This window comes from Giraffa tippelskirchi, chromosome 1 (assembly GCF_054371585.1).
Source record: "Giraffa tippelskirchi isolate mGirTip1 chromosome 1, T2T-mGirTip1v1.2.pri, whole genome shotgun sequence".
Lineage (NCBI taxonomy): Eukaryota > Metazoa > Chordata > Mammalia > Artiodactyla > Giraffidae > Giraffa > Giraffa tippelskirchi.
Window position 1 is genome coordinate 52,846,551 of NC_137275.1, and position 252,348 is coordinate 53,098,898.

Here is a 252,348-nt window from a genome sequence, read left to right on the forward strand (position 1 = left end):
TGAACGAGGAGGTGGGAAAAGATGAATACACAGTAGCACAGCTGTTGTTTACCCTTTCCACCGTTCAAATGAAGTTGATGTAAATAACTTAAAAAACAGAGACAATGGCCAAAAGTAAAGAAATCATTAGGAAATGATGTGTTGAGTGTTTGTTACTTCATTTTAAATGGAATTTACTGAATTGTAAGTTCATGTCATGTGATTTCCCTGGTGGCTTCCCTGGTGGCTCAGACAGGAAAGAATCTGCCTACAGTGCAGGAGGCCCAGGTTCGATCCCTGGATCAGGAAGATCCCTTGGAAGGGGAAATGGCCACCCACTCCAGTCTTCTTGCCTGGAGAATGCCATGGACAGAGGAGCCTGGCAGGCTACAGTCCATGGGGTCACAAAGAGTCAGACATGACTGAATGACTATCCTAGCACATAAAGCTGTCATGTAATTTTAATAGTGACTGTTAAACAACTTGTTGTTGTTTGGTCACTCCGTCGTGTCCAGCTCTTTGCGACCTCATGGACAGTATCCCACCAGGCTCCTCTGTTCATGGGATTTCCCAGGCAAGAATACTGGACTGGGCTGCCATTTCCCTCTCCAGGGGCTCTTCCTGACCCAGGGATCGAACTCATGGCTCCTGCCACATATCCTGCATTGCAGGCAGATTCTTTACCACTGAGCCACCAGGGAAGCCCTTGAAAGTTTAACAACTGGCTCAGCAGCTGTGAGAACCAGGACAAGGCAACTCCAGCACTGCTGATCATGTGGCCCCAGGCACAGAAGAACTCATAAGCCTGTTACTTCAAAACGAAGCCCACACGTTGTCGTCCAGGCTTCTATTTTCTCATTCTGTGAGAACAGTCCTTCTAGAATGTCTTGCCTTGCTTTACTCACCTACCGAACAGACAGAAGACCATCCCTATTGCTGTTATAGTCTGCGGATTATCTAATTCAAGCCTCTGGTTTACCTGGCTTCCCAGGTGGCTCAGTGGTAAAGAATCTGCCTGCAAAGTAAGACATGTAGGTTCAATCCCTGGGCTGGGAAGATCCCCTGGAAAAGGAAATGGTGACCTACTCCGGTATTCTTGCCTGGGAAATCCCACGGACAGAGGAGCCTGGTGGGCTACAGTCCGTGGGATTGCAGAAGAGTCAGAAACAACTTAGCAACTAAACAACAGTTTTACCAAAGAGGAAAATAAGTCTCAGAAGAGTCAAATAATAGTAATAATAATAGCTGACATTGATTAAACTCCTACTATAGGCCAGCTGCTGTGGCTGTGCTAAGAGTGTCATGATTCAATAAAAAGCAGCTCCTCCTTTTTTTTTTTTGTCCTTGCTGAGCAGTTTGTGGGATCTTAGTTCCCCAACCAGGGGTTGAACCTGGGCCCTTGGCATGAGAATACAGAGTCTTAACCACTGGATCTCTAGGGAATTCCCAGCTCCTTCTCTTGACTTTGTGTTTTCATCAGCCAAGCTGCCTCCCAGTTATTCTTTGAGAATGAAAACTATGGCTTTATTATTTTTATATACCCTGACATAACTTGCATAGAACCTTAAATATAATAGGTGACAATAAATGTTTGCTGAGTTATACTAAGATGCTTAGGTTCCAGACTCAAATATGCTTCTTGTAGTCTTGGAAAACACTGCCCCACTATTGTCTGTCACTGCCAAAAGGTCTTCAAAACCTTTTTGGGGAGTAAAATATACATATTATAAAATGTACCATTTTAACCATTATAAAATGTATCATTTTAAAATGTACAATTCAGTGGCATCAGGTTGGGTTTTAGTTTAGTCACTCAGTCGTGTTCAACTCTTATGACTCCATGGGCTGTAGCCTGCCAAGTTCCTTTGTTCATGGAAGTTTCTAGGCAAGAATACTGGAGTGGGTTGCCATTTCCTTCTCCAGGGGATCTTCCCAGCACAGGGATCGAACCCCAGTCTCTTGCATTGCAGGCGTATTCTTTATCAATTGACCTACCAGGGAAGCCCATTTATAACACTGTGCAACCATTCAGTTCAGTTCAGTAACTCAGTCGTATACGACTTTTTGCAATCCCATGGATTGCAGGACACCAGGCCTCCCTGTCTATCACCAACTCCAGGAGCTTGCTCAAACTCATGTCTCTGTAGGGATAATAGTAGTACCTACCTCCAGGGTTATTGTAAGGATTAATGCATTCATATGTATAAAGTGCATAAAGGAAGTGTACTATCCACTTCCTGTGAATAACACTCTGGGATTATTATCTTTCTGGAGACCTTAGTGCATACATGAGTGATATTTGAGTGTGTGCGTGTCACAGGCAGTGTGAAAGCGCTGAAGGATGAGGGATGGGTGAGGCAGCAGCAGATCCTGGGAAAACCGTATGGAAAGCTGAAGATTGGTGATCTTCTGGTGTTGCTGACACGCTTTGGGGCCTTTAGGCGTTACCTCTCTGAGCCTTTGTTTTCTCACCTGTGAAATGAGAACATTTGACCAGATGAAATCTAAGGTCTGCTTCACATTTAACATTCTATATCTGTCTCTAACAGGTTTGAAAGGTGCCAGGACTTTTTAAGGGAACTGAAGAAATCAAATTAGCAGGTAGGGAGGAGGGTTCCTCAGACAGACATTGATACTTGAGTGGAAACAAGACTCTTAGGTCAACCGTGCCACCTGCTTGAGTCATCTGGTTTCCCACATCCTCTTCTGAAGGAGCTATGCACCATTCCTCTGCACTAAGGTTCAATTTCAAGTTCACATGGTCCAGTTCTAAAAGGCCAGAGAGATTCTTTGTTGGCCTTGATGACTCATAGAGACAGTTTGCCACCTATTTTACTGATGACAGTCCAGGATTACAGCACTGAGAGATTACTGAGTCTTTTGCTTGTTTTTTTTAAAGGTAAAATTTACCAGCTGGTGATCTCTAGTTATTTTCTGATCTGCTTGGCCAGATGGCACTTTCAGTGATAAAACTGCACAACGCAAAGAGGTTTCACTTTGCTCTGTATCTTCTCTGCACCATTTCTCAAATAACATGTCTACCCAGCAGACTTTTTTTCTGAACCCAGAAGCTTAGGCATTCAGTGATGAAACCTGATGAGGGAAGCTCTTAGAGTTTGATTAACTTGGAGACATCATCTAGTTGCTGTTTGATTAGACATTCAAATAAAACCATACGCATTCCTATTGGATACTCACTTTGATTACGAACATTTAAAAATTCACTGATATTATTGTTGTTACTACTGCATTATCATTGTTGTATTGATAATGAATATTGTGTAGAATACTTCTACACCACTGACTCACTGGAAAAGACATTGATGCTGGGAAAGATTGAGGGCCAGAGGAAAAGAGGGTGACAGAGGATGAGATGGTTGGATGACATCATTGACTCAATGATGAGTTTGCTCTCAAGTTTGAGCAAACTCTGAGAGAGAGTGAAGGACAGGGAAGCCTGGCATGCTGCAGTCCATGGGGTCACAAAGAGTTGGACAGGACTGAGTGACTGAACAACAACAAGAATACTTCCACATTGCCATTCACAAAGTATCTTTCAAAATAGTAATTTATTTGATATATGTTATTGTCCTTCGGGGAAGTGTAGGACTGTAGATGAGAGAATAAGCTTCAGAGTTTTACCAAACTGGGTCAGAATCCCAGCTCTGCCCTTAGATTCGGTTAGTCTCAATGTCCTTATCTATAAAATGGCAATAATAATGCCCAATTTATACAGTTTTGGGTGGATTTGGAGACATAATACAAAGAGCCTAGTTCAGTGCTTGGCACATAAACCATTCAGTAAATAGTAGCTATTACTACTATTGTTATCATTATTCTCCTTTTCTACATGAGGAAAATTGAGGCTCAAAGAAATAGAGATTTATTCAGAGTTGTTTAAGCCATAAGTGATAAAGCTATGATTCAAATGTAAGGCTTTGGATTCAAAACTTGTGTTCTTTCCACAGTGTGACATTGCCACTCAAAGACCTGCTTTAGTATACTAAAAGTGCCTAGCTTTGTTATTAAACTCATTAAAAATGTACTTGTTGTTTTTTATTTGTTATTTTACTTTTTTCCTCTTTATTTCTTTTTTTCCCCCTTGTTTTTGGCCATGGGGCTTCTGGGATCTTAGTTCCCCAACCAGGGATTGAACCCTGGCCCTCAGCAGTTAAAGCACAAAGTCCTAAACACTGGGTTGCTAGGAACTCCTCCCTTTACCTCTTCATAGTTCTCCTCCCCTTCTCTCTCCCCTCTATTTCTCTGTCTCTCCCTCCCTCCTCCTCTCTCTCTCTCATTTAGTAGAACCCAAATTAGGAAATTTGAAGTAAAGAGCAATAAAAATAGTCCCTGGATTTGTTTCTGACTCATAGCCAAATACCTCCAAATTACACTCAGGTGCCTACCATCTTTCAGCATCTCCAAATGTTCCCTTAGATCTTTGGAGCTAGAAGCTCTCTTCCATGTCATCTAGCGCAGCTCCTTGATGAAAGCAGAGAAAAGTCAGTTAGCACAGGAAGTTTAAACCAGCGAAGGAGCCAGAGCTAGAACCCACAGGTCCAGGATCCCAGTCCACATTTCTTTCTTCTTCTCTTTGCTCTTCAATGAGTATTATCTCTCCTCTACTCTTTTACTAAAACTAATGTACATTATCTTCATAATCCTAGGTACTTGGTTTGATGATCATTTAAAATATCAGCTGGTTACACAGTTGTGACACTCGAGACATCACAGTCATAAGGCCAGCACAGCTTCTTTGGAAATCATGCTGTCAGGACGGGAGTCTCCTCCCAGCACTTTTGTTCTGGTCTTAGGGTGGTAACAAGAGGCTTTCTCGTGACTTACCTAAGCCTTCCTGCTTTGGGCAGAATTGAAAGTAGGGCAGTACTTGCCAATCCTGTGTTATTTCAGTGTCTCCCTATGGTCATAACCAACATTAGGAAGTATGAAAATTTAAATTCTATGCTTGCAGCCTCTCTCTCTCTTTCTCCCTCCCTTCCTCTCTCCCTCCCCTCCTTTTTCCCTTCCTTCCTTCCTACCCAAGCCAAATACATTGCTAAACCCAAATTTGGAGATGTTCCAGGAGTGAGGCCTCTTTAAACTTGATCCTCTAAAAGATCATTTCCTCCTTATTTCTCCCACATTCATAGTGCCTACCTCACAGGGCACCCAAAGGCAGTGAATGAATAAATGCACAGAGGAGGAAAAAACATGTGCCCAGTTTTGAATTTTGAGTCCTGAGCACATCACCTAAATCAAACAGTGATGGTCATCTTGTGTTTTGAACTTGGTTTGAATTCTTTTCAAACTCATCTTGTCACTTGAACCTAAATTTTATCCCTTACCCCTTGGGTGAGTCATTTGACCTCTCTAGGATTCTATTTTTTTTTCCATCTGTTTATGGCTGTGATAATAGCTCTAAGGGCCAGTAGAAGAAATAAATAAGTGCTACTTGTCTGGCTTCCCTGGTTGCTCAGCAGTAAGGAATCCACCTGCAACGTGGGAGACTCCAGTTCGATCCCTGGGTTGGAAAGATACCATGGAGAAGGAAATGGCAACTCACTCCAGTATTCTTGCCTGGGAAATCCCATAGACAGAGGAGCCTGGCGGGCTACAGTCGATGGGGCCACAAAGAGTCGGACACGACTGAGCTACTGAACAGTAAACAAAACTTGCCTGGCATATAACAGCCCTTAAATAATGCTCATATTCTTTCTTCCCTTGCCTCCTCAGTGCCTCTACTGCCCCTCTTCAAATCCTCCTTGGTTCTCTCCTGATTTCCACTAGCAACATGGTAGAACTTGGGGTCATTTTCCTGTGCCAACTCCCATTTCTTACACTTCAAGCTGCTTAGTTCATTTCCATTTCTACTCAGCAGGGAAGACCAACTTTCCTTCTCATGGATCTGGAATTTGTATTCCTCTTTGTTTGTCTGAAGTTGAACACTGTGGGGTATCAGCCTGCACCTTCGATCTAATCCCTGTTAGTCCAGAGGGACAGGTCTTCCTTGGCAGTGAGATTTTAAAATAACACTGCAGGCCAAGCATTGCTGAAATTCAGCTGAAACCAGCCTTCCCTAAAGACCAGCTGCCTGCTCAATCAAAAGTCTTGGATTCCTCTGCAAGATTGCATCTTCTGGGCTATTTACTCAGCCCACAGCTTACTACAAAGCTGGTTTTCACCCTATGGTAAAAACTACAAAGATAGCCTCTTTCTTAAAGATGGATGGCATCTTTGAGTTGCCTCAGGCTTATCTGCAGCCATTTTCTTGTAGCCATTCCAGCAGCCCTCAGTTCTCTGCTCACTGGTTTTTCACACCTTTGGAATTTATTCCATGGATTCCTAATGACTGGGTAAGTCTGCTTGGCGACTTGCCCTGAACTGAAAGGACTCTATTACTTTTATTATTATTATTTTTGCAATAAGATCACAATCAGAGTCAGTCCCACAAGTAGGGCAAGGAAAGGTTTCCTAACCACCTGTCAAGATGTGGAAGAATTCCTCTTGGTCCAGAAGTGCAGTGTCTGGATCATGGCTTTCAGCTTCTTCCTGTGTACCTGGGAATTATAGCCAGGAAACCATGGCAGAAGGCTCACGTATTCTTCCATCAAATACGTATTGGGCATCTACTCCATACCAGGCACTCAGGCTTGAGTTGACAAGATGAGTACGTCATAGTCCCTGGTGAGCAAAGGCAGATACACCTAAATGTAGTCACTGCCATGTGTTACACACTGTAAGAGAAGTCTGTATAATGGGCCAAATATCTCAGGGCAAGGAGGCCCTCACACTGGATGGTGGAGTGTGGTAGATGAAAAGGGCATCACAGAGGTGATTGTCTGACAGAACTTCAAGAATGAGGAGCTCAACTGACTGGAGACATGTGGCATAAGGGCCAAAGTGGAGAAGAAAGGAGAGATTGTTTGGTTTGGATCCCTGCAGAAGTAGGTTCAGAGACAGTGACTTAAATGCAACAGTTAGTTTGGGAGATGACCCCAGGAAACAGCTGTAGGAGAAAGGGGAATGCAACCGGAGTGGAAGGGAGGGTGTGTTACCGAGACAGTTACCATTGTGGGTAATTGGAGCTCAACTCCTTTGGGCAGCCATGGGAGTCAGTGTAACATAACGTGTGGCTCAGAATTATTTCAACTAAAGAGCAAAGAAGCTGGAATAGGAGGAGCTGCTTTCAGGGACACTTCTACTTCTGGCTTGCCCTGCCTAGGGTGCTCCCACAGCCAAAGAAGAGCCACAGAACTAGAGGTACAGGTGTATGCAGCAATTTTCAGTGTGGACAGGTACTTGTACCCTGAGACATGAAAGGCACTGAGACATGAAAAGTCTCAGTGGTCCATGAATTATGGACCATTAGTGAAGGAGCAAGAGGTAGAGTTGAAAAAGAAAATGGGAGTCAGGACTTCCTTGGTGGTCCAGTGGTTAAGAATCCGCCTGCAAGCCCTAGAGCCTATGCACCCTAGGGCCCACACTCCACAACAAGAGTAGCCACTGCAATGGGAAGCCCCTGCCCTACAACTAGAGTGGAGCCCCCAGTCACTGTATCTAGAGAAAAGCCCATGCAGTGTCGAAGAGCCTATGTACCACAATGGAGACCAAGAGCAATCAAAAAGAAAGAAAGAAGAAAAGAAAGAGAATGCCTTGCTAAGGGATTGGATCCTTACCCAACGGGATGGGTGTCACTGAGGGATCTGGGGAGCCAAGCACTATGGTCAGATGAGCCAAGTGCCACAGAAGCAGGAGAGGTTGTGAGATGGGAAGGCAAAGCAGCGCCCAGATCCTGGACTTGCCATCATACCAGATGGACAAGTCGGCAGCACTTACAGGGTCGAATTCATTGTTCCTTCTTCTGAACTAAGGCAAAGCAGGGCCCTTGTGCTATTATAATAATTGTGCATGCTTACTTAACCAGACCATCCATCTATGGTCTCTGATTTCATGCACCATGCTGAGGCCAATACCTAGTGCAGGGTCCGGCACATGGCATGTACTCAGGAAATGATTGATGGATGGAGGGTAGATTGGTTTATACTCATAGCTCTACCCAGAGCTATTAACTGCACTTATAGCAGGATTATCCTTGATTCCAAAGGGCACTAGATTATTTTGTGTATGCATGTTGAAACTAGACTGCAAAGGTGGTGTTGGCAGGACGCTCTGAAGTATTTGGGGTCTCCTCTAAAAGCCCAAAGCAGGTCACAGAAGATGCCCCCTCCCCCTGGGCTGCTCTAGCAAGGCCTTGGTGGAACTTTGCTTAATCGTCACTTGCATGGAGACATTTGCCACAGTCTTTATGTCATCACCAGGGGCTGGACTTTCCCTCTGGCCTTGGCCAACTAAGTGTCCTAACCCTTTCTTTCTCCCTAAATCAGACAGCAGTTGCTTCTGGTTGCCAACCAGAGAAAGAGGCTATCATTGTCATTCAACAAGAGGATGGTTTTCTGAGGTGGCTGTGTGACCTTTTTAGAAAATCCCCATGGAAAGGGGAAATATTCTGATGGTAAACAAGAGGAAAATAGAAACAATTCAGTAGCTAAATTGTTTCTGGAAGGGGCTCCATGCCCAGTAATTCTGACGCAGATCTCAAAGAAGAGGAGAGTTAATAGAATCCCACCACTCAGAATCCCAAGAGAACCTCTAGAGGTTATGCAATCCATGGCTCTGCCAAGGACACAACCAAACTGAACCTATTAAACAGTGATACTTCAAACATTTTAGGAAGGAGATTCTTTATCCTTTTCCATTAGAGATCAAGAAATTTTATGGTTAAGAAGCCCCTCAAGGAAATAACAGAACTTATGACCTGGAAACTCATTTCATAGCTGAGGAAACTAAAGCCAAGCTTCAGTTCAAGCCAGTATTAAAACACTGTCCCTTGACCTCCTGTTTAGAAACTTCCTTCCATCACTCATTAAGCATTCCTTGAGTGCCCACCATGTGGACCTCTAGTTGGAATGGGGGAAAACATAGCTCAATAAGATAGTTTCTGCACTCGCAGGACGGGCTCATAAGCCAGTTGAGCAGAGATATTTGCATTTAATTAACTATAACCAAATGTCACCAATGCTACAATAAAGGCATATTCAAATGTGTCTTGAAATCTTACCAAGGGTCTTTTTTGTTTTTTAAAAAATAGGTGCTAATATTTACAACAGATTGCAAATGTTTCTACTTCTACCTCCTCCTCCAATCCTCATGTCCATTAACAAATGTACACATATCATTAGGTATATACTTAATGACAACTTTGTAAATACCAGAATTTTGTTATAAAATCAGAAAGCACATGCTCCCATCTCAAGTTGCAGTGTCAGGTTATTATTTGTCCAAAGAGTTAAGGAAGCTGAACTGAGGTTTGTTTACCTTCCTACTGCCTACAACCTTAGGAACATGGTCACTGTGCTGATAATAAATGGAATCAGATGCTAAAAAAAAAAGTAAATAAGAATAAAGAAAAAGGAACTCTTACTACTTGTCCAGGTTTACTATAATCTCCACAATGAAATACAATATCTTATTTTTCATTTTTTTCCCACACTTTAAACTTTTTATTTTGTATTGGGATATAGCCAGTTAACAATGTTGTGGTAGTTTCAGGTGAACAGCAAAGGGACTCAGCCATACATATACATGTATCCATTCTCCTCCTAAACCCCTATCTGATCCAGGCTGGCATATAACATTGAGTAGAGTTCCATGTGCTATAAAGTAAGTCCTTGTTGGTCATCCGTTTTGTGAAACACAATATTTTTGAGAGGAGGAGTCATATGACGAGTCACTAGCCCATGGACAGGTTGTCATCATGAAAGCAACAGGCTGAAGTTAAAATGTCATTTTATTTGAACAACACTGTGTCACTTAGGGCCTGAAAGAAACATGCTGCTAGACTAGCATCTTATTCTAAAAAGAAAAAAATGCACTATTGTTACCAAAGTTAAGAAAGGAGATACTACCAGAATGATAGCTTTTGTAATAGTAAGATATGAGGGGGAAAATGTCCCTGGGAACAGACAGGTAAATGTGTATAAATTTCACTAACTCTGCCATTGTTATTTCATTTGACTCTTCATTCAATAATTGAACTGGAAAGTGTAAGTCAGTGATGTATCACAATAAAAACTTACGTTCTGAAACCAAATCTCCTTCTGCTTCCCTATTAGTCAGTAATGACCTAGCTTCAATTGCCTGCCCCACAGCTGGATGCTGCAGAGAACTTGTTCCTGACAACTCATTAGATGCCCCACTCTCCTATCCACAAGTCTCCAGTTCTCTCTGTGAATCCCTATTTTGATGGATGGCCACAAGAAGCTAGAAACCTTGGAAGCAGTTGCCTCCTCTCTTTTTCTCACTGCCACCCCCGTCCTTCTTCCTTACTGCCTTCAGTTGACATCAAATTCTCTCGATTCTATTTATTCAACAAATCAGGAAGTGTTCAACTGCAGTAAATAGAAATCATTCTCGCTGGTAGCCATTCCCTTCTCCAAGGTATTTTCCTGACCCAGGGATGGAACCTGGGTCTCCTGCATTGCAGGCAGATTTTTACTGTCTAAGCCACCAGAGAGGCCCTCTAATATATGCAATCAAGTCCTTATACAGTGATTGGAAGAGCAGGCATTCCACTGGACCTGGAGGCCAGCCTTCCACAGTAACACTGCAGAACCAGCCTGTCAGGGGAGCTGCTGCATTGCCACAATCAGGAAGGTGAAGAGTCAGAACACCACCACTGGAACTACTGAGTTCTGGGACACACCGCTTTCTGGGATCAGAAAGCTAGTACCGCCATGTTCACAACAAAGGCTGCTAGATCCACACCAGCAAAAAAGAGTGCCTGTGCCCTGTGCTCTGTGCTCTACCCACAAGCCTAGAAGCCCATGGGGTGATGCCACAGAAACATGTGTTTATGACTGTGGTGGCTGGACTAAACAGCAGAAGCAGCCAGAAACCTACCCCCTTCCTCACTTTTAACAAATCTTGCACAAAATGGATGTTTGTCAGAACTCACATTGCATTTGGAACTTTAACCGAAGGAGTCTGGGAAATGGGGGTTTTAGCTTCTCAGCCTTTCAAGAAGGTACACTGGAAGGAGAGCGGAATGAGATAATTCACAGTATTCACCACATGCATCATCTCTTAAACTGCCACTGCCCTATGGACCTTGTCATCTCTTACCTGAACCATTGCAATATCTTCATTCCTAGTTTCTCTACTCCCAAGTTCTTCCCTCTTCAATCCATCCTCTGTGTTATGCTTAAAACACACCTGTAATCATGTCATTTTCCTGCTCAATATCTTGGCACCCATAAGCATAAGGACCATTTTTCCATTCAAGTCTCTGAACCATCTGGCCCCAACTCACCTTACCGTCTGCAGATCTTGCTACTTCACCACCCCTTAGGCTTTGGTCACACGGGGAGTTAATTGCTTTCACCACCTCTCCCCCATCTTGCTGTTGTTTTTGACCTTCTCCTGACTACAATGCCTACTACCCTTCATTTTCTTATTTTTAATCCCACCTCTGAGAAGTTTCCTTCACTTTCCCCCTCTTTCCACACAGGCAGAATTAATGGGTTTCTCCTGGCATTTTGCATCTCTCTCTATTGCCTTCCTCACTTTGTATTATATATAGTTATATATGTGTCTGTCTTTCCAGTGAGGAAATGGACTGTTTGTTCTATTCATCTGTGTATACCCAGTGCTTAATTCCTGGCATGCTACAGTCCATGGGGTCGCAAAGAGTCGGACACAACTAAGCAACTGAACAACAACAAGTTCTTGGTACTCAATAAATACTTGTTGAACAAATGAATGAATTAATGACTTGTCCTGTGTGTCTAGGATACCCAGTTCCATCTGACTAGTTTTTTTCTTCAGCTTATAGACATTTCGAGGCCTTTCTCCTCTCAAAAAGCAAGTTTTCCTTTGATCCTCTGGCTATTATCCTACCACTGTTCTTCATTTCAAGACCAGTTATCTGAGAGGGTTATCCACACCTGCTATCTACACTCCTTCACCACCCAGCTTTACCACTCCACCGAAAGCACCCTTGTCAAGGTCACCAGTTATCTCCTGGTTGCTAAACAAAATGATCGTTTTCCATCTTTATTTCATTTAACCCTTGCCTCACTTGACTTCATGAACATGCCTTCTTTCTTGGATCTCATTCTTTCCTGGGCAAATACTTTCTTTGTAGCCTTCTCCATGGACTCTTCTCCCTTGATTGGGACAGAGATCCTGTCTCTTGTCCTCTTCTTGTCCTCCCAACACTATGGGAGGTCTCATGGCCCCATTAGACTCCTACCTCATTTCCTATCATTTTCTCCTTCCATCTCTCCATTCTAGCTGTACCAGCCCTCCAGATGTTCTCGAATTGATCCACAACATTCTGGCTCAGTTGGTAAAGAATCCATCTGCAATGCAGGAGACCCAGCTTTGATCCTTGGGTAGGAAGGTCCCCTGGAGAAGGAAATGACAACCCACTCAGTATTCTTGCCTGGAAAATCCCATGGTCAGAGGAGCCTGGAGGACTACAGTCCATGGGGTCACAAAGAGTCGGAGGTGACTGAGTGACTAAACCACCACCAGCTCTTGCTCTGCCTGGAGTACACTGCCTCTGGGCATTGAGTTGCGCTGTCCCTCACCATCTTCATCCCTCTCAATGTCACCTTTTTCAGAGAGTCCTTCTCTGACCACCTTTGAAATATTGCAACCTACCTCAGCTTTATATTCCTTTCCTGCTTTACTCCTCCTTTCCCTACTTTCCTGCTTTATTTTTCTTCGTAGTACTTATCATCATTAAACCTGCTGTATATTTTTATTTATTTGCACATTTATTTTTGTCTGTCTTTCCCAGTCAGAATGTAAACTCCATGAGGACAATATTTGGTGGTGCCTGCTTTGTTCACTGCTATTTTCCCAAGTTCTAGAACAGTGCTTGGCACACGGTGTTCAACAAATGTTTATGGAATGAGTGATTGTCTCTACTCCAAACCTTTTTGTATCTATTTCACCCTCAATATCTGATCAGTCACTAAGCCCCATGACTCTTATCTTCTAAATATATCCTTAATCCCCTCTTCTCCATCTACTTTGCCTCTACTATATCCTCTCACAGGTTTGCCAATCTGATCTCTGCACCCCCTATTCAAAGCCCTTCTGAAACTCCTTAGCATAACAGATGATTCTCATGAACTGGTCTGTCTCTCAATTTCATTTTACATTACTGCCATCTAACCCTCTAGCTATAGAGAGCTCCTTGTCTCACACTCCTGAATCCACCATCTCTCTTGTCCGGTTAAAAATAAATACATCTTTCCACCTGGCCAGCTCTTAAGCAAACTTCAGACTTCTCAATTCTGACATCATCTCTCCTAGGTGGACTCCTTAAGCTTAAGTTAAACTGCCATGAACTTCTTGGGCTCATACACTGTAAGGCCATTGGATGTCTCGTCTGTTGCCATAGAACCTACATCCCTTGAAAATAGGGACTGTATCTCATTTATTTTTCTATATTCAGCATGATGTACAGACACATGATCTACCTGACACATGGTAGATGCTCGATAAATATTGGTGCAGTTCAGTTCAGTTTAGTTGCTCAGTCGTGTCCGACTCTTTGCGACCCCATGGATTGCAGCACGCTAGGCCTCCTTGTCCATCACCAACTCCCAGAGATCACTCAAACTCATGTCCACTGAGTCTGTGATGCCATCCAACCATCTTATCCTCTGTCAAGCCCTTCTCCTCCCACCTTCAGTCTTTCCCAGCATCAGGGTCTTTTCCAATGAGTCAGCTCTTTGCATCAGGTGGCCAAAGTATTGGAGTTTTCAGCCTCAACAGGCCCTCCAATGAAAACCCAGGACCGATCTCCTTTAGGATGGACTCGTTGGATCTCCTTGCAATCCAAGGGACTCTCAAGAGTCTTCTCCAACACCACACTTCAAAAGCATCAATTCTTCGGCGCTCAGCTTTCTTTATAGTCCAACTCTCATATCCATACATGACTACTGGAAAAAGCATAGCTTTGACTAGATGGACCTTTGTTGGTAAAGTAATGTCTCTGCTTTGTAATATGCTGTCTAGATTGGTCATAGCTTATCTTCCAAGGAGCAAGCATCTTTTAATTTCATGACTGCAGTCACCATCTGCAGTGATTTTGGAGCCCCCCAAAATAAAGTCTCTCACTGTTTCCATTGTTTTCCCATCTATTTGTCATAAAGTGATGGGACCGGATGCCATGATCTTAGTTTTCTGAATGTTGAGTGTTAAGCCAACTTTTTCACTCTCCTGTTTCACTTTCATCAAGAGGCTCTTTAGTTCTTCTTCGCTTTCTGCCATAGGGTGGTGTCATCTGCATATCTGAGGTTATTGATATTTCTCCTGGCAATCTTGATTCCAGCTTGTGCTTCATCCAGCCCAGCATTTCACATGATGTACTCTGCATATAAATTAAATAGGCAGGGTGACGATATGCAGCCCTAATGTACTCCTTTCCTGATTTTGAACCAGTCTGTTGTTCCATGTCCAGTTCTAACTGTTGCTTCTTGACATGCATACAGATTTCTGAGGAGGCAGTTCAGGTGGTCTGGTATTCTCATCTCTTTCAGAATTTTCCAATTGTTGTGATCCACACAGTCAAAGGCTTTGGCGTAGTCAATAAAGCAAAAGTAGATGTTTTTCTGGAACTCTCTTGCTTTTTCAATGATCCAGCAGATGTTGCCAGTTTGATCTCTGGGTTCCTCTGCCTTTTCTAAATCCAATTTGAACATCTGGAAGTTCACGGTTCACGTATTGTTGAAGCCTGGCTTGGAGAATTTTGAGCATTATTTTACTAGCATGTGAGATGAGTGCAATTGTGCGGTAGTTTGAACATTCTTTGGCATTGCCTTTGTTTGGGATTGGAATGAAAACTGATCATTTCCAGTCCTGTGGCCACTGATGCATTTTCCAGATTTGCTGGCATATTGAGTGCAGCACTTTCACAGCATCATCTTTTAGGATTTGAAGTAACTCAACTGGAATTCCATCACCTCCACTCGCTTTGTTCGTAGTGATTCTTCCTAAGGCCCACTTGACTTCACATTCCAGGATGTCTGGCTCTAGGTGAGTGATCACACCATTGTGGTTATCTGGATCATGAAGATCTTTTTTATGTAGTTCTTCTGTGTATTCTTGCCACCTCTTCTTAATATCTTCTGCTTCTGTTAGGTCCATACCATTTCTGTCCTTTATTGAGTCCATCTTTGCATGAAATGTTCCCTTGGTATCTCTAATTTTCTTGAAGAGATCTCTAGTCTTTCCCATTCTACTGTTTTCCTCTATTTCTTTGCACTGATTGCTGAGGAAGGCTTTCTTATCTTTCCTTGCTATTCTTTGGAACTCTGCATTCAAATGGGTATGTCTTTTCTTTTCTCCTTTGCTTTTAGCTTCTCTTCTTTTCTCAGCTGTTTGTAAGGCCTCCTCAGACAACCATTTTGCCTTTTTGCATTTCTTTTTGTTAAGGATAGTCTTGATCACTACCTCCTGTACAATGTCACGAACCTCCGTCCATAGTTCTTCAGGCACTCTATCAGATCTAATCCCTTGAATCTATTTCTCACTTCCACTGTATAATTGTAAGGGATTTGATTTAGGTCATACCTGAATGGTCTAGTGGTTTTCCCTATTTTCTTCAATTTAAGTCTGGATTTGGCAATGATCTGATCTGATCTCAGTTCATGATCTGAGCCACAGTTAGCTCTCAGTCTAGTTTTTGCTGACTGTATAGAGCTTCTCCATCTTTGGCTTCAAAGAATATAATCAGTCTGATTTCTGTGTTGACCATTTGGTGATATCCAGTGTAGAGTTGTCTCTTGTGTTGTTGGAAGAGGGTGTTTGCTATGACCAGTGCGTTCTCTTGGCAAAACTCTGTTAGCCTTTGACTTGCTTCATTTTGTACTCCAAGGCCAAATTTACCTGTTAGTCCAGGTAGCTCTTGACTTTCTACTTTTGCATTGCAGTCACCTGTAATGAAGAGGACATCTTTTTTGGGTGTTAGTTCTAGGTCTTGTAGGTCTTCATAGAACCATTCAACTTCAGTTTCTTCAGCATTACTGGTCGGGGCTTGGATTACTGTGATATTGAATGGTTTGCCTTGGAAACGAACAGAGATCATCGTGTCATTTTTGAGACTGCATCCAAGTACTGCATTTTTAAAACAAAAAGTAGACAGTTGGATGATGAATCCTAACAGGAAATACTTACATTGGGCTTATAATGTTCTGGTACTCTTCCCAGGACCCTACTTGTAGTAGCACATGGAAAATTCCCAATAATCCTAATGCTGAGGGTACTAGTAAGATGCCTAAAGGCCCTAGATGGTTATTTGACCACAGTCATACAGTTGGTAAGCAGGAGAGACAAGATTCAGACTTAGGTATCTGGCTCCACATATTGGTAACTACTATGTTTAAACTAGTAATGGATGGATGGAAGGTGTATACAAGGATATACTAAGTAGAGAAACCACAGAAGCAAAGCACATATTATTTTATGTGGTTTTTATGATCAATAAATTTGACTAAACCTGAAATGAATTCTGTCTTGTAAATTAGTCATCTTGTAAAATGTGTCAAGTTAAAACTTTATTTTGTGTTCAATCTCCAATGTGACTCTAAAGCTCAGATCCTAGCTGAGCTAAACCATATCTTCCTTGACACCCACTTCTACAAATTGATATCACAATATTCAAATGTATATCCACATTCACTTATTCATTTAACAAACATTTTCTGAGTGCCTACTGTGTTCCAGGCCCTGTCTTTACACTGGTACTACTGCTACTAGATACATACACTTAATATATAATGTAATTGTAGACAATACAGAATCTTTTTTGAGGCCGTAGAGTATAGTGGTTAGGATCATAGGCTCAGGAGCCAGACCACCTGGGTTAAAAATCAGTTCTGCTGCTTTCTAGTTGTGGGACCTCAGCATTGTCAGCTGTCCAGTGCATTGGTCTCTTCAACTATAAAACAGGTATAACAACATTCTATCCTATCTCCTGGGGTTGTTGTGAGGATTAAATAGTTAATATGTGTGATGTGTTTAACACAGCATCTAGCAAAAACTCTAGGAAGCACTTAATAAATGTTAGTAATTTTATGTTGGCAATCATTTTTAATTAGTTATTGTTGAACAATTGAGCTTCTTATGTGAGGTTGTTTTCCACTATAAAATAAAAATAAATCTGGAGACCTTCTCTGGGAATAAGCCTTAAAGGGATATAAAGGAATTAACAGCATTTGTTGCTCTAACAAAACCATGTTTTGGTCTTGAGTGGGCCTTTAAGGGCCTGTAATTTCCATCATGCCTCCTTCCATCCCAGCAGGTGGGTGAGTCGGGGAAAGCCTGCAGTCTAAGCAGGCAGGCTTTGGCAGAGCTATTTGTGCAGGAACTACGGAGGTCAAGGGACTCCTTGTATTGAAGGCCTTTCTCAAAATGAAGGATTTGGCTTCCGAGATTAATGTTCGAAGTGAACCCCTGCTATACTTAATTCCCTTTTCTGTGAACTCAGTACATTTTTAAAATTCAGTTAGGGGCCCTCCTATGGTGTGGCATGGAAACCACAAACCCAGACGCCCTTCTGACGGAGTTCATACTGCCCTCCCTCATCCCTTGACCCAATGGACTGCTGACTGCATTCTAGGATTAATCACTGCACTGAATTCTTTGGGTTAAAGTGTGCCCAGAAATAACATGTCTTAAATTTGCACACATTAGGTCCAGTGGGGATTTAATATAAACATTTAAAAATAAAAGATTCATTAAAAAGGGCTTCTATGAGTAGCTAGGGCTTCCCTGGTGGCTCAGACGGTAAAGAATCCGCCTGTAATGCAAGAGACCTCGGTTTGATCTCTGAGTTGGAAAGATCCCCTGGAGAAGGGCATGGCAACCCACTCCAGTATTCTTGCCTGGAGAATCCCCATGGACAGAGGAGCCTGGCAGGCTGCAATCCCAGGGGTCACAAAGAGTTGGACACAACTGAGTAGCTAGTGGCCACCATATGAGGAAATGAGAAACTGGAAAGTGGGGATGAGAGGTCTCTCTGGGTTGAGTTTCATGTTCTAAGTTACCAGAGGGTTGATAATTTAGAATCCTCCTGCATTGCATGCGGATTCTTTACTAACTGATCTATGAGAGAAGCCACATCAGAGGGTTACTTTTTTGAATAATTTCTGTTGGGCAAAATATCCATAGCCTCAACAGTAAGCTTGATTGGTGATTTTATCCCATCTACTAATAAATTTTCTGTTTCAGGTAAAATTAGGTGGAACGAGGGAAACTGGCAGAAAGTAAATCCATTGAGAAGATATTTGCCTTTTTCACTTTATGATCTCAGCTCCCATAAGAAATAAACATTAGAGGCTCCCTCCCCATAAAAGTCAACTGCTTGAGGACTTCTCTGGTGGTCCAGTGACTGAGACTCCAATGTCTGGTTGGGGAACTAGATTGCACATGCCTCAACTAAGACCTGGTGCAACAGAAAAAAAAAAAAAATATATATATATATATATATATGTAGTCAACTGCTTATCATATAACCACTGTTACAAGGAGTTGTTATATAGGGAAGCAATTATAACAGTAATAACAGCAAACAGTTATATAGCAATCACTGGGCATCATTCTAAGCTCTTTGCATTTATTACATGCCTAATTGAGGCCTAACATGTACCATTTTAGTGCATGGTCTTTGGTCTTTAAAAAAGAACAACTAATGTGTTGAAAACTTAGACTGTGTCCAGCACTATGCTTTTTTTTTTTTTTTGGCCACATTTCATGGCATGTGGGCTCTTAGTTCCCTGACCAGGAATCGAGCCTGCACCCTCTTCAGTGGAAGTTCAGAGTTATAACCCTGGACTACTAGGGAAGTCCCGAGCACTGTGTTTTTATGTTTAACTTACCTCTTTTAATCCTCATGATGACTCCACAGTTAGGTGTTGCCATCAACCATAAACTGAGGCTCAGAGAGTTAGGTAACTTGCTCCCCACAATTGCCAAGATGAAAAGTTTGGTCTTATCGACCTCAAGCCCGAGCTCTTTATCTTGCTGCTCTTCTATCTGTCATAGAATTGGAAGCGTACTGCATAGATTCAGCATGCCTCACTCTCATAGGGGTCTTTGATGGGGTTCTTTGTGGGTTTCCATGCCTCCAAGGTGAGAAGTGTCTCAAAACTCTGGCTAGAATTTCCTGGATTTCTCCCCACAAGTGGGAGATAAAATAATTGTTTGGAACTCCTTGATCTTGTTCCTTAACTGGATATACAAATAGAGTAATCATAGTTCTAGCTATAGGAAATAGTGAAAAGAAGTTTTAAAAAGAAACCCAAAACAAAAAACCTTGACTCTGCTACTTACTAGCACCTGGAGCAACTCTTGATGACCTCAGTTCTAATATGAGCAATGGAGTGATGCAAATGATTTGTGCTTTACTCATGCATACCTTATACAGTTTTGATGACCAAAGATGACATCACTGTTGGAAAGTCTATGTTAGGTGCGTTGTTACTATTATACTGTGATTTAAAAAAAAAAAATCATTTATTTATTTTTGGTTGTGCTGGGTCTTCCTTGCTGTTTGGGCTTTCTCTAATTGCAGCTAGCAGGGGCTTCTGTTTGTTGTGAGAAGGTGAGGCTACTCAGGCTTCTCATTGCAGTGGCCCTCGTTGCAGAGCAAAAGCTCTAGGCATATGGGCTTCAGTAGTTGCAGCTCGCAGGTTTAGTTGCTCCGAGGCAAATGGAATCTTCCTGGACCACGGATGGAACCTGTGTCCCCTGCATTGGCAGGTGGATTCCTATCCACTGTACCACCAGGGAAATCCTATACTGTGGTTCTTTGCAAATGTTGGAGGATTGCTCCTATTAATGAGGGTGTCTTGGGAATAGTGTTATTTGATCTTAAACATATGAAAGACAATTCTTTGTGAGCCGTGGAGTAGGTTTTTTCCAAGTACCAAAGGCAATACCACTTCTGGAGTACCTACTATGTGCCAGTAATCATAATGAGACTTCACCTCTCATTTAGCTCTTATACAAATCCAGAGAGGGAGGTGTTATTATTTTGTAAATGAAGTAACTGAAGCTCTCCATGGGGTTGCAAAGAGTCAGACATGACTTAGTGACTGAACAACCACCACAAACTGAAGCTCAAGAGCACCTAAGCAATTTACTCAGCAGCACATAACTAAGAGGTAAAATTGAGATTCAAACTTAGAACTATAGGGAAACAATTCCTATGCTATTGGCATTCATTCTAGCCCTCTGCCTTTTAGGCAGAAGGGAAAGAAGAAAACAAAAGCAAAAGGTGAGGGTCTGCAGAACTCAAGTGCTCCAGGATCATTGGGTTTGCCTGAGAATTAAAATAATCATGATGATAATGATAATAATAGTAAAGACGAAGAACAGACATCAAGGTCAACCACAAAGAAGTACTAACAAACATTTATATTTATTTTGCCATAGACTGTCACTTAAAAAATGTTTTATTTTCTCTATGTTCCTAGGGACAGCAGTGGGAAGTAGTTAGGAATAAGAATGATATCCACTTAATAGGTGGCAGTGTACAAAACTGAGAAAGAAGGAGCAGTGCCAGGCATCATTTGAGAGAAAGTGAACCACTGAGGACTGCCATAAGGACTTGCTTCCAGGGAGTTGGGCTTCCTCAAGGGCCATCTTCCCTGATTCCAGCTCCAGTTCACCTGCAGTCACTGACCTCCATGCTTTCAAACTTATTTGCTTATTCCTAGCCATTATTCCCCAGGTTTGGCCCATTGCTTCCTATGGAAAAGCCTGGAAAAATAGGTGGGAAAATCTGTGAGCCTGAGAATGTCCCCTCTTGAATTCTTTAACTCAGAACGTCCCTGACACTGTGAGGCTCTCAAGGTAACAATCCTGATACTTACGGAAAAGAAAAGAAAAATCTGAGCTATGTGGAGTCAGAGTTTTTAAGTTGTCTTGAGGCTGTGGAATGCTTGTCTGTGCCTGGCATCTTAGATATGGTGAGAGAACCTTGAAGGGGTCACAGTGCCGGATCTTCATGGCTTATATAGTAACAAGGAATGAATCTAAAACTCAGAAAACATTTAATTGATCTGTTAAGTCTTGCACCATAGAGAAGATAAAAAATCAAAGAGACTTAAAATGTTTCAGAATTCTTGGCTGGTTTGAAGGAATCATTTTTCCAAAAGGTGGCAAACACTGCTTTTAGATTTAACTGGAGCTGAAAACTATCTCGGCCTCACCACTCACGGAAAACGTGCTCTAACTGACCTCAGTGCCTTCAATCTGCAAAACGGGAATGAAGTACTCCATAGGATAGAATTGTAGGGTAAAATGAAGTGGGTTAAAGCACACAGCAAAGTACTAAAGGCCTCATTCAGGTAAAGGGGCTACGATTTCTTTAAGAGTGAAGTTAAGTGGAGAAAAAAGGGTGTCAGCACTGCACACCTTAGCCATCAATCATTACTTTCAAATATTTATGAAGAGCTTAAAAATTATTTCCCCCAGTTTCACACTGATATTCAAATGGCAATGACCATTATTTGTCCAGCATTGGATAGGATAAGTAACTCTCTCGGTGTCAGACAGCAAATTAGGTGCCTAAATCCGAATTAGAATGAAGTACACTTCCCTGGTAGATGGCTAGATCGTGAGTTTCCTCTCTGTCAGAGAACTTCATGGAGTGTATAGGTCAATTTATTTTCATGTATCTTGTCCATCTTGTACCTTTTAAGTGAAATGGAGATCACTTAAACACTATTTTTACAGGACCTTTATTTTTCATTATAGTCAATGAATGTAAACTGCAGAAATTTCACCGTTAGAATCTTCCGGATAGGGAGGCTGGGAGAGGTTTTAAAAAAAAAGAAACTAGTTCATGACTACAGCTAGAGAGTGGCAGTGTTGGCTCAAGAGCCCACTTTTCTGATCAGGACCCCACCTCTTCAGAAAAAAGCTATAGTACAAATAATAATAATTAATTATTATTATTTGGCATTAGTGGCAACTAACACAGCGTGCCAAGCACTGTTCTAACCTTTTTGTATGTATTAACTCATTTAACCCGCAAAAAAAAAAAAAAAAAAAAGATTTGAACTATTCCTTCACTAAAGCAACCCAATGAGAAGCAGCACTTTTTTTTCCTCCCCTCAGTTGAATGACACTGCAACCCGAAATCACAACTCCGTTTTAGGTTCCTGGTGGTGCCTGCTTCCTCTTCTAGTTTGTTTAGTCACAGAATTCGATTCCTGTTGGCCGATTACGCGCCTACAAACAGGCTTAGCGCTCTATTGAAATGCGTGAGGCTCCTTAACTCTTGTATAAACAGGTAATGCGAAGGGGTGGGGCACAGATTGTGGGTTTCTTGAGGATGGGGCTGGGATGGGGGTTAGAACCGGCTCCCCAGAGGATCGGGCCGAGGTTAAGGGAGGGCTTGGCTGCTGTTTTAAAATGCAGTGTCCCCCGCCACCCCCCCGCCCCTTTCTAGAAACCAGCTGTAACTTTAGGTCAGAGCGTATTAAAATGAGCCACTTCTGAACCAGCAGCGCCCAGGCCCCAGGCCCTGCTGTGAAGGCCCCAGCAAAGGTCAGGGCTTGGTCCGCGTGACGCTCCTTCCCGTGCCCGTCCGAGCTTCTCTGCCTCAGGTAAGGACACTCTCGGGAGGTCCCCCACTTCCTCCAGGCCCGCCGCCGAGCTCGCTGTGATCCTACCTGGTTACACGACTTCTTTACCGGGGTGGGGGGCGGTGTGGAGGACGGGGGTGGGGTGTTCCGACCGGCTCGTGATTCAACAGCTGGTTCCTTATTCCTCAAACGTGGTTCTGCTTGGTTTCCCTCAACCGCCCAAAGCGGGGGGGCCAGACGTCTGATTTCGGGCAGATGTCCTCAGGTGGAGCAGGTGCCACTGCTGGGGCTATTTCTTGGCTGTCTAAAATGGATGTGACTTTTTGAGCGGGGAGCGACAAGTCTGTGTGGTGAAGTCCCCACGTCTCTTCCCCATCAAGGCAGATTTGTTTTGTTTTGTTTTGTTTTCCCCCAACCTTCAGCAAAGGTATCTGCGCTCCTAAAACAACAGGAATGTTGCACTGGCCTTCAGCCAGCGGAGGCTCAGCGAGCAGGATAAAATTTCAGAGCAGATTTACGGGAAGTTGCCGGTGTTGGGAGTAAAAATCTGGTTTGGTGAGTTTAAGGGAAGGGAGTAGACGAGAGACAACCTTGCTACTGTGAGGCGAACGGCCTCGGATGGGGGAGGGCAGAAGCGGGAGGAGGGAACAGGGAAGAGCCGGAGCTGAGGCTCGAGCGCTCCTCGCGCGCAGCGCCGGACGCACGCGGGGCTCCCGGGGCCGCAGATCTCCCCCTGGTGCGGGCCCGGCGCCGCTCTGCCCGGGGAACTCGCCGCGCTTTCGAGTTCTCGCTCCCGCCAGGAATTTAGCCCCGAGAGAACTGCCTTCTGGTTATCGCGCCGGCTTCTCACTTTGGAATGTGCAGTTTGGGACAGTGAGAAGTTGGGGCTCGGGGAGTTGTCCTCGGAGAGAGTTTCTCTCCTGCGGGTTTCCAAGGTTAAGAGATTCTGACAAACTGGAATTCCCAGAGCCTGGGAGTGAAGCCTGAAACGATCTGTGGCTTTAAGCGGCGCGGTAGGGACTCGCTGGACACTCCTTATTTTGGTTTTACATTAAAAAGAGGGAGGCCGAGAAGATGTTGTAGGTTACTTCCTAGCTGTGTCAGTCGCTGCCGCGCTCTTAATGGTGTTAATTTCAGAAGTGGCGACTGCAAATACATCGCAAAGGTAAGGTCGTTTTTGGCACTCTTTCTAACTACTGTCTCTTAATCTTACCTGTGGGTCCAAGTTTTGAAATTTTGTTTTCCTCTCTCTTTAGACCTTATCTCCCCTTATTCTACCTTCCCCCTTCCGACTCTGGCATATTTAATGGGAAAGAAATGGTTTATAATAAGATTTTAAAAGCATCAGCTTCTGGAAAAGCAGAAAATTATATACAGTCAGCCCCATCGTTTCCTCTGGTGATGAAACCTTTTCCATACAATAAATAATCCCCCGCCCCTGCCCCCTGCTCTTGAAAGCTTATGATTGGGCTGTCCAGAGGCACAGGTGACTTTTTAGACTCAGATTATTAAAGTGAGATTGAGAAAACTTTTATGACAGGCATCTCACAGTGAGTGGTAAAGAGGGGACGGTTACTGGGGGTATGTGTGTTGGGGGAGGATATGAGGGGAATATCTTCTTGGAGTCATTTACCTCCCAAGGTAACACTGACCACAGGCTTAGTTGTTTAAAGTTAAAAATTCAATCTGCATAAAAGTCTAGGGCTGATGAACTATGACAGCTGACACATCCGCCACTGGATATTTAAGAAATCAGATAAAATAAATGAAGTGGAATTTTTCAAATAGTGATTCATTTTTTATTAAGGTAAAAGTTCATCTACTCTTGGGTACTGTCCCAAGGCATTTAGGGATGTGTCTTCTTTCTTGAGGCTTATCTAAGATTGTGTCCTCAAGGTACTTTACTCATAGGCCGTGCTGATTTTTGCCGTACTGATTTGTACTGTACTGATGTAGCACATTCTAATGGCTCACCCAGTGTTCTTTAGTATGAATATAGATTAGAAATGTGTTCTTTAAAACTTGTAATGCTGGAGTCACAAGAATTTTTTAGGGCAAAGTAAAGCATAAATGTGAAGAGGTTGCCACAGATTTAAGCACAGTTGCAATTTAGACCAAGTGCATTTGAGAGTTGCAGGTGCCGATTCTAAAAGGTAAAAGATTTTCAACAGCATAAAACACAATCTCTAGACAAAGCCAAGTACCCATTCAAGGTGATGAGATAGCATTTTGCAGGATTTTGTATTGCTGTTCAGCATAGCTCAGATGGTAGAGTCTGTCTGCAATGCAGGAAACCCAGGTTCGATTCCTGGGTCAGAAAGATTCCCTAGAGAAAAGAATGGTTACCCACTTCAATATTCTTGTCTGGAGAATTCAATGGTCAGAGGAGCCTGGCGGACTATTAAACAATAATCCTTGTCAGATTGATGATCTGAAATCTTGGAGGGAAACAAAACTAACCCAGTCCAAAATGGAAACAGGAGGAAGGAAAGAAAGGAATTTGGGTTTTCATATCCTTTCTTGTCTACCTTACCCTTCACCTTGTTCTGATAAACCGTTTTGGACTCTTTGACTTAATTACAGAGGGAGAATGAGAAATCTGCCCAGTGTTATTATTTCAATATTTGTTAAAGGAAGAAATAAACTGACAAAAACCAAGCTCCTAGTCTGACTCTGTCACGCTTCTTTACCTGACAAGGCTACCCTTAAATTCATCTGCTCAAGAGTCTTTTGTGAACAGACGCCAAAAATGAATCAAGTTTTGAAGATTCGTTATGTTTTTCTTGGTTTTTGAGTTTTCAAAAGCTTGTAAGATTGAAAATTTGGCATCATCACTTTACTCCAATCTCTATAGTTTTAATTGCCAGCGTATTTTTGATTCCTCCCTGTGCTGCTGAAGACTAAATTTTGCCCAAAACAGCTGGTGACACTGAGGATGAAATCAAGATAGAAAGCGAGGGAACTATGTCCTTTGGGGGACATGTGTCCTCATACTTGCTCTGACTAGTGTTCAGGATGACTCTCATTTTTTTTCCCCCCTCACATGATAAGAGCATTCAGATTAGGCTGTTCTCTGATTTACTAGTAACAGAACCTGTTCTCAGTAATTTAAACAAAGACTAGAAGATTGAAGCCGATAAAATAATTTTCTTACAAAATGAACTTGCTTTCCAAATTCTACTCTTGATCTGACGATTAAAATCTATCACGTCCCAAATGATTGAGCTTTGACTGCTAGAGGGAAGTATTTGTCTATTTCAGACAGGTTTCCACTTCTACATTTCAAGTCCCTTCTGAGTTTTCAGCACTGGATGCAGGAGTGCAAGTTGAGGGGAGGGAGATCTCCTCAAAGTTTGCCTGAGGTTCAAGTGAAACTCTGATTTGGTTTTCCCAGAGGATGCATAATCCTAGAAAAAAACTTACTCTGAAGAGGGCTTAAGTGTGGGATTCATACGACTTAGCTAAAGGATAGATTTTGTAAGAACCCAGGGTTTGTGTGCCAAACGTTTGTGAAGTTACATTGAATACATAAATGCAGTTTAAAAAAGTGTTTGTCAGAATGATTCCAAGTTAAAGGTTATATTGGGGCGTTTCAGCTATTGGCCCGATTAAAAGATGTATTTTTCCTCTTGGGAGCAGTCTCTGTGTCTTATGATGATGTTGATTTTCTGATTTAATATTGTGAGACATTTGTGTTAGTCCAAACAACCACCTGCTCAGGGTCATTGCTTCAAAGAACAACTAGAAAAGGATTGTCAATAATGGCAATGCAGGGATGACTTGGGTTATGAGATAGAAGGCTTTTAGAAACTCCCGAGAAGAATAGTATAGCAATGATAATATGCGATTGTTCAACTGCCACCTCAAGTTGTTGGAAACCTCTCATACTGGGATTTAGGGGGAAATGGCACCCTGCCACTTGTTGTGTGTGGTCCTGAATCCTCTTGTCAGTAAAAGACTCCTGAAATAGTCTGAGCTTGCGTTCTGATGGTTTCTGCCTCTTTATAGTTGCATCTCCTTCTGCTCTGTCAGCATCTGTATGGGGAGAGGACTCAGAGGGAAAGGATATCTTTTCCTTCAAGACAGCGTACCCCCCTCTTTCCAGAACCTCTCTTTTTGCCTTGAGAAGTGGGCGAGGAAGGAATTTTCCAGCGAAAATAGAAGGGTACAGAGTGTCTGGAGGAATAAATGGCCAAGAAACAAGTGAGCTCCAAACCCCTAAAATAATGTGGGATTTAATGCCCTCCAACGATTGCAGGTGAACTGGCAACTGGAGGAATCTGAGGCTCACCCCCCACCCCCACTTTTGTAATTCAAATGCCCCTGGTGCACTGCGATAGATGGCTCATTTGAATGAGTTCAAGATGTTGTCTCTAGGTACAGCCCAAAGTAAACTGATTACAAAAGGCACAGGCCCTTCAACCACACTCCACTCTGGCTTTCATCTACTTTCTGCAGTGGTTTAAAGGACACCTGAAAAGAAAAAACAAAAACCCACAGCTTAGTTTATGTAACTTAGGTATTTAATATGAGCATTCTTTTGCACTGTGAATATGGAGATTTTGTCATCTTAGGCAGTTAGTTTATGCAGAAGTGATTTGTAGGAGTGTTTAGATATAAACAGTTTATACATCTGTAAAATGCAAAACAACAAAACTGAGACTATAGTAGAAATGCTTGACTGTAGTTTATAGTTTCTCTTTTTGGTAAACCCTACCAGGTTTTAAAGAGTGGGATCATTTTAGAAATCAAAAGAACAATCTCTACCTTTCTGAAGGCCGCTTAAGAGAGATGACACCAGAAGACAAAGTGCTGATATAACCCTGAAAACGCTTTGTGATTTTGAGGAAATATCAATCCTTTGGTCTCAGCAGATTCTCGGCAGTGCAAAATGTATGCTCATATATTACAGCCATTTACATTAGTCAAGAAAACAATCGCTGGCCTCAAATCATGGTATTTGTCTTTGGGAATACTGTATGTTTGTAGTTCTTGAGAACATAACGTCCCAGTGCCAAGACCATAGTATGTTGATGAAAGGGGATTTGCTCACAGTGTTTGCTTCCTGATTGTGCTTTGCTTTGGCTAATTGTCAATTTTGGTCATATTCCTTGAGTTTCTGTATACTGGGGAAAAAAACCAATCGGATTGTAGAAACAATGGATAATCCGCATGTGGATGAGCAAGGGTTAATTATACATACCAATGGGCAAACAGGTGGATGTACAATGAATGTGTGGCATTGTGTACCTGAAACAGAAACAAGACACCTCCACCTGACCAAGGAAATGCCAACCTGTAAAAATTATAATAAAAAGTATTTACCTTTCAGAACACTGAGTCTTCACTCAATCATTTTTGTAAAGCATTACATATCATGCCAAAAGAAAACAAAAGAAGTACTTAATAAAGTGAGGAAGATTTTTTTGAGGTGTTAATTCTCTTAGATCAATTTGATTGCCATTCTGAAAATGTGTATTTGGGCCTTTTGAGATCAGGTAAAACATTCATGTGTCCAAAAGTGGGATTCCATGTCCATGATGATGATAGCACTGTGCCTTTTGAAAAGACGGCTTAAATAATATTTCTCTTTGTTTGCTGTCATTTATTTTCAAAAATAATAACATGGTTCTCGGTACACCGAGCCCTTGCCAAGATTAGGCCCATCTTCTTAGTAGCCATCTCAAGACAAAGTTGTCTTTGTGTAACTACAACTGGGAGAATTTGGTGACACAGAAAATTCAGTGGGGCACTTCAGCTTATTATTAACAGAAAATTCAATGGCCTGATGGGTTTTTTGTTGTTATTGTTGTTGTTTTTATTCTTCTAGCTAATAATCATGATATATTTCTATGTGCAGATGATCTTACTATTTTCCCAGGGAAGAACGCAGTGGTTGAGAATTTACCTTGGAATTTCATTAGATTATAAAAGGCAAAAGCTGCAGCATGCTGATGCAGAGGAGATCTCAGCTCCGTGGGCTAGTTTGTTCTCAGAGTGTGTGCTCAGTTGCTTCAGTCGTGTCTGACTCTTTGCGACCCTATGGACCGTAGCCCGCCAGGATCCTTTGTCCATGGGATTCTCCAGGCAAGAATACTGGAGTGGGTTGCCATGCCCTCCTCCAGGGAATCTTCCCAACCCAGGGATCGAACCCAGGTCTCCCTCATTGCAGGCAGATTCTTTACCATCTGAACCAAATTTGGTCACATGTGGAGAGAAAGAAGGAGTGGTTAGCCTGCATGAAAATGACAGTCTGTGGGGAAAGGATGACCATTCACATTAAATTCAAACTCCATGGAGAAGTGGCTAAGAATACAGCCTACCTTGGTTCAAATCCTAGCTTGGCCACTTACAGACTACCTGATCTCTTCATGACTCAGTTTCCTCAGCTATAAAATGCCTATCTCACAGAGTTGTTACAAGGATTAAATAAATCAATCTATTGTATAAAGAGGGCTCAGAACAGTACCTGGCATGCAGTCAGTCTGATATGGTACATTGGTCACATGTTATATATCATTTTAGGATGCCTTTCTGTGTTTGAATTCTCATCTCACTACCCTACTCCTTTTGTGACTTATTCTGGTGATGGTGATCTAGGATTCTCTTCTTAAGATCACTCCTTTTGACCAAATGCCATTGCCGTTATAGGCAGGCATTATTTTTTGCAAGTTTCTTTTGGTCTTTGTAACTTAGTTGTAGAAGGAAACTAACTTAGAATCATTAATATGCCTTTTTCTTTCCTCTCTATATATGATCAACTGTGTGATGTTTTATTAGAAGCAAAAAGAATGATGCTATCATATCTGTTAAGTGAGAGACTGCCAAATGTTCTGCTGAAAACAGTATAGATCTGGAAATGGCTAATGCAAGTAGAAATACGCCATGTAAAAGACCTTAATACAGCAAACTTTAGTAGTTCCTATTATGACTTCTGCTGGTTAGTGTTAACTGGTCATATTCATAATCAGAGTATGAAACTTTCTCAGAACTGCCAGTGTCTTATCCGTACACTTCTCATGGCATTTTATATCATTTGATACTTTTTGTACATATATACTTTTTCTTTTCCCCTGCCAAATAGACATTAAGTTCCTTGGAGGCAGGATTTGTGTCTAAATAATATTTGCATCCCTCATTGTCCCTAGTTTATAGTTAAGTGCTCAATAAATAAGAATTTCTTTGCCCAAATTCATTACCATCTAAAAGGACAGCTTTTTTTTTTTTTTTTTCCATTTCATGGGCATGTATTATGAATCATATTTATTTGGATGACCTCTATTTTTCCAAAAACATTTTAGCAAAAATTGTTGGATAGAGGAAATATGATGGAGAAGTAGTGAACTCAGAAAGCAACGAGAATGGAAGATTTATCCACAGCCAAGCTTCTGAAAGCATGTCTGGATGGGGAAGGGAGGGGCTGAATTGTTGCAGTGCTTAGGTGCCCATCACACTGGCAAAGATTTAAATGTTTATACCTCTTTTTTCTGCACTTTAACAGCCTTTAGAAGGCCCAAACTTATTACTAGGTAACAATGAGAAGGAGAAAATGTATTTTCTCAAATTAGAAGGAATTTATTAGATAATTATCAGGGAAAAGTGCATTTTCTCAAAATTAGGGAGAGTGAACAGAGATCCACTGAGGAAGAACAATATCAAGGGAGTGCACAGCTCTGTGGGCCACAGTGGTTGCTGTTTCTGGTATGGCTGTTGGTGTACTCTCAGCTAAGAGGAAGGAGGGCAAGTGGTGAAGACTTGTGTTCAGAGAATCGCCTCCGGTGAAATCCTATTTGCAGGGCAAAGGGAATCCAATAACAAGCTAGCTAGTGCAAACAATAGTTTGTCCCAGGTACCTCCTTTGCTCTTTGCCCTATATTGTGGGTTCCAGGATCCACCTCAAGTTATTTGTAGATTTGCCAGTGAGTAAGCAGAAACTACTACTTACTACTAGTGAGCCCTAGAATTTGTGCCTTGTATCTGCAGTGGCTCCATATTCACAGTCACTCCCAGTGGCTGAGACCAACCCTGGGAAGGCAGGAAGCTTCGAATATTTGCACAGCACTCTTCCCAGAGTGGGACCTAGGAGTCACTCCCCCAGTGGGAAGTGTATGAGCCATACAGACCCTGAATCAAATGGTGATACCCGTGTTCTCACACATCCTACTCAGGTGTGAAGGGTCTTGTCCTTTCCCCATTGGCTAATCAGTGAAATTGTCAGTGGAATGGCAGAATCTGCTTTTCTCTTCTCCCTGCTTCCACCTTTGCCCTGATCCCATACGCTTGGTGTTTGACACAGTATCCAGAGTGACTCATAAAACAGTCAGATCATGTTATTTCCCTGCTGAAAACTTTCCAGAGCTTCTCCATCTCCCTCAAAAGCCAACGAGGCACTGTATTTCTAGTCCCATTACCTCTTTTTCTTTTGGCCACACCACAGAGCATGTGGGGTCTTCTTTCCCTGACCAGGGACTGAACCCGTGCCCCTTACATTGGAAGCATGGAGTCTTAACCACTGGAATGCCAGGAAAGTGCGCATTACCTCTTAAATCTCATCTCCTATCAGTCATCCCATTACCGCTTTGCTCTAGCCACAGCTTCATGCTTCCATGGCCTTTGCACTCACTACTCTCTCTCCCTGAACTGTCTTCCCCAAATACGTCCAAGCTCCACTTTTCCACCTCCTCCAAGTCTTTATTCTTCCTCCCTTTGTGTAAGACAGCAATTCCTCCTTCCTGTTGGCACTCTCTCTCCCTACCCTGCTCTATTTTTAATACTGTACTTTTTAGCCTATTTTATGATTGTGTGGCTTACTGTCTGTCTGTTCCCTACTAGAAAATCTGCGTCATTTATTGATGTTTGTCAAACATCTTAGAGCAGAGTCTGCCACAGAGTGCGTGCATGCTCAGTTGCACCCGACTCTTTGCAACCCCATGGACTGTAGCCTGCCAGGTTCCTTTGGCCATGGGAGTATCCAGGCAAGAATACTAGAGTGAGTTGCCATTTTCTCCTCCAGGAGATCTTCCTGACCCAGGGATTGAACCCTTGTCTCCTGCATCTCCTGCACTGGCAGGTGGATTCTTTGCCACTGAGCCACCTGGGAAGCCCCTGCCGCAGAGTAGGTAATCCATAAATATTTGTCAAATAAGTGAATAAAACACAAACTCTTACATAGCACAAGTACAACTGAAAGTGTAGTACTTACTTGTGTGTTTTACTCAAAATATAACTACAAGCACGTCTTTCTGAGTAAGCATGATTTTTTTCCCTAGACCTCTCCTATTAAGCTACCATATTTTCACTGGTTTCTCTGGTTTCATTATTTTCTGTGCCACCACGAGCCCTTGATGGAGGCCAGTGACTAAGTAACAAACAAGACAGAGCTAAGTGTGGCAATGGTGCAATCATTTCAGCACTTCTGTTTCCAAATCAAAGCCTAGTCTTTGGCAATCTTTTTGTGATTTCCATCTAAATCATACAGCTCTGTTTTGAACCAGTCTTGTGAATTGCGTGCCCTACAGATAATCACACTTAACTAACTCATGTTATTGTATTGTTTATCACTTTTTCTATTGTCATTTAATTATAATTAATGATTGCTCTGAAAGTAACTGTCAAAACAACTTGCACTTTTTTTTTTTAACTGTCTCTTCAGACCTTGAGATTTTGCCAAATGCCAACTGTGGCTACAGGATTCCATCTCAATTCTTGTCTCAATCGCAGAGCTCAGTTAAGTATTTCCCCTTGACCTGGCATGAAATGAGTGCTAGTGTCAATGTCTAAGTTGTTCATATCTCTCCAGAACCTTTTACAAAACTCTGGTCTTGAGTTTACTGAGTGGTACAACCACTCTCCGATCTGTCATACTGGTTTGCTAATCTCTGTCTTATTCCCTCCCTCTGCATGATTTTCCTTGGCTAAATAAAACTGCATTTCTTGGTGCTTGGAGGTGCAGCTTCCTCTCTGTGCGTCCTCCTGTTAGTTTTAGATCTATCACTCTGTAAAAGACTTCCCCGATGGCTGGTGGGATCCTGTGGCTACTGGGTTTGGGGACTCTAGAAGGAATTTTGTTGTTGTGTCACGCAGCATGTGGAGCTTAGTTTCTTGATCAAGAATTGAACCCATGTCCCCTGAATTGGAAGCTCAGAGTCTTATCTGCTGGATCACCAGGTTAAGTCGCTAGAAGTGGTCTTGAAGGTGAGTGTACACTCCAGGAAGGTTCTTTGCAGTTAAAAAACAGGAATTCCTTGGTGGTCTAGTGGTTAGGGGACCCGTGCTTCCACTGCAGGGGGCCTGGGTTCCATCCCTGATCAGGGAACTAAGATCCCACAAGCTGCGTGGCACAACCAAATACAAAAAAAAAACAATAGTATATAAATTCTGCTGAAAATACATGAAGATCGTGGGTTTAGTTATTTTTAACTGTTGTTGATCAAGGCATGTGGCTGATTTACAATTATCTGGATATTTTTCATTTCTAAGTTGATTTGGAAACTGTCATCATAATTGATAGTAAAATGGACTATTCTTTAAAAACCCTGAATATACCTAATAATCAGCTAATATTTCTAGTACTTTCTGCAAATCATTGTATTACTTATCATATGTACCGAATGCGGGAGAAGGTAATGGCACCCCACTCCAGTAAGAGTCAGACATGACTGAGTGACTTCACTTTCAATTTTCCCTTTCATGCATTGGAGAAGGAAATGGCAACCCACTCCAGTGTTCTTGCCTGGAGAATCCCAGGGACGGCGGAGCCTGGTGGGCTGCCGTCTTTGGGGTCACACAGAGTCGGACACGACTGAAACGACTTAGCAGCAGCAGCAGTACCGAATGGGCATTAAGAATGAGCAGCATGTAAATGTTCAGTTAGATCTCTGTTTAACAATATACTGGGCCTCCCTGGTGGCTCAGTGATAAAGAATCTGCCTGCAATGCAGGAGACCTCGGTTTGATCCCTGGGTTGAGAAGATCCCCTGGAGAAAGGGAATGACTACCCTCTCCAGTATTCTTGCCTCGAGAAATCCATGGACAGAGGAGCCTGGCAGGTCACAGTCCATGGGGTCACAAAGAGCTGGACACTACTGAGCAACTTTTTTTTTTTTTTAAACAATATACTATGTAGGTGGAGCTAGTGGTAATTCTTTATGAATTAGAGAAATTTATCAAAATATAGACCTAGTTAATAGGTGTACTTGAAAAAAAAAGATGAATATGGAATACTTGGCAGGTGGATTCTTTACCACTGAGCCATCAGGGCAGCTGAATGTGGATTAAACGGGTTTAAAGCAGACTTTGAAAAAATCTATTTTTCTTATGTAGACACAGACTCAGCTGTTATTTACTGAGTAGCAGCTATGTGCCAGATGCTGAGTACTAGGTGTGCAGCGGAGAACAAAAGTTCTCTGTTCTCATGGGGCTTTCTTTAGGGGTGGAGATGAGATTCAGTACTCTGAAGGAACTGAGAGGTAGTGGACAATAGAAAATGGGACTCTTAGGCGGAGTGGCCTGAGAAGGCTCTCCCTGGGATGTGATGTGGTTCTGAAGGTATAGCATTTATGCAGTTCCTAAGGCTGGAAGAAGCTGGGCATGCTGAAGGACTTAAAGGAGGCCACTGTTGCCCCAGTGCTGGGAGCATGGAGCAGGGAGGCACAAGATTAGGTCATGGGGGTAACTGACTTCTAGAGCATGTAGGCCCTTCAACCACAGAATAGTTTGTTACCCCCATTTCAATGGAAAGGCTTGAAAAAATGATTTACTTGTTAAATTATAACTCTTAGGTAAAGACTGAATTGGAGGGAGGATGTCATGGCAGACAAATAAGATTCCATTTTTTGAAGGTGGCAGTGAAAGTGGAGTCATGCTGGTCAACTGGGTGCCATTTCTTCTGTGCTCTCTCCTGCCTTTTTTACAGCCTCAGTTCAGCTGTGGTAGGGGTTTCGCCAGTGACTTGAAGAAATAGCAAGACTTAGTGATGGCCTGGATGTAGGGGTGAGGGAAAGAATGAGGATTCTAGCTAAAGTTACTGGGTTCGATGTGAGGGACTGAAGGAGAACAGGTTCAAGGGGAGCTGGGGAAACCACGAGCTCAGTTTGGGGAATGTTTACTGAGATGCCTGTTAAACACTCCAAGGAGATGTTCCCTTTTGTATCCAGCACTTCAAGCAAGAGTGAGAGGCATTTATTTTAGACACCTATTTTGGATTTCATTATTTCTTTTTATCACTGTGTCCAAATTAGCAAATATAGATAAAGTGTGTAACCTTTGTATCACACATGACTGAACAGTATTCTAACAATAAATGAGCAATCCACAGTGTATAAGACACTGTAACATGGGGATGGGTTAGGGTGGGTTAATGTTGAAAATGTTTAAGTATAGTTTCAGCCATTAAGAATTGTCTAATTCAAATTAATCCTATATATATTTAATATATCGGTATTATATGTTTGATATTTGCATTATATATTTAACATATTGATATGCTGCTACTGCTGCTGCTACTGCTAAGTCACTTCAGTTGTGTCCAACTCTGTGCAACCCTATGGACAGCAGCCCACCAGGCTCCTCTGTCCACAGGACAAGAATTCTCTAGGCAAGAATACTGGAGTGGGTTGCCATTTCCTCCTCCAATTGATATGCTACTATATTATAAATATGTATATGCTAAGAATTAAATATTATATTTAATATATTTAGTGTAGAAGATATATTTAATATATATTGAATTTATATTAAATAGCATATTTAATATTGAAAAGTAAATGTAGATCATGCATGAACAAAGACTCATTCCATATTATAAAAGATGAAAATATTACAACATGAAGTACAGTGGATCTCATCGTGAGGTACAACTACTTTTAGAGGCATGCAAATTCATGCTGTAAATATTGGCACATACAAATGGATCCATTTAGGACATGCAAATATATTTCTTGTCTCTTCCTTACCTAACTTGACAAAGGGTCTTGTAGCACTTCTGCCTAGTAAGTGAGTGGAAACTGGAAGCCAACACGGACATACTTTAAACTACATTGTGAAAGGCCGATTTGTATCTCTAGCAAATCCATTTTTTGAGCTTCTAGAGCAAGTGCTTGGGAATCTGATGACAAATAAGACATGAGGCTTTGGAGCTTGGAGGGCTGGAAGCTATATCTGTACCACCACTGCAAGCACTCCTCCCCCACCAGTGGTTATTCTAAAAGTAAGAAGATTGAGCTTGTATTTCCAAATTTGTAGGAATAAAACACTATATTATCTGAAGCAATAAAAAACTCTAGTCCAAAAAAGTAATGTTTTAGAAAGTCACAAACCATTACATTTGGGTGGAGGTAGGAGAGGAGGTTACAATGGATAACGTTTTGCAATCACGGCTATAGAAACTGTCAACGGCTGCCGCTTTTCATTCTGGTTTGTCAACACCAGTGGTGCCCATGAGGTGTAATAAAATTTATTGTTGCTTAATTGGGCCAAATGGTGTGGGTTTTGGTTTTGCATAAGATGGCTCACTGCTCAAAAGGATATGTAGTATCTGAAGATTTCACATGTATTTCAATTTTGTTTTTAATAAGGAAAATACTTTGGAGACAAATTATATATGTGTGTACCTACAGTAATCAATGATAGAAGAGGAGAGTCTTGTGCTTGAGTAATTGCTTAACAGCTATCTGTAACTAAATATTTGAAGTTGAAAGTTAAAAACAGAAAATAATAATGGCTAACAATAATAGCTGACATTAAGGAGTGCCTACTGTAATGCCAGGCTTGACTTTATTTAATCAGCAGAATCAACTGTAAGAATTAGGTCCTACTATTATCCTCATCTGGGCTTCCTTGGTGGCTCAGATGGTAAAGAATCTACCTGCAGTGTGGGAGATCCAGGTTCAATCCCTGGGTTGGGAAGATTCCCTGGAGGAGGGCACGGCAACCCACTCCAGTATTCTTGTCTGGAGAATCCCATGGACAGAGGAGCCTGGTAAGCTACAGTCCATGGGGTCACAAAGAGTTGGCTGTGACTGCGTGACTAAGCACACATACATTATCCTCATCTAGAAGATACGGAAATGAAGGACTAACAGATCAAGCAGTTTGCTCAAGGTAAATAGTGGTCAGGATTTAGATTCTCGTAAGGCTTCCTGAAGGAGGTTGGGTTTGGGAAAAATCCCTGGACCAGGACCAGTCTTCTTACCAACATCTGTCCTTGGTTTAACAGACTAGGGACTTTGGACACGGCATTTTATTTTATTGGCTTTCAACTTCCTTGCCTTTAAAATTGGATAGAAGGCAGGGGAGATTTGGGGCTAGACATGTTTTGCACAGCCCCAAATTTCTTTAAGTCTTTTTACTTTCATGGTTCAAATCTATAAAAGGTTGCTATTCATAAGATTTCTAAAGAGAAGATCAAGATGGTGAGAGTAAATGAGATGGGGGGTAGGGATGGTTTAGAAGGGCCGTCATCCTGACATTAAATCACAGAAAGAAAACAGCTAGGTTATATGGCCTGTACAACAAATCTTACAAAGTTCTTACAGGTTTGATTCTCCATTTCTGAATCCCATTTGAGGGAGTGAATATTACTGATATATTTCCCAGTAGCTCAGCTGGTAAAGAATCCACCTGCAATGCAGGAGACTCTGGTTCGATTCCTGGGTCGGGAAGATCCTCTGGAGAAGGGATAGGCTACCTACTCCAGTATTCTTGGGCTCCTGGTGGTTCAGACGGTAAAGAATCCGCTTGTAATGCAGGAGAGCTGGGTTCGATCCCTGTGTTGGGAAGATCCTCTGGAGGAGGGCATGGCAACCCAATCCAGTATTCTTGCCTGGAGAATCCCCATGGACAGAGGAGCCTGGCAGTCTACAGTCCATAGGGTCACAAAGAGTCAGACACGACTGAGCGACTAAGTGTGCAAGGTGGTTCTAGACCAGTGGTTCTCCACTGCAGGAGACTGTTGTCCAGGGGACATTTGACAAATGTCTGGAGACATTATTGGTTGTCACAGTCTGGGAAGGGTGGAATGCTACTGGCATCTCTGGAAGAGGCCAAGGATGCTTCTAAACATCCTAAAGCGCACAGGAGAGCCCCTTACAATAAAGAATTATCTGACCCAAAAGTCAGTAGTGCCAAAATCTGGAAACCCTGTTCTAGGTGAGTCTTTCCTCTCCACAACCACTACAGTCTGTACAACAAATAGTGTTCTTGCCTTTATTATTATTGTTTTAAATTTTTATGTATTTATATTTATGGCTATGCTGGGTCTATGTTGCTGTGCAAGGGCTTTCTCTAGGTATGGCTGGTGAGGGCTACTCTAGTTGCAGTGTGCTGGGTTCTCCACGCAGTGGCTTCTCTTGCTGCAGAGCACAGGCTCTAGGCTTGCAGGCTTCAGTAGTTGTGGCTCTCAGGCTCCAGAGCCTGGTGCCAGTAGTTGTGGTGCATGAGTCGCCCCGAGGCATGTGGGATTCTCTCAGACCAGGGATCAAACCTGTGCCCCCTGTGTTGGCAGGCGGATTCTTTACCATTGGACCACCAGGGAAGTTCCTTCATGTGTTTTGCTGACATTTTCCTCTGAAGAAACTTTTTGGTCAGTATGTGATGTCCTATAGATTTAGGGGAAAAGGATAAATGCATTTAGGTTTACAGTTGTTCCTGGCCGAAGGAAGCTTAGTTTTTAACTAGTTACCATAAGAAATTAATTACAATCAAAGAATACCTTTTTGTGTTATGCTAGGTCAGGTCATTTAAGGTCCCAAAAGCTCTACAAATACCCTGTTAGATCAGGGCCTTTGTTCCTGCCTCTAGCAGACTTCGTAGGATATATTTTGTATAGTGTAATTCATGAATTTCTAGCTACACTCTTTGAATGTCAGATTCAAACCCTAGATACCGTTATCCAATACTCCACATATTATGGATTCATGATCAGTGAATTCTCTCAAATTCCAGGGACCTTATCTCCATTTCCCTCCTTTTACCCTTAAGATCAACTGGTTCAACCATTCCCTTCTCCAGGGGATCTTCCTGACCCAGGGATCAAACCTAGGTCTCCTGTATTGCAGGCAGATTCTTTACCATCTGAGCTACCAGGGAAGCCCCTACAATTTACTATGTCGTGTTAAAGAAGTGCTTACTTTTCTTCCCTCTAAAGCTAACTTTCAGGCTTCTCAAGGTAGCGGATTTACGTGCACGTGGCTATCTTGACCCTTCGTGCTTTTGACATGAGTCCTTTTCTTTTCCAGTCTTCATCTTTCTGTTCTGAAGAGGCTTGTGTCCTATCAGTTCAGTTCAGTTCAGTTCAGTCGCTCAGTCGTGTCCAACTCTTTACGACCCCATGGACTGCAGCATGCCAGGCCTCCCTGTCCATCACCAACTCCTGTAGTTTATTCAAACTCATGTCCATTGAGTCAGTGATGCCATCCAACTATCTCATCCTCTGTCGTCCCCTTCTCCTCCTGCCTTCAATCTTTCTCAGCATCAGGGTCCTTTCAAATGAGTCAGTTCTTCGAATCAGGTGGCCAAAGTATTGGAGCATCAGCTTCAGCATAGGTCCTTCCAACGAACACCCAGGACTGATCTCCTTTAGGATGGACTGGTTGGATCTCCTTGCAGTCCAAGGGACTCTCAAGAGTCTTTTCCAACACCACAGTTCAAAAGCATCAATTCTTCGGCGCTCAGCTTTCTTTATAGTCCAACTCTTACATCCATACATGACTACTGGAAAAACCATAGCTTTCACTAGATAGACCTTTGTTGGTAAAGTAATATCTCTGCTTTTTAATATGCTCTCTAGGTTGGTCATAACTTTTCTTCCAAGGAACAAGCGTCTTTTAATTTCATGGCTGCAGTCACCATCTGCAGTGAGTTTGGAGCCCCCCAAAATAAAGTCTCTCACTGTTTCCATTGTTTCGCCATCTATTTGCCATGAAGTGATGTGACTGGATGCCATGATCTTATTTTTCTGAATGCTTGATTATTTTCATTGTTCCTCTCATGGCACTGGAGATGTGGATATATACATCTATGATATTTTTGTTATGATGGAAAGTTGTCCCAGTTAACCTAAGATGATCTGTGATTTTGCCCAAGAATCAAATAACGCTTTCAAGTTTGCTTCCAAAACTCTTTTTCAAAATTCTGTATGATTTGTTGGCCTTTCTGGTAGTAATAACTTCAGCCATTTATTCATGGAGTAAAAGGTTCTATGTCAGGCATTAGAGATACAAAATGGATAAGAAATACTCTCAATACTCTCAGTTCTTTTATTATTACTCATTTGGTTGTGCTGGATCTTAGTTGCTGCATTTGGAATCTTCAGTCTTCATTGTGGTGTGCAGGATCTTTTAGCTGCAGCATGTGGGATCTAGTTCCCTGACCAGGGATAGAACCTGGTTCCCCCACTTTTGTGATAGAGGTATTTATTTATTCATCCATTGATTCACTGAAAACCATTTATTTTGTCTACATTTATTGCGTCTATTACATTTGTGTCAAATACATTTATCTTCTAGAAATAAAAACAGATACGATTTAAAGGAGCTCGTAGGCTAGTACAGACAGACTGACAACATTGAAAATGAGTGCTGTGAAATCTTCTAGATGCTGTTAGGGATCAGTAGCATCAGTTTAACCTGAGGAGGCGTTTGTGGGGAAGAGGGAACCTTAGGAAACTCCTCATAAAGATGAGACCTTTAATATACTTAACATTTACATAGCATGTGTTAAGTGCCTGGTCCTATCCTTAGCACTTTACAAAGATGAACTCATTTAATTCACATAAAAACACTATGAGGTACATAAAATTATTATCTCCATTTTACAGACTGGAAGACTGAGCTTCAGAGAGATCCAGTAACGTGGCTAGGGTTACATTGCTTGGTTAGGGCAGAACCAGATTTCAAAGCCAGGCAGTTGAGCTCTGGAATTAGCTGTGATTCCTTTGTTTTGTTTTAGTTTATTTATTTTTAATTGAAGAATAATTGCTTTACAATATTGTGTTGGCATCTGCCATATGTCAACATGAGTCAGCCATAGGTATACATATGTCCGCTCCCTCTAGAACTTTCCTCCAGCTTCCCACCCCATCCCACCCCTAAAGGGGGATATGATTCTGATTCTTGAGTCTTGAAAGAGACTCAGAGATATGAAAAACAGGTAGTTGCCAGTTAGAGGGGGAATCCCTAACCCCAGAAAGAGATGAGGTGGGAAGAAACTTTAGAAATAGAACTTTATCTCATAGGCAAAACATGTGATTTATAGAAAGTAAATAAAAGTGGAAACTGAAAAAAGAAGGGAAACATCACCTGGGTTCCTGTTTGTTAAATTTTTTGTACCTTTGAATAATGTGTTTGTACTTTTTCACATAGTTGTCCTTGAACCCTAAATGAAAGTCTGTATTACTTTCCTTCATGTTAGCTCACTTAATCCTTGTACTGTCCCTGAAATATTTGGGGTCTCCATTTTACAGAGGTGGACACTGAGGCTCACATGGAACCCACAGTCTAACTCGGGCCTTCTAAATTGATGTTCTGATTTTTTTTTTTTCTATTTCACACCTACCTTCTGAAACAAAGGTGGGTATAAGAAGAGGTATAGAAATGTATCCAAACACTGCAGATAACTCACATGTTTCATGTCATCTTGTTTTTCCAAATCAGTGATGACAGCAGGATTAGCAGACTAACTTTAAGGAATGTTCATGTAAGACACTCTACTTCATTCACCAGTGCCCTGCTTGCAGGATTTCTGCTACTTGTGTTTACTTCATAACATGCATTCACCCGGAGTGTGGCTTCCTTGCCAGGATTTTAGAATTGTACCTGCTTTACTAACAACGGCTTTGGCAGGTCAGTGATTATCAGAGCAGAGATTGTCATTGCTCCAACAATCTCTAAGTTCAGGATTTGCATGTTTGCTGGGCACAAACAAGCCTAGTTGACAGGAGAGAAAAAGAAATCCAAGTCTAAGCTTGTTTCAATCTCGATGGCAAAAGAAAGGGCTTTTTATGCTGTTTTGTACACAGTCTTAATACTCAACAGGGGTTGGGCCCCCGCGTGGGGGCATAAGATCTTTGGTCACTGGGTTGGTACTTTAGAGCCTGGACACTTGGGGACATTAAGTATTCTCCGAGTCTGCCCTTCCCGCAAATGGTAAGATTCTACTTACTCTATCAGCAGGCATGGACTGGAGCAACTAGTGGGTACTGGTCATTCTGATAAATTCTGAGGAGTTGTAGATGAACCACCTACCCTCCCTGCCTTTCAGGTTGCTTACACTCCAGTGGGGCGGCTGACGTCTCTCAGTTCAGTTCAGTCGCTCAGTTGTGTCTGACTCTTTGCAACCCCATGGATTGCAGCACACCAGGCCTCCCTGTCCATCACCAACTCCCAGAGCTTGCTCAAACTCATGTCCATTGAGTCGGTGATGCCATCCAGCCATCTCATCCTCTGTGGTCTCCTTCTCCTCCTGCCTTCAGTCTTTCCTAGCATCAGGGTCTTTCCCAAGACCTCTCCCAACTTACTATAATACAACAGGGCACACGGTCTGGACAAGAGCCCCAGAGGAGGGGGTGCTCAGGAAGGAACAGGGTCTTTTACCTGGATTTTTAAAAAAATATTTTCTTTTTATTTATTTATTTGGCTGCACCGGGTCTTAGCTGCAGCAAGTGGGATCTTTAGTTGTGGCATGCAAACTCCCAGTTGTGGCATATGGGATCTAGTTCCCCAATCATGGATGGAACCCAGGCCCCATTGGGAATCTTAGCCACTGAACCACCAGGCAATACCTCAGCTGAATTTTGTAGTTGTTTTTGGAGCTATGATTCACATACCATAAATGTCACCATTTTTTTTTAAAGATTTTTTTTTAACACAGACCATTTTGAAAGTCTATTGAATTTGTCACAACATTGCTTTTTTTTTTTTTTTTTTTTTTTTACTATTTTGGGCTTTTGGCCATGATGCCTGTAAAATCTTAGCTCCCCACCCAGGATCAAACCTATACCCCCTGTACTGGAAGGCAAAGTCTCTACCATTGGACGGCCAGGGAAGTCCCTAAATGTCACCATTTTTAAAGTGTTAGATTCAGTGGTTTTTAGTATTTTTCACAAAGTTGTGCAATCTAATCCCACCATCTAATTCTAGAACATTCTCATTATCCTAAAAAGAAACCCTGTGCCTCTCAAGTAGTCACTCCTCATTTCCCTTCCCCCCACACGCTGTCAACCACTAATCTACTTTCTGTCTCCACGTTTTTGCCTGTTCTGGACATTTCATATAAACAGAATCATATAATACGTGACCTTTGTGTCTGGCTTGTTTCTCTTAGCCTGTATGTTTTCAAGGTTCATCTATGTTGTAGCATATATCAATGTTTCATTCCTTTTTATAACTGAAAATATTCCATTGTATGGATATACAATATTTTGTTTATCCATTCATCAGTTGATGGACATTTGGTTTCAGCTAGAGTTTGAATAAATGGACAAGTGTTTGCAAGGCATAGAAAGGAGGGTGTATTTTATGGCAGATAAAACCCATCATATAAATTAACACATATGTATGTGCTGTAGTACCTGTTGAATGCCAGGCACATTTCACGTCCTCATTACAACCCAGTGAGATGATAAATAAAGCAGAAAGACAATTTGCCCAGGTTACCAGCCTGCTACCAGCCAGGTTACCAGGTGGAGAGCTGGGGACCAAATCCAGGCAGTCAGGGTTCAGAGTTCACTACTCAACCACCTAGATATGCTGTGAAGCCAGGGTTGTGAGACAAGACAAGCCTGTTCTGAAGAACTGTCTATGGCAAGAGGGATGCAGGAGAGTGTGATAAATGAGGCCAGAGACTGAGTTACCTTGTACTCAACAATTGTCTTTGTGAAAGACACATCTGACTGCATCATTCCCCTATTTTAAAACTGCCCCTACTTCTCCATCTTTCTATGTTAGTTTCCCAATGCCAGTCATTTCTTACTGCCTTTATAATTTTTCCCAAATGTTTTACCTATATAAGTGTTTAATTTTTTGTTTAAATCAACTCAATTTTGTTTTGCTTATGCACATTTATTTAAAGTGGAACTTTTATCTCCCTACATTAACCAGAAAACTAGTATTTTTCTAATGCACGTTTAAATTCGCCAAACCATTAAATTGAAGTGCCTTCACTTATTACCGCCTAAAAGCAGCTTGCACACCAGTAGGATGTGTCATATTTATTGAGAAATTGAGGTTTGCAGGGTAAGGTTTGGACACTGTATAGGCCCTTCAAAACCCTACTCCAGTCCATGCTCCAGCCCCATATGTGGCTTGTTACAACAGTACCCCATGGAGTTGTCACATCAAACATGCCTCCCTTCTCCTTGGACTCATGCTTTTTCATTACAATATGTTGTTCTTTTGACTGTCTTTCCTCTTCTCTCTCCATTCTTTCTTAATCACCAGCTCATAAAATTCCTCCTTTCTTAAGTCTTCTCAGATCCTCTGGGTTCTCCAGAACTTGGCTCTAAGACGTCTCACTTTGCTGTTACTTGTTTAGTGTGTCCCTATCAGATTTGAGGTGCCTCAAGGCTGGGAACTTTACTTGTTGAATGAGTAAATGATTCATGAGGGCCAAAGAGGAAAGACCTTGATCGTGACAGTGTTATGAATGGCATTTCCAAATCATAGAATGTTTTGAAACAAACATGATTGATTCTGTTTTTAACAAAACTAAGTGGGGTTTGTTGTATGAGATCAAATGGAAGAGTAAGATCCTAGAAGCGGGGAGAGGAGATATAAAATAAGCACTGATTAAAATGCCAGGTGCCTAAAAGAGGACCCACTAAACCTGAAAGTATACATACTTTATGAGCCAGCAGTTTCACTCCCAGGTATGTTCCCAACAGAAATCTGTTACATATGTTCACCAAAAGGTAAGTTTCACAATGCCCTTAGAAGCATCATTAAAAATATCCCCAAACTGGAAGCAACCCAGACATCCATCAATAGTGGAATGAATTTAAAAGCTATGGTATATTCATTCAATAGAATACTATATACAATGAGAATGAACAGCTGTTACTGCACGTAAAAATGTGTTCACAGTTCACAAACCTAATTTTTAGTGAAAGAAGCCTGGCTAATAAAATATATGAATCCCTTTTACCTAAAGTTCAAAAAGAGACAAATCTATGGAATTAGAAGTCAGGAGAGCTGTCAACCTTGGCTGGATGATGACTAGAAGGGGACCTAAGAGGGACCTCTAGACTGCTGGTGACACATGTGTTTGGTTTCTGAAATTCATTGAGAAATACTCTTTTAATCTGTGCATTTTCTGTACAGATGAAATGCTTCAATGAAGTTTATATTTTAAAAAATATGAAGAAAATAAAAGCAATTAACAAAAAGGATTTTTAATTTTTTAAATAACTTTATTTATTTTTGGCTGTGCTAGCTTTTCGTTGATGCGCGGGCTTTTCTCTAGTTGTGGAGAGTGGGGACTACTCTTCCTTGCAGTGTGCGAGCTTATTGCAGTGGCTTCTCTTGTTGCAGAGCACAGGCTCTACCATGCGGGCTTCAGTAGCTGGGGTGTGTGGGCTCAGTAGTTGTGGCTCTAGAACACAGGCTCAGTAGTTGTGGTGCACAGGCTTAGTTGCTCTGAGACATGTGGGATCTTCCCAGACCAGGGATGGAACTCGTGTCTCCTGCATTGGCAGGCTGATTCTTTATCACTGAGCTACTAAGGAAGCCCCCTAAAAGAATTTTTTAAATTAAAACGTCTTGTTCCAGAAAGAAACAAACAGCAAACTATGAAAACTAAGACGAGAAACTAATGGTGAAGCTAAGATCCTGAGCTGCTTCTCTCAGTTTTCATTTGGCTTCATTGTCTTGGAATTTATTATCTGCCATGATCTTGCTGTAAAAGTAATAACTACTTAGAAAAAGGCATTTTGTTTTACAACATATGAACCATATGGAGTCATTATTCTATTTCAACTTTAGAACATCTCTATGAGGGTTCATTATTAACCCCCATTCTCCAGATGAGGAAGCTGAGGCCCAGAGAGATTTCTTAATGTGCCCCAAGTCACAGGACTAGTAAGTGCCTGAACTGACACTGTTCCTCTAGTCCTTTCCATGACTCAGGGCCATCGGGGAATGGCAGTTGTACTTGAACTTTCAATCTCCAGGAACAGAGAGGAACAGAGGAAGCTCGCACTAAGGGAGGGAGAATGGTACGCCATCTGCATCATAAATTCACAATGGAGCTTTGTAACTCTTTGTGTCAAGTCAACCAACAAGTAAGGCAAAACTTTTTTGACACGTGAGTTAAATTAATTGTTCTTTTCTGCCTAAATAATTAAGGGCTTATGTACAAATTAAATGACCTCAAGTTAATAGAAAAAGAATGCCATTGACTTGATTGAGTTGTAATTGAAAATGTTTTTGGCTGCTTCCAGTTAGCTTTCAGCAAGCAAATTGTCCATGGGTGGACATCTAGCATTTTTCAGCTGGACAGGACCACAGGGGCTTTCTGGTTCGACATTCCATCCAATGTAGCAATGCTTTTGCAGCATTAGTGATAATCATGCTCTGATAACATGTGCACTGAGAGCATACAAGGGACCAGGTGCTCATTACAGCTGGCAGAGTTGCTATTGTTAATATTCCTATTTTACCGATGAGCAAGTAGACTTCAAGAGGGTAAGCAGTTTTCTCTAGAACACACAGGTAATTATAGCCAAACAGATCCAGACACAGGTCTTTCTGACTCCAAACTTGCAGGGTTTTGTTGCTGTGCTTCCTGTTTCCATCTTGGCCTTGAATTCTTACAGTGGTGGGTGCTTCATCTTGATACCTCATCCATGAGACACTTCAGGCTAGGAATGGAGAGCCCTGCTAGGAAGCCCTTATATTTAGCTGGAATCCTCCTTCTCTATGCAGGAATGGAAAACTGAAAGTGATACAATAGGATAAGAGATTAAATCAGCCTAATTATAAAAAACCCTTTGATTTATAGCCTATTTTTAAAAACTTTCATCTATATAGGGCCTAGTTTTGCTCTCAAGAGTGATACTGCTTAAGATTCCTTGTTTTGGGTGAAAGTCACCTCTCTAGAATTTTTTTTTTTAAGTTAATCAATTAATTCATTTTTACCACACTGTGCAACTTGTGGAGTCTTAGTTCCCTGACCAGTGATCAAATCTGAGCCCTAGGCAGTGAAAGTGCAGAGTTCTAACCACTGGACCACCAGAGAATTTGCTCTCCAGAAATTTTAAGTGAGGGGTTACATTAGTCTGTAGTTTTCAGAAGGATGCGAGGGCTTCAATTATCTCTTTTTTTAAATTAAAAAAAAATTTATTGAAGGATAATTATAATATTGTGTTAGTTTCTGCCATACATCAACGTGGATCAGCCGTAGGTTCAATTATCTCTTGGTGTACATTAAACTACTCTGATTTCCTAGTAGGTCAAGCAACCACCAATGAATACCTGTCATCTCTCATGATTTGGGCATTGCTCAGCAGGGAGATTCTTCATGTTGATATATACATCAAAAGGGACCTGTTGGTGATGATCAGTTTGTGGCTTGTCTGGTCCAAAAAATCCAAGATGTCTTCTCTCACATGGCTGGCACCTCGGCAGGGGTAATCTCAAACCTCTTCATAAACTCTCTCCTACAGGGTAGTTGAACTTCTTCATGTCAGCCAGGCATTCCAAGGATGAGTGTGCCCAGAGAGGACATTAGAGCTGCCAGTCTCTGCAGACCTGGGCCTGGAAGCCGGCATAGGGTCACTTTCAGGTCAAAGCAGGCACAGAGCCCACCCAAGTACAAGTGGAGAGAAACACACTCCACCATTCAGTGGGAGGAGTGTGACAAAGGCTCTGTGGTAATTTTTAATCTTCTGTACTAAGGATCAGCCAACTTAATCCCCATTTTCCTAGATTCGAGGTGGTACTTCCTGTTTGGGTTCTAAAGTCTTCCTGCTGAACTTATTGCTTTCTCTTTTGGGGGGTATCTGAACTTTAGGAGTATCTTTTTCTAATAATTATTTTAGTTATAGAACACAATCTTTATCAGTTCTAATTATTTGCTGAAGTTAAAGATGATGAACTCATTGGTATCAGAGCCCTGTAAGGATAGATTCGCCTTCTGACTGACAGACAGAAGATATGCTGATATAATACATTTGCAGGTAAAGCACAGATGAGTAGAGAACAGAAGGATGCTGGAGAGTGGGTAGAAAAAGAATATAGAAACCCTAAATCGAAGAGTGTTAATAAATAGTTTAATTTATTGCCTTATCCTATTACATCATTTTCAGCTTTTCATTCCTGCAGAGCATTTGTGATGTTTTGATTCTAAAGAATGAAAACAGCATTTTAAAAGTTCTGTAATTTTGGTCAATGATACTTGTTTTCCAGTATAAATTGGGGCAAAATTCAATGGTTATTCCGCTACTTATATTAGTAGAAGGAGTTAATTGAAATTATTTCTAATCTTTTGATCCCTGTCACACTACTCTGCTATGCAATAATACACTAAAGAATTTTCAGAAAGCAACTGTTGGGGACCTAGCATAGCTCCCTGCCTTAAAAATGTGCCATTTTGTGAAGTTGTATTAGCAATTTGTATATTAAATTGACCACGAGGTGCTGTTTTAGAAAACAGAAAGTGCTTTAGGCAGAAGTAAAATCAAGATGCTTTGGATAAGAGATGTGAATTCATTGTTGCCAGGTACCTAGTTCTTTGTGCTTGAGATCCTGAGGAAAATCTCATATAGCAGTTCAAAAATTGAAAAAAGTTTTTCATGGGTAAATGTTGTTTGTTTATTTGTTACTCATATAGTCATTAGTACAAATAGAAATGAACTGGAGCACACTCATTTTAGGTGCCTTCACTTTTACTTCTATTGAAATATTTCAGACCTACTGAAAAGTACAAGGAATGGTACTTTTCCAAATACCCCTGTGTCCTCGGGCCAACATAAGGAATAAAACATGAGAAAACTGAAGCCCCTTGCAAACTGCACCCAATCCCAATCCCCTTCCTCCCTTCACAGGAGGGATCTTGCCCAAAATGTAGGGATTATCACTCCCTGGCATGGCTTCTTGCCTTTACTATAATACATATGGTATAAACCCATATATAACCTGTTGGCTTACTTAATGGTTGGGGAAAAAAATCAAAAGAAGAATAATCTTTTGTGACACCTGAAAATCATATGAAGTTCAAATTTCAGTTCCATAAATAAAGTTTTATTGGCTTACAGTGTAAAAACATACTGTCCCTGGTTGCTTTTGTGTGACTTGGCAGCTCTGAGTAGCTGGAATGGAAACTGTATGGCCTGCAGTGCCTAAAATATTTACTATTTGATCCTTGCAAAAAAATATTTGCCGACCCCTTGTCCAGTGCACACACACACACACACACACACCTATGCATAAACACAGAGTACATAATTTGGCTAGAGAAAGATTGATATGGAGGTCTGTGTGCCTTGGCTGGGAGCAGGCAGAAGTGGACAAAAAGTTTTTTTTTAAAAAAAAAATTTATTTGCCTGCACCGGGTTTTAGTTGCAGCTTGTGGAATCCAGTTCCCTGACCAGGGCACCCTCTTAGCCCCTGGATCACCAGGGAATTCCCTCTCTGATTTCTTGACAAGAGCAGTGATTGACCATTCCCCTCCCAACCCCCCTTCCCTGGATGATTACATTTTGTTCCTCTGCTCTAAGCTTCTTTTCCTCTTATGCTTGCTTTCCCCACCCCCATGCCTACAAAACCAACAAATTCTGTTTATCCTGGGACAGAAAGAATAGCTCCAAGGATAGTCACCTCCTCCCTCCAGAAAGTTCTCGGCTTAGCAATGTGCTGTCCCTCATTTGGCACATTGAGTTCCCTTGGACTTGCCTTGTCTTCTTTCTCCTAGAGTTCTGGCTTATTGTACCCTAAGAGATTATGTCCACACCAGCTGGAGAGACAGGCGGAGGTCAGCAAAGAGTAATTGAACAAATGCCCTTTTAGGCATAAATTTATAAAAAGTTGATGAGGAATTTCAGTTCCTTTTGCAAAAATAATGATACCTCTTCCTCGTTTTTTAACAATGGATCTTTTCCTTTCCTAAGCCAGAACTAAACAGGTATTTGTTCTAGCTTGATGATTTCCTCTTCTAATAATAGGTGAATAATGGATGGTGCTGTGCACTCCAGGGGTGCCCCATGACGAGCTTCACAGACTTTGAAGCCAGGCAGCTTGTCTGTTATTGGGAAGACTCTGGAGTTCCCTTAAGATAGAAGAGGGGAATAGCCATCTGGGGTGTCTGCCACAAAAGTTAGAATACAGAGAGCAATGATACAGTCTTCAGTATGAAGGAGCTTTTAAGTAAGTGAAATAAAAACTGAACAATAGCAAATAATAAATACTACAGGGTAAATACAAAGTAGAGTATGATAAAGACTGTAAGAGAGGTATAGAAAAGTTACTGGATTGGAAGGGATGGAGAGATGATTTCCTTCTGGGGACAATCGGAAGGACTTCCTGAAGGAGGTGGCAGGGGAAAACAACAAGGATTTGGATCAATGGAATTTAGAGCAGGAATTTTCTAGGCCCTGGGGACAACATGAAGAAAGGCACTGAGGCAGAGATATTAGGTGGCAAATAGATAACAGATCAGTCTGACCTTCTACAAAGGGAAATAAGAGAGATGAGAAGGGAAAGGAGGGAGACTGTCTGGTGAGGTAAAGCTTTGAATGCCAGGCAAAGAAATTTGGTAGCCATGACATTTTATCTACTCCTGTTTGAAATAGAAATGCCTGTAGAATGATTAGAGTCTGAGCTCTGGCTTCTGTTCTAGAAGACTGCTGTACCACAAGGCCTTGACTTTTCCTGTCTTGGTCCATTGTCACTCCACGCAGATTTGCTATCTCGGTACAGAAGATGTTAAAGACACTGGAACATGCTGTTTCACAGAATGCCTCCAAAAGAGCCAATCTGAGCAGATTGCGTAAGGGCCCCCATCGCTCCATTATCATTTCAAATCAGGAGAAATATCCCTGACTATAGCGGAATTTGCTGTCCTTTGTGTTCCTCACTTTTCCACAGCTCTGGTCAGAAAAGAGGCCAGAGTGGAAATTTTCATGTTTAAAGTGGGTGGAAGAGGGGAGGAGAGAAAAATAAGAGATTTTTCTAAACTATTCCCTTGGATTGTTAGGGACATACATTTATGAGGGTTTCAGATACCTCTGAAGTGGTCTTCCAGGGGTCTCTTTCTTTTAGTATATTAGTCAGGTATAATTTAAGGTTATGTCTATGAAGGTGGTTTATTGAATACAAAAATTATATAGTGTTTTTATAATAATGTGTATCCTAAATAGTTCCCATTGATACTAAATGGGATGGGGAAGTTAGTAAACTGAATTAAGGTTCAAAATGTCATTTCAGTGAGGAGAGGAAGGGGCAATGATTCTCAGGTGTATACAGCTTGAGTCCTGGGTCAGACTCACTCTGGGTCCAAAGCCTGGGAATCTGCATTTTGATATATACCTGCAATGAAAGAGTTTTTAAAGTGTTTTTATTGTGGTAAAATATAATAATATAAAATTTATTATTTTAACCATCCATCTCTGGAAATTTTTCATCTCCCCAAACTGCAACTTATTAAACAATAATTTCCCATTTTCCCTTCCCCAACCCCTAGCAACCACAATTTCACTTTACTATGAATTTGACTAGTCAGATAACTCAAAAGTAGAATCACATGGTATTTGTCTTTTTGTGACTGGCATATTTCACCTAGTGTAGTGTCCTCAAGATCCATTTGTAACGTGTCAGAATTTCATTCCTTTTTAAGACTGAATAATATTTAATCTATGTGTAGTCCCACATTTTGTTCATCCACTCATCTTGATGAATCTTTTTATCACTATTTTGGCTGTTGTGAATAATGCTGCTATGAATACTGATGTCCAAGTACCTCTCTGAGTCTCTGCTTTTAATTCCTTTGAGACTATACCTAGGAGTAGAATTGCTGGATCCTGTAATAATTCTGTTTGATTTTCTGAGGAATCACCATGCTATTTTTAACAGTGACAATGTCATGTAACCATCATTTCTATCTACTTCCAAAACACATTTTCATCACCTCCACAGGAGACACTATATCCATTTAAGAAATCACTGTTCACCTCACCTTCCCCTACCCCTTGTGTGTGTGTTAGTCACTCAGTCAGGGGGTCTTCCCGAACAAGGGGTTGAACCTGGGTCTCCTGTACTGCAGGCAGATGCTTTACCGTCTGAGCTACTAGGGAAGCCCCTACCCCTTAGTGACCACTTATCTGCCCTCTGTCTCTATGGATTTATTTATTCTGGATATTTCATATTAATGGAATCATACACTATGTGGCTTTTTGTGTCTGGCTTTTTTCACTTGACATCATGTATTTGAGGTCCATCTATGTTGTAACATATATCAAGACTTCATTCCTTTTCAGGTTTGGATAGTATTTTATTGTATGGCTAGACCACAGTTGGTTTGCTCATCTGTTGATGGACATTTGAGTCGTTTCCACCCTTGGTTGTTGCTTTTTAAGATAGCCGCAGCTAAGTGGTGTGCATCAAGTGTGAGGCAGTGTGTCCTCAGCTTGGACACAGGGGCCCTTGCTCCAGGAGGAGGGACCTCTACCAGGACCAAATAGTAACCCTACATAAGAGGTTGCAGATGGGCAGTTCACAGGAAAATGAAGCTTCCAAGATGTGTTGTGTTTGTGTTTGTTCTTCCATGTACTGTTGTCCTGCCCAATCTTTAAACATTGAATCAGTTGCACACATTTAAACTTTAAGAGAATTTTTTCTCTCTGTCTTTATCCCTTCCTCCCCACTCAATGCACCTGGGTTTCTGTCTTGTTACAAAAACAATACAAAACAAAGCTTCATCAGTACCTGGCCTATATCCACCTAGCAACTACCAGCTAGATTTGGGTGTGGGCTTCCACCTTCTGCCCACTACCCTTTCCAGGTAGTCACAGCCTTCACCCCTCCTTAGTAAGGCCAAAGATTAGACCATTTGAGTTGCTGATTTTCCTAATTAATGGAATTAGAGGAAAGTGAAAGATGGGCTCTTGTCTCTATCAAAAGTAGAAAAAAGAAATGAAACTAGCTGCTTCCTTCGAGGCCTTGCATGCCCCCAAAGGCACTGAGGGTTCTGTCCTCTGTTTTATTGTTCATCACTTTCCTAAATACTAGAAATAAGGGGAAAAAAAGAGGTTTTATTGAGATATAATTCATACTTTGTACAGTTCAGCCATTTAAAGTGTACAATTCAGTGGATATTAATATACTCACTGATTGCAGCCATCACCACAGTCAGTTTAGAACATTTACATCACCTTGAAAAGAAACCTTTAGTTATCACCTCTATCCCTCTTACTCTCTCTCAGACCTAAGCAATCTCCCATTAAATATCAGAATTTTTTTTTTTTTGGTGTTGTGTGGGGACAGGGCTGCACCTTGGAGTTTATGGGATCACAAACCCATGCCCTCAACAATGAAAGTGTGGAGTCCTAACCACTGGACTGCTAGGGAATTCGTAAATATCAGAATTTTTAATGGCACTGCAGAAGGGGTTGAAAGGGAAGCAATGCTAGGGACTTTCCTGTGGTCCATGGGGTTGCAAAGAGTCACTGCTGAGCGACTAACACTTTCACTTTCAAGCAGTTCATCACTATAGTACTTTGGCCTCACTCAGAAGGCGTGAGGATGGAAGTGATGGAAGCTAAAATAAATCTCCCTGATCAAAGTGTAGCTACCACCACACCTGGGAAGCTTGTAGGTTCTCATCCCAGCCAGTGAATTTCTATGTGAATTTCAGAAACAAAACCATTTGTTTCAGGAAGACTTATAAATTTGTTCCTTCCTTTGCACGCTGTGGGGTGCTTTCTTTGTATGCTTTGTCCTGTCCAACTTCTGTGACCCCACGAACGGTAACCCCCCAGGCTACTCTGTCCATGGGATTCTCCAAGCAAGACTACTGGCTGCTGCTGCTAAGTCGCTTCAGTCGTGTCCGACTCTGTGCGATCCCATAGACGGCAGCCCACCAGGCTCCCCCGTCCCTGGAATGGGTTGCCATTCCCTTCTCCAGCAGATCTTCTTGACCCAGGGATTGAACCCAGATCTCCCCTATTGCAGGCAGATTCTTCACCATCTGAGCCACCAGGGAAGCCCCAATGTAACACTACTCAGCCATAAGAAAGAATGAAATTTTGCCATTTACAGTAGCATGGATGGACTTGGATGGTCTTATGGTAAATAAGTCAGAGAGAGAAAGACAAATACTTATATGTTATTACTTATATGTGGAGTCTAAAAAATACAACAGCTAGTGAATATAACAAAAAAAGACTTATTGATGTAGAGAACAAACTAAAGGTTACCAGAGGGGAAAGAGAAAAGGATAGGGGAAATACAGGGATAGGGATTAAGAGGTACAAACTGAGGTATAAAATAAGCTACCAGGGTATATTGGAATACTGTACAACACGGGGAATATAGCCAATTGTTTTATAATAACTATGAGTGGAGTATAACCTTTCAGAATTGTGAATCACTATATTGAATGCCTGTAACTGATAATATTGTATATTAATTACACTTCAATTTAGAAAACAAAAAGACACGGTTGGGTCATCTGGTGAGGAAAAGTTCAGTTGGAAGTAGACATATGTAAAGACCTCTCATGTGTTGTCATTACTCTCACTGAGGGTTCGATTGTGACATTTTGAATACTGAAGGAGAAAACACCCTGGAAATAATTACCTTATGGGAGAACCATTGAGTTTTAAATGAGGAAGCCTCAGGGATCCTGGAATGCTCCCCCTCAAAACCTGCCAGACTCACCTTGCAGGCTGTCTTATGTTCCTGTTGGCCTCAGGTTGCCTTGTTTAGCAAGTGAAGATTATTGGTTGTTTATCTGAAATTCAAATGTCGCTGGATGTTCTGTTTTATCTTGCAACCTTCTTTGTCCACAGCCCGATATGTCTCATGGCTCCATGTCTGCTCTGTATCACTGGTCCTTTGAGTTGCAGGGTCTGGGAGGGCTCTGCATACTTCTCAAAGAAGTGCAAACTCAGTGGGGCAGGCACTAGGCTGGGGTCCCCTTATCCAGGTGACGTGGCCAGACCCCTTGAACTGGCCAGGCAAAAGAGTGATTTAAAAAAAATAGATGCCAGTCATGGTGCTGTCTGGCAGCAGCCCAAATTTTAGGCCTGGCTTCATCACCTTGACCAGAAGCAAGTCACTATAATTCCTTGGAACTGCGTTTTCATCTTTTTACTTCCTTGAAATGAAAACAGTAGAAATACCAGTAACCAGCATTTGTTTAGGGCACTACCATTTACTTGTCTAGTGTAATTAGCAACCCTAATTAGTGTGGCATTCCCCTCCCTGCCCTGGGCAGCTCATTTAATTCTTACAATTATCTTTGAAGAGTGCCATTATGCCCCTTACGTAGACAAACCTCTGAAGGGTTAAGGAAAGAAAGCTGCTCAACTCTCTCCAAGATTTTATTTAGTGAAAGCAAATGAAATTCAACCCCAAAACATGCCCAAAATGGGAAAGAATTCATAGAAGTGGAAGGGAAAAGCAGTCCACTTATTGTTTTCATTCTTAGCGTCCATGTTCTCCCTGCCCCCAGCATCTAGTGCCTGGCACACAGTTTTAATATAAGTTTACTGAATGCTTAAGTGTTTGGAGGGCCTCTCAGGTAGCTCAGTGGTAAAGAATCCAATCCGCATGTGATACAGGAGACATAGGTTGGATCCCTGGATCAGGAAGATTCTCTGCAGAAGGAAATGGCAACCCACTCCAATATTCTTGCCTGGGAAATCCCATGGACAGAGGACCCTGGCGGGCTACAGTCGATGGGGTTCCAAAAGAGTCAGACACGATTTAGCAACTAAACTCACTCAAATATTTGGAACCACAGGGAAGTTTGAGGAGTCGGGGCCTCTGGTCTCTTCCTTAGTGTGACTCCCCACTTCGCCCACCAGCTCCTCGTTCAGCCCTGCTTAAGGTCCCTGCATCTGGTCCCAACCCGTTAGTGCTTTCAGTCCTCAAGGATTCCCCAGTCTAAGGCTCTGAGTCTATTTGAACTGTTCTTCCATTTGTCCCTTTCCCTCTGCTTGTCTCCCTAGATAGCTAAATCCTCTTTATCCTCCATCCCATTGCAAGTCCTGCCTCCTCCACCAGGACCTTTCCAACTATCCCAGCACACTAGAATTCTCCATTCTTGACTCTTCGAGCAGTTAGTGTGTATCACACATTTTAGCTCACAGCAGAGCAGGAAGTTCCCTTTGGTAATATTTGGTCCAAACCCCTCATTTTATGGATGAGGACACCAAAGACCTAGGAAGTCATGTGATATGCCCAAGGCCACACTGCTATCTAAAATTTGTTTCATTGCTTGTACACAACTGTTCTGAGTCTCTCCCCAACCCCCATTCACCCCATCGTGGTGCCATCTTGCATTTACCTGCTGTGTGTATATATGCACTGTCTTCTGCAAGGAAAACCCAGAAAACACCCTTAAAAAGGAACCCAGGTCTTCCAGATTGGCAATGGAAAGGGTCCCTGTGGGGAGGGATGTCTGGTCCTTCTAGCTAAGACTTGCTTCGCCGGACCACTTTCCCCTTGGACAGCTGTCACCTGTTACCACTACCACCCCCTTCCCTACCTAGCTGTTCTCAGGAGCCATTCTCCCCACATCTTGAGTCCAAGCTGGATTTAGGATACTTGAGGGGGTGGAATAGCACAGAAAGTTATGTCCAACTAGATACTCTAACAACATAAGGCTTTTCCTCCTCTAGTTGGACCTTTACTTTTAGTCTCCTTCCTTCACATTTACATGAAACGGAGGTTGCCATTAACACCCTCTAGAAGTGTGATACTCTTGCCTGGAGAATCCCATGGACAGAGGAGCCTGGTAGGCTGCAGTCAATGGGGTCGCTAAGGGTCGGACACAACTGAGCAACTTCACTTTCACTTTTCACTTTCATGCATTGGAGAAGGAAATGGCAACCCACTCCAGTGTTCTTGCCTGGAGAATCCCATGGACGGAGGAGCCTGGTGGGCTGCCGTCTATGGGGTCGCACAGAGTTGGACACGACTAAAGTGACTTAGCAGCAGCAGAAGTGTGATTCCACATCCAAGAGAAAACCCCAAACCTTAGGAGTTTCTGTTTCTGGTGGTTGAAGGCTAATCTTCCAGGTTCTTTTTCTGATGTGAGGTGCCTCTTTTCAGCATATGTAACATTAGGGAACACAATCTTTAGGGAAGCCGCCTAGCACCACCACTGCTCAACAAGATTTTTTTTTTTAACTGCAAACGTCAACAGGGTGAACCAATCAGATCACAACACAATTATCTTCACATTCAACATGTTCTGCAGAGAAGTGGAAGGTGGGGAGCTGGCCTTCATGGCATCTCCCTAACACGTTGATTCTCTGATGAGTACCCTCTGTTCTCTTATGGATTCCTGTCCTATGTCTTTTAGCCGTAGGTGCTGAGCATTTAGTGAATCTTGGTTGAACTGACCCATCGAGTGTTCTTTAGGGAGGAAGCTTAGGGTAGGGGAAAGAGGGAGAGTGGTGTGGGAAGAGAAGAATACCACCCTGCTCACCACCTTCCAGACTGCCAAAGAATGCCCACTCCACTTTTGTTCCTGAATATATTCATTCATTCATTCAACAAATATTTCTAGAGTGCCTTCCACCTGCCAAGAATTATATTTAGTGCTGGGCATCAAAATGAATAAAAAATAGCCTCTGTGCCTGCCCTAAAGAGCTATGTTCTCTGTATGGCGCTTGATGGATGACCTGTTGTGACCTCATTAGTAGCCGAAGGATCCTGGTTAACAAACCATGCTCCATCATGTGCTGAGACACCTTCATCTTCTGGAGATGCCTGGGTTTACTTTAATTTGTTGTGAAGCATGGATGCTAAGATGAGTTTTGCCCTGAGAAGCCCCAGCAATGTGGTTACTCCAGTTAACCAGCACGGCCAGTGTGAGGCAAGAAAATAATAGGTGGTTATGTAATGGATGTGCTTTTCTTTACACGAGACCTTTAAAGGTCAGTTTATTAGAGCCTAATGAAACAGTTAGAGATATATATATGGGGTGATTTAGTTGCTTCCTTACTTCTACAATAAATGTCACAGTTTTGGATGACTATAAACTAGTTCTGGTGCTCTGAAATGAAAAAAATACTAAGAATGAGGCTCAAAGGAACTTGATTTATTTTCCCCTTTTCATTTTTTATTTGGCACATGAGTTCCATTTCATACCAAATTTTCCCCCTGTGCATAGTAAAGTTTTAAAATAAACAGCAACAACTCTGTTTTCCTCGTTTAACTAACATGGAAACATCTAATCCTCTTAGTTTTTTTGATTTTGCAAACAAGGATTTGTTGGGATAAAATCTTTAAGCAGTCTAGTCACATGAACTAGGGATTCATTTAATGGCCCCAAGTACAACCTGTTGGAAAAGCAAAGTAATAAATTAATAATATTCCTCACAGTCATTTTCTCTGCCTTATTTTTCAATCACAGGATGTGCAACGTTAATGGAAGTGATGAACGCAAAGTTAATTCACCCTGTAAATTGAGAATAGTTGTTTCACATTATTAGCCAGCGTTACTTTCAGCTTTTTGACCTTTCCATTCTGAGCATGTGGGAAAAAAAAACATAATCTACAGCCGTGCTTTCTAACATAATGGCCACCAGCTACTTGTGGCCACTGAAATGTGTGTGGCTAGTGTGACTGAGCTGAATTTTAAAATTATAGTTAAATGTAAAAATGGAAGCAGTGTATTTTGTTTGTTAAACACAACTTTATTGGGAAGCTATGTTTGGAGCAACCTGGATGTGTGAGTCTACATTTTCAACTGTAAATTTTATACAATACCGATTATTTCCAATGAGAATGTAGCATCCAAATTTCAATGTGCTATCAGTGTAAAATGCACACTAGATTTTGAAGATTTCATTAAAAAAAAAGGAATGTAAAATATTTCATTTAGTAGTTACTAATTTTTATGTTGATTACATGTTGAAATGATGTTTTGGATATATTGGGTTAAAGAAAATATATTAAAATGAACGTCACCGGGTTTTGTACTTTTAAAAAGTGACCACCATAAAACTTAAAATCACATAAATGTCTCGCATGAATTAATATAGAACAGCACTCCTCTGTTGGATTGGAATGAAAGGTTCCATGTCATGGTCCACAGGGTTCTCACCAGTTTACTTTGTGAGAATATCACAATGAGTTCAGTTAAAACACAAACAGGGAATTCTGTGTCATAGCAAATCTTAACATATATTTAATGATTCTGTTTTTTGATTTTTTTAAACTTGGCAAACCCAGGTGATCTTGGATATTTTTGACTCCAAAACTGCATCACATACTTAATCCCATTTACTTTAGGAGAATCTCAATCTAAGCTTTGGAACTTTAAATAACTTTTAATTGGTTAAAAGAGCCAATCAACAGTATGGTTTAATGAATCAAATTATAGATAACTTTACAAAGCACTTAAATAATATTTTATCCTATAATCACCATAGAAATTGTGATTAGGACTTCCCTGGTGGTCCAGTGGTTAAGACTCTGCACTTCCACTGCAGGGGGCACAGTTTCCATTCCTGGTCAGGAAAGTTTCACAGGCCTCGCAGTGTGGCCAAAAAGAAAAGAAAAGAAAAAAATACCACACACACAAAAAAAATGAAATTGTGGTTAAAAACTCAAATTTTGGAGTCAGGCAGACCTGGACTTGAATTACTGATCTGCCATTTTCTAGTTGTATGACCTCAGACTAGTGTTTTAAACTTGTTAACTTGATTTCCTCATCCATGAAATGGGACAATAATAGTCCCTACCTGATAGCATTGTTATAAAGATTAAAACATGTAACCCATATAAAGTGCCTGGCATAGGAAAAGCCTCAGTTTGTTCATAATTATTGATTATGAGGTTATTATTATTGTTGTTATTATTAAGGGCCTTATAAAATATCCAACATTGTCTTTGGGGACCCAGTCTGCCACGTTGCTGTAGTTATCTGCAAGGCTTGGTCAGGGCTTCATTCATTTGCAAGTTGTATTTAATGTTAAAATTACTTGTTCTCTTTGTGTCTTATTCTTGACTTTTCTTTCTTCTCCTTTTCTCCCTCCTTGTTCTTTGCCCCATTCTGCAATTAGCCTTTGATCCTGAAGTTTCTCTTCTCTTACTCTGTACTTGACACACTCCATAACTTTCCTAACATTTCGTTTAGGAGTATGTATGAGCACTTCCTATGTGCCAGGCTCTCGGATAGGTGCTCAGAATACAAAGGTGAATATTATAACAAGGCTCCTGCCTTCAAGATGCTCACTAACCAGTTAGTCCAGGGGAAGAGTTTAAAAAAGACAATTAAATGTCCCTAAGTTGGAGGAGAGTTCAGTGTGGGCAGCGGCAGTAATGAGAAAATGGATTCTACCAGGGTGGTGATTGGACCAACTTCTTAGAGGAAGTGACAGTTGAATTGTTTTGATAAATGAACAGGTATTGAGAGTAGGACTTAAAATTGTAGAAGAAATACTTAGGGGGTCTGGTATAGACACATGATACAGCGTGGAGCCAGAATAATGTGTTCAGGAAATGTCAATAGTTTGTAAGGAATAATTGGGTCATAGTATAGAAAGATGGCATTGGGAGGAGACATCAGACAGGAGAGGGAACAGGGAACCCATCCCAGAGGGCTTGGTATGCTTTGCTAACTAATTGGTATTGAGTGACATAATCAGACACTAGTTTTGGCAACAAGGGCTTGGGTGAAACCTTGTAAACTTAAACCAAGTTGGTGACTGTGGAGATAAAAAAACAGGGGATGAGATATTGGAGATTCAAGATAACTGTGTGGTGATGGATGTTAATTAATTTTATTGTGGTCACAGTATCTACACATAGCAAATCATTGTGTTGTACTCAAACTTGAACAGTGCTGTGTGTCAGTTTTATCTCAATTGAAAAATTCATCTGTCTCCTTCTTCCCCTGCCACCAAAAAAAAAAAAGAATAGGGACCGAGAATGGACTCTGTGAGTCTCAGCAGTTGATGGGGTGAGGGCAGTGAGGAAGCAGGGGAGTCAGGCGCCGTCCAGATTCTGGCATAGTGACCTGGGGGATGCAGTCCACTTGCTAAGGTGGGCACAGAGGAGGGGAAGGAGGCTTTGGGGAAAGAGAATGTCAGAGTCGGAGGCACGGTGAGAAGGTGGGTCCAGCAAGCAGTTGCTCTATGGGGCTGGAGTTTGGAAGAGAGAGCTGGCTCGAGCTCTGCAACTGCAGAGCTGCTGTTGCTTTCTCTGCTTTTTCTTTTTCCTCCTGCAGGACTCTTGTCACACGTACTACCACTGACCCCCTCTACACATGGACACACACTGCTACCACCGCCACCACCATTATCACCGCCACACCATCACTACCACCATCACCACCACCTCTACCACCACCACTTCCATCACCACCACCACCACCTCCACCACCATCACCACCACCACTACCATCACCATCACCACCACCACCACCATTATCACCACCTCCACCACCACCTCCATCACCACCACCTTCACCACCATCACCACCACCACCACCACCACCACCACCACCATTATCACCACCACCATCACCTCCATCACCACCACCTCCACCACAACCACCATCACCACCACCACCACCACCTCCATCCATGTCCACCACCATCACCACCACCACCACCACCACCACCTCCACCTCCACCATCACCATCACCACCACAACCACCAACCCTCTTCAACCAATCACATACTTTGAATGCTCTCTAGGTTATCTTTCAAAGCGTTTTCTGTTAGTGGGTTATGAGCTTTCTTCTGAAGAAGTGCTAATTCAACCCCACTCCCCACCCCACCCCTTCTCATCCTTTCAGAAACAGATTGTACCAGGAAGAAGTCTTCTGCTAGGAAAGCAAACAAACCATCTCTGTGGGATGCTTTCAAATTCTCTATCTTCCCAAATGGTGCCCTGCAAAGCTCAGCACTCTTCAGTGGCATCTCCTTGTATTTAGAATAAAACTCAAACTCCTCACCGTGGCTTCTTCGTCACAGGACCTCTGGCCACTTCCCCAACCTCAGCTCTTTCACCTCTGCCTCCATCACCAGATTTCTGTTCCTGAATTAAAAGCGACACGAGCAAACAAACACACTTCTTCCTGGCAGACATTTGCACAGGACATTTGTACTTGTCTGTGCCCAGATTATCCTTTCCTCAGATCTCGACTAGTGCCCTTCCACTTCTTCCAGTTCTCGGCATGAGTGTCTCAGAGCCTTCTCTGATCCCCGTGAGTCTCCATCCCATTGACTAGCTTTTACTTCTGGGCAGAGCTTACTGTTGCCTGAATTTTTTCAATTTGTATACCTGGTCCTCCCTGCTAGCAGGTAAGCTCAAGGTTCCCCCCATTTCTGGCACCTAGCACAGTGCTGACATCATAGCAGGCAGTCATTAGACTTTGGTTCTAGGAGTTTGAAATCTTGGTGAAACATCCTCATATTAAGGTGTTTCCCCCCAGCCGTTTCTGCTAAGTTGTTTCGAAACAATCTAGCTCCTGGAGTGACTCTACCTTTTGGAGTGGGTTGGGAGCAGCTACATCAGTCAGATTCCCCATAGGAAACAGATATACACTCACCAGGGTAATTGAGGAGAGATTAATAAAGGGATTATCAGGGTTTAGGGAAGCCAGCAAGGATTGTGAAGTACTGCCAAGAACCCAGAGAAAACAGAGACCCTACCAGGAGCCTTTGGTAAAGAGCCGCAGCCACCCTTCTGTCACCCAGAAGGGAGGTAACCTCGAGAATAAATGCCCTGACCTTTCTCTACTCCCAGCCTCTCAGTGTAACCCTCCATAACAGCATTTCAACAGTACCCCAATGCTTGACACACAGGGATGATATATAGTTATTTTTGTGTTGTCAGGTTGCTTGTTTTAGTGTATCACTTATAGCCACAGTCAGGAAACTCCCATTTGCTTCCTAAGTCAGAAAATATTCTCTGTAGGGAAGTGAACACTTGATGAATCTTCCAGGGCACTTTCTGTATCTGGGCTGACTCCAGTCTGAGGCTGATAATATTATTAGAGGGTTAGTGATACAGCATTATCCTGTCAAGTAATATATTTTAGGAGAAGAAAAAAGTGATTAAATTTGATGGTAAAATAAAAGTTGTTCTCACATAATCTATTTTTTTTACTGTTTGTTGAAAGCTCTTGAGATAGACCGTGAGTCCCAGTGTAACAAAAATAATAGCTGACTCTTTTGTGCCTCTACTGTATACCAGGCCCTGGAGTCCTTGACATGACATCTAACAAGCTCATGGAGTTGGTATTATTGTCACAGTTATATATGAGATGGATTTAAAGTTATCAGCAAGAAAGGGTGATTCAGGATTCAAAATCACATCTGTCTGAAATTGAGGGCCAGGTTCTTGCCACATGCATAGATGCCCTTAAACAGGACTACTGAAGTCCATATTGGAAACCTGCAGTGGGGTAAGGGTGGGACTGTGAGCTGGTCAACTAGGAGGACAGGACCGAGGACATGTGTGACTCACTCTGGCTCTGCCGCGCTATGGGAGGTCAGCACTGCAGAGAAGAGTGAGGTGTGGCCGGGACCAGGGGACAGGTGACTGACGCCATTGGTGAGTGCCTGTGAACCAGCCCCCAGCTGCTTGACTCACTGGCAGATGCTGTCAACCATAATCTCAAGCCTGTTCTCCCTAAAATGTGTAGATCAACTGTCAATGTGCTCTGGTCACAGAGCCTCTGCCACATGTGGGAGGTTCCTCATTGCTTGTCCACAAGGCCCTCCTGTAATGTTCTCAGGAATTCTTGGAGCCCTGAAACCAGGAAGAGGATCTAGAGTTTCAGGTTTCAAATGAGGAACCCAAACTCATTTGTTGTGTACAGTCTGGTTATCTTCCACAACTGAGAGAAGGCACTATAAAGTTGGAGGAGGAGAATGAGGAAGAGGAAAGGAATTAAGCAGGCAGGTAAGTCACTTGGATTCTAGTTGTGTTGTTTTTTTTTTTTTTAAGTAAAAGTAAACACATTTAGAAAATGTCCATGAGGTGGAATTATTTGACTTTGCTAACTAAGCAAAGTTTAGTTGGAAAAAAGATTTCCTAGTGGAGAGAAGTCCATGGTGTTTGGCACGCTGGAGTTTAGACAGAACTAGAATTTAGGAGCACTCTAAAAAGCATTTTTGGGCTCAAAAAATTATTAGATATTGCTTAAAATTTTTTGTATCATAATGATCAGTTTGGGAGAAAATGCTTTTTATTTCTGCTGATCAGTAACTACACTAACATCCATTTTCTCAACATAGTAACTCCAAAATCTTTGGAGAGAAAGACCCACAGAGGAAAATGCTTCAGAAAATGTTCCCAGAGCTTCTTGTTCCTGTGGATTTAGCCATGCATGTGGCAGAGTTGATCTGATTTGAGCGACCCCCATAAAGTGGGCCCAGTGAATTATCTAATTCTTCCTGAAGTCAGATCTTATTTTTTGTAATTACTCTAAAATGTTATCAATGGCATTTTACCTACATAGACAGTCAGAACTAGTAGATTCTGTTTAATTTAGGGCTTTTGTTCATTGACTGGAGCTATTATGTTTTGAGCACCTACTATGCACCAGGCATTGTGCCAGGCATTTTATGGGCATTATCTTTGTCAGTCCTAAGGCTTTGAGACATTATCCTCTCCATATCCTAAGTAATATTGTCACTCAAGAGTTTAAGGTGAAAGAAAAAATATATATATTTATATGTATGTATATATAAAGTTAAGAAAACTAAAAATGAATGAAAGTAGAAAATGGAGTCAGAGGGAGACCATTTAATCAACAAGTAAGTGCTAGGGAGGAAAAAAGATCATACTTGTGCATTTGTTGGTTTCTTGAGTAGGGAATAACACAATGGTACTATATCTATCTAATCTCAAGATTTGTGCTGAAGTAGGAGAAAACCCCAGAGTTTGAAAGTGCTTGTGATAAGGCAGAGATCTGGGGCTTTTGGTTTCTGATTTGGCTGCGTTCCTGTCTCTCTGTAACTATAAAGTTATTTCGGACAATTTGTTTTAAAGCAAGAAACACCAAAAGAGAGGATCAGGGAAGGGAACACAGGATTTTTTAAACATTGGGACAGAGGAGGTGAGAGTAAATGGCAGAGAGGAACATCTTTCTTTTTTCATAAAATCTGACAGGTACCTATTATACTATCTGCACTTGTCTGGATTGTCAGACATGTGAACTATTTCCAGAACTCTCTTCGTGTAACTGTTAACTCCCTGGTCTTTCTGAGGCTGCCTGCAAGGGGTCTAGTCTGCTAATAGGGTGTTAGTCAAGGACCCTCGTGCTCAGGCATTTCTACGTTTGAGGAAGTCGCCGTGGCCTGTGTTGGACTGGGGTCACCAGCTCCCAGAGAGTGGGAGTGGGGAGGCAGTTATTGGCTAGATGGGGTTTAGCCTCTTCCCAGAACTGAAACTGGTCCCCATCCGTTTGTTGGCTCAGCACTCGAAAAAGGCTGTTTCAGGAAGCAAACCCACAAGGAACTAAGAGCAGTCATGTGTTTATGAGTGACGCACTCAGGGCGTCTGCTCCAGCACGTGGCCCTCAAGCAACCAACCGCATGGTGTGGGCTCAAAGTTTGTGATGCATTAGGGTGGGAGGGCATTTTCTCTAAGCCACTTTTCTTTCTCCTGAAATGGCTTGAGTGATAGGTAGTAGCATCCAGCATGAATTTCAGAGCCAGCCTGCCTGAATCTAATCTCCCATTACCACCAGCTCTGTGACCCTGGCAAAGTTATTTAATATTATTCTACCTCAGTGTTTTCGTCTGTAGAATGGGCATCATCATAGTAATACTTGATAGGATATTTGTTAATATTATATGAGATAACACATGCACAGTGCTTATAACAGTGCCTCTGTGTGTGTGTGTGTTAGTTGCTCAGTCGTGTCTGACTCTGCGACCCCATGGACTGTAACTTGCCAGGTTCCTCTGTCCTTGGAATTCTCCAGGCAAGAATACTGGAGTGGGTTGCCATTCCCTTTTTCAGGGGATCTTCCCAACCCAGGGATCAAACCCAGGTTTTCCACATTGTAGGCAGATTCCTTATCATCTGAGCCACCAGGGAAGCCCCATAACAGTGCCTACCATATGCTAATTGTAAATGTTTAGCAAGAAAGAGAAATAACTGTCCATTGCTAACCTCAGACAAATGATTTCTCATTGAGAGGTTAGTATGTTACATTTATTTCTATTTTCCGATTTGTGAATTGCTTTCCTATGACATTTCATGATGTCCTTTGATCAGAGAATAGACAGTAGTTAGAATGTTTCACATTTATAAGAAATAGGAGAGAGTATAATGTAGGAAAGATAAGGGGAAATGTTTCAACTCTCAAGAAATGCATTCCATTGCCTGGAGTGCTTCCCCAGGGGGAGTTTAAGAAAGGTAAACCAATGCTAATTGCATACCCTCCCTCTTAGCAAGGTATGTGGTCCTCCAGGACAGCACTGTTTCCAGGGCTCCTATCCAAAGAAGATTCTGGACCCCTGGCCTGGGTAGAGGTAGAACAATGAACTGTTGACAAGCCAGAGACCCAAGAGGCTTCATCCTTCCCACTGGGACTGATGCCAAGATAGTCTTCAGATGCAGAAAGCATCTGAAGGATCAAACCCTGTCTTTCCCTCTTGGAGCCAGATCTTAGGAGCTTGTTACATATGAGAAAAGGATCAGAGAAATCCATGAAGGAACCAGATTTTTCTCTTGTGACCAAACGGCACTGTGCTCTGGGTCAACAGAGTGGCTTTACTTCTCCTCTCAGTTCTAAAACCAGGACTGTGGCTGCTGTGCTTTGCTCAGTTGTGTCTGACTCTGTAACTCTATGGACTGTAGCCTGCCAGTCTCCTGTCCATGGGACTGTAGCCAGCCAGGCTCCTCTGTCCATGAGATTTTCCTGGCAAGAATACTGGAGTGGGTTGCCATTTCCTACTCTAGGGGATCTTCCTGACCCAGGAATCGAACCCTTGTCTCCTGGGTCTCCTGCATTGCAGGTGAATTCTTAACGGCTGAGCCATTGGGGAAGTACTGGGCAAATCCATGGGGGTTGGTTACCCTGGTACACAGTAGGCCCTGATCTAAGTGGCCTAAAGGGAGGCTGAAGACAAAGCTGTTACTCAAATTTCAGGGCCAGACACCTTGATAATGTTTTTTTTAGATAGCTACTTCCTTATAGGTAGCTATGGTAATAATACTCCATTTGTGAATTGTAATATTGGTTGAGTATTTCTATGTGGCCAATTCACACCCTGCCCCCCACTCTCTCACCCCCTCCACTGAGGTCAGGATGTCTTAACCCTGCCTGGCAAAATTGATGTTTTGGATTGTTGTGGGATGTTTTCCGGTGCGTTGTAGAATGTTTGTTTGACAGCATCAGTAGCCCCCACCCACTAGATGCTGCTTGTACCCACCACCAAAAATGTCTTATGTGCTGTGCTATGCTGTGCTTAGTCACTCAGTCGTGTCTGACTTTTTGCAGCCCTACAAACTGTAGCCCGCCAGGCTCTTCTGTCCATGCGGATTCTCCAGGCAAGAATACTGGAGTGGGTTGTCATGCCCTCCTCCAGAGGACCTTCCCAACTCAGGGATCGAACCCAGTTCTCCCACATTGCAGGCGGATTCTTTACTGTCTGAGCTACCAGGTCTTTGGCCGTTGCCTAATAACTTCTGGGTTGGGGGGCAAAAGGGCCACAGTTGAGGACCGTTGCTCTGAGGTCAATAACAGTGCCCACATTTTAGAAAATTGACCTCCTGGTCATCTTTGTAATCTATATGAGTTTCTCCTAATTTTTTTGTTCATTCTCTACAATTTTGCTCCTCTTCTTCTCTCCTCCTCCTATCATCTATGATCACATGGTTACTTACAAAATTCTAAAACATACCTACAGAACACAAGTTTGCCTAACAGACTGAAAGGGTCAATGAGTTTTCTCAAATCTGTGGAAATTCTTTCTTGTCTTAACTTCTTTTGTTTCAGTAGGGTGTCCTCTGAGGTGAACTGGAATTGAGTATATAAAAGTCTTTTAAGTTTTTTTAGAAAAGACACAATTAATTTTGATCTTACTAGGAAGCTTGTTTCTTCTCATGGTGCTAGTTTAGTCTGGGCCACTTCTGAAACAATAAAACTGTATTCTCTGTAAAAACTTTTGGAGGAACTTAAGTTCTTGGAGAAGATTTGAAATAATCTATAACGCCTACAGAGAGGCTTCAGAACTGAAAACTATTTGTGTAATCTAGATTTTTCTACCTATTCAGTCAGCCTCATTCTTTCTAATTATTTAACTGAAAAAGTATCCTAAACACCTCTTTTCAATTACTATGACAACTTTGTGACAAAAGATCATCTGATCCACCTTTTAGCATTTAACAAACGAATATTTAAATCAAAGATGTCTAATACTATTTTTATAAAGTTTTACAGACATAGAAATTCCAATTATCTTTATTAAACTGTTCCAGTTTTTAATTACCCTCTAAGTCAACATTTCTTCCTTTTCTTAAATGCTGAAGACAGCGTTTATAATATTTACTTTATTAGAATAAATTTTAATCCAATTATAAAAATAATGCAGGCCAATAAAGAAGCTAAGAACACAGAGGAGAAAATAAAAATCATCTTAAGCCCACAACCCAGAGATAATGCAGATAATGTTTTTGAAGTTATACATCTTTTAAAGATGCATATGATATATGCTTATCAGATTAAGTCTTCTCCTGTTCCATTCTCACTTCCACAATTTTGTGGCAGATTTTAATATATTGTACTTTTTGTTGTTCAGTGGCTAAGTCATGTCTCATTCTTTTCGACTCCATAGATAGCCGCACGCCTGGCTACCCTGTCCTCTGCTTTTAGTGAATAAATAAAGTGTTTCACAGGAAAATTAAATTGACAGAATGCATAATGATGAAGACACAGTACTTTTTTCATTATTAAATTAATTGTTTTGTTCAAATAAACTAGACGTGGATATCAGTTGTCTTAATTTCTTATCTATCCTTTGGGAATTTCTTTATGCTATAAATATACATATAGCATCTACTCCCCTCTTCCCTTTTTCTCAAAAGGCAGACTATTAGGTGAATTGTTTTGTAACTTGTTTTTCTTCACTTAGCAATACATTTTGGAGTTCTCAGTTTCAGTACATTGAGATTTTTCACATTGACTATTATATTTATTTTTATTATTTTGGTTTCACCAGCTCTTAATTGCGGCATCTGCCGTCTTCATTGCTGCATGTGGGATCTAGTTCCCTGACCAGGGATCAAACCCAGGCCCCCAGCATTGGGAGCCCAAGTCTTAGCCACTGGACCACCAGAGAAGTCCCTCATATTGACTTTTAAAAAACAGAGATATAGTATTTCATTGTATGGATTTACCATGATTTATTTAACTAGAATCCTATTTGATTGGTTTCTAGTCTTTTGCTGTTAAAAACAATGCTGAAAGAAATTGTCTGTACACGTCATTTTGCAAGTGTAAAATATATCTTTTGTAGGGTAAATTCTCCAAAGTACAATTGCTAGGTTAAAAAGTATATACAATAATAATTATAATAAGTACATAATATGATAGGTAAGTGTCCTTCACAGGGGTAACAATATATACTCCCATGAGAAATGTATGAGATGTCCAGTGTCCTCATAGCCTTGCCAACATAATATGTTAATATGTTACAGTAAATTTGTAACATATTTTTGGGGTTTTGCCAATCGGATACATGAGCAATGATATCTCAGTGTATTTTCAATTTGCATATTTTCATAAAGGTTAAAGTCATCTGTACTTGGTCAGCACTGTCTGTCTCCCATGTCCATTTTTCTATTGGTTTATTGATCATTTTCTTATTGCTTTGTATAAGCATTTTAGGTATTACAGAAATGAGCTCTTGGTGATACAAATTGTGAATATTTTTCCGTTGATTATTCATCTTTTGTGTTTTGTGGTTTAAATAAATTTTGTGTCTAGTTGAATTTATCAGTCTTTTATTATGGCTTTTGGCTTATGAGTCACAGTAGAAAGGTCCTTCTCATTTCAAGGTTTTAAAAGAATTCTCCCATGCTTTCTTGCAGAACTTATAGTTGATCCATTTGGAATTTATCCTGATATGAGATATAAGGTATAAATCCAACTTCTCTAGATGAAATTCTAGATGTCCCAACACCTAGACTATTTGTTGAATAGTCCCTCTCTTTGTTGGTGTGAGATGTGCCTTTCATTGTCTAATAAATTTCCATATAGACTTGGATATATTTCTGGATTTTCTATTCTGTTTCAGTCATTGCTGTGACTGCTTATGTGCCAGAATTTGATTTTTGTGTATAGGTGTCTATATTTTATCATTCCATTTTTGCCTCTATTAGTTTGGAATTCTGTTTATATTTAGTGTTCACTTTGTATGTTACTAGACAGTTTTTATTTATTTTTTTATGGCTGTGCTGAGTCTTGGTGGCTTCACGGGCTTTTTTCTAGTTGTGGCGAGCTGGAACGACTCTTTAGTTGTGGAGTGTGATTTCTAGGGCACATGGGCTTCGGTAGTTGTGGAGAACAGGCTCAATAGTTGTGGCGCAGGGGCTCAGTTGCTCCGTGGCATGTGGCGTCTTCCATGCCCAGGGATTGAACCCATGCCTCCTACATTGGCAGGTAAATTCTTTACCCCTGAGACACCAAGGAAACCACTAGACAGCTTTTAAACTCGTTTACCCACCTGCTGACTTATGTGCTACTCTTGTCATGTGTTTTAATTCTCTTTATAGTATTTTTAATTTATGAAATATTTGTTTATATTAAAACTTAATAAGACATGATCATGGTTGTTTTATGTAGTCAGTGTTCATTTAAATTTAACATTTTTATTGTTCCTCATTATATCCTGTATTCTCTGACTTTCCATCTTGGACCGTTTTCCTTCTGCTTCTAGAGCATCCTATAGTGGCAGTCTACTTGTGACAACCTCACTATTCATGTTACAGAATATGTCATTATTTTGAGCTTCAGTTTTGAAAGGTATTTTCGATAAGAATAGAATCATAAGGTTGATTTGCAGCACATTGAAGATATTATCTTACTGTTTTCTGGCTTCCATTGTTGGTGCTGAGAAGGCAGTTGTCTAACTATTAAGCCTTTTGATGATAATACTGCATTTTGCATGATAATCATAATTGTTTATAGTCTGTCTAATAATTTCAAAATTATTAATTCTAGAGTCAAACTTCAAAATAATTATTTCTAGAGTTGCATGAGTTTAGTTTTATTTCCTGTATTTCTGCTGATTCTCACACATGTTGTATTGCACCTGGTTCTCTTTGACTGGATGCTGGATCCTGTATTTGAAAATGTTTTTATAGAAGTTATTTGAGGTTTAGCATTAACTTATGTTCTTCCTGGGTCAAACTATGTCTTTATTAAAACTTTCTACTGTGTTTTGGTGTTTGATAGTGCTAGTGGCCCTTCTATCAGGATTCTCCTGGTTATGAATTTTAGGATTCACTTAACTAGTTCAAAACCGCCCCTCCCTTAAAAAAAAAAAAAATTCATTGTTACTTTTTTGGAGGTGGATATGTTAAATTTATACGTTAATACAAAATGGCATCTGATGATGTTGAGTTTTTCCATTCAAAAATATGGTAGAGACAACATTTTTTAAAAAGGAAAGTTGTTGGGGTTCTCAGGTGTTTTATTCATTTTGGGACTTTAGAAACATTCACTGAGGTCATAATAGATGTCAGTGTTAGGGTATGGTTTAATACATAGTTGTTTTAGATTGTCTTATTTATAAAGCTTGATGACTTTATCAAGGCTATTATGATATTAGACTCATGGCCTCTTGATTCTCCAGCATTAGCTTTTATTTGTATACCTCTCTCTCTCCTGAGTCCTGCCCCACCCTGAGTCATGTCAGACAACTGAAAGCTCTTTTATCTTGATTCTATTAGGCTAGCCCTAGTAGAATCAAGCCAGTTTTTGGCTTTTAGGGACGCTGGATTGCAGTCCTTTCTTCAGACGCATTTGCTGTGCTAGGGCATTGTTCATGATACCCCGCAAGCATGCTAGCACTGCTTTCACAGAATCTCAGGGTCAGAGACAACGGAGCACAATGCTTCAGAGAGCAGGATCTGGTGTCTCACCAGACTGGCTTTGAAGTGGTGGCTGGACTTCTTCCAGCTTTGTGACCTAGGTTAGATAGTTCACCTTTTGAAGACCAAGTTTCCTCCTCTGGAAAATGGATGTAATAAGGGAATCTTCATTAAAGTATTGCGAACATTAAATGAGAGAACCACATATTAAGTGGTCAATAAATGTTAGCTATAATGGGCTTCCCTCATTTTATAGAGACTTGCGCTCAGGTCCCATTATTTACATAACTTTCCTAAAATCCCTGAGATTTGAGAAAGTGGCAGAGCTTTTCATCTCTGAGTCCAGTGCTCTTTTTTTTTACAGTGCCACCAATGAATAGTATGAATAAAGAATAGCTATCAGGTAGGCTATCAGAATAGCTATCAGGTAGGGCTTCCCTGCTGGCTCAAACGGTAAAGAATCTGCCTGCAATGCAGGAGACCTGGGTTCAATCCCTCTGTCGGGAAGATCCCCTGGAGAAGGAATTGGCAACCTACTCCAGTATTCTTGCCTGGAGAATTCCATGGACAGAGGAGCCTGGCGGGCTATAGTCCATGGGATCACAGAGTCGGACACGACTGAGCAACTAACTTTCCCTTTTAGGCTATCTGGTCGGCACTTTACCTGTAGCTCAGTTTATGCTTATTAACCAGGAGGTAGATACTAAAATTATCTCCATTGTACAAATAGAGAAACTGAGATATGGAGACATTAAATCAGGTACACACAACTAGTAATGACAGAGCTAGGATTTGAATCAAGACAGTTGAATTCTAACACAAAAGTCTAATTGGTCTGTGAGTCCCTACCACTGGCAGCAGTTCTCAACAATGGGTGCCAACCCCCTCCAGGTTCCTCTTTGCTGCCTTTTTTCCCACACCTCCCATCTCTCACTCTGTCCTCTTATCCTTTTCAGTATGTCTCCTTATCATTTATCCTCCATCATTTATCCTTGTGCCTTGAGCTTGCTCTGAAGATGTATAACTTAAGGAGGTTTTAAGGAAACTAGCTTTTACTAAGTAAGCACCTACTAAAATCACACACTATATTAGTTGCTTTCATATCTATGTTTTCATCTTCATTTTGCAGTTGAGCAAACTAAGGCTCAGAGAATATAAGTAATAAGTTACCTACATTCACTCAGTTGGATGGTAACAGAACTGAGATTGGAGCCTAGGTATATTTCCAAAGCTTGTACTTTTCACCAGGGCTGGTAAACAGCTGTATGCACTTGACCCAGCTATGCTGGTTGTTAAAATAGTGCAATCTCTCTGAACCTCTTGATGGATAGCTGCCGTTCCAAGTCTCCCTTGTGTCTCTACCACCACCCGCCTGGCCTGCCCAGGCGCCTCCCCGGGACGTCTAGACCTTCCCATAAGCCAACAAGTAAAAGGTGACATCCAGTCCAGCAGGGGCATCAAAGACCTTGCTCCAGCACCGAGGCTGGCTGGCAGATGTGTGTCAGTGTCTTTGCAGTCCTTCTCTTTATCACAGTGCTGTGTAGTATCAAGTATCATGCTGAGTACTGCTTAATATCACTAGGGTAGCTCAGGATGAATAAGAAAATAACTTCACAGCTCATTAATGAAACTGCCATTTGGGATCAAATCAGAAACACTGTGGAAGCTTAGTTGAATTTATTGCTTCCCTTGATGAAGTACAAGATGAGGAATGTAGCATCTGAACAAATGGATTTTGTGTTCTCACCAAGACTAAGGTTGCTAAAGAGCAAGTGTTTCTCAGCCCCTACCCAGTCTTCACTCCCACTATCCAGCCTGGCCAAGCCACCTATGCCAAGGCCCTCCTTCTACACCTCAGCCCCCGGAGCCTTTGCTTAGAAGCTCTTCTGCCCCTTTCCATGCCCCTTTCACCCACTGAGGATTTTCAGGCCTCAGAGGCCCACAAGACTGGTATTACCTTTCGAATCATTTCTATTGCACTTGGGTGAAAAAAGATTTTTGTAGGGCCTGGGGCTCTGAACATCATTTCCAACATTCTTTCTTTGAAAAAGGTATTTTGTGTTTCAAAAAGCTACTTACAAGTGAACGTTTCTAAAATCGAGATAGAATGTTTTCAAGACTTCCTTGGTGGTCCAGTGGCTGAGATTTTACGCTCCCGATGCAGGGTGCCCAGGTTTGATCCCTGATCTGGGAACTAGATCCCATATCCTCAACTAAAGATCCCACATGCTGCAATGAAGATCAGAGATCCCATGTGTGCAACTAAGACCCAGAGCAGCCAAATAGATAAATAAAAAATTTTTGAAAAAAGATAGGGATTTTTCTTGTATTCTGAAAAGAAACTAAAGTTAGTCTGGTATGTTTTCCTCTTCCCCAAATCCCACTGATTCCTTCCTGTTGTTTTGTGGTTGATGATAAACCAACAGATCTGTTACCTGGGCTGTTTATTTTTCCTACTTTAAAGCCATGCTTTTCCCAGTCTTTAGAGATTCCTTGTGTATTTGTCAGGATAAGCTAAGTAGCAGTAACGTATAGACCCCAAGATGTCAGCAGGTTGCCTGATAGAAATATAGTTCTTACAGTCCTGATGTGTGTGTAGGCTTACAGAGTATCACCTCCATGAACTTATTAGGAGATTTGGACTGAAAATGTGCTGTGCTTAGTCGCTCAGTCGTGTCTGACTCTTTGCCACCCTATGGACTATCGCCCACCAGGCTCCCTGGCCATGGGGATTCTCCAGGCAAGAATACAGGTTGCCATGTCTTCCTCCAGAGGAGTCTTCCGAACCCAGGGATTGAACTCAGGTTTCCCACATTGCAGGTGGATTCTTTGCCATCTGGACCACCAGGGAAGCTTAAGAATACTGGAGTGGGTAGCCTATCCGTTCTCTAGCGGATCTTCCCGACTCAGGAATTGAACCAGGGTCTCCTGCATTGCAGGCAGATTCTTTATCAACTGAGTTATCAAGGAAGTCCTTGAATAGTACTGAGAATAGCTTTGCCTTTTCTAGCACGTGATGTCCAGAGTTGCTTAGGCATTGCTATCCCAGTCATCCAGACAAGGAAGAAACCCAAGAGAATAGATTTTTAGGGCCAAGTCCACATCACATCATCATGGCACACATCATTTTCTTTCTGTCCATTGGCCAGAGCTAAGTCAAATGGTCACACCCCACTGCAATGTGGGAACTGTGTACTTACTCTGGTCTATAGAAAGGAATGACCTCTATACCTTGTATTTTTTGTAACTTTCAAATATACCAGGAAGAGTCCACCCAGGTCCTGCCCACTGGACATTACCATCTCTGAGGACCACCCCGCATGCCCTAGGAGAGTCCCCATTTCTGGGTGGCCAAGTAACCTAGGGCAAGTTACCTGTCTGAATCTCAGTTTTCTTATCTAAATCAACTAGTAAATATCTAAGATATTTAAATGTTTTAAGATGGCATGGTTCAGAAGAATTTGACCTCTGGGGATCCTGTAGGGTAATCACAACACAGCCACAAAGTTCAGAGAACATTTTATGGCTTTTAAAGCCATTTAGTCATGAGGGGGAAAAAAGAAAAATTAAAAAAAAGAACCACAGATCATCACAGTGTTCATTGTTTAAGTGCTGTTTATGAAGCAAAAAGGATTTATTTGGAACCAGTCTAGATGAGTGGTGAACAGTTTAGAGGCCGAGATCATACTAAAATGTACTTTAGAATGCCAATCTAATGTAGCACATGGATTCATTCACTTTGATTTTAAACTGCCAGTTTATCACTGGATTTGACCCTCTCTGGGATATTTCATTTGGAACTTCACACCCACCAACATGACTCTCAACCCTTGGAGTGAATTCCTCATTGATGTCTCTTCTAAGAATAATATTACTTCTGAGCATCCTTGTGTATTGAACCAACACTACTTAGTATGGAAAAAAATATATTATCAGTGAAACAAGTTTTTCTTTCTAGAGAGTAGTCATAGATAGAAAGGAAGCATCTTGTGGACAAATTATGTTACCCATTGCAAGGAGCAGAGCACTGTGCACATAAATTCTTCCATAAGCTTTGGCAGGCTGTTGACAAAGTATTGAGTGCTCACTTGCTCAACGCATTGGGTAAGGGCTGTGTTAATTCACTATATTACCATCAGTGTGGGCTACCTAACATTTGCTGGTCTTCTGAATATTATGTCATCTGAGATCTCAATGAGATAGGATCTAAGTTTCTGGGACTTCGTTTGGTAGCATTTGGGGCAAAGGAGTGAGGAAAAAGAGCCTTGGTTTGATCATAGAATCTGTTTACTATTATTTCTCAAAGAAGTGAAAGTTGCTCAGTTGTGTCCGACCATTTGCGACCCCATGTACTATACAGTCCATGGAATTCTCCAGGCAAGAATACTGGAGTGAGTACCTTTTCCCTTCTCCAGGAGATCTTCCCAACCCAGGGATCAAACCCAGGTCTCTCACATTACAGGTGGATTCTTTACCAGCTGAGCCACAAGGGAAACCCAAGAATACTGGAGTGGGTAGCCTATCCCTTCTCCAGCAGATCTTCCCAACCCAGGAATCGAACCAGGGTCTCCTGAATTGTGGGCAGATTCCTTAACAACTGAGCTATCAGGAAAGCCCATATTTCTCAAAGCAGTTTTTAAATACTCTGACTCCTCAGTCTTTTTTTTTTTTTAATGTGGACCGTTTTTAAAAGTCTTTATTGAATATTGCCTCTGTCTTTTGTTTTGTTTTTGGCCAAGAGGCATGTGGGATCTTAGCTCTCCAACCAGGAATGTAGCCTGACCCCCAGGATTGGAAAGCAAAGCCTTGACCGTTGCACTACAGGGAAGTTGGTCCCCAGTGTATCACATTGCTAAATATACTGCCTCTGAGCCCACACCCACAATAGGTTAAATGAATCACCAAAGGACTGTAGTTGAAAAAGTTCCTTAATGAATAGAATTACCAGGACACTGTTTAAGATGAGAGATTTCCAAACCTTTGCTTTGGTGTTGCTGATGCAGAAAGTCCAAGGCAAAGTCAGGAGTCTGATTTTTAACAACCTCTCCAGGTAATTGGACCAGCTTGAGAAACTGCTCCAGGGCAGTGGTCCTCCACCTTTCAGAAGATGGTTGCTCTGAGGGGCGTCATGGGGATGAGAATGCTCCTGCTCCAAGGCCAGGGCAGAAGATCTAGAGGGACACCTAGCATGGTGATGGCTTGCAGCATGCCCCCCATAAATATTTATTGACTATTGGAAATAAGATTACTTTGAGAAAATGAGCACATTCTGTCTCAACCTTGAGTGGATAAGGAGAAGCAAATTATTTTGGAAGACTACTGGGTGAGCATGGAATTAGAGCTGAGAAGAAGAGGGACCTGAAATCTCACTGCAGCCTCTTCCTTGGCCTGGTGCAACCCCAGCCTGTTTCACAGTAGGGTGAGCTTGTTGTGTTGGCAGCTGAAAACCTTCTGAAGTCCAGTGACTTCAGAAGTTCCAGTGGGCACCGTTAATTTTTTTCTGTCCAGCTTTTCCTGGGCTTCCCAGTGGGGCCCACCTCTTCTTTTGATAGTTATTAATACATTTTTGCTTTATTCATTTTTATCTTATAGTCTTGGAGCCCAGTAGACCAATAGTCTGTTTCTATTGATTTTGCATATCTTTAACTCTAGTGAATCTGGAAGATTCTCCTCTTAAGGGGCTTGTTCCCTGATTTGTAATCTGACTGTACAGATTGTAATACATGTAATTGATTTAAATGATAGCTTAAATATACAGATTGGTTATTTGGGAGATGTTAAAATGTAAAACTTGGTGTATTGTTTCTAGTTACTGAGCAGACACCATGCACTGTGGACCTCTGATGACTGTTACTGACAGAGATTTCCTATCTCCTAGCGGAAGAATCTATTATTTTAGGATAAGGAATAATATTAATACCAGAAAGACCAAAGTTTAAGCCTCAGCCTACTTCTTTTTTTCCCCCCCAGTCTACTTCATAGAAGCTTTTTCTTTTTTTTAAACGAGACACTCTCCAAGCCTCAGTTTCCTTCACTGAAAGTAGGCTTACCAGTTCCCACATGGCTTGGTTGTTGGAGAATTAAAACCAGACACATGTTCTGTTTTAATGCAGTTTCTGGCATATAGCCAGCGTTAAACACATGCCCCCTCTCAAAAAATAAGAAAAAAGGATGAAAGAAAAGAGAACAGCATCAACTTAAAAAAATCAATTAATCAATTAATTTGGCTGCGCTGGGACTTAGTTGTGGCACTTAGGATCTTCGATCTTTGTTGCAGCATGCGGGATCTTTAGCTGTGATGTGTGAACCCTTAGATGCGGCATGTTGGATCTAGTTCCCTGGTCAGGGATCAAACCCAGGGACGCACCATTGGGAGTTCAGAGTCTCAGCCACAGGATTACCAGGGAAGTCCTAACAGCATCAACTTTTGACTTGTTATGGTGGTCAGCTGTCAAAAAGGACATAGATCAACACAATGTAGAGAATATGTTGAAAACTGAGATGCAGGAGGATGCAGGGAAAGGGCAGGCAGAGCCACCTCCTGGCTGCTCAGCCTTTAAGTGACACACGGGCCACTCTGGGAGGAACAAGGTGAGCCAGGTCATCTGTCATCCCCCCAGGGAACTGGTTATATTGGGAGCTCTGATTAGATTTTTTTAAAATGGAACCTAGCAAGAATGCTTTTAGTTTTGTGGGTCATCTGGGGGTGGGAAGAAAGTGCCAGGCCGTGCAGAATCTCAGTTCTAAAGCACCTGTGCCTCGGGAAAGTAGAGATAAGCATAACTCAGAAATGTATGCCTTTAAATTTTAAAGGCTGACCTTAGTGAGTGCTTAAAGCATTTGGGGGATTTTCTGCAATTTTCACAAAGTGGATTCATATTCTGCAGGTGATGTTGGTGAAACCATTAACTGTCAGTGACCCTAACCATGTTAGGAAATGCCCCCAAATTGTGAAAATTCTGAGTGGTTTGGCTGTGTTTGGACAACTGCGTTTTAGCTGATGAGTTTGGTTTTTCACTGTTTTGCTTCTGTGAGGATCGGAGCAGAAAATGAGTATAAGGTAATACTCAAAATTGAGTGCTTGGCTAGAGATGAGTGATTCACAGGCCCATTTGTTAATCCATCTAACATCTATCATAAGCAATTAGACTAAAAAAAAACCATTTAAAACTGCTTGAAATATAGATTTGAAGGCACACGGAGTTATCTATTTCATTTGTGGTTTGTTGTGCTAGAGAGTCAGGGCTAGGGCATATTTTGTGCTGCCGGCAGAAATGAGGAATTGAGAAATAAGGAACAAGTGTTCTTTCTACCCTATAAAAAAGGACCTGACTTAGCAAAATAACAAAAAATCCTGCTTTTGCACCACTGAGAGTTTTCCTGAGCTGGGTGGGACCTGAAGGATGGTGGAAGGGATATTTCATGAAACTGAAAAGAATTCTGCTGAATTAAGATGTTCTCTGCCCTTGTGCGAGTCCCTCACATAAGCAAAGTTAGAACCATATTTTGTATTTAAACAACACTCAAGTCTTCCTGGGCTCTCTTGATTTATTTAAAAAGATTTTTAAAGAAACTCTTCTAACCTTGGGGGCTTCAATATTCAGTAGTATTACCTGCAAAAATACCTGTTTTGAGCACTAAATAAAGCAACCATTTAGAAAGAGTGCCAGTGAGGGAGCTTTGAGGACTTCAAGGCAGTATAGCTTACACTTGATGTGCTTCTAAATCTAGTTGTGGAGATAAGATCTAAACCGGCTAAAAGTTAAATAAGAGTAATAAAGTGAAGAGATAACCTAAAACTGTAGAGATAACATGTCACTGGGCGATGAATTGCCAAATAGAATTGCACAGGCAATAAGGCTTTCGCAATTCAGAGGTGGGAGCAGACCTTGTGTGTGTCTGCTGGTGAAGTGCTGACCACCTCCTGCGTGTCTGTTGTAATATTCAGGACTCCTTCATTCTTTCAGCGAATATGTATTTGTGTCAGGTGCTGTACTGCACACTGGGCATACAGATGTGAGCAAACCGAAAAGGGTCCTGCCCTCATGGAGATTACATTTTGGTGTGGGCAACTGGCAGTGAGCAAATAGTAGTTCATCACACATCATGATGAATGCTACAAGGGAAAGCTTACACCAAGAAGAGAAATGGGGGAAACAATCTAGGGCTGCTGAAGGGGAAAGCTACCCTGAAGAAGTAACATTTGAAATGAGATCTGAAGAAGAGAGTTTACCTCAAGTACTTCGTGAAGTGAGAACACTGCTGGACCCAATTAAGTAGCATCTTTTATTTCCACAAAGAATTAGTTTAGAGGATAGTGCTTTCCTTAGTCACTCAGTCGTGTCCGACTCTTTGCAACCCCATAGACAGTAACCCACCAGGTTCCTCTGCCCATGGAATTTTCCAGGCAAGAATACTGGAGTGGGGTGCCATTTCCTACTCCAGGGGCCAAACCCACGTCTCTCGTGTCTTCTGCATTGGTGGGCAGATTCTGTACCACTAGCAAAAAGGCAAAACACAATTTATAATTGTTGAAATTTTGCAGTGAGCATATGCTTCCGTGCATGTACACACACCTCACACCCTTTCTTTTTACACATTGTCCTGCTCACACCCCACCGACAGCTCTCCTACCCAGCTTGGTAAAGTAATTTTGCAAACAAATTTGGAAAAGATCATTCCAGATTCCTAGCAGATCTGTCTCAACGTTTCCCAGAAGCTCTTGCGGAGGCCTTCAGGGAGGTGAAATTTTGATTGCCAAAAGCTTTGTGTACCGTCTTCCCAGGTGGCGCTAGTGGTAAAGAATCCACCTGCCAGTACAGGAGACGTAAGAGACAACGGTTTCCATCTCTGGGTCCCCTGGAGGAGGGCATGACAATCCACTCCAGGGTTCTTGCCTGGAGAATCCCATGGACAGAAGAGCCTGGCGGGCTATATAGTCCATGGGGTTGTAAAGTGTTGGACATGACTGAAGTGACTTAGCATGCACGCATGCACCCTCTTCCCAACTGTGGCCATGACTTCCCAGGAGGTCCACTGTGCTTGGATTACTGTCCCTAAACCCTCATTTAGCTGGCATCTCGCTGGTCCCAATCAGTCTTCATGGATGACGACATAAGTCTTCCCCCGCTGTTCACCTTTCTGAATCCTGTTTCCTGGAGCCACGTTAGAAAAATACTGGAGGCAGTAATTGCTTTTCAGATCATACTGACATCATCAATTAGAGAGGCAGGATAACGTGGGGGCCCCAAGCACAGCCTGCAGAATTAGACTGTCTGGATTGGAATCTCAGCCTCCCTGCGTGACTGTGAGCAGGTTTCTTCTCCATGTTAATGTCAATCTGAGACATCCTCACCTGAAACCAACTGGGTCAGATGCGTTTGGGAATCCAGACTATTTCAGATTTTAGATATTAATAGTGTCTTACACATAGTCTACATTGCTTAACATCACTAGCTGAGCTAGGTCTGGGGCAACGTCCCATAATCAAACACATCACTGTTTCTTCAGCAGAGCTTGTGGATGCTTGTATACTAGAAGAAAGGAAATCTGCAGAGTCTTGTTAGAGACTAGAGAGTCTAGATTTGACTGCTAAATGACCTAAAAAATACTTGGTTTTTCAGAGTTTAATGTCTCCCTTACAGGTGAGATGGATGTCTTAGAAGGATCAATGAGAAGATATATGTAAGTGCTAAAGACAGAAGACACCATAAAAGTGTGAGCTGTTAGTTTAAAGTATTTGTTATTACAAAGCCACATTGGGCTTCCCAGGTGGCTCAGTGGTAAAGAATCTGCCAGTACAGAGAGAATCCACCAATCTGCCAATACAGGAGACTCAGGACATGTGGGTTCAATCCATGGGTCAGAAAGATACCCTGGAGGAGGAAATGATAACCCACTCCAGTATTCTTGCCTGCAGAATCCCCATGGACAGAAGAGCCTGGTGGGCTGGAGTCCAGGGGGTTGCAGAGTCAGACATGACTGAGCACCCACTGAACAGTATGAAAAGGCAAAAAGATAGGACTCTGAAAAATGAACTCCCCAGGTCGGTAGGTGCCCAGTGTGCTACTGGAGATCAGTGGAGAAACAACTTCAGAAAGAATGAAGGGATGGACCCAAAGCAAAAACAATACCCCGTTGTGGATGTGACGGGATAGAAGCAAGGTCCAATGCTGTAAAGAGCAATATTGCATAGGAACCCGGAATGTTAGGTCCATGAATCAAGGTAAATTGGAAGTGGTCAAACAGGACATGGAAAGAGTGAACGTCGACATTCTAGGAATCAGTGAACTAAAGTGTACTGGAGTGGGTGAATTTAACTCAGATGACCATTATATCTACTACTGTGGACAGGAATCCCTTAGAAGAAATGGAGTAGCCATCATAGTCAACAAGAGTCTGAAATGCAGTACTTGGATGCAATCTCAAAAATGACAGAATGATCTCTGTTTGTTTCCAAGGCAAACCATTCAGTATCACAGTAATCCACGTCTATGCCCCGACTAGTAATGCAGAAGAAGCTGAAGTTGAACGGTTCTATGAAGATCTACAAGACCTTTTAGAACTAACACCCAAAAAAGATGTCCTTTTCATTATAGGGGACTGGAATGCAAAAGTAGGAAGTCAAGAAACACCTGGAGTAACAGGCAAATTTGGCCTTGGAGTACAGAATGAAGCAGGGCAAAGGCTAATAGAGTTCTGCCAAGAGAACACACTGGTCATAGCAAACACCCTCTTCCAACAACACAAGAGAAGACTCTACACATGGACATCACCAGATGGTGAACACCAAAATCAGACTGATTATATTCTTTGCAGCCAAAGATGGAGAAGCTCTATACAGTCAGCAAAAACAAGACCAGGAGCTGACTGTGGCTCAGATCATGAACTCTTTATTGCCAAATTCAGACTTAAATTGAAAGTGGGGAGAACCACTAGAACATTCAAGTATGACCTAAATCAAATCCCTTATGATTACACAGTGGAAACGAGAAATAGATTTAAGGGACTAGACCTGATAGACAGAGTGCCTGATGAACTATGGACGGAGGTTCATGACATTGTACAGGAGACAGGGATCAAGACCATCTCCAAGAAAAAGAAATGCAAAAAAGCAAAATGGCTGTCTGAGGAGGCCTTACAAATAGCTGTGAAAAGAAGAGAAGCGAAAAGCAAAGGAGAAAAGGAAAGATATACTCATTTGAATGCAGAGTTCCAAAGAATAGCAAGGAGAGATAAGAAAGCCTTCCTCAGTGATCAGTGCAAAGAAATAGAGGAAAACCATAGAATGAGAAAGACTAGAGATCTCTTCAAGAAAATGAGAGATACCAAGGGAACATTTCATGCAAAGATGGCTCAATAAAGGACAGAAATGATATGGACATGACAGAACCAGAAGATATTAAGAAGAAGTGGCAAGAATACACAGAAGAATTGTACAGAAAAGATCTTCATGACCCAGAAAATGATGATGGTGTGATCACTCACCTAGAGCCAGAAATCCTGGAATGTGAAGGCAAGTGGGCCTTAGGAAGCATCAATACGAACAAAGCTAGTGGAGGTGATGGAATTCCAGTTGAGGTATTTAAAATCCTAAAAGATGATGCTGTGAAAGTGCTGCACTCAATATGTCAGCAAATTTGGAAAACTCATCAGTGGCCACAGGACTGGAAAAGGTCAGTTTTCGTTCCAATCCCAAAGAAAGGCAATGCCAAAGAGTGTTTAAACTACTGCACAATTGCACTCATCTCACACACTAGTAAAATAATGCTCAAAATTCTCCAAACCAGGCTTCAGCAATACGTGAACCATGAACTTCCAGATGTTCAAGCTGGTTTTAGAAAAGGCAGAGGAACCAGAGATCAAATTGCCAACATCTGCCAGATCATCGAAAAAGCAAGAGAGTTCCAGAAAAACATCTACTTCTGCTTCATTGACTATGCCAACGCCTTTGACTGTATGGATCACAATAAACTGTGGAAAATTCTGAAAGAGATGGGAATACCAGACCACCTGACCTGCCTCTTGAGAAACTTGTATGCAGGTCAGGAAGCAACAGTTAGAACTGGACATGGAACAACAGACTGGTTCCAAATAGGAAAAGGAGTCCGTCAAGGCTGTATATTGTCACCCTGCTTGTTTAACTTATATGCAGAGTACATCATGAGAAACGCTGGGTTGGATGAAGCACAAGCTGGAATCAAGATTGCCGGGAGAAATATCAATAACCTCAGATATGCAGATGATACCACCCTTTTGGCAGAAAGTGAAGAGGAACTAAAGAGCCTCTTGATGAAAGTGAAAGAGGAGAGTGAAAAAGTTGGCTGAAAGCTCAATATTCAGAAAACTAAGATCATGGCATCTGGTCCCATCACTTCATGGGAAATAGATGGGGAAACAGTGGAAACAGTGGCTGACTTTATTTTTTTGGGCTCCAAAATCACTGCAGATGGTGACTGCAGCCATGATATTAAAAGACGGTTACTCCTTGGAAGGAAAGTTATGACCAACCTAGATAGCATATTAAAAAGCAGAGACATTGCTTTGTCAACAAAGGTCCATCGAGTCAAGGCTATGGTTTTTCCAGTAGTCATGTATGGATGTGACAGTTGGAGTATAAAGAAAGCTGAGCACTGCAGAATTGATGCTTTTGAACTGTGGTGTTGGAGAAGACTCTTGAGAGTCCCTTGGACTGCAAGGAGATCCAACCAGTCCATCCTAAAGGAGATCAGTCCTGGGTGTTCATTGGAAGGGATGATGTTGAAGCTGAAACTCCAATACTTTGACCACCTGATGCGAAAAGCTGGCTCATTTGAAAAGACCCTGATGCTGGGAAAGATTGAGGGCAGGAGGAGAAGGGGACGACAGAGGATGAGATGGTTGGATAGCGTCACTGACTCAACGAACATGAGTTTGAGTAGGCTCCACGAGTTGGTAATGGACAGGGAGGCCTGGCGTGCTGCAGTTCATGGGGTCACAAAGAGTCGGAGATGACTGAGCTACTGAACTGAACTGAACTGAGCACCCACATACACAGACTGAGAGTAAGCTGAATCTGCAGTGTTTTTTCCTTGTCTTCTTCCTTGCAACAAATAGGCTTTGATTATGTGCCAGGCACACTGCTAGGAGCTAAGGAAAACAAGTATGGACCATACAGGCCTCCTGACTTGCATTAAAGCCACAGCACCCATAGTTGGAGACACCGCTAGCTTTTTGAGTGACCCCTGCCCACCGACCTCCTTTTTTTTTTCTTTGCCTATTCTACTTTTCCTAGGTATTTTCCATGCTAGACAATTTTAATTCTGTGAGAATCAAATCAGCCCCCAGATAGACAATTGTGGCATCTGGTATGTTGTCATACATATACAGAGAGGACAGGAAATGATGACACATGACTCAAGTGACTGGAAACCATTCTCAGATAGGAAGTTATAGGTGGGACAGTGATGACAGGAAGGAAGTCAATTCAGTTGAATGAGCACTTAAGAGTAGAAGTAGGGACACTTGTTCCTTGGGCACACTTCTTGGTGGCAGGCATTGTGTTGGCTGCTGGGACTATAGGAATGAATAAGGTGAGCACTCTGTGCCCTTGACGTGATGTGGTGTTTGCTGATATTCACTGTTTATGTGTGAGCCTAGAGAAACCAGTCAGCCTCTCTGAGCCTGTGTCCTTATCTTCAAAACTGAAGTCAGTTGTAACTAAAGGCTCTATTTTATCTTCAAAAGTCTGTGGTCCTAAAGAATTATTTAACAGCTTGCTGGTCAACCCCTGTCCATCACTCTAGGATTCAAATAAAGGATAGTAGGGGCTTTTAAATATATATATGTATATATAATGTATTTATTTATTTGACTTTCTTAGTTGCAGCACTTGGGGTCTTCAATCTTTGTTGTGGCACGTGGGATATTTTCCTTGCAGCAAGTGGGATCTAGTTCCCTGACCAGGGATCAAACCCTGGGTCCCTGCATTGGGAGTGTAGCGTCTTAACCACTGGACCACCAGGGCAGTCCAGAATATTTGCTTTTGTTGCAATAAGAGAGACTTGAGGTAGGTCTAAGGAAGAACTTGTTGGTGATAGTGTTGAAACATAGCACATTAGGGTTTATTATCTCTGACTGACAAGTGTCAGGCTGTTTCAGGAGAGAAAGCCCCTTCTCTCAGGGAGCTCACATTTCACTGCGGCAGAGAGATAACAAAAAGTGATAAAAATGAATATACAGTGTAATTTCAGATAACAAAAAGTGCATCAAAGAAAAATAAAGAACTTCCTAAAGAAGTGGAAATTCCTGTATCTTGAAAAGAAGAGAGAGACTACAGGGTTGGTAATTGGAGAGCTATTTTCACAGATTGGTCTGGGAAGACTGCTTGGAGGAGGTGAGTCCAATTGGGGGGAGAGCCAGACAAGGAAGGCTGGGAAAGGAAATTCCAGGTGGGGTCTGAGGCAGGGAACTGAGAAAGCTAGCACATTGGAGCGAGGAAGTGGTAGAGAGGCAGCGAAGGAAGTAGAGAGTCAAGAAGGCTCAAGAAAACTTGCTGTACTAGAATATGGATTTAGCAGTCATTCTTCGGGAGTGACTGTAACCCTGGTGTAGGTTAACTTAGTCCAGCCTGATATTACTGGATCTAAACTAGGTGCATTTTTAACATCTCAACAGTTGAAATACAGCATCTATTTCCATCTATATCTTTGTCTTTTCTCCATGTATTTCTTTGACAAAAGGTCTTGTATGAAGGTGTGTCACTTTCTAAAGAGAAAATATTATCTTTTGAGTTAATGCTTATGCTGTCTTTTCTTTTTTTAGTGTAACTTTCGAAAAACTATGCTACTTGCTCCTCCCTCTCTTCCTAATTTTTTTAAACAAACACTGAATGTTTCATAAGACACTTAGATTCCTTGCCTGCCTGCCTGCTAAGTTGCTTCAGTCTCGTCCGATTCTTTGTGACCCTATCGATTAGGCCGCCAGTCTCCTCTGTCCTGGGATTCTCCAGGCAAGAATATTGGAGTGGGTTGCCATGCCCTCCTCCAGGGGAATCTTCCCGACCCAGGGATCGTACCAGCGTCTCTTATGTCTCTTTCATTGGCAGGCAGGTTCTTTACCACTTGGCGCCGCTTGGGATGCACGCCAGTGTTAATAAAGACCAGTGTTTGGGTGGTATTTGCTGGCTTGTTGTTATTTTCTTTCTTCATGCAAACATTATCTTGGGAATATTGAGAAGTATTCACAGATGGTGGAAATGAAACTTTCAGTTCTGTTTTCTTTGCACTCACCTTGAGACAGATATTTGCTTCTGATATGCTGATAACAGTATTACGAAAATGAAATTTAAATTCAGTTAAAATGTCTCTTGAATTTGTTAGCCTCAAAAATATGTATTTTGTGGAAACCCTATTTTCTTAGTTATTTAAAGGTCAGCTATTACACAAGCCCAGGATGGCCCGTGTACCTCTTGTATGCAAGCAGCCAGCATACCCACTCCCAGTCATTGAGGAGTATTTACAGCTAGGCTGGGCTTGCTACCCGAATAACTTAGTAACTGCCCACTTTTTTGCTTGGGAAATATTTGTCAGAGCCACAAGAGGGCAGCTTGTCCAGTGAATCTAGGGGTGAAAAGTTCTGTTCTTTAGACAGAGGATAAAGTGCTGAATTTCTCAAAATGTTTCTTGCATAAGGAAGAGTTTTTACATTCTTAGCCAGCTTCATCCATTCTAAGAGACAATGTTTTTGGAAATTAAATGTTTTAAGGCGAGTTCTTTCTCTCATATCTATTTTCCCTTTTCTTTGAAATATGAGTATCCATTTCCCCTTGAGTCCCCAGTTCCCCCATCTTCCAGCCCTTTTATCCTTATTCAGTCTCTATTGAACTATAATTTGCATATAATAACATTTACGCAGGTTTTAGTGCCATGCGGAATGCATGCAGGGATGGAACCACTGCCCCAGTCAAGATATAGGAACTTTCATCTCTCTAGGAAGTTCTCTAGTGCCTCTTTGCAATGGTCCCTTTGCAGGTCCCACATCCCTTTGGATCATTAATCTTATATATAAATATGTATATATATATATATATTTTATACCTGAGACAAAGCATTTTATAAATTGAAGGTAATGATCGTTCACTTTAGTGTCCTTTCTGAAAGGCCGTGTGAGAGCTCTGGAGAGATTAAGGAAATCGGAGGCAGTGCCTTTTCAAGGCAATTATATAAGTTTTTACTCTTTGTGGTTGTAGGTGGTGGTTTTAATCTGGTTCGTATTCACTGAGTGGGAGGATTATCCTTAACTGCACAGTCAATAATTACCCATTTGTCCTTTAAAGTTTATTTCTGCTCTCATAATAGTTGATTTAATAATAATGCATTTCTGGCACTTTACTTACATGTATTAATGAGCTCAAGGAATCCTCTCTGTGAAGGAGATACCATTATTACCCATATTTAGATGAGGACACTGAGGTACAGTCACATGTGACTTTGACAGATAAAAAGGAGTAGAGTTAGTTTCTTGGTGTGAAATATAAGATAAATGAAATTAAAAGCTTCCTAGGAAATGTGTGTTCTCATCAATCAAAGTAGTACCCTTAAAAAATTAGTGCTTCCCTTGATGCACGTAATGTTCTTGGACAGTGTCACCTGTGGCCACGGTTGAACGCCATGAGAGTTTCAGTTCCGCATCCCTGACCTGACCGCCCAGCATCCCTATGTCTGTTTCCATGGTTCCTGCCTTCATCTTCTTCTTTGGGTCACCCTGCCTTTAGTCCCCTGCATTGTGGTCAGGGTGATCTTTCCAACAAGCAGTCCTGGTCATGCCACCTTCCTGATTAAAATTCTCCAGTGGTTCACTGTGCAATAAAATGTGAGCTCCTCGCCTTGTTCAGCCGAGAATCCTGCTGCTCCCTCCACTGCCCACCCTCAGTCCATCTAGTCTTCGTTCTCCAAAGAGCCTGTGCTTTCTCGTGTCCCGCACACAGGAACTGACTGTTCCTTCTGTCTGGAAAATGTGCTCTCTTTATCTGTCATCCTGTCTAACAGTTCACTTCAGTTCAGTTGCTCAGTCGTGTCCAACTCTTTACAACCCCATGAACTGCAGCACACCAGGCCTCCCTGTCATCATCAACTCCCAGAGTCCACCCAAACCCATGCTCATTGAGTCGGTGATGCCATCCAGTCATCTCATCCTCTGTCATCCCCTTCTTCTCCTGCCCTCAATCTTTCCCAGCATCAGGGTCTTTTCAAATGAGTCAGTTCTTTGCATCAGGTGGCCAAAGTATTGGAGTTTCAGCTTTAACAACAGTCCTTCCAATGAACACTCAGGACAGATCTCCTTTAGGATGGACTGATTGGATCTCCTTGCAGTCCAAGGGACTCGCAAGAGTCTTCTCCAACACCACAGTTCAAAAGCATCAATTCTTTGGTGCTCAGCTTTCTTTATAGTCCAACTCTTACATCCATACATGACTACTGGAAAAACCATAGCCTGTGGAAAATTCTAAAAGAGATGGGAATACCAGACCACCTGACCTGCCTCTTGGGAAATCCATATGCAGGTCAGGAAGAAACAGTTAGAACTGAACATGGAACAACAGACTGGTTCCAAATAGGAAAAGGAGTCCGTCAAGGCTGTATAGTGTCACCCTGCTTGTTTAACTTATATGCAGAGTACGTCATGAGAAACGCTGGGCTGGAGGAAGCACAAGCTGGAATCAAGATTGCTGGGAGAAATATCAATAACCTCAGATATGCAGATGACACCACCCTTATGGCAGAAAGTGAAGAAGAACTAAAGAGCCTCTTGATGAAAGTGAAAGAGAAGAGTGAAAAAGTTGGCTGAAAGCTCAACATTGAAAAAACTAAGATCATGGCATCTGGTCCCATCACTTCATGGGAAATAGATGGGGAAACAGTGGAAACAATGGCTGACTTTATTTTGGGGGGCTCTAAAATCACTGCAGATGGTGACTGCAGTCATGAAATTAAAAGATGCTTACTCCTTGGAAGGAAAGTTATGACCAACCTAGAGAGCATATTAAAAAGCAGAGACATTACTTTGCCAACAGAGGTCCATCTAGTCAAGGCTATGGTTTTTCCAGTAGTCATGTATGGATGTGACAGTTGGACTATAAAGAAAGCTGAGCACCAAAGAATTGATGCTTTTGAACTGTGGTGTGGAGAAGACTCTTGAGAGTCCCTTGGACTGCAAGGAGATCCAACCAGTCTATCCTAAAGGAGATCAGTCCTGAGAGTTCATTGGAAGCTGATGTTGAAGCTGAAACTCCAATACTTTGGCCACCTGATGCGAAGAACGGACTCATTTGAAAAGACCCTGATGCTGGGAAAGATTGAGGGCAGGAGGAGAAGGGGACGACAGAGGATGAGATGGTTGGATGGCATCACCGACTCAATGGAGATGAGTTTGAGTAGACTCTGGGAGTTGGTGATGGACAGGGAGGCCTGGAGTGCTGTGGTCCATGGGGTTGTGAAGAGTCGGACACAACTGAGCGATTGAATTGAACTGACTAGACGGACTTCTCAAGAGGCAGGTCAGGTGGTCTGGTATTCCCATCTCTTTCAGAATTTTCCACAGTTTATTGTGATCCATACAGTCAAAGGTGTTGGCATAGTCAATAAAGCAGAAATAGATGTTTTTCTGGAACTCTCTTGCTTTTTCGATGATCTGGCAGATGTTGGCAATTTGATCTCTGGTTCCTCGCCTTTTCTAAATCCAGCTTGAACATCTGGAAGTTGATGGTTCACATACTGTTGAAGCCTGGCTTGGAGAATTTTGAGCATTACTTTACTTATGTGTGAGATGAGTGCAATTGTACAGTAGTTTGAACACTCTTTGGCATTGCCTTTCTTTGGGATTGGAATGAAAACTGACCTTTTCCAGTCCTGTGGCCACTGATGAGTTTTCCAAATTTGCTGGCATATTAAGTGCAGCACTTTCACAGCATCATCTTTTAGGATTTGAAATACCTCAACTGGAATTCCATCACCTCCACTAGCTTTGTTTGTAGTGATGCTTCCTAAGGCCCACTTGACTTCACATTCCAGGATGTCTGGCTCTAGGTGAGTGATCACACCATTGTGATTACCTGGTTCATGAAGATCTTTTTTGTAAAGTTCTTCTGTTTATTTTTGCCACCTCTTCTTAATATCTTCTGCTTCTGTTAGGTCCATACCATTTCTGTCCTTTATTGAGTCCATCTTTGCATGAAATGTTCCCTTGGTATCTCTCATTTTCTTGAAGAGATCTCTAGTCTTTCTCATTCTATGGTTTTCCTCTATTTCTTTGCACTGATCACTGAGGAAGGCTTTCTTATCTCTCCTTGCTATTCTTTGGAACTCTGCATTCAAATGGGTTTATCTTTCCTTTTCTCCTTTGCCTTTAGCATCTCTTCTTTTCACAGCTATTTGTAAGGCCTCCTCAGACAGCCATTTTGCTTTGTCAGACTGCCTGTCTGACAAGCAGACTGTTATTCATCCTCCAGAGCTTGGCTCCTGTCTTCCTGGGTCAACTCTGACAGACATGCAGTCATCTTTTCACTTTCCATTGCCCCTTGTGTCGTGCAGCCAGTGTGCCATTGTTTTATGACTGTCTTGTTCCGTGTCTGTGGTTTGCTAATCTGCGGCTCCCTGGAAGGCAGCAACTTTGTCTTTTCAGCTTGGCATTTCTTGCCTAGCTCAGTACCTGGGCTCCCTATCCCAGACCACTGCATACCATGCAAACAAAGACGACACCTTATATTAGTCACCACTGATATTCCCAGTGCCTGGCATAAGATCTATCCTGTAGTAGGTGTAGTTAATATTTGGTGCAAGATGAATAGTGGGCGCTTTTAAGTATCTGATTGCATGATGTAACCCAGTTACATCAGATGATGATGCCAGATGAAAGGCCCCTTTCATGAAAGGCCCCTTTCAGATGATGCCACTGAAAGGCCCCTGACATAGTCAATCCGTGGACATATTTTGTGTGGCCACCCAGTATTTTTAAAAGTTTTAAAATTTGACACCTCTCCTGTTATTTTGCTCTTGGTCAACTTCCTCATTTGTTATCTGCCTGGTCCTGGGAGATATAGTTGGGGCTACAGAGAGGTGGGTAGTGGTTTAGATCACTGCTGCTGCTGCTGGTAAGTCGCTTCAGTTGTGTCTGACTCTGTACGATCCCATAGACGGCAGCCCACCAGGCTCCCCCATCCCTGGGATTCTCCAGGCAAGAACACTGGAGTGGGTTGCCATTTCCTTCTCCAATGCATGAAAGGGCTACAATAAAATAATACCATAGACTGGGCTTAAACAAGAGGAATTTATTTTCTCTCAGTTCTGGAAGCTGGAAGTCCAGGATCAAGTTGTTGGCAGGTTTGGTTTCTGTTGAGGCTTATGTCCTTGGCTTGCAGATGACCACCTTCTGGTTGTGTCCTCACATAGTCCCCTTGGTCTGAATGTGAATGTGTCCTAATCTCTTGTAAGGACACCAGTCATACTGGGTTGTGTGTGTGTTAGTGGCTCAGTCGTGTCCGACTCTGTATGACCCCATGGACTGTAGTCCCCCAGGCTCCTCTGTCCGTGGGATGCTCCAGGCAAAAATACTGGAGAGGGTTGCCATGCCCTCCTCTAGGGGATCTTTCCGACCCAGGGATCAAACCCTATGTCTCTTGTGTCTCCTGCATTGGCATGCAGGTTCTTTACCACTAGCACCACCTAAGAAGCCCTAAATAGAAACTAAGAATGATTCTAGGCACTATACTATAACTATAATACTATAGCATGGCTCAGTCTACTCTTTGCGACACCATAAACTGTAGCCTGCTGGGCTCCTCTGTCCATGGGATTTTTCAGGCAAGAATACTGGAGTGGCTTGCCACTTCTACTCCAGGGTAGCTTCCTGACTCAGGGATCAAACCCACATCTCCTTTGTCTCTTGCACTGAGCCATTGAGCAACTTTAGGGCCTACCCATATGACCTCTTTTAACCTTAATTACCTTCTCGAAAGACATCTCCAAACACTGTCACATTCTGAGGTGTGAGGCGGGGATGATGTCAGCACTTCAACATATGAATTTGGGAAGGACACTATTTATCTTACAATAGGCAAGAATGTGAACGTTCAGGTGCTATGGTTTCTTCCTTGTGGCTGATGGGTGTTGTAGAACTCCGGAGCCTTCAGAGAGAGCAGTTTGCTCACTGAGGCAGAATCTGGATAGACAGAGCATGCACCTGCCCTAACACCTAATCTCTGCTCTGATCACTGTCATCTGAGGATCATATTCATGTTTCTTAAACAACTGACATTTAGGTAAAGTGCCAGGTAGAACTTAGGAGGTGCTTTTCAGTTTGGTAATACACACCTTTTCATTCTGTTCACTCCAAAAGCCGACGTGCAGGCTGCAAACTGTCTTTGCCAAGGGTTGGGTGGACAGTTGGGAAAAGCTCTGTAATGACATGGCACCACCTCCGTTTGCTGTAAGCAAACAGCCAGGTCCTTTATTACCCTTGAAACCTGCACTCGTGACACAAGTTGGGCTCAGAAGCGAGTCAGATGCCAGCTTTCTGGGTCAAAGTTCCTTCAAGCACTGTATGTTAATCAAAAGCTCAACCTTGGTTAATGAGGCCATTGAGTTGGGAAGAACTTTGAAACAAATGATTACCTATTTCAACTAAAGGAGTTAGCAGAACTCAGTATTTTGTTTCCCAGAGGTAGGTTGCAGACTTACGATCTTTCTTGGAAAGGGAGGGAGTGAGAGTCCTGTGCGGTTTTATTAATTCTTGGTGGACCAGTAGCATGATGAAGTCTGCTGTACAGAGCCTAGTTAATCAAATGTGTTTACGTAAAGATGAAGCTGAATACTTAAGGAATATTGTTCATATGGGCAGAAATGCCAGCTGCAAAGGGCTTCCAAAGGTAAAGAAATATATTAAAACGCTAACAGCTCACAGACTTCAAACCATTTTGAGTGTTTGGTGATTTACCCTAGAAGACCACAACTTAATGTGCCCTTGCAGAAAGAAATTGAAAGGAATATAATAATCATAGCTGCCCTCCATTGAATGTTTTCTCTCACGGGGCCCTAAGGGCTTCATAGCCCTTCATAGCCCTGTTGTCTTGTTCGTTGTCACAGTGTCCCTAACAGGTGGATATCGGGCTCATATTGGATGAGAAAAAGAAGGATCAGAGAGGTTGAGTAAAATGTCCAAAGTCACCGAGCTAGCAAGCAGTAGAGCAGAGTTGGAACGCCTAGGGAAATCCACGAGCTCCCCCTCGCAGTTACACCACCTCTTTATGTTTTCCTCTTCTCTCCTTGTCAGAGTTGAGATTTTTTTCCCTTGAATATCCTTTGTGCAGACATGTGTGTCGCTTCAGTCATGTCCGCCTCTTTGCGACCCCATGGACAGTAACCTGCCAGGCTCCTCTGTCCATGGGATTCTCTAGACAAGAATACTGGAATGGGTTGCCCTGCCCTCCTCCAGGGGATCTTCCCAACCCAGGGATCGAAACTACATCTCTTGTGTCTCCTGTATTGGCAGGCAGGTTCCTTACCACTGCGCCACCTGGGAAGCCCTGAATATACTTTAGTTAATATCAACCTGAATAGCCTTGTGGAACTGGCAAAAGGACATGACCTATTTTCTCCATGTATGTGAGCCAGTGCACATCTCTTGTACTGACTGGTTATGTAGCTTTCCCCGTAATCAATGCACACACAAAGGTGTGCCGTAATCAAAGCACTTTATTTCTTCTTTTTCCCGCCTCCCCTCCGTCCACTTAGCCGTCATTAACCGCACGCTCCTCGTTAGCCATCTCTGGGTTAATAGTGTTACCTTTTCCATTTCAGAGTTCGGGTAACAGAGGCATCAGGACACCTTGTGTCGGGTCCCCTAGCAGTGAGCAGCCACTCCTGGGCTCACTGAGGAGGTTTGGTAAGTCATCTGACTCCGTCTTCCCTTCAAACAAACATCATTGAGAGTTGGAGAAAAGTAGGTGAACATTACATGGTGATGCCAAATGTTAATCCTCTCTCTCTATCATTATTTATTTATTTTAAAAGTTATTTAATTCATTTTTGGCTGCCCTGGGTCTTCGTTGCTGGGTGGGCTTTCTCTAGTTGTGGTGAGCCAGGGCTACTCTCTAGCTGGGGTTTGTGGGTTTCTCATCACAGTTGCTTCTCTTGTTGCAGGTCATGAGCTCTAGGGTGAGCGGGCTCTGTAGTTGCGGCACCTGGGCTCTAGAGCACAGGCTCGGTAGTTGTGGCACATGGGCTTAGTTGCTCTGTGGCACGTGGGATTTTCCTGGATCAGGGATTGAACCCACATCTCCTGCATTGACAGGTGGATTCTTTACCACTGAGCCACTAGGGAAGCCCTTCTCTCTCATTTTTTAACCAACACATATTGTTTTTGCTTCTGGACATTTGCTTAATTTACTAGGCCAGAGTGTCCTATATGTTTATAAGTACCTTCGTTGGCTCCAGAGGACTCCCACAGTAAAAAAATGACCAAGGCTATATGTGAATAACTTTGCTTGAAGTCTTTTAATACTGAGTTTTTCCTGTAGTTCACTGCATTTCATAACTCTAAAAATACATTTCCCCTCATAATTTAACGTGTCTAAAGTGGGGATGCATGTTATGGAGATTCTGATTTGGTGAAATACAGCATTCTTCTAATAACCCCCAAATGACTAGCATTAAGTGTTCTCTGTGTCCTATTTTTCACAAAGCGCAAATGCCCTTAGAAACTAGTATCTTTGTTACTCCATCTGATGAGACAAGTAGCCTGTGGACCTCCTTAGCAGTGGTGCTGGCATTCAGAACAGCCCATGTGACCTCATGGAGCAGTCAATTAGATAGCAGATCCTAGAAGCCAGATACTCTCTTATCCAACACCTGCTTCCTCTCCAGTGCTTGGCACTGTGGCGTTTACAAGTAAGATGCTCTATTTTAGACTATTTCACCCCAGAATGATTTGTCAGGATGATTTATGTGTGCATGAGTGCTTGTGCTAAGTCACTTCAGTTGTGTCCGAATCTTTGCAACCCTATGGACTGTAGCCCGCCAGGCTCCTCTGTCCATAGGGATTCTCCAGGCAGGACTACTGGAGTGGGTTGCCATTTCCTTCTCCAGATTTATGTGTGAATGAGTCCAAATTCGCATTCATGTTAAATGCATGGGTAGATAAAATAGCATCTTTGTAGAGTATAATGTCACAGTATGGACTGGATTCTCCAGATCACATGGATCTGATTTATATTAGGCTTTAATATTTTCAGAACCTCTGAATTATATAGGGAACCACACTTGATAGTACATTAACCCTAAAGTCAGTAGATGAATCAGTTAACCAAGGTTTTCCCTAGCATAGTGCCAGGCTCTGTGCTAGATGCTGGGTAATTAAGACAGAAAAGATTGGTTTTCTGCCCCCAGGAACCTGGTCTAGTAGTCAAAAAGAAAGTGAAAGTGAAAGTCGAGTCCGATTCTCCAGGCCAGAATACTGGAGTGGGTAGCCATTCCCTTCTTTAGGGGATCTTCCCAACCTAGGGATCGAACCCAGGTCTCCCACATTGCAGGCAGATTCTTTACCGTCTGAGCCATCAGGGCTAGTCAAGGCAGACATTAAATAATGAAAGAGTTGTGAGTGGACTGAAGAAGAATTATAAGGAATTAAGAGAGGACCTACTCTGAACGTTAGTGAAAGGAGTGACCATCAGGGAAGGTTTCTTGGAATTTCAGTGCTGTTTTAACCAAGACCCGAAGAAGAAGAAATGGTTTACTAGGCATGGGAGACTGGGGGCAGGCAGTAGCGACTTGTCAAATGAGGAGTATCTGGAGAGTTTCAAAATGGGCCAGTGAGGATCAGATTCAAGGAATAAGCATGAACCTAGTGGGGAAAGAGGAAAAGGAGAGTGGCTTCAGATGAACAGGTGTCAAATTCTGGAAGAATCTTTTGACTTAGTCAAATGTCTGTACGAATCTTTAAAAGACCTTTAAGAGACTTTTTAGGTTTTGTGGTTCAACATATAGTCTTCCTTTCCTATTAGCATTATTTCCTAGAGCTGGATTCCAAGTTCTATTTTCCTACCAATCTTTTGAATTCTTCTCAAATCTGTGTTCTTAATTTCCCTCATCTACCCCTCACAGAAGGGTGATCAGCTTCTAGTGAGGGATTGTTTTCATGAACAAATGTGTCCACTTTTCTTTTTCTCTGTTTATTTAATGGCATCAGGGAGGGGTGATTACTGGCAATGGAATATATAATTCCTCCATCCAAAAGCCAGATTTAAGAAAAAACAAAAAGACAGAGGACTTCCCTGGTGGTCCAGTGGTTAAGACTCTATGCTCCCACTGCAGCAGGGGGCAGGTTTGATCCTGGATTGGGATCCCACATGTTGTGTGACATGGCCAAAAAAAAAAAAAAATACATACATACATACATACATATATATATGGTTTAACTAGAATGGACACAGGTCAGCTACTGACCCTACTTCCATTTTGGACCATTATGAGATTCTCAGATATCAAATCTTTATGCTGTATGTTGACATTTTCTATCCAGAGTACTGTTGAGCAACTGAGTAACTTAATTGACAGATTCAGAAATTCACACCTGTGCGTTTAGACATGTGCACATACCACACACAACATGGAACCCCAGTTCCATTAAATTGACCAAACTTGCTGGTTTCTTAGTCATGAATGAATTTGATGTCATTTTTGAGTGATCTGTTGAGTGTAGGAGCTGACCAAGGCTAGATATATCTTTTTAACAGAACTTCTAATTTTATTTTTCAAGATTTTTCTACATCAGTTTGAGATAAGATTGATCTGTTTTCCCCATTCAGAAGGAAAGGGAATCACTGGCCATGATTGATATATAGAAATTTGAACTTTTAGTATTAACTTTTGGTGACCTCTTTGGCCAGTCCTCTTAAAAAGTTAACATCTAGGTCATTATCTGATTTTTCTCAAGTCACAGGAAGTCTGTGTACCTCCATCAAGATAGGACATCAGGTGGTGGACATTCCTAGGAAGGGCAAAGGGGGAAAAATCACAGAATTTCTGGTGGCCTTTAAGTAAAATAGTGAAACATTTTGAGTGCTGACCTTTCCTAGTCATCATAGCCTAGATTTCCATTCCAAGTAAGTTAATAAATTCTGGAGTGGATATTGTTTAACCTGTAAGCTGAAGATGCAAGTTACTTTTGAAAAGGGGGAAAAGGTGAACAGCTTAATATACTGTTTTTTTTGATAAAATGACCTTCATGTTCCTTTACTGTAGATTTCATTTGATGAGATCACAAATTTCTCAGAAGCAATTTTCCTCAAATCCCTAAAAATTACCAGAAGGGCTACCTTCTGGAAAATGATCTTGCCATCATTTTGTTTTAAGAAGGCATGCTTTAACTCAAGTAGGACTTGGGCTCCTTACAGTCACCTAACTCATGTGGTGCACATGAAGGAAACTTGCTAAAGAACAGGTACACAAAAGATCAAGCAAGTGAGTTGAAACAAATTCTCTTTCATTTGCTCAACTACAAATGGGGACCTTCACAGAATTACCCCAGGCTGCTGAAGTCAATCTCCAAAGGCAGGTTCTAATTGTGACTTTTATGCTTCTTCTGAAAATAGATGTTTTTTTTCCATCACATGTTACTTCTTAGTATTTACTTTGTGCCATATAACTTATTAGTGCAGAGAGGGGAAAAAAAGGCCCATAATTTAATTTGATTCAGGTTAATAAACTTAAAAGTACTCCATAATGAAAGATGCTGGGGCAGGAGTGTGAGGAATACAAAGATGGTTCAGACATGATCCTTGCCCCAGAAGAATTTCAGGATGAAAGCTAAGCCATTTAGTTATGCTGTGCTGTGCTGCCCTGTGCTGTGCGTAGTTGCACAGTCACATCCGACTCTTTGCAACTCCAGGGACTGTAGCCCGCCAGGCTCCTCTGTCAATAGGGATTCTCCAGGCAGAAATAGTGGAGTGGGTTGCCGTGCCCTCCTCCAGGGGATCTTCCCAATCCAGGGATTGAACCCAGGTCTCACACATTACAGGCAGATTCTTTACCATCTGAGCCATCAGGGAAGCCCAAGAATATTGGAGTGGGTAGCCTATCCCTTCTTCAAGAGATCTTCCCAACCAAGGAATCAAACAGGGGTCTCCTGCATTGCAGACAGATTCTTTACCAGCTGAGCTACCAGGGAAGACCATTTAGTTATGAGAAAATGTTAATAAAGCAGTAATGAATCAAGTAACAAGCAACGTCATAACTCATATATTTAATGTATTCTTGAAAATGCAGTAGAAGTTAATGAGTCTCTTTTCTCATCTATATCCAGATTTACCAGAGAACAAATTTACCACTTTCTTGTCTAGACCTCCTGTCTCCTTTTGTTTTGTCTGATATCTGATCCAGTTTAATAAAAGTGCTAATTCAGGTATGGGGCTGGCTGGTGTTGAGAACTTATGCAAAAAGTAACTTTTTGTGTAGCCAAAGTCCTTTGCTATTTATAAAGACCAATGGTAATATATGCCAAAGAAATTTCCAAGACTTGGTATCAAAGTAGTTACGCCCAACTCACACTTAGCTTGTTGTGGATATAATCAACCAGTGACTTCATGACATGTCATTCCTATAACTAAGATGATCCTGAGGTGTGTTTTCTGGACCCAAATCAACATACGTTAGGAAAAACTGGCTTTCTTAAAGAAAAACTGGGTTTCATGGGGAGTTTGTGGCTAATCCCAAACTGATAATTTCTCTTATTAAAATTATTTCATCACCTGGACAAAAGTTTCACAGAGCCAGTAGTTTCTTTGGCAACCTGCTTGATGACTTGCTATTTGCAAAACAAGGTAACCCATTTTCAAAAATGAAAAGGTGGCGAGGTGGATGTAGGCCATGACTCAATCAATAACATCATGGCGGATATTTGCCTACAAAAGGAGGACTGTCTTCCTAAAAGGAAGAGGTTTGTTCCCATCATGGACAAAGAATAAGAAAGCTATGGGCATCAACAGGATGTGTGTCTTTTGGCAGAATGATGATCGATGATGGCATTATGCTCTGTAGGAGGGTATTGGTATGGTAGAAAGCAAAGAGAACACTTCACGGTTATGAGGCTGACATCTGTGGCTAATGTCAGCATTGGGCCTTTAGGCAAATTTCATGGGCAACACTCAAATGTCAGCCCCGAAGTTTCCAAGAACAACGTCTTCATACCAGTCATTAGACAAGCATCAGAATTATGCTGGGGCGGGGGTGGTGGTGGTGGGGGGTGGCGACGTTCAGGCAGTTTGCCCCCAGGTGTTAGCAGTTGGTGCAGCAGGGACAGATGGAGGCAGAAGATCTGACATTCACTTCAGCCAGGTTCACAGGTGTCTGTGCTGCCCAGAAATAACAGTACCAGAAGAACTACATTGCTTTCATCAAGAATGACCCACGTTCTGTGCCTGCAAAATAAGTGACATCATTTTGAAACTAAAACCAGCATCTGCAACATATAAGGGACAGCTTAAGCAAAGAATGAAGTCGTTATTGAAGAGTCAGGCTGGGATGAAGGGAGCTGAATCCAGTCTGGGCCTTTATTTAAATCTTAACTTGTTAGTACCTGCTAATTGTTGGCAATCTCCTTCTGTGCAGTCAGTCACCAGCGACTCTTAGAATCATAAAATATTGGCATTAGAAGGAACCCAGAGGTGATGATGAAAATAAATGATAAATAATGGCAATAATGATAATATTTATTGAGTGCTTACTCTGTGCCAGGCACCAAAGAAGTCTTTTAATGGTATTATATCTTTTACCTGTATGAAAGTGAAAACGTTAGTCACTCAGTTGTGTCTGACTCTTTGTGACCCCATGGACACATATCCTGCTAGGCTCCTCTGTCCGTGGAGTTTTCCAGGCAAGAATACTGGGGTGGGCTGCCATTCCCTTCTCCAGGGGATCTTCCTGACCCAGGGATTGAACCCGGGTCCCCTACATTGCAGGCAGATTCTTTACCATCTGAGCTACCAGGGAAGCCTTTTACCTATATGGCCTCATTTAATTTCTACAATAATCCCATAAAGGCATTAAGATTTCTATTTGGCAGCTAAGGAAACTGAGGTATGAAACAGAGTGTGTAACTTACACAAGGTCACAGAGTTTTAGTGAGTGCACAGCAAAGCTGGCACGCGCACCGAGGTCCATCTGAGGCCAGTGTCTACACTGCTTAACTAGTAGCCCCTCAGAAGGCAAGGGATCCTCAGAGAAAGGCATGTTTCATTGGCCAGAGTCCACTGACTAGCTGCAGTCCCCAGGAGTTCAGTCACACTTGGTTCAGTGAAAATGATGAACGTGTATATTGAAAATGACAGATCGTATACTCTGAAAATAGAAGCTATGTATAGTTTAATATGCAAATTAAAAAGTGTCGTGGTGGGTTCTCTTTTGGCCTCTAGTTCCTCTTCACTAAGGAACTGGCTGCATCTTTTCACCAGCGTGGCTAAGAACACATTCAGGTCTGGATCACTCGCTGCCCCCAGACCCCTTGAACTGTTCTAGCCCCGGGATATCTGCCAATGCTTCAGACTTGCGTCATCTTGAGAACTTAAAAAAAACCAAAAAAACCAATGCATAGGCCCTGCTTACTGAGACCCTGATATCATTGGTCTGAGGAGGAACCCAACCATCAATATTTTTTGAAAACTCCAGGATTGAGTCTCGTATAGGTCCCATGTGGAGAACCACTGGTTTACACTTTTGCTTATTAACCTGGTGAAGGACTTTTTCTGGAAAGCATAATTTGTGTTCTCTAGCAGCTGTTTTTGTTTTTTTGTTTTTTTTCCTGTGGTCTATGAAGATGGTTTGGGCCTTAAAAACCTTTGGGTCTTTAGGAAGACGCTGTCACTGCTTGGTGGCGTGCTGTCTGAGACTGGATCCCTTGTTTACACCCCATGACATGTCCCGGGAACCACATCTACACATCCTCCCTACAACACTGCTGAGAATATACACGTTAATTACTTTACACCTAAAATCTTACAGATTACAATGGACTCTATGCTATTGACAGCGTAATGATCAAGGAAACTTTATTGTCTTGACAACTCCTGCTATCTATATGTGTGTTCACTAAAATGCACAGAGCTGCTGCTGCTGCTGCTAAGTCACTTCAGTCGTTTCTGACTCTGGGCAACCCCATAGACGGCAGCCCACCAGGCTCCCCCGTCCCTGGGATTCTCCAGGCAAGAACACTGGAGTGGGTTGCCATTTCCTTCTCCAATGCATGAAAGTGAAAAGTGAAAGTGAAGTCACTCAGTTGTGTCCGACTCTTAGCGACCCCATGGACTGCAGCCTACCAGGCTCCTCCATCCATGGGATTTTCCAGGCAAGGGTACTGGAGTGGGTTACCATTGCCTTCTCCGAAATGCACAGAGACATGCATATAAACAGTTTAGTTCCATTTTAGGTCTAGAGAAGTTCTCAAAAATGTCATCTGTCCTTTAATTAGACACCAATAAGAAGAGATTATTTTACTCATCACTCTGCTGTCTCACTTAAAAATTCCTTTTGTACCTTTCCCTCTTTATTCACACTACCACCTTCCTAGTTCTAGTCCTAACTTTATTCCTGATTTATTCCAATAGCCAAGGAAGGGGAAAAAAAAAAACAACAGCCTAGAAGAAGCTACATCAAAATGCCAACTATGGTTGAGTGTGAAAGGTAGAGGTCTAGTTTTAATTTTTATCTATGCTTTTCAGTGATTTACTCATTTTCCTAAATAAGCAAGTGTTACTTTCCTAAAGGAAAACCAAGAACCATTAGCAGAATAGCCTTCTTTGTTGTTGTTCAGTTGCTAATTCGTGTTGGACTTTTTGCGACCCCATGGACTGCAACACACCGGGTTTCCCTGCCCTTCACTGTCTCTCATGCTGAAACTCATGTACGTTGATCCGGTAATGCCATCCAACGATCTCATTCTCTGTCACCCCCTTCTCCTCCTGCCCTCAGTCTTTCCCAGTATCTTTCCCAGTCTTTTCCAGTGAGTCGGCTCTTGGAATCCGACCAAATCGTGGCCAAAGTACTGGAGCTTCAGCTTCAGCATGCGTCCTTCCAATGAGTATTCAGGGTTGATTTCCTTTAGATTGACTAGTTTGATCTCCTTGTTGTCCAAGGGACTCACAAGAGTCTTCTCTAGTACCACATCAATTGTTATCTTACCGGTCTCTGAATGTATGTGTCCATTATACAATCCTATCTGTGGTTCACTATCAGATTGAATTCTTAAAACATGTTTTTCTCCTGTCATTATCCTGCTTAAACCTTCAGGGGCTCCCATTGCTCTTGAGAAAAAGTCTGACCTCCTGGAATCCAAAGGTCTCATTCCTCTAGTCCCACCCTCTGCATGACCCCTTATCTCCACCATACCCCTCCTTTCTGGCCAGCCCAGCATCCACCTTGTTCTGGAAACAGGGAAACTCTTATCAGTTGCTTTGCTCATGCTGTTCTCCCCATGGAGAACCCCACACACTCTGCCCCTTTCTTTGTATCTTTCTAAACTCTGCCTTTCTAAGCTTGGCCCGAGTACTTCCTTCTTCTGCTACATTTGTCACCTTCTATTTATCTCAAGGATGGCAAATAGGTTTCATTATATATTTCTCCAGGAGATTTTCCTGACCCATGGATTGAACCCTGGTCTCCCGCATTGTAGGCAGACGCTTTACCATCTGAACCACCAGGGAAGATACCATATATGCCAGATCCTAACAATTGAAAATTTGGAGAATCCTGAGAGCTCATCCCTTCTCAGAGGGAACAGGTTCTGTGAGCCACAGTGGTTTCTGCCAAAGGTGCAAGGGGGAGAAGTGACAGGATATCTGTTACATATCTTCCATCCATATCTTTAACTGCTTTTTTAGACTTGTGATGCCCAATACAGTAGCCACTAGCCACATGTGGTTATTTAATTAAAATTCTGGTGGTGGGTTAGTCGTTAAGTCTTGTCCAACTCTTAGGATTCCATGGACTGTAGCCCTCCACGTTCCTCTGTCCATGGGGATTTTCCAGGCAAGAATACTGGAGTGGTTTGCCATTTCCTTCTCCAGGGGATCATCCTGACCCAGGGATCAAACTCGGGTCTCCTGCACTGCGGGCAGACTTTACCCACTGAGCTACCAGGGAATTAAAATTAAATACCATTAAAAGTTCACTTCCTTAGTCATGAGACAGTCTGGGTCTTGGGTCCTGGGACCTTTTACTGCAGTGCTTGCTCCTGGACAAATGTCTCCTCGAGCAACAAAACACAAAGAAACTATGAGGAACTAAAAATAACTGCACATCCTCAGTTGAGGCAAATTATGAACAAAACACTAAAAGCCAAAACCAAAAAGGCCAACTGCTGCTTCTGAGGTGCTGGGAGCCAGAGCAGGGTTCTACACGTGATCCCTGCATGCAGCACCCCCAAGAGGGTGGGCTAACCACCCAAGGCACCGCTCTGGCCTGTCTTACTGCTCCGTGCCTACCCTCACCCCATTTAAGGGACCAGCTCACCCCACCTCACTTTCTTGTGCTGCAGCAGGAGTCTTAATAAAGCCTTGCCTGAATTCCTCTTCTCGCCTCTTATTAATTTTTATTGATTAAAGAATCCAAGAACTACCTACATTTTTAAAAATTTAATTTTCTTTTTGGCTGTGCTGGGTCTTTTGCTGCGCGGGCTTTTCTCTAGTTTCCGTGAGCTACTCTGCAGTTTTGGTGTGCTGGCTTCTCACTGCGGTGGCTTCTCTTGTTGTGGAGCACAGGTGCCCTAGAGCAAGGGCTTCAGTAGTTGGGGTACATGGGCTCAATGGTTGTGGCGCACGGGCTTAGTTGCTCTGCAGCATGTGGGATCTTCCCAGATCAGGGATCGAACCCGTGTCTTCCTGCATCGACCAGCGGAGCCACCAGGGAAGCCCCACTACCCACATTTTAAGTGCTCAACAGCCACATATGGCTACTGGCCACTATGTTGAACAGCAAAAACAGAGAAATGTTCTATCATCATAGGAAGCTTTATCAGTTCTGCTTTAGCCCTGCTGCTGCTGCTGCTGCTGAGTCACTTCAGTCGTGTCTGACTCTGTGCGACCCCATAGGCGGCAGCCCACCAGGCTCCCCCGTCCCTGGGATTCTCTAGGCAAGAACACTGGAGTGGGCTGCCATTTCGTTCTCCAATGCATGAAAGTGAAAAGTGAAAGTGAAGTCGCTCAGTCATGTCGGACTCTGTGCAACCCCATAGATGGCAGCCCACCAGGCTCCACTGTCCCTGGGATTCTCCAGGCAAGAATACTGGAGTGGGTTGCCATTTCCTTCTCCATTTAGCCCTGCAGTTACATAATAATGTAAGACAATATATTTGTTTCGTGTGTGTGTGTGTATGTGTGTGTGCCTTGTTTTCTCAATGAGCTCAAAAGTTTTTCTTGGGCAGGACTCTTCTCTTACACTTCTTTTGTATCCCAGAGCACAAGCCAGTGCTGGGCATATATGGAAATACTGTAAGTATTTGTTGAATTGAATTTTTAGTACCAACTTGGCAATGTGCAATGAAGTAGAGTAGTAGAAAGAGAACTAATTTGGAAATTGGGAAACCAAGTTTCTGGCCCCAGCTCTTCTGCTAGTCATTGTGTAACTTGGACTATCTCATTTAACCGAAGAAGGTTATAGTTTCCCCAGATGTAAACATTTATAGGCCGGGCTCTATCAGAGGATTTTTCCATGTTTGGAATTTTGTGATACATGTGCATGCTTCCCAGGTGGTGCAGTTGGTAAAAAATCAGCCTGCCAATGCAAGAGATGCAAGTGATGCAGGTTCGATCCCTGGGTTGGGAAGATCCCCTGCAGTAGGAAGTGGCAACCCAGTAAGAATACTCCAGTATTCTTGCCTGGAAAATCCCGTGGACAGAGGAGCCCAGCGGGCTAAAGTCCATGGGGTCACAATGGGTCAGACACAGCTGAGCACACACACAAGTATGAGGACCACGAAAGTGTGGAGTGTTCACTTTGAAGCAGAAATGCAGCCATGTACACACACACACACACACACACACAGATACACCAGAAAGAAAAATGAAAATTAGCCTGTTAAAAATATTCTAACTTATTTAAAATTCCATCCCATTTATCTAATTTTCTGACTATATAAGACTATCATTTTAAGGTTTGATTGCACCAGGTCTATAGCTAAATTCTTCTTCGAAGAGGGTCATAGCAAAGGGAAGATGACTCCACAAGTAGAGAATGTTAGACCAGGCAAGTGTGACGGAGAATTAGTAGTCTTTGTCAGCAACAAGGCAATGTAACAGCTGCCCCATGGTTTGTTTTGTTTTAATTAATTAATTTCTTTATTTTGGCTATACTGGGTCTTCCTTGCTGTGCGGGCTTTTCTCTAATTGCGGCAGGCAGGAGCTACTCTCTAGTTGTGTACACGGGCTTCTCATTGCAGTGACTTCTCACAGGCTCTAGGGGCTCTGGCTTCAGTAGCTGCGACTCCCTGCCTCATGGTTTTAACAACCAAACTGCAGGCAGAAACCCCTAGTTTATGCTGCCTTTCCTTAGCTGTGGCTCTAAGTAAGGGACCAGCAAAAAGGCCCACTCTGCTGCCAGTTTTTGTGTGTAGCTCAGAATGGTTTTTACATTTTTAAGGCTTTCTCAAAAAAAGAAAAAGAAACATATATAACCATTTGGCCTGCAGAGCTGAAAATATTTACTATGTAGCTCTACACAAACGGCTAGTAAGTGACCTTCATGTGCAGATCCAACCACTTTTCAAGCCAGATCGCTTTCTGAAATGTTGTAATGGCCTGTGGCTGAAGCACAGTGGATAAAACTCCCTGTTCTCCATGTGCCAAAGTCAGGGAAAGGCAGCGGGCTGGGGACGAAGGCTGGGCCATGGCTCCACCCACTTTCTATTGGAAGCTGGCAGGGGCCTTGACCCTGAGTACAAAGCCAGTCCTTGGATCCAGTCTGTGCTCTCTGGTCTTGATGTTGGAAATTTGATGAGTCACAGTTTCTGGCTGTGTCTTCCTTGACATTCAGCGTTCAGGAGAATAAATTCTGAAGGCCCCTTGAAGGGAAAAGCTGCACTCCACGGTCATCCAGGCTTATCTGAGGCAGGATCCGGGCTTGCATCTCAGTTTGTTATTCTTTTCCTTTTCCCTCTCCTTGCAGACACTCCTTTCAGTGCTTGAGGCATCTAGATTACATATGCAGATAGACTGCCCAGGAGACACAGGGGCTACGATGCAGGGCTAGGCCGGTATCTGAGCTGAGACAGCAGCCCTGCCATGTGGGCCAGAGACACAGGGTGAAGTTGACTGTTTTAAATTTTTTTTTTAATTACTCTTTTACGTTCCCTTCAGACACCCTATGGAAAAGGCTCTTGGATTTCTCCAAACCCTATCTCTACCTAGGCCTGCTCTCTAGGTTCTCACCAAGATTTGGTTCCTAAAATGTACTTCTTAATTATCTAACTTCCCTGGTCAGTGCAGTTTAGTTCAGTCGCTCAGTTCTGTCTGACTCTTTGTGACCCCATGGACTGCAGCACGCCAGGCCTCCCTGTCCATCACCAACTCCCAGAATTTACTCAAACTCATGTCCCTTGATTCGGTGATGCCATCCAACCATCTCATCCTCTGTCGTCCCCTTCTCCTCCCGCCTTTAATCTTTCCCAGCATCAGGGTCTTTTCAAATGAGTTAGCTCTTCGCATCAGTTGGCCAAAATATTGGAGTTTCAGCTTCAACATCAGTCCTTCCAATGAATATTCAAGGCTGATTTCCTTTAGGATGAACTGGTTGGATCTCCTTGCAGTCCAAGGGACTCGCAAGAGTCTTCTCCAACACCACTGTTCAAAAGCATCAATTCTTCGGTGCTCAGCTTCCTTTATAGTCCAACTCTCACATCCATACATGACTACTGGAAAAAACATAGCCTTGACTCGATGGACCTTTGTTGGCAAAGTAACGTCTCTGCTTTTTAATATGCTGTCTAGGTTGGTCATAACTTTCCTTCCAAGGAGTAAGCGTCTTTTAATATCATGGCTGCAGTCACCATCTGCAGTGATTCTGGAGCTCCCAAAACTAAAGTCTGACACTGTTTCCACTGTTTCCCCATCTATTTCCCATGAAGTGATGGGACCAGATGCCATGATCTTGGTTTTCTGAATGTTGAGCTTTAAGCCAACTTTTTCACTCTTCTCTTTCACTTTCATCAAGAGGCTCTTTAGTTCCTCTTCACTTTCTGCCAAAAGGGTGGTGTCATCTGCATATCTGAGGTTATTGATATTTCTTCTGGCAATCTTGATTCCAGCTTGTGCTACTTCCAGCCCAGCATTTCTCATGATGTACTCTGCATATAAGTTAAACAAGCAGGGTGACACTATACAGCCTTGATGTACTCCTTTTCCTATTTGGAACCAGTCTGTTGTTCCATGTCCAGTTCTAACTGTTGCTTCCTAACCTGCATACAGGTTTCTCAAGAGGCAGGTCAGGTGGTCTGGAATTCCCATCTCTTGAAGAATTTTCCACAGTTTATTGTGATCCACACAGTCAAAGGCTTTGGCATAGTCAGTAAAGCAGAAATAGATGTTTTTCTGGAACTCTCTTGCTTTTTCGATGATCCAGCAGATGTTGGCAATTTGATCTCTGGTTCCTCTGCCTTTTCTAAAACCAGCTTGAACATCTGGAAGTGCACGGTTCACGTATTGCTGAAGCCTGGCTTGGAGAATTTTGAGCATTACTTTACTAGCATGTGAGATGAGTGCAATTGTGTGGTAGTTTGAGCATTCTTTGCAATTGCCTTTCTTTGGGATTGGAATGAAAACTGACTTTTTCCAGTCCTGTGGCCAACTTCCCTGGTTGCTCAGTCAGTAAAGAGTTTGCCTGCAGTGTGAGAGACCCTGGGAGGGGAAGATCCCCTGGAGAAGGGAATGGCAACCCCTCCAGTATTGCCCGGAAAATCTTTCAGATCTACACTTTTTTTTTTCTCCTCCCTTTGTCCCATTCTCTCCTCCAGGCTAATTTTCTAAGTTCTATCACCCTTGGCTTCTGTATACACAACCTCCTTTAGTGTAATCTGATGTGCCTCACATCTAATAAAAATCCAAATTTACAAAACAAAGGATCAGAAAGGTAAATCTTCCCTTTGTTAAAGAAATTTTCCTGTCTGAGAGACTAGTATCTCTCTCTATCTCTCCCTACCTCCCTTGCATGTTTCTCACTTTTTATACTTCATTATGCATAGTAGTAGTTAGTTAGTTACTCAGTGATGTTGCATTCTTTGCAACCCTATGGACTGTAGCTTACCAGGTGAATATTGCTGTCCTCATTGTATAGGCAGCCTGGATAAGTAAATACAAACACAAGGATTAAGCCTGGTTCTTTTCGGTGCCTTGGGGTCCTTCCCCTTGCCATGCAGTCTAGACTTGTGTAGCCCCTCCTCCCTGTCTAGCTGATGGGGCGACACACTCTTGAAACTGGAGGAGAAGAAAGGTGACGAGGGCATCCATGCTAAGTCACTAGGTCGTGTCTGACTCTTTTTCGACTCCATGGACTGCAGCCTGCCAGGTTCCTCTGTCCATGGGGATTCTCCAGCCAAGAATACTGGAGTGGGTTGCCATGTCCTACTCCAGGGGTTCTTCCCGACCCAGGGATTGAACCCACATCTCTTACATAGGCAGGCGGTTCTTTACCATGGCGCCCCCTGGGAAGCCCCTTGGTGATTGGGGGAAGGTCGGAGTTGCCTGCAAGCAAATTCATTTTTGTATTTGCAGATCTTGAGGTGCAGTGAGTATATACCCTTGCTGCCATGCTGTATCATAAAAAAAATTCACTTTCCCTAGTTTGTTTACTGTCAAACCTTAGCTCATTAAATATATCCAGTGGCCTGGGTCATGGTCATACGAAAAATAGGACCTTGGCTCACTTAAAACAATAGTTGCATTTGCTTCAGTTGGTACAGATTCATTTGGAGAAATTACCAATTCTCAAGGATGATTCCAGTCCAGCACCAAGCTCCCAGCAGCTTCCAATTAATAGTAAGGAGCAGTGGCCGTGCACCACCGCTCCTTCTGAAATTCCCAGCCCGGAAAAAGGCACTTGTCATGCCCAGGGAAGCATCCATTAGGAAAGTTTGCTCTGAGTCAAATACTCACAGCCAGTTCTGGATAGAATTGCCTGACATACAGCCTTGGCTTCCATCATTACTGATAGAAGAATGTATACACAGCTGTGAGACAGAGAAAAAAAGAAATCGATTTGCTAAAATTTGGAGATGCAAATATGCAGAAAAACCCGTCATCTTTAGGATTCTCCATTAGATTTCAATGTAAGCCTAATGGTTACAAGTTGAGATTTTGGTATCTGAGTGAGTGGGTTCCAGTCTTGCCTTCCACCAATAACTAGTTTTACTTAACTAGGGATCTCAATAATACTTGCCACATAGGATTTTGGAGATGATTGAAGAGGTAGTATTTGTCAAGAATTTAGTGCTGGGTCTGGTACACAGTGGGTGTTACATACATGTTAATGTGTTAGCACATGTGTGCGGGGCATGGTCTACTGAAGCTTTTCTCAAACTTTCTGGGTTCAGCACATCTTAACAGGCAAATAAAATAAAGGACACTCAGATATAAACTTCAGATAAACAATAAAGTAATTTTTTTTAGTATAAATATGTCCCAAATGTTGCATGGATACTTAAACTAAAATATTATTTGTTGTTTCTCTGAAATTCAAATTTAACTAACACAACAGTGTTAATCAACTATACTTCAATATAAAATAAAAATTAACAGAAATTAACTAGGATCTGCATTTTTGTTTGCTGAATCTGGCAACCCTGTCTTTACATTCTTAAGAATTATTGAGGAACCCAGACTGCTCTTGTTTATGTGGGTTGTATCTGTAAATATTTCAGTTCAGTTCAGTCGCTCAGTCATGTCCGACTCTTTGCGACCCCATGAATTGCAGCATGCCAGGCCTCTCTGTCCATCACCAACTCCCGGAGTCTACCCAAACCCGTGTCCATCGAGTCGGTGATGCCATCCAACCATCTCATCCTCTGTCGTCCCTTTCTCCTCCCTCCCCCAATCCTACACAGCATTAGGGTCTTTTCCAGTGAGTCAACCCTTCGCATGAGGTGGCCAAAGTATTGGAGTTTCAGCTTCAACATCAGACCTTCCAATGAACACCCAGGATTGATCTCTTTTAGGATGGATTGATTGGATCTCCTTGCAGTCCAAGGGACTCTCAAGAGTCTTCTCCAACACCACAGTTCAAAAGCATCAATTCTGTGGCACTCAGCTTTCTTCACCGTCCAACTCTCACATCCATACATGACCACTGGAAAAACCATAGCCTTGACTAGACGGACTTTTGTTGGCAAAGTAATGTCTCTGCTTTTAAATATGCTATCTAGGTTGGCCATAACCTTCCTTCCAAGGAGTAAGCGTCTTTTAATTTCATGGCTGCAGTCACCATCAGCAGTGATTCTGGAGCCCAAAAAAATAAAGTCTGACACTGTTTCCACTGTTTCCCCATCTATTTCCCATGAAGTGATGGGACCAGATGCCATGATCTTAGTTTTCTGAACGTTGAGCTTTAAGCCAACTTTTTCACTCTCCTCTTTCACCTTCATCAAGAGGCTCTTTAGTTCTTCTTCACTTTCTGCCATAAGGGTGGTGTCATCCGCATATCTGAGGTTATTGATATTTCTCCCGGCAATCTTGATTCCAGCTTGTGTTTCTTCCAGCCCAGCGTTTCTCATGATGTACTCTGCATATAAGTTACATAAGCAGGGTGACAATATACAGCCTTGACGGACTCCTTTTCCTATTTGGAACCAGTCTGTTGTTCTATGTCCAGTTCTAACTGTTGCTTCCTAACCTGCATACAGGTTTCTCAAGAGGCAGGTCAGGTGGTCTGGAATTCCCATCTCTTGAAGAATTTTCCACAGTTTATTGTGATCCACACAGTCAAAGGTTTTGGCATAGTCAATAAAGCAGAAAGAGATGTTTTTCTGGAACTCTCTTGCTTTTTCGATGATCCAGCGGATATTGGCAATTTGATCTCTGGTTCCTCTGCCTTCTCTAAAACCAGCTTGAACATCTGGAAGTTCACGGTTCACGTATTGTTGAAGCCTGGCTTGGAGAATTTTGAGCATTACTTTACTAGCATGTGAGATGAGTGCAATTGTGCGGTAGTTTGAGCATTCTTTGGCATTGCCTTTCTTTGGGATTGGAATGAAAACTGACCTTTTCCAGTCCTGTGGCCCCTGCTGAGTTTTCCAAATTTGCTGACATATCGAGTGCAGCACTTTCACAGCATCACCTTTGAGGATTTGAAATAGCTCAACTGGAATTCCATCACCTCCACTAGCTTTGTTCGTAGTGATGCTTTCTAAGGCCCACTTGACTTCACATTCCAGGATGTCTGGCTCTAGGTGAGTGATCACACCATCGTGATTATCTAGGTCGTGAAAATCTTTTTTGTACAGTTCTTCTGTGTAACTACCACATTAGAAATTCAAACTAAGAAATTAAAAATATTTATTAAGTACTTCAAAAATAATTGGAATTTCTTATGTTAACATAAATAACATTTTATAAAAAACTGTATTTCAAAAAAAATAGATGATAGAAAGCACATTGTATTTTTGCAAATCTCTTTAATTACTGGCTTGAGAGAAGTCAACTATATTCTTATATCTGCTTCTGCCTTCAATCTGGTGAAATATGTTATTTTTATCGAAGTAAAGAATACTCAGCTTCACAAAGATTTGTAGTTGGGAAAGAGAGGGATATTTTGATACACCTTTCAGATAGTTGAGAACATTCTTCTCTGCTATTAAAGCCAAACTCTATAAGAGATAATTTCTTAAAGATTAGTTTGTAGTATGGAATCTGAAACCATATCAGTGAAGTTTTTTACTCATGTTAAAATCCACTGGTTTACTTGTACTATGAATGGATCTTTTACTATGTGTGATTCTGTAACATTATGAATTGGTCATTTGGAAAATACTGGTTTACTGAGTTGTGAAGATCATTGAAATATTGACATATTTCATTATATAATATTTTTAAAAATCACATTTACTAATATCACAGCTAATTTCATCAGAAAAGCATTTAGTATGGCAAGCTGTTAAGCTCATGGTGGTGAATGTAAGTTCTTCAAAAATTTAACTTTTGCTTGAAAGCTCCAATTTTTTCATTGGAGACAAATACTATTAGTTGTGTTCTTTCAAGTGACAGGCACATTTCATTTGTTTTTCCAGAAAGTATCTACCAAATACCCAGTATCTGGATAACCATAGTTTAGCTGTCAAGTCATTCTTTCAAGAAAATAGTGTTCTGTGACAGAAGCAGCTGTAGTTCACCCTGTAACTGTCACACATGTGACTTTTCTTGAGCCTATGGTCATGGTTAAGTATGCAGCAAGAGTGTTTTGTGCATGCTTCCCATTTCATCGCACAGAATATTTAAAAAGATATATGCTCAAGAGTCAAGATGTATTAAATAACAGAATCAATATTTTCCTGCTTCAAGTACATTCAAAAAAGTAATAAAGACAACTTCTAGTGCCTGCTAATAGAAAAATGCTGTGATTACTAGTGCAAACTGGTTGCCACTATCTTCTTTTGTGCTGGGGTACCAGCAGTTTTTCCCTCTGCTGCCTTTTCATCATTGGTGCAAATGTCAACACCGTGGAAAAATACAGAAATATTAGTGTTATTAAGAAAATTGTTTTGACTTTGCAGACCTTTGAAAGGGTCTCCCAGGGGATCCAGGGACCTCACTTTGAGACCCTTCTGGTCCCAGTGAAACTGTTCATGTCCCAGTGAAAGACAGTGATGGACTGTGTGTTGATTCATCACGTGTTCCCCTCATCTGTTCCAACATCTCCTTCCTTAAGCAGTTTGGAAAACCAGGGACTGTTCGGACTTTTCTTAGGGTTTGATTTAGGCTGGGCTGGGTGACCAGAAGTGTCTGAGGCTGCCTTCAGGATGCTCTTGGACGCCCTCTCCAGAAAACTGAAGGGGCTTGAATGAGTCAGAGGAGTAAAGACCTCTCCAGGATTCTGCAAGACTTACTTGCTCCAAATAAAACATTCTCCTCTTGCTGCTTCCTCCTTCTTATCACTAGTGTCTGAGAGACCTCAAAACCCCTTTCAGAATCTGGAACCATCTTGCAGACCAAATACATGCTAGATTCAGATATATCTAAGCTAGAGGTGGGCCTCTGGAACAACAGACGCTCTGGTGAAAGAGCAGAGAGAGGTTGATTTTTCTGCCCTAACAGAACTCAGCAGTTAGAAGTACCAGGGGGACACCCGCATGCTGGCATACCCAAGACAATAGCACAAAACCCAACTTAGAATTGCATGGCTGGAAGTGGGAAAATGCTATTATCAAACATTTATATTGCCTGGAAGGCACAGTTCTTTCTCAGGGACAAAGAATTTATCCTCTGAGCAGCATGAGATGAAATATTTGAATACAATAGAACACCAAGGACTATATTTGACACAGGGAATTTTAACACAGCCCACAGTGTTTAAAGTCAAATATCGAATTTGTGGCCATAGAGGAAAAATGAACATAAACTTGAAGTGGGGAAATCCATACTATCCATATCTCAGTTTTTGTGGTCGACTGAGATCCTTGATAGTAGAGTCTGTCAATAGATTTCAAAGTGAGCAGGACAGATTGTCTTGGGGTGAAAAGGTGAAAAGAAGGATTGGGGAACCCAAGGAAAAGGAGTAGAAGAACAGGGCCAAATGTGTTCTTGTAGAGCCTACAAAGCATGCACAGGTGACTGTGGATTTGAGCAACAGATCCTCTTTGGAGCCAGGGTCCCTGTGGCAGGAGAGAGTGGCTTAGATGAAGAGCAATGACTGGATTGAATCTGCTCTGATTCTCAGCTCTGCCCTTATCAGCAAAGAGCATGCCCTGGGGCAGGTTCTCTGAACCTATCTCCTCCTCCTCTTAGATTAAATTAAATGAGATTGTAGATCTGTTCAGTTCGGTTCAGTCACTCAGTCCTGTCCAACCCTTGGTGATCCCATGGAGTGCAGCATGCCAGGCTTCCCTGTCGATCACCAGGATTGTTTATCAGGTAACCGGTAATTGTTGTTCAGTCGCGAATTCGTGTCCAACTCGTTGAGACCCCGTGGACTGCAGCATGCCAGGCTTCCCTGTCTGGCATTTAATCGTTGGTTCTGGTTTCATGGCATGATTTGATGGTTAATTTATTTGCCTCCTTGTTTTTATAATCCACTTTTCTCATCCTCTTTGAATACAGAACAAAACACAGCTACTACATCAAAACCCTAAATTCTCAAGTCATACCTGGAGTCATACTCCATTAGGCACTAGTTTGGATTCTGATACTGTCTTCACACTTTTTTTTCTTCAGAATTCAAATATGTTCCTTAACCGTAAGCACTGGACAGCATGCTAAGGATGCAGAGGGGGCTACCCTTACAGTCTAGAAAGTGGTTGACATGTACGTGGATATGTGGTACAATGTGGCTTGGGTACCCAAGAGAGGTACTCATGAAGAGAAAGACTCCTATGAAGTGAATAATTTGCCAGTTGTGTGGGTTTGTCACTTTGGAGATTTGTTCCTCTTTGGTTTGCTAAAAGAAGGGGAGGTGGGCTGTGGGTGTCAAGTGAGATAGACCCCCCTTCCCCCCAAATAGGATAAGAATTTGATGAGCCCAGAGGGAGGAAGATGAGAGTATGCCAGAATTAGCAGGGAGACTCAGTCATACCATGTGGAGAATTTGAGGTTCTGAGAAGAGGCATATCTGAGGAGAGGACATTGGGTGGTCCTGGCTGTGAAGGAGGGAAACCCTGGCCTGTCAGGAAAGTCCAGCTTCAGCCTTGTGACCTAGAGCCGGCTGTTGAATCTTTCTGGATCTCTCTTCAGTAGAATCTGGATGATAACACATCTGTTTCACTCCCTCACCAGCTTGTTTATCACATAAAATAAAAGAAGAAAGAGGGTGATAGGAATAATTGATGTCCACATACACATTATCTCTCTGTCAAGGAGCTGGGCAAAAAAGGAAGGATAGAAAGGGGGATGGGAAAGAGAAAATGAGAAAAAAAATAAGAGAGAGAAGGAAAGGGAAAGGGAGGCAAGCATGCAGGTATCTGTGTTAGAGGGCAAGATGAATTCAAGAGGAGAAATGTTGTGAAAGCACAGGCACTGGCAGCCTGGGCTGGAGATCGGGGAGGTACGCTCACCACGCCCCTGGGAGGCAGATAGCCTTTAGGATACCCACCCAAGGTGGATTAGTCACAGCACTAACCTGAGGCATCTGTAATACTGAGGAAACTGAAAACAAGATAGGACCTATAGAGGTAAGGGGTGGGGGGCGGAAATGGACAACTACCTTGAAAATGCTTTGAAAATGTGTACATGCCATTTTCTACGCTCTCAGATTAAGAGGGCTGTCAGTTCTCTGGGTAAATCTTTCCTGGTTTTAGACATTTTTTTTTTTTAATAGATGAGGAAAACAGACTCAGAGAGGTTAAGTGATTTGCTCAAGGTCACACAGCTCGTGTGCCCAAAAGCCTGGATCGCAATTCCCTGTTCAGTTTTCTTTCTCCCCCACTGGATATCCTAAAGGTACGAAACAAAGAATTCTAGGTATTCCTGGGGACTCCGATGGGGGTGGGGACTAGAAAATGGGTTTTCTTATTTGCCTAACCTGGCTGTGTGTGAGATTCCAAAGCCAAAGTCAATTCCTTCTCTCTACAGCCTTGGTCTCTTGTTATGGAGTTGTCTGGACGGTCATGGGATAATTCTTTTTTCTCATTTCTCAGCTCCAAGAGCAGGTAGGTGCGAGCTGCCCACAAGAGCTCCAGACTCCATCGATGTTCATGTGTGCTGCAGATGATCCCTGGGCTCTCTCTCTTTATCTTGTTAACCCTAGTGGTACCAAGAGGCACCTGACTTTTGGGTATGCTAATAATTCAGTGCCAGCCAGTTTCTGTTATCCTCCAGTTGTAATTGTTAACTTGAATGGAATGCAAAACTTCTGGTTTGGAGCACAGTTGGTTTTTAACTGTGAATTACTTGAAGGGTATGGAAAATGGGAAGTACGTTGTTTTTTTTTTTTTGTGGAAGATGGTTTCTGTAAAGCTTTTCTGGCATCCGCTTTGCTCTGAAAAATAGAAATACAAGGTACATGTTTAGATGTGGCGGTCTCTACAGATTCACTCGTGACCTCTACCCTTTATTAACTCCTGCCTTTGACACTTTTTCATTTTAACAAGCCAAGACTTGCTTGGGGATTAAAACAATGAGCTTATCATAATGAGGCTTAAAAAAAAAAACCACACACACGCACACACAAAACTCCAAGTTTGTATCTTCGAGCCCTTCTTGCTAGCCCTTCCTGCTAGCCCACCCACCCCTTGGAAGTTTGGGATTTTCTTTTCCCCCTTAAGGGGAAGTGTGGAAATAGAGCCCGCCTGTTCATTTGCATTACTGCACATCACATCACACGATATCTTTTCGACCATTATATTGTGTTCTCTCAATGGTGTTTGCTCTGAGGGTGGGACACAAGGCTGTTTAGTGTCTCGTAAAACATTTACCAAAAGCACTGAGCCACGGTTTTGAAGGGCATTCCGTTGCCAGAGTGTGGGAGGAGAGAGCCAGCAGGGGAAAGGGAGCTCCAGGTGTTTGGCAGGTACTCGTTTCATACTTTAGTTTTTATACATGTTTAAAATGTTAGATTACATACGCGTTCCTTCTGCTGAAGGGGCAGGAACGGTGAGGAAGGGGGCCAAAGAATTGCTTTGCAAACTGTATTTTTCTGTGGATCGGAGTCCCTGGATAATTGTAATCTTCAGTTTCAGTTGAATGTTGTTTTCGGTTTTAGTCCAGGGACGTGTGTGTCACAGAGAAGGAGGTTAAATCTACCTGTGCTTGAGGTTTCCCCCTGGCCTGAATCAGAACTTAGCATTTGCTTTAGCAAAGAATTCGGAACCAGGTGCAGTGTTCCTAGGAGGAAACGTGTAACCTTGTGATTTGCGTTTCATTATACCCCGTGACTCACTCCCTGAATAGCTTTTGCTAAATGGTGGCTTGGGTTTCGTGAAAATACTCTTAAACTTTCTCTTTTCCCCACTCCTTGCCCCGATGAAAGGTCAGCTTGAATGACTCTTCTTATCCTCAAATTTTTGTTTTTGGAACACAGTTGCTAGGAATAACTTTATATCCTGGTCATACATAGTTTCAGAGAAACAAATGACTCAATGCTTCTTGGGAATGCTAAGTATTCTTTTTTTTTTCCTTTTGTAGAAAACATGAGCATCTACGATAAAACTAAAGCCATAATTAAATGTTTACATTTCATCAAGTGTAATAATGATATCGTGGACACAGATACTTGGAACTGTGTTATTAGTGATTAAAACTCAAACAGTAAGTAGGAAAATCTAGAAAAAGGGTAACTCCAGAAGGTGACTGTAATGGCCAGTTCCTGGGAAAAGAAGTTGCCGGATGGTATTTGCAATGTAACAAGCATGTGGAATCTTTTGTCTGTTTTTATTTTATGGCAGGAAACCTAATCATAAAGACGGTACTAAAGTTAGGATTAAGCTGAAAGCATGTTGTTGTTCAGTTGCTCAGTCATGTCTGAATCTTTGCGACCCCATGGACTGTAGCACGGATTAGGAAGGAACATTATTAGAGTACTCTTTTCACCGGTGACGCTAGCAGTCAGAAGCTGAGAGTCTTTCTTCTGACAAGTTCCCAGTCATTGCAAAATGGTTGAAATAAATGATGGTTTCAAAATTAGAGGAAACTTCCTTCATGGGAAAAAGTTCACTGTGGCTTTGTGTATTTAGGCAAATAGGACTAAATCTACAATTTCGAAGGGCCTCAGTTCACCTGAGGGATAGCAGATTTGATTGTTTTTGTATGCGTATCAGAATACTGAATTTTACGTTGAGTCATTTCACTACCCTGACCACTGTAAGTTTATGTAACTTGCCACAAGTGGATTACCCTTTTCTTATCTCTCTTTTAAAATTTTGAAACAGAGGTAGGAATACTTGCTGTTTACGTCTCTGTCCCATAGACGCACCTTGATTGCTTAAGAGTCTGTCAAACTTTTAACCTTCAATGTTATTAATACTGCAGAAATCCAAAATAGATCCTGACCAGTGAAGAAACTCATGCATTAATTCCACTGTCTCTCAGGTAGATGGATAGAGTTTTATGTCTGAAATTTCATCAGAGGAACAGGAAGACTGGAAAAAAGTCTAAAAATAAATCATTTCCAGATATTTGCCATTCCCTGTTTCCCATTATTTCATTGGGAAAATCCTACCTGGTGCAGTTCCTTTGTTTGCTTATTTAAAATCAGAAGTCCCAAAGGTCTGTATGGAATTGTAAGAAACTAAGATCAACAAAGTCTACATTTCCATCTCTCTTTAGGAGTTCTTGCAGTTACTGGGCAGTTTGTTAATGGATCCACTCAGATGTCAAATTAAACTCTGGATACATTGGCCCCTATCTCTGGCATTTAAAACTTTGCTGCTATTCCATGTGATATGTTAATAGTACCAGGCAGGCTTTATCAGGCATATGTGTGTTAGTCGCTCAGTTGTGTCCGACTCTTTGCAAACCCACAGAATGTAGCCTGCCAGGCTCCTCTGTCCATGGGATTCTCCAGGCAAGAATACTGGAGTGGATTGACATTCCCTTCACCAGAGGATCTTCCTGACCCAGGGATCAAACCCTGGTCTCCTGCATTGCAGGCAGATTCCTTACCATTTGGGAAGTTCTTATCAGGCATATATTTGGGTAAAGTCTCTCCACAAAGATTTTGTCATCTGCTCCTTCTGTCCTTTAGAGAGAAAGCTCTTGGTTTGTAATATGTCATGAAGGTAAAATCTCTAGGGACAGTAATTGGCCCCCAAATTAGGTGGCGGTTTGCAACGTGCAGGAATACCCAAGGAGTCAGGGTTGTTTCGGCTTGCTTGGACAGAGCTGTCACGAAAAGGTGTGGGTGAGTAACACCCACCTTTCAAGATTTTTGGGTGACCATGCCAGGAAAGTCACAGTCAAGGGAACTTGGGATCAGAACTATCAGGCAGACTAGGGGAATCATCATAAAGACATGGGCTATTTGGGGCTGGTTTTGTGTTGGTAAAAACTGAATTTGTATAGGTTAGTCAAGCAATGATTAAAAATCCTTCACTTGGGACTTTCTTGGCAGTTCAGTGGTTAAGATTTCTGCTGACTGGGACACAGGTTCAATCCCTGATCGCAGAACTAAGATCCCTTGTGCCCACAGTGGGGCCAAAAAAAAGAGGAAAAAAAAAAAATCCTTGTCTAGTAATACAAGGTCTTAAGTAAGGCAAAGAACAGTCCTCACAGCATTCAAAAAAATTCAAGCCATTAAGTCCATCAGGGCCTCACTCTGTGCCTACTCGCTCTTGGTTTATAATTCCTGTTTTCTTAATGCACAATGAATCAGAACTCTTCTTTGTTGGCTAATGATCAATCATCCATTGATTCAACAAATGCTTAATAAGGTCTCATTCTAGGCTAGGTTCTTACCTCTCAGTTCTTAAATGTCACTTCTTCAAGGTAACCTTCCCAAACCCCTTAAATTAGGTCCTATCCTCCTATCCCTTTAAGATAGTCATCGCACTAGTTTTATACTTACCTCCTCTGCCAAAGAATAAGTTCCCCTTACGTCATGAATTGTGACTGTCTTATCCACCACTCTATGTTCAGTGCTTAGCACATATTAGGCATTCTAAAAACAGGTACCAAATAAATGAATGAATGAAAGCAGAGGATAAGGACCAGGATGGTTAGAGGCAGGCACAGAACAATGAAAAATAGCCCCTGATAACAGGGAAAGGGCAAAAATTACTGTTACCCAGTTTGGAAGCAATGACCCCTGAAGCCATCCTTTCATTTCAGCCCAGCTCAACCATGTAAACGTCTAAGGATAGCCTTGGTTCACCAAGAAAAATATGCTCAGTAACATTTGTTTAAGATGACACTGAGGACCACAAATCATTTTATAAAGAATTTTCTTCCAAGAAAGTTTTCTAACTTAAGTGGATATATTCAATCATTTGGAAACTTTAATATATGAGTAATTCTTTATTCCTACAATTATTTCCTACCAGTGAAAAAGTTGAGCACACAAAATGCAAAAAGAGCCTAGAACAATGCGATAAGGGAGAAACTTCAATATAATGAGATTAAGTCAAATAAGTGCTTTGAAAAATATTTTAAATATTATTTATTGAAGTGTAACATAAAGGCAGTCAAATGAACAACTCTTAAGTATACAGCTTGAGTTTTTACGTATACCTGTGTAACCACCAATCTTAGTTCAAAGTATGGGACATTTTCAGTGTCTCAGAAAGCTCCCTGTGCTTCTCCTCCCTGTCACCCACCCACCCTGCTCCAGGTAACCGTTATTCTGACTTCTATCACCACACATTACCTGTTTTTTTTAAAATAATTTTTTTTATCTATTTATGGCTGTGCTGGGCCTTTGTTGCTGCGAGGGCTTTTTTCTAGTCACGGCGAGTGTGGAGCTACTCTCTAGTTGCGGTGCACAGGCTTCGCATTGCTATGGCTTCTCATTGCGGAGCACAGGCTCAATAGTTGTGGCGCATGGGCTTAGTTGCTCCATGACATGTGGGATCTTCTGGGATGAGGGATCAAACCCATGTCTCCTTCATTGGCAGGCAGATTCTTTACCACTGAGCCACCAGGGAAGCCCCTACATTAGCTGTTCTTGCACTTCATAAAAGTGGAATCATATATCTGTGCTCTTCTGTGTCTGGCTTCTTTCACTCAACATTGATTTGTGTAGCTGTAATGTATTCCTTCACTGATGCATAATATTTCTTTGTAAGAATACACCACAGTTTAATAAATTGGGCATGGGGAGATTAAAAACATGACTCTGTGAGCTGAAAATTATTCCATGTGTGCCAGCCGTTTAAAGTTGCATGATCTCATAAAAGGTGGGTTGGAAATGTTATCACTTGAAAAGGTGGAAAAAGAGAAGAAGTCCTTCTGGGAGTGGATTTATTAAGTATTCTGCATGGGCTGTTCATTTAACTGAAACCATTGCCCTAGGAGGTGACAGCCGTTGTTTGCAGATGAGGAAAGTGAGCCTGAGAAGTTTCCTAACTGCACAATCGATCTTAACACCCAAGTTGTTGGTTACAGCAGCGAGCAATATTGCCCTGGCAATGACCACGCCAGGTGGCTTTTGAGGCTGTGCTACCTCGTTAATGAAGACTCTGCATTTATACAGTAGCACAGAACTATCTCTGATCAGAAAGCTGGCAATTGACCTGGCTTTTCTTAAGTCAATTTCTCTGTCTTTCCCTTCAGAGTTTTTCTTGTTTTGAAAAGAAGTCTCCCTTGTATATTTTTCATTCTGACTTTTGTTTATGAATAAATTTTTGTGGCTTATGATTTTTTTCAGAGGCATATCTGAATCTAAAATCTATTCAGCAAACTATTGAGGTTTTGGTTTTTTTTTCTTTTTTTAAATAAAGATCAGGTTATTGTCTTTCTTTTTTTCTAAATTTTGGCCATGCCACCCCCAGGCCACAGTAGTGAAAGCACTGAATCCTAACCACTAGTTCAGTTCAGTTCAGTCGCTCAGTCATGTCTGACTCTTTCTGACCCCATGGACTGCAGCATGCCAGGCTTCCCTGTCCATCACCAACTTCTGGAATTTACTCAAATTCATGTCCATTGACCACTAGATCACCAGGGAATTCCGTAAGATCATGTTTCAACATCTGTGCATAAAGAAATGTTCAATCACTGTAAGAAAGGTAGATGAATTTCAAGTCAGAATTGCCAAGAAATTTCCTGGGAGGCAAAAGTCACATCTTTCATTGTGGGGTTTGAAGTGCTTTAAATTCTAACTCCCAGAAGGGTCTATATGTCAAAGTTTCTGACTCAATTGATCATGTTGGAATGAACAAAATTTCTAAATTTCCTCTTCCTTAGTAGCTTTCTTGATTTTCACCCTACAAGTATAAGCATTCACAATCCCACTCTTCAAAAGTTACCAGAAACTTGCTCAGAATGCCATTCAGTCAGAATAACAAAAGGGAGAATATACCTTTTAGATTTTTTTCTAGTTGGGAATGAAAGAGGTTATGCTTTTAATTTTGCATTAATATTGGAAGGCATGTATCAGTGTGATCAGGTCACCATTTCAGTGAGGCCGCAGGTAAGCAGTCCTGTATGCCCAGTGACAGACAGGAGAATACCCTGAGTGTCACAGTCAAACGTTTTGAGTCACTTCTAGAAAAAGCAAGAGATGCCCAGATTTTTTGCTTCAAAGGCATCATTATTTTCACAGTAGAAAACTCCTTCCATATGGGATGCTTGAACATCAAAGATTTGATTTGATTCTTTTTAATTTTATGAACAATCACAGGACCAATATCTTGTGTTTTATACTTAAGAAAATACTTTCCCAAATAATTTTTATAGTTACCTTTAAAAAAAATTTCTGAGATGTAACATCTACACGTTTTGTTTATGAGGAAGCTGAAATAGAGAATCTGTCACATGCCTAGTTAGTGAAAGAGGTGACATTCAAATTTTCTTCTTCCATGGTGCCAGCTCTTCCCACTGCCCACATGTTCACCCAGGCAGTGTTTGGTGAACTGTATAAGCCATTAATATCTGCTCTCTTTTAAGACATTCTTTGGTCTGTGATGACTGCTCAAGTCATACCATTTGATTATAAACTTACTATGTGCCAAGCATTGCTCTGGTTGCTGTATGTATATCATCCCCAATTCTTGAAATTCCAAACTGGGAATCATTAACTCCTTTTGCAAGTGGGGGAACTGAGTCACTGAGCTGAAGAACCTTGAATAAAGCCACATTTTTAGTAAATGCTGAAATCTGCCTTAACACTCAGATTAGTTTGACCCCAAGTCCATTCAGTTTCATCATGCCATCCTGACTCTCATCAGAAAAAAGAATGTCTTTCATCTTCTCAGTTACAATGTAGTGAGGCAAGTGCAAGAGTCCTAAAACTGTTGACAAGTCTTAACTCATCTCAATATACCTTCCTGACAAGTGGACATTTTCTTTAGAACTAAACAAAGCCATGTACTGGGTTGGATTCAGTTTTTTAAAAGGTTGTTTTGTTTTTGTTTGTTAATTCTTGGAGCTGTAAGAAAACTAGATTAGGTTGCCATGCAATCAAGTTTTGTGTGCAGAGTGTCCTCTCTTCATCAGTGAGATTGGGAAACCCCTGATGGGGAAGCTGGAAGAAACGTTAGTTCTTTGGAATGGAGATTGGTCCACGTGATTCTCAAGATCTCGCTAACTCTCAAGATTATCATGTTCTAAACAACAATTCCATGACGGAAAATTGGAAAAAAGTGTTCAAAGCCACAGCTTATTTCTCTCCACCAAAGTTATTGTTTACTTTCACCAAAGAGAATCATGTGGTTTCCAGCACCTAAGACAACTATAGTGTGCTAGCAGGTAGAATGGTCTCAAAGACACTGAGTCAGCCAGAAAGATACCTTGGATGCCAGTTGGGTACAAAAAACACCGTCATGAGGTTGACCTCCTACAGATGTTATCCTACGTGATAAAATAAGAGCCAGCCAGCTTCCCTAGCGGCTCAGATGGTAAAGAATCCACCTGCAGTTTTCACTTTCATGTATTGGAGAAGGAAATGGCAACACACTCCGGTGTTCTTGCCTGGAGAATCCCAGGGACGAGGGAGCCTGGTGGGCTGCCATCTATGGGGTCGCACAGAGTTGGACACGACTGAAATGACTTAGCAGCAGCAGCAGCAGTGCGGGAGACTTGGGTTCGATCTCTGAGTTGGGAAGAGCCCCTGGAGGAGGTCATGGCAACCCACTCCAGTATTCTTGCTTGGAGAATCCCCATGGACAGAGGACAAACAGGCTACAGTCTGTGGGGTCGCAAAGAGTCGGACACAACTGAGGGGCCAAGCGCAGCCAGTAGCTGAGTGCTCTGCTTTTCCCAGTGCACTGGCTTTCTCTGTGCGGCATTTTTACTTTTTTAGCAAATTTACCAACCTCTAGCAGTTACTGTTAGGATTAATTGAGATAACATGAAGTCTGTAAAAGTATCTGGCACATCACGGGGGATCTTAGTTTGCTTTCCTCTCAAACAGGATTCCCTGGAAGGAAGTTGGCACACATGAATAGAACTGGACTCTTAGTTAATAGTGAATTCAATGGGTTGAACATTGTCACATGTGACATTTTTCCCCCTTAAGGATTGTGAAACCTCCCCATTTAAATTTGCCGTTGTTGAAGTAAGCTTGATCTCTGTGTCAATCACAAATGCAAACTTTGGGTAGAAACGAAACAAAGGCTTTTATTCTACTCTAATTAAATGGCTTCTTGTAAGAAAGCTGTAAGATATGCCTACTCTTTCATTTTTTAATAAAGGATATTAGAGTAGTTCACAGGCACAGAACCTGCTGTTGTTTGAATAGATATGTTAGGGAAAGTAAGATCATATTATGAAGGTGTTAATAAACACATGGGCATCTGCACCCATTGAAAATGATTGAATATAATCCCATTCATATATGATCCCTGGGTGGTAAAAATCTCCTGGAGAAGGAAATGGAAACCGTATTCTTGTATCACGGTATTCTTGCCTGAAAAATCCAGTATTCTTGCCTGGAAAATCCCATGGACAGAGGAGCCTGGTGGGCTACAGTCCATGGTGTCACAAAGAGTTGGACATGACTGAACATCTGAGCATGGAGAGCATAATATGATAAGGGCTGTATTTGCTACACAGAAGAATAGATGTTTTCATTGGAATTTTAAAATGGTCTATTTTGTAGAAAATTTCAGGTTCTGGGGAAGTGAGGTGGTATGGAAAGAACACTGACCCGGAATCATGGAATTGATTTATTCCTGGGCCTTCTTCCATTTAGTCTGTGACTTCGAGAAACTTCCCCATGCTCCTGCTATCTCATCTGTGGTGCTGTCACACATTGTATGCTTCCCAGGAGCATTCTGCTGTTCGTGTGCAGTGAAAAGCTTTGTTTTGCTTTTAATTCTAGGAAATAGCACTGATTTGGATATATTATACTGTTATTCTGTAGAAAAATATCAGAGGATCCTGGTTTATGAAGTTTAGTCCAACTGTTTTTCATCTTTGCCGTAATAAAAATTAAGGACTCTTCTTATTCTGAAAAATAAAAAGACAACAGATGACCTTTTTCATTTTTGTAATTTGCCTTCAGAAGTTAACAGTCCTTTGCCTTTCCTAAGCTCTTTTTTGGTAAAGAACCTGCCATTTACAGATATTTCACAAGTGGGCTATTTCTGGGTCACATAAAAGTAGTGACCAAAATAAGAAATGTGAGTGGAATGTGGACAAATTAAGTTAATGATGATAATTTTGGGTGGGGAAGGATTTTCAACACAGAGAAGTAATTCAGTATAATTTTATTAATTCATTATTCTATTCACAAGGCCTTATCATGGAATCTGAGAAGTCAGACAACAGAAAAAAGGAATAGAGTAGTGCTGGTATATACCATAAGGAAGAAAATCAGTCTCACAAATAACCTGCAAATTAAAACAGTGACGTACCATTTTCCTTCCATGAAAGGAAGCTTCCAGCTTACTTAGGCATGTCTAGTGGCCACACAAAGACACATATTTGGTATGACCTCATAGGAAAACCGGAGAAGGAAATGGCAACCCACTCCAGTACTCTTGCCTGGAGAATCCCATGGACAGAGGAGCCTGGTAGGCTGCAGTCCATGGGGTCGCTAAGGGTCGGACACGACTGAGCGACTTCACTTTCACTTTTCACTTTCATGCATTGGAGAAGGAAATGGCAACACACTCCAGTGTTCTTGACTGGAGAATCCCAGGGACGGGGGAGCCTGGTGGGCTGCCATCTAATGGGGTTGCACAGAGTCGGACACGACTGAAGTGACTTAGCAGCATAGGAAAACAGTTTGGCAGTATGTATCAGGAAGCTTAGAAATGCTTAATCTAGTTATGCTTAATCTAGAAATGCTTAATCTAATTCCATGGATGGTATTCTGTTTGAAAAAAATAATGTAGAGGAATAGAGAAGGATAATACTGAAGAATCCAAATTCCCACTCACGATGGATTTACAATTTTACATTTAATTATCCATATTTCCAACTCATATCCTCATTCTTCCCTATGGCTTTTAATAAGAAATTATCCATCCCAGACTGTGAGTATGTGTGTGTGGGGGGGGTGGCGGGGGGTTTCTGTGTTTTCCATGGTGAACACTGAATTTTTTGTGTACTCAGAAGCAGCATTTGAAAATATTGTTTCTAAGAATCACTGAAATTCAAAGTCTCCTGCTATCAGAGCCACAAGTCAAAGATAGGAAACACAGTCCAAGGTGAAGGGAGCAGAAAGCAGTGAGCATGGGAAGAAGGTTTTTGACTTTCCAGTTATACACTGCTAGTAAGACTTTCAAACTCTTGAACCCTCTGAGGCTTTTTGGAATGTTCAGGACTGGTGTTACTTATGCCCAAAGCTCTCCTCTGCTACTTCCTCCCCTAAAGTCCAGCCTGCAATTCACTTTTCATGAACCATCTGCCTCCATGATCTGGAGGAAGCCTTCTCCTTCCAATTCCTGTCACCCATTGCTGGCCACCAGCAGCCACCAAACACCTCTGCAGAGCTCACCTCTCAGCAGCCTCCTCCCTCCCTGCCCAGTGCACTCATCGTACTTCGGTTACATTTGTTCTTCCCTCTGAGATTTTGACTCTGATTTCAAGGCTTTGTAGTTCTTATTTCAAAGACAAGGAGTGAAAAAAACCAGGGGAGATATGAAGCATGGACTTTAGTCACCAGTTCTGTGATGCAACACTGCCCTAGGTCTGTTCAGGCTTACCAAATTCAACTGTTTTCAAGTTCTGTATCTGGAGAAGGCAATGGCAACCCACTCCAGTACTCTTGCCTGGAAAATCCCATGGACGGAGGAGCCTGGTAGGCTGCAGTCCATGGGGTGGCGAAGAGTCGGACACGACTGAGCGACTTCACTTTCATGCATTGGAGAAGGAAATGGCAACCCACTCCAGTGTTCTTGCCTGGAGAATCCCAGGGGCAGCGGAGCCTGGTGGGCTGCCGTCTGTGGGGTCACACAGAGTTGGACACGACTGATGTGACTTAACAGCAGCAGCAAGTTCTATAACATTGAACAGTGACTGGTTCACACACACTCGTTAACCTTGCTCCCCGCCTTTTCTCCCCCGCCTCCGCATCAGAGAGATGGGAAAAACATGGGCTTAGCCAGGTCATTCATTTCATTTCTCAACAACACTTGGAGCATCCAAATCCACTTCCTCATTCATACTTGACTTCTCAATTCAGACCAGGCTCATTCATCGAATGAAGTGCTGTACTCTTTTCTGAACAAAATAACAAGGATCAATCTAAAAAATATCCTGTGGAAAATAACGTCAACATGATTACAATACACCAGGCAATTTGTCCAACTTGACAGACCCACCCAAACCATCAACTTCAAGTTTAGATTATGCTCAAATTAAGACTATAAGTGTTTCCCTGTTTTTATTTTACTCGTCATCATAAATGAAACCATCGTCTGATCTCCTTTGCACATTTGGACTCCAAATTAAACCTTCAAGTCACCTATACCTCTTGTTTTATATGGCTGCTATTTTAAAAATTTATTTATATTGTTTTTGACTGTGCTGAGTCTTCGTTGCTGTGAGAGCTTTTCTCTAGTTGCGGCGAGTGTGGTCTCCTCTCTAGTTGCGATTTGCGGGCTTCTCATTGCCGTGGCTTCTTTTGTTTCAGAGAACAGGCTCTAGGGCACTGGGGCTTCAGTTGCAGCTCGTGGGCTCTAGAGCATGGGCTTAGTTGCTCCGCAGTATGTGAGATCTTCCCAGATCGAGATTGAACCTCTGTTTTCTGTTTGTGAGTCTTTCTATTTTGTAAATAAGTTCATTTGTATCATTTTTATAGATTCTGTATATAAGTGATATCACTGGGGCAGCTGTGTAACCCCATTAGCAGTGGATGGTGTGTACTGTACCCCTGAGCCAGGGACTGCATGGCCGCAGGGCTGGTGGTTTTGGCCCTCAGACCCTAGAGGGGACTCTGGGTCTGGTCTCACCATTGAAGAGGTGAATTAGAAGCCCTTCCCCAAGAGTGCTCATGTTTTTCTTTTTTAAGTCTAAAAGTAGAGATTAGAGATAAACGAATACTGCTATCTTTTGTCAATTTCCCTTCCTTGTAATACTAAAAGTAAATAAACTCAAATAATTCAAAAAATTATGTTCACTAGTTGTCTTGATAATTTCTTTTTACAGTTGATTTCTTCATTAAGGCTTTGAACAGGGCCCTCAGAGAATGCTTGTTTTAAGTCTCTTTTTTTAAACCAACATTTTATTATTTTATTTTTATAATTTCAAACATACGGCACATTTGGATCTTACAGTGAACACCTGTATACCCAAAACTTAAATTCTGCCATTAGCGTTTACTGTACTTGTTTTGTCATTATCTACCCCTCAATCCCTTCCTCCATCCATATATTGTAGTTTTTTGACGGTCTTCAAAAATAAAGTGCTAAACATCAGGATACTTAACCCGAGTCACTTCATTAACTAAAATTCAATAGTTGTTTTCAGTTTTTTAAGATAAAACTTGCATATAATGAAATACAACAGTCTTAGGTGTATATTTACTGAGCTTTAACAAAAGCATACCCTGGTATAACCCAAACCCCCATCATGATAAAGATATGCCATCACCCCAGAAAGTGCTCTTCATGCCCCCTCCAAGTTGCTGGCCCTACCCCTACCACCCAGAGTCAACCACTGATGTGATTTTTTTCCTACCATATATTAGTTTTGCCTATTTTAGAATTTCATATAAATAGAATTTACTTGACATGTATTCTGTGTAAGACTCTCTTTAAACAGCATGTTTTATGCTAATGATCTATGCTTATGAGCTAGTGAACCATGTTGTTGCAAGTATCGGATGTAACTGAGCAGTATTCCATTATATGACTATATCACAGTTTATTCTCTTATTGATAAGTAACAGACATTTTAGGCTATTTTAAATGACACTGCTATAAGCATACTTGTACAAGACTTTGTGGACATACATTGTTATTTCTCTTGGATAAATACCTCAGACTGCCGAATAATACTAAATAGTAGTAATAATAAAATTTGTAGCAGGATATTAACATATAGCACAATTTATTATTAATCTTCATTATTATGATGTTAAGGACTTCACCTAAGTAGAAAAACTCACAGTGTTCAATTGTGAAGAGCATTCCCACGAAAACAGTGTTTTGCCAGTAAATTGGAGCTTTGAAGGGATGTGGTTGTAAGGACACTAGTGAGCTTTTGAGCTAAAGGGAAATAAGTATCACAGTGCCACTTGAGTTGTGAGTTGATTTTACATGAACTTTGGGTTAGGAGAAAGGAAATCTGACCTTTAGTCCTAGCCTTACCACTAACTAGTAGTTGCTTTGTCACTTTGAAAAATAATCCAGTCACCAAGAGGAAATGAAGGGTTGAGCTAGATGTTCTGTAAGGTGTGGTTCAAGTCATTCAACATTTCTCAAATATGTGCTAAGCTTCGAGGGCACAGTTAGGAATAAGACATATCTTTTGGACTTCAAGCTGTTCACAATATAGGAGCACTAGATGGTGTTCTCTAGCTGGAAAGTGTCTGTGGTATCACTGATGAATTGTGTACCTCCTCTTGGGCAAAGCACAATATAGTCAATGGATGAATGAATGAGTGAATAGAAGCAAAACCCCCAACGTTAAGAACATTGTAATGTTGCAAAAATTGCTATGGTTATCTCTGTGTCTACAACCAGCTGTAATATAAAGCAGAATATGCTGTCTGCTGTAATAAAGACTCAGTGTTCTTGGAGAACAGTGGAGGAATGACTAATAAGATGTGATTCTGAAGTAGTAACTGCTTCCTCATAGAGGTTTTTTTTTTTTTTTTTAATTCATTTGGTTATATTGGGCCTGCAGACTCCAAAGTGCTCGGGCTCAGTAGTTGTGGCACACAGGCTCAGTTGTCCCTTGACGCATGGGATCTTAGTTTCCCAACCAGGGATGGAACCTGCAATCCTCTGAAATGCAAGGTGAATTCTTAACCATTGGACCACCAGGGAAGTCCCCCTCATAGAGTCTTTAGGAAAAAGAGAGTTTAAACAGCAGAGTCACATTTCTGATTTAGGAAAACTTCTCTGTCTATTTCCATGTATCTGAAAATGTAAATAAATGATACATTTTGGAATCTAAAAGCCCTCTTGGTAGTGTATAAGATCCATATGCTGTGGATCTTGGCCTTCCCTGGTGTCTCAGATGGTAAAGAATCTGCCTGCAAAGCGGGCAACCTGGGTTCGATCCCTGGATTGGGGAGATGCCCTGGAGGAGGACATGGCAACCTACTCCAGTATTCTTGCCTGGAGAATCCCCATGGACAGAGGAGCCTGGCGGGCTACAGCCATGGGGTCGCAAAGAGTCAGACACGACTGAGCGACTAAGCGCAGCACAGCTATGGATCTTCAATTTCACTCTTTTTGATTTATTTTTGAATGAATGTGTGGGGTTTTGTTTTTCTGTTTGAGGTAGCCTTTCTCCCTGGATTTTGCATTTCAGTCCTCCCCTCCCCGTTTATGTATTCATTCAAAACAAGTATTTATTGAGTACCTATTATTAACATGAGATATGAGGTAGTCATGCCATAGAGAGGTAACTGAACAGCACTTATCTGAAGCTGACTGTTAAGATCTGCTCCAGTTTGTAAAGGTACCAAATTGCAGTCACATTTATATGTTGTGTTAGAAATGAAAACCGCTGTGTGTGTGTGTGTGTGTGCCTTATGTTTTCTAGCAATTAGAAGCTATTATGTCAACAGTTTTAATAGAATACTATGCTATAGTTTGCTTTCCAAGGATCCCTAAGGGGAATTTCCAGATTTACCAGTAATTTAAGCATTTTTCAGGAAAAGGAATTTAAAGAAGCATCAATTTTAGGTAACTATGATTTTAGGGATATGTGTTACTAGAAGGTTTGCTACTGATATATGGCCCAAATCAATTGTACATTCACCAAACTAAGCAAAACCAGCTTGCTCAACAAAGTTGGTTCACATTGCAAATGGACATTAGACTTCAGAAGGTAGGCTGGTAACAGATCTTGACATTTGTCTCTTTCTAGAATCAGAGAATTTTTTTCTTTTTAAATATTTTTTCTATGGCTGCACTGGGTCTTCGTTGCAGTGCACAAGCTCTTTGTTGCAGCACGTGGGGCTTTCTCTAGTTGTGGCAAAAAGGAGCTACTCTCTAGTTTCGGTGAGCCGGCTTCTCATTGCAGTGGCCTTTCTTATTGCTGAGCACGGGCTCTAGAGCATATGGGCTTCAGTAGCAGCTGCACAAGGACTTAGTTGCCCTCAGCATGTTCGATCTTATTTCCCAGACCAGGGATCGAATCCGTGTCCCCTGCATTGGCATGTGGATTATTAACCACTGGACCACCAGAGGTGTCCCTATCTATCTGTCATCTATCTATTTATTTGGATGTGCCAGGTCTGAGTTGTGGCACCCAAGATCTTTAGTTAAGGCATGTGGGATCTTAGTTCCCTGGCCAGGGAGTCAGCCTGGACTCCATGCATTGGCAGGTGAATTCTTAACCACTGGATCACCAGGAAAGTCCCAAGAATTAGAGAAATTTTTACAAAAATAATAGCATTAACAGTTGATAAAATGAAGAAAACTTGTTTTGAATATATATATATATTTCAAATATATATTTCTCTGAGTTTTCACCAGTTTTTAAATAATCATGTTTGTACATGTGGTAGAATATTAGAATACCAATTTTGGATTAAAGACAAGGGGCTATCTTTATAGTGGAGAGAGGGCAAGCTTGTATTGGGGTCTCTGTGCTACTTATTTGCTGTGTAGTAAATTCCTTTACCACTATATTTATCCATTTCTTGTGCTGAAATTGGGAATGTACTGTGTACTTGCCAAGATGGTTGCAAATGTTAGAGATGACATATGTAACGTGCTGGGTACAAACTGATATGCAGTAAAGATACTAGAACTGATAGCTTTAATTATCTGCTTGTACAGAAGCATTGTTACTGGTCATTTTGGTTATAGCCCAAGCTGCCCAGCATAATTGCAATTGTTAGATAAAGAGTTTGTTTGAATGTCTGTAGAGATGAGTGGTTTTGACTTTGGCTACATATTAAAATCACCAAGAAGAGCTTTTAAAAATGACCAAGGGCTAGGACCCTCCACAAATTCTAGTTTGTTTTTTTTTTTAAGATCTCCAGCCAACGGTGTTCATCCAAGGTTGATGTGTAATAGTTTAGGCTGAATGATACTTTAGAAGCCATAGTTTCTGCTGATAGCCCTACTTTGCACTATAGATAAACAGAAACATGAGTGAGCCACTGTTTAGTCCACGCAGGTGCTGATCTGGTTCAACCCTTGTTGAAAATTCTGTTATGGATTCTCCATAGTTTGCTGTAAAAGTTACTTCCCACTAGGTTTTGTTCTTTCTTCTTATCTGTCCTTTCTGACTTTTTTTCTAAGAGGGAAGCAGAAGGAAAATAAAATAAGGAAATAGAAAATGAAGATGATTGTTTCTGTTCCCTTTTTTTTTTTTTTTGATAGATAAAAAGTAGATTTGTTGGGAGAGATACACACTCCACAGTATGGGCCATCTTGGAAGGCTAGAGGCCTGTTTCTGTTCCTTTGAGCGATTCCAGTTAACACTGCTCAGGACAGCAGGCACAGAATGGAGCCAACAGGCAACAGCGCCTTTAAGGGACTACACATCAGTAGCATTTGAGTGTAATAACTGGAAAATAATTCTCTCCAGGAATATGAGAATTTTCTATTAGGAGAGAAAGAGAAGCCTGGAGACCTGACCACTTTTCACAAAGGAAATTCCAGAAGACGCCTTCTTTATTGGAATTCAGTTCAGTTCAGTCGCTCAGTTGTGTCCAACTCTTTGCTATCCCATGAACCACAGCACGCCAGGCCTCCCTGTCCATCACCAACTCCTGGAGTTTACCCGGGAGTTGGACCGAACCCATGTCCATCGAGTCGGTGATGCCATCTAACCATCTCATCCTCTGTCGTCCCCTTCTCCTCCTGCTTTCAATCTTTCCCAGCATCAGGGTCTTTTCAAATGAGTCAGCTCTTTGCATCAGGTGGCCAAAATATTGGAGTTTCAGCTTCACTATCAGTCTTTCCAATGAACATTCAGGACTGATCTCCTTTAGGATGGACTGGTTGGATCTCCTTTCAGTCCAAGGGGCTCTCAAGAGTCTTCTGCAACACCACAGTTGAAAAGCATCAATTCTTCAGCGCTCAGCTTTCTTTATAGTCCAACTCTCACATCCATACATGACTACTGGAAAAAACATAGCCTTGACTAGACAGACCTTTGTTGGCGAAGTAATGTCTCTGCTTTTTAATATGCTCTCTAGGTTGGTCATAACTTTCCTTCCAAGGAGTAAGCGTCTTTTAATTTCATGACTGCAGTCACCATCTGCAGTGATTTTGGAGCCCAGAAAAATCAAGTCAGCCACTGTTTCCACGGTTTCCCCATCTATCTGCCATGAAGTGATGGGACCAGATGCCATGATCTTAGTTTTCTGAATGTTGAGCTTTAAGCCAACTTTTTCACTCTCCTCTTTCACTTTCATCAAGAGGCTTTTTAGTTCCTCTTCACTTTCTGCCATAAGGGTGGTGTCATCTGCATATCTGAGGTTATTGATATTTCTCCCGGCAATCTTGATTCCAGCTTGTGCCCAGCATTTCTCATGATGTACTCTGCATATAAGTTAAACAAGCAGGGTGACACTATACAGCCTTGACGTACTCCTTTTCCTATTTGGAACCAGTATGTTGTTCCATGTCCAGTTCTAACTGTTGCTTCCTGACCTGCATACAGATTTCTCAAGAGGCAGGTCAGGTGGCCTGGTATTCCCATCTCTTTCAGAATTTTCCACAGTTTATTATGATCCACACTGTCAAAGGCTTTGGCACAGTCAATAAAGCAAAAATAGATGTTTTTCTGGAACTCTCTCTCTTGCTTTTTCGATGATCCAGCGGATACTAGCAATTTGATCTCTGGTTCCTCTGCCTTTTCTAAAACCAGCTTGAACATCTGGAAGTTCACGGTTCACGTATTGCTGAAGCCTGGCTTGGAGAATTTTGAGCATTACTTTACTAGTGTGTGAGACGAGCACAGTTGTGTAGTAGTTTGAGCGTTCTTTGGCATTGCCTTTCTTTGGGATTGGAATGAAATCCTATCCTTGGTTAATTTTCTGTTTGAATGTCAGCATTTCTCTTCAAAGATACATTAGCACCATTCTTCTGTTATACAAAACAATGAAATGCCCTTTTCAATAAGAGCAAAGAGGCATAGAGTAAAATTTTACTAAAGGAATTGAAAAAGGAAAAATGAAAGTTTTTTTACAAGACCTGGAGAGTACATTTGTTGAACTGTAAAAATGAGTGAGAAGAGTGAATTGGGGTTAGGTGAGATTACTGTGTGACCTTGGTTACCCCGTCCCATAATAATACATAGTAGGGAGGAGAGCTGCAGTGAGACTCTGCCATTTAAGGATTCATTTGGTTGCAAGTGACAGAAATCCAATCCCAAATAGCTTAAGGAATCAATCAACAAATATACCAAATTAAAATCACTTAAAATTACATATATGCATATGTATTTACTTAGCTGGAAATTCTAAGGAGGTAGAACATGACTGGATCAAAAGAATCAAAAGAGGTCATCAGGATTGATTTTCCCCCGCACTCTCTCAATCTGTTGTCCTGTGTGTTGGTTTTTTAGTTTCAGCTTTCTCATATCCAAAAGGACTCCAATTCACCAGCACAATGCCACACCTGGATCTGTCCCTGAGTTCGGGGACATGGAGGGGTCTGTTACAGGAGGCGTGAAAGGGTGGATGGGCAGGAGAAAGTAGGTGTCTGTTGTACTTGTGGACTCCCTTCCCTCTATGCTGGTGCTTCACTGATTCCCACATCTTATGCCTCAGACTCCAGAGTTGAATTACACCACCTTCCTTGCACTAGTATGGATTTACTGATTATTAGGGTTGTTTATCTATGCAGCTGAAACTCTTAATAACTGCTGGAGGTTTTATCATTTCAGCAAGATTTTACTCTGAGAACGTTGAGTACTTGGCTTGTCCATATTGAGAAATTTTTATCATTTCTTTTTTTTCCCACCAAGTGAAAGCCCATTTGCAAATGTCTAGTTCTAGAAATTGGTATAAGAGTACAGATCTGATTGGGAAGGAACCAGTATTATGAACTTTATCTCTTTGCTTTGTTTCAAGAGCAAGAAAACCTCCTGAATAATCCTTTTCAAGGAATAGATACAACATGCCCTTCTATCAACATTATAATTATTAAGGATTTGTTTTCTCTTTCTTAGTCATTTGTAAGCTTGTGGTAGTTTCAATTTTATATCTCTCTTTCCTGGTACCACATAGTAGGGAATCAAAAAATACGTATTGAATGATTGAAGAGTCTGGAATTTTTGAATGATTTTCCTGAATTTGGCCAAATTAGAATTAGATTAAAATTCATAATATTATCCCCAAACGCCCACATTTATTTGTTATAACTTTGATTATTATAATAATATCTTTCTAGTTATATTTATAAGCAAGAAGAAATAAAACATTGATGCCCACCTTTCTTCAGTTAACTTAAGCTCCTGGAGAAAGAAATAGCAACCCACTCCAGTACTCTTGCCTGGGAAGTCTCATGGACAGAAGAGCCTGGCAGCCTATAGTCCAGGGGTCGCAAAAGAGTCAGACATGACTTAGTGACTAAAATAAGAACAATAACAGGCTGGAACAATGAACAGCCCTTTCCAGTTTCTTATCTCTCTTAACAAAACTTAAAATTTTTTTCTTGTACGTTCCTAGCACCCTTTGTGGAGAAAGAACTTCACACACTTTGAGCACTTGCTGTACCAAGTGTTCTGTGGACACATTGTCTAATTGAAATCCCACAGCCATAACATAAAGCCTTCCTCTTTCTCAACTCCCTTCTTCATGATGTAATCTATCATGGCATTTATCACACTGTATTGCAATAATTATTTGCTTCTTTTCTTTGTCTCCTACTAAACTTTGAGTTTTTCAGCTGCAGAATCTGTCTTATTCAGGTATGTATTCTCAGTACTTAGCTCACAGTGGGAACTCTGGAAATATTTTTTAACAATTTGGGTATTGTGTAATCTTTATTTTACAAGTTAACATCCAAGGTTACTAAGTAGAAAGAGATTAAGGTTAGTTTTTGAGAAAGAATCTGCCTGCCAGTGCAGGAGATGCGGAGATATGGGTTTGATCCCTGGGTCAGGAAGATTCCCTGGAGGAGGAAATGGCAACCCACTCCAGTGTTCTTGCCTGGGAAATCCCATGGACAGAGGAGTCTGACAGGCCACAGTTCATGGGGTCATAAAGAGTAGGACACAACTGAGCATGCACACACATACCAGACTGGAAGGCTTGTTTTCTTTCTGCTATGCCACTCTGGGTTGTTACGAAGATTGGCTGGAGTGATGAAGCTGATTGAGGAGGGGAAGTATAAGGGGATGATGAAGACAGTATTCATTTCTCTTGGGTATATACTATGGAGTGGAATTGCTGGGTTATGGTAACGCTGTGCTCCACCTTTTAAGAACCTGCAAGACAGCTTCCCATCCAAAGTGACTGCACCATTTTGCATTCCCATTAGCAGTATGAAGGTTGCAATGTCTACACATCCTTCCAACACTTGTTTTGATCAGCTTTTTTGGTTACAGTCATCCTGGTGGTTGTATAAAACTGATATTTCATTGCAGTTTTAATTTATATTTCGCTGGTGGCTAATTTCGCTGGTGGATCCAATCAATCCATCCTAAAAGAGATCAATCCTGGGTGTTCATTGGAAGGACTGATGTTGAAGCTGAAACTCCAATACTTTGGCCACCTCATGCGAAGAGTTGACTCATTGGAAAAGACCCTGATGCTGGGTAGGATTGGGGGCAAGAGGAGAAGGGGACGACAGAGGATGAGATGGTTGGATGGTATCACTGACTCAATGGACATGGGCTTGGGTAGACTCCGGGAGTTGGTGATGGACAGAGAGGCCTGGCGTGCTGCAATTCCTGGGGTCACAAAGAGTCGGACACGACTGAACGACTGAACTGAACTAGTGGCTAATTATGGTGAGCATTTTCCATGTGCTTTTTGGCCATTTGTGTATCTTCTTTGAAGTAAGTCCATTCAGATCATTTGCCTGCTTTTCAATTGGGTTGTCTTTTTATTATTAAGTTGTAGGAGTTCTTTATATACTTTAGATACAAGTCTCTTATTAGAAATATAATTTGCAAGTATTTTCTCCCATTTTGTGGGTTATCTTTTTACTTTAGCATGATGAGCTGTGAGGCACAAAAATGTTTCATTTGGCCAAGTCCAGTTTAATGATTTTTTTCTTCTGTTGTTTATACTTTTGATGTTATATCTAAAATGCCATTGCCTGATCTAAGGTCATGAAGATTTACATCTACCTTTTCTTCTAAGAGTTTTATAGTTTTAGCTCTTATAGTTGGGTGACTCATATTATTCAATTTTTATATATGGTGTGAGTTACGGATCCAACTTCATTCTCTTGCATTTGGATAGTTGTTCTAGCATCATTTCTTAAAAAGACTATTCTTTTCCCATTGAGTGAACTTCATACCCTTGTCAAAAGTCAGTTGACTGTAGATGTATGGTTTTGGTGTTTTAGTCTGTTTTCTGGTCTCTCAGTTCTATTCCACTGATCAGTATGTCTATCCTTAGGCTAGGACGATACTGTCTTAATTACCATCAAGTGCTTGGTCACTCAATCGTGTCCAACTCTCTGCAACCCCACAGACTGTAGCCCTCCAGGCTCCTCTGTCCTTCAGATTTCCCAGGCAAGAATACTGGAGCAGGTTGCCATTTCCTTCTCCAGGGGATCTTCCCGACCCAGGGATCAAACCGGCATCTCCTGTGGCTCCTACATTGGCAGGCAGAGTCTTTACCACTAGTCTAGTGCCACTCGGGAAGCCCATAACTTTATACTAAGTTTTGAAGTTGGGAAATGTGAGTCCTCCAACTTTGCTGTTCTTTTTCAAGATCATTTTGGCTTCCGGGCCCCTTTAATTCTCATACAAATTTTAAGATCTGCTATCAATTTCTTCAAAGAAGTTAGCTGGAATATTGATAAAGATTGTGTTGAATACACAGATCAGTTTGAGGAGGACTGCCATCTTAACAACATTACACCCTTGATCCATGAACATGGATGTTTTTCTATTTATGTAGATCTTCTCATTTCTTTCAACAGTGTTTTGAAGCTTTCATGTTACTATGATATTTTTGAAGCTATTTTAAATGAAATTTTTTATTAACTTCAATTTTTGGACTGTTCATTGATAGTTTATAGAAATACAATTGTATTTTAATTTAAATTGTAATTTAATTTAAACACAGTTGTATTACTTTTATATATTGGTTTTATATCCTGCAACCTTGTTAAACTTATTGGATATTTAGTAGCTCTACTAGTATTTTAGTGGATTCTTTAGGAAAATCTACATGTAAGATCATGTCAGCTGTGAGTATATGTAGTTTTTTTTTGTTGTTGTTGTTTTTGGCTGAGTTGTGTAGCTTGTGGGATCTTAGTTCTCCAACCAGGGATTGAACCCAGGCCACAGCAGGAAAAGTGCCAGTTCTTAACCACTCGACTGCCAGGGAATTCCTGAATATGCTCAGTTTCTCAGTCATGTCAGACTCTTTGCAACTCCATGAACTGTAGCCCACCAGGCTTCTCTGTCCATAGAATTTTACAGGCAAGAATGCTGGAGTGGAGTGCCATTTACTTCTCCAGTTCCTGAATATTTGTAGTTTTATTTCTTTTTTTTTTTTTTTTACAATAGGATTGCCCTTTATTTTTCTGTCTCTTACCTAATTGCCCTGGCTAAAATCTCCAGCACAATTTTTAGTAAATGTGACAAAGAATGGGCATATTTATCTTGCCACAGATTTTAGGGAGAAAGCATTCACTCTTTTACCAGGATGTATGATGTTAGTTCGGAGAAGGCAATGGCAACCCACTCCAGTACTCTTGCCTGGAAAATCCCATGGATAGAGGAGCCTGGTAGGCTGCAGTCCCTGGGGTCGCTAAGAGTTGGACACGACTGAGCAACTTCACTTTCACTTTTCACTTTCATGCATTGGAGAAGGAAATGGCAACCCACTCCAGTGTTCTTGCCTGGAGAATCCCAGGGACGGGGGAGCCTGGTGGGCTGCCGTCTATGGGGTCGCACAGAGTCGGACACGACTGAAGAGACTTAGCAGCAGCAGCAACAGCAGCAGCATGATGTTAGTTGTGGGCTTTTGTAGATGCTTCTTTTTTTTTTTTAAACCAAATTGAAGAAGTTCCCTTGGTTCCTAGTATGTTGAGTGTTTTAATAATTAAAGGTTGTTGCATAATGTCAGATTTTTTTATGTGTATGTTAAAATGATTGTATGGTTTTTGTCCTTTATTGATAAGGTATAATGTATCGCATTAGGGCTTCCCTGGTTGCTCAGTGGTAAAGAGTCCACCTGCCAACGTGGGAGACTAGGGTTCAATCTCTGTGTCGGGAAAACAAAAGAGCAACCTACTCCAGTATTCTTGCCTGGGAAATCCCATGGACAGAGGAGCTGGCAGGCCATAGTCCACAGGGTCACAGAAGAGTCAGACACAAATTAGTGACTAAACAACAGTGTATTTCATTGATTGATTTTCTTATGTTAAAATCTTGCATTCCTGGGATATATCATATTTGGTCATTGTATATAATCCTTTATATGTTGTTGTGTTCAATTTGGGTTTTGTTGAGGATTTTTGCATCTGTATTCATAAGAGATGTTGATTTGTAGTTTTCTTGTGATGTCTTTGTCAGGATTCTGTAGTAGGGTAACACTGGCCTCACTGAATTGAGAAGTGTTCCGCCCTTTTCTGTTTTTTTAGAAGAGTTTGTGGAGGATTGGTGATTATCATACTTTAAACATTTGGCAGAATTCACGAGCAAATTTCCTGGGCTCTTCATGGAAAAAAAATTATTACTAATTCAAATTTTTACTTTGTTGTTGTTGTACTTATAATAGATTTATTATAAGTTTCTTCAGATTTTCTATTTCTTCTTGGGTCTGTTTTGATAGAAATATCTTTCTAGGAATTTGTCCATTACATGTAGGTCATAGATTTGCTGCCATGCAGTTGTTCATAGTATTCCTTTATGATTTTTTATTTCTGAGAGGTCAGTAGTGACATCCCTCTTTTATTCCTGAGTTTAGTAAGTTGAGTCTTCTCTCTTATTTCTTGGTCATTCTAACTAAAGGTTTGTCTATTTTTTTCTTATAAAGAACCAACTTTCAGTTTCATTGATTTTCTTTATTGTTTTTCTAGTCTCCATTTCCTTTATTTCCATTTGAATCTTTATTCTTTTTTATTTCTATTCCTTCTTTGTGTTGTTTCAGGTTTAGTTTGCTCTTCTTTTTCTAGTTTCTTAAAGTGGAAGGATAGATTGCTTACTGCCTTTTAGCTGGTGTCTTCATTTTCTGTCTCACAAGACAGTTTGCCAGTCAGTGTGGGTGAGCAATGCCAAATCTGAGCCAGTGCATTCAGACCCTCCTCTGGGGACAGAATCACAAGGCAGCTGGATTCATGAGGCAGGTACACAGAGACTAATTGATGAAATACTGGCTTCTCATTATCATGGAGTCTGTGTGGCATTGTGGTTCTGGGGTCGAAACATGGTCTCTGGAGTCTGGCTGCCTCGGTGTGAGCTCTCTCTCTCACTTAGTAGCTGTGGGACTTTGGGCAACTTATATAAGTTCTCTAAGCCTCAGTTTCCACATTTGTAAAACATGCATAAAGATAGTTACTACCTCATAATGTTGTTATAAGGATTAAATGAGCTAACACGTGAAGTCTTGGCCAGAGTTGCTGTGTTTAGTCACTCAGTCATGCCTGACTCTCTGTGACCCACGGACTGTAACCTGCCAGGCTCCTCTGTCCATGGGGATTCTCCATGCAAGAATACTGGAGTGGGTTGCCATGCCCTCTTCCAGGAGATCTTCCCAACCCAGGGATCAAACCCAGGTCTCCCGCATCACAGGCAGATTGTTTACTGTCTGAGCCACCAAGGAAGCCCAGAGTTGGCACATAGCAAATGCTCAATCAGGATTAGCTATTCTGTTGCTGCTGTTGTTGTCAGGCCAGATGGGTGTATGTTGAGCTACTTCCATGTAAAGTAACTACAGAACTTGGAGTAGTGTTTCCATTAGTTTGCGCTTCTTTGCCAACCATCCATGACCTCACCTGAATGTGCTACCAGGATGAACCTCACCTGCATTTGCTACCAAGACACATTTCCTACTGAAGTGTGGCCACCTTAGCTGTTACTTCCAAACAGGAGATCTTCTTTTCGCCAAAAGATTGCAGATTTAACTTCTTTGATCATCCATCTATCTATATTGTAATGATACTATGAGAACAATTGCAAGAAATTTCATTTCTCTTTAAAGTTTATTTATTTTTGGCCGTATTGGGTCTTCGTTGCTGTACTCAGGCTTTCTCCAGTTGCGGTGTGAGGGTTTCTCATTGAGGTGGCTTCTCTTGTTGCAGAGTGCAGGCTCTAGGCACACGGGTTTCAGTAGTTGCAGCATTCAGCCTCAGTAGTTGTGACTTGCTGGCTCTAGGGTGCACAGGCTTCAGTAGTTGCAGTGCAGGGGCTCAGTAGTTGCAGCTCCAGGCTCTAAGGCATAGGCTCAGTAGTTGTGGCGCAGGGGTTTAGTTGCTCTGAGGCATGTGGAATCTTACCAGACCAGGGATCAAAGATGGGTCCCCTGCATTGACAGGCGGACTCCTATCTACTACACCACCAGGAAAATCCCAAGAAATGTATTTTCCTAAACAAATTTGAGACAAGGTCAGGGTGGGAGTACCATAAATTATGAAAATCGTGTCACTAAAAAATTCTAATTTAAGTTTCATAGTACGTCAAGTTCTCCTCTTGAAGTGGGGATAGAAATGCCCTCTCTGAACTCGACAGAGGAGCTAACATTAAGATTCTGCTGCCTTAGGCTCCATGAGGGTGGCACGTTCTCCCATTGCACCTTCAAGACATGGGCTGCTATTTATGTGCCTAAATGGAATTTTTAAAAAACACGTACAGGTTATTCCCATCCTTCAGCCAAAGGATGGCTGTTACTTTCAGAGAAAGAAAAAAAGATATAGATCAATCCTCATCAGGAAATCTTCAGTTAGCTTCCTTTAAAATGAAAATGTAGCCAATCTCTAGTTATTTATGAATGATAATAGTTAAGATAATCCTAAAACCTTCAAGCAAAGTAATATTTCAATAAAAATATTTTATTGACTATAACTAGATACCAAGTTTTATGTTTTTACCATTTGAATATACGTATTTACTATTAAAACAATAGGTGAGCATTATTTTAATAATAGACATTGCTTCTCTTCCTGAACACTCAGAACATTTTCATGCATATCATTTATTTTTCTCCCTCACAACATCTCTTGGGTTGTTATAGGGAAATAATTATTACCATTTTAGCCATGAGAAGAATAAGGTATTTTTAAGACATTTTCCTCCAGTATTTTCTAGTTAGTAGAGTAAGTACAACCAGTACTCAATTACTCAATTAGTCTCTCTCCCTCCCCTTTCTTTTTTTTTTTTCTCATTAAAATTTTTTGTTAGAAGCATCACTCAGTATTAGAAAGGATGTGGATATCCTCCTTTTTCCTCTGGCCTTGTAGATACAGAGAAATTCGAGAATACTAGATTACACATAGGGAAAAAGTGAAGAAAAGAACTCATTAGTCTATAAATTGACAATCAGCTTTCTTTGTGATATATAAAATTAGATGAATTTTATCCAAGGATGGGTAAAAAGTAGATTTATTTTTTGGAAGACTGAACTTAGTGTGAATTAGTCAAAGATGCAGTTATATTAATAAAATTAAATTTTGTTTGTCTCTTTATAGTGGGATCAAGCCACTCTTGTTCTTTGTGTAGCATGATTACAAACAGAAGGGTGTGAAAGGGCAGAAGATGTGCTGAGGGCCATGAGTAATGGGCCATGAGCTCTAAATTAGGCAGTTAGAGTGACCTGGGATCAGCACCACAGATACCTCTCCAGGCCTGAGCTCCTTAAACACTTAAATATCCAATAGAATTTTCTATGATATGCTGAGAATATATTATCAAAAGCTTTAGGTTCAATATATTTTGTAGTTCTGTGTTACCAACCTGCAAGTGTTATCGGCTGTCTACTATTTTCCAAAAACTTTAGGCCAGCTAGAATAAGAGACCACTAACCCTGAAGATGATCATTTCAAAGAGTGCCAAGACAGCAAGTTAAGCCACACATCCTAAAGTAGCTGTTAAGGTGTGTGTGTGTGTTTATTATACATTATATATATAATATATATATCTAGTTATATATATCTAGTTACTAGTTTTTAACAGGAAAGAAATGCATGATGTACAGGTGAAATCACTAACATCATCAGATAATAGGGACCACGTCAGTTCCTGAGACTCTGACCCATTCTGTTTTTTTCTTTGCCATATTGAATTCTATCTGCCAATCCTCAATAAGGGTTTCTAAAAGAAATTTCTGGTGTAAAAGAGCTAATAAACTTTGGCTATCCTATGGTTGCTCCCTCCTGGGGGAGCACAAGGAGTAATTTTTGGTGACTACTGAAATCTTAAGACACGCCCACTCCAGTGAATGAGTAAATAAGTACTGGCATTTTAAATATATATGTGTATATATATATATACGTTTTAATTTTATTATTTATTTTTATGTTTGGCTTAGTTGGGTCTTTGTTGCTGGAGCCAAGATTTCTTGAGCTGCAGCTAGCAAGCTCAGTTGTTGTGGCACACAAGCTTAGTTGTCCCGCCGCATACAGGATCTTTCCGGACCAGGGCTCGAACCCATGTCCCTGCAATGACAGGCAGATCCCCAACCACTGGACCACCAGGGACCACCCTAAGTACTGGCATTGACTTTGGGATCCAAAGTAAATTTGAATCCTTGTGAGTAGACTAGGGGTGACTTACAGAAAACAGTAACAATCAGGGATCATCCAACAGGTAACAGTTGATTAAACTTTATGTTTAATTATCTAAATTACCCAGAGACTAGCCACATAAATGCTAGGTGAGTGTCTTTACAGTTAAACAGGGCACATGTGTGCTCTGTAGAATCATAGTCATATGGGGAATTGGACCTACCAGAACTTCTAAATTCACAAGCCAGTGTTTCTCAACCCATTTCTCTACTCAGCACTCATTGCACCACCCTCTGACCTCTTTCCTTTGAGGATTTTACAGCTTCCATTAAGTCTGCTGCCCATCCCAGGGTGTAACATTATCATAAATATTCCTTATGTGTAGTCCATTTCTAAAACTTAATGAGAGCTTTAATTGCTTTAATTACTCCACCACAATCTGAGATTAAGTATGGATAAGAACAAATTCTATAAGTTATACAACATTATACAAATTAGTAATTATCCTTACTACTGAATATATAAACATTTCTTCTTCATTTTGATAGGACAGGAGCTAGATTGTTTTCTTATGCAAGTGAAAAAATTAATGTATTTTTGTTATTTAACAGGTTTTGAATTGAGGGTCTATAGTGTATGAGGAAGCCAATAGATCAGGCAGCACAAAGAATATGGACATGAAAGAATTTACTCTGGGGACCTCCCTGGTCAGGCAGCTGAGATCCCACATACCTCAGACCAACAAAAGAAAAAAACCCAAAACATAAAACAGAAGCAGTATTGTAACAAATTCAATAAAGACTTAAAAAAAAAATGGTCCGCATCAAAATAAATCCAAAAAAATCTTTAAAAAGAAAAAAGAATTTACTCTGTGTCCTTAGGCATCTTAGAACTCTTGATCACGTCCTTATACCCGTTTATATTCCCACTAGAGTGTATGTGAATCCCTGTTTTTCCCATCTTTCACCACCAGTGGGTGTTATAAATTTCCGAATTTTTGCTGATTTGATAGGACTTTTAAAATTTAGATTTACATTTATTTAATAGAACAAAGTTCAATGTGAATAAAGTGGAACATATTTTTATGTGTATTGGCCATTGAATTTTTCTGCACATTGCCTATTCATATTTTTGCTTGTATTTATTGAGTTACATTTGCTTTATTGGTTTGTAAGAGCTCTTGCACAGTAAGGAAACTGACTTTTCATTATATGTCTTGTAGCCCATCCCATTTGTAGTTTGTTTTTGACTTTGTTTTAATACTATGAAAGTGAAAGTCGCTCAGTCGTGTCCAACTCTTTTCTACCCCATGGACTATATACATACAGTTCATGGAATTCCCCAGGCCAGAATACTGGAGTGGGTAGCCTTTCCCTTAATAAATATTTCTAAATTCCATTTAATTCTTGGTTGAAAGAAAAGCTAATGATTGGGACCAGTTTTTAGTTTGATTTGAAAATTAGTTTTAATCTTAACTACTGCATTTAGTTATTTAATTCTCCAACCTAAGTTCGGTTATTAACTGATATGTTTCCGTCCTAAGTTTAATTATTATCTGAATCTAAAACGGAGGTTTCTTATCATAATTTTCCTTTCATTTTTGAAAGAGAACTAAGTACTACAGATGGTATTCTGTTGCTTCAATTAATTATTATTATTATTTTGTAGTTTTACTTCCAATAAATGCATTAGAGACAGCCACTCAAAAGAAATCTAATAAGCAGTTTTTGTTAATCACATGCTTGTAAGTTTGAGGGCTGTGTCTACTTCCTCTTTATAAAAATTCGTTTTCACAGTGATGTGTTTTTCCAATAAAAAAAAATTGTCCATTTGAGTAATTATAAGGAGTCATGACTGGCACTATTATTTTCATTAACATCAGATCAAAGTGATTTTCATATATATATCCTTTCATAGTTTCACTTGGAACTAACTCTGGGGCTGATAATTTCAGCGTTGGTGTTTCTAAAAACACATTGTGTTAATAAGTTGCTCCATTGCCGTCCATTTTGTTTTGTTTCCTTTTCTATAAAGCAATGCCAGAGAAGTGAGGTGCTTCTCAATGCACTGCGGTGTCGGGGACACATATGGATTTCAGATTGGAAGCCTGAAATAAATATGGTAGGAGAACAGAAGAGGCACACACATGCATGCTCTTACTACACAGAGGTAGCATCTGTTACTGTGACTTTCCTTCTTCCTAATTGTTTTCATAGTTGTTCACCAAAGTGCTAAAGAGATTTAGCTTTGAGGTCTTTGTTTCACAAGGATTCTTCCTAAGCTGAATTTTCTAACTATGATTTATGGCTCCATATGGTAAGTCAAAATATTTTACCAGTAGTTTGGAATTTTATCAAGAGCATCGAGCACCCAGGTTAGTGAATTTCTGTGTCTATGCCCTTGGCAGGGAGACACGTTGAAAGCAGATGGCTTGTATATGATGTATTTTGTAAGGTATTAATACTATCAGCTGTCATGCAAATGAATGGCAACCATGTAAATCAACAGCAACCAAAAAAAGAAAAAATCGAGAGAAAGTCTTAAACTTTGTGTATAAGTTTTAATTTTCAAATGTGGAATTATAGTTTATGCAATGCTATGATAACAGAAATTCCAAACCATTTTGCAAATGACACACAGTTGTCAAATAGTCACATATATATATATATATATGTATGTGTATATATATATGTGTGTGTGTATATATATATAAGCAGAAATGCTGAATCAGTGTGGCAAGAAAGCTATGTGGAGAAAGGCAGATACCTGCATAAGAAGCCTTTCTGAGAAGATGATTCCAGAGAAGAGTTGTGAAAGAAAACACAGATCTGTTCAGACATAGAAAGTAGAAAGGGAGTCGGGGATTTTGTATGTGGGTGTGTGTCTGTCGAGGTTGAGAGGAACAAAGGGAAATTATGCAGTAGTTTGTAGTCAGAAGTTAAGATTTGCAGTTTATGATCAAAAAGCTCGTAATGTTATGGATGATCAGGATCACATCACATTCCTTTCACTGGAGTAATATGATCCCAGCCACACTTAAGGTAGATAGTTCTTCTTACTGCTTTCTGGATGGTTAGCAGGAAAAGTGGCTGTCAAATGTGAAGGAAAGAGGTTGTGTGTGGTTAGTGTTAGCTAAATTGATAAGAGAAAGGGAAATAATTGGCATTAAGAACTTAAAATGATGGGTTGAAAAGGAGAGAAAGGGGCTAAAACAAGAAATTATTTTATCAAATCATTTAAATTTTTCTGATAACCAAATGTAATGTTAAAATGTAGACTACAGAGAGGAAAAACTTAAATCACCATATTTAATATTCTTACTATCCAAAGACAACCACTATCAATATTTTATTATATTTTTCTAGTTTTTACATCTATAATATCAGTTGAGATCATGCTATATATACAGTTTTCTATACTATTTTCTTAATCTCATATATCATAAACTTTTATTCTTAACATTAAAATTCTATGTAAATGTAATTTTTAGTGGCTGAAGAACTAATATAATTGTTAGTAGCTTCTGTACCATCATTTATTTAACCATTCCCTCAACGTGAAGTGTTTGGATAGTTTCTAAACGTATTATAAGTATCGCTGAGATAAGCATCTTTGTATGTAAACTTCATTTTTGTTATTTCTTTAGATAGATCTTAATGATTTAATTGCCAAGTGAAGATAAATATTTTCAATGCTTTTCATATATATTACAAGTTTTTTAAAGAATGGTTTTGATCAATTTATATTTGTCTTACCAAAGAGTCACATTTTAGCACTATTCATTAAAAATATTTGCTAATTTTGTTGGTTAAAAGTGACATTCTAAGCATGTTTCTTGCTTGAATTTACATTTATTTGCTTACCAATGAGGCTGAACATCTTGTCAAGTTTGAGTCATTTGTAATTCTTGAAGAGAGAGATTAAAATACATATGCCATGCATATATGATAAGTATATTAGCTGGCATATTTCATATTATTAGCTAACAGGACATCTAAAGAGATTGTAGACTCTTCTTTCAAGTGGAAGAATAGAAAGTGAAGGCCAAGTGATGTAACTGAGGAGTGGATACAGAGGATGAGGGAGGAAGATCCTAGACTGTAGTCAGTGTTGGGGGACAGAAGGGGAGTCAATAATAAAGGTCTTCCAAGGCGGATCATAGTCATGAGGGGAATTAAGTAGGCTGGGTCATGAAGTCCCAGCTGGAAAGAGTATGGAGTAGACAAAGAGCAGCAAACTCAAAGGGCCCGGTGGAGATGAATGCCAGACAGTGAATGAGGGAGGCACCCACTTATTACAGTCCTCCACCTTCACCTCCAGGAGGCCTTGGGAGCTTCCCGTTTTCCAGGCAGGCTCCTGTTTATACAAGTCTGTGTTTCCCTCAAATCTGGAAGTTTTCAATAATATGGATCTTTTGTATATCCCCTCTCCCACCCACCTAGCATGTCTCTTTTAATAACAAAGGTCGATGAGACTGTATTTTATGTATTTATTGTTTCTTGGCCCTGAAGTCAGCTTTCCATAGCGTGCACATTTTTTTTTTAATTAAAGAACCATAAAAGTACCAAAGAAAACTAGAAATGGAGAGGACTGCAGAGTTTACACACAATACATTTAGCAGTGAAGTTAAGGACTGAGTTGATTGGCTTAAACCTAGATTTTAAAAATAATATTCCAAGATGCTACCTGATGGTTAACATCACCGATACTATACATTTGCACTTTTACTGCTTATGACTGAATGCCATATGCCATGCAAAATGTTTTACTCCATATTACTGACACAGTGTTATGGAACCACCCTGACCCCAGCTGCTCAGGCTGCAGTGTGAGGAATCCTGGATCCTGCACACTGTCCTACAGGTCACCCATTAGTCAGCTCTGCCCATTCTGCCTTTATGATGTAATTCAAAGTCAACTTCTCTTCTCATGACCCCAGGGTTACCAGGCCTGAACAGCCTCCAGTCCATCTCTCTGCTTCCTCATTGCATGCCTGGGATCTTGTTTCACCCCAGGGTGATCTTAAGAAAAAGAAAATCAGATCTCATCACTTCTCTGCTAAAAATCCTCCATTAAGCCCAGTAGAACCAAAATCCTTGCCTGTCAGCCCCACATTTGACCCCTGCTTCCTCAGCTCGCTCTACTTCAGCTTCACCATCTTTGTCTTCAGATACCCCACTGCAATCTTTCCTTGAGAGAAAAAGGGCTTCCCTGACCACCCTACTCAAAATAGCTCCCCCTTTTCCCTCCTAACTCTGCTTTATTCTTTTTTTTTTTTTTTATAAATTTATTTATTTTAGTTGGGGGCTAATTACTTTACAATATTGTAATAGTTTTTGCCATACATTGACATGAATCAGCCATGGGTTTACATGTGTTCCCCTTCCTGGACCCCCCACCCACCTCCCTCCCCATCCCATCCTTCTGGATCATCCCATTGCCCCGGCCCTGAGCCCTTGTCACATGCATCGAACATGGAATGGTGTTCTGTTTCACATATGATAATATACATGTTTCAATGCTATTCTCCCAGAACGTCCCACCCTCACCTTCTCCCTCAGAGTCCATAAAATTGTTCCATGCATCTGTGTCTCTTATTCTGTCTCGCATATAGGGTTATCGTTACCATCTTTCAAATTCCATATATATGCATTAGTATACTGTATTGTTGTTTTTCTTTCTGGCTTACTTCACTCTGTATAATGGGCTCCAGTTTCATCCATCTCAGTAGAACCGATTCAAATGTATTTTTTTTAATGGCTGAGTAATATTCCATTGTGTATATGTACCACAGCTTCCTTATCCATTCGTCTGCTGATGGACATCTAGGTTGCTTCCATGTCCTGGCTATTGTAAACAGTGCTGCGATGAACATTGGGGTACACGCGTCTCTTTCAATTCTGGTTTCCTCGGTGTATATGCCCAGCAGTGGGATTGCTAGGTCATATGGCAGTTCTATTCCCAATTTTTTAAGGAATCTCCACACTGTTCTCCATAGTGGGTGTACTAGTTTGCATTCCCACCAACAGTGTAAGAGGGTTCCCTTTTCTCCACACCCTCTCCAGCATTTATTGCTTGTAGACTTTTGGATAGCAGCCATTCTGACTGGTGTGAAATGATACCTCATTGTGGTTTTGATTTGCATTTCTCTAATAATGAGTGATGTTGAGCATCTTTTCATGTGTTTGTTAGCCATCTGTATGTCTTCTTTGGAGAAATGTCTGTTTAGTTCTTTGGCCCATTTTTTGATTGGGTCGTTTATTTTTCGGGAATTCAGCTGCAGAAGTTGCTTGTATATTTTTGATATTAATTGTTTGTCTGTTGCTTCATTTGCTATTATTTTCTCCTCATAGTGTTTGTCACTATACTCCTTCCCCAAAACGTATATATTTTCTTTTTGATTATGTTTCTCCAGCATAACAGGAAGGACCGTGTCTGTCTTAGTCACCACTTTATCTTCAAGGTCTAGAACAAAGACAGTCAATGACAGTAACCATTTGTTGAATGACTGAATGACTCATTTAACCAATTTAAATTGAGTATCTTGAGAAGTTACCATGTGCTCATAGAAAATTAGGTTCATTATGTCTAAACTATTTGCTTCAGTACTATTTTATGTTGTTCTTTTTCTTGAACATACACTGCTTGCTAATTTTAGCATTATCTAAACTGACCAGCCTTGCAATTGATCTATTAAAGGTGTCCTCATGTTTCTCATTAATGACTTAACCGATGTTTATAGATGCATAGCAGTTGAAGTTTTAATCTGCTAGATTCTTTTTTGCATGATTTCTATTGTTTCCATTAAATTTTTTCTTTAGAATATCTGCTTCTATGTTCTCAAAAAATAAGAGCTTCTTTTAGAAAATGGCAAAAGTATATTGATCAGATAATTAAGCTTAAACAAGAACTGAACCCCCAAGAGTTTTAAGAAAAAAAAATGTTCACAGTCTTTTAAAGACAACATGACTTATTTAGTGCCTTGCCAGCCATTCAAGCCCTGGATAAGATTCAATTTCTTGGTTGATTAAGGTATTATACTTATGAAATACATTATGTTTAAGATTAATGCCAATATTATTTATTCCTAATTCTTGGAATAAATTAGGTATAAATTTACTCTTGGAATAAATTAGGTATAATAAAAAAATTCTTCAGCAAAGAGGTTTTGGTTGTTTTAAATCACAAAGTAAACAGAGAAGTGTATTTTTATTTTATTTTTAAAATTTTATTTTTAGCTGTCCTGGCTCTTTGTTGCTGTGTGGGCTTTTCTCTAGTTGCAGTGAGCAGGGGTTATGCTCCAGTTGCTGTGCACAGGCTTCTCATCGTGGTGGCTTCTCTCGTTGCAGTATACGGGCTCCAGGGTACTCAGGCTTTAGTAGTTTCGGCTCATGGGCTTAGTAGATTCGGCTCTCCGGCTGCAGAGCACAGGGTCAGTTGTTGTATCGCATGGGTTTAGTCACTCCGAGGCATGTGGGATCCTTCCAGATCAGGGATCAAACCCGTGTCTCCTGCTTTGGTAGGTGGATTCTTTACCACTGAGCCACCAGGGAAGCCCCAAGAAGTGCATGTTTTCAAGTTGTGAGGTTTGTGATTGCCGTGTAAGTAACCTAAAATGACTATAATTCAGAAGGCAGCCTGCTGGCACCCCTGGATGGCAGCTTTCCCCATGGACTCTGGTCAACTTGATAAGGCTCCTACCTGACTCTGCAGTGCTTACTGTCTGCACAGCACATGGTGCTGCGGTTCGCCCTGTATTTTATGTGTTTTAGTTGTTTGATATTTAATTGTTTCCAAAAAGATTATTAGTTATTAGCTCCCAGTTCATAGAGCCCACATCAGGATCCAGGTCTTTGACTGCTTTTTCCCTCTGTGCTTGAATATATCCCAGAGCATTATTGAAAATAAACACATCTGCACAGAAAAGCACAGTGCTTGGTAAATCCAGAATGGTAGGGGATTTCTGTGATAATTTAGAGGAAATTAAAATACCATTTAACTATTAAAGAGCAAAAGCTACATATTACCTTGCAAAATCACTCACTTCCTGAGCTCTTGTTAACCTGATTGCTCATTGTGGGGAGGGGGTTCTCCTTTTTACAGTATGACTTTTCTTTGTGTTAAACGTGGAACACAGGGCTTGGATTTTACACATTATTTATAACTTTGTAATAGATATCTACTCTCCACCTGCATTCAGTATTTCTTCTTAACTTCTTCTTTTAAAAAATAAAAAGTGTGTTAAAACTACCACAGGATATGTAAGGTCAAGACTGGTAATTATGAGGTACTACGGTTTGCTGTGATAGGGGAGCAGAAAATGATCACTGTCAAACCTAGCAGGTTTCTAAGAATTAGTGAAGATTTCTGTAGGTAAAAGGATGTTAGCAGTGCATGCAGCTGAGGCCAAAGTGTGTGTATGTTGCCTGTATGTGAAAACCAAAAGATGTTTGGAGGTGTTAATCCTTTTATAATGTTGCCATTCTTTTGGTGGGTTCCGTGTTTATCCTTCTTTAGGAGAACTCTCATACCTGCATGCCTTCAACTCTTTGAACTCACCTTCTCAATGTTGATTAGTAACTGGTCATGACCAACTATTGTTGCTGACACCACCCATACAGGTAATATGGCGTCAGTGCCAATAGTTGACACTTTTTCATATGAAGGCTAGTACCTCGGTGTGGGGGTATGTGTGTACCATTTTTTCCTCTTCTGCTTTAGTCATGTATTAATACAGTAACCAGTTTCAGCAAAAGTTTTGAAATTCTAAATACTTAGTGTAAAGTTTACTCCTGGAAAACTATATACTACTGTTAAATATAGAGCAATACACATTCACTTGATCTTCATACTGGCTATATCTTCAAGTCTTTAGGTAAGATAAAATAAAAAATAATGTTCTCCTAATAGGATGTAAAAGGGACTTTAATAAATGTTGTTGGTCAGTCACAAAATCATGTCCAACTCTTTGTGACCCCATGGACTGCAGCCCACCAGGCTCCTCTGTCCATGGGGATCTTCAAGTAAGAATACTGAAGTGGGTTGCCATGTTATTCTCCAGGGGATCTTCCCAACCCAGAGATCGAACCCTGAGTCTCCTGCATTGGCAGGCAGATCCTTTCCTGCTGAGCCACCAGGGAAGCTCTGGTAGATACTACCTATATTTAAAATAACCCACATGACAATTTCCTGGCTTATTACCAGGTCCTCATCCATGCTACAACTTCTCTTTTCCACGACCTGCCTGAATCTTATTTCTTATTCATTTTTCTGGATCTACCTTAGAGCTCATCTGGTTTCAAGCTTCTGTTTGGCACCAGTAGGTTTTTGTTTTTTTTTTTTTGCCACAGTCTCAGATCTCATATTTGCCTGCTGTCAGTCCATTCTAAAAACAAAGTTGCCTTGTTAAGACAAAGGATGCTTCTCCAGGGATGACTTAAGCACACCAGCGCTGTCAGAAGTTAGGCAGCAAATGTAGCATGTGTCTACTGTGATGCCACCGACATACAGTTTTTATACATCTGCCTTCACCAAGGCTTATGTAATAGGAATCGGTGTCCCTACCAGTAGGACTGACTTTTACTTTTCTTGTGTACTTGTCTATATTGTGTGCATTTGTAATAACTTGTGTGCCTTGTTTTTGCCAAGACCATAGATACTGGTGTGCTGTGTGTATTTTTAAAATTAACTCTGTTCAAAGCAGAAGCAGGGAAAAGTTGCTCATTTTTGTTTAGGGTAGGCTGTAATTGTAATTATGCCTTTAGATATTCAGTGAAAAACTGCCCTGTCCTTACTCTAGAAATTTATCATCTTGAGATGGTTTGTTTCCTATGTTTTTGCATTCTTGGTAATGTTTGTATAAAAATTCACACACACACACACATTTTCTCTTTCTCTGTCATGCATGCTCACACACTTGACCAACAGGAATTCATAAACCAAAGCTTTAAGACAAAAATATTCTTCCTAATGCTTAAAGCATGTCACACATCCAGAATTTATAAAAATTCTTATAAAATATTCTTACATAATATACTTAACTACACTTATATAAAAAGGCAGATTTTCTGGGCTCCTTTTGTAGTCAAAAGGAATTCAGTGTAAATTCAGTAGTTTTTTGGAAACACTGCTTTAGTATCATTGCAAGATTGCTTCCATTTTCCTTTAATCAGAACTTAGCAATTTAGTTTTATATAATATTTAACGTGATTATAATCTTATACTTGTTCTGGATTTTGACCCTTTACTAAGTAACCTGTTGATAATTTTCTTGTCACTGTTGATAGCTTTAGATTATTTCATTTGGGAGTAATAAAACTGTCTCTCTTAAAAAATATAAGTAGATAAATAAATTTAAAACTTGTCACTCTGGCCTTTTTACTTCCCATCCTGGCTACTTCAAATTGGCTAAAGTTTATAGGATTTACAAAATAACAACTAAGGGAAAATTCAAGATCACAAGTTTGAAATGTTTGTTTCAGGAAGAGTTATAGATTTGTTCCTTTCTTTGTACACTGTGGGGTGCTTTCTTTGTATGCTAAGTCCTATCCAACTTCTGTGATCCCCATGGACGGTAGCCCGCCAGGCTCCTCTGTCCATAGGATTCCCCAGGCAAGAAGTGGGTTGCCATTTCCTTCTCCAGGGGATTTTCCCAGCCCAGGAATCAAACCCGTGTCTTCTGCATTGGTAGGTGGATTCTTTACCCCTGAGCTCTAGAGCTCATGTTAATTCTGGCCCAGGTGGTCCCAGATGTCACCGGTTAGCTTTCAGGAACCCTCCATCTTCTGGTCCCTTCTCCCCTGATCTGCCGGCTGCCTGAAGTGACAATATCAACCCCCAGAGCGGTTCCATCTCTTCACTGCTTGAAGAGGAATATATTTACTCTGCTTAAGTGCTTCTGGTCCTCCCGACTCGTTGTTATGTACGGACTGTTTTTATTATCCATGAATCATGTTTTACTGCTCCTTTTCCTTTCTACCCCTTCTATTTTCCCCTGCCTCTTACCAATAAATCCATTGCCAGCTCCAAATGGATAAAGTAAAATAAATGAGGGTTTAGTTCTTGTGTAATTTTTGCCTCTATCTTTTTTCTACCAGGCTTATCTAAACCTTATTACTGGTAGTGATTAGGAGAAAAGATAAAGGGTACTCACTCCCAGTTACCTACCCCAGATACAATGAGAAGAAAAAAAAATTATATATATTTATAATACTAAAAAATAGAACATTTCTAGGAAATCATGGTAACATTTTTTGAGTACTTTCTATTTTGGAAATTTTCAAAGCACTTCATGAAGTGCTTAAAACTCAACAACTCAGGTGAAGTAAGAATTAATTTTTTTTGTAGCAAGCAGAACGATGTAATCAGCACCCACCTTATTTCTAGGAAGGTGAATTTAAAAAAAAACATTTGTTTCCTTTTAGTTAGTATTTGTGTTAGAATAAAATACTTCAGGTACATTTCCTTCTCTATGAAATGTCAGAACTTTTGTCTTCTTGGGTCTTCCCCAGATCCATTTGCTACCGTAAGTTTGCTATTAAATTGTCAGGCTGCTGTGGAACATTTTGTATCTGGTGATTTAAACACCTCCCTTCTGTCTGTACCACCCACTCAAGTTCATTCCAGGTGCCCTTAGCAAATGACTCCCAAGGCATTTAAGTGGCCAAAGCTCATTGACCAATGAGGAGAAGTGTGTCATGTATAATAGAGTTACGCAGTTCCTGGATCAGGAGCAAAGTTTGCTTAAGCAAAGCTTTTGTTACCATTAGCCTGTCGCATCCAGATTTCAAGACTGGAAAGGTAGGGGACACCTTATTTGTTGTAATTGGAAGAGAGGAGGAAATGGTTGTGTTTAGTTAAAGTAATTTAGATCAGGTTGAATAAACAAGTGATCCATTTTGTTTGTTTTTGATTGAGGGCAAAAAAAAATTTAGAAGTTTGTAAGAATTTCAAATGCTGCACAGTTTGCCTTACCAGCAGCAAAACCAAACTTCTTAAGAACATTAAAAAAAACAAAACAAAAAAAACAGTTTGTCTAGCATCTCTTCACTTTATCACACTTGAAAAAACTAGGTGGAAAAAAAAAGTCATATTTCCATAAATTGCTGCTATTTTCATTCTGGGATTAAAAGCAGGAATTTATCAGTAACATCCACATTTGTTTTCCAAAGTCATTTCAGACTCAGTCATTACAGAAGAATTTTGTGTGATTATTTAAATGAGATGTGATAAGGAAAAATATGAAATTAATAGAATTAGCTCTTGAGAGTTAATACATAAAGGTTACTGATAATGACTTTGAGAAAAGTTCAGGTGTAAAAAAACTCTTATATCAATCATACTGCTTTTTTCAAGCCAATAGTAAAGTTTATGAAATGGAATTAGTAAAGTGTAGGTTTATATACTTTAAACCCTATTACTGGCAGTGATTAGGAGAAAAGATAAAGGGTACTCACTCCCAGTTACCTACCCCAGATACAATGAGAAGAAAAAAAAATTATATATATTTATAATACTAAAAAATAGAACATTTCTAGGAAATCATGGTAACATTTTTTGAGTATATAAATTAGTTTCACCTTTATTAGAAGAAATAATTTAGTTATATTTAATGTGCTATTTAGATTTGTTCAAATATTAAGAAGCCAGAGATAAAGAATCTTTATTTGCTTCTTTCTACCTGGAAATGGAGTGATCTGGATAGCATTTGAAGCTAATCCTAAAAAGAAAAACCCTGGTCATTATGAATAAAATATGATGAATCAATGTTATAACAAACTGTATACATAAAAACATTTATTACTGATATTATACTTATTCCTTAGCCTACATCTAATGTTTAGTATCAGAAAGTAAACTTAGGTTCAAAGAAAAGTAAAACTGGTTTCCCAAGATTGCTTTTTCATAGAGCTGACTTAATATGAGTTTGTATTTTATACAGAAATGAGATAATTGTTTAAAAATATAACATATGAGAGATTGTATCATTGATTAAAATTTTTTAAAGTTTTAATGTATAGTCAAAACTCTATTTTTGCCTAATTTATAAAGAAAATTTTTTAGCACACATTCTCACTGGGTCTAAGTGTCCAATAATTTCAGTTATCTCAGATTCTCTCCTTTTTAAAAATTATTTTTATATGCTCCTTTAAAAGAGTTACATCCTGGAATTTTCTCCTTTCATTAGATTTTTTCCATAATGCCACTTTATGAGAAGTTTACTCTCCAGATCTCCCTCTTGACTCTCAGGGCAGGTGGAGATAGATGGAGCACCAGGCACACGGGGTTAACTATTCACAGCAGCCATCTTCTTGGGTACAAGTAAATTTCTCAACTCTAAGCTGAGGTTCAAAGGTTTAGACTTAACTTCACAGATCAGAGGTCAGGCACGAATTGCTGCAATTTGTAGTTCAATTCTGCCGATATGACAGAATTTCACAGCTATGATGATTGCTTTTTCCACTTCTGCACACAGGCCAGGCCAGGCAGTTAACAGCGTAATTTGTACAAGTCAGCCCTTGGCACCCAGGTTTAATGAGTAACTAGCTGGTGCCTTAGGTTTCACTGGTACAAGGTGCACATTATAAAAAGGGTCAAATGTCACACACAAGAGATGGAGGGAGTGGGTAGTGAGATTGCAGTAACCACCACTTATGAATCATACATAAAGAATTTAAAAATAATTTCTGTGATGTTAATGTTACTGTGTTCATTTTCTCTGCTATGAAAAGACGAAAAGACATAGCTAATTTTGTTAAATGTTAGCGAGAAAGAACGATCTGATTAGAAATTATTGACAGCCATAGACAGTGAAATTGCAGGCTCAGATTATGCCTTTCATAGGGTTTCTCAAAAACTTTCCCAAGCATGCCAGTTTTTCAAGAATCTAGGGAACAAGTTGGGTGACCAGGTATTTCTGAGCCCATAATATTTGAGTATCTCACATTTTCTACTCTTCATCTAAAATGTTACACTCTTAGCTTTATTTCTAACCCAAGCCAAGAATATCTTTTACTGTTTGAAGGTGGATATTGAGATTCTTCAGAAAACCCTTAGATGGTGGGCGTTGACAATCCATGGGTTTGCTGTTCACAGTTTCGACTTCTCATAAATGACTCTGAAACTGCCATATAAATACATACAGAGTGATTTGTCATTTCTGTTGTAATACAAATTTTCATTTTCTACTCCCAAACTGGGGTATAGAACCAATTGGATTCTTCCATAGAGCACAGTAATTAAGAGCACAGACTCTGGTCTCAGACCTCTTGGGTTTCAATCCCAGCTTCATCACTTACAATTAAGGAACCTGAACAAATGAGCAGTCTCCCTCTGTTCAGTTCCCTCATGTCCAGGATGAGTATAAACATAGAATTTGCTTCTTGGAGTTGTAGTAACAATTAAATAAGTGTACATGAAATGCTTAGCACAATACCTGGCACCTAATAAGCACTCCATGAATATTTGTTGTAATTAGTACTGTTGGAACAAGCCTCCTCTACCCTGCAAATCATCCCAATTTGTTTATTATTCTTTTTTCAATATTTATTTATTTATTTGGCTGTGCCAGGTCTTAGTTGCGGCATGTGGTACCTAGTTCCCGGACCAGGGATTGAACCGAGACCCCCTACATTGGGAGCTCCAAGTCTTAACCACTGGACTACCAGGAAAGTCCACCCCAGCTTGTTTGGACTTGGTCTTTGCTCTGTTCATTTCAGGAGAGACACAAGATAAGGTATATTTGGCAAGGTGATCTGGGGATGTTTTAGGTGTATTCTTTTTTAATATCATGAGGAAGTGTGTTTTTAAATTCCTCAGTTTCAAGTCCAGCATTCTTTTGTATTCTACTTTTCCCCCAACTGCTTTGCTGTCATATGGCAAAAGCTGTTAAAAAAAAAAAAAAGATAAATCCAAATCATCTAGTTTCCTTTGAGAATTGTTTTCATTTTGCCCTTTGGTAAGAAGCATTTGAGTTGAAAAAGAAAAAGATCCATAAATGATACCTTATCAGTGGGCTAAATTCTATTCCTGATGATATGTGTTATACTTACTAAAAGTCATGGTTTCCAGAAATGTCAGAAAGGAAAGTCTTAAAAGGTGATCTTTTTTTTTTTTTGGCTATATTTTATTCCTATGGAACAGTAGCATTTGAACAAAAACATGATACTACCAATGACAATATATCAATTATGTGCTTAGTATTGAAAAGGTAGTAACAATCCCTCTCACTAATTAAACAATGAAGCACCTACTGTGTGCTAGGATTGTGTGTGGGACACTGGGATTATAGCTGTGATCAGATCTGGATCCTGCCCTGGTCAAGTCTATAATTCACCAGAGAAGACTGCCATCATACCAACTGATACTGCTAAGTCGCTTCAGTTGTGTCTGACTCTGTGCGACCCCATAGACGGCAGCCCACCAGGCTCCACCATCCCTGGGAGTCTCCAGGCAAGAATACTGGAGTGGATTGCCATTTCCTTCTCCAATTATACCAACTACTGTAAGATTAAACCAAATAAAATTGCCAGTATTCTACCGTTTTTGTCCCCTCACGGGGCAATTTCGTTAGATTCAAGCCAGTGTTATGAGAGGGGCTCCAGAGATGACCTCCGAGGAGTGAAGTGTAAGGATGAGAACAAGCTGGCTAGGCAGGGCATTGGTGAAGATTTAAAGCTCTGGGAGTAGCAAATGTTGGGGAAAAGTGACACGAGATGAGGCTGGGGAAAGAGCCCAAGTCTTCCTTACGTCCCTTACTAAGGACATTGACTTTATTCTAAGGGTAGTGGAAGAGAGGGTAGAAATTTAAGCAGGAGGGTGACATGATCAAATTGTGTGGGTTTTAATTAATTAATTAATTTTTTGCTGCTCTGGATCTTCGTTGCTGCGCACGGACAGGGGCTATTCTCTAGTTGCGGTGCGCGGGCTTCTCATTGCAGTGGCTTCTCTTGTAGAGCATGGGTTCTAGGTGCAAGGGCTTCAGTTAGTTGTGGTGCTCGGGCTCAGTTGCCCCAAGGTGTGTGGGGTCTTCCCAGACCAGGGATTGAACCCATGTCTCCGTCATTGGCAGTTGGATTCTTAACCACTGGACCACCAGGGAAGTCCAAATTGTGTGTTTTTAAAAGGTCACTTTGCCTGTCTTGAGAGCCAGATTGATTGCCCCAGGCAAGAGTGGATGGGATGAAGTCAGCTGGGAGGCTGCTGCAGCTGTCCAGGCAGGAGCCAATGGTTGGCAGTTTATAAGATGCTTTCAAAATGTAGTGCCTCAAAAAAAAAAAAAAATGTAGTGCCTCATGTTATCCTTGTAATGACTCTCACCTGTGGCGTTAATGTCAGCTTCAGTATGCTGGTGAGGATGCCAAGGCCAGAAAGCTAAGTGGTGTGCCTGTACAGGGTCTCAGGCTGCTGCTGGCAGGGCTTGAACCAGTCCTCTGTTACCAGACTCTTGCTCTGGAAGACTCCTGGTAGCTTCAGTGAAAAGTGAAAGTGAAAGTTGCTCAGTCGTGTCTGACTCTTTGCAACCCCATGGACTATACAATCCGTGGAATTCTCTAGGCCAGAATACTGGAGTGGGTAGCTGTTTCCTTCAGACTCGTATACTATTGTCCTGGGGTGTGGACATTTGGTTTCTGTTTAGAACCGGTTTGTTTTTAAGAAACAGAATTCTCATTCCTTGGTGGAGGACTGGGGTTGAGAAAGTTATTTTTAGCCTGTTTATGCTTGAGAGTTGAAAGAAGCAGAATGTGACATGGAACTTGATATTAGACTGGAGCCACCTTTTGGAAAAAAGACAGTTATTAATTTCACATATTTATTTATACCTTGCTTCATTCCAAAAATAGATTTGAACAGCTTTCAAAAATACATATGGTAGACAAAATAGAGAGGGAGGAAATCAGGGCAGGCAAATGAAGATGACGCCATAGGTGTCATAAGGCCAACAGAAGATTGCCCTCGGATCCTACCAACTCTTTGTGACCGTATGGACCATAGCCCGCCAAACTCCTCTGTCCATGGGATTCTCCAGGCAAGAACACTGGAGTGGGTTGCCATGCCCTCCTCTAGGGGGTCTTCCCGAACCAGGGAACAAACCCGCATCTCTTAGTCTCCTGCATCAGCAGGTGGGTTATTTACCACCAGTGCCACCCAGGAAGCCTGTAATAGACACAATCTGTAGCTTGTTCACAGAACAAGGAGTGAAGGGTTGGAGTGAATGCATTAACCCAGTTTCTGTCTGGAAACTATTTTATTTCTCTAGGAACTTCCCCACAAATCTTATGTGACCTTCAGTAAGACAGTTTACTCCATAGTAAAATGGAGGATTTATACTAGAGATGGACTTCTTAAATGGGGTGCCCCAGGACACCCACTATTGTGTCAGGATGAGTGTGGAGTGACAGGAAAAAAGTGGCATGTGGGTTTTGCTTGAAGATTTTCATGATAAAATAGTATTAAAATATTTATTAAATGACTTGTGTTTGGAGTCATTCTGGAAAATCAGGTTTTTCGGTAAATAAATAGTCCTAAGTATTTTTTTCCCCTGGGAAATTTTCTGTTACTTGAATTGCCATGAGAGGCACTTCAGTAAACCTTTTCATCATTAAGATTTAGCACAAAAGTATATAAAATCTATAATTTCATTTATATATTAATAATTGGCTTCCACCTCATAGAGTTTACATCTCCATTACCATGATATTATTTTTCAAAGGGAAACATTTGCCATTATAGAGAGAAAGCTTACAATTTTGCACCAATATTATGTGCCAGGAATAGTGTTTTACAAGTATTTTCTCTGTTCTCCATACAGTCCCCCAAGCAATTAGCTCCACTTTATGGATATGGAGACTGAGGCCCAGAAAAGTTGAGTAAGTTTGTCAGGATTCACTTAAATAGTAAATGAATAGTGCAGGAGTTTACATTTTATTCTGTTGTCTTGACAGGGCAGAATTAATTTCAGGACACATCTTGTAATTTCCACATTTATTGTTCTTTATCAAACACTGTGATGGTGATCATTAGGTATTATCTAGGATGCAGCATTTAAGAAAGGTGAGGGTTATATGCTTTGAGATGTACAGAGTTTAACAGCAATTATTCTATGATTTATTTGAGGGTGTGGCTTTATTTTTAGTAGATCATTAATAATTAGGATTAAAGCCAGTTCATGGCTTTGTTTTATTGCTTGTGTTCCTATAATGTTATGGATCCCATTGAATGCCTTGCCAGTCACTGCAATATAAAGATAGTTATGGTGGAATAATTTTGGACCTGTAACTAACTATGTACATGCATGTTAAGTCACTTCAGTCGTGTACAACTCTTTGTGACCCCATGGACTGCAGCACGCCAGGCTCCTCTATCCATGGATTCTCCAGGCAAGAATATTGGAGTGGGTTGCCATGCCCTCCTGCAGATCTTCCCAACCTAGGGATTGAACCCATGTCTCTTATGTCTCCTGCATTGGCAGGTGGGTTCTTTGCCACTTGGGAAGCCTGTAACTGACTTAAAAGGCTGTTTCATTGGCAGGTTCTAAATTGTGCTCTGTGGTTCTAAAGAACCTATGGTGTTCCCACACAGCCTGGATGGACGATGGAGCAGAATGGGTGGAGATGTTTCCCCATATCATCCCCTACTTCAGCTTAGCCAGCTCCTCTTTTATCAGTTTGTTTCTGTATCTAGGTAAATTTTTGGTGGAAGAAGGGATGCTCCACCTTAAAAAAAAAAAAATGAAGCAAAACAAAACAAATATTAAAAACCCTATATGCAAGACAGAATAAGAGACACAGATGCATAGAACAGTCTTATGGACTCTGAGGGAGAAGGTGAGGGTGGGACGTTCTGGGAGAATAGCATTGAAACATGTATATTATCATATGTGAAACAGAACACCATTCCATGTTCGATGCATGAGACAAATGCTCAGGGCTGGGGCAATGGGATGACCCAGAGGGATGGGATGGGGAGGGAGGTGGGAGGGGGGGTCCAGGATGGGTAACACATGTAAACCCATGGCTGATTCATGTCAATGTATGGCAAAAACCACTACAATATTGTAAAGTAATTAGCCCCCAACTAAAATAAATAAGGCAATGGCACCCCACTCCAGTACTCTTGCCTGGAAAATCCCATGGACAGAGGAGCCTGGTAGGCTACAGTCCATGGGGTCGCTAAGAGTCAGACATGACTGAGCAACTTCGCTTTCACTTTTCCCTTTCATGCACTGGAGAAGGAAATGGCAACCCACTCCAGTATTCTTGCCTGGAGAATCCTAGGGACGGCGGAGCCTGGTGGGCTGCCGTCTATGGGGTTGCACAGAGTCGGACACGATTGAAGCGACTTAGCAGCAGCAAAATAAATAAATTTATTTAAAAAAAAAAAAACAGTTTGAAAACTACCGGTAATCCAACTCTTCTATTTTTCTTCAGGAGAGCAAACTTTAGCTCAGCCAGGTAAAATGATTTGCCTAAGAACATAGAGCAAAGCGTGGCAGAGCTAGAATTAAAATCCCAGTCTTCTAGGTGCTTCAAGTCTGGCATTGCAGCCACTGCACCATATTTGATTGTGGCAGTCATCCTGGTCTTCAGATGGCTTTGTGAGGGCCCTCTGTAGTTAGGTGAGAATATTTCTGAAGTTTGGCAGATTATATTAATATTTCCAGGTATGAAATAAATGTAAAAGTTTTGTGCTCAGGATATATATTTTTCACATACCCTTTTAAAATACCTTTCTCTTGAACTTAAGTTTCTTTTGAATGCTTTCTATGACTTTCAAGATTATCCTAGGACTCTAAATCGTATTTTTTGTAGTACTCCATGCAAACAACATCCTCCAAAGAGTCTTACACATTTTAGGGCAGAATAACAAGTTTCTTTTATACCAGCTCTGATCAGTTGGTGGTGGTTGGCCGAAGTGCTTGTTTCACTAGTTTTTGAGACCCTCTGGATCTAGCAGGAAAGAATGTGATGATCCATAGTGATGTGTGACATAAGCCCCCAAATGGGGATGGGGGGAGTCCATGAGCTAGATGGTATCATCTCTTTAAAGGGGTACCACCTCTTTGTCTTGTGGATTTATAAGCATAAAATATAAGCTACATCTGTATTCATTCCTAAACGCTGTGTTGTTCATCTTGGAGTCAGGGGTAGGGAGGCAGGGTTCTAAATAAGACAGAGGGGAAAATACAACAAATGGAAGAAATTGGTCATTTTCTTATGGCTGTTCCCTATTTCTTCAAGGATAGGAAGAGGAATAAAAGGTTGCGTTTCTTGAGCTGAAGAGAATATGATAATTAGAGTAATAGTAGTTTAATTTTTTGAAGAAAATGGCCCCAAATTCATAATGAACATATGAAAATTTTATTGAAATAAAAAACATTCCTAGCAGGGTTTTTTTTTTTAACTCCTTAGGATTTGTCTCCAAGAGCTGAACTGAGAAATCCCAAGAAAGCTGCTTGAATCTTTCTGCCTCTTCTTATTCTACATCGTGTAGAGGAACAGACAGATCGAATTGGTGGTTTTTGGTAAGTACACCTTACCAAAGTTTGATAAGTTTTCATTCTTATCAACCAGTACATCTGCTGTATAGAGAGTGTGTACCAGATATATGTTTATTGACATTAGTACATACGACGTGATAAGTCATTTGGTAAGTCATTTTGAACCAACAATATAAATCCTTATTTCTTTGCTCAGTTTACATCTTTGAGGCCCAAGAGGAGAAGCTACTGCTGCTGCTATGTGAGGATCTTAGGAATTAAGGGAAATTGTTTACTGCTTCTGCATCTGTCTTCTTCATGCTCCCCAACCTCCCCCAAATGAGTTCAAGCGATATCACTCAGAGTTGTCTTTTGAAATTTTTTTCGCAAGGAAGGTCCTTTGTAAAAGTTAGAGCACTACTGGTATGTCCTTGAACAATCCATATGCCTCCTCTAATTTCTGTTTCCTCACCTGTCATATAAGGTAAAAATAACTGTGTTAGACTCTCCAAATCATGGTAATCCTGTGAACTCAATATATATAAATGCACTTTGACAACCATATAATTCTCCGCAGACAGAAGGTATTATTCTGTGGGTGATAATCCTAGGTATGCTATGACAGGGATAGGGGGCATAGAAAGAGGTTACTTGCATCAGCTTCACCCCGAATCTTGGACGGCCAGCCATCCCAGCCGTAACCACAGCCCTCACTTAGCTCTGAGAGGCAGAGACAGCAGATCCCTGTATGTGAAGGAGGAACTACTGGTGACACTGGTTGCCCCACCATCTCCCTCCCCCCTTCCACCCCCAGGCCACCTGCCTCACCACATCCCTTTTCATATCCTCTAGGCTGGGTTCTGAACATAGCCCACTAATTTCAGGGACACAGAGAGCTAAAATTGTTTTTAATTAAATATTTTTTCTTTTTATCAGAGCATATTCATTAAAGGAAACTTGGAAATTAAAGAATAATATAAAATTACTTACAATCTGAAAATCCAAAGATAACTGCAATTAACACTGTAGTATATTCCTTTTTAGTTTTTAAAAATTGTTGTTGTTGCTTAGTCACTAAGTCATGTCTGAGTCTTTTGAGACCCCGTGGACTGTAGTCTGCTGGGCTCCTCTGTCCATGGGATTTACCAGGCAAAAATACTGGAATGGGTTACCATTTCCTTCTCCAGGGGATCATCCTGACTCAGGGATGGAACCCACATCTCCTGCGTTGGCAGGCGGATTCTTTACCACCTAACTACTTGGGAAGCCCTTTTAAAAATTTTCATATATATTCTAAAATATAATTTAACAAAATTAACATAGTTGAGAACATGAAATAAATATTCTAGCCTGCAACTATGCTATAATTGTTATAGCCATTTTCATATTTTTGAAGGTTTGTTACATCACATATAAATACATACTATTATGTTCATTACATTGTGCTATGAATACCACAGTAGTGTACATACCTGGCTATAAATTTTACCCATGTCTCTGATTATTTTCTTGGGTTAAATTTCTATAAATGGAATTAATGAGAATGAACTTTTTTTTTGGAGGATGAACTGTTAATTTAATGACTACTGTAATTGAGGTTGTCAAACTATCCTCCAGAAATGTACTAAAGTATACTTGCCATCCCCATCCCCAAACATGACGTATGACAATGTTCATACCACTGCACCCGTGTACAGATTGCATTCTTTCACATTAAGATTTAAAATCATAAATAGATCTAAGAAGGTCAGGAAAAATAAGCCTGTTCCCTCCCCTGGCCCAGCCCAGCCCAGCCCAGCCCAGCCCTAACACCAGGCCTCTGAAGTAGACAGTATCATCCAGTTGATGTTGTGTCCACCTTGATGCCTCTGACCTGTTCGTGGGGGAATGCACCCGTGAGGCTTGCAATCACTCACTTGGCATTTATGCCATCACTTGTGTTCATCTCTGTTCCACCTGCTTCCAGGGAACAAAAGATCTTTTCATTGTCTACAAGAAGCTTAATTCAGTTGGTGAGTCCAGACAAACAACAAACAAAAATACTTAAACTTGGATGGGTCACAACTTATCAAGACCTGTTTCTTCTTTTTTAAAGTGAGAGGTTCAATTTGTCTTTATCTAAAGAGTGTCTGCTTGGGTTTGATCCCTGTGTGGGGAAGATCCCCTGGAGAACAAAATGGCAACCCATTCCAGTATTCTTGCCTGGGAAATCCCATGGACAGAGGAGCCTTGCAGGCTACAGTCCATGACGTCGCAAAGAGTCAGACACGACTGAGCACACACACACACAAAGAATGAAGTAGTTTTTAGTAAAAATATGTTAGTACACAGGTAGTGAAAACAACAATAAAGATATCTAAACTTAGCTGTGAACAACACGATGTGTTGTTTAACTTCCATTTTCTGGCAATGCAGCGGTTCTTTAGGAGAAAAAAAGTTTCCCTGCAGCAACTATTAGGAAAAAATTTCAAGTTAATCATATTTTATTTACTTATTTTTATTATTGTTACTTTTTTAGCCGTATCACGTGGCATGTGGGATCTTAGTTTCCCCACCAGAAATCAAACCCTCACTCCTTGCATTGGAAATGTGGAGTCTTAACCACTGAACTGCCAGGGGAGTCACAAGTTGATCTTATTTTTAAATGTAAAAGTAAAGTAATAGGAAAATCCTTCAAGATAGCCTCTAAGGTTTCTTTTAACTCTAACATCTGCAATTCATAAGTAATAGATAATATAGCAAAGGCCCAGGACCTTCGCCTTCCCCATCCCCAAACATTACATATGACAATGTTCATACCACTGCACACAGGACAGATTGCATTCTTTCACATTAAGATTTAAAATCACAAATATATCTCAAAAGAATGGTCAGTGGGCTTCACAGAGATTTGTAGAAGTGGCACTAGTGGTGAAAAACACACCTGCCAATACAGAAGACATAAGAGACCCAGGTTCAATTCCTGGGTCGGGAAGATCTCCTGGAGGAGGGCATGGCAACCCACTCCAGTATTCTTGCCTGGAGAATCCCATGGACAGAGGAACCTGGCAGGCTATGGTCCATAGGGTCACAAAGAGTTGGGCATGACTGAAGCAACTTAGCATGCATTCACAAGACTAGAATTTTAAAGTGATAGTTTCTACAGACTAGCTCTGTCTAATCAGCATCCTCACCAATTGCCACCCCCCTCAGCACAGACACACTGAAAGTCTATACTAATACTGTTCATAAATTTAATCAGATTCTCAAACATTGGAAGACATTGAATAAGTTTAAGGAGTAAAAGGTTTAAGTAACAGGTTTAAGCTCATGAATATTTAGTTATGCTTCACCATTACCACTTACACCTACCAGAAATGTTAAAATGGTTTGACTCAACTACTGAGCAATGTCAGGAAGACTGGACCAAACTTCGGAAGAAAGTATGCCACTGCCCATTGAGCCCTCTCTTTGGAGCAGACTGTCCCTTCCATTTTAACACATAGTAGATAGAAATATTTGCTGGGTTCCTTTCTACTAGGATTTTGTGTCACCTTGTAGTATCGGTTTGTCGTGTACTTAGAAAAAAAATTACACATGTGTTGGAACAGCTCCCAATATCTAAAAGCGTGAAGGAATTGTAGTAGTACCTCAGACTAACTCTAATCTTAATCTTAGAACAAGGACACTTTTAGACCAGACTTCACACACTTGAAAAGTCTCAGTTGATAAGCCAATACATTGATCAGTTTTCTCTTTGCCATTTGAATCATAAACATGAAGAAAAAGCTGCATAATCTAGAACATCATTTTTTCTAATAATTTTCCCATCTTCTCTTTAAACCCTGCATTCCTTCCTCCTCTTTATTCCACGTACTAACTCTGCTGGTTTTCCATGACTCTTTTTTTTTAATCTTTTTACTGTGGTCAAATATCCATAACATAAAATTTACCACTGTAATCATTTTTAAGTGTACAGTTCAGGGACATTAAATGCATTTCCGCTGTTGTGCAAATATCACAACATCATCTATCTATCTCCAGAGCTATCTCATTTTCCTGTCCTAAAACGTTGTACCTATTGAACAATAACACTCCATTACTCCCTCTCCCCAGCTCCTGGCAACCACCATGCTATTTTCTGTCTCCATAAATTTGACTACTCCAGGTAGTATCATATGAGAGGAATTATATATCATTTATCCTTTGGGTCTAGTATGTTTCACTTAGTGTTGTTTTTATGGTTCATCCACACTGTAGTATGTTTCAGAATTTCCTTCCCTTTTAAGGCTGAATAATACTCTATTTTGTATATGTGCCACATTTTGTTTATCCATTCATGCACTGATGAACATATGAGATAATTCCGCCTTTGGGCTATGTGAATAAAACTGCTACGATCATGGGTGTACTAATATGTTTGGATCTCTATTTTCAGTTCTTTTGGAACTACTTCCACCAGCTCGGTGGTGGGACTAGTAGATCATGTGATAATTCTTTTTAAGTTTTTGAGGAACTTTTCCATAGCAGCTGCACCATTTTGTATTCTTACCAGCAATGCACGAGGGCTCTAATTTCTCCACATTCCTGTCAACTCTTATTTCTGTTTTGTCTTAAATAATAGATATCTTTATAAGTATGAAGTGGTATGTTATTGTGGCTATATGTTACTGTGGTTTTGATTTGCATGCTCCTAATGGTTAGTGATGTTGAGCATCTTATGCTTGTTAGCTATTTGTGTATCATCTTTGGTGAATCGCCTGTTTATTCCTTTGCCTATTTTTAAGTTGGTTGGTTTGCTTTGTTATTGTTGCATTTTAGGAGTTCTTTATATACACTGGCTATTAATTCCTTAATATTTTCAGAAATGATTTTCTCCTATTCCATGGGTTGCCTTTTCACTCTGCTGATAGTATCCTTTGGTTCACGAAAGTTTTCATTTTGCTATAGCCCAGTCTACCCATTTTTTTCTTTTTTTGCCTGTGCTTTTAGTGTCATGTCTGAGAAATCAATGCCAAATCCAGTGTCATAAAGCTTTTCCTCCATATTTTCTTCTAAGTTTTATCATTTTAGCTTTTTACATTTAGATCTTTGATCCATTGTGAGTCAGTTTTTGTATATGGTGTATGGTAAGAGTCAGGGTTTATCAGGGTTCTTCTTGTAAACAGGTGCTTTTCAATCCCACCATGTCTCACTGATGACATGTGTCATTTAAGCTACTGACACACATATTCCCACATATGCTCATCCTCACTCACTTTGCCTCCCAGTCTAGGCTTCGGTGGTTTCCCAATAGACAAGTGAGAGAAAGCTGAAGTGGTTGGGAAACTAACAGCTCAGCTGGCTTACCTCCCCTAACTAGGATACAGCGGTGAGAGCAGTGAGGCAGTGGCCAGGATCAGCAAGCATTTTGATGTAAACATGCTTGATGAAATCCCCAACAAAGGAACAGCAGAAGTAGATAGCGTTTTAGGGTAAGAAGGAAAAAGGGAGCGTGTGTTATGTGTGTGCATGTGTGTGTTATATATGTACATATATATGGCAGCAGAGGGAAAGAGCGAGGTCACTCCACACTGGATACTGGATGTGGCTGTGAACTGTAGGCTACAGCAAATTTTTATTTATGTTCATACAAAAATAAATTTCTCTCTGTGCTGCTTTAGAAAAATCAAATTAGATTAACCACAGTTATGTGGGCAAATGGTGTTTTCCAAACAATCATCCTAGTTCTATTTTATAGTGGACAGAACCTAAATGTGCTTACAGTGTAAAATGTGAAGGTCTGCTTAGCCTTCACTTGCAGAATCTTGAGAAGTAAGAAGAAACTACCAGGTCATGTAAGCTGCCTCACCCAGTATCACCAGGACCAAAGGTCTTCCCTGGGCGGGCTGCTCTGATGGGCTTGGAGATAACAGCACCCCACTCACATAACTCATCGTTGTAGGATGAACTGGGCTTCCCAGGTGGCTCAGTGGGTAAAGAATCTGCCTGCAACGCAGGAGATGAGGGTTCAATTCCCGGGTCAGGAAGATTCCCTGGAGGAGGGCATGGAAACCCACTCCAGTATTCTTGCTGGGAGAATCCCATGGACAGGGGAACCTGGTGGACTACAGCCCATAGTGTTGCAAAGAGTCAGACACAACCGAAGCAACTGAGCACACATGCACACACGCATGAATTAGACACTCTACATCAGAACCCAGGATTGGCAATTGGGCATCCAAATCTCAAATAAATGAGTGTTAAATCTACTAAGACTGATTTCAAGACCTATGAGAAACGCACTGACCCAGTCTGTCCCCTCTTGTTTTTTATGGCGACTGGTTTACAGAGATAAACTGTTTGCTTCTGTAGGTCCTCATCTTCTCTATGCCATAAAAGGCAGTTTGGAGAAAAAAGAAATATCTAGGCCTATTAAATTTTCTCGTTTGACTAAGCTGTGCTTTCTAAAAACAGTTTGCAAGACTGATATAGTATATTTCCCCTGAAGCATTAAAGTCATTTCACACTTTATTTACTCAGAGAATATCCAGTCTTTCCCTGTGAGACTTGGAATAAATGACTAGCTTAAATCAGAGACGTTTTTGCTGGTATGCTAGTTTTTCAATTGAAATATTAACTCCGAGTGCACACAAGGAAAGTACAGACTGTGTGAGGCGTGAACAGCAATTATGTCTCAAACAACAGTCCCAGAAGTTTATTATACCTGAAAAATCGTAAACTTCCTGACACTTGACCATTTCATTCTAAACACCCTAAGTTCAGGAAAACTCTGGATATAAGTTTCTGTACATTTCCTTTCTTAAATTTCAGTCTGTATTGCATGGGTTTAAATAATATAGTTTTGATTTCTGTGTACCATTTATACTCTTTGTAACTTCTATGTAAATTTCCAACCAACTTTAACTGCCTAGTTAAATTATACACACTGGGAAAACTGGTTCTCCTCCAACCGCCCCTCACTTTCCCTTCTAAAATATGTCTTTCCTCAGAATAGAACAACTTCCCTCTCCTCCCCCAAACCTGCAAATTCTACCTTGAAAAAAAATTAGACATTTAGCATTTAAATAATTCATAAATGACCAACTCTTCTCCTTTCCCTAGTTTAAAACCGTATGTTACCACATTTTGTTCAAGTGGTGAATTCTTGGTAAAAAGGGGTGTGTGTGTGTGTGTGTGTTATTTAAACAAGGATTAAAACAAACAGCTACTGATCAGACAGTTCAGTTCACTTCACTTGCTCAGTCGTGTCCGACTCTCTGCGACCCCATGAATTGCAGCACGCCAGGCCTCTCTGTCCATCACCAACTCCCGGAGTCCACCCAAAGCCATGTCCATCGAGTCGGTGATGCCATCCAACCATCTCACCCTCTGTCGTCCCCTTCTCCTCCCGCCCCCAATCCTACCCAGCATTAGGGTCTTTTCCAATGAGTCAACCCTTCGCATGAGGTGGCCAAAGTATTGGAGTTTCAGCTTCAACATCAGACCTTCCAATGAACACCCAGGATTGATCTCTTTTAGGATGGATTGATTGGATCTCCTTGCAGTCCAAGGGACTCTCAAGAGTCTTCTCCAACACCACAGTTCAAAAGCATCAATTCTGCGGCGCACAGCTTCCTTCACCGTTCAACTCTCACATCCATACATGACCACTGGAAAAACCATAGCCTTGACTAGACGGACTTTTGTTGGCAAAGTAATGTCTCTGCTTTTAAATATGCTATCTAGGTTGACCATAACCTTCCTTCCAAGGAGTAAGCGTCTTTTAATTTCATGGCTGCAGTCACCATCAGCAGTGATTTTGGAGCCCAAAAAAATAAAGTCTGACACTGTTTCCACTGTTTCCCCATCTATTTCCCATGAAGTGATGGGACCAGATGCCATGATCTTAGTTTTCTGAACGTTGAGCTTTAAGCCAACTTTTTCACTCTCCTCTTTCACCTTCATCAAGAGGCTCTTTAGTTCTTCTTCACTTTCTGCCATAAGGGTGGTGTCATCCGCATATCTGAGGTTATTGATATTTCTCCTGGCAATCTTGATTCCAGCTTGTGTTTCTTCCAGCCCAGCATTTCTCATGATGTACTCTGCATATAAGTTACATAAGCAGGGTGACAATATACAGCCTTGACGGACTCCTTTTCCTATTTGGAACCAGTCTGTTGTTCCATGTCCAGTTCTAACTGTTGCTTCCTGACCTGCATACAGGTTTCTCAAGAGACAGGTCAGATGGTCTGGTATTCCCATCTCTTTCAGAATTTTCCACAGTTTATTGTGATCCACACAGTCAAAGGCTTTGGCATAGTCAATAAAGCAGAAATAGATGTTTTTCTGGAACTCTCCTGCTTTTTCGATGATCCAGCGGATATTGGCAATTTGATCTCTGGTTCCTCTGCCTTCTCTAAAACCAGCTTGAACATCTGGAAGTTCACGGTTCACGTATTGCTGAAGCCTGGCTTGGAGAATTTTGAGCATTACTTTACTAGCATGTGAGATGAGCGCAATTGTGCGGTAGTTTGAGCATTCTTTGGCATTGCCTTTCTTTGGGATTGGAACGAAGACTGACCTCTTCCAGTCCTGTGGCCACTGCTGAGTTTTCCAAATTTGCTGGCATATCGAGTGCAGCACTTTCACAGCATCACCTTTGAGGATTTGAAATAGCTCAACTGGAATTCCATCACCTCCACTAGCTTTGTTCATAGTGATGCTTTCTAAGGCCCACTTGACTTCACATTCCAGGATGTCTGGCTCTAGGTGAGTGATCACACCATCGTGATTATCTGGGTCGTGAAGATCTTTTTTGTACCGTTCTCCTGTGTATTCTTGCCACCTCTTCTTAATATCTTCTGCTTCTGTTAGGTCCATACCATTTCTGTCCTTTATCGAGCCTATCTTTGCATGAAATGTGCCTTTGGTATCTCTAATTTTCTTGAAGAGATCTCTGATCTTTCCCAATCTGTTGTTTTCCTCTATTTCTTTGCATTGATCGCTGAGGAAGGCTTTCTTATCTCTCCTTGCTATTCTTTGGAACTCTGCATTCAGATGGGAATATCTTTCCTTTTCTCCTTTGCTTTTCGCTTCTCTTCTCTTCCCAGCTATCTGTAAGACCTCGTCAGACAGCCATTTTGCTTTTTTGCATTTCTTTTCCATGGGGATTTTCTTGATCCCTGTCTCCTGTACGATGTCACGAACCTCTGTCCATAGTTCATCAGGCACTCTGTCTATCAGGTCTAGTCCCTTAAATCTATTTGTCACTTCCACTGTATACTCATAAGGGATTTGATCTAGGTCATACCTGAATGGTCTAGTGGTTTTCCCTACTTTCTTCAATTTAAGTCTGAATTTGGCAATGAGCAGTTCATGATCCGAGCCACAGTCTGCTCCCGGTCTTGTTTTTGCTGACTGTAGCATCACTCTATTCCTATGTGATCATCTGGAGTACTTATTAACCGTGCATTTACATTTGAAAACCAGGACTATAAAGTGACAATTTAAGATGAGAAAGAGAAAAAAATAATTAAAAAAAAGAAAAGATGAAAGAAATATGAATAAACAGGAAAAATGGCAGTATTGCTTTTTTTTCCCCCTCCCCAAAGACCAGAGATCCAGTGCTGCTTCCCCATTTCTTACCCCCTGAACAAGAGGCTGTGCTTGCCTGTGTGGCAAGAGAAGTGACACTACTGGATGGTGGAGATTTCCTGTGCAGACATTTGTGAACTTATGTATTATATCCAGCATCAGATTAGTTTGTGCTTCTCTTCCAAGTCATCAGGACTCACTACTGCATGGGAGAGAACTGCCCAGGAGCAGAGAAATGTCAGGGGGAAAAGGACCCTACAACAGTGTGTGAGCTCAAGCACTGTAACACCCAACCTTTCAGGATATTGCTGCTGCTACTGCTAAGTCGCTTCAGTCGTGTCCGACTCTGTGCGACCCTATAGACGGCAGCCCACCAGGCTCCGCCGTCCCTAGGATTCTCCAGGCAAGAATACTGGAGTGGGTTGCCATTTCCTTCTCCAGTGCATGAAAGGGAAAAGTTAAAGTGAAGTCGCTCAGTCGTGTCCGACTCTTAGCGACCCGCCCATAAAAGAGCGTTTGGAAACTGCTCTCATGGTCAGGCCCTGTCTTTGTGTCTACTTCCTTGTGGCAGCATAAAATCTCTTACCAAATCTCTGAGACAATATAGTAGAAGCTAAGCATATCATCTCAGGCAAAAAAAAAAAAAAAAAAAGAGTCATGGAAGTTCTCCAGCTGCCTGACCAGTGCCTGCTTTCCAAGAAGACTCTTGGGAGCCTTGGCTATATTCCATCAATCAGTGATTGGTGGGTCTTTTCCCCTTGACCCTGCTGATGCCTGAGCTGTGTATTAGAAATGCCAGCTCCTGTACCAAAGCTGGGGCTTCCCTAGTGGCTCAGTGTTAGAGAATCTACCTGCCAGTGCAGGAGATGTTGGCTCAATCCCTGGGTTGGAAAGATCCACTGGAGAAGGAAATGGCAACTCAATCTAATATTCTTGCCTGGAAAATCCCATGGACAGAGGAGCCTGGTGGGCTACAGTCCATGGGGGTCTCAAAAGAGTGGGACACGACTTAGCAACTAAGTAACAGAAACAACGATGCCAAAATGGACTTATCCATTCTTTTTTGTGTGGCTCGTGGTTTGTAGGACCTTAATTCCTCAACCAGAGATTGATCCCAGACCCTCAATAGTGAGTGTGTGGAGTCCTAGCCATTGGACCGCCAGGGAATTTCCCCTATCTATTCCCTGGACAATTCTCTGTATGGCTATTTGTACATAGTTCTAAATGCAGGTAAAACACAAAAGTTAAATATAAATAGGATATCCAAAGCAATTTTATTGGTAGTTATATATAATATTACAATTCTTTTTCTAGCTTTATCTTACTACATTTCTTATAAAAGACAATGCTTATTCATTGGTTCTTTCATTAATTTTTTTCCTTTACTGAAACATTTCTTCATTTTGTGCGAGGCACTGGGGATACCAGTTAAGGTCTCTGCCTTTGAAAAGCTTCAATTATAAATAATGAAATAAACTATGTTTCTTTATTTTTTCTAATACACTTCAAACAGTGTAGAATAAAGTGGAAATAGGCTAAACTGTCTACAATCACTTCACAATAGGAAGTAAATTTTACTTTTTCTGTTACAAAGGGCCCTCTCTCAAATGGCCCCATTTCTAATAGAGTCCAAGTTTTTATAACAAGAAGTAAGCTACTGAGTACTAGGGTTTAACTTTAGGCATACTTTTGCTAGAAGCACATGTTCTTTAAACTATCATTTTCGTTTTTCACTATATGCAAAAGTAATAACAATAGCAATAATAATAAGCCAAGTATCACCAGAGGAAGAACAAAGCTAGAAAGTTAGTTAAGGGAGAATAACATTTAGATGTTTAGTGGATGAAAAGAAAATGTAATTTGGGGGTTAGTTTAAAGTTGCATTTTAATGCATATTGTCTTTGCCTCCCACTAGAAAGTTTACTTCCTTTTATATGCTTTCTCACAAAGAGCCTATTATAGTCATATTGCTGTGGTATTTGAAAATATTTTTAACTTCAAAAATACCCCACATTCAACTTAAATATTTGTAGAAGAAAGTAACCCATGGCTTAATCAATGTTGAGGGTATTTCTGGCCAACTTCTATTTCACTGTAACTGGTGCCTTGGGATACTTGTCAATGAAATACAAGGACATCAACATTAAACAGGATCTGATTTTTTTCTGTGCTGGCAGATACTGTTCCCTAGTCAGAACTGAGATGACTAATGTTAACCAAACAAAATCAGAAGGTCACACCTAAAACTGAAGCTAATGTTTGTCTATGTCACTCCATCTCAGAGTCTTTGTTTCAGAACAGGCAATTTGTCATGTTTCTTACAAGAAGACCTATGATATTCTTGTATACTACAATTTGACATACCATCAGAAGGTAATAAAAGAACATAACCCATAGAGCATGTACTCATGTATAATATGGCACAATAATAATATTCCATACTATTACTATATAACTACCACTTGCTAATATACTTTGAAACTGGGCGAAAGGAAGAGAATTTACACACCATCATAAAGCTATGTACTTTTATGTTTGGAAAGTTCACTTTCTAAATCTACTTTGGTATAAATTCAAGAAACTAAAAGAATGAAAAATACTCTTTATACACAAATTTTAGAATATAATATATATACTCTAAAGTATGTATATGTGTATATACTCTAAAATGTGTGTGTGTGTGTATATATATATATCTTCTATATTTGGACGGTCCAGATTTGTCTTGAATATAAATGGACCATTTATCAAACAGACTTTAAACTACAGACTGTACTCCCAAAGATGAAGCTCCTTTATTAAATTGTGATTCCCATTTTATCACTGTATAATTGTGATTTTGAGCTTAAGCACATGATTATCCAGTTTCTCCATCAAGAAAACAGGACCGATACTTTGGCATAGTTTGTAGGTCTATATCGATATAGGGAAGGTATATTCAGGAAGGATATATATAGAGAGAGATCAATTTTTCAATAACTTGAATCATATTCTAGATGACAAAGAGGACTTCCTAGCTAAAGGAACTCTATGATAAATCCCTTTGCAAATTAAAGAATATTTTTATGATAAAAATTACCATCCATCAAACCACCAGTTCATATATTCCAATGCTGACACATGAAGCTTTTCTGGGAATATTACTCCCAGGTAACTTTCTTAAACTTGCAGTGGTAATTTGAATATATCATAGTTAATAAACAGTATTTACAACTACATTCAATGGGTAGACACAAAGCATTAGTGTAGGTATACTAAGTAGTAATAAAAAGGTAATACACAATTGAACAAATATCAAAAAGAACATAGTATTTGCTCTTTTGCATAATCATTAGCTTTGAAAAAGGCATCATTATAACCACATGTGAAATGTGTGGTTATAATGATGCATTTCCTATATCAATATAGAAGGTAATAGCTATAGAAGTTCCCTTTCAGTTTGTCCACAAAAATCTGGGAGTAAATTCCTTCAGATTCTTTAGCTTTTAAAATTAAGCAGAAAATTTGTGATTCTTAGGTGTGACTTAGACATGGGGCTGTACTCCCAAGAGTACATCCTTGAAAAACATCTATTTTGCTCAACTGAAATAATAATAATTTAAAAATCATATAGTGTATAAAATACAAAATAATAAATTTGAGCACTTAAGATAGCCAAGTACTTTTCTAAGTATTTTCTATGCATTATCTCACTTAATCTTCACAACATCGTGAGGTATATTATCACCATTTTATAGATGGTAAAACTGAGGCTTAGGGAGATTAAATGGCTGGTGTGACAACACTTGCTTCTTAAGTGGTGGAGCCAGGGTATGAAGCTAGGTCTGATTCCAGAGCCTGGGTGAGTAGCCCCCATTCCCACTGCTATATCAGAGTCCCATATTCTCAAACATTCGGATTATGTGAATTCTAGTCCTTAAACATTTCCACTTAAGAATTTAATAGTTCTTTTTTAAGTCTAAAAAGTCAAATTTGAACCTATTAACTACTTTATAAAGGGCCGGAAATAGGCTATGGAACAGTTTGCAGCACTCTCTGAAGTGGGGGAAGTGGGGTGGTGCGATGAGGCATTTGGTATTATAGAAAGGAATGGTTTTCCAACAGTTTTACTGTGGATTTGTGCTTGAGTTTCCTTCAACTCTGTCAACCAAGGTCCATCTCTCACTGATAGTAGTTTTACCCTGTAAACCCTGGCTGCAGTTAACTCCACTATTCCTAACAACACAGCACAGAGAGTTACCATGGCAGAAAGGACCCTGGGCTTTGTCATCAGCTAAGTTTCAATTCTGAGCGGTCTTGGGTAAGTTATTTGATCACTCTGAGTCTCAAGTTCCTGATCTTTAAAAAGGAGGCAATAATAGCTAACGTTTCTCAAATTCTTACTGTATACTTGGTTTTGTTCTAAGGACTTGGTATTATTATCTGATTTATTCCTCACAGTCACGCCTCGGGATAGTGATTGTTGTTACCACCAGTTCAGTCTCATTCTGCAGATGAGGGTGGTGAGGAACAAAGACTTTAAATAAACAACTACATCACTGTCACATGGCTTCACAGTTAAAGAGCTGAGGCTCAAACCTAGGAAATCTGACCTAAGAGAGCAGGCCTTTTGCTAGAAAGGGCCAGAGAGTCGACACTTTAGGTTTTGTGGGCCATACTGTCTGTGCTGCAGCAACTCAGCTCCACTGTTACAGCGGAGCAGCAGCTATAGACAATCTGTAAACAAACTGAGTCCAACAAGACTCCGTGAGAACAGCCTCAGGGTTGAATCTGGCCCTCTGCCTGCAGTTTGCAGATTCCCTGCTCTAGAGCCCACCTTTTAAACTTCATCTCATAGGGACATCTCAAAAAATCAGATAACTTCCTTAAGGTGTCTTATGTACACAGTAAGTGTTCAACTTGAGAGTTTTTAAACCATACATTAACAGAAATTTTGTAAGAGATTATTTCTAGTCCATCTCCTTCCCTCCAGGGAATTTATGTCATCTATTGCATTTAAGTTGCATTTAAGTCATCTATTCTCTTTTATGCCACTCTCTTCTTAGCATATGAGGGAAATAACACTCTCCAACAACTTTCCCAGGAATGCTGGAGATGCTGTGGAATACAGGAGTACAGTCCTCCTCTGAAATCATCCCACTGCAGTAAATGATAGCAGTCAGCAAAGATGCTCGATAAAATTGACTTTGATCTTCATGATTTTAATTAATTCATTCTATTACAACATCATTGGGTATTATATTTGCAGTAATGCAATCAATATATGATAATGTAGTTTTAGGTATAGGTGGATAAGGACAGCTTTACCCTTGCAGAGTTTCCATCTGTCTCTAAATATAATTAGCCAGATGTGCAGATTTTCAGTCCTCATCCACCTGTTAAAGCTGGGTCACTCTTTGGGTTCTGTTTTGACCCACAGTCCATTGTTGCTTGTAAACTTTGCAAAGCTATGATCATACCTTTGGCACTCATGTTTGTTGAAAGAACATATGTGATCTCCTGTGTGTGTGTGCACGCACTCAGTCATGTCCAACTTTGCAACCCCATGGATGGTAACCCCCCAGGCTTCTCTGTCCATGGAATTTTCCAGGCAAGACTACTGGAGTGGGTTGCCATTTCTTCCTCCAAGGGACCTTCCCAAGCCAGGGGTCAAACCAGCATCTCTTGCATCTCCTGCACTGGCAGGTGAATTCTTTATCAACTGCACCACCTGGGAAGTCCTAGGGTTAAATAACCTTATGTGGCTGCCCGTCTTTGCTCATGGTGTTTGCTCTGCCGTCTCTTCTCTCCCTGCTTCTTCGTCCACCCTTGCTAGGCTGGGAACCCCAAGGACTGTGCAGCATTCATGACTGCATCGCCTGGCAATCAGCAAGTGTTCAGCCATTTTAGTCAGCAAGTGTTCAAATGAATGAATAAATGAGTGACTGAATGAATGCATGCACATTGTTTGAGCATCTATTTTATCAGATCACTGCCTTCTGCCTAAGGGGTACAGAGGTTGATTCTAGTATCAGTGAATTGACTTGTGTTCCAGGGGCAATGGTTGTTCATAGTGTGTCAAAAAACAAAATTCTGAATCGTAAGTGAAGCTTCTGACATAATTAGAAGCCAGCAGTGACACCAGAAAAAGGTCTAAGTTTTAAAAACCGGATTATCAGCAGTTTTCACAAGTCCATGAAGCCAAGGGTTCTGAATTTAATAAGGCATTTCTATAGCTTGGCAGATCCTTAGCCTGATTGCAAAAGTGGTATTTGTGTGACCTAGGCCTGTCAGTTTGCTGGATGGCAAGTTAGTCTAACAACAGAATCAGCGTGATAGGGCTTTATGGTGGTAGTTCTTTGCTTTGAAAAATTAAATTGATAGGTTTCCAAATTAATTTGAGTAGTTTTATATCAAAGAGACATTGCTTTGGACCTTTGAAATCTTTTGCACATGTCTCAGTTTTGATAGCCTTGACGGGAAGAGCCAGGTCAAGATACCAAGCCCATGCTGAGTGTGGAGATACTACTATTTCATTAGTACCTCCCATGTGTAAGTGTATGGGCTTCCCTGGTGGCTCAGCGGTAAAGAATCCACCTGCAATGCAGGAGCCTTGGGTTCGATCCCTGGGCCAGGAAGATCCCCCGGAGGAGGGTATGGCAACCCACTCCAGTATTCTTGCCTGGAGAATCCATGGACAGAGGAGCCTGGTGGGCTGCAGTCCTTAGGGTCGCAAAGAGTCAGACACAACTAAAGCAACTTAGCGCACACACACATCTAAGTGTATAATCTGTTTATAACTCCTAGGTAGACTCGATCAGTAATTCTCAACAGGGAGCAGTTTTGCCTCTCAGGAGTCGTTTTTGGTTGTCACACATAGAGGGGGTTGGGAATGTAGAGGGCAGAGATCCTGTGAAACATGCTACAGTCTACAGGAGAGCCCCTCCACCCCAAACCAAGAATTATCACACCCACAATGGCAGTAGGGAATCTAGTTCAGAAACTTTGGGTTAAATGACACCCAAGGTTTCTCTGCAGCTCAAATTCTGGATTTTAGGAAATTAAATTACATACATCAAAGAATTTTCTAAATTGCCAAACACTATATACATTCAAGCTACTATTATGATACAAGCCATCACTGCTTTTCCTTCTCCTCTCCGGTATTTGTAGGCCTGTCATCCTTTCTGTTCTGAGCCAGACCCCTCAAAGGTGTAGGTCAGAAGAGCCAAGATAGGGGGTGAAACTAGAAGTCCCTTCTACTGCTTGTTCACAGCTTGCTGCTGCTGCTGCTGCTGCTAATAAGTCGCTTCAGTCATGTCTGACTCTGTGTGACCCCATAGATGGCAGCCCACCAGGCTCCCCCATCCCTGGGATTCTCCAGGCAAGAACACTGGAGTGGGTTGCCATGTCCCTCTCCAATGCATGAAAGTGAAAAGTGAAAGTGAAGTCGCTGAGTCGTGTCCGACTCGTAGCGACCCCATGGACTGCAGCCTACCAGGCTCCTCCGTCCATGGGATTTTCCAGGCAAGAGTACTGGGGTGGGTTGCCATTGCCTTCTCTGGTTCACAGCTTGGGAGAACATTAATTCAGGAAGCAGATGTGTCCGAATTTCCAGGTTTCATTTTTTTTCAGCATTGCCCATCGACCTGTTGAGAAAGAAGTATACGTGTGTAATGCTATTAAACCAGATAGCATATTCTTTTTAACTTTTTATTTTGTATTGGGGTATAGCCAATTAACAATGTGACAGTTTCAAGTGAACAGCAGAGCATGAAGGGACTCAGCCATACATACACATGTGTCCATTCTCCCCAAACTCCCCTCCCATCCAGGCTGCCACATAACATCGAGCACAGACAGTTCCATGTGCTATACAGTACGTCCTTGTTGGTTATCTATTTTAAATATAGCAGTGTATACATGTCTGTCCCAAAGTCCCTAACTATCCCTTCCTCTGCCCCCAGGCAGCCATAAATTAGTTCTCTACCTCTGTGAGTCTCTTTCTGTTAAGTTCATTTGTATCAATTTTTTTTTTTTAGATTCCATGTATAAGGGATATCAAACGATATTTCTCCTTCTCTGTCTGACTTACTTTACTCAGTAAGACAATTTCCAGGGCCATCCATGTTGCTGCAGATGGCATTATCTCATTCTTTTTAATGGCTGAATACAGATAGCAGATTCTTAACAGGTATTTATGTGCTGCCAAAACCCCGCAGAAAGTTCCCCCACGCCACCCCTCTGGGGCAGGTGGTTCTACCGCTCTCCTAGTACATAGCCAGTGTCCCTGGGAACCCACAGCCAAGTGCCTCATTTCAGGGATATGTTGATAGAAATGCCTGGGAAAAGTGAACCTCTCGGCTTTCACCTGTTTATCAGTCATTCACTGAATGATGTGCTTTACCGTAACAAAATTTGTACCAGCATCAGTGCAGTTGAAGACCCATTATGAATTAACTCTTCAGAATTAGCCAGGAGCTGACAGAAGGTGTGGCCCAGAGTGCCACTATTCTAGTGCCTCTTTATCCTTCCAGGATTTTCCCTAAATAAAAGAGAATCATGGGAGGATTTTTGTGTGTCCCAAGGGCAATACCTTCAAATAGCACAAGGTTGCTGACTGAGGTAGAAAAGGTTGCTGTGCTTCAGCTTTTTGTTTGGGCCCCCAGGTAATTTCTAAGTATCCTGCCTCCATTTTGAGCAGAACTCCTTTATACATTCGAGCTCTGGGGTAACAGAAATGTCCCTATGCCCAGAGGCCTGCCCACCTGTCCTCATACCCAGAGGCCTGCCCGGTGGTGGGAGTGTCTGCTCTGCTGTTTACTCTATTGGGTGGTGGTAACTTGGCACAGAGCAGTAAGATAACCACTCAGGGTGAGGCCAAATCTTGGAAACTTTTTGTAGACGCTGGTCTTCAATTCTTTTCCCCCTCATGTGTGGTATTAAATATCATTTAATCTTGGGACCAATCTTCTTGAGATGGGTGCTATTACTAGAACCATCTTAGAGATGTAGACATGGAACCTCATATGACATGGCGGGTAAGTGGCAGTCATGACCTGAACTCATGTTTCTTCAGCTCCAAAGTCCTTGCTGTCACCAGTACGATATATATTTTATTATATCTATACATTGTGTATGCTGAGTCATGCCTAAAAGTGACTATTAGTAAAGACACATTTTATGTTATAAATAAGGGGACATAAAAATAGAACTCTAACTGCAAACAGAGCCAGAATTACCTCTTGAATAAATTCTAAAACCTTCTACTGGATTAAATTTCAGCTAGTGCTGGAAGACACTGCTCACCACTGAATATTATCTTCAAGTTGCAGTGTGTCTGTTAGTGAGCAAATAAAACTCTCCCAAGAATTCCAACTCCAGATTGCATATTAATCACACACACACAGACACACACACATGGCTGTGAACCAAAGTTAACTGGTAGTTTGCATTACCATGAGTGTAAACTCATGCCTGCTTTTGATCCCAGGTAAAGACTGGTTGGTAAACATTGGGAATATTTCCCAGTACAGTGTTATCCCTTGCCCTCTAAAATGTCCCACTTCAGAGAATTCCCTAGTAGTCCAGTGGTTAGGATTCCACACTTCCAATGCTGATGGGCCTAGGTTCAATACCCAGTCAGGGAACTAAGATCCCACAGGCCATGCATCAGGGCCAGAAGAAAAATGTCCCACTTCAAACTTAAAATCCTACTGAAAGGTACTCTAAACCAGTATTAAGGGAATTCAAATCCTTGATGATTTCTGCTTTAAGCCTGAGCTAACCCTGAGATGTCATTTTACGCCAACAAGCCCTAACTCAACCTAAAACAAAGACAACAAAAATTCTAGCTAATAGTTCAAAATAATAATAGCTTGATTTGATAGTATATTCTCCTGTTTTACATGCCAAACTATGAATAAATGTGTAGTTCTTTTGAATATAATGCCATGTTTGTTTAATGAGAGCAGCCTTCAGTGAAGACTAATGCGTTTTCAGTGTGTGAGAGTGTGGCTCTGTGTGGGGAAGCTCCTGCTGCCAGGGATCTGGCATCCCTTGTGGGCTATGGGACCATCTGAGCCCAGTGCAGCAAGTCTCTGCAGGTTCTTTCTGGAAGAGCCTCTTGCAAACTGCTATAGCCAAAGGTTAGGTGAGAAACAGGCTTACACTCGGATGGCTGAGCCACGTCATCAGTGGAGAATCACACTGCCAGACAACTTACCTGCTATGAACGGAATCTGGGAGGCTCTGATATGCCAGTGTACACCAGAATTCACAGGCTAGGCTTCTCATTCTGACTGGTTTAAGGTTGGCTGGGGTAGCCTCTTGTTTCCCTGTAAACACAAGGAATATTCTTAACTCAGTCTTAAGACTGGGTAAGATTTTTAAGTTCACATTTCTTATATTAACATTTCTTGAGCACTTGGCCTGAGGTTCTGCACTGGGAGATTTGCATGGATCATTTCAGTTCAATGGTAGGAGTCACTCAGGGCAGCTGTAGTACAGACTCTTAAGACACACGTCAAGGTCCAGGGTAAGCTCCATGAGGACGAGGTCCACTGGTATTCGGCACATAGTAGGTGCTCAATTAATATGTGCAGAATGAATGAATTTAAAATCTTAAGAAATTTTGTTCACATGTAAGTGTTAGGAGCTGAGCCAGCATTCTTCAGCAGATGTCTCTTCTTTTGGTCTCATAAATTTGACTGTGTAGTTAAATGGGAAACAGCTTAGAATTGCAGGGGTGGGGGGGCAAGCAGTTTGAGAAGACTCTTTAAAACTGGTCCTGAAATTAAGTAATTGCTCAGCATAGGAAACAGAGGGAAAAGTGACTGTAATACCTTAGCAAGAACAATCTTTGTTATTTAGTCTCATTGATGTTCTCCACGGAGAAGGCAATGGCACCCCACTCCAGTACTCTTGCCTGGAAAATCCCTGGACGGAGGAGCCTGGTAGGCTATAGTCCATGGGGTCGCTAAGAGTCGAACACGACTGAGCGACTTCACTTTCACTTTTCCCTTTCATGCACTGGAGAAGGAAATGGCAACCCACTCCATCCAGTATTCTTGCCTGGAGAATCCTAGGGACGGCAGAGTCTGGTGGACTGCCGTGTATAGGGTCGCACAGAGTCGGACACGACTGAAGCGACTTAGCAGCAGCAGCAGCAGCAGATGTTCTCCATGAACAAAGGTTGGCAAACTTCTTCTATATCTGGCCAGAGAGTAAATATTTTAGCCTTTATAGCCCATGCAATCTCTGTCTAAACTAGTCAAGTCTGCCACTGAAATAGAAAAAGAGCCATCTTTTAAAAAAAAAAAAAAGGAAGATGACTGTTCCAATAAAACTTTATTTAAAAAAACAAATGGCAGGCTATATTTGGACCATGGTGTAATTTGCCAAGCCCTGGTTGAAAGCATGTCTAGTTGTAATAAGGTTTCTGTTTCATCTCTGAAAGAAGGGTCATACAGCTAATGCTATATAGTTCCCCTGTTTTTAAGACATTAAATAAGCCATATATCTTTTACACATCTAAGCCTTTGGCCTTGAAAACTCATTAAACAGCATGGTAATTTATTTAACTATGGCATCTTAGACATAAAGATAAGAAGAATGGAGTTTGTAGACCATAAGATTTTCTTGAATGTGTTAAACTAATGCAATATACCATTTGTAATGGCCTCTAATGAAATCCTAACTTTACAGAATCTTACTTTTATCCTTTTTGTATCTCTGAGCATTCTCACTATGTGTGTTAACCTTTACATAACAAAGAACCATTTTAACTGCTTTTACATGTACAGTTCAGTGGCATTAAATACATTACACTGATGTGCAACCATCACTACCACCCTTCTCCAGAACTTTCTTATCATCTCTCACTGAAACGCCATAAACCATAGTTCCCCATTCTCCCTCCCCACAGTTCTTGGCAACCACTATTCTGCTTTCTATGAATTTGACTCTTTAGGTACTTCATGAAAGTGGAATCATACAATATTTGTCCTTTTGTGCCCGGCTTATTTCACTTAGGGTATCTTCATGGTTCATCCATGCTGCAGCATGTGTGAGAATTTCCTTCTTCTTTAAGGCTGAATAATATTCCGTTGAGTACACATGCCACATTTTGTTTGCCCATTCATGTGTCAATGGACTTCGGGGTTGTTTCTACCTTTTGCCTACTGTGAATAATACTGTTATGATCAATGGTGTGCAAATATCTGTTTTGAGTCCCAATTTTCAGTTCTTTTGAATGTATACCCAGTAGTGGAATTGGTGGATCATGTGATAACTGTTACATTCTTGAGGAACTGCTATACAGTTCTCCACAGTAGCTGTACCATTTTACATTCCCACCAGCAATGAGCAAAGGTTGCAGTTTTTCTACATTCTTGTCAACACTTATATTACTTCATTAGTTTGTATGTTTGGTTGGTTATAATAGCATGCTAGGGCTTCCCAGGTGGCTTAGTGGTGAAGAATCTGCAGTGCAGGAGACCCAGGTTCAATACCTGGGTCAGGAACATCCCTTGGAGGAAGAAATGGAAACCCACTCCAGTATTCTTGCCTGGAGAATCCCATGGACAGAGGAGCCTGGCAGGCTACAGTCACTGGGGTCACAAAGAGTCAGATATGACTGAGCGCACACATGTGTGTGCGTGTGCACACACACACACAATAGCATGCTAATGGATGCAGAGTGGTATCTCATTGTGGTTCTAGTTGCTTTTATGTCAGTATTTGTAGTGTAAAAATAGTTCATTGAAATACTACACTAATTTATATTTCATGCAAATTATATATTTTTTTTCATGGGTATATGCATTTATTCCTTTCCTAACTCCAAAATTATATGAGATAGTTTCCAAGGACATGAAAACAGTAAGATGAATAATATACATAGCTAAATTCATGGCATTGGGGATATAGGAGACTAAAAAAATGAAACTATAGCCAAGATCAGATGAACCTGAGAGTGTGCTGTAATGTCTTACACAATTATAAAACTAAAGTGACAAATTCAATTCCGAACTTCCTAAGGGCCAAAGTAAAAAGGGAAAGGGGGCCAGTAACATGATTCATTTATCCCAGATGATGAAAGCTCAGGAAAAAAAGGCTTTTCTTGGCTTGCAGGTGCAAGAGAATAAGCTATAACTACTTACTGAAAGCAACAGATTTTCTGGTGAAATTAATAGGGCTGGAATTGAAAATGACTCCCTTACCCTGGCATCATACAGCTTTTTGTGAGAGTTAAAGAGTAGTTTCAAAGTAAAATTATGAAAGTATTAAGAAAAAGTCAACTCTACATCTCTCAGAAGAGAGAGAAGGACTATTCCTTTGGACTTTAGCCACTGTTTTATATAGTTAAACCATGTTAAGATCTTGAATTCCCTCATACGTGTTTATATATATCCCTGGCATTTCCTTCCCAGGTCACAGATTATAAGTGCACAGGTGTTTGTATAAAGAATCTTCTTAAGAATATATCCTTATCTTCCTTTTGGAAGGAGGGAAAGATCTTCATGTTCAAATTTGATACTGAAATTTCTGCTTCAACACAAAACTCCAGGAACTGTATTATTTTCAAATTTAAACCAGAAAAAAGGCTTCATAATAATTGGATATGTTGCCAAAACAGCTTTCAAGCAATTGAAGAGCAAAGAAAATTAAAAATAAGAATAGCAACCATATCAAACAGATATTTTTAAAGAACTGAGAAAATGTCAAAACTACTCTAAAACTAAATTGATCTGAAGTTTTGCCCAGAAGTTTGGATGAAGTATAATAACTGACATTTCTTGAGCATTTACAATTTCCCAGGCACAGTTCAAAATGCTTGTATTATTAACTAACTTTTGTAAACTTAACAAAGTTAATACTATTATCATCGTTCCCATTTTAGAGATAGGGAAACTGACGCATGAAGGAGCTGAATTTCCTTGCTTCAGGTCATACAACTAGGAAGTGTTCAAGCTAGGATTCACACACAATCACTCACTCACTCTGGTTACAGTTCAGTTCAGTCGCTCAGTTGTGTCCAACTCTTTGCAACCCCATGAACCACAGCACGCCAGGCCTCCCTGTCCATCACCAACTCCTGGAGTTTACCTAAACTTATGTCCTTTGAGTCGGTGATGCCATCCAACCATCTCATCCTCTATCATCCCCTTCTCCTCCTGCCCTCAATCTTTCCCAGCATCAGAGTCTTTTCAAATGAGTCAGCTCTTCGCATCAGGTGGCCAAAGTATTGGAGTTTCAGCTTCAATATCAGTTCAGTGGCCACTCACTAACCCATGAAACTGTACTGCTGCTTGATGTTTCAGCAGATGAACCAAAGTAGTACTGGCTGGCCAACAGGCAAAAACAAACATTCTGTTGTGTCCTTATCATTCCTTTTTTTTTTTCTTTAGATGAGCAAATGTACCTTAATTAACCTTGAAATTTCCCTTAATATCCTTGTGTAGAATTCCCAGTAGTAAATTGTAAAAAATGAAAACAAAAATTTAATTGGATGAACCATATTCCTATTATAAATCATATTTTTACAGTTTTAAGAATGTGGAGGAATGCTTATAAAATGAAGTAAAGCAGCAGATATAAACTTGTTGGAAGCCTAGCTCCACCACCCCCATTCCCCCCAAAGAAACTATCAAAAGAAAAATGGGAAAGTTTATGTGGCTATCACTGGGTAGGAGAATTAGGAATAAATTCTTTTCCTACTTTTCTTAATTTCCATAAAATTTACTTGAATACGTTCATAATCCAAAAAAATGAAATAAACTTCATTTTAAGAAAAAGCTTAATCAGAGCCATTCTTTACAAAGGCACAATAAGAAGCGCTAATCTCACTGTATAATTTTAAATCATTTCTAAGAGCCCTGTTCTGAAGGAGTGAAGGTGTCATGGTTTAGACTTGCACTTATGTGGCTATTTAATTTTAGAATAAAATGAAAAACTCTGCAATTGTCCCATTTCAAGTATTCAGTAGCCACTTGTGGCTACTGACAGCTTTTCCATCATCACAGAAAGTTCTATTGCCCAGCACTGGTTTAGAAGAAAGAACACAAGATGGCTTGAAATTAAGTCCTGATAGGAGCTGATACCTACTGTGTGAAATGAGTAATTTATTCAACCTCGCTGAGCCTATTTCCCCATAGACAAATTGGGACTAATGATACTATCACTTACCATGAAAGGAGATTAAGATCAAATAAGATAATGCATGTGACAGTGCTAAACTATCCTGTAGTTTACCAGATAGTTGTTGTTTAAAAAATCCCCAGCCTGAACCTAATCTAGCTCTTTGTGCACTGATTCCAAATCCATGAATGGTTCATATCAAGAATTTTGCTGACAGGAAATGACACCATAAAAATCAGACTTACCAGCTCTTCGCCCAAGTCCTTCATTATTGTGGATGTTCCATTTCTTTCCTGTAAAAAGCTTCAGCACACAGTTCTGTATCTTCTATAATAACACCTCCTCAGTTTTTTCCTTAACAATATAAATACACTGCCCTCTTTCCATTCCTAAATGAAAAAGCCTCTTTAAAGAGAAAGCAAAGAAAGCAGGCTTTGTCTGCCAAAGAAATAAAGGGGGTAAAATGCTATAACTAAAAGAAAATCAATCTGAGCTGACAGTTCAGGAATTAAGCAAAAGATGTTGCCAACTGCCTCAAGAACGTGAGATTTGCACCCACAATGACAGCAGGTTCTCTATGCTTCAAAGCTGTTGGGGGTACTGATTAAGGGGAAGTACCTGCTCCTTCTGAATGTTTTTTCCTGAGTCACTTCTGGTTTTTCCTGCAAAACAACTTGCTTAATTTAGACTATTTTAGGGCTGCCGCTCATCCAGAGAAGTCCCCATCATTTCTCATTTAACCACTCGATAGTTAAGCGTGAGTCTTGGATGGCTTTAAGAAAAAAAGAAAGAAGAAAAAAAAAATTGTAGTCAAGTTGTGGCTCAACTTGGTGTAGATTCTAGGCTCACCCTCTCCCTCCTGCCTTCCCCAGGTCTCCACCGGCCGTGGATGCCTTTGACATTATGACCGCAGAGGATTCCACCACAGCCATGAGCAGCGACTCCGCCACCGGGTCCTCTGCCAAGGTGCCCGAGGGCGTGGCGGGTGCGCCCAACGAGGCGGCGCTGCTGGCGCTGATGGAGCGCACGGGCTACAGCATGGTGCAGGAGAATGGGCAGCGCAAGTACGGCGGCCCACCGCCCGGCTGGGAGGGCCCGCACCCACAGCGCGGCTGCGAGGTCTTCGTGGGCAAGATCCCCCGCGACGTGTACGAGGACGAGCTGGTGCCAGTGTTTGAGGCGGTGGGCCGCATCTACGAGCTGCGCCTCATGATGGACTTCGACGGCAAGAACCGCGGCTATGCCTTCGTCATGTACTGCCACAAGAACGAGGCCAAGCGCGCCGTGCGCGAGCTCAACAACTACGAGATCCGCCCCGGGCGCCTGCTGGGCGTGTGCTGCAGCGTCGACAACTGCCGTCTCTTCATCGGGGGCATCCCCAAGATGAAGAAGCGCGAGGAGATCCTGGAGGAGATCGCCAAGGTCACGGAGGGCGTGCTCGACGTGATCGTCTACGCCAGCGCGGCCGACAAGATGAAGAATCGCGGCTTCGCCTTCGTGGAGTACGAGAGCCACCGCGCCGCCGCCATGGCGCGCCGTAAGCTCATGCCCGGCCGCATCCAGCTGTGGGGCCACCAGATCGCTGTGGACTGGGCCGAGCCCGAGATCGACGTGGACGAGGACGTGATGGAGACCGTGAAGATCCTCTACGTGCGCAACCTCATGATCGAGACCACCGAGGACACCATCAAGAAGAGCTTCGGCCAGTTCAACCCGGGCTGCGTGGAGCGCGTCAAGAAGATCCGCGACTACGCCTTCGTGCACTTCGCCAGCCGCGAGGACGCCGTGCACGCCATGAACAACCTCAACGGCACCGAGCTGGAGGGCTCGTGCCTCGAGGTGACGCTGGCCAAGCCCGTGGACAAGGAGCAGTACTCCCGCTACCAGAAGGCAGCCAAGGGTGGCGGCGCAGCCGAGGCAGCAGTGGTGCAACAGCCCAGCTACGTGTATTCCTGCGACCCCTACACGCTAGCCTACTATGGCTACCCGTACAACGCGCTCATCGGGCCCAACAGGGACTACTTCGTGAAAGGTTAGTGGGGGTGGGGGGTGTTCCTTGCCTGCGTGGGCGGGAGTAGGGAGGAGACACGTCTGCTAGGTGGATGCCATTGGGGAGATGGTGGCTGTCATTTACTGAGCTGGTGGAAGGCGACCCCTCCTACTCACCCTCGTTGGGGTGTTGGTTCCACGTAAGGCATTCACTTCTACAGCATTGAGGAAAATGCAGATGGTTCAGATATACAGTGTGAGGTAACGTTACCCATCATGTGCAGCGTGCAAGCTTTTCTTGCGTTCTGCCCTTCCAGGGCCTTTATCCAACGTGGGGCTAGAGGGCAAGTCTCTGGTTCTTAGGTTAAAACCTGCTTGTGAAATTAAACCTTTAGAATGTTGGGGAGTAGGGGGCACAGTATTGTTGGGTTTGTTTGTGCTGTTTTGTTGATTTTAGTCACTGACTAGCCTGTACTGAAAGCAGGCATTACACTGGAAAGCAAAATACTTGAGTTCTGGGTCCTGCCCTCTGATTAACTGGCTCTGACTTTAGTCAGCCCCTTTAAGCTCCTGAAGCCTGTTTTCTCACGCCTAAAATGAGGAAGATGAACTAGCAGTTCCCCTTCTACATCTAGTTTTGTGACCATCTTCGAAAATGTTTATTTATTGGAGTGGCAGTTACAATCCTAGGAACTCACCCTTCAAGTTCATCTTGTGTACTAAGCGGAAATCTTAGGATGCATCTAGGCTGGACCCAGAAAGTCTGAAGCATCTTCCCAGCTCACTAAAGAGCAGAGGTGTAGCCACCTGCAGCTTAGAGCCAGGACAGATACCAAAGTGCCAAGAATCTTGGGTTAAGATCCACCTCCTGTACTGTCGCTGTTGGTAGCTCATCATTTTTTGTGTTGTTATTATAAGCAGGCAGCATAAGAGGCCGGGGTCGAGGTGCAGCTGGCAACAGAGCCCCGGGCCCCAGGGGTTCCTACCTTGGGGGATATTCCGCTGGCCGTGGTATATATAGCCGATATCATGAAGGAAAAGGAAAACAGCAAGAAAAAGGATATGAACTTGTACCGAATTTGGAAATCTCTGCCGTCAATCCAGTTGCCATTAAGCCTGGTACAGGTCAGTATAAACCAGAGTGAGAATGCATCTATTCAGCCTGAATCCCAACTCTCTCTCTTTGAGGTGACTTCCTCGGCACTTTCATCTGCACATGGGTTCCTCTTCTCAAAGGCAGCTGGAGATTAGGCAAGGATTGTGGCCTCCTGGGCCTTCTTATCTAGAATTTGAGGGATGGTCTAATTTTGACCACGTTCAAGTCAAACTTTCCTATAGTGGGTTTCCCAAATGGCCGTCACCAGTTGTTAGACTTTTTCTCAATTAGGCAGATTCTCAGTTAGGCAGGTTAGGGCGAGGAGTGCAGGGGTAGAAAAATATGAGGCTCTTCTGTATCTTCTACCAGCTAAAAGCTTTCTATTCCTTACTCAAGCCTATTTCGACCCCAGTCATCAGAAGCCAGAAGGTGAAACTATTTGCCAGTTCTGAGAATTGTTGGGAAATTCCCCTTCAGGAGCAAATAACGCTGCTGTCCCTTGTTGTGGTCTTAACCAACCAGAACACCTGGGAGTAAGGCAGCAGAGAAACTTTCTGCAGCTAATTCCCAGCTCTCATTTCCGCCTCTTGCTGGATCAGTAGATTGAGGGTAGGGGCACTCAAGTAATTGAAGCCAAGGACCTTGAACTTTGCTTCCACCCTCCAGGCCCCACAAACCAGTTTTCCAACATTGTTAATGCTCGTCAGTCATCTAATATGAGACAGGTCTTCTTTCTGATCCTAAGCTGCAAGGAGCTTTATTTAACTGCACAGTGTGAGCACAGCACAAAGTCCCTGTGTGCACACACCACACAAGCACCCAAACACATGGGAAATTCCATCATGATACTCCTCCAGACCTTCTCCCAGGCTCATGGAGGGTAGATTGAAGAGCTCTTTGAGAGCATCCTCACTTCGAAGCTCAGCTCCTCTGACTTCATGTTGGCTGAGGACTGCACTCCTTCCCCTGGCTGAAACAGATTCAAGGGAGCTGTGTATAAGGGGTGTAGGTTGGCATTGGCCACATAGGGGCTTACAAGGCATTTTCTCAGCAGAGCTTCCTTTTGAAGTAATTCAGTGATTTCTTTTTTTTAATGCCTGTGAAAAAATTCTGCCACTTCTGCAGTTAAGTGACTCCTTAGACTGGATTTCCTTGCAAATGTCACTGATGCTTCAAGCAATATAAAACTGATCCTATTTCTCTCTAATTCCATAAAGCAGAGCCTGGATACAGGAGTTGCCACTTCTACTTATTGGGAAAGGTTTAAGATTTAACTAGAGAAAAGAAAAGTCGCTCAGTCATGTCCGACTCCTTGCAAACCCATGGACTGCCCGTGGAATTCTCCAGGCCAGAATACTGGAGTGGGTAGCTTTTCCCTTCTCCAAGGAATCTTCCCAACCCAGGTCTCCCACATTGCAGGCGGATTCTTTACCAGCTGAGCCACCAGGGAAGCCCAGAGAAAAGAACTCAAAGATCTTTAAGCATGTAATTGTGTTCTGAGGCATGGGATAGAAATTCCTGTGGCTGGTGGCCAGAACAATCCAGAGTTGCTTAGTACAACTCAGATGTAGCTCAGACTTCTAGCCTTTTCTGGGCCCTGTCCCCTTGACCTCTATTTCTGATTCATTCAGAAAATTAGAACTCTGTATTTTAGGAGGAACACCAGGCAATAGTGAAGTATCTAGGCACAAGATCATATAGATCTTGTGATCTATAGATCACAAGAAAGGCAGGTAAAAGATCTGGTTTAGATTTTAGATATATTTTATTGAATGACTGTACCATTGTTTAGCCTACAGTCATTTCTCTCTGGGCTTCCCCAGTGGCTCATTGGTAAAGAATCTACCTGCAAAGCAGGAGACGTGGATTTGATCCCTGAGTTGGGAAGATCCCCTGGAGGAGGGCAACCCACTCGAGTATTCTTGCCTGGAGAATCTCATGGACAGAGAAGCTTGGTGGGTTACAGTCCATAGAGTCACAAAGAGTTAGATACGAATGAAGCGACTGAGCACACAGCACGCAAGCATTTCTCTTTACCTATATCAAATTGGCTTTTATTAGAAGAAATTACCTACAGTTGGAGAATAGAAAGTATACTTTGTTGTATGCATTTCAATATTCTTACCATCCTCAAAACATACAACACACACTCACACAAACTCCCCCAAATCAGGGCTAATTTTTGTGTGTGTGTGTCTTTTTACTCCTCCTTATCATACATTGGAGAAGGGCACGGCAACCCACTCCAATATTCTTGCCTGGAGAATCCCATGGACAGAGGAGCCTGGAGGGCTATACAGTCCATAGGGTCACAAAGAGCCAGACATGACTGAAGCAACTTAGCAGCAGCAGCTGTATCATACATTGACATTCGAAAACTGTGATCTGTCTGAACTTCTGGTTGAAATGACTCCTTTGGACTTTATTCACAAAAACATGTCTTTTCATTGGCAGGTCGGGGAGGATGTACACTGACCTCTGAGTTCTCAGAATGAAACTCTTAATAGCACCTGCTCTTTAAAATGTGGTGAAAGTGAAAAAGGGCAGTGGGGCTGGTGCTGAGTAAGATAGGTGATAAGGAACTGGCAGGCTCTTCTTACACTCTTGGGCCTCAAGCCTCAGCTCTCACTTCTTATTCTGAGCCTGTTTTCTCAAAATTGGAAGGCCCTTTCTTGCTCTGTAGGACCTCAAGAATATGAGTCTAAATGCTATTCTGTTCTAAATTCTGTTAGCAGCAGTAGAAAATGTGGGTGCAGAAACTTAACTGTAGGCTTGCCTACGTGAGGATCTGTGGGGAGATCCCACCCATTGCCCGTATGGTTCCTTTTGAAAGTCCAGCAAGATATGGGGTACCTCCACCTCCCCTCTCTTCCTCTTGGATAGCACCTGTAGTGAGAGAGCATTCGTTTGCAGGCAGAGCCCCTGGCTGCTAAACTTGTTTTTAAAAATATTGAGAAAGTGATGGCACTTCCCTCAGTGACTGGAAGTGACTGTCCTGTGCTTCCCTTTTCCTTCTCTTGCAGTGGCCATCCCTGCCATCGGCGCCCAATATTCCATGTTTCAGGCAGCTCCAGCCCCTAAAATGATTGAAGATGGTAAAATCCACACAATGGAGCACATGATCAGCCCCATCGCTGTGCAGCCCGATCCAGCCAGTGCTGCTGCGGCTGCTGCGGCCGCCGCTGCCGTCATCCCTGCCGTGTCCACGCCGCCGCCTTTCCAGGTAGGCTTCTTGCTGCAGTGTTTGTGTGAGGTCTCATGTATCACGGATTCACTTAACACTCCGCAGGAGCACTGACACTGTGCCTGGCTTTCTGCTAGAACTATGGGTCTGAGTGATAGAAATATTTTTGTAAGCTAAATCACGACAGGACAGGAAAATGTTAGATAATAATTGTAGTACCCTAAAATTGCCACAGTATTAAAGATAGGAAGCAATATGCAAAAATGATGTATGTAATTTCTCACAGTGTCGTTATACATCCTATTTTTTTTTTTAATGACACAGGATAATTTTTAACTCATGTACTTATTGTTACAGAGGTGACACACGGAGTCCCAGGGGATAGTTCATGCCAGATTGTACTTTTTGCATTCCAGATTATAGTTTAGTAAAGGTTTTTTAAAGTTCTGCCCCTCTTCCTCCCTTCCATCTCTCTCTCTCTCTGAGTATACCCATACGTATATATGTATGCATATGTGTATATATATATATATATATATATGTGAGTGCCTGTAGAGAGACAGAAATGTCTATAGAGATAAAGATTTATGAAACTTTACAAAATCTGCCTTTAATCCTCTCTCCCAGCCATATCCAACTATTCCCATTTCTCCTCCCAATCCAGTTTTCCCATTCCATCCTCCTTCCCCACCTTTACTCATAGTGTTCTCCTCTATCTGGTTTTCTTCTCTAGAATCTTTTCCATCTACCTCACCTTGGAAACCATCTGTCCTGTACTTCTCAGTATTGGCTACTTGACTACCAGTCAAGTTCTATGTTCTGTCTCCCCAGTTAAAGTACTTCGAGACCAAGAGCCACATCTTATATATATTTCTTTGTTTCTGCAATATGTAGCACACAGGGAATACCTATACAATATATCATTCTCCTAGACAGAAAAATAATCTTGTTGAAGCTATCCTTTGTGAAGCAGTGAATATCAAACACCTCCTCAATGCATAAGCATAAAAACTCAGGCCAGGGATGTCTTGTATCTAACTGGATAAGAATTATCCAGGAGACATGTTTATAAAACAGAGATTCTTGGATTCAAACCCCAGAAGATTCCAATTCAGCAGAACTGGGCTGGGGTTCTAGAATCCATATTTTGTCCCACCTCCTCAGTAATGCTGAAACAGCTAGGCTTGTGAACCCCGGCAGTAGTCTTGGGTTGGAAATGACTCTCAAAGTAGTTATTACTGTGTCCTGACTATAAATACATACAGTAACCTACAAGCATTAGCTAGTGGAATTCTGCTAATTCTAATTCCTCTTTACTAGGAAACTTGTGAACTTTGGTCTTTGTTGCATGGTCACAGTTGTGGTTGGGCCCAAATTTCAGGCTTCATGATCACATTCGGTATTGCAGACTGTTTCTGTCTTATATCAGTCTGCACTGGATGCTGCCTTCAGGGTCTTGTGGTTTGGGATTTGTTCAGTGTGCTGTCATCATCAGTAGATCCCTATGGCAATTGTCCTCCTCCAGTATATTCTGCAGAATGCCTGGAGCTACTTCCTCTGTAACGTGGGAATGGCTTCTTTGAGTGTGTGGCCCCACTGCTCCCCCTCAAAGCTGAGTACTGTCTGTCCTGCCTTGAGTTCTTTGACCTGGGTTCTCTGATACGTTCCGTCCTCCGCCTCCTCTGTGTTCTCTGCCAAATTGCAGCAGAGGAAGGAGCATTTTAAGCTCCACAGATTGGTAAAAAGAACACTTTTCAGAGTGAAGCCACACAGTTCCCAGTGACCTTCTTGGGGAACACCTTCGATCTTCCTCCTCTGTTTTGCAGGAGCTCAGAGATGTTCCTTTGTAGCCATTTAAATCCAAAATTTCATATAGCCTTCGCAGGCAATTTAAAAAAAAAGCTTACATGTGTAGACAATCCTTTTTTCACGTTTATTTCTCAAAGTGTCTCAATCTTCACAGCAAGTCAGTGGTATAGGTAGAGCAAGAACCATTCCTTTTTTAAGAGAAGGGGAAGTTGAGGTCTTTTTCTCCCCTCATTTCCAACTCCCCACACTCAACTCAACCTCATCACACTCCCCTGGGCTCAGGTGTTGGGCTGCACTGTTGTACATGGAGTGGTTTCTCTCAGACGTCACCTTCCTGGTGATCCTTTCCTTTGTGCATTTGTCACTAAAGTGATGTCCACAGATTTGGAGAAGATAGCTTGTGTCATGCTGTGAACCACAGTCTTCCCAGTTGCAAAGTTTCTCTCCTTGGTTGTAAAGTGTTACTAACATTGATTGTGGCTGTATTGTAGCAGGCACGATAATGCAAGGCTAAATGCACAGGTGCCAGACTCACACATCCCATTGCTTAAAAGCGTGTCACCTTGTACAAGTCATTTAAAACGTCTAAGCTTCTCCATATAATCCACCAGCATATAAACCACCAGCTTCATTGATGTTCTGATGATGTTTCAATAGTGTCATTTAAATAAGGCACTTAGAATAGTGCCTAGCAGCCTGTAATCTCTGTTACTGTTATCATTTGGATATTATTTGTAATTATTATTTGGATTACAGTTGAAAAAATGACTCTTCAATTCTGAAGTTTCTTTGAACATAATTTTGTGACTCTGATTTGCAGATTTTTGTAAAGGAATGATAAGTAATTCCTTTATAAAACCCAGGAAGAAATAATTTTTTAAAATCTATTTCTCTCTTTTACATATCCTGAACTATTTGTACCACAGGGCATTCTGTGAAACATAAGGTACACAAGATGTTTTGTTAAATAAATGTATGTTTTGTTTTACCAAAAATCTCCTTTTCCCTAAAGCAGTCTACAGAATGAACTCCATAGCAAACACTTTGGAAAATAATGAACCACAGTCTTCCTTGTCTACTCCTATTTGTTCTGAAAATGTAGTATGTTTCACTCTCAAGTGGAGGGAAGGAAGCATCCTGGACTTTCAGAACCAGCGTGGCATCTACAGCAAGGCAGCTTCAGAGAACGCCTCTTTCCCCACTTCCTCCTCATGTGGAAATCCCACCTTATCCAAGTGAAAGTGAAAGTGTCAGTTGCTCAGTCGTGTCCAACTCTTTGTGACCCCATGGACTGTAGTCCGCAAGGCTCCTCCGTCCGTAGAATTCTCCAGGCAAGAACACTGGGTTGGGTAGCCATTCCATTCTCCAAGGGATCTGACTGACCCAGGGATCGAACCCAGGTCTCTGGCATTGCAGGCAGATTCTTTACCGTCTGAGCCACCAGGGAAGCCCCACTTATCCTTCAAAACCCAGCACGAATTTTTCCACTTCAGAGACGCTTCCTCTTGCTCCTCAAGTTAGTTGACTTCTTCTCTAAGCTTCCACAACAACTGTATATTTAGTGGTGTCATGTCTTAGGTCGGCGATGGTTGAAGCGAGAGCATTTGTTGAAGATCCTGTATGATCACAATCTTTTTAGGTCACAGCTTAAGACGCTGGCCCTTGGGAGAGCTGTGTACTTTGTTCCATGAAGTCATCATAGACTGTGCTCCTCTCCATTCTTGATACATCATGTTCCTTCAGTTAGGTATGAGTTGAGGCAGCTGGCATGTATTTTAGGAAAAATACTTATTCATAATTACAGTGAGATCATCTTAGGAAAGGGTAGACCTCAACTCCCATCTCTAGCTCGCCCTGGTACATAGGCTGATTGAGTAGAATGGTGGGCAGAAGGTTCCAGAGTATTTGAAATTTCCCTGAACATTCCAGTTCTGTCATGGTCACCAGTTGAATTTGAATGTGCCTTGAGAATGCAACTCCACTTCAACAGCTCCTGTCTCAGTCCCTTACGAATATTGCTTGTCTGTCCGTCTGCCTTGAGAATGGAAACTTTTGTTTCTCTGTCATTCCCTCACCCCTGGGAGTTGAATGAATGCATGGGGTTGTTGAATGAACGGATAGGTGGTTGTTGTTCGGTCACTCAGTAATGTCCGTCCAATTCTTTGCAACCCCATGGGCTGCGGCACACCAAGCTTCCCTATCCTTTACCATCTCCCTGAATTTGCTAAAACTCTTGTCCATTGAGTCAATGATGCCATCCAACTATCTCATCCTCTGTCGCCCCCTTCTCCTCCTGCCCTCAATCTTTCCAAGCATCAGGGTCTTTTCCAGTGAGTTGGCTCTTCACATCAGGTGGCCATAAGTATTGGAGCTTCAGCTTCAACATCAGTCCTTCCAGTGAATATTCAAGGCTGATTTCCTTTAGGATTGGCTGGTTTGATCTCCTTGTTATCCAAGGGTCTCTAAAGAGTTTTCTCCAGCACCACAGTTCAAAAGCATCAATTCTTTGATGCTCAGCCTTCTTTATAGTCCAGCTCTCACATCCATACATGACTACTGGAAAAACCAAAACTGCGACTATACAGACCTTTATTGGCAAAGTGATATCTCTGCTTTTTAATATGCTATTTAGGTTTGTCATAGCTTTTCTTCCAAGGAGCAAGCATCTTTTAACTTCTTGGCTTCAGTTACCATCTGCAGTGATTTTGGAGCCCAAGAAAATAAAATCTGTCACTGTTTCCATTGTTTCTCCATCTACTTGCTATGAGTGATGGGACCGGATGCCATGATCTTAGTTTTCTGAATGTTGAGTTTTAAGCCAGTTTTTTCACTCTCCTCTTTCACCTTCATCAAAAGGCTCTTCAGTTCCTCTTTGCTTTCTGCCATTAGGGTGGTGTCCTCCGCCTATCTGGTTAGATACCTACAGGTGATCAATAAGGATGCTCTCTCTCCCCTCAGGGTCGCCCAATAACTCCAGTGTACACGGTGGCTCCAAATGTTCAGAGAATTCCCACTGCCGGGATCTACGGAGCCAGTTATGTGCCATTTGCTGCTCCAGCCACAGCCACGATCGCCACACTACAGAAGAATGCAGCGGCCGCCGCAGCCGTGTACGGCGGATACGCAGGCTACATACCTCAGGCCTTCCCCGCCGCTGCTATCCAGGTGCCCATCCACGACGTGTACCAGACCTACTGAGACCCGCCGCCACCACCACTGAAGGAACACTTTACTATTTATGAAGAAAGAACGTGTTGGGTTAGCACACACGAAACCTGAACGCGAAGAATGTTATCAAATACCATACTGGAATATTTTATATTACATGAAGTTTTCACTAGTTTTTTAAGACTGTTTTCAATTTAGCAGACCTGTGTTCATACATTTCTAAGAGACTTGCAACGGTTTGTGCCTTAAACACCATCTCTTAAAAATTTGTACGCGGTAGTACATTTGTATAGAGGTTTTTGTTTTTGTATTTTTAAGGATATATTTTCAGTTATGAAGGTTATTTTCTTAACTTCTGCACTCCAGAGATTTCTATTTTGTAGTACCTTCAATAATATATCAAGTATATATTAAAAAAGCACACTTGAGCAGCTAGGGAACTATTTTGAAAAATATATTCAATATTTAAAGATGCAAACAATAGTGCTTTAAAAATACTACAGAAAACATTATTTTAAAAGTTATACTGGAAAGTGCAATTATAAAATGAATGAAACCTCTATTTCTGCTGGAATTAAGGGTTGACGGGTGTTAACCATGTGTTATTCGTGATGGTTCTGTTCTTTAAACGCTCGACCTCTCCTTAAGCCAATATTGAAAAGACTTGTCACACTTATGAGTCCAAACACTGGAAGGCACTGTCACCTGCTGCCATCATCCTGGGCCCTTACTCATTGTCCATGTGCCTTTGCTCTTAGATATGTCCCCTCCCCAACCCCACCGCTACCTCCACTCACCCTCTCTCCCCCCACCATCCCCCCCACCTTCCCCAGACCCACCTTCATATTTGGCAAGTCAAGGACAAATTAATTACTCTGACAGAGAACATTGATAGCTTTTATACTTCTTTTTGTTAGGGTTTTTTGTTTTGTATGGGTTTTTGTTTTGGGGGGATTGTGGTTTGGTTGGGGAGCTATTTTCAATAACAGAGTATGTGTAAGCACAAGATTTTAATAGTTTGCATAAGGCATCTTTGCATAGCTATTTAATTGTCCAATATGAAACCTTCACTCCTTTCTTAATGCTTTTATTATATATTTGTTTTGAAGTCTAAGTTTGTAGAGACAGAGAATGTTATTATAGACATGACCCCAAAGGCTTTTGTTAGCAGACGGTTATGCTTCTAGTTGCCTTATCATGTTTCATGCACAATGTCTGTGGTTGTCAGGGGTGTTGGAAATACTATGTTTATTGAACAGGGCCTCCTTCCGTTGTTGCCGTGCATGTGGCAAGTGAACTGAATTGGGGCCTGCACAGCCAGGAGGAGGAGGAGAGACCTGTAGGAGTAAAAGATAGTTTGTAAATATCTCCTAATGCTCATTTTTAGTTGTTTTATGTTGCAGAAATTCATGGTATATAGTTGAATGCAAAATGAAACCATTTTATTTCAATGTTGTTAAAACAGTTTTGTTTTATTAGGAAGTAAATGTATTGTTGCAGTGTTTTGTGCCTGTTTAAAGGCTTTTGTTTAGCAGAGTGAATGTAAAATACAGTAAAATGTTAAGATTGTCATCTACTTTATGAAATACATCAACTTGGAATTTTTTTTTTTAACAGTTCTAACAAGGAAGTGAGGTGTGCAATAGATGGCAAGGACATAGTTGTGTTTTTACGTCATATTAGAGATTCCATCAAATCTTTCCACTCAACTGAATTTTGCTGATGGCTGAATTCTTATTGTGGATTAATAATAGGATCATGCCCTTAGCAGATGTTTTAGTTCTGTTTTACATTTTAAATTAAGAGATTCCCAGATGCTCTCTTTTCCCTCATCTTACGGTGGGATGGATTTTTTATATATAAGCAATATTTATTTAACTATTCTATAAGATTATTGAGTGCCTGCAAAGGCCTTTAAACATTCCTAGCCTTCCTTTCCATCATTGTTAAATGACAGAAAGTAATTGTGCAATGTTTCTGATGATGTACCCAGCAAGCTGCATCCAAACTCAAATCCATTGTAATGAGTAATCCAACAAAATGCAGTTTGTGTTCAGCCCCCATCCCTTGACTTTGTATGAAAGAAGTGCTCTCTTAGTCTCCTTCCAGTGAAGGGTTAATTAGCACAGAGGTTCACTGGATGAGACTGACCCAGGGGTCTTACTGTATTTTACATGTGCCTGTAAATTATTTGCAAAAAAGGAAAAAAAAAAAAAAAAGGAAAAAAATGGTGTCTTAACATGGCAACCACCAAACTACCTTAAAAATAAATGTTGGTGACATAGCCAGTTAAGTATCAGTGAGCCTCCTACCTACCCATGGTCTGCCTGTTCCTGTTGTTTCAAAACCATTTCACATATGTACACTACTGAGGTAAGTTTGTAACTTGAAATGTGAACTTTTTTTTAGGGTTAAGAACAAACTATAAAAATGTTTAAAAAAAAAAGCTTTCGAGTTCTGTTTTCAAACATGCTGGCAGTTTAGTTGGTATCTTTAGTTGCTTTGTATTTGAAAAGCTTTTAAGTTTATTTAGATCTTGCTTCATTTACAATACATTCTTAGGATGTATGCAGTAAATAAAACTTTCTTTAAAGCAATTTCAATACCTTATTTTAAATTGTGTTTTCTTTATACACTTTTTTTTTCCCCCTAACAAAATTAGAAAAAACCCTTATAGCATAGAAGGAATTGACTGTTTCTGGCTGGAGAAAATCATGTCTTTAATTTGGAATTATTAATGAAGATGAGGTACATAGTAAAAATTGTGAATTATCAGAGTTCTCAGCCTCGGGTCCAGGTGGTAGAAAGTTGAGCACTCAACTACTACTTAGCGTCTGGATTAGAGTAGGATGTGGCAAAGCCTGTCACTGTTCTCAGTGCTGAATTTTGTTTATGATCCCAAGAGCTTTACACTTAGATATCTGCGTGGACTCAGTTGATGTGACATTGAGTTGTTTGACGGTCTCATGAAAGTACTGGTGTGACCTGTATGTCGGTCACCACATTGGAAACCAAAGTCTTCTGTTTCACCTTCTTTTACAGCACGTAGCAAGATTAGCAAGACACTGCCTTTTTCTCTATAGATCTTCACTAACTTCAGGTGGGATCCATCAGCAAAGCCAATTAATAATTCAAGGGAAAGTGGTAGCTTGTCAGTGGAATTACCTCTAAAAACTGCCCCACGCAGCTTTGCCATTGATTAAGAATTTTACCTAGTTAGTCTTGAGTATCCTGGGTTATGGGCCTTCCCAATCCACAGTTGTTGGAATTCTAGCTTCCTGCTTCCTCTTAAAAGGATAAAGTCTTTTTCACAGACAGGAAAGGCCAGGGAACTTCCCAAAGTGAGAGATCAACGAGATTTGCCGTTACCATCTAGTTCTAGGAGATGAGCACCGATGCCCTTTAAGTTGCAGAATCAGAGTTTGATTGCTCTTGTCAGAAAATGAATTAAAAGAATTAATCTTACAGAATATTTCTTTCACCTCTACTAAATGCCCCGCTTTGTTCTAGGTGCTGTGGTGAGTACAGCATGAACAAAACCAACAAAACTTTGTACCCACAGAGCTTACATTAAAGTGGGAGAACACAGACACAGTAAGCAGGCAAACAGTGTGTTGGGTGGGGATAAATGCTATGATTGTGTGATTCATTAGGCTCTTTGGTTTCATTACCTCGAGACCTCACAAGCACTTAGTGAAGTAGGCAGAACAGATATGTGACTGGCCAGGGTCCCAGAGCTGGTAGGAACCAGGGCAGAAATTCAGACTCCAAGTCTCAGCACACGGACCCCGGAAATAGATTTAGTAGTAACAACAGCCTGGAAATAGATTTAGTAGTACCAACAGCCTGCTTCACAGCCTACAAAAGAAAAGCTTTTCTCCCAAAGTAGCTTCTTTTCTGTTGGCTTTTAGTGTGTTTTCACATGCAGCCTCTTTCCTCGGGGAGAGGAACTGAAGATAGAATGGCCGAAATGCCTGCTTTCAGCTCGGAAGACATAGCACCAAGTGAGCTGCTAAAATCGTCTGGTAGATGGAAGGAATTCGTCCTGTGATGCTGTATCAGGGATTATGGATGGGACTAGAAAACTACTGCAGGAAGTCAACTATACCCTTCTGATTCTTCACTAGACTAGATCCTCAATTTTAAATTCCAAAAATATCTGTCAAGACATCATGCATAAGCACTTATTTAGGTGGAAGTAAAAACAGCTGGAACACAAAAGTTCTAATTTTTCTTTCCTAATGAAGGATAATCCTGTGAACAGTCCGGACATTTTACTGGGTGCTGTGACATGGCATGCCCCATACTGAGTTTATTTTGTAAGCTATAATTGACCTTACTGGCTTACCAGACCCTGTTTTAAGGGCATTAGGGTACTTGACTATTTTAAATAGATGTATATAGCATATTACATGTTATCTTTATTATAAAGTATTCTGGGGAGAGTTGAGTTTTTTAAAAAAAAATATGAAATGTGACATTTCGGCATGGCTGTTTTGAAAAAAATCATATTTGACACAACGAACCTAAAAAAAAAAATGCATCTTCAGCTTTAAAAAAAAATTAGTGGTAGGATAACACAGATGTACTCATTTTATCCTTGTCCTGCCGCTTCCTTGACACACTCCTCCTCTCTGACCATTCAAGGTCAAGGGCATGATTAGGCTTAAACACAGAATGAAACTGAGGAGATATGTTTTGCTTCAGTTCCAAGTTCTAAGCTATCAGATTAGACATGGCCTTCCTTCTCTTTCCCCTCATTAGTCTTCCCTCTCTAGTTGCCCAGTGTTCCTCAGTGATTGCCCAAACACTTGGCAAGCGCTGTGGCCTGATGGAACAGGCTGGGCTTGCAGTCTGGATGCCTAGGGGGTGAACCCCCAGCTTTGCTATTTACCAGCCATGTGACCTTGGAAAAGACACCTTGCCTCTCTGAGCACCAGTTTCTTAATTGATAAAAGAGATGATAACCTCATAAGGTTACTGTGAAAATCAGATAAGTTAATGAATCTTTAAAAAGCCTGGATAAATAAATTTTTAAATAAGCTGGGTACATCACAGACAAGAAAGTTATTTCCTTTCTCTTCCTTTTTTATAAACTGTAGTGTGAATGCATTCCACTGTCTTAACTGCATTAAGCCTTTCCATTTTACACCTTTCTATGCTTTTGTTCACTTATTTATTCAATAAACACTTGTCGAGTGCCAGCTCTCTACCAGAACTGGATGGTACACTGGAGAGGCGATGATCAACAAAATCAACCCCCCCTCTGCCCTCCAGAAGCTCCCAGGCATGATAAGACAGTGATGAAAAGGCTATGAAGTGGGAGGGGGCACTCACTCTGGCCTGGGCAAGGGGTTAAGAAGACTTTGGAGAGGAAATGGCATCTAAGCAAAGAACAACAGGATGAGTTGGGGGGGAGGTGGGAGGGCAGATGAGCAGGAAGAAGAGGAAACAGGAAATGCCCAGGCCCAGAAGAAAAAGCAAGTACCTGAAAGACGTTCAGTGTGGCAGCCTCAAAGAAGAGGAGAAAAGGTGTGGAGTGAGGAAACACAACCTTTGTCCCCACCAACACTAAACACGGTTGATAGGCCCGTGTTAACTCTGGAAGGAAGAGATTTGACCCGGATAACAAGGAAGTAGGAAGAACCCTAAATCATTCCAATTTAGGACTTTGAGTTTCTTTTAGAAAATGGTGGCACCTGCCTTTATCTAAACTGAAGGGCTGAGGAATTGCCTAGCAATCAATAGCATGATGCATCTGAGCGCTCCCCCTAGTGGCTAACTGCCTCTCTCCATCCTTCCCGGCACCAGGTGACGCCCACCAACGCTATTTTTCCATGAGAGTGTATAGGGCCAGCCGAGGCTCTGAGAGTTCTCACCCCTTCTTTCTTTAGAGGCAGGTTCTACTCTCTGGGACCTTCCATCCTTCCTGTCTGGAGTCACATAGCAGCTGCAAGGATTGGCCAAACTCCCCATTCTCTCTTGGGAAGCCCTACAGGAACGCAGCCTTCTCGGGAAAGGTGATGGAGGCCCATCGTCCTGCAGATCAATGTGAGGGTGGAGGAAAGTCCTAAGTAAAATCTCCCAAAGACACACTGGCTTCTTCAGCAGGGTTATATATCCTTGTGACTCCATTCCACACAATTATACTCACAATCAAAAACACCACCAAACCTTTCATTTACAAGAAATATGACCTTTCCTGAGCTAATTTTTAGCCACCCTTCTTTCTTGGCTTGTTCTACTTTGTTTGTCAAAAATCTTCATTAATGATTAACCAACCATGAGGCTTAAATAGGCCTTAGTCCTTCTGAGGCAGCCAAGACAAGTTGCTGAAGCCCAATTGTTTCTGAGATGACCTTGCTGGGGGCGCTGGGTCAAGACATTTTGAGCTCATGGTGTCATGATAGCATTGGGCCTTGCCAGTTCCCTCTGCTGGGACTCTGAGATAAATTCTCCTTTTTAAGAATTTGTATTCTAAGAAGTGGTGGCACCAGAAAGCGGTATTTCTATCAGCTTCTCCAGCTTCACCCCCACCCCAATTCAAATATGTCCATTTGACATTTTCTCAATCATACAAAATGATATGCAAACTCAGCTTCCCAAAAGGCACCTTCTCTCCTTGTTCCAAATAAGACGCTCTCATAAGAGGAAAAATTCTGGAAATGTAACTATTTCCAAATGTGCTCTAACATTTATAGAAGGAAGAATTCTGAGCATGAGATAATAGCGAAAATAACCTATTTCACATAATTACCCAACCCCTAAGTACAGATATCTAATTAAACCATTGAGTGCCCAGTCAAGGCCTGCCCTCTGTACTTCTTTTTCTTGTTTGTCATTTTCCTTGTGTTTGTGCGCATGCCTGCTCAGTCACTTCAGTTGGGTCCAACTCTTTGTGACCATGTGGACTGTAGCCTTCCAGGCTCTGCTGTCCATGGGATTCTCCAGGCAGGAATACTGGAGTGGGTTTCCATTTCCTACTCCAGGGGATCTTCCAGACCCAGGGATTGAACCCTCATTACCTGTGTCCCCTGCATTGTGGGCAGATTCTTTACCACTGGGGACTTCCCTAGTCGCTCAGATGGTAAAGAAACTGCCTGCAATGCAGGAGACCCAGGTTCGATCCCAGGGTCTGTAAGATCCCCTGGAGAAGGAAATGGCGACCCACTCTAGTATTCTTGCCTGGAGAATCCCATGGACAGGGGAGCTGGCGGACTACAGTCCATGAGGTCACAAAGAGTTGGACACAACTGAGTGACTAACACTTTCACTTTCTTTACTGCTGAGCCACTGGGGAAGCCTTCCTTGTGTTTGGGAATAATGTTAAAGCTTAGACAGTGATCACCGAGCAGAAGATCAAAGTAATGGCTGATAGTAACTTATGATACGTCAAGTAGTTTACATGGATTTTAAAAAACTTTTTATTAAAAAATAATACAAATGCAGAATTATGAAAATATCATATACAGCATGATGAATTCTCACAAACTGAGCACATCCATGTAACCAGCATCCAGATGAAAAAGATGACCAGCATGCCAGAAGCTTCCCTATGGCCTTTTCCAGTCACACTCCCTCCTCATAAAGAAGTCACCACTTTGACTTCTCACAGTATAGATTAGTTTTGCATGGGTTATTTTTCCATACTTGAGATAGCTACTAGTATTACCCCCATTTTACAGATAAACACCAAGGAGGCAAAGAGAATTTTGATAACTTCACCAAGACTGCATGCACGAGTGCTCAGTTGTGTCCAACTCTTTGTGTCCCCATGGACGTAGCCCACTAGGCTCCTCTGTCCATGGGTTTAGCCTGGCAACAATACTGGAGTGGGTTGCTATTTCCTACTCCAGGGCATCTTCCCCACCAAGGGACTGAACCCACATCTCCAGCAGCTCCTGCACTGGCAGGCAAATTCTTTACCACTAAGCAACCTGGAAAGCCCAACCCCGCAAGAACTCATAGCTGGTAACTAAAAGAGTTGGAATTTGAACATGGATTGTCTAACTCTGACCTGAGGATGGGGTGGGGAAGTATAATTATAATTCACTCATTTTGTGAGGACCTAAAGTCATTTGCTGCTTCTAGAAGTTATACTGGTCTCCTCACAGAGTCACTTGACCACGAAGGTCATCGGAAAAAAGAGATGAAAAATCAGCCCGTATGGCAGAACATGGAGTACAAAACCTGGAGTTTCCAAGCCCTGAAGTATTACTTTCCCAAGTCCATTTTCCCCTGGGGGCTTCCAAATCTCTTGCCCATGGACATTCCCATTATCAAACTTCCCTCTCAGTAAGGGAAATAATGAACTAATTCACACTGAGGTGAGTAATGCATATTCACCAAGGACAGATCCCTTGTTCAATAAACTGAAGAACAAAGTTCTAATTTTGGAATGTAAGGCCAAATAAATAAATGTAAGGCCCAGTTAAATAAAGAGATTAACTTCAAGGGTCAAGAGGTCCTCCGCCTGCTCATGACATGGTAGCAAGCATGTCACCACGAAGGCAGCCCAATCTAGGGAGCTTGGGCTAGGAATTCTGAGTTGCTAGAGGCCAAAGGTGCCAAAGAACATTCAGCTACTGGACAATTGCACGCATTTCACATGCTAGTAAGATAATGCTCAAAATCCTTCAAGCTAGACTTCAGCAGTATGTGACCTGAGAACTTCCAGATATACAAGCTGGGTTTAGAAAAGGCAGAGGAACCAGAGGTCGAACTGTCAACATTTGTTGGATCATAGAGAAAGCAAGGGAATTCCAGAAAATGTCTACTTCTTCTTCATTGACTACTCAAAAGCCTTTCACTGTGTGGGTCACAACAAATGTGGAAAATTCTTAAAAAGATGGAAATACCAAACTATCTTACCTGTCTCCTGAGAAACCTACATGTGGGTCAAGACGGAACAGTTAGAACCTTACATGGAAGAACGGACTGATTCAAAATTGGGAAAGGAGTAAGACAAGGCTGTATATTGTCACCCTGGTTATTTAACTTATATGCAGAGTACATAGAAGTACTGTATGAATGAATCACAAGCTGGAATCAAGATTGCCAAGAGAAATGTCAACAACCTCAGATATGCAGATGATACCACTTTAATGGCAGAAAATGAAGAGGAATTAAAGATCCTCTTGATGAAGGAGGAGATTGAAAAAACTGGCTTAAAACTCAACATTCAAAAAACTAAGATGATGGCATTCAGTCCCATCATTTCATGGCAAGTAGATGGAGAAAAAGTAGAAGTGGCAGATTTTATATTCTCAGGCTCCAATCACTCCAGACAGTGACTGCAGCCACAAAATTAAAAGACACTTGCTCCTTGGAAGAAAAGCTGTGACAAACATAGACAGCATATTAAAAAGCAAAGACATCACTTTGCCAACAAAGATCTGAATAGCCAAAGCTATGATTTTTCCAGTAATCATGTATGGATGTGAGAGTTGAATCATAAAGAAGGCTGAGTACCAAAAACTGTGGTGCTGAAGAAGACTCTTGAGAGTCCCTTGGACAGCAAGGAGATCAAAGCAGTCAATCCAAAAGGAAATCAACCCTGGATATTCATTGGAAGGACTGATGCTGAAGCTGAAGCTCCAATACTTTGGTCACCTGATGCAAAGAGCTGACTCATTGGAAAAGACCCTGATTCTGTGAAAGATTGAGGGCAGGAGGGAAAGAGGGTGACAGAGAATCAGATAGTTGGATGGCATCACTGACTCAATGGACATGAGTTTGAGCAAACTCTGGGAGACAGTAAAGGACAGGGAAGCCTGGTGTGCTGCAGTTCACGGGATCACAAAGAGTGGGACATGACTTAGTGACTGAACAACAACAGGGACCAAATAATTAGACTCTTGGAGAATTCACTGAACAAGGCTAACAGCGTGTCTCTCAGATATGAGAGGACTGAATAAAATTCCAGAAAGTCACTCTAGTCAAGGAACTTCCTTTACCCTAAAACACCGCTCGTGATTTTAGCTTATTTTTGAATAGCATTCACTGTCCACAGAAGATTTTCTTCGGCCACATGTCACCTAAGCCTCATGAGAATCTGTAAGATAGTTACAGATGACATTCTTCTCTCTCTCCTCCCCCTCATTCATCCATTTGTTTATTAAGAAATGGTTTTGAGCATCTACTGTGCCAGACTTTATGGTGGAACCTAAAAGCACAATGGAGAGCATTATCTCCGTTTTATCAAGGAAGAAATTGAAGCTTAAAGAGGATAAATGACTTGCCCAAGATCATATCGATACTCTAAATTAAATGATGCGGTGCAGGTGGTGTATCCTGCACCAAAGACTTTAAATGCAGTGTCTCCTTAAATCCTTACAACAACTCTGTGAGGCAGTTATTTTACCTCCCATTTTACAAATGAAGGTCAGAGAGTTTACATGACTGCCTGAGGTCTCACAGCTGTGTAGGTAGAAGAGCCAGCATCTGGATCCTTGTTGGTCTGACTCCAGAAATGAGAGCTTAAGTATTACCTTGTAGACTCAACTGCTGATGATATCACTGGCCCATCTGGGCTCTAAATAGAACTCATGAGAGTTTTGACTCCATTGTGAACAATAGGATAAGAGCTCTTTGGTTCTGTGGGAGGCTGTACGATGACTTAGTTGGCTCGACATAAGTCCTGCCTCTTAGGTTAAACAGACATTTCTGTGCATCTCTTACAGAATAGCCTTTTCACTCAAATGTTAAAAATATCCATTCAAACAGAACTAGAAATAAAGTCCTTGAAATCTAAAGTTTTAAAAAAACATGCCACAAATTAATAAGAACATACTGTATAGCACAGGGGAACACTCTACTCCATACTCTGTAATGGCTTATATGAGAAAAGAATGGGATATATCCCCTCTAAAAGAGAGGGGATATATATGTATACAAGTATATATGTATATGTATAACTGATTCACTTTGCTATACACATCAAACTAACACAATATTGTAAATAAACTATACTCCAATAAAATTTTTTTAAAAAGAATAAATAAAAAAACATGCCACAATAGCTTAATGCCCTAATTTAAACACTCTATCCTGAATGGAGCTGGATAAGCCAAGGGTGGGAGAAAGATTAACCACTGAAGGCTTCGCTTCCACTTTTTAGAATGCTCCCCCTAGTAACCTGGGACATACCAAGCTTGAGATGCCTGTAGAGAACCCAGACAAAGTCCACAAGGTATTTGGATATATGAGAATGGGCTAAAACTATGAGTTTATAAAGTATGATACTTTATAACAATACCGCATTCAGAAATCTTGAATGGATGTATTTTTCATTTACCTTTAATCAGGGGTTTGGGGACTCGTGATGGGATCAATGTGATTCAATGCTTCAGGGAGGGGAGAGTAGCATGCCAGGCAGGTGTCCAAGTCATCGCTCACCTTTGACTCTCAGTTTCTTTTCTGTCCGTAGTGAGACAATAGTTTTGAAAGGCCGGATCAAAAGATGAGCAAAATTTCTGAACTGTGGCAGCTCCCTTTTCAAAGGTCCAATCCCATCAAGTCAAACCATTGAGCATTGTCAAGATTGCTCAGCTGACAGCACCTGGGTAACAGCCAATGTTTACTCTGATCAGCATCCATTCTGTTTGGTGGATTCTGTGTCATATCAACTGGAAAGGAGAAAAAGGGAAGCTAAGTTTAGGAGAAAGGACAGGAGGTCAGTGGCACATGTCCCACTCCAGAGTAAAAAACAAACTAGGCAATTATTTAAAAAAAAATTTTTGTACAGAGGAGCAAGAAGAGAGACTGCAAAATCAAGTGGGACCCCAGACTTGTTCAAAGAGAGTCATAGAACACTGCGGCCAGTGCTGTTTCCCTGTCACATCCCACATGGCAGGGAGAGGCAGAACGATGTGTCAAAGGCAGGGACTGGATGGACATACCTGCATTAGTGCTACTAGCTCTGGGTTCTCCATTGTCTTCTTATGATATGTTCCCACATCCTCCCACCACCCCACTGCCGGCATGTTCCACTTGCCCAGCAGGGAAGGAAATGAAACCAGGGTTACCCACAGAAAACATTGCTGAGGCAGGGCTTTGGCAGAGGATGTGACTGCAACTCCAAGGGTCTGCAGGTCCAGCACCATCAAATGCTCTCATGAGCTAGATAGAGCTTAACTCCCTGTGCACGGCCAAGAAAACCAGGCCTTTCATTGATTGGCACCAGGACCAAACACTCAGAGATCAGATTAAATCACCTCACTGCATCAGAAACCACACATTGGCCAGCATAAAGATCCAGAACTTCCTACCTCTTGCCGTGACATTATATGCTGCTGCTAAGTCGCTTCAGTCGTGTCTGACTCTTCGCGACCCCATAGACGGCAGCCCACCAGGCTCCCCGTCCCTGGGATTCTCCAGGCAAGAACACTGGAGTGGGTTGCCATTTCCTTCTCCAATGCATGAAAGTGAAAAGTGAAAGTGAAGTCGCTCAGTCATGTCCAATTCTTAGCGACCCCATGGACTGCAGCCTACCAGGCTCCTCCGTCCATGGGATTTTCCAGGCAAGAGTACTGGGGTGGGTTGCCATTACCTTCTCCAACATTATATGAGCTTCTCTAAACATAGAGTCATTTTGAAGGAAAAAGAGCAAGAGGGGAAAAAGAGTTCAGGCAGGGAGATGAACTTTAAATTGACTGAATATTTACTTTATTTTACTCAGCCATTAAAAAAAATACATTTGAATCGGTTCTACTGAGATGGATGAAACTGGAGCCCATTATACAGAGTGAAGTAAGCCAGAAAGAAAAACAACAATACAGTATACTAATGCATATATATGGAATTTGAAAGATGGTAACGATAACCCTATATGCGAGACAGAATAAGAGACACAGATGCATAGAACAATTTTATGGACTCTGAGGGAGAAGGTGAGGGTGGGACATTCTGGGAGAATAGCATTGAAACATGTATATTATCATATGTGAAACAGAACACCATTCCATGTTCGATGCATGAGACAAGGGCTCAGGGCCAGGGCAATGGGATGACCCAGAGGGATGGGATGGGGAGGGAGGTGGGTGGGGGGTCCAGGAAGGGGAACACATGTAAACCCATGGCTGATTCATGTCAATGTATGGCAAAAACTATTACAATATTGTAAAGTAATTAGCCCCCAACTAAAATAAATAAATTTATAAAAAAATAAATAAATAAATAAATAAATAAATTGACTGAATATTTACCTAAAAGAGACTTTTAATCGCAAAGAGATTATTGTAAACTAAAAGAGCCCAAGATGTCTTTAATTGCTAGACCAAGTATTTTTTAAAAGTTGATTTCACTGTACTTGATTTACAGTATTGTGTTTAATTTCCGCTGTACAGCAAAGTGATGCAGTTTTATATATATATATATGTTATTTTTCATATTCTTTTCCATTATCGTTTATCACAGGATATTGAATATAGTTCCTTGTATTATATATAATAGTTTACATCTGCTAATCCCAAATCCCCAATCCAACCCTTCCCCACCCCCTTCCCCTTGGCAACCACAAGTCTGTTTTCTATGTCTGTGGGTCTGTTTGTTTCATAGATAAGTTCATTTGTAAGACTAAGTATCACTGTTATTCTGGCTCCCTAAGAAAACAAACTACAAACTATTATGTAAAACAAAGAAACCCTATTTATTTTCTACATCTGAATGTGTATTACTAACGAGGAAGTGTCATCACTTCTCCTGATGCTTCCCTTCATGGATAGTGAGTTCAGTGAACATTACACCTGGCCTCTCTCTGCCTCTGTTTTCTTTTCGCTTCTGGAGTAGTAGTTTCACATCTGATTGATAACTTTGGGAATGATTGGGCTTTAATGGCTATGCAATTTCCTCTTCCTCTCGAAAGGGAGCCTAACAGTAGACAAGCTCCCCTCTGTTCTTTCCTCTCCAAAATCCTCCCAGATCCATTGTTGCCTGCTGAATAGGGGCTCAGATAGGGTAAACCTGCTGAATTCGGGGGCTCAGTTAGTAGGTCCATTCAGCTTTTATGCCAAGCTAAGATCCCCAATGTCCTCCAGTCTCCTCCATCAGTAATAAACATGACATTTCATCTCCATTTTAAAAACAGATGGTAAAATTAACATAATATAATATTCACCAATTCTTTTAAAGTAGACAATTCAGTGGCTTTTATTACCTTCACAATGTTGGATAACTGTCCTCACTATATAATTCCAGAGCATTTTCATCACTGCCCCCACCCCCTGCAAAAGAAACCCTTACCCAGTAAGAAGTCACTCTCCATACCCTCTCACTCAAGTCCCTGGCAATCACTGATCTGCTTTCAGTCTCTCCAGAATTGCCTATTCTGCTCATTTCCTATAAATAGAATCAAATAACATGTGGCTGTTTATGACTGGCATTTTTTCTCTTTAGCTTATTTCCAAAATTCACCCATGTTATCACATGTATCAGTACTTCATTTCTTTTTTATGCCATTGTATGGCTATATCACATTTATTTATCCATTCAGCATCTGGTGAACACTTGTGTTGTTTCTAGTGTTTTGGGTATTATGAATAATTCTGCCAGGAATATTCATGTACAAGTTTTTGTTTGAACACTTGTTTTTACTTCTTTGGGGTATGCACCTACCTAGGAGTGGAATTGCTAGGTCATACGATAATTTCATTATTCTATGTTTAACTTTTAGGGAACTGCCAAACTGTTTTTCATGGCAGTGACACATTTTACATTCCCACCAGCACTGTACGTGGGTTCTAGTTTCTCCATATTATTGCCAACACAGGGCTTTTTTTCCTTTTTCCCCCTTTCCTCTCTCTCTTTTTTTTTAAACTATAGCCATCCTAGTGAGTGTGAAGGGGTATGTGTCGTGGTTTTGATTTGCATTTTCCTAGTGACTGCTGTGTGCTTGCTAAGTAGCTTCAGCTGTGTCTGACTCTGAGACCCTATAGACTGTAGCCCACCAGATCTCTCTGTCCGTGGGATTGATTCTCCAGGCAGGAATACTGGAGTGGGTCGCCATGCCCTCCTCCAGGGAAATTCCTGACCCAGGAATCAAACCTGTGTCTCATATCTCCTGCATTGGCAGGTGGGTTCTTTACCACCAGCCGCCAACTGGAAAGCCCTTCCCTAATGACTAATGATGTTAATAATGTTTTTGCGTGCTTATTGGCCACTTTTATGTATATATTCTTTGGAGAAAGATCTATTCTTTTATCCATTTTTAATTTGGTTGCTCCCGGTCTTGTTTTTGCTGACTGTATAGAGCTTCTCCATCTTTGGCTACAGAGAATATAATCAATCTGATTTCGGTATTGACCATCTGGTGATGTCCATGTGTAGAGTTTTCTTTTGTGTTGTTGGAAGAGGGTGTTTGCTATGACCAGTGCGTTCTCTTGGCAAAACTCTATTAGCCTTTGCCCTGCTTCATTCTGTACTCCAAGGCCAAATTTGCCTGTTACGCCAGGTGTTTCCTGACTTCCTACTTTTGCATTCCAGTCCCCTATAATGAAAAGGACATCTTTTTTGGTTGTTAATTCTAGAAGGTCTTGTAGGTCTTCATAGAACTGTTCAACTTCAGCTTCTTCGGTGTTACTGGTAGGAGCATAGACTTGAATTACCATGATATTGAATAGTTTGCCTTGGAAATGAACAGAGATCATTCTGTCATTTTTGAGATTGCATTCAAGTACTGCATTTCTGACTCTTTTGTTGACTATGATGGCTACTCCTTTTCTTCTAAGGGATTCCTGTCCACAGTAGTAGATATAATGGTCATCTGAGTTAAATTTACCCATTCCAGTCCATCTTAGTTCACTGATTCCTAGAATGTCGATGTTCACTCTTGCCATCTCCTGTTTGACCACTTCCAATATAAAACATGGTTAAATTTATTCATAAGTAGTTCATTCTTTTTGATGTTATTGTAAATGTAATTCTTTATTTCCTTTTTTATTGTTAATGTGTTGAAATATAATTGATTTTTTGTATGTTTTCAGTATCTTTTTTATGGAAGTATAGTTGATTTACAATATTATATTAGCTTCAAGTGTACAGCATAACGATTTGGTATTTTTACAGTTTATACTCCATTAAAAGTTACTACAAGATAATGGCTATAATTTCCTGTGCAATACAACATATCCTTGTTCCTTATTTTTAGCATCTGTTTTAACTCCTTGTTTAATTTCTTAGTTTATTTAGAACATGGAAGAGAAAAAGTCCTATTTATTGGGATCTTTCAGAAACCAACACTTGATACATATGAATTTGGTAGCCGAGGACACAGAATAAAGATCAGATAGAGTATACACACTGACAAAGGAGGGATCAGGAATGGGACTTCGGTGAATATCAATGATTAGAGAGCAGATAGGAGAACAGTCATTCACGTAGGGGTCTGGCTTCACAGAAATGACTTCTTAGACCAGAGAAGCTTCTTTCTCAAGCCAGAGAAAAGGCTTGACAAAGATCTTTCATCATTTATTGCTATGTTATATGTGAAAGTCCACCACAAAGCTTAAAGTCTTGAAATAACAACTAGTTGAGCTTTGCTTTTCCTTATTTTAGTTCTTGTGTTTCTGCATGGTATGTGACAAAATAGTTTTGCCCAATATAAAATAAGTCTGGAAAATACTAAGTTAGATTTATGTGTTCTTTTAGCCCCAGGATAGAAAGGTTTGCTGTCTGTGATGAGGAGGTAATGAGCTAGAGCATTGGCTTGCTAGTAAATGTTTAACAACTGGTTCTCTAGAAAGAAAAAGCCCTGAGCCTTTGCCAATTTCCATGGTATGAATAATCCCACCATGGTTGATTTCAAGATACCAAGGTGCTATCACCAAACACCCACTTACGAAGAGAGTGCAATAGTCCGGGATTATTTAGCATTTCCACCGCACAGATAAAACAGGCTTGAATAACAGCATAGATAATAGTGGTCAGTTTTTATTATTTATTACCTTTGTTTTTGCTATAATTTATTTTCTTATAAGTTATAGCATTTCCTGTTTTAATAATGGCTCTGTTTAACAGTTGGCTCACAAAAATTCCTGAAAGTCAAATGATCAGCTCTCACAGGCTAGTACAAGTCACTTCAACCTGAGCTACAGGGGCACTTTGAGCTGACAGACCTGTGCCCTTGCACAGACACAAGAGCATGCTATGAGATCACGCTGGCCTCTCTCAGACTTCCTCCTTATAAGAATTTGGTAAGTCACTAAATCTCAGTTTCTTCACCAGTAAAATGGGATGATGGTGAGGGACAGGGAGGCCTGGAATCCTGCAGTCCATGTGGTCGCAAAGAGTTGGACATGCCTGAGAGACTAAGCACGCACACACACACACACACACACACACACACACACACAGTATAGCATTTGTGTGAGGACACAAATACAAATGTCACTTACTATGTACTTGGCATGGGCAGAGCCTTGGAAATCTTGCCCCCCGGAGTTTGGGAGGAGGGAACCAGAGTATCAGGCTCATGGCAACCCTAGAAATTGGGAAATCAGATTGTGATCATATGTCCCCCCTACAAAGCCTTCCTGGCTCCCCAAATATATTCCCAACAGACTGCTCAGAAACTTAATTATTCTATCCTTTAAATGTCAGATGTGTTGCCTAAAAGGAAGGAGGCTTTGCCCTGAGCACAGGGATCAGGGATCAGCCAGCCTGGGGGAAGCAGAGACCAGGATCCCAGAGAGATGTCACCTGGGGCAGGTATGTTGTTGTGGGGCAAAGCTCCTGGCCTGGAGGAGGGCTTTGCAGGGGGCTGCTGGGACATGAAGAAAGGAAAGACACCTCTCAGTGGTGAGAGGGAAGGGTCAAGAAGAGGCACATACCAGTTCTGCCCCACCTCCCAGACCTGCACGGAGACTGATTTCATACCACCTCGTGAGAAAGGTAACATCCCCTTTGCTTTTCTGTGTCCTCAGCTGCAAATGCCAGGGATACACCTCATCAGGAAGTAAATGCACAGTGGCTGGCACTTGATCTCTTTTGTCAACATTTCGCAGCCTCTTTGGAGAGGCCTGAGGAAAGATGAACTGAGAGGTATAATCCTTTAACCCTGGGGAGGCCAGTTTTTTTTTTTTTTTGCACCCTGGTATATAGTGGTCACTTATGAAACCGCAGTAGCAACCTGTCCATCATGTATTAGGTATGGAAAATCCAGCATTCTGACAATTCCACCAAAACAGGGTCTTACTTCAGAGAGCAGTAGCCAAGTATGTGCTGGGAACCTGGTTTTGTGCTCAACTGGGAGTCCCTGGGCAAGGCACTTGGCTTTTCTTGGCTTCCATATCCTTTCTGTAAATTAGAGATAATAGTACCTACCTTGGAAAGTTGTTTTAGGGAGAACTAATATGAGTAAAATGCTAATGTAGTGGTAGCTAATGTAGTAGGTGCTTAATAAGTGGGAGCAGCTGGTGTTGTTACTACTGCCCATGTGACCTTGGCAAGGTTATTTCTTCTTTCTGGGTCTTAGTTTTCTTATTTGTGTCTTATGGCCCAGATGACCTGGGAGGCATCTCTGGTTCTAGCATTCTGTTATTCCCTGATGAACAAGATTCTTTGCCTCAACTTTGGCCCTGCTTATCTAAAGCAAGATATCAGACCATTTGCTGTTGCAATACTCAGATAGCAAAGACCTTTGACAGCCCAGAAGGCTTGTTCATCCATCCCCTTGAAAGGAGTTCCAAGGCTCTGGGACAAGGAGAAAACTGGGGTGTTTCTCTAACCACAGGATTAGAAGAGGGTGCAGGGTGCTAGGCAGCAGGACCTGGGTGTATTGAAAACAGTTGTCCTTGAAATGCTGCCTGGTTGTTGTTGTTCAGTCACTCAGTCATGTCCGACTCTTTGCGAACCCATGGCCTACAGCACACCAGGCTTCCCTGTCCTTCACCATCTCCCGGAGTTTGCTCAAACTCAAGTCAATTGAGTCAGTGATGCCATCCAACCATCTCGTCCTCTATTGTACCCTTCTCCTTCTGCCTTCAATCTTTCCCAGCCTAGAGAAGGAAATAAACATGCTCTTGCGCCAAGGTCAAAACTGACATGTCGGCATTTTCTCAGGACCATCTCCTGGTATTCTACCCCCAAAATAAGTGATGGCTGAGTGGGAAAGACAGTTCTCCACTTTCAGAAAAAAATTCCCCTCTGGACTCCAGTTGAATGGGAGAAAGTCTTTTCGTTTTGAATAAGACTCTGTGAATGATTATCAGAGAGTTGGGTAGATGAAGTCAAAGCTTATATCTCTGGGCTGGAGGGGACAGAAAGATAGATTGAAGGCAGATGGCACCCTATTAATGCTCTAAGTCCTGCCTAGTATTTCAACTCATCCCAACCTCCTTAGCCAGACACAGAATGTGACAAAAACTGAGTACCTTGGACACAGTAGAGGGCAAGACTTCTTTCCCTCATCCCTGGATCCCTAGGCCAGGATGCTGAGGGCTTCAGGCTGACTTATACCCAGAATATCTTGGGTCAACCCCATTTCCATAACAAGAAACAGAAAAGGGGAAAAAAAAAAGCCGATGACTATGTACAGGGTGCATTTTCAACAAATGGCTTTCTCAGAGCCTCGTTTGTAGCCTCTTTCTCAGAGCTGTGTTTTCTCAGAGCTTCATTTCTATGAGGGGCCCCCTGATTTCCATGAGTGATTTCCAGATGTCGGTTAAGGAGCTGGTTTCCAGCTGGCTGGAAGCATTGCTCATTAAGAATACTCACAAGACCCCAAGCCTTGGATGACAAGTCAATGGGTTTCTGTCACCCTCCCAGCTGGAAGATTTCTGCTAAATGACAAACTTCCTGAAGTTTTTCCCTACACATCTTGAACTGTGATCAACTTTCAAGATTACATTTCAGTTATTTATACTGTCTCTCGTTTTGTGCTACTAATTCCATGCCTCCCCGTCAGTATAAAAGAAGCATCTGTCACAGAAAAATGGCTCAAGTGGGTAAGGATAGCACCCAGCTGCCATCCTCGTGTGCCTCTGTCATTCTGTCTCCTGCCTGCACTCAGAAGGGTGAGAGCTGCAAGGAACCTCAGATCGTGTGTTCTTAGTTAATACTATCACTGATCCATCATGCCATGGCTGCACTTCTGTGCTAAATAATGGGAATATACTTAGCAATATCCTCAGAACTCTGCAACTGTAAAAAATGTGTCAGTAATGGACTCCAGGTGGGGCTCTCTTAAACCGTGGGACACTCACTTACACAATTCTGTTATCCAGTCAAAAACAAAGAAAGGTAAGTATATTCATTTGCTAGGGCTGCCATAACAAAAGACCACCAACTGAGTGGCTAAACCAACAGAATTTGTTTCTCACAGTTCTGGAGGCTGGAAGCTGATGATCACTGTGTTGACAGGATTCTGCTGAGGTCTCTCTCCTTGGCTTGCAGACGGCTGCCTTCTCGCTGTGTCCTCACATGGTCTTTCTGCTCTGTGTGTACATGCCTGGTGTTTCTTAGTGTGTCGTAATTTTGCCTTCTTATAAGGACACCTAGAGCCAGACATCCTGGAATGTGAAGTCAAGTGGGCCTTAGACAGCATCACTACGAACAAAGCTAGTGGAGGTGATGGAATTCCAGTTGAGCCATTTCAAATCCTGAAAGATGATGCTGTGAAAGTGCTGCACTCGATATGCCAGCAAATCTGGAAAACTCAGCAGTGGCCACAGGACTGGAAAAGGTCAGTTTTCGTTCCAATCCCAAAGAAAGGCAATGCCAAGGAATGCTCAAACTACCGCACAATTGCACTCATCTCACATGCTAGTAAAGTAATGCTCAAAATTCTCCAAGCCAGGCTTCAGCAATATGTGAACTGTGAACTTCCAGATGTTCAAGCTGGTTTTAGAAAAGGCAGAGGAACCAGAGATCAAATTGCCAATATCCGCTGGATCATCAAAAAAGCAAGAGAGTTCCAGAAAAACATCTATTTCTGCTTTATTGACTATGCCAAAGCCTTTGATGTGTGGATCACAATAAACTGTGGAAAATTCTTAAAGAGATGGGAATACCAGACCATCTGACCTGTCTCTTGAGAAACCTGTATGCAGGTCAGGAAGCAATAGAACTGGACATGGAACAACAGACTGGTTTCAAATAGGAAAAGGAGTATGTGAAGGCTGTATATTCTCACCCTGCTTATTTAACTTATATGCAGAGTACATCATGAGAAACACTGGGCTGGAAGAAACACAAACTGGAATCAAGATTGCCGGGAGAAATATCAATAACCTCAGATATGCAGATGACACCACCCTTATGGCAGAAAGTGAAGAAGAACTAAAGAACCTCTTGATGAAAGTGAAAGAGGAGAGTGAAAAAGTTGGCTTAGAGCTCAACGTTCAGAAAACTAAGATCATGGCATCTGGTCCCATCACTTCATGGGAAATAGATGGGGAAACAGTGGAAACAGTGTCAGACTTTATTTTTGGGGGCTCCAAAATCACTGCAGATGGTGATTGCAGCCATGAAATTAAAAGACGCTTACTCCTTGGAAGGAAGGTTATGGCCAACCTAGATAGCATATTTAAAAGCAGAGACATTACTTTGCCAACAAAAGTCTGTCTAGTCAAGGCTATGGTTTTTCCAGTGGTCATGTATGGATGTGAGAGTTGGACGGTGAAGAAAGCTGAGCACCGCAGAATTGATGCTTTTGAACTGTGGTGTTGGAGAAGACTCTTGAGAGTCCCTTGGACTGCAAGGAGATCCAATCAATCCATCCTAAAGGAGATCAATCCTGGGTGTTCATTGGAAGGACTGATGTTGAAGCTGAAACTCCAATACTTTGGCCACCTCATGCGAAGGGTTGACTCATTGGAAAAGACCCTAATGCTGGGTAGGATAGGGGGCAGGAGGAGAAGGGGACAACAGAGGATGAGATGGTTGGATGGCATCACTGACTCAATGGACGTGGGTTTGGGTAGACTCCAGGAGTTGGTGATGGACAGCGAGGCCTGGCGTGCTGCAATTCATGGGGTCTCAAAGAGTCAGACACGACTAAGCAACTGAACTGAACTGAACTGAACTGATAAGGACACCAGTCAGATCAGCTTAGAGTCCTCCCTAATGCCTCACATTGACTTAATTACCTCTTTAGGGCCCTCTCTGCAAATGCAGTCACAGTCTAAAGAACTAGGGGCTAGGACTTCAACATATGTATTTGTGGGAACACATTTCAACTCATAACAGTAAACTTCCCTACTTTCTGTTGTCACTGATGTTGATGAGGAGGAAAAGAAGAACATAATCTATAATTTCAGAGGATATAAACACTCAGGAACTTTCCAGAGGTTAGCCATCAGGACCAAGAAAGTATTTAAAAATGAAATCACTGGCATGAAATAGAAAAAGCTGATTTTCTTCCACTGAAATATTGGATAATAGACTTAAATAAAATCACTGCAAATGGTGACTGCAGCCATGAAATGAAAAGACGCTTGCTCATTGGAAGAAAAGCTATGACCAACCTTGACAGCATATTAAAAAGCAGAGACATCACTTTGCCAACAAAGGTCCGTCTAGTCAAAGCTATGGTTTTTCCAGTAGTCATGTGTGGATATGAGAGTTGGACTATAAAGAAAGCTGAGCACTGAAGAACTTATGCTTTTGAACTGTGGTGTTGGAGAAGACTCTTGAGAGTCCCTTTGTCTGCAAGGAGATCCAACTAGTCCATTCTAAAGGAGATCGGTCCTGGGTGTTCATTGGAAGGACTGATGCTGAAGCTGAAACTCCAATACTTCGGTCAACTGATGTGAAGAACCGACTCATTGGAAGAGACCCTGATGCTGGGAAATATTGAAGGCAGGAGGAGAAGGGGACGACAGAGGATGAGATGGTTGGATGGCATCACCGATACAATGGACATGAGTTTGACTAGGCTCCGGGAGTTGGTGATGGACAGGGAAGCCTAGCACGCTGCAGTCCGCGGGGTCACAAAGAGTTGGACATGACTGAAAGACTGAACTGAACTGAGACTTAAATATCTTCACCATACAAACTGGATGTGCAAAGAAAGTGTTTTCTTTGTATTCTCATCTTATTTGTTGCTGCTTGCTAGGTAAAGAGGAGAAAGACAACTGAATGCCCAAACCAGCTTAAACCCTAGTCAATTGAATGTTTATTCAATTGGTCCCTTTTGGGTTCTGGCAATGATGCTGAGAGGAAGGCACCTTGAATTCATGCAGGTCCTTAGTAGGTGTGTGGCCCCATTACTGATGTCTGCAACTGGCATAGCTCTTGGTCTCCCCCCCCCACCCTGCCACCCACATGTCCCCTGGCACCTTGCCTCTCTAAGCTCCTTCTTGAGCTGTGGGCCCTTCAGAGCTCTGCCCTAGCCTCCCTCTGCCAGGCGGGTGCAGTGGGCATCAAGGCTGGTTCGCTGGCTCTCCAGTGGGAATGGAGGGAGACTTGGGACTGTGGAGCTCCTCCTCTCTCTCTGCCTGACACACAGCCCGCTTTTCATACCACACTGGACTGCCCACCCTGCTGCTGGCCCAGAGCAGAGTCTGCTACCAGAGGTCTCTTCTCAGCTTATCCAATATGCCTTTCATTAGAACATGTATCTAACCACTTTCCCTCCTAAATTAGCTTTTCTTCATGGCCTCTTCTTCCCACGATGCCCCAGATGAGAAGAGGCAACTCATTTATTTCCTCTGCTTTATAGTTTCCTGGCTCTAACCTAGATACAACCTACAGACTCCTGGCTAAACCTAAATCAAAAACAGAGTTATCTTCTCTGCCCTATGGGAGAAATCCTATGCTCTAGACCACATGGGAGTTTAAATTGTTTAGAAATATCCTTTCCCTCATCCCAGACCCAGCATTCAAGTTATTGTCTTGCTGTAAAATCCCATTTTTGATGTCGGAAACTGAGTATTAACTCTCTTTCTCTTTGAATTTCTTCAGGAACCATCTTAATCACTTCTCTGGATACAATGATTCCTTCAACCAGTAGGGAGAAAGCAAAAGAAAAGCACATTAATCCCCCCAATTATAACTCCCATAACAATAGTTTGTGTATTTCTTAACAGGCAAAGGCAACTCCCCAAAGCACTTGCTTAATATTTTTTAAGGAAAGGAAGGAAAAAGAGGGAAAGAAATTAATATTTTGAAGGTCATAACTAATTACTGCTGGTCTTGATAGGGTAGAACAAGGGAATTTGGTTTCAGTCAAAATGGAAACTATTTTGAGCAGTTTGAAAGATGCTGAGCCTATCACCAAACTTGAGAAGTGGACTAAAAAAGGGTCAGCGTGGTAAAGATGAAGAGATGAACTAAATGACCTCTGCAAAAAAACCTTCTAGATCCCACTCCTGCTCTAACCCCAAAAGGGCCCAGAGATGATGTCAGAGCCATGTTTCCTGGAGTCCAATGTATATACCTGTGGCCAGGGCCCACTTGTGGCCACGCCCCAGCATGGTGGCCTCTGTGAGAACAGGAACGTGGTAGGACCAAGAAGTCCTTGGCCCCACCGAGTCTGTGGCATCCTTCCCAGCAAGGCAGCTGACGCTGCGCAAACTTCAGGAGACATGGAGGCTTCTGGGAAGAAGAGAGTCAGAAAGGCAACAGAGATTCCTCCACCGCTGGAGGTGGGGAAGCTGAGAGGACCTTGGGGAGAGCAAACCAAGCCCACTCGAGGGGCTGTTTGGTGACTCTCTGGTAGAGAGGGTCCCGAGAATAAGGTCATATGGCTTCTCGAAGCCTCAGTTTCCTCAAGTGTAGAAGGAGGGTGTCGGTGCCAGACACCTGCATTCACTGAGAGGGTTACATGGGGTAACGTAGATCCAGCGTCTAGAACTAGGTTTGTTACCAAGCAAGTTGTCGGCACATGGTGGCTGTTTTTATGACAGCCATTATTTTTTATGAAACCTGGAAAGAAATAATACAGGGACGGCAGAGTGGAAAAACCGGCAAGAGAATCCTCTGGTATATAAAATAAACAAAAGATCTCTTTGTATGACCCTTTTTCCTCCTTCTGGGTAAAACCAAGGAGCGGAGATCTGATTCTAAAGTTGCAGTCCATATTGTCTAAAAGGAACATAATCTGACCAGGATCCTCTGGGTGTTTACTGAGAAAATGACAAGGATATTTAACCCCATGCTGCAGGGTGAGGGTCACGTGCTGAGGGCCCAGCCCCTGTACTGGTCTCTCGTGATCCCGGAAGTCAGAGTCCTCAGGCTGAGTGATTTGGGGCAATGTATACACAATACTGAGTGGGAGGACTCTGGCTTGAGTGAAGAATGGAAAATTCCCCTTTTTACTGTGACTCCATAACTGGTGTGTTAAAAATGAACAAAAGGGATAGAAATAATGCAGACCAGAATTAAGAGTAGGGGAACCAGGAAAGGCAGAAACCCAGGAAGTGGAGTTGAGAAAAATAAGACACTGAAGTTAGAACCACCATCACTGTGATTCAGCAGCTTGAGAAATCTTTACAGTCACTACTCCCTGGGTTTTCCAGGAAAAGAAACTGAGGCTCGTAAAGTCAGATTACTTGTCCAAGTCCATGGTTTGCCAATTTGAGTCTCTCTTCAATCTAGCACTCTTGCCTCATCCAGGGATTAGAGAGAAGACCCTCAGAGGGAAGAGTCAAGAAGGAAGGAAAAGGTCATTACAATCCAAGTCCCAAGATCTATGATCAGCTGGCAATGTGCAGCTTCATAAAAGCAAACTTGACTCCAAGACTTCAGCCAGAAGAAGGCCCTAGGGATGGAGGCCCAATGTTAAAACAACAAGCAGTTGGAGTTGAGCAATGGATGGCAGGACTCCAGGTGCTGAAAGGGAGCAAATCCACCTGCTCAGGTACTGAAGCATAACAGGACTTGGCCAGGCTCAAGCTCAACAGAGAAAAGGTGGAGGAGGGCCGAGCAAAGGGCTTGGTTGAAAAAAAAAAAGAAACCCTCACTTTACAACACTAAACATTCTGGCACATCAGTGGACATTCTTTCTTTCCCCCTTGCTCTTCAGCATCTAAATCCTCCTTCCAAATTTTGAGGAATTCCCTCCCCTATTGTGAGCCAGAGCCTTCTTCTGGCACTAGCATCTCAAGAGTTAACCAGAGGACACGAACCCAGTGTAGCTGCACTGTATCTTCTGAGGATTAGCCAACATATGCATAATATGGACGTGAAAAGATGGAAAATCTTGCACTTCTTGTCTAGGATACCACCACCTAGGACTCTGAATTGTGCAGTCATAGGAACAATGGTGTTGGATCCACGGTGGTGGTGGAGACAGGCCTGTATTAAGATCAATGTCCAAGGATGGTAGCCATGGTTGGTAAGGGTGGTGGCATCCTGGCCACACTGTGTCTGCTGCCTAGCCTCCTTGGTTTCCAAGCCTGTTTCTCCTACCTTCTTACAAATTCTGTGAGCAACTTTTCATTAACTCATTTTCCATCATTGTCAGCCAGCCTCCAACCACAGATACCTGGCTGCTATAGGCCCATGCCTCACCTGCAGCAGGAGGAGCCACGGAGTTTTAAAAGGCTTTGACTCAGATCAGTTGTGAATCTTACAAAGGGAAAAGATGTGAGAATAGGATGGAAGACTGAAAAGTTCACGGGGGAACACACACAGTGGAAACACATTCACAAAATCATCTGTTACACTTGCTAAAACCACTAATCTTGTGCTGGGAGAGAGAACTGGCTGAATGGTCCTCCCACAGCTGGTCTCAGCTGGGGACAGACCCATGTTCAGGCTGGAGGTTTAAAAACTTCCCCAGTACCACACAGGTAGCCAAGGGGCAGAATTCTTGGAAGCTGTTGGGTTCAGCTGGACCTTGAAATGTCAGGAAGAAAAGAGGCTTTGGTTTCTTTTTAAAAGAGGCATTAGATGCTAAAGGTCTGGACTGGATTATACAATCTGCACCAAGGACTTCCTCAGCTTCATAAACAATGAAGCATTGATTGCTGGACAGAGGGAGTCAAGAGCTATTTCCTGATGAGAACAAAGAAAACAACCCCTAGGATTTTTAAGCCACACTGAGAAAGATCCATAGCCATGCACTCTCCTAGCTTTCCATGCTAAAACAGGAAGAAGGGAGAAAATTTTAAAATAAAATAAAAGAGGACGAAGGGAGAAATCCATAATGGATATGGAAATACCCTCCGATCTTCTATCAGGCTACCATCTCTAGTCCAGACTCCGGATTTTTTTGCAACAAGCCCTGAAATCTTAACCTCTTTCTATTTCCTCTCTAAAGCTGTTTCACTCTCTCTATCCCTTAGAGTTTTTATCACTCTTTCAACCCACACCAAAATGGCTACAGAATAAGAACGTCTCATTCCTGCTGTCCTCAAAGACAAATATACACCTATTCTCTTAAGGATTTTCCTCCTAAGAATGTAGGACAAACAAACAGGGGGACAAAAACAAACAAACAAACAAAGGGGTAGTTACAAAGCTTAAGAATCTTACAAGATTCACATAATCCTGGATCTTTCATGCTGAGCCAAGACGTTATTAACTATAGCTAACATTTACCAATCACTTATTATTTACAAGGCACTGGACTAAGTATTCCATTGCTGTTATCTTACTTCATATTCCTAGCAACCCCTTGCATTTTATTAATGGGACTGAAGTCAAGAGAGATTAAATAATTTTCGAAGGTCAATTGGTAGTTAGTTGCAGGATTGGAACTTGAACCCAAGTCTCTCTGACTTTAGATCTAGTGCTCTTCTTTTAAATTTTATTTTTATAATACTCACTTGCATCCTTGTCCCTTATTCCCATCCCTTCTTCACCTTACAGATAATTTGCCCCTTATAGATAATTTCTATTAATTTCTGATATACCTTGCAAGTGTTTTGGGTTTTTTTTTTTCAAGAATATACACACATACATGGGGTTTCCCAGGTAGCTCAGTAGTAAAGAATCTACCTGCCAAGCAGGAAACTCGGGTTCGATCCCTGGGTCAGGAAGATCCCCTAGAGGAGGAGATGGCAACCCACTCCAGTCTTCTTGCCTGGGAAATCTCATGCACAGAGGAGCCTGGCAGACTAGTCCGTGGGCTCACAAAAAGTCAGACATGACTTAGGGCCTAAAAAACAACAACATGCATACACAAAGAGAGATTAAAGCTGGTGTTGTTTATACTATGCCCAGTTGAATACTTATTCTATCTTTTTAAAAACAAAACAAAAAATCAATTTAGTCAGAAGGAAGGACTTTTCCAGAGCCAAATAAGAGGGGATTTGTAGGAAATGAATTCTTCTTTAGATGGATGAAAACAAGTATGTAAGAATTTTCCAACACTGCCTAAAGCTTCCTAGATAGCTTTTTAAAGTGTCTACAGTATTAACACTAGTATTTGGATATCAGAAACAGAAGTGTGAAAGAAATCGTCAAGTTTCCCTAACATAAAAAGCAATCAAGTATAAACCTAATTTGGTGGGGTGGGCAGGTAGCATGCTAAGTATTTTATTTTACTTAAATACAACAGTGATGCTATGAGATGGTTAGATAGCATCACTGACTCAATGGGCATGAATTTGAGCAAACTCTGGGAGACAGTAAAGGACAGGGGAGCCTGGCCTGCTGCAGTCCATGGGGTTGCAAAGAGTCAAACATGACTTTGCGAATGAACGAAAACAACAACATAACCCTAATAAAAGCCATGTGCCCATGTGACCAAGTCTCTGCATCGAGTCACAGATAAGGAAGCATATTACTGTACTCAAAATTAATAAAAACTAAATTTCAATCTTTATTCATATCTCTCAAAGAACATCAGCAGAAATCCAATTCATAAGCCTTAGCAAATTTCCCAAATCCAAATTCTCCCCAATACTTGGCCTATATTTTTTCTTCCTCCTTCCACCTTTCCCCTCTCTCCGCTAGCTCTTTAGTATGTAAATTAACTTAGCTTCTTGTGCTAAGTCTTCTGTGATTTCTTCCCACTTCTCAGATTCTATTTCTTATCTTCCTTTGTTGTTGTTATTTAGTTGCTAAGCCATGCCTGACTCTTTTGTGACCCCAGGACTGTAGCCCAACAGGCTCCTCTGTCCATGGGATTTTCCAGGCAAGAATACTGGAGTGGGTTGCCATTTACTTCTCCAGGGGATCTTCCCAAACCCAGGATCTAACCCACATCTCTTGCATCTCCTGCTTGGCAGACAGATTCTTTACCACTAGTGCCCCCTGGGAAGTCCTTCATATTCTCCTAGGATCTGGGAAACTGAACTGGCAATGATTCTTTAGAGGAGGGCTACTTTAAGGAATTGGCTCTGGAACCTGAGTCCTGTGCATTGCAAGGCAGACTTTTAACTACCAGGCCACTAGGGAAGTCCCAGGCACCTATTCTTAAAATGGGGAATAGAAATTTAGAGTCTGGTCATGAGGGCACAAGCAAGGTTTGCATTATTAGAGCTGGGGTTAAGTCAAAGTCCTTGGACAGCAAGGAAATCAAACCAGTCAATCCTAAAGGAAATCAACCCTGATTATTCACTGGAAGGACGAATGCTGAAGCTGAAGCTCAATACTTTGGCCACCTGATGTGAAGAGCCAACTAATTGGGAAAGACTTTGACACTGGGAAAGATTGAGGGCAAGCGGAGAAGGGGGCGATAGAGGATGAGATAGTTGGATGGCATTACTGAATCAATGAACATGAGTTTGAGCAGATTCTGGGAGATAGTGAAGGACAGGGAAGCCTTGCCGTGCTGCAGTTCATGGGATCACAAAAAGTTGGACAAAACTTAGTGACTGAACAACAACAAGTCAAAGGAAGTAAAGAAAATGAAAGAACATAGTGCTCACAAATACTAAAATACTTATGATTCTGCATCCCTCTATCACAGGGCCTTCTTTAGCAGGTGTGCTAAATGGCTTTTCTCAGCAATGCCTTCCAAAACAAGCACTTCCTTCTTCCAGTGTTTGTGTCTTTTCCATCTTTGTTGTCCTAATGGTTGTGCGTGCATGCTAAATCATTTCAGTTGTGTCTGACTCTTTGTGATCCTATGAACCATAGCCTGCCAGGCTCCTCTGTCCATGGGATTCTGAGGCAACAATACTGGAGTGGGTTAGCTATGCTCTCCTTCAGGGGATCCTCCCGGCCCAGGGATCAAACCCTTGTCTCCTGTGGCTCCTGCATTACAGGCAGGTTCTTTAGCACTGAGCCACCAGGGAAGCCCATCCTAATGGTTGCATTTGAGGGTAAATCAAATTCCTTTGGAGAAGGCAATGGCAACCCACTCCAGTACTCTTGCCTGGAAAATCCCATGGACAGAGGAGCGTGGTAGGCTGCAGTCCATGGGGTCGCTAAGAGTTGGACACGACTGAGCGACTTCACTTTCACTTTTCCCTTTCATGCATTGGAGAAGGAAATGGCAACCCACTCCAGTGTTCTTGCCTGGAGAATCCCAGGGACGGGGGAGCCTGGCGGGCTGCCGTCTATGGGGTCGCACAGAGTTGGACTTGACTGACGCGACTTAGCAGCAAATTCCTTTAAAACAACTGAACAAAGCAGCTTATTGCAGTTATTCTTTGGCTGAAAGGTTGAATTACTTAACCACCTTTCTCCTCCTAGTTCTTGTGCCTACTCCCTGCCCTCAAAGCCACGCCTCTCACCTGCAAAAAGATTTTAAGTCATTAGACACCATACATCTAGAACTATTCATCACAGAGAAAGAACTGGAAAGACTGTCAGCAGGACAGTCCCAAAGAGTCATCCATCTGACTGATGTATTATTTTCCTCTGGTAGTCACTCAGAGTATTCAGTGTCCCAGAAGCGGAAAGTCTGGAGCTCTGTTGATTCTTGTTTTGGTTCACCAACTATGGAAAAGTTATCTTGCATCATTCGGCAAGTGGATACAATCCCTATCATACAGAGAGCATTTTCCTGGTTTTGAAATACTGTCACATATATTAATGCCATTTAAAATTTCCCGTTGCTCACTCAAGTGGAATTTTACAGTCAGGCAAATGAAAGCTGAGAATGGTAGAATGACTTTTTCAAGATTACATCTAGTCAGTAACTAAGCTGTGACTCAGACTCAGGATTCCTGACTCCAAGTTCAGCTCTCTATTCATTTTCATTGTTTCCTCCTCTCCTTCAATAATTTTGTCCTCCATCCTACCTCAACCACTGCCATGGTCCTACCCTAGACTCTGTCTAACAATCTACTTACAATGTTAATGTTAAGCATCTAAACTGCTGCCCACTTTTATTTTTTCCAGTTAACTCTCTCTTGACTCTCACTCCAACTTTCTTTGATCACACCAGGACCTACAGTAGTCCTACCTCTTGACTTCCTGTTCTGACCTTCCGACTTTCCCAGATCATATTCTACAGCAGAAAACTGTCATCATTTCCATACATACATCTTCAGCTCCCTTTGCCCCCATCTCTTTCCTCATAAAGTTCCAACCCTGAAGAAACCTAATTTGACGCCAGTTTTGCTATTCAGCAGCTGGCCACTGAACATAGCTGAGAAACACATACATAAACGTACCCCATCCTGCTCTACCTGTTACTCTGCTGAATTTTTCTTCATTGCACTGTTGACTGTCATTGACTCTCACCCGAACTAGAACAGAAGCTCCATCAAGGCAGAGATTTGTTTTCCTGGTTTGTTCACAGTTATATTCTTAGAACCTAGAACAATGCTTGACCCAGAAGGGGAATTCAACAAATAGTTGCAGATGGATGAATGAATTAGTAAAAGAGCCTCTCCTCTGCAAATTGTCAGCTCAACCATGCTGTCTTCTTTTTGATCTAGGAGACTCAAAGAGCAGGTTATCAATAGCCAAGATATATCCAGCTGAGGACACCAGGTATGACTTTTAATCTGCTAAAGAGAAATATTAGTGAATAGAAAAACTATTCTCTCTCCTTCCCTCTACCCTAGCCCTTCCCAGTCCCTCTGAAACAAGATGAACTCTAAGCAGTATATGCTGAATGAAAGCTGAGCATGCCACTGGCAAGTTGCCCTGCCCAGTTTGGCTTTGATGAGAAGCAATGTGGCAGAGTGTTCGAGGATCAGTGACACTGAGAACATATCCGGCAGGGGTCCATCCACATTGGAGGAAGGCCATACAATCCCAGTCCACGGCAAAATCAACAAAAGAAGAGAGGATCAAGGACAGCATCCACATGTATCATTCAGTGCCTGATATTACCAGAATAACTAGGTCTTGAGTTTGCAGAGGGAGGGAGGCAGAGGAGGAACTGAAAGGAGGAAGTGGATTTTTGTTTAATGAGTTTATTTTTCTCATAAGCAACGTATTGGAAAAAATTAGGACAATCTTAAAAGTAAACTGAAACAACAGTTTTTCATAATCAAAACACTCAGATATAACCACTGCTCAGATTTTTATGTTTCTTTATAGTTTTTGTCATATTAGCTTTTTGCTAGTCATATAAACAACACAATGGCCTTCCCTGGCAAAATTTCTGATCATTTCTGTAGAATACTACTCCAAAGTTTTCGCTCAAATGAATGATCATTTTAAGGCATTTTGAGATACACTGCCTCATTGTTTTACAGAGAGGTCATACTAATTTTCACTCCCTCCCACACAGTAGGAGAATACATACCTCACTTGGTTTCACCTGGCCTCACTTTCCTCAACTCACTTCACGTTATTTGACCTGCCCTCACCTCATCAGTGCCAACCAAAATCACCTTGAAAATATCTGAATCCAAACACTGTGTAAAAAGATGGAATTAACTAGCATTACTTCCTGACCACCTTAATATTCCCAGAGGAGCAATGAAAAGGCAAGGGATAAAGTCTGACAGATTGAGATGCCCTCTTAAATCTAAAACAAAAAAGTGCCTCTCATTACCTGCCTTGTCTTCTATAACCACCATTAACCACTTCCTCTCTTGTCGGATTGTGGCCAATCAAACCGTTGTACCAAAGGCTTCTCTTCTTCCCTAAAGCCAAATTAAGCTGTCTCCTTTTTTTTTTTGGTAATTTCCTCACATGAACTCCTTAGGAATCTCCTGAGCTCAGAGCCCACTACCCTGTCCACAGCAACTTTCTCAACAGCTCTCAAATTTGGCCTCTAGCATTCCTGATTGGCCACGTTGCTTTCTCTTCCTCTGCCATTTGGAGATTAGGTGGAAACATGCAAGCATTCCTATCTTGGGTTTTTCTTCTGTGGATATGTGTGCGTGTTTAAGGACTCAAAATACTTCAGAGTGTGGTAATGACGAAGGTGATGATATAACTGCTCTTTGCAGTGATGCCTGGCATTGCCTGAACATTCCAGTCACTGTGCTCAACAACTGGAAACACATATCCTTTTAACCCTCACAGCTGCCCTGGGGATTGGGCACTGTTATTACACCTATTTTATAGACTAAGGAGTGGCCTCCCAGGTGGGTTAGATCCCTGGGTGGGAAGATCCCCTTGGCAACCCACTCCAGTATTCTTGCCTGGGACATCCCACAGACAGAGGAGCCTGGAGGGCTACAGTTCTGGAGCAAAGAGTAAGACACAACTGAGCGACTAACACACACACACACACACACACACACAAGATTCAGGAGCTTTAGGGAAGGAGGTTTGATTTAGGTCACTTCACCTGTAAATGTCAGTGCCATGCCTAGAGTTCTATCCGACTCCAAGGATGATGTTCTTAAACCTTTCCCTGGGTTCTCCTCATGTCCATGCCAAGCATTCCCGTTGTTTCCACCCACCAGTTCCTTTAATAACAGTCAGCATCATCGTATTTTGAAATCACATCTTCTATATTTGCAGAAAATATATTTTCCTTCCAAAAATTTCTCAAGATCCTGGGGAAGGGAGAATGCTGTTACTCCTCACTGTGGACAGCTGCTCCAGGCTATTTCATGGACTGCCCCCCCCCCGCCCCCGCTTCACGTAACTTTTCTTCAGGCGGCGGTTCACCCCAAACACCCCAACGCTAGTGTACACATATCTGTTCTAGTGTACACATAGCTTCACTCTGTCCTCTCCCTTCATGACACTGCTATACCCAGACTTGGATACAGATTGCTGCTGAAGGCTTAGGAGGAACAGAAAGAGATTACTAAAGAACAGGAGGGCTTGAAACCGGCAATCAGATTTCACTGCTGGAAAGTCTGGTGCTGAGCCAGTATAGTGGCGTGTATTCAAGAGCAGAGACGCTGGAGCCCAAGTCCTGGCCCTACTGAAAAAGAGCCTTTTCCAGGTGGTGAGGGCGGGGCATTCTGGTTGTTTACAGTGGCCTCTGTTCTGATTGGTTAGAAGTCATGCCCTATCTATTCTGATTGGTCAGCTTCTGCTAGTGTCTATTTTATGCTTGCTGTCAGCACCATAAGGCTTCCTTCATAGCTCAGTCGGTAAAGAATCTGCCTGCAATGCAGGAGACCCAGGTTCGATTCCTGGGTAGGGAAGATCCCCTGGCGAAGGAAATGGCAATCCATTCTAGTATCCTTGCCTGGAAAATCACATGGACAGAGGAGCCTGGCAGGCTACACTCCATGGGGTAGCAAGAGTCAGACACGACTTAGTGACTAAACCACCACAATCAGCACCATGGGGCTTTCCCAGTGGTTCAGCAGTAAAGAATCTGCCTCTAACGCAGGAGAGGCGGGTTGGATTCCTGGGTCGGGAAGATCCCCTGGAGGAGGTCATGGCAACCCACTCCAGGATTGTTGCCTAGGGAATCCCACAGACAGAGGAGCCTGGTGGGCTATAGTCAATGGGGTTGCAAAGAGTCCGACATGACTTAGCAACTAAACAACAACAATCAGCACCATGCTGATTATTAAACGTTTTGACTATCACCTTCTTAGAAAGTATTTAAACTGTAGCATGTTACTTAAGCATTTTTGTACCTCCATTTCCTCATCTTTTTGCCAGAGGCCACAAAGCCCTTTGGGGTCAGAGTAGGGGAAACTACTTATTGCAGTGACTGGCATTTGAAGATGGGTAAGAGGAAGCTAAAAAAATTAAATGAGCTTGCACGTAGGTGCTCAAAGAGACCACCAGCCATATACTCAAGGCCTGTCTGGTGAGACGGGGCCCTGAATACATCTTTAAAAAATGCTGAAATCGAATGACAGTTGGCTGACAATTACACTGTCACGAGGACAAAACCACTTGCAGTCAATACTATAAAACCTCTTTACAGTTACTCCTTGAAGGAAAACAGCTTAATGTCACCTGCCCAAGGTGAGTGAGTTTCAGATGAATGAGTCTCTGGAAATAAAGAGAGATTTTCTGAGAAACTGACAGAATTATAAAAAGCTGCCACTTTAAACTTGCCTCAGAGGAAGAACTCACAATAGATTTAACTATATAAAAATGTAAATTATTTGGTTTAAAAAATTATTAAAAGGCTAGCTACAAACCAAAATATATATGTTATAAAACATGGCAGACAAAAAATCTTAGTCTCTTTAATGTATAACTTATACCAGTTAGTAATGTTTTGGGGAGAAAACACAATGTTATATGCCAGTTTAGATGGGAGGAGGGTTTGTGGGAGAATGGATACGTGTATATGTATGCCTGAGCCCTCTGGGCTGTTCCAACATTGTTAATCAGCTATACTCCAATGCAAAGTAAAAAATTTAGATTGAAAAAAATCAATATAGAGAAAACATTGTCTTTGGACCCTAATTTTTTAAATGGCCAGAGAACATGAGTAGACGAAACAGAGAGAGTAAATGTCAATGACTTAAAAAACTTTTCAAAGAAATATTCTGCCTCATTGATAACTAAATAAATTTATATTTTAAAAAAGATTATTTGGTTGTCAAATAATTTATTCATATTTATTGTATATTTAAAAGTTGCTAGGAAAGTAGATCTTAAATGTTCTCATCACATGAAAAAAAATTATAGCATGTGAGATGATAGATGTTAACTAGACTTATTGTGGTGATCATTTTGCAATATATATAAATATCAAATCATTATGTTGCATGGCTGAAACTAATATCATGTTATATGTCAATTATATCACACTAAAAAATAATTTATTCTTTCAAAAAATAAATATTGAGCATATACTACATATAAGACACTGTTCAGGCCCAGGAGCTTCAGCAGTGAACAAGGTAAACTCAAAACCCACCCTCTAGGAGATTTCATGCTAGTGTGGGAGGCAAAAAATTAAAAAATCACATAAAATGTATGTTCAGTTCAGTTCGGTCGCTCAGTCGTGTCCGACTCTTTGCGACCCCATGAATCGCAGCACGCCAGGCCTCCCTGTCCATCACCAACTCCGGGAGTTTACCCAAACTCATGCCCATCGAGTCGGTGATGCCATCCAGCCATCTCATCCTCTGTTGTCCCCTTCTCCTGCCCCTAATCCTTGCCAGGATCAGAGTCTTTTCCCATGAGTCAGCTCTTCGCGTGAGGTGGCCAAAGTATTGGAGTTTCAGCTTCAACATCAGTCCTTCCAATGAACGCCCAGGGCTGATCTCCTGGGTGATGGACTGGTTGGATTTCCTTGCAGTCCAAGGGACTCTCAAGAGTCTTCTCCAACACCACAGTTCAAAAGCATCAATTCTTCGGCGCTCAGCTTTCTTCACTGTCCAACTCTCACATCCATACCTGACTACTGGAAAAACCATAGCCTTGACTAAACGGACCTTTGTTGGCAAAGTAATGTCTCTGCTTTTTAATATGCTATCTAGGTTGGTCATAACTTTCCTTCCAAGGAGTAAGTGTCTTTTAATTCCATTGCTGCAGTGACCATCTGCAGTGATTTTGGAGCCCAAAAAATAAAGTCTGACACTGTTTCCACTTTTTCCCCATCTATTTGCCATGAAGTCATGGGACCAGATGCCATGATCTTAGTTTTCTGAATGTTGAGCTTTAAGTCAACTTTTTCACTCTCCTCTCTCACTTTCATCAAGAGGCTTTTTAGTTCCTCTTCACTTTCTGCCATAAGGGTGGTGTCATCTGCATATCTGAGGTTATTGGTATTTCCCCCGGCAATCTTGATTCCAAATGTATGTTAGATAGTGATAAGTACTAAAAAGGAAAGGAAATCCAGAGAGAGAAGGGCCTTAAAGATGGGGAAGAGCAAGAGCTCCTTTTGACAGGGTGGCCAGGGATGAGTACGAAACTGAATGAGATGAAGGAGTGAGTCATGCAGGTATCTGGGGCATGGGTTTCTCAGTAGAGATGCCAGAAAGTGAAAAGGCCCTGCGGCCAAAATGTGACTGCTGTTTTGAAGGATCAGTAGAAAGGCTGAGTGGCTAGAACAGAATGAACAAGGGAGAGAGGAAAAAGAGTAAAGTAAGAGAAAGGACATGAAGGCCAGATGATAAAGGCCCTGTAGGTCTTTGTAAGAACTTCAGCTTTAACTTGTGATGCAGTGGGAAGCCACGGGAGGGTCTGAGGAGAGGAGAGTATAATCTGATGTATCAGTTTGCTGCAGCTGCCATAACAAAACACCAGAAACAGAGTGGCTTACACGACAGAAATTTATTTTCTCACATTACTTTCTGGAGGCTGGTAGTCCAAGATCAGGGTGTGGGAAGGCTAGGTTTCTTCTGAAGCTTCTTCCTTAGGCTTGCTGTGTTCTCACCTGGCCTTTCCTCTATGCATGTCCATTGCGGGGGTGTCTCTCTCTGAGTCCAAATTCCTTCTTCTCATAAGGGCACCAGTCAAATTGGATAAGGGACCACCTGGATGCATTGTTTTCACTGAAATCATTTCTTTCAAGACTCTTATCTCCAAGTATAGTTATAGTCTAAGGTACTAGGAGTTGGATCTTCAACATATAAATTTGGGGAGGCACAATTCAGCCCCCAGCAACTGACTTACATTTTAACAGCATTGTTCTCATTGTTGGGCTGAGAATGGATTCAAGCACAGAAACCAGAAGACCAGTTAAAAGTTATCACAACAATCCAGACAAGAGATAATAGTGGCTGGGGCCAGGTAATAGTAGGACGTGCATGCGTACATGCTCAGTCGCTCAGTCATGTCTGACTCTTGGCAACCCCATGGACTGTAAGCCCGCCAGGCTCCTCTGTCCATGGAATTTGCCAGGCAGGAATACTAGAGTTGATTGCCATTTCTTACTCCAGGGGATCTTCCTGACCCAGGGATCTAACCCACATCTCCTGCATTGGCAAGCACATTCTTTACTACTGAGCCACCTGGGAAGTCCCCAGGTAATAGTAGTGGAGGTAGTTAAAAGGAATTGCATTCTGATCATTTTGAGGATAGTTAGAGCTGACTGGATGGGTTGAATCCTGAGTAGGAGAAAAAAGACAGAAGTCAGGATGACTCCAAGGATTTTAACTTGAACAACCAGGGAAACAGTTCCTGGTTACTGATGGGGGGTGGGGGGGGGGAGACTGAGATTTGTGGTGGGGGGTGGGGGTGATATCAGAATCTCTGTTTGGTATTTGAACAATGTTAACTATGAAATCCCTATTAGACATCCAAAAGGTAGCTGGATCTATGGGTGTGAAGTTCAGAGGAGAGATCACAATGGACATTAAAAATGTTTGGCCTGGAAATCATTTCAACTTAGCCCAGTTCTCAGGGGTGGGGAAGAGCCTTGTTTCAAATCTTCTAGATCTTGAAACGAGGCAATTCACTTGCTTTGGGTTTATATATCAACCTTCTAAACTTGAGACCTGAAAGTGGAGTTATTAGCCTGTAAATGGCTAAAGTAATTAGGCTCCAATGACAGTCTTCAAACCAAACAAGGCAAAGAAAATTTTTCTTTGGTTTATAACCAAAAAGGAGAGTTTGCAGCCAGTGTTTGGCAAAATGAATAGAGGTATTCATTTAAGTGGAGTCATACAGTATTTGTTCTTCTATGAACTACTTCTTTTTTTTCTCAGAATATTTTAATAACTTTATTGAGGTGTAATTGATGTACAGTAATGAATTGTTTCCTAAATTTAAAAAGACCAGGGGCCTCCCTGGTGGCTTAGTGGTAAAGAATCTGCTGGCCAGTGCAGGAGACGCATGTTCGATCCCTGGTCTGGGAAGATCCCACATGCCACAGAGCAACTAAAAGCCATGTGCCGGAACTATTGAGCCTGCTAGAGCCTGGGAGCTGCAACTACTGAGCCCACATGCTGCAACTACTGAAGCCCGAATGCCCTAGAGCCCATGCTCCAAAACAAGAGAAGCCACTGAAATGAGAAGTCCATGCACTGCAATTAGAGATTAGCCCCCATTCACCGCAGCTAGAGAAAATCTCACCCAGCAACAAAGACCCAGCACAGTGAAAAATAAAATAAAGAAATAAAATTATTAAAATATAAAATGACTGAACTGAGAAGAACCAGTTCAACTTGATTGAACCTGCATGATCACAGCAATTAACAGTTCAAACATGATTCAATCTGTTCTCTAAACATCTAAATAGGGTAAGACTTACTGACTTCTTGGAAAAGACACATTTTTTTGTATACTCCTATCATTCCCAAGTTCCCTCCCAGGGTTGGCCAACCAGGTATCAGCCTGTGGCCTATTAGGAACTGGGCTGCCCAGCAGGAGGTAAGCAGCCAGTGAGCGAGCGAAGCTTCATCTGCTCTTCTCCATTGTTCCCCATTGCTCACCTGAACACCACCCCAACCCTGCCCATGGAATAATCATTGTCCCTGAAACTGGTCCCTGCTGCCAAAAAGGTTGGGAACCGCTGCCTCAAACCATTGTGGACGGGAGTAGAACAGAAGTTCCACAACAGGATGAAGGTTTAGGGATACTAAAACACCATCACAGTGGGCCTATCACCTCATCTCAAATGACCTTTGGCCTGAAGTCATTCGTAACAGAACAAGAACTACATACAATAGGACTATTAGTAATTAATTTTACCAGCTGTCATCTGTTTAACCCTGTGGGCTATTTAAGCACTTCATATGTATTAACTCATTCAATCTTCACAGCAGCATTATGTGACAGATACAACCATTGTCCTCATTTTGCAGATGAGGAAATTGAGGTGGAGGGAAACTGGGTAACTTGCTCAAGATCACACAGTAAGAAATCAAACAAGCAGTGTGGCTCGTCGCCCTTCCTTCACTAGTGCTTCTCAAACATGAGTGCACATCGGAATTCCAGGAGAGCCTGTTTAAACAGATTGCTGGGCCCGCTTCAGAATTTCTGATTCAGTAGCTCTTAGATGGAACCTCAGAATTTACATTTCTAGCACATTCCTAAATATGCTATGCTGCTGGTCTGCGGACCACATACTGAAAACCCTGTCTCTCATAAGAAGTTAAAAGTGACTGTATCTGCTAGACTTTATCAGGCACTTGACAAGAACAGCAACCCTGAGAGCAAGTGGTTGTTCCCAACTCAGGATTTGAGGGTCAACAAGAATTAAGGCTTCCCAGGTGGCGCTAGTGGTAAAGAACCTGCCTGCCAGTGCAGGAGACATAAGAGACGCAGGTTTTATCCCTGGTTCGGGAAGATCCCCTGGAGAAGGAAATGGCAACCTACTCCAGTATTCTTGCCTGGAGAATCCCATGGACAGAGGAGCCTGGTGGGCTACAGTCCATAGGGTCACACAGAGTCAGACACGACTGAAGCAACTTAGTACGCACACATGGCAAGATTAAGGACCTGCTCAAGTTCACAGAAGCTGAAGTAAACAACCTGTGTTCAAGACCAGATTGCTGAATGCCAAAGCCCTTTTATACCCACTGCCTCACTGGATGCACTATACAGGGTAAAAATTGAGCACCTCTTCAAAGCAATGTTTAGTAAATATTTGTCATTTATTTTAGTGGAGACAGGTGACACAGATTTTCTATTAATAGAATTATACATATCTGGCACATGTATCTTTATGTTAAAGAACAGAATGAATCCCCTGCATTGAATAGCACCTAATATTTTAACCTCTGGAGCAGTGTCTTTCATTTTATATTATTTCTGTCACTCATGCTGCTCAGTCCTTCAGTCATGTCCAACTCTGTGACTCCATGGACTGTAGCCTGCCAGGCTCTCCTGTCCATGGAATTCTCCCAGCAAGAATACTGTAGTGGGTTGCCCATACCCTTCTCCAGGGGATCTTCCCAATCCAGAGACTGAATCCGCATCTCCTGCGTCTCCTGCATTGCAGGGGGATTCTTTACCACTTAGCCACCGGGAAGCTCTCTATCACTGATAACTTGGTAGTATTTGGCCATTCACAGTCATTAAGGATGACTTAATGAATGTAGTTCTGAAGTCTTATTCAATGTTTATGTTCAGTTCTTTTTTCTTTTCTGATTTTCATGTTGGTATAATATTTCCTTCAATTCTAAAGTTTTGTTTTTTTTTTTCAATTTATCAAGCCAAGTAAATTTTGAGAAAAATTAGTAAAGGGTTTAAGTTTCAGAATTTTAACTGGCCCTAGGAGCCAACTTTATATTTCTATCAGCTGGTCTCAGAATTGGTAGGGTGTTTAGTTGGGCCACTTGCAACATGCAAGGACCCAGATAAGAGTTTATGTTTCTCGTGCTTGCTTCGGCAGCACATGTACTAAAATTGGAACAATACAGAGAATATTAGCATGGCCCCTGCGCAAGGATGACATGCAAATTCGTGAAGCGTTCCATATTTTTAAGCAAGGTGAAAAGACAGCCTTCAGAATAGGAGAAAATAATAGCAAATGAAGCAACAGACAAACAATTAATCTCAAAAATATACAAGCAACTCCTGCAGCTCAATTCCAGAAAAATAAATGACCCAATCAAAAAATGGGCCAAAGAACTAAACAGACATTTCTCCAAAGAAGACATACAGATGGCTAACAAACACACGAAAAGATGCTCGACATCACTCATTATTAGAGAAATGCAAATCAAAACCACAATGAGGTACCATTTCACGCCAATCAGAATGGCTGCTATCCAAAAGTCTACAAGCAATAAATGCTGGAGAGGGTGTGGAGAAAAGGGAACCCTCTTACACTGTTGGTGGGAATGCAAACTAGTACAGCCACTATGGAGAACAGTGTGGAGATTCCTTAAAAAACTGGGAATAGAACTGCCATATGACCCAGCAATCCCACTGCTGGGCATACACAGAGGAAACCAGAATTAAAAGAGACACATGTACCCTAATGTTCATCGCAGCACTGTTTATAATAGCCAGGACATGGAAGCAACCTAGATGTCTATCATCAGACGAATAGATAAGGAAGCTGTGGTACATATACACAGTGGAATATTACTCAGCCATTAAAAAGAATACATTTGAATCGGTTCTATTGAGATGGATGAAACTGGAGCCCATTATACAGAGTGAAGTAAGCCAGAAAGAAAAACACCAATACAGTATACTAATGCATATATATGGAATTTGAAAGATGGTAATGATAACCCTATATGCGAGACAGAATAAGAGACACAGATGCATGGAACAGTCTTATAGACTCTGAGGGAGAAGGTGAGGGTGGGATGTTCTGAGAGAATAGCACTGAAACACGTATATTATCACATGTGAAACAGAACACCATTCCAGGTTCGATGCGTGAGACAAATGCTCAGGGCTGGGGCAATGGGATGACCCAGAGGGATGGGATGGAGAGGGAGGTGGGAGGGGAGTTCAGGATGGGGAACACATGTAAACCCATGGCTGAGTCATGTCAATGTATGGCAAAAACCACTACAATATTGTAAAGTAATTAGCCCCCAACTAAAATAAATAAATTTAAAAAAAAAGAGTTTATATTTCTCATTCAAGATGGCTTCTATGTTGACAAGATAGGGACAGATTCTAATTTGTCCTTATTACATAAAGAATGGTATGCAGATACCTGGATTAATTGGAGCCCTATTTTCTATTTTTTCCCCAAGGTTGTTATGGTCCACACTGTTGAGTACCAACAAAAATCTTCCTTGGCAACAGAACCCTGCTGTTGTTCAGTATTGGGAGTGCAACAATGTGGTGAGGGAAAGTGGACCAACACCCCCACCACCTCTGCCCAGCCCAGGGAAAAAAAATCTGATTGTTTTAAAACCAGTTATGCAAAGGTGTGGTCTAAGCTCTGTCGGTGATTGGCCTAGGGGTGTGCATGTAACCAAGTTCTGGTCAATGAGATGTAATACAAAGAACACTGCCGGGGCTTCTGGGAAAGATTTTGCTCCCTGATAAAAGTAAGGAAAGCTGTTCTTCTTTTTATTTCTCATTGCAAAAAAATTTATACTACTTGTTCCATATGCAGAGCATTTTTAAAAACAGTGTAAGGTACTGCCTAATTCTCTAGTAAGCATTGAATCAATGGTAAGACTGGTCTCCCTGAAGAAACAGAGAATCTTGAGTTCTGTAGCTTTGACCCTACAGCAGGTGCCCAACATGTAGCAGGGACTGGAATGCCTGGAGTCCACTCCTAGGGACAAAGAACACCTGGATGTTGGCCAGCTCTCTGCCTAGTAGCTCGTCTCTGAACATTGGTCCAGTTATCTGATGTGAGAATCTCAGTTGCTATATGTAGTTCTACAACTAAATTACATATGAAGGCTCAGATAGGCTTAAATAACTTTTCCCAGTACCAACCATTAAGAATTCAACATGACTGGTGCAGAACAAGACAAATCTCTATCTATAGGTAGGTTTTCTGGATTACAGGGACTCCTCTGGGCTACATTAAGGCCCTTGAAACTGTTTAATTGCTACTACAATTATTATTAAATTATCAAGAAAATGAATTATTAATTAAATTATCAAGAAAATAAGGACCATAGCATCAACTTTGGCCTGGAATTCATTTTATCTCAGCCCAGGACTCTCAAGGGTGGTGGAGGAGCCCTGATTCAAATCTCCAAGGTCTGGAAAGTTCACTGGCTTTAGGTTTATATGTCAATGTTCTAAACTTGGTACCTGCAAGTGGAGTTATCAGTTGATAAATGACTAAAGTAATCAGGGTCCAATGACAGTCTTCAGGCCAGACACAGGCCAAAGAATACTTTTCTTTGGTTTACAGCCAGAAAGGAGACCTCACAGTCAGAGTTTGTCAAAATGCTGTTGCACTCAGACTCAAAGAAGAACCAGACTTTCATTGTCTCCATGAAGATGCTGAGCTCTTTTGTAGTTTATGATTTTCTGAATTATTCTTGTCCGATGTTTCTCAACTTTTTACAAAGTTAACTCAGACCCCCTTCAAAATCTTTCTAAATTCCTTATATTCCTACCAGCCAAGACTTAGTTAGTTTTCTTCCCTATGGTTTGATGAATGAAAACAATAACTGTATGGAATTATCTTTTTTGAATCAAAGGCACTTCTCCATTCTTCAATGTCCCCTGGAGACAGTGCGCCATCCCCAATTTGAGAATGTGTGTTCTAGTTTTAATCCTTGCACTTTCAATCTGTGGTGAGTCATTTACTTCTAAATACGAATAAGGTACACTCTGTGTAAAGAGAAATTTTATTATATTTGGATTTCTGTGACCTGGAAAGAAAACCTGTACAAAAGAAAAAGATCTTTAATAATCTCCATCCTTACTTTTCTCATAGCTACTTATTTTAATTACTTCACCCTCTCCATTGGCATGAATTACTGGCTACAAATCGGCACCCATTTTGCTTTTACTACACTTTCCCTAGATCACTAGAACTTTATTGCTTGTTATATGACTATTTCTTTTAATATGAAGAACCCATGACTTCAATTAAAATAAAACATTATTCTATCAAGTATTGACTACATGACTATTATAGGTTGAATTGTGTCCTCAAAAAAAGTGTTGAAGTCGTAATCCCCATACCCATGAATGTGACTTTACTTGGATGTAGGGTCTTTGCAGATGTCATTAAGTTAATGTGGCTTTACCACTGAGCCACCTGGGAAACCCATATCAATTATACCTCCAATTAAGAAAAAACCTCTGCCATTTACATGTAGCCCTCTAAATTTTCTTTTTTTCCCCGTTTTATTAGAGTATAGTTTAAAAACGAAAATTATATGTATTTAGATAGTACAATTTAATTTTTTAAAAGTGTACCAGGTGATAATTTAATGTATGCACACATTGTGAAATGATTACCACCTTCAAGTTAATTAATAAGTGTTGCATAGTTATTATTTTTCTCATATGTGTGACTAGAACACTTAAGATGAAGATTTTAATCCTTCATTCTGTTAAGGTGGTGTATCATGTTTTTTGATTTGTATTCCAGGAATAAATCCCACCTGATCATAGTGCATGATCCTTTTAACACGTGGTTGACGAGTTTGTCAGTATTTTGTTGAGGATTTTTGCATTCATGTTCATCAGAGATACTGGCCTATAATTTTATTGTCTTGTAGGGTCCTTACCTGGCTTTGGTTTGAAAGTAATGCTGGTCTCATAAAATGAGTTTGGAAGTGTTCCCTCCTCTTCAATTTTTGGGAAGAATTTGAAGAGAATTAGTAATTCTTCTTTAAATGTTTGTGAAGCAGTGAAGTCATCTGTTTCCATGGGCTTTCTTAGTTGGAAGTATTTTGATTACCTGAAAATCATATCTCCTTTACTTGTTATTGGTCATTTCAGATTATTTTTTCAGGATTCAGACTTGGTAGGTTGTATGTTTCTAGAATATTTTTCTATTTCTTCTAGACTATCTAGTTCGTTGGGATATAATTGTTCATAGTGGGCTCATGATTCTTTGTATTTCTGTGGTATCAGTTGTAATGTGTCTTCCTTCATCTATAATTTTATTTATTTGAATCCTTTGCCCTTTTTTTCTTGATTAATATAAAAATTAAAAGTTTGTCAATTTTGTTTATCTTTTCAAAAAGCCAATCCTGAGTTTTATTGACCTTTATTATTGTTTTCCTTGTCTCTATTTCACTTATTTCTGCTCTTTGTTACTGCCTTCCTCCTGCTAACTTTGGGCTTAGTTTCTTCTTCTTTTTCTAGTTTCTAGGTGTAAAGTCCCTGGTAGGACAGGGTCAGTCTCAGACCACAGCTGAGAGGAGCTGAATCAAGTCACAGGGCTGCTTTAGAATCGCAGTTGGATCAAGGTTGGTGGGCCTGCCTTTGGGGATGTGGAGAAGTGTGTCTCCCACTGGGTCCCTGGGTGGACAGGACTGCTCCTGACTGATGGCAGCTGAAAGGGGCTGGAACCAAGTCATAGGACTGCTTCAGGATTATGGTGGGACTGAGGTCAGCCGGCCTCAGGAGACACAGAGGGGCGTGTCTCCTTGTGGGCCCCTGAGCAAACAGGAGTATTCCTCGCCATGGCTGAGAGGAGCTGTCACCCAGACACAGGCCATTTCAGCATCTGTAGTCCACCTCAGGTGGGCAAGCCTACCTACAGGGACACAGATGGGCATATCTCTGGCCAAGGCCTTTGTCAGATGGTGCTGGTGTCAGGGTCAAGGCCACGTGGGGCTGTGGCTGAGTCCACAGGTTGTTTCCACATCTATAACTAGGACCATAATTGGTGGATCTGCCACCTGGATACGTGCCTGTCTTCTCAAATGGCTCTCAGCCTCGGGCTCCACCAGGGTCTCACGGTCTCCTGTCTGGGTCCCACGGTGCTCCCACAAAGGCACTTTCGTCTGTGAAAGCTGTCAAATTATTGTTGCTGAGCAGGGATATGAGTGGGCAACATCTTATTTCACCATTTTCTTACAGAATTTCTATGTCCTTCCAGATTTACTTACAGAATTTATATGTTTTGATTTTGTTTTTACACTTAAGTCTTTAATCCATTTTGAGTTAATATTAACATAAAGCCCCAATTTTTTTTTTAATGGATAGCCTTTCCCCACTGATATGAACTACCCTCATTATCATATGTTATAGTCACACACACTGGGATACATTTCTGGATTCTCAGCTCATTTCTACTGAATTTGTTTGTTTGTTTGTTGTTTTTATCTGTTCCTAGCCTAATCCCAATTTTATTTGCCTTCAGTATCTTCTCAGGCAAGCACTCTCCAGTCTCCTTTTGCATATTTTTCTTGGCTATTTGTATTTAGTATTCATTCTTCCAGATCAACTTTAAGAATCAGGGTCTCAGGTGGGGGTACATGTCTAGCTCACTCTGAATCACATGCCCAGGATAGGAAGTCAGTCTGCTTGTTTCTTTTCTAACCATCAAACACTGAACGTCTTATTTTGATTGATCCCAGAGGATCTCAGACTCTCACAACTCTCTTGTAAGAGATAGTAAGGTGGTTACTTTCCATGCCAAGAAGATAATTTATACTCCTGGGGTGAACAAAAGAACGTCTATTACTAGAGCAGTGGAAAAGAAAAAAACACGCATTTTTAATCTCTGCTGTATCATATTAAGGAAGTTGGACTTTATTTAACTTCTACGTATTTAGTTAGCCATTTGAAAGTTTTAGGTGCAAGAGTCACAAGATTAGTTTGGCAGCAGTGAAGAAGAGCGAATAGAAGGAAAATTAACAGGAGGCCCAATTAAAGTACTACTGTAACAGTCCAGGCAAAGATGACAAAGATCTGAAATAAGGCACTTGCCAGGGGCATAGAGAGAGGGGGACAGATTTGAAGGCCGTTTAGCAGGTAGAATCAACAGCATGAGTGATTGGTTTGATGTTATCCAGAATGACTGCCTGATTTCTAGCCTAGATGGTAGAGTTAATGACGATACAGATAAATGCCATAGAACAGAGGAGGAGGAGTAGATTTAGATGATAGTGTAGATAATGAGCTTATTTTGGGGCACATTGAGTTTGAAAGTCTGTGAGACATTCAAGTGGCAATACTTGGTTGACGTGAAGAGTATATTGAATTTAGAGCTAAAGGGAGAGTGAGATGGACAAGCGATTTTGAGAATAATCAGCATATATGTGGTAGTAAAAACCATGAGGAGGAAAGCTGAGGATGGAACAGTGAAGGGCACCAACATTTACCAGAAGAGAGGGGATTGGAGCCAGCAAAGGTTTTTGAGAACAATCCACTTAAGAAGCAGAAAGTAGTAGCCCAGAAGACCAGAGAGAAGAGCTTCAAGAAGGAGGAAGTGGTCAGTTGTGCTGACAGCAGCATAGAGGTCTCAGAAGCATCCAGCAGATTTGGCAATTCCCAAAGGATGAACTTGGGGAAAGTAGTTTCAGTTGAGTGCAATGAAAGAAAGTCAGTTTGTAATTGTAGAGTGAAGTCAGAGAGTGAGAGAATGCTCCAGATGTCTTCCCTGTGTCCAGATCCACGCGCTACCCTTCACCATGCTGCCGTCTGTCCCAGATAAATGCTAACATCAATAAGTTTCCATGACTGTGTTGAGTTTGGCCAATGGTGAGCCTTGGAAGGAGAAGGGAAGGAGAGTTAGGTGGAGATAACCCCACCTCCCTGGACTCCCTGGACTCCCCCAACTCCCTGCCCATGGTTTCTGCTGCATTCACTCAACCAAAGTTCACAATCTTCTCCAGTTGGGTTCAGGTAACTACTTCTCCTGCCTCCTCTCGGGCCCCAGAGTGGTAATAGCTCTGCTTTGCTAGTCTTAGTGTTTCCTACCACCCTTTGTGTTTCTTTACATCCTGCCCACATCTTTGTAAATAGTCCTTTATTAAATCTTCCTTGAATTATCCAAATTTGAGAACGTCATTTGTGTCCTGGTGGAACCCTGAAAGATGCAAGAGGGTGGGGGACCTTGGCTGGGAAGAGTAGAGAGATAGGAATACACAAAGACAAGTGAGGTTTTGTTGCAGAGTTTATGTTTTAAATTAGAGAACCTTGGGTATACTGACAAGCTCATGGAGTTTTAACAGACAGGGCCTATTTCAAAGGTGTCATCTGATAGGAAGGAAGAAGTAGGCAGAGAGCTCTTTGCTTGCCTCTGGAGTTGATGACAAGTGGCCCCACCAGTGTTGCTCAAGACATTCTGGAACCTGTGCTTCCAGTTTGACCAAGACAGTCCATTTGCCAGGTTTGTTAATGGTTGTGTTGGCAAGTGTTGGTCTGAGCAATGAACTGATGGGAAAGTAGACACAAAGGCTGAAAAAGGAGAAAGAACAAAGGTTGGAATCTCAACAAACCTAGGCACCCCTCACTGCACCAAGACAGTCAGACAATAAAGGCGTTGGTGTTTTCTAAACTTTGCCAGGCCCTGCGTCACCCGGCCTTGCTCACTTCACTAACCTTGCAGTCTCCTCTTTTGCAGGTCGCTGATTCCATCTCTGCCCCGAGGGCCTCCTTTCTCTTTCTCAAATAATAATAAGCTCTGTTCTGCCCTTGAGCTTGAATTCTGACCTTTCCACTGCCTGCAGCCTGGCACTCTCCCCAAGTCTTATCCTGGTTAACTCCCTCTTATGATCAGAGCTCATCTTCAAAGTCACTTCCTCAGCAGGCTGACCACCCCAGTCCCTTTGGTCCCCACCCCTCACCCATTTCAGGGAACCCCCTAGACTCCTCTTTCAAAGCAGTAGCCATGTCTTAAATTTTATGGAGGTGGAGAATTTTATTCAGAAAGTTAACTAGGTTTTCTTACATGCCTTTTCCTTTTGTTTATTTTTACATCTATGTCTTGAATCACCTGGAATTTATTTTTGTACATTGCATAGGATGGGGGGCTCTTTAACAGTCTAAACATTTTGGCACTTTATTTCAACCTTTTAAGTCTTCCTTTTACTCTCTCATTGTTTCAATAAGCGTTTAATGGCTAATGACCTCATACTACACCCTTTACTGCCACAAAAAATAAAAAGAGAATATCCTTATCACAAAAGACACAAAGAGAATAATGACAGAGTTTCTGGGCCCTAGACCTGGAGAGGACCTCAGTGTGCTTGGAGAAGTAGATTTGTGAATGGAGAAATGACAGCACAGCAGGGAATTGCTTTAGTGATGCAGGACAGTTGTAAGCCTCTGGTACCCTGGTGAATAATGCATTTCTGTTCATTTGAGTCTCTTACTGTTTAACATGTGTCTTACCCACTGAAATCATTTAATGAATACTTTAACAACTAACCTGAGTGAAGTTCTCACTTTTCGCCGAAGTTCTAAATGCATCTTCAGTTACTTCCCAAATTATTCCACCAGGATGTCCCACAAGCATTTACAACTCAAGACATCCTAAATAGAATTCTTTCCTCCAAAACCTGGTCCTTCTTTACTCTTCACCTCAGTTGTTTGAGATGGAAAGCTCGGATCATTCTCAATGTCACCCTCTCCCACTCCAACAGGTCACCAAGTCCTGTCCAGTCTAGGTCATAAACACTTCGTGATTCATTCTCTTATTCCCGTCTTGGGTCAAGCTGTCTCTATCAATTCCCTGAACAGGTTTAAAAAAAAAATTCAGTTAATCTCTCTATCTCTTCTCTCTTTTCTCTACAATCTTCTGACTTCCACCCCAATCTCATTTCTGAAGTACAAGTCTGACTCTATCACTCCGTGATTGCAATTCTTTCATGTTCTCAGATGTTTTTAGGATAAATTCAACATTTTTGCACACATGGTTCAATACGGCTGCCTCAATCTGGCTATAGATATATCTATCTAAGACAAATGATCTAAAATACGGAAAAAGTTATACACATAAAATTGCTCATTGGGTACTGTACTAGTCTTCTATTGCTGTTATAATGAATTACTGCAAACTTAGAATTTTGTGCCTTAAAACAACACAAAGGGAAGATGGTTAGATCCCTGAACTTTGTAACTCTGGATTTACTTTTGTGTAGATAAATAACCTCTATCTGCTTAAGTCACGGTCCATTGGGTTTTCTATTATTTATTGCCAAATGCAGTTGTTACTCATAAAAGTACTTCTATAGTTAAAGAAAAAAAAATAATCTGTTTCTAAACTATATTTCCCCAAATCTTCCTAACCCCAACTCACTCCTTTCTCTGTTTAGCAAATGCCTATGCATCCTTCAAAACCCAGCTCAAATGGTACACCCCTGCAAAGTCTTTCCCAAGCTTTCCCTCAAACAGATTAATCATCGTTGTTCTATGGCATATTGTCCATGATGCTATGATAGCACTTTTACACTATGTTGTATTTGTCTGCTTTCTTAACTATCTC

The 252,348-nt window shown here is 41.5% G+C and overlaps 1 protein-coding gene, 1 long non-coding RNA gene and 1 other non-coding gene across 27 annotated transcripts; 2 read left to right on the plus strand and 1 right to left on the minus strand.

Annotated features, from left to right (window-relative positions):
* Positions 1-1,306: 1,306 nt before the first annotated feature.
* LOC145546089 (uncharacterized) lies at positions 1,307-23,300 on the minus strand. The gene is made up of 4 exons (XR_014082495.1): positions 22,737-23,300; positions 6,459-6,660; positions 4,386-4,461; positions 1,307-2,451 (listed from the first exon to the last, which is right to left on the minus strand). It is a non-coding gene; the product is annotated as an uncharacterized LOC145546089 (long non-coding RNA).
* Positions 22,176-201,782, plus strand: RBM47 (RNA binding motif protein 47). 25 transcript variants are annotated; one of them, XM_081591845.1, is made up of 8 exons: positions 22,176-22,354; positions 22,569-22,670; positions 94,709-94,793; positions 165,515-165,627; positions 191,130-192,289; positions 193,165-193,371; positions 196,366-196,565; positions 201,294-201,782. In XM_081591845.1, exons 5-8 carry the CDS (start codon positions 191,161-191,163, stop codon positions 201,531-201,533), a joined length of 1,776 nt encoding a protein of 591 aa, XP_081447971.1. In that variant the 5' UTR covers positions 22,176-22,354; positions 22,569-22,670; positions 94,709-94,793; positions 165,515-165,627; positions 191,130-191,160; the 3' UTR covers positions 201,534-201,782. The 25 variants fall into 25 exon arrangements, 15 of the variants coding, with proteins under 15 accessions (XP_081447971.1, XP_081447960.1, XP_081448052.1 ...); XR_014082467.1 differs by having other exon boundaries at positions 22,261-22,354; positions 22,572-22,670; positions 193,165-193,375; XR_014082485.1 differs by having other exon boundaries at positions 22,261-22,354; positions 22,572-22,670; positions 193,168-193,375.
* A 41,106-nt stretch (positions 201,783-242,888) lies between these two features.
* Positions 242,889-242,995, plus strand: LOC145521558 (U6 spliceosomal RNA). Its single transcript, XR_014065480.1, has one exon. It is a non-coding gene; the product is annotated as a U6 spliceosomal RNA (small nuclear RNA).
* The last annotated feature ends 9,353 nt before the right edge of the window (positions 242,996-252,348 follow it).

Bases quoted from the DNA above. Each gene is read 5' to 3' on its own strand.
- RBM47 (XM_081591845.1), top strand. From the start codon at position 191,161: ATGACCGCAGAGGATTCCACCACAGCCATGAGCAGCGACTCCGCCACC. The intron at 192,290-193,164 runs GTTAGTGGGGGT...TGTTATTATAAG, and splicing joins CAGGGACTACTTCGTGAAAG to CAGGCAGCATAAGAGGCCGG. The intron at 193,372-196,365 runs GTCAGTATAAAC...CTTCTCTTGCAG, and splicing joins TGCCATTAAGCCTGGTACAG to TGGCCATCCCTGCCATCGGC.